Source organism: Bos grunniens, chromosome 8 (genome assembly GCF_055505025.1).
Source record: "Bos grunniens cultivar Pamir isolate PY7600 chromosome 8, Bosgru_T2T1.0, whole genome shotgun sequence".
Classification (NCBI taxonomy): domain Eukaryota; kingdom Metazoa; phylum Chordata; class Mammalia; order Artiodactyla; family Bovidae; genus Bos; species Bos grunniens.
In genome coordinates, this window is record NC_141172.1 from 37,828,398 (window position 1) to 38,116,755 (window position 288,358).

At 38.0% G+C, this 288,358-nt stretch overlaps 4 protein-coding genes and 1 pseudogene across 19 annotated transcripts; 2 read left to right on the forward strand and 3 right to left on the reverse strand.

Moving 5' to 3' along the window:
* Positions 1-26,741: 26,741 nt before the first annotated feature.
* Positions 26,742-135,519, reverse strand: CD274 (CD274 molecule). 12 transcript variants are annotated; one of them, XM_086415240.1, is made up of 7 exons: positions 47,169-47,408; positions 42,807-42,872; positions 41,365-41,706; positions 35,415-35,699; positions 33,117-33,224; positions 31,641-31,700; positions 26,742-30,247 (listed from the first exon to the last, which is right to left on the reverse strand). In XM_086415240.1, exons 2-7 carry the CDS (start codon positions 42,856-42,858, stop codon positions 30,225-30,227), a joined length of 870 nt encoding a protein of 289 aa, XP_086271366.1. In that variant the 5' UTR covers positions 42,859-42,872; positions 47,169-47,408; the 3' UTR covers positions 26,742-30,224. The 12 variants fall into 12 exon arrangements, with proteins under 12 accessions (XP_086271366.1, XP_086271368.1, XP_086271369.1 ...); XM_086415238.1 differs by lacking the exon at positions 47,169-47,408 and adding an exon at positions 135,199-135,519 and having other exon boundaries at positions 29,146-30,247; XM_086415237.1 differs by lacking the exon at positions 47,169-47,408 and adding an exon at positions 135,199-135,496 and having other exon boundaries at positions 29,146-30,193.
* On the forward strand, positions 64,610-100,702 carry PLGRKT (plasminogen receptor with a C-terminal lysine). Its single transcript, XM_086415247.1, has 6 exons — positions 64,610-64,720; positions 69,764-69,891; positions 71,831-71,917; positions 95,107-95,237; positions 95,809-95,918; positions 100,300-100,702. Exons 3-6 carry the CDS (start codon positions 71,837-71,839, stop codon positions 100,419-100,421), a joined length of 444 nt encoding a protein of 147 aa, XP_086271373.1. The 5' UTR covers positions 64,610-64,720; positions 69,764-69,891; positions 71,831-71,836; the 3' UTR covers positions 100,422-100,702.
* Positions 135,520-135,600: 81 nt separating the features above from the next.
* On the forward strand, positions 135,601-146,736 carry LOC147366935 (insulin-like peptide INSL6). Its single transcript, XM_086415246.1, is given in 3 exon segments — positions 135,601-135,904; positions 146,332-146,649; positions 146,652-146,736. Coding segments are annotated over 3 exon segments (630 nt in total). The 5' UTR covers positions 135,601-135,630; the 3' UTR covers positions 146,690-146,736.
* Positions 146,737-150,514: 3,778 nt separating this feature from the next.
* LOC147366936 (26S proteasome regulatory subunit 10B pseudogene) lies at positions 150,515-151,756 on the reverse strand (annotated as a pseudogene).
* Positions 151,757-165,075: 13,319 nt separating this feature from the next.
* Positions 165,076-282,852, reverse strand: JAK2 (Janus kinase 2). 5 transcript variants are annotated; one of them, XM_086415232.1, is made up of 25 exons: positions 282,715-282,852; positions 282,272-282,351; positions 251,965-252,215; positions 231,319-231,442; positions 220,258-220,375; positions 210,120-210,265; positions 200,601-200,827; positions 199,533-199,652; positions 197,529-197,686; positions 194,644-194,755; positions 192,608-192,794; positions 191,814-191,941; positions 188,725-188,859; positions 187,542-187,629; positions 186,521-186,648; positions 185,455-185,593; positions 183,655-183,806; positions 183,350-183,500; positions 182,513-182,649; positions 178,574-178,763; positions 177,843-177,967; positions 177,258-177,430; positions 167,855-167,972; positions 166,222-166,335; positions 165,076-165,974 (listed from the first exon to the last, which is right to left on the reverse strand). In XM_086415232.1, exons 9-25 carry the CDS (start codon positions 197,570-197,572, stop codon positions 165,867-165,869), a joined length of 2,229 nt encoding a protein of 742 aa, XP_086271358.1. In that variant the 5' UTR covers positions 197,573-197,686; positions 199,533-199,652; positions 200,601-200,827; positions 210,120-210,265; positions 220,258-220,375; positions 231,319-231,442; positions 251,965-252,215; positions 282,272-282,351; positions 282,715-282,852; the 3' UTR covers positions 165,076-165,866. The 5 variants fall into 5 exon arrangements, with proteins under 5 accessions (XP_086271358.1, XP_086271355.1, XP_086271359.1 ...); XM_086415229.1 differs by having other exon boundaries at positions 200,506-200,827; XM_086415233.1 differs by having other exon boundaries at positions 282,657-282,793.
* Positions 282,853-288,358: the final 5,506 nt, after the last annotated feature.

The following is a 288,358-nucleotide window of genomic DNA, read 5'->3' on the forward strand; positions in this document are numbered from 1 at the left end:
TTTGCCAGGGGATCTTCTGCACTCAGGGATTGAACTCACGTCTTTTACATCTCCTGCACTGGCAGGAGGGTTCTTTACCTCTAGGGTCTGAAAAACTGTAGAGTTGTTTTCAAGGATGAAGAAAATGGGGTCAGCCCTAATTCCAGGCCCCAGAGCCTTCAGTGGCCTCTGAACACCCCCAGAGTAACTGCGGCTTCAGGTGACACAGAGGGAGGGAAATCAGGGGCACAGGACTTCTGGGCCCTTATCAGGTCAGACTGAAGCCTGGAAGTATTTCCCTCCCTGACTCCAAGATAACAGAGCCATACTTTAGCCTGTTCTGGGAGAAGGGGGGATATGTGAAAAGGATATATGATTGGAATTTCAAGTGGGACTGGATTCTAGCAGTTCCCCTCAAAATTAAAGATAGATTTACGGTATGACTCAGCATTCTACTCCTAGGTATACATACCCAAGAGAAATGAAAATAAATGAGACAAAGGGTCATGCTCTACCCAACAGGCTAGGAGGTTTGATGGGATTCTATTGGCAACACTTTCTAAAAAACCGTTTACTAGCATCTTCGAACATGTAGCCCAGATAAACTCTTCAGAGAGAAACTCTTTAGTTAGTAGATGAGAAACAGAGGGCCCCTGACCAGAATTTTGGTACTTGTTTCAGACCTTTCTACAGTCTGGGTTGTGGTCCCAGCTTCTGATTTGACCAGATACCTGTGTGGAATTATGATTTTTGCTCAAGTGGGTCTCTATTACATCAGATAGTTCTAATAATACAAAAGAGCAAAAATGCCTGAGATTTACCTATTGCTGCAAGCTAACTATGCCTGACCTCATTTTTAGGGTGGTTGGGAGGAGAAGAACAAGGTAAACCTACAAAACCAAATAATCTACATGTGTTCTAAAGTCTCCCTTTCCCTTGTCCTGGCTCATTGCTGGGAGGTCGGAGGGAGGCAAGAATGTTGAACCTACACATCTAGGCTTGCTCTAAGATGAACCCGGTCTGAAGGATCCCCAGAGTTCCAAACTTTTTAGGAACTCTGTGCCAGAAATGGAGACAAAAGACCAAATAGATATGTCTTATTATAAATCAAATATCACACAGCCATTTCACCCAGGGACTTCCTAACCAGGGCTGATCAAGACTACAATATCTTCCCAGGACTAAACAGTGGAGGGAGTCTATCTCCTGAAGCCTCACCTGGGGAAGCAGACGCAGTGCTTGGACCAAGTGAAGGGGACATCTGAACTTACAGTCAGGTAAAGGAAATCTGAGGTTTGGCTCTTTGGTTTCAATTCAGTTTGGGGAAGAAAAAAAGTGAAATGATGATTCATTGCTTCAAATGCAGTCAAGGGCAGGACGAGACAGCTGACTCATGTTTTGGGGTCAGATCAGTGATTCCCAGATCTGGCTGCACAGCAGAATCCCCTGGGGAACTTCAAAAAACATACAGATGCCGGGGCATTACTCCAGATCTCTTGATTCAAAATCTCCAGAGGTGCGATCCAAAAATATGTATTTTTCAAAACTTCTTTCAGGTGGTTCTGAATTAACCAGTCTGCCCTAACTGGTGACTCAGCATAAGGGAATTCCTAGGTGATGATGTTCACAGCAGTCCTTGTGAAGAAAAGTAAGTGAAAGGGAGAAAAAGTAGGCGAGCACCCAGAGATTAACAGTGGCTGTTTAAATATATCTGTCCATGCCTCTTCGATTTTTTTTTTTTTTTTTTTTTTGGCTAAAAAGAGGTGATATCATGAGCCTTAGTTTACCAGTGGGGAGAAAAGCGTAAGTACTCAGATATGAGTTGATCTCTCCTAAGATGCCAGAGTTAGTGGCAGGGTTGCTTTTAGAAACCACAGTAACTGGTTAGAAGGGTGGTGCTATGTAGAAAGTGGAGAGCAGCGACACAGGGACTGAAAAGCTGGATCAGGTTCCACTCCTCACCAGCTGTGTGAGTTAACTGAGCACTGAAGGTAGAATGCCTGAAACAAGAGAAGGAGTTCTGTTCATGATATTTTATAATTTACATAGGATGACTAGAATCTTACATTAGATGATCAATGTAAAATAGAGCCTTCTGGTCCCTTTTGCTTAAATGGCATGTTAAAAATTAGTGACTTCTCTATGGAAGCAACGTAGATGTCCATCAACAGACGAATGGATAAAGAAGCTGTGGGATGTATACCTGAATACTACTCAACCATAAAAAGGAATGCATTTGAATCAGTTCTAAAGATGTGGATGAACCTAGAGCGTATTATACAGAGTGAAGTAAGTCAGAAAGAGAAAAACAAATAATGTATATTAACACATATATATGAAATCTAGAAAGATGGTACTGATGAACCTATTTGCAGGGCAGCAATGGGGACGCAGACACAGAGAACAGGCTTATGGACAAGACAAGGGAGGGGAAGGAGAGGGTGAGATGAATGGAGAGAGTAGCATGGAAGCATATACACTACCATACGTGGAACAGATAGCCAATGGAAATTTGCTCTATGACTCAGGGAACTCAAACTGGGCTCTGTAACAACCTAGAGGGGTGGGGAAGGGTGGGAGGTGGGAGGGAGGTTCACGAGGGAGGGGACATATGTACACCTATGGCTAGTTCACATTGATGTATGGCAGAAATCAAACCAATATTGTAAAGCAGTCATCAACCAATTAAAAATAAATAAATATTTAAAAATAGTGACTTTATTTAATGACCATTCTTACTCTGAACTTGGTGTCAGATGAGGGACAAAGCAGAAAACAAAAAATAAATTAATATGCAAGTACTGCTTTCCCTATTACTCTGGAATCTTGAGGCCACATGGCTGTGATTTTCAGATATTCAGTCCACAAAGAATGTTTAATAATTGAACAATGTTACGTTCCAGGCATGAAGGATGCAGAAGTATCTAAGACATTGTTTCTGCCTCAAAGGGTTCATGTCCAATGGGGAGAAAGACAAATGAACAGGATTCTCATAGAGGGTGGTAAATGTAGGCACAGAGAGGGTGCAGCTGTCTTCCAGCCTCTGTGACAACTTGTCCACTGGGGAACGCTGGGGCCTGCCTCTCAGCCTGAGATGGGATGTTGGTGGTGACAGTACGGGAGCAATATAAGTGCCACAACAGAAGGAGCTACCAGGTCGGTGCACAGTATAGAGAAGGAACTAATTAATTCTAGGTTGGATGGCTTAAGAAGGCTTCCTTGTTTTACAAAAAAGGAAGCTGAAGCTTAGACGGGTTAAGCAAACAATGGGCAGTGGGAGGCTGAGGAGCCTTAGGGAACAGCAGGGAAAGAGGACAGAGTCACGCTCCTGTCACCGGACCGCTCCTCAGACCCGGCACCCCAACTCCTCCTTGCCGAGGAGGAGCAGATGAACCCTACTCTGAGGAGCACAGGGCTCATGACCAGAGATCTCTGTCCAAATCTTTGTTTCACCATGTCCTGGCCCTGAGACCTTAAACAAATGACTTTCTCTCTTGGATTCTGTTTTAGTATTTATTAAATACTGGTAATAAAAGGCTTGCCTCATTACATTGTCCTATAGATTAAGTGATTTGAGACATGGAAAGTGCTTAGAACAGGGTCTCTGGTGCACAGTAAGTGCTCAATAAATGTTAATTATTATTATTATGTTATTCCCTGATTGGTGTGGCCAACCCAAGATCTCACTCTGAAAACCTAAAACCTAGCTCATTTTCCCCCCTCAGAACTAAAATGTAGCTTTTTTTTTTAGATTGTAAAATGATATACTGTATCATTGTAAAATATTTTTAATGAAAAAAAGTAAAGATTACCCATTACCTAATTCCAGAGATAACTGCTTTTATGTTTTGATGAACATAATTCTCTATAGCTCTCTGGACACATCTATATGAATACAACTTTAATAAGTAGCATTATCTGAGGATACTATTCAGTGAATGGCTATTGTTACTCATCAAAGATATTGTGGGTGTCTTTCCATGTCAATAATTATAGATCCCAAACTTATTTGTAAAGACTGATTAAGTATTTCATTGTATGACTGTGACAAAATTAATTTATGCCATCCTCTAGTTCTGGTCAGTTAGGTTATTTCCAATGCTGATATTACAAAACAGTTGGCACCACTGACTGAACCCACACAGTTAGCCAAGGGCACTTCTCTAATTATTTCTTGGGACAACTTGCTGCAAGTGGAATCTCTGGATCAAAAGGGTATTAACCTAAAGACACATGTCCCAGTAAAGTAACTCATATTGCAAGGAAACAGACTGGCCGGTCAGCTGGCTTGACAGAAGTTTTCGTGAATGTGGCTTCTGCAGCGACTAGTTGTGGGAGGACAACTAGGCCAGTGGTCAGTTTGTGGGAGGGTAAAAATGGGGAGGCAGTCCCTGCTGTCAGGTTCCCAACATGTTCCTGTGTGAGCAGGTAATTTTTCAAACTTGTGAAGGAACTCTGTGGAGAATTTACTGACCTCTTCGTTAGAGCAACACTACCCTATAATTTCTCTGAATATCTGGCTTTTCTAGGAAACCCATTAGGGAAGTTTAACTAGCTGAAAAATGTCACTTAACTTTTAAGGAACCTTCTAACGGTATAATGTCTAAGGGTATTTTGTACCCATCAGGCTTGGGAAAGATTCTTCTCAGCCCCAAATTCTCCTCATCACTTGCCCAGTGATCCTGAGCATTTTCCTTAGCAAATGAAGCTGGAATGTGGAATGGGAGTGGTAGCCTTGAGACTCAGCCCCTTCTACTGACCAGGGAGTAATGAAAGATGAAGAGAAGATGGAAAGGAAATGAATACAGACTGAAATGCATCAAGGGATTTGGCTGGATCAGACTTTCACAAGTGGAGGGAGGTGAGGAAAATGCTTGGCCCACCACTGTAACCAGAGGTCTGCCATTGCACACATTTCATTCCAGCCTCCCTGACCACTCAGACAGTGTCCTTGGTGGACATTCTGACTCACAGGCTTGGTGTGGGTGAGGACTGATCAAAAGGAGTTAGGGGAATGTGCAGTCTGCTACTACTTTTAGTAATTCTTACCGAAGTGGAATGCAGTAACAGGCTAACATTCACAGAGGCCTAAACATTGCCAGGACAGTTCCAATAACTTTATGTATATTAACCCATTTAACTCTCACAGCAAACCTAGCGGGTAGGTACTCTTGTGGATCCCATTATATAGGGAAACTGAGGCCCAGAGAAGGCAGATAATTTGCTGAAGTTCACATAGCAGGTAAATGGGAGAATTGAAGTTTAACCCTCATGTCTAATTCTGGAGTTCCTTTATTTACTATCATTTTTATTTACTGTGGTAAGAATAGGTGTCTATGATTCCATCTTCAACCAGACACTCTAGAAATAATCAGAAATATATACATACACATACATACATATGTACATACATACCAGGGGTAACCTTAGAGAAGCTAATGGGAGTTCTTGAGCCTGTTGGTCAAAGTGAAACCTCTTAAGATTGATCAAAAGTAAATAAATAAAAGAAGATTGAATGGAGGCCCTCCAGGTCGGGGATTGGGAAACAAAACACCATCTTTAAGGGCAGAACCCTGGGGATTCTAACTGGAGGATGTGTGATATTATCTGACAGCTACATGTTTTGCATTAAAAGCCAGAGATAAGTGGACATCTTTGCTTTTTCTCTTTGTCAACTTTAGTTTCTTTACTTTTCCTTCCTTGTTCCTTTTGTCCCTTCCTCATAGGCTACAGCTGCTTTGTACCTAACAGACATACACACTATTCATTTCTCATTCAGGCACACAAATTTACAGATGTATATATTTATACATCTTTGTATCCATTTCCATCTATACATATATATATTCCATACATACACATTTGTCTCCATGAATTGTTCATTTTCTAAAAATGTTATTAAGACATCAGGTTTAGGAAATGTTTTACTCCATGTACTGTATTTACAAGGTCATGAAATTATGACTTCACTGCTCAAGAAAACAGGACAAGAGTTGGGTCAAATGAGGTACCTAAGATGCTTAGACACCCAGTCAGAGGCCAGAGCCATGATATGATACTGAGAATGAAGAGACAGAGATGCTGGGAGAAGTGACCAAAGAGCAGACAGAGTCAGCAAGCCATTAAGCAGTGGATGGGAAGGAAGGAGAGTGAGTTGGCTGAGAGGTATGGTCTAAGAGCAGGGGTACTATACGTCCATTATGGGTATAGCAGCCCAGATTTTCACTCCCTGCTGACAGCCACACTGGGCAGTCAATGCCTCTCTCCCCTAGTAGGTGATTTTAAGTATAATCATGCTAGTTTAACTTGTCACAGGCTCACCTGTTACGTCTTTTCGACAGATACGCATGTGTGAGTGCACGTGCATGTGTATGCAGCTATCCATTTCCAGTAACCTCTTAAAGTTCAGACCAGAGCATTCTCATAACCCTCCTGACTTTGAGGAACTAGTCTCCTGTCTTACTTCACCTTTTCTACCTTCACCACTATTTCCCCAGTTGTAACTCCGCTCTTCATAGCTATCAAACTTGAGGTTCCCCGGCTGTCCGCAGAATTTCCAAGTGTTGTCCTTTCACAAAAGCCTAGAAAAATATCAGAAAAGCTTTATTCCAAGGTTTATGACCAACCTTCATAAATTGTGCTTAGTAGCAGTTTAGGTTTTTTGGATCCCCTTTCTCTAAAAGTCCCAACTATCTTCACAGCTGGGACTAAATCAATCTACCCAGAAATGCCAACCCTCTTGAGAAAAAATAAGAAGCAGTATTTCTTCTTCTTGAGACATATAATGAAATAATTTTGGATCAGAGAGAGATCTATATCATAGGATTTGAGGAGTATTTGGGATATTCAGGAAGGATTTAAGGCTATTTACAAGGGACTGGGATTTCTTTGGAAGGAATGATGCTAAAGCTGAAACTCCAGTACTTTGGCCGTCTCATGCGAAGAGTTGACTCATTGAAAAAGACAATGAGGCACCACCTCAAACCAGTCAGAATGGCTATCATTAAAAAGTCTACAAATAATAATGTTGGAGAGTGTGTAGAGAAAAGGGAACCCTCTTATACTGTTGGTTCAGTTCAGTTAAGTCGCTCAGTCATCGAGTCGGTGATGCCATCCAGCCATCTCATCCTCTGTCGTCCCCTTCTCCTCCTGCCCCCAATCCCTCCCAGCATCAGAGTCTTTTCCAGTGAATCAACTCTTCGCATGAGGTGGCCAAAGAACTGGAGTTTTAGCTTTAGCATCAGTCCTTCCAAAGAAATCCCAGGGCTGATCTCCTCCAGACTGGACTGGTTGGATCTTCTTGCAGTCCAAGGGACTCTCAAGAGTCTTCTCCAACACCAAAGTTCAAAAGCATCAACTCTTCGGCACTCAGCTTTCTTCACAGTCCAACTCTCACATCCATACATGACCACAGGAAAAACCATAGCCTTGACTAGATGGACCTTTGTTGGCAAAGTAATGTCTCTACTTTTTAATATGCTATCTAGGTTGGTCATAACTTTCCTTCCAAGGAGTAAGCATCTTTTAATTTCATGGCTGCAATCACCATCTGCAGTGATTTTGGAGCACCCAAAAATAAAGTCTGCCACTGTTTCCACTGTTTCCCCATCTATTTCCCATGAAGTGATGGGACCAGATGCCATGATCTTCATTTTCTGAATGTTGAGCTTTAAGCCAACTTTTTCACTCTCCTCTTTCACTTTCATCAAGAGGCTTTTGAGTTCTTCTTCACTTTCTGCCATAAAGGTGGTGTCATCTGCATATCTGAGGTTATTGATATTTCTCCCAGCAATCTTGATTCCAGCTTGTGCTTCTTCCAGCCCAGCATTTCTCATGATGTACTCTGCATATAAGTTAAATAAGCAGGGTGACAAGATACAGCCTTGACATACTCCTTTTCCTATTTGGAACCAGTCTGTTGTTCCATGTCCAGTTCTAACTGTTGCTTCCTGACCTGCATATAGGTTTCTCAAGAGGCACGTCAGGTGGTCTCGTATTCCCATCTCACTCAGAATTTTTCCACAGTTTATTGTGATCCACACAGTCAAAGGCTTTGGCATAGTCAATAAAGCAGAAATAGATGTTTTTCTGGAACTCTCTTGCTTTTTCCATGATCCAGCGGATGTTGGCAATTTGATCTCTGGTTCCTCTGCCTTTTCTAAACCAGCTTGAACATCTGGAAGTTCACGGTTCACGTATTGCTGAAGGCTGGCTAGGAGAATTTTGAGCATTACTTTACTAGTGTGTGAGATGAGTGTAATTGTGCGGTAGTTTGAGCATTCTTTGGCATTGCCTTTCTTTGGGATTGGAATGAAAACTGACCTTTTCCAGTCCTGTGGCCACTGCTGAGTTTTCCAAATTTGCTGGCATACTGAGTGCAGCAGCACTTTCACAGCATCATCTTTCAGGATTTGAAATAGCTCAACTGGAATTCCATCACCTCCACTAGCTTTGTTCGTAGTGATGCTTTAGGGATGTAAATTGGGACAGCCACTATGGAGAATAGTACAGAGGTTTCTCAAAAAACTAAAGATATTGTTGCCATATGATCCAGCAATCCCACTCCTGGGCATATATCTGGACAAAACTATAATTCAAAAAGATACATGCACCCCAATGTTCATAGCAGCACTATTTATGGCCAAGACACGGAGACAACCTAAACATTCATTGACAGATGAATGGATTAGGAAAATGTGGTGTGTGTGTGTGTGTTCGTGTGTGTGTACACACATACATACATACAGTGGACTATTACTCAGCCACAAAAAGAATGAAATATTGCCATTTGCAGCAACATGGATGGACCTAGACATTATCATACTAAGTGGAGTAAGTCAGAGAAAGGCAAATACCATATCACTCATCCGTGGAATCTAAAATACAACCCAAATGAACATATTTACAAAACAGAAACAGACTCACAGACACAAAAATTAGGCTGGTGGTGACCAAAGGGAAGCGGGTAGGAGAGAGACATATTGGGAGTTTGGGATTAACAGATGCAAAGCATTATATATAGGACGGATAAATTATAAGGTCCTATTGTATAACACTGGGAAATATATTCAACATCCTGTGATAAATACCATAATGGGAAAAAATACATATGTATATGTCTATACAACAGAATCACTTTGCTGTATAGCAAAAAGTAACACAGCAATGTAAATCAACTATACTTCAGTAAAATTTTTTGGGGAAAAAAAAAGAAGACAAAAACAGGCATAGGGTAGAGGCTGATTATGGGGATCTTGAATGGAGAGGCCAGGTGTTTGGACTTTATCCTTCAGTTAGAAGGGAGACACTTAGGCCACCGACCAAGAGCGTCTGCCTATGGTGACAGAATTGTGTTTAAAGAGGAATGCACTGGCTTCTCAGCATTATAAATGTTGAGAGAATGGGGGCTAAAAACAAAAGGCAGGGAGCACAGTTAGGAGGCGGCTGCAATTATTTAAAGCGAGGCAGATACTGTTGGTTATATCTATCAGCATTCAAATGCTATCTTCCATGGTACAAGACCCTGATTTTATTCAGGTATCTTACCTCATGTGACCCAGAAGAAGATGATTTCATCCCTGGTTACTGGGTAAATCCTTGCCAACAACTGGTTTGAGAGTAGATATGTGGGCTGGAAGGCCAATGAGACATGAGATATGATTGGTTGGGTGTGGAACCTAGAACTGCCTCAAGCTTGGGTACAGAGTCAGGTCACCAGTTTGGTGGGGCCAAGAAAATTGCAGAGAAACAGAGACAGTGTCATTCTCTCTGTGTATTTCTTGTTACATGGTATAATAAACTTCCTTTTTATTTAAGCCAATATGAACATCCTGATATAAAGGCTAAGAGAAGACCGTAACAGTGAATTCACAAAAGAAGTAACTGGAACAAGAGACTCTGTGCAAGGGAATTAGGTCAATATTGAAGCTGAGACACGAGGAAGAGGGAGGAGTAAACTGATGGTCCTGAGGTTTACTTCTGGAAACTTGATAAACCATAAGCAGAAGTGAGGAATTGCTGGACATGGCCCACAATCTCTGTTTTAGTCAAGTCTTCACCCTGAAAGTGAGCCAGTGAGGTCAATAGATATCAACAGGGGATCTACTTCACATATTACTAACATGAATCTACTCTAAATCAAGGAATATGAGATAAAATTTATTTGATCCTACAATATTGTAGCTGTGAGCAAACATTCTAGGAAGCCACAGTTATCACAATATTCATTTTTTATTAAAGATTTTAAACTTATAATAGAAAGGACATATTTTGTAATTGTGTTAGATTAGAACAAAATCATTTCTTTGTAGAATTCAGATAAACTTGTTGTTTTAGGGTGAGTGGAAAAATATTCTTCTAGAACAAAAAAAACATTGAATTTAGAGTAGAAAACACTTTTATAGTAGAAAACACTTTATTGAAGCCTATATAGATAAGTGTAATTTGATATCTGTTTTATTTTAAAAATACATTTAAATCCCTTGTTTGTCTACTTTTGAAATAATGCACAAGGAAGAGAAGACATTCAATAAGTAAAATAAATGATGAGAGTATGATTTTATACTTATGGAGAGACAAACACATTCAGAGAGAAAGATAATAGAGTGAATACAGACCTAGGGCGAATGTGGGACAGATGAACAGTGTGAAAAAAAAAAAATGTCTTTTGCACAGCATTATCCCTATGGTTTTTCCTGTGGTCATGTATGGATGTGAGAGTTGGACTGTGAAGAAGGCTGAGCGCCAAAGAATTGATGCTTTTGAACTGTGGTGTTGGAGAAGACTCTTGAGAGTCCCTTGGTCTACAAGGAGATCCAACCAGTCCATTCTGAAGGACATCAGCCCTGGGATTTCTTTGGAAGGACTGATGCTAAAGCTGAAACTCCAGTACTTTGGCCACCTCATGCGAAGAGTTGACTCATTGGAAAAGACTCTGATGCTGGGAGGGATTGGGGGCAGGAGGAGAAGGGGACGACAGAGGATGAGATGGCTGGATGGCACCACTGGCTTGATGGACGTGAGTCTGAGTGAACTCCGGGAGTTGGTGATGGACAGGGAGGCCTGGTGTGCTGTGATTCATGGGGTTGCAAAGAGTCGGACACGACTGAGCGACTGAAATGAACTGAACTGAACTGAACTGATCCCTAGGATGGAAGTCTCAGGTGAGACTTTTCACTGCAGGTGAAAAATCACAAATTCAAGTACTATCCTAGCCACAAGAGGAAAAATTAAAACTCATTAATATAGCTTTAATAAAATCATCTAGATATAAAAACAAATGAGGGGATCAATATAATAGAAAATAATTCAGAGACAGAGAGAGAGAGATAGAGATTCTAGTGAGATAGAGATATAGATACAGTTACCTGGATTATGATAAAGCTAAGACTGCAGTATAGGGAGGGAAAGTATGGTCTTTTCAATAAATAATGTAGGGACAATTAGATATTCATATAAAAAATGTACTTTGATCCCTATCTCGCATGATATGCAAAAAAAATTAATTCCAGAAGGATTGCAGATCTAATGTGAAAGACAAAACAAAGATATTTTGGAAGAAAACATGGAGGGAGTTTCATGACCTGGGAGTAAGCAAAGTTTGCTTAAATGGGACACAGAGGGACTTCCTTGGTGGCGCAATGAATGAAGAATCTGCCTGCCAGTGCAGGAGACAGGTTCCTTCCCTGGTCCAGGAAGATTTCACATGCAGTGGAGCAACTAAGCCCGTGTGCCACAACTACTGAAGCCCGCACATTCTAGGGCAGTGAGCCACAACTCCTGAGCCCATGAGCCGCAACTACTGAAGCCCATGTACCCTAGAGTCCACATGCTGCGACTACTGAGCCTGCGTGCTGTAGTTACTAAAGCGTGCGTGCCTATAGCCCACGCACCACAAGGGAAACCACTGCGAGAAGAAGCCCAGGCACAGCTACGAAGAGAAGTTCTCCCCCACTCCAACCCCACCTAGCTGCTGGCTGCAACTAGGGAAAGCCCATGCAAAGCAGCCATGACTCAGCACAGGCATAAATAAATAAAATGTAACAAATGTGATAGAGAAGTAGAAAAATAGAGAAAAGAATAAAGAATACAGACTTTAGCTTATCATTCACTATTAAAACACACATAGACACAAAAGATTATAAAGAATGCTAACAAATGGATAATAAATATAAAAAGATTCTCTAATTCAATAACATTCCAGGAGCATGGCAAGATGAGAAAAGAGACACAGCTAAAGACTGCTTAGAACGAAAAGAAATTTGGCTGTTTTAGAAAATGATATAAAAAATACAATCAACCCTGAGGCTCTAAAACCGAGATGTTGAAATATCAGTCCATTTCTTGTCATGGCATCAAAACTTAAGAGGAATTTGAATCAAAGCATAGTGCCGATATGTTATATCAGAAGAATAGAGCAAAGATGTTAGCCATGCCAGAATAGGAAGAGTCTATACCCTACTCCACTGCAAGCCTCAAAAATTCAGTTTGAAGATAGGAATGAATAGCAAAATCTCCTGGAAATTGTCCGGTAGGGTAATAGAGATATAAACCTGTGGTTAACTCCCAAAGGACAAAACAGAAGTTTTTAGCATCTGAGGACAATAAAAGCCCTAGCCCTAGGCAGTAAAAAAAGTATTTAGTGACACAGGAAGGCACGCGATCTTACAAGGAGTTACAAGGACACTTTTCAAAAGTGGCTGTTTTCCATGCTGTTATAGTTCCTTGAAAAGTCAAATGTACCCCTAACCAAAATTTGGTTCACACTGAGACATGAAAATGGTATGAAAAAGTTTCTTACATAATTGAGGCCTCTAGGGAGTACAGGACAGTCAGTCTCTCGTGCAGGTCTGAAACGGCTTGAAAAAGCAAAGAAGGGAGATGAGTTGTTGTTTTTTCAGTCATCTTTACAGGATAGAGCTGGAGTGGGGGGTTCATATGCAAGATGAGGTTTGCGTGGTTTGGATCATCCCCTGTGCCAAAGGAGGGCAGCCAGGCCTCCTTATCAGCTTGGCCAAATGCGGGACACCAGAGGAAGAGGGAGAGACGCAGCTTAAACCTGTCAACAGTCAGACATTTAAAAAAAAAATGGTGTCAGACTTCTCATCACACATACAAGCACACCCCGTACCATTATCACCATTTAAACGATGCATCAATTAAAACTGAAAACACATATAAAGAACGTATGCATACTGAGTCACTTCAGTCATGTCCGACTCTTTGCAACCCTATGGGCTGTAGCCTGCTAGGCTCCTCTGTCCCTGAGATTCTTCAGGCAAGAATACTGGAGTGGGTTGCTGTGCTTTCTTCCAGGGAATCTTTCCGACCCAGGGATCAAACCCTCATCGCTTAAATTTCCTGCATTGTTAAGTGGGTTCTTTACCACCAGCGTCACCTGGGAAGCGAGAAACTATGTAATAATGCTATCCCACAAAGACATTCATAGCTAACAACTTAGCAGATGATTCTGCATCCATAATTCTCAAACCTGGGTTCATATTGGAATCACTTTAGAAGCATAAAAATATTATCGATACTTTTATCTCACCTCTAGAAAGTCTGACTGAATTGGTCTGAATTAAGTATTGGTAACTGAACTGGACATGGAACAACAGACCGGTTCCAAATAGGAAAAGGAGTTCGTCAAGGCTGTATTGTCACCCTGCTTATTTAACTTATATGCAGAGTACATCATGAGAAACGCTGGGCTGGAAGAAGCACAAGCTGGAATCAAGATTGCCGGGAAAAATATCAATAACCTCAGATATGCAGATGACACCACCCTTATGGCAGAAAGTGAAGAGGAACTCAAAAGCCTCTTGATGAAAGTGAAAGAGGAGAGTGAAAAAGTTGGCTTAAAGCTCAACATTCAGAAAATGAAGATCATGGCATCTGGTCCCATCACTTCATGGGAAACAGATGGGGAAACAGTGGAAACAGGGTCAGACTTTATCTTTTTGGGCTCCAAAATCACTGCAGATGGTGATTGCAGCCATGAAATGAAAAGACGCTTACTCCTTGGAAGGAAAGTTATGACCAACCTAGATAGCATATTAAAAAGTAGAGACATTACTTTGCCAACAAAGCTCTGTCTAGTCAAGGCTGTGGATTTTCCAGTGGTCATGTATGGATGTGAAAGTTGGACTGTGAAGAAAGCTGAGTGCCGAAGAATTGATGCTTTTGAACTGTGGTGTTGGAGAAGACTCTTGAGACTCCCTTGGACTGCAAGGAGATCCAACCAGTCCATTCTAAAGGAGATCAGTCCTGGGTGTTCTTTGGAAGGAATGATGCTAAAGCTTAAACTCCAGTTCTTTGGCCACCTCATGCGAAGAGTTGATTCATTGGAAAAGACTCTGATGCTGGGAGGGATTGGGCACAGGAGGAGAAGGGGACGACAGAGGATGAGATGGCTGGATGGCATCACTGACTTGACAGACATGAGTTTGAGTGAACTCTGGAATATGGTGATGGACAGGGAGGCCTGGCATGCTGCGATTCATGGGGTTGCAAAGAGTCGGACATGACTGAGCGACTGAACTGAACTGAACTGAATTGAATTTTTATAATCTAAAAAATAGTACTAGGCATAAAGCAAAAAAATTGATGATTTGCACTATGTAAAATTAAGAATGTTTGTTCATCCAAAGGACCCACTAAGAGAGGGAATAGAAAACCCACAGAATGGAAGAAGATATATTTAATTCATATGTCTGATATATCTAGAATGTGTTAAGAATTCCTACAATATCAGTAAGATAGACAACCTAACAGAAAAGTAGACAAAAACACTGGAAAAGACACTTTATAGAAGTTTACTGCCAGGTGGCCAACAGACATATGAAAAGGAGGTCAACTCTATCAGTCAGCAAAGCAATGTGAATTAAAACCATAAAGTAATACCTCTACGAATCCATTTAAGAATGTTTAAAAGAAACAGAAAATATCAAATGTTGCTGAGAATGTGGAGCAACTGGAATTCCCATACATTGATGTTTAGGAATGCAAATTGGTACACTTTCCAGTAATTTCTACACTCTGCCCCAGAAATTCTACTCTTAGGTATATATCAATGATTCAGCAATTGTACGATTGGGTATATGCTGAACAGATATGTGTTTAAAGATTCAATGAAAGACCCATACTAGAATATCTATAGTAGTGCTAGTCAGATTAGCCCCCATTGCCTGGAGAAACAAAAATACATGGGCTAACAAACCTCAGGCTGCTTCTGAAATTGTTCAACCCAGCAGGTATCACTATAGTGTACCGCTCCAACAGCATTAAACTTTGAAACCACAATTAACATGACTCAGTCACTCATTTGGATGTAACATAGTGCAGAGTTTAAGAGCACAGGCTCTGAAGGCAAACTTTTTACATTCTAGCAGCATGACTTTGGCTAAATTACCTAAACTTGCTGTTCCTCAATCTCTTCATCTGTAAAGAGAAGATAACAGTACTTTCTTCACAGGATTTTTAGGAAGATTAAATGAATTAACACACATAAAGCACTCACAACATTGCCCTGCTGCTGTTACTGCTGCTAAGTCGCTTCAGTCGTGTCTGATTCTGTGCGACCCCATAGATGGCAGCCCACCAGGCTCCCCCGTCCCTGGGATTCTCCAGGCAAGAACAATGGAGTGGGTTGCCATTTCCTTTTCCAATGCATGAAAGTGAAAAGTGAAAGTGAAGTCACTCAGTCGTGTACGACTCTTAGCGACCCCATGGACTGCAGCCTACCAGGCTCCTCTGTCAGTGGGATTTTCCAGGCAAGAGTACTGGAGTGGGGTGCCATTGCCTTCTCCGCAACACTGCCCAGTGTGTAGCAAATACTAAAAAACAAAACAACAGCAAAACATCTCCCAAACCAAAAAACTTAATACCAGTTATTGACTCTCTTCCATGTGTTTTCCAGTGCTGTGATAATGTACTAGAACACATGGAACTATCAATACAAAAATACCATATTTGGATTACAGTCACTGAGGTACCAAAATACATGAATTAACAGTAGTTTGATAAAATATAACTCAAGTGATAGAGGGTATAAAGGTTGAGTTCAAAGCACTTTAATAATTTTCTGGTGATTCAGTGGTTTGTGTTCTTATTTCTAACAAATTCTTACTTGTGTCTTTTGGTTTGTTTTGTTTTTGGAAGAACAGGAGCTATGCCCATAACTAATGATAGTATGTTTCAATCTTCATGTTCTTAAGGCAGCTTGGATATCTGGGTCATAGCTGTATTCTCCACAATGTCTAGAGGATACAGTAGGTGCACAGCCAAAGTTCAATGAAGAGGAAACATTGTTAACGGTGTATTCATTTCTGTGTAGTTAGAAACAAGCTGGGTCATTGTTTTGTTATGTTTTCAGTTTGACTGAAAAATAGACAAATATTTAACCTGAGGTGTAAAAAGAGGAATTGCTTTCCACTATAAAGCTGTTTGTTCTGAAACTAGCAAAGAATGAAGCATCCTTCTTTAAAAACAAACAAAACATGGTTTATTAAAATAAACATTTACTAAATTTCCCCTAAATAAGTTTTAAGTTATCCTATGTAACTAACTTCTGCTTTATAGTAGCTCATCATTTGTCAACATGAAGCGCCTAGATGAACCAAAAAGGAATGCCAGAATTTTAAATGTGCAAACTAAAAAAGAAAAGGAATTCTAGTTAATTTTGACATTATGAAAAATTCAAAAATGATAGTCTAATGATAGTCCTTTAACTTGACCTAATTTAAATTCAGTTGTTTTGACTTTTAAGATAGAAAAATTAAACACTTCAGTTTTCAATTTTTTATTTTTAAAAATAAATAATTTTAACAGTAAATTCTTTCAATTAAAAAAAATAGTTTAAGTCATCCATAACAGTAACAGTTTGACTGATTATTAGCTCTTGAACCTGAAAATAATAAACCATTTCTTGGCATCAATAATATCAACACACAAACTGTAGACTTTCTAAGCACCAGGCGTAGTACTAAGTACTCTAGGTATGCTGCCTCATTTAGTCCTTACCCCATTTTAGTCAAAGGGAAATAGGTTCAGTGAAGTTAAAAAACATTGCCATGGTCATAGAGTTAAAAAGACTGGAACTCGGGTCTAGATGACTCCAGGTGTTTAAAAGCATTCTCTCACTCTTCCCAAATACATTTTCATCTCTCAATACAGCTTTTTTTTTTTTTTCATTCAGTCACTTGGAGTGAAGCAACTTCAATAGAGCTTGTGGTAAGTATAAACATGTGTTTGTTGCTTTTGTCTTTTGCAGGTTTTTGTATTTTTTTCTCCTAGATACCCAAATAATTTTAAAGTTTTTAAGTCTCCAAACACCTTCATGTCCTAGGAAGGAACCATTCTATGCTTGCTAAATCATCTGTGTCCAGAAAGGAAGACAGACGGTTGACAGATGAAGGCTGCTCTCAGTCACTTGCTGAGACTAGTATTAGTTTTTCTATTACTCGGTCCTGACACAGCATTTTCTTTAGTTCTCACAACAAAAAAGTTCTTCTAATCAGTTTCAGTTATGTAAATTTTGTTGTCTATCGAGTAACTTCTCCATGATCTCTCTCTTGATTTTTCACCACTGCAGAGCACTAAGGCAAAAACAGCTTTTTGTGCCTTGTCAAAGGTTGGATGCTTGATGTCCGGGCAGACAGCCAAAGTTTCTCAGGCAGAAGCCAAGATGCTGAAAGGGGAAGCCTAGGCCTGGGAATTTTGATAGTCACCAATAGCCCCCAAAATGCTGATCAAAGCTACACTTTGCAGTTTGCAAAAACTTCACTAGTGCTAACCTCAGTTTTCCAACTGGATAAACGTAAGTTGGGATCATTCTTGCAAGCTTTCCCAAAGTACAGATATTTTATTTATTTATTTATTTATTTTTGCGCTTCTTGAGCCAGGAAGGGGTCCCTGTTAAGTCTGGGGTGCTGGGAGAAGCATTTTATTTATTTTTTTGTTTGTTTTTGTTTTATTTTATTTTATTTTAAAACTTTATATAATTGTATTAGTTTTGCCAAATATCAAAATGAATCCACCACAGGTATACATGTGTTCCCCATCCTAGACCCTCCTCCCTCCTCCCTCCCCCCTCCCCATACCATCCCTCTGGGTTGTCCCAGTGCACTAGCCCCAAGCATCCAGTATCGTGCATCGAACCTGGACTGGCATCTCGTTTCTTACATGATATTTTACGTGTTTCAATGTCATTCTCCCAAATCTCCCCACCCTCTCCCTCTCCCACAGAGTCCATAAGACTGTTCTATACATCAGTGTCTCTTTTGCTGTCTCGTACACCGGGTTATTGTTACCATCTTTCTAAATTCCATATATATGCGTTAGTATACTGTACTGATGTTTTTCCTTCTGGCTTACTTCACTCTGTATAATAGGCTCCAGTTTCATCCACCTCATTAGAACTGATTCAAATGTATTCTTTTTAATGGCTGAGTAATACTCCATTGTGTATATGTACCACTGCTTTCTTATCCATTCATCTGCTGATGGACATCTAGGTTGCTTCCATGTCCTGGCTATTATAAACAGTGCTGCGATGAACATTGGGGTACACGTGTCTCTTTCCCTTCTGGTTTCCTCGGTGTGTATGCCCAGCAGTGGGATTGCTGGGTCATAAGGCAGTTCTATTTCCAGTTTCTTAAGGAATCTCCACACTGTTCTCCATAGTGGCTGTACTAGTTTGCATTCCCACCAACAGTGTAAGAGGGTTCCCTTTTCTCCACACCCTCTCCAGCATTTATTATTTGTAGACTTTTGGATCGCAGCCATTCTGACTGGTGTGAAATGGTACCTCATAGTGGTTTTGATTTGCATTTCTCTGATAATGAGTGATGTTGAGCATCTTTTCATGTGTTTGTTAGCCATCTGTATGTCTTCTTTGGAGAAATGTCTATTTAGTTCTTTGGCCCATTTTTTGATTGGGTCATTTATTTTTCTGGAGTTGAGCTGTAGGAGTTGCTTGTATATTTTTGAGATTAGTTGTTTGTCAGTTGCTTCATTTGCTATTATTTTCTCCCATTCTGAAGGCTGTCTTTTCACCTTGCTAATAGTGAGGTGATATTAGTACAGATATTTTAGTTAGTTCATACCTATGGAAGCATATTACATGTCTGCTGCTTCTGCTGCTGCTGCTGCTGCTAAGTCACTTCGGTCGTGTCCGACTCTGTGCGACCCCATAGACGGCAGCCCACCAGGCTCCTCCGTCCCTGGGATTCTCCAGGCAAGAACACTGGAGTGGGTTGCCATTTCCTTTTCCAATGCATGAAAGTGAAAGTGAAGTCACTCAGTGGTGTCTGACTCTTTGAGACCCCATGGACTGCAGCCTACTAGGCTCCTCCATCCATGGGAATTTCCAGGCAAGAGTACTGGAGTGGGTTGCCATTGCCTTCTCCATTACATGTCTATGGCTCTATAAACAATGGGTTTATTTGGCCTACTCATTATTTATAAAGTGTCCTTTATTACCATAAGGATCCAGACCCACAGCTACTTAATGAGAGCCCATAAATAAACTGATCAGTCTTCCACATACTAGAGGCTGTGCTGGCAGTGAGGCTAGGGAAAAACAGGGAAAACTACATGAAAGAAAGTAATTCAGTACAATTGGATGTGAGAGTTGGACTATAAAGAAAGCTGAATGCCGAAGAATTGATGCTTTTGAAATGTGGTGTTGGAGAAGACTCTTGAGAGTCCCTGGACTGCAAGGAGATCCAACCAGTCCATCCTAAAGGAGATCAGTCCTGGGTGTTCACTGGAAAGACTGATGTTGAAGCTGAAACTCCAATACTTTGGCCACCTGATGCGAAGAGCTGACTCATTTGAAAAGACCCTGATGCTGGGAAAGATTGAGGTCAGGAGGAGAAGGGGACGACAGAGGATGAGATAGTTGGATGGCATCACCAACTCGATGGACATGGGTTTGGGTAGACTCCGGGAGTTGGTGATGGACAGGGAGACCTGGCATGCTGCAGTTCATGGGGTCATAAAGAGTCGGACACGACTGAGCAACTGAACTGAACTGAACTGATGGATTGAAATCCTGTGGTTGTTGAATTCAGTTGTTCAAACTGCCTTACCTCTGATGCTTATATTTGGCCTTATACATTAATGAGAGTTATCATTTCTTAAAAGTACATGAAAGTCCCTGAAAGGCAAATAATTGAGCTCAGACTTTTAAAATTATAATTATTTGGAATAAGTAATCATTTAATTCAAAAGGTTATGCCATAAAATTCTCTCCACTATAAACCCAATATGCCCCTTCAAAAGCAACCAATTTTGGATGCATCCTTTCAGATATGCATTTTTGCATATACAAGGAAATATGTATCTATATTTTTTCCTTCCAAAAATGCAAAAATTTTATCTGAAAAGATGCATAGTGTACATAATATACAAATTAAGTATACACAGTATACATAGGGTACCAAGTACTTATTGCGAAAAGTGCTCATAGTATACATGCTGTATACATAATTAATATAATGTACTGCTGCTGCTGCTGCTAAATCACTTCAATCGTGTCCGACTGTGCGATTCCAGAGATGGCAGCCCACCAGGCTCCCCCGTCCCTGGGATTCTCCAGGCAAGAACACTGGAGTGGGTTGCCATTTCCTTCTCCAATGCATAAAAGTGAAAAGTGAAAGTGAAGTCGCTCAGTCGTGTCCGACTCTTAGGGACCCCATGGACTGCAGCCCACCAGGCTCCTCCGTCCATGGGATTTTCCAGGCAAGAGTACTGGAGTGGGTTGCCAATGTACAAAGTGCAGCATATCGTACTCTTTTATACCTTTTTTACTTAATAAATGTATCTTGGAGATCTGTTTCATGCCAGTGCAGAAAGAACTTCCTTATTTGTTGATGTGGCTGTCTAATATAGTATTCTGTTGTTTGGATGTGCCACCACACTTATTTAACAAGTTCCCTATTGGTGGGCAGTTGGGTTGTTTCCAGTGTTTTGCTATTAGAAAGAAAGCTGCAATAAATAGCCTTATGCATATGTCATTTTGCACATATGAGCATATAACTGTAGGGTAAATTTCCGCAAGCAGAATTTCTGGGTCATTTATAATTTGATAGATATTGCCAAATTATGTTTTTCAGGGGTTGTATCATGTAAGGGATTGCAGATTTTCTTTGTTAGATTTCTCCTGTATGAAAAGAAACTGCTTTCCACACTGCTACTCTCTGTTAAATTTGTGCCCCCCACCATTGATACATGTTAAAATTCTAACCCTGAAAGATGATATTAGGATGATGGGGCCATTGGGAGGTGCTTAGGTTATGAGGGTAGAGCTCTCATGAATGGGATCTAGTGTTTTTACAAAAGAGATCTCACAGAGATCCCTTGGCCCTTCCATCATGTGAAAACACAGAGAGAAAAGTGCCATCTATGAACTAGGAAGAGGGTCTTGGCCAGAATACAACCAGGCTGGTACCTTAATCTTGGATTTCCCAGTCTCCAAATGATGAGAAATAAACTCTGCTAATAAGCCGCCAAATCTGTGGTATTTTGTTATAGCAGCTCAAGTGGACTAAGACACACATCATCAGAATTAGGCATCTGGGAGGTTCAAGAGGGAGTGGGGATATGTGTATTTATGGCCGATTCACATTGTTGTATGGCAGAAACCAACACAACATTGCAAAGTAATTATCCTCCAGTTAAAACAAATTAAGAAGTCGGCATCTTCTCCATTCTCCAGGGTCCGAGTTGAATCCGGCTTACTTGGTGAAGGTTTCCTAGCCCTTACTATTTGTTCCCTCCTTTACTTCACAGCATTTGCTGTCCTCTCTTCTGTCTTGAGACATTTTTTAAAGTCTCATCTTCTCTCTTGTTTAATTATTCCTAAATTTATATACTGTCTCCTCAGACTGTAAGCTTCATGAGAGCATGAGTCACGTTAAATATCTTTGATTCCCCCACAATACCATGTAAATGCTTGGCATGTAGAAGAAGTCTGAAGAGTTTGTCACCCACTGAGATACTTATAGTAGAACTGTGGGAAATGGGAGTGGAATTTATGTATCAAAGTGGTACCTTCTAGGTCTCAGCTTTGGCATGGGCTTGGGAAGGAAAACTGACCCTCAGATGCCCAAGAGGGAGGCAGGAAATACACAGAGAAAAATAAGATTATTATGTTGAGATATAACACAATCCTGCCAGAAGAACTCATTCTGGTAAACCATTTATTTCTTATGTTGAGAATTTTCCTGTCCCAAAATGTAGGCATTGGAACGCTGTCCTCACTCAGTTCTGTCACCACCGTAGTCATCCTCAGGGCTCTCAAAGTGTGAATGTGAGAGTGTGTGATTCTTTGACAGATCTCCAGCCAAGAGACACTGCAAGTGTAGAAAATGGATGCATCTTCACCTCCTTCTACCTCCCCTTCAACCAGGATGATGATGATGCTCAGGCCCCATCCTTGCAGTGGGAGTCTCTACTTACCATTTTTGACCTCCTTTCCCTCTCTGGGTCATCCCTTGGTTTCCCACCTGGACTGAAAACCTCTGATGAGGAACTGAATCCTGGGTTGTGGGTGAGATTTCACTCCACACCCTAGGCTGCTGCCGATCTCCCCAGCCTGTCTCCCTTCTTGGTGAGACAGTATAAGCCACTCTCATTTCTATAAAAAGAGATATCCTAGAGAGGGCACATCGACTGGAAAGTGGAGATCAGTGATCTGTTTACTGATCATATTTACTTGAGTGCAAATATATATTCAGAATTTTCTGTCCATCCAACTTCATTGTTATACTATAGAATCAGCACTCACATCACAAATTGGTGGAAAACAGTCAAAATACAATAGTTTCACAACAGTAAGAAACTGAGAAGTGTATATATTAGCCAGTGTTCCACAACTTACTCTCCATTAAAAATTAATGTTACAGTTTTATATATATATATATATATATAACATTTGAATGACCATTGTATTTTTCTCTCAAGGGAAAATAAGTAAACAATCAGCAAGAATTATAATACAAACTCTTTAAAAAAAAAAAAACACACCTTCCCATAATATCACTGCAATTATGAAGTTATTTATTTTTGCCTTAAAAAATTATTTTTGTCTGTGCTGGATCTTCATTGCTGCATGTGGGTTTTCTCTAGTTGTAGCAACCTGGGGCTACTTTTTGTTGAGGTGCTCAGGCTTCTCACTGCAGTGACCTCTCTTGTTGAGAAGCACAGGCTCTAGATGCATGGGCTTCAGGAGTTGCAGCATGCAGTCTCAGCAGTTGTGGCACACGGGCTTAGCTGCTCCACAGCACATGGAATCTCCCTGGAGCAGGGATCAAACTCATGTCCCCTGCATTGGCAGGCAGATTCTTATCCACTGGAGCACCAAGGAATTCCAATTTTGCCTTATGAACGCTCAAGTTTTTCTTAACTTTACTGATTTGGTAACTTTCCAGGTAAATGTGGTGAACCTTTGTGGCACACCTCATCACCAGGCCATGACATTAAATGAGATAATGTGTGTAATCCTAGTGCCTGACACAGAGTACATGATCAATAAATAGTAATTATCATAATTATTTTATTTTCTTGGGCTCCAAAAACACTGTGGATGGTGACTGCAACCATGAAATTAAGACACCTGCTCCTTGCAAGAAAAGCTATGACAAATGTTCAGTTCAGTTCAGTTCAGTCGCTCAGTCGTGTCTGACTCTTTGCGACCCCATGAATCGCAGCACACCAGGCCTCCCTGTCCATCACCAACTCCCAGAGTTCACTCAGACTCATGTCCATCGAGTTAGTGATGCCATCCAGCCATCTCATCCTCTGTCGTCCTCTTCTCCTCCTGCTCCCAATCCCTCCCAGCATCAGAGTCTTTTCCAATGAGTCAACTCTTCGCATGAGGTGGTGACAAATGTAGACAGTGTATTAAAAAGCAGAGCTATCACTTTGCTGAGAAAGGTCCATATAGTCAAAGCTACGGTTTTTCCAGTAGTCATGTACAGACGTGAGAGTTGGACCATAAAGAAGGCACCAAAGAATTGATGCTTTTGAACTGCAGTGTTGGAGAAGACTCTTGAGAGTCCCTTGGACTGCAAGGAGATCCAACCAGTGAATCCTAAAGGAAATCAGTCCTGAATATTCATTGGAAGGACTGATGCTAAAGCTGAAACTCCACTACTTTGGCCACCTGATGTGAACAGTCAACTCATTTGCCATTTCATGGCATCTGGTCCCATCACTTCATGGCAAATAGATGGGGAAACAGTAGAAACAGTGTCAGACTTTATCTTTTTGGGCTCCAAAATCACTGAAGATGGTGATTGCAGTCATGAAATGAAAAGACACTTACTCCTTGGAAGGAAAGTTATGACCAGCCTAAAAGCGACCGATGCTGGGAAAGATGGAGGGTAGGAGGAGAAGGGGGAAACAAAGGATGAGATGGTTGGATGGCATCATCGACTCAATGGACATGAGTCTCAAAAAACTCTGGGAGACAGTGAAGGATAGGGAGGTCCAGCATGCTGCAGTCCATGGGGTTGCAAAGAATCCGACACAACTGAGCAACTGAATGATAACTGCTTCAATTTGGTTAAAATTTAACTTCTTAAAAATATTTATTTATTTATCTGGTTGCACCAAGTCTTAGTTGCGGCATATAGGATCTCCCATCTTTGTTGCAGCATGCAGGATCTTTGGTGGCAGCATGCAAACCCTTAATTGTGGCATATGGGATCTAGCTTCCTGATCAGGGATTAAACCCAGACCCCCTACATTGAAAGTACAGAGTCTCAGCCAGTAGATCACCAGGAAAGGCCCTAATCTCTTTTAAAATACAGATAATTCTGAAAATATTTAAATTATAATAGGAAAAATTTGGCTTATAATATTAATTTCCTTGAAACTCAGGGGGCCTGGAAGAGGGAAAAATTATAAAAATGAAATGCATTTATCTTCACAAATTTGGTTTTGTATATATATAGTGAAAAAGTTAATTCTGAATTCTAAGTTTTAAAATAGTAGTAACCTATAGATGACACCACCCTTATGACAGAAAGTGAAGAGGAACTAAAGAGCCTTTTGATGAAAGTGAAAGAGGAGAGTGAAAAAGTTGGCTTAAAGCTCAACATTCAGAAAACGAAGATCATGGCATCTGGTCCCATCACTTCATGGGAAATAGATGGGGAAACAGTGGAAACAGTGTCAGACTTTATCTTTTTGGGCTCCAAAATCACTGCAGGTGGTGATTGCAGCCAGGAAATGAAAAGATACTTACTCCTGGGAAGGAAAGTTATGACCAACCTAGATAGCATATTCAAAAGCAGAGACATTACTTTGCCAACAAAGGTCTGTCTCTAGTCAAGGCTATGGTTTTTCCAGTGGTCATGTATGGATGTGAAAGTTGGACTGTGAAGAAAGCTGAGCGCTGAAGAATTGATGCTTTTGAACTGTGGTATTGGAGGAGACTCTTGAGACTCCCTTGGACTGCAAGGAGATCCAACCAGTCCATTCTAAAGGAGATGACTCCTGGGTGTTCATTGGAAGGACTGATGCTAAAGCTGAAACTCCAATACTTTGTCCACCTCATGCGAAGAGTTGACTCATTGGAAAAGACCCTGATGCTGAGAGAGATTGGGGGCAGGAGGAGAAGGGGACGACAGAGGATGAGATGGCTGGATGGCATCACCGACTCGCTGGACATGAGTTTGAGTAAACTCTGGGAGTTGGTGATGGACAGGGAGGCCTGGCGTGCTGCGATTCATGGGGTCGCAAAGGGTCGGACACGACTGAGCAACTGAACTGAACTGAACTGATATGTTTCTAAAATATTTAGATAAAAATACATTAGGTCCACTTGTGGCAGACAGTCACATCCTGATAAATGGGATTGGAGTAAAACCTTAATGAAAGCTCATGGTCCATTTTCAGGCTAACTTTCCTACAATATAGACCCTTCCAATGTCACAAAATTTCATCCAGAACCATGACCACCAAAGCCAGCCAGGAAGTCTAGTCAGAAAGGTGAAATATTCTGATGTTAGCTAAAGATTTTTATTGCTTCCATTGCCCAGCAGTAGCTTAAACATCATATCATCATTCTACAAAGATACTGATGCTTTTTCTTTAGAATCATCTATAATCTGTCATATATTCTTAGAAATAGTCATCATTATCTTTTAAGAGTGTCTGATTTACAGAAATGATTAAAAGTCTCTTTAAAGTTAAGATTGATGACTATGTAAGTTAGTTGACACATTAAATCTCACTGTCCCACCCTGTGCCAGGCCTTAATCCTCAACTTTGTTCTAGGTTTCTCACTTCCTTTTCAGAACTTGATGACTGAATAAATCCAGCTTCACATGCATGGGCTTGCATATCCATGTCTACTGATCTGAGAAGAGTACTCTTGTAAAGGAAAGTCCCTTCATTTCCTTATAGTTCTTTCGAAGATCACTTTTCTCTCATCTCCCTTCCCTCAGATCTTCACAATAGTGATCTGAACGTCACAATTTTGACTCTCTTCTTGGTACTATCCTAAAGGAAGCTATCTAGTGAGAGAGGATGAAAATTTTCAATACAGTCTTTAAAACATCTTTTGATATTTTTCATCATATGGGTTGCAAGAGTATACTGTGTAAACATAGAAGCTATGCTTACATAGCTATGAAAAACAGAACTAAGAACGTAGCTGAAGATATTCCAAGTAATTGTCTCCATCACGATGTTAAACTCAGAATGTTTTTATAAAACATGTAGGAAACAAGAAAATCGATATGCAGATGAACTGAGAAAGAAAATAAATAAGAATGTTTTATTAAATTAATGCATGTGTAAACAATGACAAATGCAGAATTAGATATCATCTCTGCCTATATCATTTACAATGAAACACAAGACAAAGGAATAAAGTGCCTTAGAAATCCAACACCACAAAAAGGCATTAAGATTTAGGAATGAACAGATTTCACCACTTGCTGAACCAAATTCTTGCTTGTACTTCACACAAAACAAAGGATACTGTCACTCAAACAAGGGATATTGTGCAAATGAACATGTACAAAAAGATAAGAGGAAAATTTCTGTTGGAAATTCTGTTTCTTCAGCCTTCAGTTCAGTTCAGTTCAGTCGCTCAGTCGTGTCTGACTCTTTGCGACCCCATGAATTACAGCACGCCAGGCCTCCCTGTCCATCACCAACTCCCGGAGTTCACTCAGACTCACGTCCATCGAGTCAGTGTGGCAAAGCAAAGAATATTTTCCTTGTCACTGATCCAGGTGAGTGAGGAGGGAAGAAATATTCTGGGATCTCCTTAGAGGGCATCTGAACCTTTGGAAAGCAGTATCTTAGGAGACCTGTGTAGTGGTAAGAACTGGTTGGACTCAAGGGTTCAGGTAGCTCACAGGCCTCACAAGCCTTTTCTTACACAAATGAGGATCTAGGGTCAAGGTTCTTGACTGGAATTTCCAAAAAGAACACATATTTTAAAAGTGCAACATCAAAGTCAAGTTTATACTCAAGAGAAAACAGAAAAAAAAAAAAAAAAAAAAGTTCCAGACATGATTCTGTCATACAGACTTAGCAATAAAGTCATCCTTTAAGGCCAGGTTGACATGGTACATTCTGGAAAATCCATTGTGAGAAACACATTATCTCTTTGAGAAACATAAAATAAACCAAATCCAAACACAGTCATAGAGCAAGTACTCGACAAAGGCTGGTTGTCTAAATGTAGTAACTATTTGGTGTGTATCACCCTGGGACTGTAGCCTGCCAGGCTTCTCTGTCCATGGAATTCTCCAGGCAAGAATACTGGAATGGGTTGCCCTGCCCTCTTCCAGGTGATCTTCCCAACCTAGGGATCGAACCCACTTCTTTTATGTCTCCCATAAGGTCAAACGTGGGTTTGATCCTTGGGATGAGGAGATCCCCTGGAGAAAAGCAGGGCAACTCATTCCAGTATTCTTGCCTGGAGCATTCCATGGACAGAGAAGCCTGGCAGGCTACAGTCCATAGGGTTGCACAGGGACATGACTGGTGACTTAGCATGCACACACATCTTCTGAAAGACACTAAGAGGCTATGGAAAAGATGACCTAGAACAAACAAGACAGTGCCCAGCCTCTAGGAACTTCACATTTGTTCTATCTAGTACATAAGAAATAGTATATTAAATAAGATAGCAAAGTGCACAGCAGATGCATAATGCATTACCACTTATGTGGAAAAAAAGCAAAAATCAAAAATATATACATTTTGTAAGTATTTCCACATATATTCACAGAATATCTTTAGAAGACAAATGAACAAAAGATAAGAGTGGTTGCTTCTGTAAAGGGAAACTAGATGAGTAGGAGGATGGAATGGAGACTTTTTAATGTCTCCTATAGGACTTCTTGAATTTTAAATCATGAAAAAGTATAAATTCAAAATTCAGTTGCATTTAAATAAAAAATAAAACTCTTATTAACAATACCAGGCCCTATATACATAAGCATCAAATTTCATGGCAAAGGCAAACACATCAGGGGTAAATACAGTGATAGAAAAGGATTTGCCAGTCCAGGTTCGATGCACGATACTGGATGCTTGGGGCTAGTGCACTGGGATGACCCAGAGGGATGGTATGGGGAGGGAGGAGGGAGGAGGGAGGAGGGTTCAGGATGGGGAACACATGTATACCTGTGGCGGATTCATTTTGATATTTGGCAAAACTAATACAATTATGTAAAGTTTAAAAATAAAATAAAATTAGAAAAAAAAATAAAAAGAAAAAAAAAAAAGAAAAGGATTTCAGGAGCCATTTTCCATGGTTTTAAAGAATACTGATATCTCATAAACTGAAATCGCTTTGATTTTTAAAATATTTACGCTTTTCAACTGTCCAGGAACACACTGACTGGCTACCCAGAGAATCCCCTCCTTTGGAAGCTTTCTAAACTTTCCTCCTCACAACATTTTTCTCCTCTTATACCTAGTGCCATAAGTGCATTATAGCATATTATAGCAATACATTTTCTTATTGATGTCCTTATTATATTATGAGGTCCTAGAGGGAAGTTTCCTTATCTTGCTCACATCTGTAGACTCTGCCTGGCACAGTGATTGACACGCTAGGGCACTTCCTAAATGTTCGCTGAATGAACATGTCTTAAAGTAAAGCATAGCTGTAAATTATATTCTAAAAGGACAGAAGGTTAAAAAGTGCTTTTATTAATTCTTTAATAATTAAAAAAGAACATATATATATATATAACTGAGTTATTTTGCTTAAGAGCAGAGATTGGCATGACGCTGTAAATCAACTATACCTCAATTTAAATAAATAAATAAATAAAAGGATGAAGGGTGACACCTTTGGAAATCTGAAGTCTGCTATATATTGCCTTGGTCACGTTTCTGTACCTCTGCTCCCTCAGCTGTGAAACAGGTAGAATAATAGTGCTTACCACAACACAGCTGCTACAGGGATGAAATGAGATTATATGCACACATAGTTGTAAAGCTGCTATTTAAATATAAGAGATATTTTGGTAACATATCTTATTTTGAGGTCTGAGAATAAGATTATCTGAGTCAATTGAAGTATCAGTGGGTTAAATAAGGCATTAAAAATATCTTATACAAACTAATGGTTTGTTCTCTATGATTCGTAAGTACTGACAGTTATAGAGGATATCAAATACTTTAAAAATACTACATTTCACTCGACACATACAAGTCATCGAGCAGTAAATTTGGTCTGGTGACAAAGTGTTACTTTCTACTACAGCATATCTTTAGAAGAAATTACTCACAACCACACTTATATGACAAGACCCCACAGACTAAAAATAAATAAAAATAAATCATACTCACACACTGTGGCAACACTAGGATGTTCAATCAACCAGAAGACAAATCAAGACACTGAGTAAAGGCAAAGGGCACTTCTGTAGGAACTGACCATTAAATCAGGGAATCTCAACCTGTTTTCTAAGATGAGTGATGGATAATGTGCATGGAAGTTCATCATTTAGAAGTGTCCTTTCTCCTTTTCACATGTATTGATGAGTCTTCCACCATTCGGAAGTACCAATGTTTCCTTCCAGGGTACCTTTATTCCTTCTTCCTTTGTCCTCCTCTTCTTTCTGAGCTTCTGTTTTCGGAGCTTGGGCTTTTTAAGTTCTCCATCATCTGCAGCCCCCTGGCCCACTGCATACCTCTGGTCTGATAAACCCAAACCACAGGCTGAGAATCCCTGTTTTAAGAGCAGAAGTTTCAACACTGGATTACGTCTCCTCAAACTGTGTAGCTGGAGAGTAAAAATGAGAAACATAAGATATATTTGCTAGAGGATATAATAAGCTTTCAACAAGACAAAGAAACATTATTTTTATGCCCAATTCCCTTTACATGATAGACTGTAACCATCTACTATGGTTTGCCAGGAACTGTCCTGGTTATGAAACTGAAAGACTCATGCTCTGAGAAAACCCTTACTTCTTGGCAAACTGGGATGGTCTGTCACCCTAAGAAGCTCCAAACAACACTCACTAATTAGCTTTACAACACAAATGAGTGTTATGGACTACATAATGAAATATGCCTGAGCTTGTCCAGGGTAATTAGACTAACTTTAAACCTGGGCTTATTGTGAAGTTTGGTTTCAAATTATGTAAGAAGAATCAGAAACCTTAATATAGTTTTCTTCTTAGTTCAATGATCTTGATTGGGTGAGGTCTTTCTGGACTTCTACAAACGTAGACATTTGTGGTGAAATAGATTTAAGTGAACAGGTTAAGAGTTAGGTTCCATGGTCAGATTAGTAGGCTCCAAAGGAGATCCAACCAGTCCATTCTAAAGGAGATCAGCCCTGGGTGTTCTTTGGAAGGAATGATGCTAAAGCTGAAACTCCAATACCTTGGCCACCTCATGCGAAGAGTTGACTCATTGGAAAAGACTCTGATGCTGGGAGGGATTGGGGGCAGGAGGAAAAGGGGATGACAGAGGATGAGATGGCTGGATGGCATCACCGACTCCATGGACGTGAGTTTGAGTAAACTCTGGGAATTGGTGATGGATAGGGAGGCCTGGCGTGCTGCGATTCATGGGGTTGCAAAGAGTCAGACACGACTGAGCGACTGAACTGAACTGAACTGAACTGAAAGCCTGATTTTTGTCAAGACTTGTGTTCTTGAGCAATTCATATTACCTTCTTGACTCTTAGCTTTCTCCATTATAAAACAGGATAATCTAGTATTATCCTGGGATAATAAAAAAATAAATCTTCTTTGATATTGTGGAGGGAGAAGATTGAGGTATTGTACATGAAGCAGTACACACAGTGCCCGATATAAAAGTTTCATCTATCTATCTACCCATCCATTCATCTATCACCCATCCACATAAATCAACTTGGTCCCCTAATGTAGGGAGATGTTAGGATGCAAAGCAAAGGGCCTAGCAGAGAGAAGTTGCCTCCTTCTCCCACCTCCCCAAAGGGCATCCCTCTACTCCCCTCTGCTATCCCTAAATCTCAGACTGTGGGAACCGTTCTTATATCAGAGTCTTGAGACAAATAGGAGCTGGTAGTTCCAACACTCAGCATTCAGTAAAATAAGGGGAGATTATAATGATAGCTTTCCCCTCGTTCTTTAACTTTTTGTTTCCTTTCTTCAACTTCCAATCCCTGCTAAAATTCTTACCATTTTGTTGCTTTGAATTCATATCTCGGGTGCCACATTTTTCTACATCCATCATTCTCACTTGAAGAAAAAAGTTATTTTTATTTTCATGTAATACAACTATACATCCCACACAGTGACCCAAGTTTAAATCCTAGGTTCCTATGAAATATTTCTAATCTCATAGGAAATCTGGTAGACTTCCTTTTTCCAGGGGTCCCAACAGTTTAGAACACATATCTTGTTCCTAAATTTTCTTCAGGGGTATATACTTTTATTTTTTATTCTTCCCCCACAGATGTACCATATCCTGAGACACTTTATTATACTTTAGTTTTCTAGCCTTTTCTAATGTCAGTTAATGATTTTTCACATGGAAATGCAAGTTGTGGTCACAGCCACTTCCTTGGACAAATCAACACCACCTCAGGATCTTCCTATCACTGAAACTTGATCCATATAGTCTGGCTGTTTCAGTTCTCTGTTTGTTAAAAGAAGCTGACCTCCACTCCCTCAATTACACCCCTTTCCCAGATCCACCCACCTCTTAAGGGGTTGTAGGGAATTTCTCAACAACTATTGGAATTCCCTTCCATTTTCCACTTCCCTATTTGCCATCAGATAACTCTATACACAGATCATCATCGGATCCTTTGGTATACTTCTCAAAGTATTGGGGAAATGTTTACTCTGAATCATCTTAAAATGAAAGGAAATTATTTGAATAGACACATTTTCCTGAATTTTAATTGTCCCCTTGGGTAAATAGAGAAATATACACATTAAAATTATTTTGAAAACTATATAATACCTTCAGCAAACTGCTCTGTGGTAAAAGTATCACTGTTCTACATAAGGAACTATTTTTATTATTTAAAGCTCCCAGAACCCAGTTCAATATAACAGTGTAACTAACTCAAGACAAATTCAACTGAAACCAACAGGCATGTTAACTTTTTCTTTCCTGTAAGTCTGTGATTATTTGCATGATAGAAAGAACTGTTTAACACTTGGTCTTCTTCAACCTCCATGCACACCCTTTTTCTCATGATCTTCACCCTGCAATCCTGCACAGGATAATATAACTGCTGTGAAACAGTGGAGTATCTTTGTGCTACCTTGCAGAGGCAAGCCAGGTTTACCTGCAGCCATGATCCAACTCTCACCCCCTTAGAAATGTTACTACAAGTGTTTACTGCCACCCTCCAATTCAAATGATGCTACAGAATGGTAGCTAAAAATATACTTTGCATGACTGAAAGTTGGCCCTCTAAGGGAAGGCTAATAGAAAGGCATTTTATAAATCACTGTTTCCTGTTAGGGGCACCCCTAGCATTTGAATAGGGTAGAATAGTTTTCCGATACATGGGACTGTCCTGCATATTACAGGAGATGTAGCATCCCTGGCTCTGCCCAGCAAGTGCCACTGTGACAACAGTAGCACTCTCATACATTTTTCCACAACCCCACCAGAGACTGTCACAATAAAGGAAATACCATCTCTTTTCAGACAGAAGATGACTGCCAGGGTTACACTCAGGCATAAGAAGAGAGCTCCCAGAGTCACCAAGTGATTCCTCTTTTTTGCTGGATCTAGATATGGTTCTGAAAAACAAAATAAAGTGAAACTGACTAAAGATAAAATTTTCTTTGGGAGGGATCAAGAGAATAATCATCTTTGAAGTTTAATTTAGGTTAGCATTTTCTTAAGTACCAAAAGTTCCTTTCCAATGAGTGGCTGGAATGGTGAAATACCTCAGATACGGAAATGGGGGCAACATGGAAAACTGGAAGCAGCCCAGGTGTTGGACAGGTGGACCTGGGGTTAAGTTCTGCAGCTACTCACTAGCTTTGAGTTCTCTGGCAAATCATTTAACCAGTCTACAAAATGGAAATGATACTGGAATTTTTGTCAGGCTAAATGTTAATAAAATGCTTTTCACAGGGAGTGGCAGCTCAGTATTATATGATAGCCTTGATTATTTCTCTTCTTGCATTCCTTAATATAAAAGCTAGCAGCCTACTGCACATGGCAAAGATGCAGTATGATGGCTAATTGGCACTCCCAAAAGAGCTCCTTCTTCCCCACATCTGTGGCCATGATTGTAGATCACAGTTTGCTTTTTTTCTCTCTCCATCATTTGAACACCTTGGGACATCTAATCATTGGCACTTTTCACCATTCTATCTCCAGCCCCCTGCAGGAGGAAAAGTGGTCTTACGGCACATGATGCTCAGAGACTAACTCCCACCTCCCACCATTAGCCATGATTCGTGATTACTTAGTTCAAGTTTTAAAGCCACAATCATAGTTAGTCTTTCTCTAGTAGCTGGCAGTTTACAAAGTCTGTCAATAACTCTATGAGTTAGGTGTGCCAAGTATTAAAGAAAAAAACGCGAGGTGACAGATGAGAACACATATTTCAAACAGTTAGGTGAGTTAACCCTAGGTCTTCCCACAAGTAAGTTGTTATAAAACAGCTTTTAAATGGCAGGGAAATACTAATGCAACTCCTCCCAAAGTGACTCTTTAATTTTTCTAAACTGCTTTTGTTCTTTTTGTTCTTCGGGCTACCCTGGATTGTCTTTTCCTATTGTTTGCCTTTTCTATTCAATTTTTGGTTTGTTTTCTCTGAAGTATCAGAGCTTTACTGTCAACATCTAGTGGGGGGTGAGGAGAGTGTGGTGAGAAGTGCCTCTGAGAAGACCTCTGGGTTTATATTAGCATCACGCTCTCAAGGCTCACCTTCTCTAAAGGTCTGAGCCTCTCACCAGATTATATCCTGCCTTATCCACTTCTGTAGGAAAGTGAGATAAAAATATAGCTGATTCTGTGCAAACAAGAGTCTCAAATCATTTTCACGCATTGTAGCCCATGTATTTCCAGGATACTGTTGCCCAATAGGTTATAACTATGTAAGAAAAGTGAAAAGCACAGGAGAAATCAAGTCGCTTGCCCAGGGGAACACTGATTTATGCACTAAGAAGACTTCCTTGGAGGAGACAGAACGGGCAGGAAGGCACTCTCCCATCTGGAATAAGATAGAAAAGTGCATCCTATGTGTTTCCTGCCACAGAAACTCTGGAAAGAAGGAAACAGCTGTGACGTACTCAGATCTGGATTCCTGAAACATGGCCTGAGTTGAGTCTTCCTCTCAGGTGCTCCCCCAGATCCCCCCAGCCACAAGAACATTTCTAACATGAAATGAGATTGCCTGTTTTATTATCCATTTCCTGCAGAGGGTTAACTGTTTTTTACTTTTCTATGAGCCTCCAATGCCTGGAACGTACAGCATATTGAATAAATACTTGCTTAATGTTTCAGTTCAGTTCAATTCAGTTGCTCAGTCGTGTCCAACTCTTTGCAACCCCATGAATCGCAGCACGCCAGGCCTCCCTGTCCATCACCAACTCCCGTAGTTTACGCAAACTCATGTCCATCGAGTTGGTGATGCCATCCAGCCATCTCATCCTCTGTCGTCCCCTTCTTCTCCTGCCCCCAATCCCTCCCAGCATCAGAGTCTTTTCCAATGAGTCAACTCTTCACATGAGGTGGCCAAAGTATTGGAGTTTCAGCTTTAGCATCAGTCCTTAATGTTTACTAAGTAGAAATATGACTTGGATGAATGGAAGTGAGGAAGCAGAATGCATTTTGTAAATGTAGTTCATTCACATAAATATAATTTATTCATTCATTCATTCAACAAACAATGAAAGTTTATGATGAGCAGGCATCAGGCTATGTACCAAGAGACAATACTAGGCACATTTTAATTGAGATGTTCAAAATATTACCTGGGATGACCAACTCAGCTGTGTTGTTTTCCTCATGACCTAATCTCCGAAAAGTGCAGTAGAAAATTTTGTCAGCTGTTGTGTTGATTCTCAGTGTGCTGGTCACATTGAAAAGCTTTTCCTCCCTCTTTGAACTGGTGATGCTGGTTTTGCCACTCAGGACTTGGTGATCGCTACTTGTCCAGATGACATCAGCTTCAGGGTAACCCTCAGCCTGACACGTTAGTTCATGTTCAGAGGTGACTGGATCCACAGAAATTGTATGGTAGATTTTGCGGTATGGAGCTAGGTCATGAACAAAAAGAAGGCATGGCTTTCATTTAACACAGAACTAGACATGTGGCTTTTTGGTCTTGTCAACCTTAGATAGAATACCAATCCAGGCTGTTCTCAGAGAAATAATCTTAAAGCTCAGATGTCTCAGCAGTGGGGAATGTCTGGTAGTTCTGCCTCAACTCTTCCACTCATACTTGGGCCAAGTTTGGGCTTAAAGGAATACCTATCTTGCTAGAAAAAGTATATTGCTATTTTTATTGAGGTCAAAGTAAATGTACAGATTGTTTGAAAAGAGAACTTTCAACTTTAAACCAGTAGTCTTTTTATCCAAATATAAAACATGTCTGTTCATTTATTCAAGTCTTTATATGTTTCTCAGTAAAGTTTTATAGTTTTTATAAAGGACCAAATTCTTAAATTTATTCCTGGACATTTTCCCCTTGTTGTTGTAAAGCTGTCTTCATAAATACAAACCTCTCCAGCTGTTCAGCATTGTTTTCTTACATTTTATTTAATAAACAGAAAATTTCATTTTGATATGCCATTTACTTTTTCAACATTATGTGAATGATCAGAAATTAGGAATGCAAATAGTATTATGTCATTGTAAAAGTTGATACATGTTCCTGAATGGTACTTTTTAAAGTTTAAGTGCATTTATAGGATTTTAAAATAGTTTTAGATTTACAGAAAAGTTCCAAAGATAGTATAGGGTACCCGTGTACCTCTCCTCCAGTTTCCCCTACTGTTACCACCATTACCATGGTACTTTCATCCTAACTAAGGAGCCAACACTAGAACACTACTGTTAACTAAATCTTATACTTGGTTCCATTTCACTAGATTTTCCCTACTGCCCTTTTGCTGTTCTTGGATTTCATCTAGAATACTATATTATGATACTTATTTTTTAAACCTTTTAGCTGGTTATTTTAATAAATCATTTAACTTCAATTAAATTTTAGATCATTAATTTGGGATGCTTTTAGGATTAAGATATCCAATGTACTGAATATTTTAGTAGATTAGTGCACTTATATTGCTTAAGAGCTTTATTTCATTTTTATTCATTACAACTATGTTAACATGTTATTATTCTGTTGGCATAATTTTTACTCCTAATAGTTTAGTGTTACCACTAATGGTATAAGAAGAAAATATTAGAACTTATACATTCATATGTATTTTTATCATAACAATTAAGAAATAATCTAAGCTTAACAAATTTTACTGACTGACACTGCCCCTCACTTCATGTGCCTCATGAGAGTCTTAAAGGAATAGAGGAATTTTATAACACCAAAGGGAAGACAGTGACTTGTTTGAGATTATTATAGATATTCAGGTTCTCTTATCTAATTTTAACGAAACTAACCTGCTTACAAAATGAACAACTAATAAAAAGGTTTCCCACAAAGAAGATGAGCATTTAAGATATTACCAATAATTTAAGCAAAAACCAAAAGGAAATGTCAGGAGTGACACTTTTTACCACAACTTTATGAAGTAAAACAAGTACCTAACTCTACAGGACAAGGCATTGGTTAAAAAAAAACTTCAAGATTGTCAAGACCATCCAGTTTGGGTATCAATGAATTTCACCTGAGATACACTCTGCTTTGAAATATTAGCTGATGATAGTGAAGCATCATAATTAGTAAGACATTGAAAATACTGTTTATTAAATTCTCATGTCATCTTTTTAAAATTTGTATTTTTTATATTTATAGATTGTCCAATGTATTTTCATATGAACCATATGAAATTGGTGGTATTCAATTTCTTTTGCCTTTAAAACTGTCAATTTCTTATGACATAAGCTATATACTAGCACAAATATATTCTTTATAAACACACATGCACATAAATATATTTAACATGCTTTCCTGATGGGATAGATAATCAAAAACATTTGCAGATGATTGGTTTACTAGATCTGGAGTACACATGTGCTAATCCAGACCATGAAAAGTTAACAGTAGTTTTAAGTCAATATATTAATATAGCTCAATACACAATTTGGAGGTAGAAACACAGAAAATAAAACCTGGCTGTTAAGGGCAGACCTCAGAGCCAAATTGCTTGAGTTTAGAACCTGGCTTCATCACTTAATAGTTGAATGAAGTTGGCAAATTACTTAAATTTCTTTGGATCTCAGTTTCCTCATCAATGAAATGAGGAGAGTAACACCACATGTCACTGACTCTAAGATGTTACCTACTGAAAGATACACTCAGATTTCAGAGCTAGTAAATGTGAAAAATATGCATTTTTAACATGATAAGCTCTGACTCCATGCAGTCACTTAAGGATTAAATGCGGTAATACAGGCAAAGTGCTTAGGGTGGGGCTTGGCCCTTAAGTACTACAGAATTACTGCTAGAGTTGCTCTTCCTCTTCTTACTGCTACCAAAGTGCACTCACGTGGTATTCTTTAGAAAGTACTGACAGCTCCTGACGAACAGCCTTGGAAATAAATTTTCATATATCCAAACTTGTTCAAGTTTCAAAAATTTTAGATTTATCCTATTTGAGGAAATACATCATTCATTCATTCAAGAAGTTTTTTTTTTTATGTGTTCCTGTCTTACTACTACTCTTATATGCCAAGTCCTAGGAAAACAGCAATAAATATAACAGACCAAAGTCTCTGTCTTTGTAGACTGTACGTTCTAGAAGAAGAAGAGAGATAATAACAAAATATATAGGTACATTTATATGATATGGGGTCAAATGCTACAGAAAAAACTTAAACAAGACTGGTTGGTGAATTTGGGGGAGAGATGGGGGTGGTAAAGCAGTTAATCCTTGGTCCATACAAACAAATTAGCTTTATCAGGATAACTACACATACTTTGTTCTTTAAGTTGCCTAATCCTATTTAAGCTTCCCTGGTGGCTCAGAGGTTAAAGCATCTGCCTGCAATGCAGGAGACCTGGGTTCAATCCCTGAGTCGGGAAGATCCCCTGGAGAAGGAAATGGCAACCTACTCCAGTATTCTTGCCTGGAGAATCCCATGGATGGAGGAGCCTGGTGGACTACAGTCCATGGGGTCACAAAGAGTAGAACATGACTGAGCAACTTCACTTTTTAATCCTATTTAAGTTCTTGAAAGTATAAATGGGCACTTCATTTTCCTGGCTATAGGGTTCAGTGTTTAAGGAAAAAATAACATTTTCAACTGAAAAGTCAAATGTCTGAGAATCTGGTATTTAAACAAAAATGAAAGGTGCAATAACACCAAAGTGATAATAATAATTGAGTTAATCTAAAACTAAACTCAAATTTTAGTTTTGAAATGTTTCACCTTTAAAATCCCATGGTGACTGAACTCCCTGTGGGGAAGCTGTGAGACTACATGTTTGCAGTGATGGGAAGAGAAGCTCAACAGCTTTACTCGTGAAATTATTTGCATATGGAGATGACTCAGGAGTTATACTTCCCTGAGTTGTAAAGCTCATGTAAGCCAGCATGGCTTCAGTGCAATGAAAGCTTGGTGTCTGGCTTGCTTTCAGTGCAGCACAATGTAACCTCCAAGACCACTGTGTGCAAATGACAATGAGATGTTCTGGGACTAGGATGCCAATTTAGTAATTTACAGTATGAAATGGAATGGTCAAACAAATCACATCCTCAAGTCTGGCTGGTCATCTGTTTTGCTCCATCAAGGACCCCACCTTGGAAAAACCATCAGTGCTGAAAGGTTTTCTACTGTGTTAAACTACAGCAAAGAAAATCACAATCCACAAGGGACATTACAGAGCCCAGAAAAACTGGAAGAACAACTTTACAACAGGGACAGCTTTCCCACTCCCTGCATACTCCCTACAGGCTGATGAGAGACTCTTCTTATGGAAGCAGAAGATTATACCCTGTACTTCCTTCTAATTCATTTATGCCAGGCTGATACTCTTCCTACCCACCCAAGATCTAACAATGCTGGCTGTTCATGGAGCTAAGTCTTGATCATTTCTTTAATACTTTGAAATATAGTATGCCTGATAACTGCTGATAGACTGAAGAAAAGTTAAAAATCTCAACCTGGGATCCCATCAGCTTGTTTTTATAAATATCGCTCTGGAGAAACATATGGTAAGATACAATTAAACTAAATCTATTTCATAAGACAAGTGAGATTTTAACAACAGTAGCATTAACTGAGCCAAATTCAGAGGCCCAGTGATACACCATGAAATAAGACACATTCCTATATAAATTTTATTTTGAGTGTATAATGATTAGTTACTTTTATGATAAATGTAAACTTTTCTTATTCATATTACAGATCTTCAGATTGATGCTTAGGTCAGGAATAGAAACACCAAGGAACACTATTTAACTCTAGTCACATATTAAAAGGTCACCATGTGAAAAAAAGAAGCAAGCAGATACCCTCAAAACTGTGACTATAGATGGCAGATTCCAACTCAATATCTGAAAGAAATTACAAAAGGCTATGGAAAAGAGGTCCAAATGACAAGAGTATCATTGCAGTAAGTATGTGAATAGAAGATCCTTTGTGGAGATTTCTTTGGGTGTTTGGACTAGCTGCTCTCGTCTGGGATTCTTTCAGCTCTCAATTTTGTGGATCTTAACAGTGAAAGCAGGGGTGGTCAGCTAAGGTGTTTTCCTTTATTTAGCTAGCTGCTGCTGCTAAGTCACTTCAGTCATGTCCGACTCTGTGTGACCCCATAGATGGCAGCCCACCAGGCTCCGCCGTCCCTGGGATTCTCCAGGCAAGAACACTGAAGTGGGTTGCCATTTCCTTCTCCAATGCATGAAAGTGAAAAATGAAAGTGAAGTCTCTCAGTCATGTCTGACCCTTAGTGACCCCATGGACTGCAGCTTACCAGGCTCCTCCGTCCATAGGATTTTCCAGGCAAGAGTACTGGAGTGGGTTGCCATTTAACTTCTCTGTATTTAGCTAGAAGCAACCCCAAATTTTGAACCCAGGTGACCATATATCATATTTATAGGTCAGTACCTAGGAATTGGACATTCACAGTTCCTCTTCAAGGCTCCAACATAATATTGGCACAGATGTTTAAGATGAAAGTGTGCCCAGTGAGCACAGTTCACACACTCTTCATTTATTCAATACTTGATATGATTATTTTTTGCCTTCATAGATTGACTTCAAGTCTTTTTGAATGTGAATTTTACAATGGGATTTGTTTTTAATATATGTATTTACATTTGACATAGAGAGTTTCCAAGGAAGGAAAATGCTGGCAGACCTCATAAAACTGAGAAACAGGTACTAAATTTAAAAATTCTTGGAGGAACATACAAATAATGATATTACCTTTGCATGCCATGAAAGTGGCAAAGGGAGGAGAGACATTTTTGTAGTTCATTGTATCCTCTTCCATAGTATGTGAATTATTTGCAAGTATGTGTATACATATTACTTTTTTAATAATAAAAAAGTGAAGCTTGGGAATTTTTAGGAAAACTGAATGTACTGTGAAACATGACTATCATGTTTGGCTCTAGATCTCTGGGGACTATCAAACAGGATGTACTCAAGCAAGGCTCATTGGATGAGTATGCAAATGAATGAATAACAGACTGCTGCTGTGGAAAGTGAAGCTGGACTTCCAAGAACAAAAAGTTCAACACTGAGATATGGTTTTAACAAAGGTTGTGCCTTATTATCTATAATAAATCTTACCGTTGACTTTCAAAGTAATCCGCTTGTAGTCGGCACCGCCATAGCTGATCAAGCAACAGTAAACCCCCGCATCCTGCAATTTCACATCTGTTATCTGAAGTGCAGCCTTTCCCAAGAAGAGCTGGTCCTTCAACAGTTGGGCCCTCCCATGGTAGCTACTGTGCTGAACGTTTGGGTCTTCCTTCCCATTCACAAACTGAATAATTTTCTTATCCTCCATTTCCCAGTAAACAACTAACACAAGCAGGTTTAATTGTTTGTCTACTGGAAATCTGCATTCCAACGTCACATTGCTGCCATATTCTACCACATACAGGTCCTTGGAAACTGTGATAGTAAATGCTGAAAAGAAAGATGACCAATCTTTAGAAGATGGGAAATTCCTCAAAAAATTTATAGAATGAGTCCAGGATTTACAGAAGCTTTATCTGGTCGTTTACATGATAATTACACTTACGGACTTACTTCCCTGAAATATTTATTTTATCCAGTGAGCCTGAGACATATCTCACCCCCAAGTTAGAATAATAAAATTAGCTAAACAAGTTGTCCCAAAATTCATAAACATACACTACTGTAGAACTAGTACATGGTAAAGGGGTACTTATAACCAGGAAGACTTTGTTTCATGTGGACATCCCCAGAATGTCCTTTGACTGGACACTTATTTGCCTTTTACATAGTCTAAATCATAGATTCCAATGGATCTCTCTACTTATTGCCCCAAACTCTTAATCAGTTGTCTGGCCAGATGAGTGTAGAGATTTAGGGAGCATCTCAGGTTGATGCAGGTACTGTGTTACCCTGACATTCCATGTACGCTACAATTCTTCCTTAGGATATACTTATTGGATAAAACAGGTCATAGAGCAAGGTGGACAGAATGATCCTGTCCTTATTTAAAACAAATATGTAAAAGTATACACATAGGCCATTTCCCCAGATATTTTCAGTAATTATTCTTGGGAAATAGATAATGGATAATGAGTAATAGATGGGCTTCCCAGGTGGCACTAGTAGTAAAGAACCTGCCTGCAAATGCAGGAGATGTAAGAGACGCAAGTTCAATTCCTGGGTTGGGAAAATCCCCTGGAGGAGGATCTGGAAATCCACTCCATTATTCTTGCCTGGAGAATCCCCATGGACAGAGGAACTTGGCGGGCTATAGTCCATAGTGTTGCAAAGAATCAGACATGACCGAATCAACTTAGCATGCACACAACGAGTAATGGATATGGGTTAATTTTGTTTCTTTCAGTGTGTCCATACTCCTTATATCTTTGTCCAGTGAAACAGGTTTATGAAATATGTTTATCAATTATAATGAAGGAAGAATAGAAAGTCCTCTATATAAAAATTATATCCGTTTTATTATTTCACTTTTGATCTTATAGTTAAAATATTTAAAATATAGAACCTAATGAAAGGATTTTGTGTCTTACCTTTCAGCAAACAACAGTAAGCCATGAATGTTAAGACACTATATATCCTCATCTTTCTGGAATGACCTAATTATGGAAAACAGAAAAAAGGAAACTCCTTTACTCAATAATTGAATACCCAGACAGTATGGGACTTGGCAGTTCTAATTCAAACTGTCTACTGATAACCAGACAGTAACTGATTTCTAAGTGTTACAACGCAGCAGGGAATTTAGAAGTTCAATACCTTCACATAATATCCCATAGTCATATGAATCTAAGTGAAAAAAAAAAAAAGATACTATGATGAGACTTTAAAAATTTAATTACAAGTCCTGGAAAAAACTTGTACACACAAAAGAAACCAAGATGAAAATATTGCACCAAAATCCTCTCAAATATCTTATGGGTTTTTTTTTCTACAGTGTAACATCTCTAGAAATCCAAGCCCGCCCTATACAAAATTTCAAAGCAAGCAGAATCTGACTTCCATGTTTCCCACCCTTCAATGCCTTTTCCCCTCAGCAGCTGAATACCTTCATCCTACTCTTTAACTATTCAACTCTTTCAGATTATCATCCAAACCATGCCAGTTCTCGTCAAGGTGCCATCTTTCCAAAATCTCCTCTTTTGTCCTTTGCTTATTCCAAATTATAAATTATATTATATTCCCTCAATAAACTGATTCCACTAGTAGCAGGGGGAGTGAGAAGGAGAAACAGTTGGCTTCAACCACTTCATACTAAGATGTGACTCACTCACAGCCTCCTTTCAGTGGTATCTGCCTCGATTCTACTCTTCATCGTGTCATCCTGCTTGAAATTCTACCAATTCTTTAATTTAGCAAACATTAACTGAATACCTTTCCTGTGCCAGGCACTATTTTTGGCATTAGAGATATAGCAGTGAACAGGAAAGAAAAATCACTCTCCTCTAGGAGCATATATTCAGTAAAGGAGTAAATAGAGAAGATTTGGGCTATAGTTCAGCAAATCTGTTTACTTATTAACATTTTCTCATGCTATACATATATTTACACACTTTGAAGAGAAAGACAGTTTTCCCCCTTAAGAGTCTCTGTGACCTTTGTATACACACAAAAACTCACAATTGATCAATTAATCAATGCTACACATATGTAAGGCAAAAGATTTATGCCATATATATATAAATAGCTCTAAAAATCAGTAAGAAAACTACATACAACCCAACAGGAAAATGAGCCAAAGGTTCTACTATACAGTTCAGAGAATAAGAAATACAAATGACATCTAAACAAAGGGAAGGATTCTCTATCTTACCAATGAAGAAAAGATAATAGTTTAAGACACGAGACATAATTTTTCACTTATTTGCTTGATTAAGAGTATAAGTATTCCTAATATTTAGTGTTTATGAGGATATGAACAAATGGGTTTCCTTACCAACCACTGATAGGAATGTGAAGTTATATAACCTTTTTTTTTGGAGGGCAATTTGGTAATCTCCATTAAAATTTTAAATGTATATGCCATTTAGCTTTCACTTCCTCTCTAAGAAATATATCTTACAAAAACAAAAACACAAGCATATGACAACAGACATCAAAAGATTTTAGAGGCACTATCTGCTACTATCTAGTAGTAAAGTAGTAAAGGCCAGGGATGCTGCTAAACATCCTAGAGTGCCCATGACAACCCCTGCAGCAAAGATACATCTGGTCCCAAATGTCAACAATGACACGGTTGAGAAACCTTGCAACCACTGTGAGTATTTCAGTATATATTTTCCTTCTAGATTTTCTCCTATGAAGCTTTTAAAAACAATTAGACACATAACTCCCACTTTTTAAATTTAATATTTTGATGATTATTTTCCATTTTGCCACACATTATTTATAAGTATCTTATTTAGTGGCCCCATAATGTTTAGTTTCCCTGCTGTTAGGTATAGTATTGTGTTCAGTTTTTAAAATAACATAAGTATTTGTGTATTCAGCAAATATTTGTTAAGTGCCTACTGTTACCAGGTCCCAGGCTAGGCCCTGAGGATAGATTTTCCCCAAGTAGAACTGCTGATCAAGGAGAAAGAACATTTTCCTAGTTCTTGACACATGTGGATAACTGGTGCCAGTTACACTGTGTCTTCACCTAGCACTTATTTTATATATATATATACACACACATATGCATATATTATTCTCATTTAACTACAAAAAACAAGCAAAGAACTATTGCATAAAACAGAGGCACATTAAATCCACTCACAGATTTCAACTAGTTTTTCCAGTGTTTATGACATGCCTTGATGGAGTTCCTATCTCTTGACAAATCTGGTTGAAAATTTTAGAGGTAATGAAAGTTTACTGGAAGGTGAGGGATTAGATCTGATATTTACCTAAGTCCTCATTATACCTCCTCTTCCAGGGCTCCATTCCTTTGGAGTACAGCTATTGTTAGTGAGGGAATAGTAGGGGGAAGGTAAGAGACCATGTAAGTAGACATGGTCTTTGACCTCTAACAGTTACCTGGTGGCTCAGAAGGTAAAGTGTTTGCATGCAATGCGGGAGACCTGAGTTTGATCCTTGGGTCTGGAAGATCCCCTGGAGTATGAAATGGCAACCCACTACAGTATTCTTGCCTGGAAAATCCCATGGATGGAGGAGCCTGGTAGGCTACATACAGTCCATTGGGTTGCAAGGAGTCGGACACGACTGAGAAACTTGTTTCTTTCTTTCTTGACCTCTAAACCCCACATCAGGCAGTTGGGCTAAGATAAGAACACTAGCATCTTCTTCAGATAAGAAACTCAGTATAACTAAATTCCCAGACAAGAACTGAGACATTCAAAGAGTAAGAAAATGTGAAGTAGGAAAGAAGTGATGGTTCATTCAGGATGGGGAAGCAGGTTTGTCCCTGGGGGAACCCAGTATACCAATATGGAACTGATACTACTTCTCTATCTCACCAAGGTAGGGCAGACAAGACAGAAAGTCAGGGAAAAGAACTCAAGTTTTCTTAAAAGCAAGGACTGCCGTGTTACCTGTCAGTTCAGGGTTTCCTTTGATTTTTATCTGATGTATATGAACTACAATTTGATTTTTAAAAATTCCTAGAGTTTGAAAATGTCTCCAAGCAAGGGGAAAATCTGCTCAATTAACAGATCAAAATCGTTGATCTATTAAACCTCTGTGCTCATATTCACTCTCTTTAGTTGTGTGCGACTCTTTGCGAGCCTATGTTGTCAAACTCTATTAAACCCGACTAAATCCTGTGCCCTAACTCCCTCCCTTTAGTCACACTGAGCTATTCTACATTTCCCAGGTGTGGCTTCAGTTCCACAGTATTTCTGTGGCTTCCTTTAAGAACACACTCTAACTATTGTCCTGTAACCTCTGTCTACTCTATTCTACTGGGGGAAAAAAAAAGTTGATTATTAATTTTTTTAAAGAGTATCACAGTTCTAATAAACTGCTGGGCAACTGTCAATATGAACTGGCACAACCTTTCTGGAAGGCAATTTTCAATCTGTATCAAAGGCTCTTAAATCATTCAGACTTTGATTAGTAGTTATACTTGTAAGAGTTCATCTGAAGGAAATAATCACCAAAGTTCCAGCTTTTATAAGCAATGAAGCTGGGTGAATGGCTAAAATAGTGAACCTCTAAATAATCTTGATGTCCAGCATGAGGGGATTAATTTTGTTTGGTTATCCAGCACCATGGAATGTAGCCATTAAAAAAAAAAATCACATATTTAGAAAGCAATTTTAGAAAGCGTAGAAACTCATGCACATTAAGCCCCAAAACACAAGGTGTAATAATGATATGACATCCCTGTGAGACAAATCCAAACTCAACTTTGATATAGGCTAGGCTCAAAGTGTTAAAAAATGCTTTAACATTTTCCCCCTCAGGCTCCTCATTCCCTCCTTCAGGACTCCTTTAGTCCTCAGAGCAGACAGAGCAAAGAACTCCGGTTTGGTATCCTGGCTCTTACAGCAGGAAGGGGCCTCAGGAGATGCTGCGGCTGTGAGCACTTACCCAGCTCAGACTGCTAGTGAGCGGCTGAAAGTGTACTAGGACTCAGGTGTCCTGACCTCCAGTCCAGAAATTTCCCTCTAGACCCGTTTACCCACCTTAGGACCACAGTCATGAACGCGCAGAAACATGTATGTACTTACAAGACAAGCAAAACTAAATTCCGCCTAACGAAAAGCTGAATTTGTTACTTGTTCTAATTTTGACAAGTAATCGGCTTCACATCACCGAAACCATCACATGCTCTCCCTTTCCCTTCTCCTCTCTCCATCCCAAAGAAAGGGTCTCTGTGGCAGTCCCGTTTTAAAGTGCCAAGCGAGTGAGGCAGCCAAAGACACTGGCCAGTGAGCGAGAACGCTCCCTACCTGCCGGCGGGAGAGTCGCGGCTGGCGTTGAGACTTCGGCGCTGTGCCCCGGACTGCCAGGGCCACCCGCAGCTATGAGCTCGCGTGGGTGTTTCTCCGCCCACTTTCTGACCCGCCCCGTAAGCGCTCAGGGGACTGGATTTTCCTTACCCTGACCCAAGCATGTGAGTTGGGAAATAAACGCATTATCCATTCTTGGAATAAAAAGATAGATAAACCAAAAGTGAAACTTAAATCCGGCTTCCCGTAAATCAGCTTTTTAAAAGAAAAGTTTCAAAAATGAAAACAAATCATTATCTGACGTTTTAAACAGTATTTAGAAACAAAGCAACCTCGGAAATCATCACAGATGTCCGACCTTGGTTTTGCCTTAAGAATCCACACTAAATTCTGCGATGAGGTTTCCCTTTTCTGATAAAAGCTCTTTTACAAGATGTCGGATCATCCTGACATAACTCGATCTACAACATATAGAAAGTAAAACGATATTTCCCTAATTACTCATTATACCTCCTCTTCCAGGCCCAGATGGCGTTGATTTTTTTAGAAAGTAAGTGTATGTGTATGATAGGAAATGTATTTTTAAAACGTGGATTTTGTTACTTCCTCAAAGTTCCTCGACATAGTGAAACCATTAACTGCCTTGTCATTAAAATAACTTCCCATCAGGACTGACACCTTTTAAGAATGCTCTGGGGATCCTGCTATTTTGCCTCTTTGAGATCCTGGTTAGGGTAGCACATTCTAGGTATGGGTTGAGAAAATCCTCTGGTAACTCCGGATCCCTGGCTGAGGGCAAGCGGAAACCACGTGACTCACACTGAGGAGGCCAGGATGGTTTTAAGCACCACCGAACTTCTAGGTGCATCTCTCTTGCTCTTTCCTTCTGGCGCTCTAGGGCGGTCTCACTGTCCGTCCCTCCCTCCCGTCTTTCTTTTTATAATAATTTTACATTGATAAATTGGACTCTTCATTGCTTGCTTTTCCTGTTTATTCATCTCATTGGGCAATTCAAAATAGGGATAATGAATGAATATTGAGATGTTCATTGTCATGGTTAGGCACCTGCTTCCCAAGTAAGGCCTTTCACATTCTTAGAATATCACATATTTTTTTATTATTATTATTTTTTAACTTGGAAAAATATACAAGATGATGCTACCTTTAAAATCTGGTGAGGGGTATGAAATTCTCTTTAGCCTTAATAAAACTAATAGACTTGGAGATTTAGCTCAAATCTCTTTGAGACCACATGGTGGAATAGAATCATGTTTTTTCAACTTAATCCCGTGTGATATTTTCTATTTAACCAGTTTCATTTTTCTAAAAATGACAGTCAAGACCCAGGATTTTCAAGACCTGCTATTACGGTCATGATTGTCACACAGGAAAAAGCTGGCTCTAGAGCCACCTACCACTAACTCACTGAGTCTTCTGGAGCAAATAATTTACTGAGTAGGCAGATAAGTAATATCCTCTTAGACAGCCTCTATGATGCATGCATAATTTTTTAAAACTGAGGACCAGGGCGATTGTTTATTTGTTTTACCAAAGAAGTGTTCAGGGTCTACATAATGATCAGCAGGGAAGGCAGGAGGTGAGTGGAATTTGCCTTTCTCTGAAGCTGTTGATGGTGTCACGTGAGTGTATGTTCCTCGGTTCTTTGTCTCGTCACAACAAAGATTTGGAGCGACGGACATTAAAGCCCTGGGTGCGTCACAGCTCTCGGGTCTTGGACAAACCGTGCTACAGCTCTTAGGCAAATCAGTGTTACATCTCCATTTTATTTAGAAGATAGCAGGAGAGAGAGAGAGAATGAGAGAGAGAGAGCGCACGCACGCGGGAGAGAGTCCGTGAGAAAGCGCTTTGGCTCCTCCTTTTACATGTTTTTTCCTCCACCTGGGCCTGCCCTATGCAAATTGGGCTTAGCCAGGAGTGCTGTTTGTTCTGCCTGAAGTCTTCACTCTGGTCCTCGGACCTTCCTTTGACCTTCCTTGTCTTTTAGCCACTGCCATTTTGGACTCCTTTTCCCTATTCTACCTACCTAACAATGGGAATGGAAGGTATTTGCTCAGCTTTCTGCTTGATGACTTACATATTAGTAATCTGAGGGTTTGTGATTTTGTTCATCTCACCCACCTGTTTCCACCCTTCAACCATTCATATCCCATTACCATTTAATGGAGTTTGTATATCTTCTGGAGTTAGAAAAACAGGATGAGTTAAGAAAAAAATAGATTTTTATCACCTCAAAGAAGCATATGAAAATTTAACAATCAGGGAGGCATTACTCCCAAATACTTGTTCAGGTTTTGTGATTTGGGGCAAGTAGGTGGAGGAGTGCTGAGACAGGAGATGAGCAGTGGGAAGCCAGTGGGAAGCTGTAGAACTACTCACCTACCTGATTGTCTCTAGAATCACCATGTCCTGTTCACATCCCCCTCACTCTGTTCATCTTTAGAGGTGAAAAACTCATCATTGTCAATGTCCTGTTTCTCAGAGCATTTCTGAGAGTCACTTGCATCACAGTTGACTTGGGATAGTCATTTAAACACAGATTCCAGGTCTCTGCCACAGGCCTGTTAAATCTGGGGGTGGTCCTGATAGTCTACATTTCAACACCATCCCCACATCCCCACATCCGCACACTGAAGTTTTAAAAACTGATAGCATAATGTTTAAGGAAAAAAACTGAATGAAGAATTCTTTGCAATTACAGTATAAACCCCCTTCCTTCATTTAGTTTGGTTAACTTGGTATCAACACTACTCTTCACTCTACCTCTGCCCTTTCTACTTTCACTCTTGCCCCTGAAACAAGCAACATGATTTATGCTTGTCCTATCCTTAGAGAGGGTTATCTATCCTTAGATAGATTAAGGTTATCCATCCTTAGAAAGATTAATCTATCTAAGGTTATCTATCCTTAGATAAGCTTTCAGGATCTTACAAGTGGGCCTGAAGTGATGCTAGCAATTTCCTGGTGAAGGAGCAATTTTCAGTAAACTTTCTTGATTATCAATAACAGGACATAATAAAGATACTTAAAAAAAATTGACAAACTGCTTTGTTTTCACTAACAATGTAGATAATGAATTTTATTATAATATATAAAGACAACATCCAGATTTTGCCCCATGTTCTATTTTTTGATTACCTAGATTTATAAACCACAGTTGTATGCTATGCCCATTTCTCTCTCTGTCCCCATTCACCAACTCTCACCAACTATTGCTTCCACTTTTGACAGCTATTCATACTCCCATAGTGAAAGTCAAAGTGAAGTTGCTCAGTCGTGTCCGACTCTTTGCGACCCCATGGACTGTAGCCCAGCAGGCTCCCCCATCCGTGGAATTTTCCAGGCAAGAGTACTGGAGTGGGTTGCCATTTCCTTCTTCAGGGGATCTTTCTGACCCAGGGATCGAACCCGGGTCTCCTGCATTGCAGGCAGACACTTTACCGTCTGAGCCACCAGGGAAGCCCGATAGGCTGGTGCCAAACAGATCTCATGGAGCAGAACACTTTACCCTGGTTATATGATTTGTTGTTGAGTGGCTAAGTAGTGTCCAACCCTCTTGCGACCCCATGGCTGTAGCCTGCCAGGCTCCTCTGTCCATGGACTTTTCCAGGTAATTTTATGAAGCTGTTGCCATTTCCTACTCCAGGGGACTCTTCCTGATCCAGGCATTGAACCTGCATCTCTGGCATCTCCTGCATTGGGAGGCAGATTCTTTACTACTGCACATGACCTGGGAAGCCCTGGTTATATAATTGTTTAAAATACAGGGGCAATTAACATGTGTGGATGCCCTAGGGGTAGCAGCTGTCATCACCTGACACCCATACTCAAATGCTTCTCTTACTTAACAATGACTGTTTTTGTCTCCTTTCTTCCTGTCCTGAACTGGAGACGAGCTGGTCAGGTGAAGAGCTCTTGGCTCCAAGGTGCAGTTCCCAGATCGTGGATACTTTAAAAGAAAGACAAGGCCTCCAACAATGTCCCTTATCCTCAAGGAATTCACAAACACAGATACAGATAATTATAACTCAGATAAGTGTGGTGGAAAGTTGGGAACACTCAATGGTAAATAATTCCAAAGAATCTTGATAAATGAACAGAAGACTGCTAAAAACAGAATCTACAATAGGGAAATACCCTTTCAGAGGATACTGGGAAATATTTTATAGATTTAATATCTTTAGAACTAAGTAGCCTAAGTGAATATTGAACAAGTGAAAAAGTCCCCTAGTGAGTCATTTCACTTGGTTTGAGGACATGATTTAGTTCAAACATCTCTGTGGAATTGCCTCTATATTATTTTATACTCATTCTTGATTTTAAACTAAGAACAATATGAGTTCTAAAAGTCTAAAAATCTTCAAAATCTCTATTTGAAAGGGAAAAAATGACTTTTGTTTTCTGGTATGAGTAAATGGTTGTTATTCAAAGGCCAGTTATAGTCACATCCAGGTTACTGGATCTAGAACATAATTAATCTGCCATTCATAATTATAGACTCAACATAAAAGAATGGGAAGTGGTCTTTTTTCTTTCCCCCTACCCTATCCTGAAAGGATAGCAAGACCTTTCTATTCTTGGAGACAGAGACAGAGAGAGATGGGGGGTGGGGGCAGGGGTGGCAGTTCCAAACATAAACTAATAAACAGAAATTTCAGATACTGGAAAGTACTATGAAAAACAAAAAAATAAAGAAAATCAGGGGACAGTATGCTAGAATGCCTTGATGTGAGTCTCCTTTAGTGTAGTGGCCAGGGAAGACTCCTCTAAGAGGTGATATTTGAGAAATGAATTATGAAGACCAACATTAAATGACTTGCGGGAAGAACATTCCTGGTAGAATGGTCAAGAGATGGAAAAACTGAAAACCAAGGTTTTTCCATCTGTAGCAAAAAAACTTGGCAAGTTCTTGGAATGAAGGTCACTGTGGCTGGAGTACAGAGTGAAGTGGGGCTGGTGATCAGATCATGAAGGGTTCTGAACACCAAAGGAAGAAGGTTGGATTCTAATTGCAATGGAAAGCCACTGGATAATTTAAAGCAGGAGGGTTACCTGATGGATATTACAAAAACCCATGCTGTGGTCTGAAGTATGGAGTACTGAGGGGCTAGCATGGAAGCTGGGAGACCTTAGGAGCTACTGCCATAGACTACATTCTAAATATAATTTGGAAGTAAAATTAATAGAACTTGTTGATGGATATTAGTGGTAAGAAAGAAAAGGGAACCAGGGATGGTAAATATGATGTAATATGCTGTTCCAGAGTAGGATATTATACCCAAAGCTACAGGTTTTCAAATATTTGTGAGCTCTTTAAGGAAGTCTAAAAATGAAACACAAACTCTCCCATTAAATTATCACTGGAAATTGGTCATAACCTATCAAGAGACTAATAATTTTTTAAGAAGAAATTACAATCCCTTCCAGAAATGGAAAGTTGGTGGCAGTATGCTGAACTGGTCCAAGGCCTTGGTCTTGCTCATGGGACTTAATCAGGGTACAACATGACTGGTCTAGATCATTTTCTATCATAAGCTGAAGAAATTAACTAGGAACACTGCCAGAGATGAGAGGAAAAATTCTGAATTATAGGTAGAGCATTCCTTTGACAAGTATACAGAGGAAAAGTCTCAGAGGTTGAGAAAGACCATCAGCTAAGGCATTAGCATTAAGGTGTGCATGCGTGTCTGTGTGTGCATGCATGTGTGCTCTTTAGGGATGAACTGCTTTACTTCCTACAGAATATGGCAGAGTGGAAAGTAAGGGGAAAGCATAGGTTTCATTCATGCTCGTGCAAGAACAAGCCAATTAGAAATATGTGAAATACGTTAGACAGCATATTCAAAAGCAGAGACATTACTTTGCCAACAAAGGTCCGTCTAGTTAAGGCTATGGTTTTTCCAGTGGTCATGTATGGCTGTGAGTTGGACTGTGAAGAAAGCTGAGCGCCGAAGAATTGATGGTTTTGAACTGTGGTGTTGGAGAAGACTCTTGAGAGTCCCTTGGACTGCAAGGAGATCTAACCAGTCCATCCTAAAGGAGATCAGTCCTGGGTATTCTTTGGAAGGACTGATGCTAAAGCTGAAACTCCAATACTTTGGCCACTTCATGTGAAGAGTTGATTCACTGGAAAAGACTCTGATGCTGGGAAGGATTGGGGGCAGGAGGAGAAGGGGACAACAGAGGATGAGATGGCTGGATGGCATCATCAACTCGATGGACATGAGTTTGGGTGAATTCCAGGAGTTGGTGATGGACAGGGAGTAATTCACGGGGTCACAAAGAGTCGGACACGACTGAGTGACTGAACTGAACTGAACAGACATTTTACAACCCCAAGCAGAGGTCCCTGACCCAGAAACTCTTGCTAATTTTGTGTTCATCAGAGTTGACAAAGCCAAAAGAGAAGACCATAGCAGTATTTTAAGAGTAAGATAGGATAGCGACACTCTGATCTCAAACACTGAGGTAGACTTGGAAAGTCAGAAGCAACATGGGCATACTTCTACCCCTTGAAGTCTAACTCTTTCAAAGCAAGGCCCCAGCAGGTGAAGATAAGCAGTTTCCACAAACCCAGTGAGACCTAGTGAGGTGTGAGTTGGAAAAAGTGGTTCTAGTTTGCAGCTGGTATAGTAGGATTGCTGCTGCTAAGTCACTTTAGTCGTGTCCGACTCTGTGCGACGACCCCATAGATGGCAGCCTACCAGGCTCCTCCGTCCCTGGGATTCTCCAGGCAAGAAAACTGGAGTGGGTTGCCATTTCCTTCTCCAATGTATGAAAGTGAAAAGTGAAAGTGAAGTTGCTCAGTCACGTCCAACTCTTCGAGACCCCATGTACTGCAGCCTACCAGGCTCCTCCATCCATGGGATTTTCCAGGCAAGAGTACTGGAGTGGGGTGCCATTGCCTTCTCCATAGTATGGTTGATATCAAGCAAAATTTTTGGGTATCCTTACTTTGTATGTCACAGATTCCAACAGTTATGAAGATAACCCTCATTTTCTATGTTTTGATAGATCAGATCAGTTGCTCAGTCGTGTCCGACTCTTTGCGACCCCATGAATCACAGCACACCAGGCCTCCCTGTCCATCACCAACTCCTGGAGTTCACTCAGACTCATGTCCATCGAGTCAGTGATGCCATCCAGCCATCTCATCCTCTGTCATCCCCTTCTCCTCCTGCCCCCAATCCCTCCCAGCATCAGAGTCTTTTCCAATGAGTCAACTCTTCGCATGAGGTGGCCAAAGTACTGGAGTTTCAGCTTTAGCATCATTCCTTCCAAAGAAATCCCAGGGCTGATCTCCTTTAGAATAGACTGGTTGGATCTCCTTGTCTGCTGTAACCACAAAAAAAATTAACCCAGTGAACTCATCAGTTTTCATATGTTCTTGGAGGTCCTAAGAAGAAGATGAGGGAGTTGGCATGAGGAAGAATAAAGTCTAATATTGACATGCTGCTCCCAGGTCTGCTTGGAAGAAGTTTAATAGACACTGTTAGGCCAGGCTGTATAGCATTTCCAGGGATCCTTGCCACAGAAAAAAAGAATAAAGAATGAAACCTGGGAATGGTTTTTTGATGTCTCTGGATGGCCCAAACAGATGTTGTGTCCCTCTTGTGAAGAGCTGCAAAAGAGAGGAAATATATAATAAGGTAGACCATTTTATTCATCAAATTTCAAGGAATGTTTTCAATTTTTTAAAAAAAGGGGGTGGGGGTGGGAGAAATTCCAGGTAGGAGACCAGGCTGAATTTCTCAGAGGTACAGGAGCTGAGAGTCAATGGCAAGGAACAGGGTTATGTGAGTGGCATAGGCTGTAGGGGAAGGAAGTTATCAGGGATTTAACTACTTCCATAACAGTGATATGGGAACCCCATGTTTGAGAAGTAGGAAAAATATAAGCAGCTACTGTTAGTGGAAAAACACTTGGAAAGAAAGCAATATGTAGAGAAGATTTAGAAATTCCCTGTTAAATATGCTGTGCAGATCATTTCCAGGGGCTGCTTAAGAAAGTTTATGTACTATTCTTAAATGCTTTAGCAGTCTGTTGATGTTTTCTTAGAATGCTATTACATGCTTGGAGTGAACCATGTGAAGCCTCAGTTTTATTCAGGTTACATTCTAGAATATAACTCCTCACTGCTCGAAAAAGCTTTACTTGACTTGGCTGCCTCCATGAATTACTGTCGTCTCTGATTATCCCATTTCAATGGCAAACCTCAACAAATGATTTCTTCATCACTTTTTCAACTATCAAGTTAACAAAACAAAATGCAATAATTATAATAAATATTAAAAGTAACAGTAATGGTAAAACATGTATCATTTTTTAATATGTCAGACACCGTATCTTGGTGATTCACTGCACGGCTGTTGCTGTTTAGTCGCTCAGTCATCTTCGACTCTTTGTGACTCCATGGACTGCAGTCTGCCAGGTTCCTCTGTCCTTGGGATTTCTCAGGCAAGAATACTGGAGTGAGTTGCCACTTCCTTCTCCAGGGGAATTTTCCCAAGCTAGGGATCAAACCTCTGTTTCCTGCTTGGCAGGCAGATTTTTTACCATTTAGTCACCTGGGAAGCCCTCACCATTAGCTAGCTTTAATTTTACAACAATCCTATAAAAAAGATACTAATATTGCCACTATTTTAGAGATGTGGATACTGAGGCCCAAAACATGTAACTTATCTAATCTTACATAACTAGGAAGTGGTACAAATGAGATTCAAACCCAGGTACTCTGGTTTCAGTGTTCAGCTCAGTTTAGTCACTCAGTTGTGTCCGACTCTTTGTGACCCCATGAACCGCAGCACACCAGGCCTCCTTATCCATCACCAACTCCCAGAGTTTACCCAAACTCATGTCTGTTGAGTCGGTGATGCCATCCAACCATCTCATCCTCTGTCGTCCCCTTCTCCTCCTGCTCTCAATCTTTCCCAGCATTAGGGTCTTTTCAGCTCTTCACATCAGGTGGCCAAAGTATTGGAGTTTCAGCTTCAACATCAGTCCTTCCAATCAACACCCAGGAGTGATCTCCTTTAGGATGGACTGGTTGGGTCTCCTTGCAGTCCAAGAGACTCTCAACAGTCTTCTCCAACACCACAGTTCAAAAGCATCAATTTTTCAGTGCTTAGCTTTCTTTATAGTCCAACTCTCACATCCATACATGACCACTGGAAAAACCATAGCCTTGACTAGACGGACCCTTGTTGGCAAAGTAATGTCTCTGCTTTTTAATATGCTGTCTACGTTGGTCATAACTTTCCTTCCAAGGAGTAAGCATCTTTTAATTCCATGGCTGCAGTCACCATCTGCAGTGATTTTGGAGCCCAAAAAAATAAAGTCTGACACTGTTTCCACTGTTTCCCCATCTATTTGCTATGAAGTGATTGGCCCGGATGCCATGATCTTAGTTTTCTGAATGTTGAGCTTTAAGCCAGCTTTTTCACTCTCCTCTTTCAGTTTCATCAAGAGGCTCTTCAGTTCTTCTTCACTTTCCGCCATAAGGGTGGTGTTACCTGCATATATGAGGTTATTGATATTTCTCCCAGCAATCTTGATTCCAGCTTGTGCTTCTTCCAGCTCAGCGTTTCTCATGATGTACTCTGCATAGAAGTTAAATAAGCAGGGTGACAATATACAGCCTTGACGTACTCCTTTCCTGATTTGGAACCAGTCTGTTGTTCCGTGTCCAGTTCTAACTGTTGCTTCCTGACCTGCATACAGGTTTCTCAAAAGGTAGGTCAGGTGGTATGGTATTCCCATCTCTTTCAGAATTTTCCACAGTTTATTGTGATCCACATAGTCAAAGGCTTTGGCATAGTCAATAAAGCAGAAATAGATGTTTTTCTGGAACTCTCTTGCTTTTTCCATGATCTAACAGATGTTGGCAATTTGATGTCTGGTTCCTCTGCCTTTTCTAAACCAGCTTGAACATCTGGAAGTTCATGGTTCACGTATTGCTGAAGCCTGGCTTGGAGAATTTTGAGCATTACTTTACTAGTGTGTGAGATGAGTGCAATTGTGCGGTAGTTTGAGCATTCTTTGGCGTTGCCTTTCTTTGGGATTGGAATGAAAACTGACCTTTTCCAGTCCTGTGGCCACTGCTGAGTTTTCCAAATTTGCTGGCATACTGAGTGCAGCACTTTCACAGCATCATCTTTTAGGATTTGAAATAGCTCAACTGGAATTCCATCAGCTCCACTAGCTTTGTTCATAGCGATGCTTCCTAATGACTTCACATTCCAGGATGTCTGGCTCTAGGTGAGTGATCACACCACCGTGATTATCTGGGTCATGAAGATCTTTTTTTGTACAGTTCTTCTGTGTATTCTTGCCACCTCTTCTTACTATCTTATGCTTCTGTTGGGTCCGTACCATTTCTGTCCTTTATTGTGCCCATCTTTGCATGAACTGTTCCCTTGGTATCTCTAATTTCCTTGAAGAGATCTCTAGTCTTTCCCATTCTATTGTTTTCCTCTACTTCTTTGCATTGATCACTGAGGAAGCCTTTCTTATCTCTCCTTGCTATTCTTTGGAACTCTGCATTCAAATGGGTATATCTTTTCCTTTTCGCCTTTGCTTTTCACTTCTCTTCTTTTCACAGCTATTTATAAGGCCTCCTCAGACAGCCATTTTGCTTTTATTGCATTTCTTCTTCTTGGGGATGGTCTTCATCATCGCCTCCTGTACAATGTCACTAACCTCTATCCATAGTTCATAGGCACTCTGTCTATCAGATCTAGGCTCTTAAATCTATTTCTCACTTCTATTGTATAATCATTAGGGATTTGATTTAGGTCATACCTGAATGGTCTAGTGGTTTTTCCTACTTTCTTCAATTTCAGTCTGAATTTGGCTATAAGGAGTTCATGATCTGAGCTGCAGTCAGCTCCCATTCTTATTTCTGCTGACTGTATAGAGCTTCTCCATCTTTGGCTGCAAAGAATATAATCAATCTGATTTCAGTATTGACCATCTGGTGGTGTCCATGTGTAGAGTCTTCTCTTGTGTTGTTGGAAGAGGGTGTTTGCTATGACCAGTGTGTTCTCTTGGCAAAACTCTTATTAGCTTTTACCCTGATTCATTCCGTACTCCAAGGCCAAATTTGCCTGTTACTCCAGGTGTTTCTTGACTTCCTGCTTTTGCATTCCAGTCCCCTATAATGAAAAAGACATCTTTTTTGGGTGTTAGTTCTAAAAGGTATTGTAGGTCTTCATAGAACCGTTCAACTTCAGCTTCTTCAGCGTTACTGATCAGGGCATAGACTTGGATTACCGTAATATTGAATGGTTTGCCTTGGAAATGAAGAGAGATCATTCTGTCGTTTTTGAGATTGCACCCAAGTACTGCATTCCGAACTCTTTTGTTGACCATGATGGCTACTCCATTTCTTCTAAGGGATTCCTACCTGCAGTAGTAGATATAATGGTCATCTGAGTTAAATTCACCCATTCCAGTCCATTTTAGTTTGCTGATTCTTAGAATGTAGACCTTCACTCTTGCCATCTCCTGTTTGGCCACTTCCAATTTGCCTTGATACATGGATCTAACATTCCAGGTTCCTATTCAATATTGCTCTTTACAGCATCAGACCTTGCTTCTATCACCCATCACATTTCAGTGTCTACGTCCATACAAGTATGCCGTGAGATTAGTATTTTTATTCACTGCTGATGAAAACACAGGTACAAAAACTTGTATGAAATGTTCATCTCAGCACTGTTCATAATAGCAAAAACACAGGAACAATCCAAATGTTCATCAATTTTGAATGGATAAACAAAATTTGGTACATCCATACAATGAAATATTATTCCACCATTAAAAGGCACGAAGTGCTGATAGATGTTACAACTTGGATGTACCCTGAAAACAGTATGCTATTAAAAAAAAAGACTTATGCTATGTGAAAGAAGTCATATACAAAAGGCCATATATTGTATGATTCTATTCATGTAAAATGTCTAGAATAGGCAAATCTATTGAGACAGACAGGAGGAGAAGGGGATTAACAGAAGGGGGCAACAGAAGATGAGATGGTTGGATGGCATCATCGACTCAACAGACATGAGTTTGAGCAAACTCCAGGAGACAGTGAAGGAAAGAGAAGCCTGGGATGCTGGAGCCCATGGGGTTGCAAAGAGTTGGACGTGACTGAGTAACTGAACGACAGCACTGAGACTGAAAGAGATTAAGATATGCCAGGGGCTAGAGAGGAAGTGACACTATGAGGAGTGACTGCTAATGGGTATGGGGTTTCTTTTGGGGGTGATGAAAATGTTATAGAATTAGAAAGAGGTAATAGTTGAATAACATTTTGAATAAACTAAAAGCTACTACACTGTATAATCTTAAATGGTGAACTTTATGATATGTGGATTATATCTCAATCTAAAGTTTTCCAGGCAGGGAGAGAATAAGTCCACTGTTGCCATTATATTACAGGGCCACATGATGTCACTAGAAGAATGGACAAAGTCTAAAGTAGGCTGGACAAAGTCTAAAGTAGGCTGGACAAAGTCTAAAGTAGGCTGCACAAAGCTCAGTGATGCTCTGCTGGTTCAGATTGTGCCCAGGCTACATTTGAATCAACAGGGCGCCCCATGAATGAAGTCTAAGGTTAAAATTCAGACTGTGTTCCAGAATACAGACAACACAATGCCAGAATAGCTTAATACTGAAGAGTTTCTATCCTTAGCCCCATGTTCTCCTTCACAGATTGAAGTTCTTGGCTAAACTTGGTTCCCATTGTAATGGAGAAAGAAATTCATACTCCTTTAGAAAGCATCTCTTTAAAAGGAAATACATCTGAGTACACCGTGAACTTTCAAAAACTTTGTTTGATCTACAATTCTGTGCCAGCTTCAGGTGCACAGCAAAGTGAATCAGCTACATACACACACATGCCCAATCTCCCTTAGATTTCCCTCCCACATAAGCCACCATGGAACGCTGAGTAGAGTTCCCTGTGCCACACAGTAGGTCCTTGTCAGTTGGTCCTCATTCCATATGTAGTAGTGTTGAATATGTCAACCCCAGTTCTCCAATTAAAAACTTAAAAAAACTAATTTATGGATATACAGGGAAATATTGAGTAATTTTATTGTCCTGAGGTAGGGGGTTTTTCAGTGAGTTATGGATTTTATGCATTTTACATCAATTCTTTCTAAAATATGTATACTATTTAATTCAGTCAGATCAGATCAGTCGCTCAGTCATGTCCAACTCTTTGCGACCCCATGAATCACAGCACGCCAGGCCTCCCTGTCCATCACCAATTCCCAGAGTTCACTGAGACTCACGTCCATCGAGTCAGTGATGCCATCCAGCCATCTCATCCTCTGGCATCCCCTTCTCTTCCTGCCCCCAATCCCTCCCAGCATCAGAGTCTTTTCCAATGAGTCAACTCTTCACATGAGGTGGCCAAAGTACTGGAGTTTCAGCTTTAGCATCATTCCTTCCAAAGAACACCCAGGGCTGATTTCCTTCAGAATGGACTGGTTGGATCTCCTTGTAGTCCAAGGGATTCTCAAGAATCTTCTCCAACACCACAGTTCAAAAGCATCAATTCTTCAGCGCTCAGCCTTCTTCACAGTCCAACTCTTCCAGTCAAAATATTAAAAAGCTATATATATATACATATATATATACACACACACACTATATATATATACACACACACACACATATATATATGAAGGTGATTATCATGATGTTATTTTTTAAGGCTCTGGGAAGTCACTTAATTCTATTTTATAAATTTTTACATTGGAGCATAGTTGATTAACAATGATGTTATTGACAGAAGAAAAAAAATCAGAAATATCCAATGATGAAAATTGTATACATACTTGCTGAAAATCTTATATATGTTAAAAATAGTATATATGAATGCCATTTAATAACATGAAAATTCTTATGCTATAATGCAAACTGATTTTTAAAAGTACCTGTCTGTAGTGTGCATAGAGCATATACACATACTTTCACAAATTCATAAAATTGGAAATAATGCACACAATAGTTAACGTTATATGTCATTTGGTATTGAAATAATTTTCCTTTAATCTTTTCATCCCACATTCTATGTCTTCAATATCTATGCCAATATTTCTCTGAATTCCCAGAGTATTATATTTCACTTATATTTTCACTTATATTTTAAAATACATAAAACGATGGTAACGATAACCCTGTATGTGAGACAGCAAAAGAGACACAGATGTATAGTACAGTCTTTTGGACTCTGTGGGAGAGGGAGAGGGTGGGATGATTTGGGAGAATGGCATTGAAACATGTATAATATCATATATGAAACGAATTGCCAGTCCAGGTTCGATGCATGATACTGGATGCTTGGGGCTGGTGCACTGAGATGACCCAGAGGGATGGGATTGGGAGGGAGGTGGTAGGGGGGTTCAGGATGGGGAGCACGTGTATACCTAAAAAAAAAGAAAAAAAGAAAATACATACATGAATATTTATAATATATGTCTATAAAGTGTATCCATTGGGTTTCCATCAGGAATTGGAATTCTACTGTTTGACTAAAGAGATCTTAAATGGTAGTTAGAAGGCAATTAAGGGAGTAGGATTAAGAGAACCATCCAGTTGAGGCATCTCAACTACCAATTTGGGGTGAAGAACCATTAAGTTGAGAGTAATAGCAATGGCAAGAAACCCATACCATCTCTAGGCCGAAAAGTAAGGGAAGAGAGCATTCCCAGAGCTCTGTGACCTGAAGCCACAGAGGAGGGGCTGCTGATCGAGAGCTTCAGTGGTGAAAAGACACTACCACTGCCAGATCCTAAAACAGAGAAAGAATGGATAAAATGTACCCTATTTCTCTTTCCTCCTGCGTCCTGCCTCCTGTGGATGCCTCCATAGTCCAAAACCAAATATAAATCAGCTGAGAAGAGCCCAGGTGATGTTTTCCAAAGAGGTCAGCTTCTGGGGTATAGAATGAGGCAGGCGAGAGAGGACAATAAGTATGAAGGGAGGCAAACAGAAGACCCAGATAGTTTACCTATTTGCCACCCAGGATTTATTTTCCCTCCTTGTTCAGATGGAGAGAAACTCATCCCCTAAACATGAGAATCAGAGAGTCCTATCAACTACTATGTTGCTTTGAAGTGATGTCAATACTCTGGCCTAGAAACTAAATTATGATGTTTGTCTCCACCACTACTGTTCATACAAGGAAACAGAGAAAGCAAGGGCACGGAATAAATAATCAATTAACATTTTATATACAAAGCTGAGCCTCCCAGGAGGCTCAGATGGTAAAGAATCTTCCTGCAATGCAGGAGACTGGGGTTTGGTCCAATAATCCCTGCCTCTGTAGCTTATTGCTAGGTTAAAGAAGATAAATTGATAATCATAATTTCCTACTTCATTCACTTATGTTTTTCCTGCCCTATGCAGTATCTTAGTAGATTGTGATTTTTTTTTTTTAACCTGGTGCAGTGATACAACACTTCAATTCCTGCATGGTCTGAAACTGAAGTGCTCCCAACGTTATCAGGTTACTATAGTTATCTTATGATCATCATCATTGCACATGGGAGTATTAAGATGTGCCCAGTTAATCTTTGGGTGTCATGCACATTTCTCCTTGCTCTCATTGTTTAGCTGTAACCCAGTTTCCAAAATGAACAGAGGACAATTTCAGCTTCCAATTCAGTGGCATCACGGCTGGGTCCTCTAGTGGAAACATTTCTTCCTTTTGAACTTGGACTTCAAAATATGATAAACCCAAGGTTGTAGAAATGGTATGCTGGATATTTTCATTTGTCAGAGGTCTTCATGCCTAGCAAGCTGACCTCTATAGACTACATATACCTGCCTTCATCTTCAGGCTTTCTAGTGGATCCAGAAATCCACCAGATTTTTCCGATGAAAGATTTCAGCAGGATATCAGAACATGGAAGGACAGGGGGATGTGTCTTTCTTTTCCACTCTGTCCTCATTTGGAGTTGAGGTGCTAGCAGTGGCTGCAGCTATAGGATCTTACCCTGTTGGGCCAAAGGTCAGCATCTACTGCTTTCCTCTACTGAACAACATAGCTCCTGTCGGGTAGCCCTCTCAATCAGGTATAGCTATGGCTCTCGCCTGGTTTTAATAACTGCTCCCTTCCATTTGTCTCTTCTGTGGAGGTTCTGCGGGGCAAGGCCCAGTCCTTGTTGGCATCTCGGGGGACTTTAGAGTTAGTAACAGGTTCCCACTGTTGTTGTTTACTACTGTTAACTTAATGCTGTGTGCTAGACATGGTGCTAAGTGCCTGAATAAAGAATTATCTCATTTAGTCTTCATAATCCAAATAAATTAGATGGCTTTAGACCTATTGCAGAGATGATAAAAGTAAGTTTTGCAGAGGATGAAGAGCGACAGTGATGGACTTGGAGATCAAATCAAATGTAGGTGTGCTTATGGCAGAATCTGTGCACTCAGATGCTATGGTTATCAGTTATCCTGTCTTAAAGGGCCAAAATTCCAAATGGCTTTGCTCTTGTGGTTCCCAGGTCACTCTGGCAGGAAGTCAGTGAGGTGTGCACTCACATACAGAGCCTGGGAAAGTTAGATGCCTTCTCCACTGATGTGATGGCAGCCAGGACTAAGGGCAGGAACTTTTCTCATAGACCTTCTTAAAGGCCAGAGCCTGGTGAAGTCCATGCTATTTTTCCAAATTATTTAATAACAAAGAACAGAATGCCAACAGCTCCTCAAGTATTCTCTCAATAAAGCTGGGAAAGAGGGTGGCTTACTCAAGACAGAAATCAATGGTGGGGGTGCATAAGTTGAGAGGGATGGCTGTTAAATTTTTTTTTTTTTTTGGTTTGGTAACTCTGGTCAAGCCTTCTCTGTTTCTTTTCATGTCCTAACCTTTCCCCTACTTTGATGGTGGGCAGTTTAACAGCCAGAGGAGGCTGAGGCTCTAACGAATTAAATAAACTATGTCAGTGTTGAGATTCAAACAGGAGTGGGGGGAGAGTCCATCCTCAACATAAATCTATTCTATAAGGAGAAAAGCCCTTACAAATGTTTATAACTATGGATTATATGTTCAAGTGACAACTTCTCGAAAGATACATTTTCTTCTAGAAACAGACTCTACAAACGGTGGTTGACATCATACGTGGAGCACTGTGAGATGGCTCATTAAGCTGTATGGAGCTTTTAGCTCTACAAGGGAGCATGACTGCTCAGATTCCTCATGGGTAACTGACAAACCTCAGTGAGCCCTTTAAGTGAGATTTCCATTCTGCTTCCTCTGCCCACTTCCCTCAAAATTTGAGTCGCTGGATTTTGAATTTGCCTCTTTGACCTGCCCCTCCCATGGCCTGTAGGAAAGAAAACACCAGGCTGCTTTGGTCAGGGGCGCGGGCCCTTTAAGGAAGCAAGAGCTACGCTGTTTGGCCGCCGTGGCCAGCCAGTCCGGAGGTTCTGCGGGGCGAGGCCCGGTCCTTGTCACCGTCTCGGGGAGCTTCAGGCCTGGAGGCCTTCGCCGTGATCAGTGTCTCCCGCACCTCCACTGTCCAGTGAGTGAGAGCCGGCTGGGTGGGCCAGGCCGGCCGCAGGCTGTTGGGGGAAGGGCGGGTCCTCGCGGCAGCGTCTGCCGGCGCCGAGCTCCGGGTCTTCGGGCTTGCTGGGCCGCTTTGGGTACCCTTTCCTTGTTAGCGCCCTTGGCTCTCCCGCTTCTAGTGCTAACCAGTATCGCCAACCTTGTTTCGGAGGAGCCGGTTCTCCCCTCAAAGACTCCAGGCCGCTCCCATATCGTAATTAAATAGGGGGAAGTAGGCAAAGCGTTGTCAGCGGAAATCAGCATAACCTTGCAGGAATTCCCAACTACCGCTTCAAGGTGAGCGGGTGGAGTTTTAAATTAGGGAAAGATCTCCCGGAAGCTGTAGGTTCCGGGCTGGAATTTTCAGGGGAAATGGGCTAGTTTGAATGGAACTCAGAGGTAGAATTTGCTGGGGAAGTGGCCTAATTTGAATGAAACCCAAAGACGTATTGAAATGATTGTAATCATGCAACCAGTCATATACATAGGTAGTTGATGTGTCATTCGATCAGGAAATGAGTCACTGCAGAAACTTGGATAACAGAAGTTACAGGTCATGGAATTATTCTTTTTTTCTTTTCTTTTTTTTTTAAGTAAAATCAAATACCAGTTCTTAGATGTGACCTGAGGAGGACAGCCCCAACACTTCCTCCTCAGAAATACCCCTACCTGTTGTAATGGGTAGCACAGCTGAGGCAAGGCTGGCACAAAGAGCCCTTTATAAGATCTCAGGAGTAAAAAAGGGAAAAATGAAGGCAGAAGGGACCCAAATCAGGATTCTTAGCCTTCTGAAACACAGTGGTGTCAGTTGTAAGTAGCAAGGTATTTGTCACCAATGACAAAGTGTTGGCATTTTTTAAAGACTTGCCTTATACAATTGAATGAATTCAAAATTATTCCTATTGCAAGGTCACTCTTAATTATTTTCTGATACAATGAGTGAGTGAGTCAAAGTCACTCAGTAGTGTCCGACTCTTTGCGACTTCATGAACTATACAGTCTATGGAATTCTCCAGGCCAGAATACTGGAGTGGGTAGCCTTTCCCTTCTCCAGGGGATCTTCCCAACACAGGGATCAAACCCAGGTCTCCCACATTGCAAGCAGATTCTTTACCACAGCTGAGCCACAAGGGAAGCCCTCTGATATAATAAGTTCCCTACATATGAACCTTCAAGTTGGCAACTTTCAAAGATGTGAATGGTATGCTTGCATCTTCAATCATGTAAGTTAGTTCATGTATCTGGCATACATTGTCACGTGCGTACATCCTCTACAAGTAGTTGTGCTTTTGTGTACTTTACTGTACAGTACTTCATAGTGTACAGGAGTATGGTATCTTTTTTCAAACCCCAGATGTCCGGAAGCAAGCATTAAAGAAGGAGTAATATAGCTAGCTGGTACTGTTACCAGCCTCTGTATGTCAGCGGCTGTACTATACTACTATCCTTTTCAAGGTACTGTACTATAAGATTAAAAACGGTTTATTTTTGGTTTGTTTTTCATGTATTTTATTTAAACCTGGAATCAGTTCAGTTCAGTCGCTCTGTCATGCCCAACTCTTTGTGACCCCATGGACTGCAGCACGCCAGGCTTCCTGTCCATCGCCAACTCCCAGAGCTTACTCAAACTCATGTCCATTGACATGATGATGTCATCCAACCATCTCATCCTCTATTGTCCCCTTCTCCTCCCGCCTTCAATCTTTCCCAGCATCAGGGTCTTTTCAAGTGAGTCACTTCTCATTAGATAGTGAAAGTATTGCAGTTTCAGCTTCAGCATCAGTCTTTCCAATGAATATTCAGGACTGGTTTCCTTTAGGATGGACTGGTTGGATCTCCTTGCAGTCCAAGGGACTCTCAAGAGTCTTCTCCAACACCACAGTTCAAAAGCATCAATTCTTCGGCGCTCAGCCTTCTTCACAGTCCAACTCTCACATCCATACATGACTACTAGAAAAACCATAGCTTTGACTGGACGGACCTTTGTTGGCAAAGTAACGTCTCTGCTTTTGAATATGCTATCTAGGTTGGTCATAACTTTCCTTCCAAGGAGTAAGTGTCTTTTAATTTCATGGCTGCAATCACCATCTGCAGTGATTTTGGAGCCCCCAAAAATAAAGTCTGACATTGTTTCCACTGTTTCCCCATCTATTTCCCATGAAGTGATGGGACCAGATGCCATAATCTTCGTTTTCTGAATGTTGAGCTTTAAGCCAACTTTTTCACTCTCCTCTTTCACTTTCATTAAGAGGCTTTTAGTTCCTCTTCACTTTCTGCCATAAGGGTGGTGTCATCTGCATATCTGAGGTTATTGATATTTCTCCTGGCAATCTTGACTCCAGCTTGTGTTTCTTCCAGCCCAGCGTTTCTCATGATGTACTCTGCATATAAGTTAAATAAGCAGGGTGACAATATACAGCCTTGAAGTACTCCTTTCCCGATTTGGAACCAGTCTGTTGTTTCATGTCCAATTCGAACTGTTGATTCTTAACCTGCATACAGATTTCTCAGGAGGCAGGTCAGGTACTCTGGTATTCCCATCTCTTGAAGAATTTTCCAGTTTGTTGTGATCCACAGAGTCAAAGGCTTTGGCATAGTCAATAAGGAAGAAATAGATGTTTTTCTGGAACTCTCTTGCCTTTTTGATGATCCAGTGGATATTGGCAATTTGATCTCTGGTTCCTCTGCCTTTTCTAAATCTGTCTTGAACATCTGGAAGTTCATGCTTCATGTACTGTTGAAGCATGGCTTGGAGTTTTGAGCATTACTTTGCTAGCATGTGAGATGAGTGCAATTGTGCGGTAGTTTGAGCATTCTTTGGCATTGCCTTTCTTTGGGGATTGGAATGAAAACTGACCTTTTCCAGTCCTGTGGCCACTGCTGAGTTTTTCAAATTTGCTGGCATATTGAGTGCAGCACTTTAACAGCATCATCTTTTAGGATTTGAAATGGCTCAACTGGAATTCCATCACCTCCACTAGCTTTGTTCGTAGTGATGCTTTCTAAGGCCCACTTGACTTCACATTCCATGATGTCTGGCTCTAGATGAGTGATCACACTATCATGGTTATCTGAGTCATGAAGATCATTTTTGTATAGTTCAGAAGAACTATAATATTGGTGGTATTGTTGCCACCCCTTCTTAACACCTTCTGCTTCTGTTAGGTCTATACCATTTCTGTCCCTTATTGTGCCCATCTTTGCATGAAATATTCCCTTGGTATCTCTAATTTTCTTGAAGAGAGTTCTAGTCTTTCCCATTCTATTATTTTCCTTTATTTCTTCGCATTGATCACTGAGGAAGGCTTTCTTATCTCTCCTTGCTATTCTTTGGAACTCTGCATTCAAATGGGTATATCTTTCCTTTCCTCCTTTGCCTTTTGCTTCTCGTCTTTCCTCAGCTATTTCTAAGACCTCCTCAGACAACCATTTTGCCTTTTTGCATTTCTTTTTCTTGGGGATGGTCTTCATCACTGCCTCCTGTACAATGTCACAAACCTCCATCCACAGTTCTTTAGGCACTCGATCAGATCTAATCCCTTGAATCTATTTTTCACTTCCACTGTATAATCTTAAGGGTTTTGATTTCAGTCATACCTGAATGGTCATAGTGGTTTTCCCTACTTTCTTCAATTTAAGTCTGAATTTGGCAATAAGGAGTTCATGATCTGAGCCATAGTCAGTTCCCAATCTTGTTTCTGCTGACTGTATAGAATTTCTCCATCTTTGGCTGCAAAGAATATAATCAGTCTGATTTCGGTATTGACCATCTGGTGATGTCCATGTGTAGAGTCTTCTCTTGTGTTGTTGGAAGAGGGTGTTTGCTATGACCAGTGCGCTTTGCTGGCAAAACTCTATTAGCCTTTGCCCTGCTTCATTCCATACTCCAAGGCCAAATTTGCCTGTTACTCCAGGTATCTCTTGACTTCCTACTTTCACATTCCAGTCCCCTATAATGAAAAGGACATCAGTTTTGCACGTTAATTCTAGAAGGTCTTGTAGATCTTCATAGAACCGTTCAACTTCAGCTTCTTCAGCATGACTTGGATTACTGTGATACTGAATGGTTTGCCTTGGAAATGAACAGAGATTATTCTGTTGTTTTTGAGATTGCATCCAAGTACTACTGCATTTCGGACTCTCTTGTTTACTATGATAGCTACTCCATTTCTTCTAAGGGATTCTTGCCCACAGTAGTAGATATAATGGTCATCTGAGTTAAATTCACCCATTCCAGTCCATTTTAGTTCACTGATTCCTAAAATGTTGATGTTCACTCTTGCCATCTCCTGTTTGACCCCTTCCAATTTGCCTTGATTCATGGACCTAACGTCCCAGGGTCCTATGCAATATTGCTCTTTATACCATCGGACTTACTTCCATCACCAGTCACATCCACAGCTGGCTGTTATTTTTGCTGTGGCTCCGTCTCTTCATTCTTTCTGGAGTCATTTCTCTGCTGATCTCCCGTAACATATTGGGTACCTACTGACCTGGGGAGTTCATCTTTCAGTCCTATCTTTTTGGCTTTTCATGCTATTCGTGGGGTTCTCAAGGCAAGAATACTGAAGTGGTTTGCCATTCCCTTTTCCAGTGGACCACCTTTGTCAGAACTCTCCACCATGACCCGTCCATCTTGGGTGGCCCTACACAGCCTGGCTCATAGTTTCATTGAGTTAGAGAAGGCTGTGTCCATGAGATCATCACATCAGTCCATGTCTACCTAGTATAGTACAGTACTATATACCTGATCATGTTAGTTGGATACCTAGGCTAACTCTGTTGGACTTACAAACAAATTGGACTTACAAACGTCCTCTTGGAATGGAGTCTGTTTGTATGTAGGGGACATACTGTATATATTTTGTGAGTTGGAGAATGAAAGTGGAGAGTATTGTGGACACCTTAAGGAACCTGCCAGACTTTGGAAAATGGCTTTGTTAGGACTGGAAAAGAGGGGAAGGTTGAGAATACTGAACTCCAGTGCACAGTTCACAAGGTGTGGTGTACTCGTTTTCAGGTGTGGTCTCCTTTGGGAACTACAGGGAAGCTATTCTTCCTGCTTAGCTTCTACCTGTAACCTGTGGGAATATCCCCTGATATATCCAAACTACAATCCAGACTGAAGAAGGCAAGGCCAAGAAAGAGGTAAGCCTAAGTCTTAACTTTCCAGATAGTTTCTCTTCCCTAGATGAGGACTGTAACTCCACTTCAGAGGAGAGTCCACCCCCTTATAAATAGAAGCACTCTATGGGACCCAACTCTGACATACAGGGTGTGTGTGGGTGTGGGTGTGTGTGTGTATGTGTGTGTGTGTAAATAGGAATAGAGGACAGCTATTTTCTTGATAAATGTTTGCTGCATATGTAAAAATTCAATTATCTACTCCTACGTGCAAAAGAAAAATAAGAAATGGCAACTGTTTGAGCTATACTTTCTCTTGTATCATGCTTTCTACAACATTTGTGGGAAAGAGACACCCTGGGGACTGCCAAAATGGGTAATATATTGCTTCTGCCTTCAGGCAAGTTCTGCTCTGCTGTTGGAGACAATGGACATGGGGCTGTGAAAGTGGAGAAAGGAGAGGACTTCTGCTAGATCTCTCCACCTTACTGGGTGGCTGTGCCTCTGGTCACAGGATGGAGTAGAACAGCAGCTGAGGGACAGGGTGGGTAGGGAAATCTCATGACTTCCCAGGCCTGTTCAGGATTGTGCCTCTCCTCTTCTGGCTCAGCTTATTATGCCTAACATTGAAGCTGATTGTGGCTTGGAGCCTCCTATAAATCCATGGTATGTCTCTGGCCAAAATACAGGGAAGCTACTGATGTCTGGCATGTAATATCCACTCACTTGGAGCCCCATTAGCAGGGATAACCCATTATGTCTGGCCTGAAATGCCCTCCCTCTTTCTTCATCTTCTTACCAGTTAAGCTAAAACCCATGGTTTTGTGGTTTTTTTTTTTTTTTTTTTTTGCTGAGGATATGGAAAATAGGAGCTTTGCCCAGGGTTCCCACAGAATATTGTGAATCCTGGGTAGAGAGCATTAAGAATGACCACTCTGAGCTGAGGTTCACAAAGTGCTCAATGGCTTACCAAAGAGAATCAGCAACATTGTTGAGGAGGGTAGAGGAGTCATAACCTTCCTGAGCTTTGTAGTGTTCTGAAGGCAGAATCAACAACTAACTGAGGTCTTCTATAACTACCCTGTTGACTTAAGAACAAAATACTGAGTTCTGGACCATTTAGAATTGCCAGCCCACTTAAGAACTTCTTAAGTAAGATAAATAGGATAGACGATACCAAGTATTCATTTAAAATTTGTGTTTCCCAAGACATTTAAGTATCCTTCGGTTTTCCTCATTTTGAGAACTTTAATAGTAACTTAATAAGAAAAAAATGAGGCTAGAGGACAATGGCCACTGGATGTTAGCAATGGGTGAATGGAAATAGAAAGTGGGTAAGAGAGGGAAAAGGACTGTAGGAAGAGTATTGATATAGTAACCTTGATACACTTAAAGCATAAATGCAAGGAGCACAGAGAAATCAGTGTTCTAGGTGTGCAATGCATTTTCTAAGTCACCCCTCACCAGAAGCAAAAGTTCTGTCATCCAACTATACAGAATGTAAGAGAGTAGATGGTATTCACCCTGCCCCTCATTAAAAAGGAGAGAGTTTGTTTGTTTTTGTGTGTTTAGTTCTTCCAGATATACAGTGGGAAGAAAAATCAGGAAATATGAACCTATAGAACAGGAAAGGATTTTGGAAATCACCTGGTTGTTAGCTGTGCCTGTGTAAGTAAACGATGGCCAGGGGCATTATTCTGTCACTCTAAGGCACTGCTGTGCACTCTAAGCAGGTATCTTTTCCTGCTTTATGAAAACTAAAAGCAAGAAAAGACTGTTGGTTAAGTCTGTCCAAGATCAGACAGCTAGTTAGGAGCCACGACTAGAATCCATAATGTGTTCCAGGTCAGAAAATTTTCTTTTTTTTTAAATTTTGTCTTAAGCTCATGATAGCCTGAAAAATAGAGCATGTGAGGATGCATGTAGAATACACTGCTTTAAACTTTGCTTTTTTACATTTTAGGTCAAGATGGGGTTTATATTTTCAAAGTCTATGAATGAGAACCTGAAAAGCCAACAGGAGTTCATGCTTATGAATTCCCGACTTCAGGTACATTAAAAAAAAGTTTACGTTGTTACAGTGCTTAAAGTTTCTGTCACGTGTGTTTTGGTGCTATGTTCTCCTTAACCTCCCCAAAGGTAAAATGCTCTTGGTGCTCTACCCTCAAAGACAAGATGAAATGGACTACTAATTATCTGGTGAAGGGACTTCTTTAAATCTTTAATCTAGATACCTAATGTAAAAATTTCCATAAAGAAGGAACAGATAACTGCTTACAGAGTGTATGGCAAACAGAATAATGCACCTCCTCCCCACCAAACGATGTCTGCATCCTAACCCTCTGTCAGTATGTTATGGCGAAACAGACTTTACAGTGTGAGTAAGCTAATGAGTTTGTAGGGGCAGATCCTGGATTATCCTGGTTTTTCTAGATGGGTCCAATGTAATCATAAAGGTCCTTTTAAGGGGAAGAGGGAGGCAGGAGGATCAGAGTCAGAGAGAGAAATTTGCAGATGCTATGCTGCTGAGTTTGAAGATGGAGTAAAAAGTTCAGGCAGCCTCTAGAAACTGGAAAAGTTAAGGATATAGATTCTCTCCTAGAACCTCCAGAGGGAATGCCATCCCTCCAGTCCATTCTGAACTTCTGACCTCCAGAACTAGAAGGCAATAAATTTGTGTTGTTCCCGAGTTGGGAAGATCCCCTAGAGAGGGGAATGTCTGCCCACTCCAGTATTCTGGCCTGGAGAATTCCATGGACAGAGGAGCCTGGCAGGCTACAGTCCACGGGGCTGCAAAGAATCAGACATGACTGAGATACTTTCACTTTTCAAGCCACTATTTGATAATTTTTTATAGCAACAATAAATTCTAATAGAGTATGAACACTTGACACTGGATTTATACAATGGCTGCTGCTAAGTCACTTCAGTCATGTCCGACTCTGTGCGACCCCATAGACGGCAGCCCACCAGGCTCCCCCGTCCTTGGGATTCTCCAGGCAAGAACACTGGAGTGGGTTGCCATTTCGTTCTCCAATGCATGAAAGTGAAAAGTGAAAGTGAAGTTGCTCAGTTGTGTCTGACTCTTAGCAACCCCTTGGACTGCAGCCTGCCAGGCTCCTCTGCCCAAGGGATTTTCCAGGCAAGAGTACTGGAGTGGGTTGCCATTGCCTTTTCCGATACAATGGCTAGATAAAAAGATCAAAGCAAAGTAGAAGATTGTCTAGTTGCCTAATATACGTTATTAAAAAGTATTTTAAAATGTACATCAGATACATGTATATGTACAGCTGAGTCCCTTTGCTGTTCACCTGGAACTACTACAACATTGTTAATCAGCTAAACCCCAATACAAAATAAAACATTTAAAGTTTGAAAAAAAAGTTATATGTCAAAATCAAGTATTAAAAGTTTGACTGAAGTTATTTTCCTAAGATTTCTAACAAAGATCTCTAGGCCTCTGCGGTTCATTATAGCCCTAGGAGCAGATGGTCCTATTGTGAGACATATAGTGACTGGTTAAAAGTGAGGACTAAAGCAAGGCCGCCTGGGTTTGAATCCCACTTCTACCTCCTGACTCACTGTGTGGCTTGTGCTTCAGTCTCCTAACCTGTAAACTGGAGGTGATAATCTAGCCATTGCTGTTGCCATTATTATTATGATAAGAGTGTTTTCTACGAGATAAAGATTTCTCTGGGGAGAATGGAACTGTTGCAAAGAATGGGCAACTGAACTATTTAACAGAGTAAAGTGACCGAGAGGTGACCAAACATTAGGTTTATGAACCAACAGAGTATGTTACATACTCAGAGAGTCCTTGTCCAAGACCTCTGGAAATTATAGGGCCTTTTACAGAAGTCAGGGTTTGTGAAGGTAAGCTAAGAGATTAGCCTATTACTATTCCATGGATGCTGGCAGAACACAGGAGACACCTATGTGTAACAGAGGCCTTTTTTTTACTCACAGCACAGTAAGAGGATAAGCGTGAGGTTCATGTCAATTCCTCATGCTTCTCAAGTCTGATGGAGGTGACAATGATGGGTTCCTATGGGTGCTGTGCACTCAGTGGGTTGTGCCACCCTCGAGGAACACTGGGCTTGGGGAATCTACTGCTTTTCTAGTGAGTGGGGAGCTGGTGGAGTTGAGGTGGGGAGAACTTCATAACTCCTTCCTCAAGGAAAACCTCAAGAGATGGCCTGAACAAACAGTAGTCTGGGCCTTGCATTCTTGGCCTATCCAGGCCCATGGTAGATTGCCCCTCAGTGTGACTGACCAGAGCATTGAGAACAGCCTTGACTTCTGCCCACTATAGTTGGCACTGAGGTCAAACTGGCAGGAGTACTGTCGGCACCATTAGTTTTCAGCTTAGCCGAACCAAAGGTGAACCAGGCCCAGACATTTAGGACAAACTGTGAATCTGAAGGGCCTATTGAGCCAGTAGCTTTGCTCCAGGTGTCAGAGTAGGGGATAAAGTTTTCCCCAAAGTAGTAGTTTCTACTACTTTATGCAAAACCGAGATGACACTAGGGCCAGGCTAGCCACATCCTCAAATTTATTATTTTCATTTGATCAGCAAATGGGTACTTTCCTTGTATTTTCATGTCCTAGTTGATCCACTCAAAAATGGGGATGTCAGACCTGAGAGTTACAAATTCTCTAGGGATTTAGGTTTTTAACAGGAGCTCAGTAATAGGCCAGTTAACTGCCTCCCTGTTTTTTTTTTGAAAGTAGTTCAGTTCAGTCGCTCAGTCGTGTCTGACTCTTTGTGACCCCATGAATCACAGCACGCCAGGCCTCCCTGTCCATCACCAATTCCCGGAATTCACTCAGACTGATGTCCATCGAGTCAGTGATGCCATCCAGCCATCTCATCCTCTGTTGTCCCCTTCTCCTCCTGCCCCCAATCCCTCCCAGCATCAGAGTCTTTTCCAATGAGTCAACTAGAGAATTGTTTTATTTGGTGGGAGTGTTTAGGACTCTAAGTCCGGGAGACAGCATCTTACAGCTCTGAGAAAACTGCTCCAAGGAAGCAGGGGGGAACTCAGGCTATATACAAATTTGCAACAAAGGGAGCTAAAGTGCCTCCCTTTTTGAAAGGGGTATGTTATGGGTTTGGATCTCATCCCACTCCCAAATTCTTATGTTAAAATCCAAACCCCTATTACCTCAGAATGTGATCTTATTTGGAGATAAGAGTCTCTACAGAGGTAATCTAGTTAAAATGAAGTCATTAGGGTGGTGGCTCTAATCCAATATGACAGCTATAAAATTTGGACACAAAGACATGCATACAGGGAGAATGTCATGTGACTAGGAAGAGCGTCCTGAAACAGAGGCTTCTTTCACAGCCCTTACAAGGTACCAACCCTGCTAACACCCTAACTTTGGACTTCTAGCCTCCAAAGCTGAGACAGTTTATTTCTGTTGCTGAAGCCACCCAGTTTGTGGTACTTTGCCATGGCAGCCCAGAAAACTAACATAGGATGCATTTTGGTGCCTGTGTCCAGTATGTGGCACTGCTTGTATTGGGCAGTGGCTTCTGGAGATGGCTGGGATTTTCTATTTTTGTCTCTATTGAATATATTGTTTCTATTGGACCTCTTGGAAGGGATCAGAGAATTCCTCAATGGGAGAATGTCCTCTCGTCACTATGAACATTTACAATAAAAGCAAGTAAAACAAAGTACATTGTACATTTATATTCAGGGGACACAACTGCAGTTATGTTGAATCAGTCCAGTGTATTTTAATTTCCTTTTCTCACTGCAAACTGCTCAAACCCTATCAGCTGTACTTTGCTCTATGGGAACAAAGACCAAAGATTTTAACATAGGTACTTCAGGGGTTATCATGATAGTTTCAGGAAATTAGGCTATTAGGAAATACAAATGTATTTTTTCCCTTTGGTTTCTCATTCTGGAATTGGTACTGTTTCCTCCCCTGTGCTCTCCTGACCCCTAGAGAGCTCAGGGGCATCGTTCTTTTAGCCAACACTGGTGCCACTGCTCCGCCCTGCATCCTTAGCACTTTGGACCACCTTGGCACTTAGCACACCCTCCCTGCATGGGACCAAGTAGACATGGTGCCCATATCCAGCAGAGCCATAAACATTCAGTCCCTCCTCTCCCCTCCCTGAAGTTCCCTGGCACACTCAGCCATCTTCCCTGAAGCAGCTCAAGTTGGAGGAGAGGAGAAGGGAAAGAGCAGCTCAGAGCCAGTCAGCAAGGGTTTGACTTTACTCTCAATTTTAAAGGGCTTCCCACCACTGGACTCCACAAACAAATATCTGATGTATTTAGTCTATGCAGAGTTCTATATCCTAAAGGCTGACACCACTATTTCAGCTTTATGGAACCCCTGACCCAACAGCCGCAGCTACATTGCATGCCTTTTGGCTGGGGAGGGGGGCTTGCTGCCCCACTGATGTCATGATAACATCCTTTCTTTCTCCTACTCCAGGGAAGAATGTGCCACAACCAAAGCACCATCTGGGAGTCTTGTTTGGACCCTACATTTTGCTTCTCAGGCTCACTTAACACACAAGACAATGAGAGATCTTTATTCTACCCTCCTACTCCCACCACCACTTGTGCAAAAGCATTTGCTTCCAGATCTCAGGGAGCTTTCTGATACCCTCTAACCCAACCAACAAGGGCCCTTCTCCTGTGTCTTCCAGAAAGTGAAAGTGAAAGTGAAGTTGCTCAGTCATGTCCGACTCTTTGCGACCCCATGGACTGTAGCCTACCAGGCTCCTCTGTCCATGGGATTTTCCAGGCAATAGTACTGGAGTGGATTGCCATTTCCTTCTCCAAGAAGGAAGTTGGTGTCTTCCAGAACACCATATCTATCATCACCTTATCTTTGTCCCCAAACTGGCAGCCTCCATGAAATTCAGGTCTGGAATTTTACTCTACTTGCAAGTTAACAAGTTAGCCTGCTATTGTTTCACAGATGCTGGCAGAAGCCTTGGTCCCAGCACAGCAAGCAGCATGAGCATAGTGTTGCTGCTAGTTTTCTCTGTGCTCCATGTAAGCCCCATGAAGGTGGGCCTGGCTGGATGTTGAGGTGGATGCGTGGGTTTGTGACATAGGTGAAGAACAGTGAGCTTGTAGAATCTATCACTTTTATCATGAATGGTGAGCAAGGCTGCTCTCTGACTGGGAAGAGATGTTGCTTCATCCCTCAAAGTTGCTCACTGCAAACACAACCCTGACAAATGGCTTGGTCGAAGAGCAGGGCCTCTATCCTTGACCTACTCAGCAAGAATGCTCAGGTCAATGGCAGACTGATTTCTTCCAACACATGTGTTGGTTAGGATGATAGTTTTTCCTTATTGACCAGGATATACTTTACTATTTTACTTTTAATTTTATGGAGAATAACAAAAAATAGTATAGATCAACACAGTTGAAGCAGCCTTCCAACACTAAAGCTGCCTGAGTTTTCATCCTAACTGGGGCAGCCAAGGGAGAGGCATACTCATCTCTGGCAGTTTGGGAAGATCGTCTTGGTCCTTAAATGCTTCACATTTAAAGGAATTACACATTTAGCATCATTTTAAGACTTTGAGCTATTTCTTTTTAAAGAAACATAATGGCATATTTTATATATATGAGAATATATTTGTAAATTATGAAGCATAATAAAATGAACATGGATGAGTCTATGACTAAATTGAATAATTATATTATCACAATACCCCTGAAGCTACCTATGGGTTCTTCCCTACATGCTGAATGAACCCAGACAGCTAAAGCTAGACTGGAATGTCCCAGAGTCCATAAAACTAAGCATGGCTCTGAAAAATGGAAGAAATGGGTCCCTAGGGTGGGAGATGACATGAAAATTCTTCAAAGAGGAGGTTTAAGAAACCCCAATTAAAACACTTGGCCTACTAATATCTCTAGTCTGTGATGGCATGTCTCTTGGCTCTTTTCCTATTTAATGGCACTTCAATTAAAAAGGATAAATAGAAGAAATAAAGCAACACATTTATTTAAAAGAAGCCTAATAACTAGAATTGTTTTCCCAGTGGGGTTTTTTTTAAGTTCTACTTTTTTGGTTAAAAAAAAAGATAAATCATAACTTGATAATTCCACATTATTGGTGTTTTTCTTTCAGAAGAAAGGACCAGAATTAGAGATTCAGCTACATCTTATACCACTGTCGAGGTTCCCAACTCTGGCTGTATTCAGATTCAGATTCAATTCAGGGGGTCTTTTGAATGTACAAGTCCCACCCCAGACCAATCAGATTTCTTCATGGCCAGGCATGTAATTGTATTAAGCTCTTCAAGGGACTATAATCCACAAACTGGGTTGAGAACCTTTGCTCTTTCCTTTTGCTACATAACTGTAATTGGTGATTGGCAGTGACAATATAGCATACATTGGCGATAAAGCCAAATATGTTTTCAGTTTAAGTAAGTTAATCATTAAGTTAAATCAATCACTGGAGTCTGGTTAATAAAAATTTATAAGAGGCTTCAGATCAAAAAGATTTCTTTTTTGTTTACAAATTGGTTGCAGTTGAGCTGAGGAGAATTCACATTACTCAATTTAATGTTTTCAGATCATCAGCAAAAGTCAGTTTCTCACTCCTTTTCTAGCCTCTGTTACTGCAGATAGTGAATGGATGGCTGTACTCAGCCAAGTATCTCGGGTAAAAATGAATATGTTCTTAAAAATGCCAATAGATGGCACACCTAAATCAATTATATATGACCTAGTGTTAGTTGCTTAGTCATGTCCAACTCTTTGTGACCCCGTGGACCATAGCCCACCAGGCTCCTCCATCTATGGATTCTCCAGGCAAGAATACTGGAGTGGGTTGCCATTTCCTTTTCCAGGGGATCTTCCCAATGCAGGGATCGAACCTGGGTCTCCCACATTGCAGGCAGGCTCTTTACCATCTGAGCTGCCAGGGAAGCCCATGATATATGATCTAAATGGCCAGAAAAGCATTTTGGTATTTTTAAAATAGGATACAAACTACAAGGACAAAGCAGAAAAAAAGGAGGGAAAAGATTCCATGGGTCCTTGCTGTTCTGTAGTGTTTTTGTAGGCAAAGCAGTCACGGTCCATGTAAAGATTAGAGGGCAGTTTATTAATTGTTCACTAAGAGCAGGCAACAAACTAATGACAAAAAAATTACACAAGAGCCAGTCTTTGACCTGTAAGTCTGTATAGCATTTGGTGTGAAGAAAATGAGGTATAGATACAAAGCAAAAATATAGTTATTTAATATATATGAAATTATGTATTACATGCTAAGCAGGATTCAGACATGTAAAAGGTACAGGCTCTATATTCAAGGAACTTCTCATCTTATTTGGTGGGAAGATGGTGAGGTATGCTGCAAATAACCAGATATTTGTGGTATGAATGTGGCAGGCAGAATAAAGACCCTGTAAAGATGTCTACACCCTAATCCCTGAAACTTATGAATATATTACTTTATATGGCAAATGGACTATTGCAGATGTGACTCAGGGAATAGACTTTGAGGTGAGAAAATTATCCTGGATTATCAATATGGACCCAATCTAAACACACAAATTCTTAGAAGTAGAGAGTTAAAGACCAAAGAGTCAGAGAGATGTGATGTTTCTGGCTTTGAAGATGGAGGAAGGCACCCCAGACAAGGAATGCAGGTTGCCTCTAGAAGCTGAGAAATGCTAGCGACAGATTCTCCTCTACACTCTCCAGAAAGGAACACAGCCCTGCAGACATTATGATTTTAGCCCATTCAGACCTGTGTTGGACTGCCAATGTTCACAAGTAAAGATAATAATCTGTATTGTTTTAAGCCATGGTTGTAATTTGTCTATACAATGGTATATGCTAGAGTTATTTTTACAATGTGAAATACAGTGTAGACTCAACAAATGCTTCTTCAAATATATAAAAATTAAAACAGCAAATAAGAGCAAATAGCTTACGAAAAACTGAAATTGCTTAAATCCTTATAACTCCAATATCTATAATTCTTATGTCCTCCATCTGCTTTTTTTTTTTTTTTTGGAGGTGAAAGCTATACCAACATCTTAGAATAAGAAGGGCTTGATGTTCTAAGGAAAGCTAGAAAGTACGGTGTTTCCTTTGTAGAGAGTCCTGTGGTGACAAGGAACCCAAAATGTAGAGCAGGTACTGAAGAGGACAGGAAAGCAGCCAACTCCATCTACAGCAAAAGGATAACCAAGTGGAAACTGGCTCAAGACATAGAAGTGTCAGGGGACTTAACCAAGAAGTACCTTGGAATAAGAGAAGTGTGATTAACACAAGTTCACCCACAGTGGGCGCTATAAGGAAGGATACAGCAGCTTGATTCTACTGTCTTCATTCACAACTGTCTTCAACTTATTCCTCTGAAACTCATTTCTGGCATGTCCCCATCCTGGTTACCTGCTCTTAACCTCCCTCTTCTGAGATTCTTTTTTTTTTTAATTGCAGTAAAACACACACAATATAAATTCACCATTTTAAAGTGTGCAGTTCAGTGATGTTTAGTACATTCACAGTGTTGTACAACTATCACTACTACTTGTTTCCATTACATTTCCCTCACCCCAAAAGGAAGCCCCATACCCATTAAGCATTCACTCCTCATTCTCCCACCCTTTCAGACCCTGGCAACCACTAATAGCAGATTAGAGCACTCTGGCAACCACTAATAGCAGATTAGAGCACTCTGTCCTGATGGATTTGCCTGTTCTGGGCATTTCATGTATGGAATTATATAATATGTGGTCTTTTGTGTCAGGCTTATTTCAATTAGTGTAATCTTTTCAAGGTTCATCTGTGTTGTGTAATGAATCAGTACTTCACTCCTATTCATTCCATTGCATAAATATACAACATTTTGTTTATCCATTCACTGGTTTAAAGACAGTAATATTGTTTCCCCTTTGGCTATTGTGAATAGTGCTGCTTATAAAAATACTTGTACACATTTTTGTTTGAATACCTGCTTTTCAATTCCTCTGAGTATATATATCAGGAGTAGAACTGCTCAATCATGTATCAATTTTATGTTTAATTTATCCCAGAACCACACAGTGGCTTTACTATTTCACATTCCTATAACAATATATCATGATTACCATTTCTCCACATCCTCACCAATACATATTATTTTCCTTTAAAAAAAAATTCTAGCCATTCTGCATGGGTTTACAGAGGTATCTTATTGTACTTTTGAATTTCCACGAGTAATAATACCATTAAATATTATTCATGTGCTTATTGGCCATTTGTTTATCATGTCTGGGGAAATATCTCTTTTAGTTCTTTGCTCATGTCCAAATTGGATTGTTTGTCTTTTTCTTGTTGAGTTGTATGAGTTTCTTATTTAGTTGGATACTCAATCCTTATCAGATATAAGATTTGCAAGTATTTTCTCCCATTCTGTGGGTTCTTTCTATTCTTGACAGTGTTCTTTGATACATACAAATTTTAAATTTCAGTGAAGTCCAATTTATTTTTTCTCTTATTGCTTATGATTTTGGTATCATAGTCTGAGAAAGTGTTGCCAAATCCAAGATCATTAAGATTTGCACCTGTGTTTTCTTCTAAGAGTTTTATAGTTTCAGCTTTTATATTTATGTTTGTGTTCCATTTTGAGTTCATTTTTTGTATATGGCATAAAGTAAGAGTCCATTTTCATTCTTTTGAATGTGAATATCCAGTTATTTGAGTATAAGGTTTATTCTTTATAAACATGAAGTTAGATACTGCGCAGTAAAGATTAGGAATCTCATAGTTAAGGCTGTTACTGGCTCAGATGAAGATGCTGTTCACCTGGGTCCAGGCCCTCTGAAATGAACATCTTGACCTGTTAGTGATCTTCAAGTTCCTGAACTTCAAGACAGTGTGGTAAGATGCTAGTGTCTTTTTTACTAAAGGTGGAATGAAGGGAAATAAGTTAACTATACTATGAAGGACTGGGTATAAATGCAAAGAATATACCTAAGGAATTTCCTAACTTTTAAAGAAACTTCTAAAAATGTTCAGCAAGTCTTCAAGTGTGGGACAAGATATTAATTTGTCTGAAATCCCTTAGAGGAGTTAATAAAAACACTAAGAATTCCTGTATATTGTCTATGTTGAGAAATGAAAGAAAAATAATTAATGAAAGTCATTGGTACCATAGACATTACCTTCTACAAAGACAAATAACAAAGAAGGGTCAAACCACCAAGTTGATCCTTTGCTGCCTAGCTCTTCCATGCTGACAGGTGGGTCCAAGACCCTTCCTACACTCAAATTCTCAAAGGGGAACACTGGTTTTAGGTTTGTTCACAATCTTAAATGAGACCAATGAATCCAGTTATAGAGGATCATGAAGATTTTCCTTTTAGTTTCCTCCCTCATCTAGAATTCTAGTTTCATAAATCTAATCAGAGTGAATTTTATTTTTAGTTCTTCATTGCTTGAGCAAGCAGGGAGTATTTATTAACTCTTATTTATCTAATTTATTAACTCAATTCATTAAGTATATTCTTACTTAATAACTCATTTACTGAATGTCCAGTATATGCAGAGTTTTGGGCCCAAAACTATTAATTAAAAAATGATCCTATGGCTTTAATAATTATTTTTGCTTTCCTCTAAAATCTTCATTATACATACAATGTATACACACCCAGACTTACCCCATTTATCTCAGAAATAATGTAAGGTAGGCTTGCTGTTAAAATCTTTAGACTTCTCATATGTGTCTTGTTTCTATACCATTTTCCTCCTTAAGACAACTGAAAATATGGGGCAACAGGGGGAGAAGGATTTTAGAGAGAAAAAATAACCCTATAAACATCCTTAATACTTAATATAAGAGGGAAAGCTAAAATATCATTATTCTTGAATAAAGTTACTAAAATGCAGAATAAGAGTGAATCCAGATTTTAAGAAATGTTTTAGGTTGAGATAATATTATATTTGCAGAAAAGTTGGTAAACCATCAATAGGAGAGAGTTTACGTATACCCTTTGTTCAGCTTTCTTCAATACCAACAATTTATAAAATCATAGTACAGTGACCAAAACCAGCAAATTAACATCAGTACAATACTGTTGACTAAATTACTGATCTTTCTGAAATTGACCAGGTTTTCTCCTAATATTCCTTTTGTGTTTCAGGGATCCAAGATCTCATATTGCATTTAACTGTTGTTTCTTTTTAGACTCCTTTGGTCTGTGACAGTTTCTCATTCTTTCCTTTGCTTCCATGATAAGTACTTTTTGTATAAGTACTGGTTATTTCATATAATTTCTCTCACTTTGGGTTTTTCCAACTTTTTCTCATGACTAGACTGAGTTTGTGCACTTTTTACACCTTATTCTTAAACCACAGAATGCTGTTATGTCTTTCTCATTGCATCATATCAGAGAATACTGTTGGTAGGTCTTGTTACTAGTAATGTTAAACTTTGGTCACTTGGTTAAAGGAAAGTTACTATTTTTTTCTTATTGATAAATATCTTTGAAGAGATATGTTGAGAGTCTGTTACTGTCTTGCTTCTCCTCAAACTTTTGCCTACTGCTTTTAGCATCCATTGGTGGGATCTTACATGAAAAACTGATTACTGTAGTGTTTGCCTAATGGTAACTTTTTATTTCCTTCATTCCATTTGTATTTGCTCACTGGAAAAGCTATCCCATCTCCATGTATTTATTTATTCAGTTATTTATACCAATATGGTTGTATGGACATATTATTCTATGGGTTATAATTTAGTACCATGATTATTTATTTTATGGCTGAAGTTATTTTGACTATTGGGAATTCCTTCTAGTTGATTCCTATGTCCCTTTGGCATATCCCTTCATTTTTGCTCATTTTCTGTGATCATAAGTTAGTTCATATATATCGCTCCTGTCCCAGGCCTGGAACTAATCACTCATTCAAAGAGTCCTGGTTTTTAGAAAATGGTGTTTAGAAACCAAGATCTGGGCTCTAAGTGTACTTACTGCTGTGGTCATTATTCCCAGATCCTTTCAGCAAAGACATGTATTTATATATTAACCCATGGATATACACAGACTTATACATAGAAATATTTCATATTCTAAACCATGAGTTCATACTGATACATCTAATTCCAGTGCATTATGATGTTTCAGTCTGGCCTTTCCTTTCTCTTTATATTTAAGTTTTTTTCTCAAACAGTGAAAAACCTGGCTCTCATTTTCTATAGTATATTCACTTCAATCCTAGTGGAAACATGAAATAGTTACAGGATTGCCAATACATATCCTGATGAGAAACAGGTTCACTAACCAGAGAACATTATTTGCATGTTCTTTTCCCTTTTACACTGTCAAGTCAAGCTACTGTTTTTCTGTAAATTAGATTAGTTCTTCCTAGGCTCCATCAGGGTGATTATGTCATTTGCAGTACAGTTATACTTTGGTGGGCTGCAGTCCATGGGGTCGCACAGAGTCGGACAGGACTGAAGCGACTTAGCAGTAGCAGTAGCAGTAGCAGTATACTTTGTATTCTCTCCATATCCAAGTTGAGTTTAGTTACAGGGTAGGGGAGTATATGAAACAAAACAATGTTCTAATAATTAAAGCTATACAAAATGATACACTCAAAGGAGCATCCCTCCATCCTCATCCTTGCTAACCTATTCCTAATCTCCTCTTTATACATCCTTTCCCATGCTGTCTCTGTAGGTGTCTGATCTCCTGGTCTTCAGTTTACCCTTCCTGCATCTTTTGCACAATAGACTGACAGACGTGTATTTTCCTAATTCCCCTTCTTTTTTACGTGAAGGGTAGCATACTATTGATACCCTTTAGTACCTTGCTTTTTTCATTTAACAGTTTATCATGGGAATCATTCCAGTCAGTTCACAGAGCTGTTCCTCATTTCTAACAGTTGCATAATGCTCCCTTGTGTGGATATATTATAATTTATTCATATTATGTTTGGGCACTGTATTAGTTTCCTATTAGTATGACAAATTTTCAAGACACAAAATAATCTTACAGTTCTGGAAGCCAGAAGTTTGAAATGGGTCTCATTGGAAGAAAATCAAGCTGTTAGCAGAGCTGCATTCCTTCTGGAAGGTTTAGGGGAGAATCCCTTTCCTTGCTTTTTGTAGTTTCTAGAGGCTGCCCAAATTCCTTGGCTAATGTCACCTTCCTCCCTCTTTGAGCCAGAAGTGTAGCATCTTTCTCTCTAACTCTGACTCTCTTGCCTCTGTCTTTCACCAATGACACTTGCGATTACATTGGGCCAACCTGGATAATTCAGGATAATCTCCCCATCTCAAGTTCCTTAATTAATTACATCTCCCCATGGATTCTGAGCATTAGGACATGAACTTATTTTGGGTAGAGGCAGTATTCTGCCTACCAGAAGTACTTAGATTATTTCCAATATTTTGCTGTTATAAATAGTGCTTCGGTGAATAACCTTGTGCTTTTTACATTTTTGTTGTGTTGGAGGTATACCGTCAGACTAGAATTCCAGAAGTGGGATGACTGGGTCAAAGGCAGGTGCCTTATAGTTTTGTTAGGTATTGCCACTTAGGTATTTCCCTTCAGAAAGGTGATACCAATTTGAGAATACCCATTTTCCCATAGTCTCTGCAACAGAATGTGTAGTCTTGCTTTTTAATTTTTGCCAATCTGATAAGCAAGAAATGGTACCTCAGTCTTGTTTTAACTTGCATTTCTTTAATTATGAGTAAACTTGAACATTTTCTCACATCTGAGGGCCATTTATATGTCTTGTTTTTGTGAATTATCTGTTCATGGGTTTTTTCCCTTGTCTCTCAGTTCTTTATACATTAGCAATATTGATCTCTTGTTTGTGGAATATATTGCAAATATTTTCTCCCAGATTGTCATTTATCTTTTACTTTATCATGGGGTTTTTATGCCGTGAAAAAAATTTAAAAACTTTCATGTATTCAAATGAATAATCCTTTATTGCCTCTGCATTTGAGTCTTTATTTTGAAAGCCTTTTCTTGTATTAAAGTTGAAGAGGCAGTCACCCTCTGCCTCTATGATATTTGTACAGCTTTATATATTTTTAAAAACATTTAGATCCCTAATCTATTCATATTATCTTTGGAACCTACTCAGGAAGGATTAATTTTACTTTAAATCAACAAATGATTAAATATTATTATAAGGAAATTACTTGATTCCTTGAGTTAGCTGGTCTTTATTATCAACTTATTAAAGAAGTGTGTGTGTGTGTGTTTAATCCGAGTCGTGTCTGACTCTTTTGAGACCTTGTGGATTGTAGCCCTCCAGGCTGCTCTGTTCATGGGATTTCCCAGGCAAGAATACTTGGGTGGGTTGCCATTTCCTTCTCCATGGGATCTTCCCAACCCAGGGATTGCACCAATGTCTCCTGCATTGTAGGCAGATTCTTTACCACCTGAGCTACCAGGAAAGCCCTTATTAAAGCAATAAAAACCTGAATATAAACTACAAACTAGTAACAGAATATCTGGAACCAAAATAAAATAATAGATGAGAGAAAATGAAAAATTGTTAATCTAAATTTCCCTTGGAGAAAGCACATATCTGCTGCTGCTAAGTAAAAAGATTAATGTTGAAAGACCATATTAAAGTATAGAAGAAACTGCTTTGAGAAAGCAGTTTCATAAGTATGGTTATGAAGAAGTATTCATAATTATTTACACTTGCCTTAATGAGATTTTACAGCAAACATTATTTAACTGCTTAGAGCTAATTAAAAAAAAAATCTATACCTTTCACAGTAAGTATGCTGAAAATCAACAGGAGGTATAAGAAATACACAGAAGCCTTTTAAAATTTATTTCATATTATTATGAGATTTTCATTGTTCAAACCAGTTACTTATTATTATTAAGTAGATGGAAGGAGAAAAATAAATACTATTCATCAACCTGGGCTTCCTAGGTGGTTGAGTGGTAAAGAATATGTCTGCCCAGTAAGAGACCTGGGTTCAATCCCTGGGTTGGGAAGATCCCATTGAGAAGGAAATGGCAATACACTCCAATATTCTTGACTGGGAAATCCCATGGACATAGGAGCCTGGTGGGCCCCTATGGGGTTGCAGAAGAGTTGGACACAACTTAGCGACTAAAAAACAAAAGCAGCAACAATTCTTCAACCCCTGCCCCAACTTCTATCAACTGAGAGGGAAAATGAAAATGACAGAGTGTCTCTTTATTGTAACACCGCAAATAATTTTTCAAATCCATCAACTATTTTAATAAAGAAATATGTCACTAATATTAGTAACTAATTTTTACTGAGTGCATACTAAATGCCAGCCACTATTCTGAGAATTTTATGTATTCTCATATTTTATTTCATGATAACTTAATAAGGCGATCCAATTATTATTCCCATTTTATAGATGAGGAACCTGAAGCACAGAGAGGTTAAGTAGCTTGCCTAGAGTCACGCTGTCAGTATACAGTGGAGCCAAGATTCAAACCAGCATTTGTACTATTACATAATTAACTGTAGCATTTGCATAGTGTTCAGCCTTTTTAAGTCCCATTTTGATTAAATCCTAGTTGGAAATGGCAACCCACTCCAGTGTTCTTGCCTGGAGAATCCCAGGGATGGGGGAGCCTCATGGGTTTCCGTCTATGGGGTCGCACAGAGTTGCACACAACTGAAGCGACTTAGCAGCAGGAGCTAGTTCCCCAGAACTGTTGTTCTAAGATATTTGCTGCCTTTCCCCCGTCCGGATCTCACAGTACAGATGTCAGATTGCTAAGAAATCAGTTCAGTTCTGCCCAGGCCAGGCCAGCTTCTCACCTCTGTGCATTTTTGCAGCCAAGGAGGTTGGCCTAGGATTGCCCAGTTGAGGAGAAGATGCCCAAAACCTTTAGCATGCTAGCAGTGGGTAAGGGGGAGGTACATCCAAATTACTTGAGGCTTTCCAGCCAAACTTTCTTTCCTTTTAAATTTCAGTTCAAATTTTATACTTTCCCTTTGAATTTCAGTTCAAATTTTAATACCGAACCCAGTTAACTCACCAGCTTCAGTGTGTCTTGGCTAGCTAAAAAAATTGAGGATAGCAGAGATGGACAAAGCACAAAAATCAGTGCACATACCAGGACACCTATGAGGCTACCTGCTTCGTTTCATGGTTTGACAGTTAAGGGCCAAACTTACTCTTGCTTTGAAGCCACAGACCCTACCTTTGATTCTGGAGGACAGTCTCAAAAATCTGTGCCACTGATGACAGGTGATGCATGGAAGGCAGAGCTCCATCAACACCAGTTTCTCACTGCTTCTCACCAAAGCCTCTAAGAACTGGTCAATGTGACATCACCTTTGTTTCCTACACGTGACAAACTACTGTGGAGTTTTCAAACACAAAACCAAAGTATGCTACCCTCATGAGAAATATGATGTTGTAGATAAAATTGGTATTGCAGTAGGTTATGACTTCCTTCTATTATCTTACACCCCACCACCACCCCCAACAATGTTTTAGGACATCTTGGCTATTTCCTATTATACCCTAAGTAAACAAATGTCATCAATTGCAATTTTGTAGAAAGAAATCTTATTTTGATTTAGCACAAAATCAATATCATATTGCTTTATCCAGAGTTTACTCAAACCAATGATTTTACGTAAACTTAGCATATTCAAAAGCAGAGACATTACTTTGCCAACTAAGGTCTATCTAGTCAAGGCTATGGTTTTTCCTGTGGTCATGTATGGATGTGAGAGTTGGACTGTGAAGAAGGCTGAGCGCTAAAGAATTGATGCTTTTGAACTGTGGTGTTGGAGAAGACTCTTGAGAGTCCCTTGGACTGCAAGGAGATCCAACCAGTCCATTCTGAAGGAGATCAGCCCTGGGTGTTCTTTGGAAGGAATGATGCTGAAGCTGAAACTCCAGTACTTTGGCCACCTCATGTGAAGAGCCGACTCATTGGGAAAGACTCTGATGCTGGGAGGGGTTGGGGGCAGAAGGAAAAGGGGACGACAGAGGATGAGATGGCTAGATGGCATCACTGACTCGATGGATGTGAGTCTGAGTAAACTCCGGGAGTTGGTGATGGACAGGGAGGCCTGGCGTGCTGTGATTCATGGGGTCGCAAAGAGTCGGACATGACTGAGCGACTGAACTGAACTGAACTGATCTTTACATACACAGAAACATTTAACCATCAGAGACAAATTTTAACGTCTTTCGTGGTCAACGTCTGTTCAGCAATTATTTTTCAGGCTATTAGGATATGCTATATATCCTTCGATTGCTATTCTTAGAACATCTTGCTACTTTGATATTTAGGGTAGGGAGACTTAATAGTGTAAAAGAACAAATGTCCCTTTGTTACAATTTTCTGACAGTTGAGCATTATGTTAGTCAATAGATTTTTTTTAAGTCATTTTATATTTTGAAGACATTTAAAAATTCCTCTCCCAAAATATTCCCACTTGACATGAGATGTGGAAAGCATCACAGTAGATTCGATTGCATGGAATACCTCTTTCCATTCTCTCACTTTCAGTGAGATAGTTTTAAGTTGTTGGTCTTTTAATTTCAAATGCATTTCCAATATCCTGCATTTGGACTCTCTTCTCACAATTTTTCATATTGATATCATATTTGTGTGTGGATTATTTCCTGCTTTTACTTTATGTTTATCTCTGTGTATGTACTCGGTTGATCAGTCATGTCCAACTCTTTGTGACCCCATGAACTGTAGCCTGCCAGGCTCCTTTGCCCATGGAATTTTCCAGGCAAGAATACTCCAGTGGAGTGCCATTTCCTACTCCAGGGCATCTTCCCGGCCCAGGGGTTGAACCCATGTCTCTTGTGTCTCCTGCATTGGCAGGTGGATTCTTTACTACTAGCACCACTTGGAAAGCCCCAGGTTTATCTTTACTGGTGAGCTCTCCCATTCATAAGTTTCTTGTTTTTAGTTGTAGCTTTTTCTTTTTCCTCTAGAGAAGTTCTTTTAGCATTTAGTTCTTTAGAAGAAATGCTGGCTTGGTGGTGCTGAATTTTCTTTGCTTTGTCTGTAAAGCTTTTGATTTCTCTGTTGAATGTGAATGAAATCCTTGTTGGGTAGAATATTCTGGGTAAAGTATCCTTTTCCCTTTCTTCACCTTAAATGTTTCATGCTACTTCGTTCTGGCCTGCAGAGTTTCTGCTAAAAAATCATCTGGTAATCTCATGGGGGCTCCCTTGTATGTTATTTGTTGTTTTTCTCTTGTGGCTTTTAATATTTTCTCTTTGTTTATGATTTTTTCAATTTAATTAATATGTGTCTTAGAAATATGGATCAATGGAACAGGAGAGAAAGCCCATAAATGAACTAACTAAATGGTCAATTAATGTACAACACAGGAGACAAGAATATACAATGGAGAAAAGACAGTATCTTCAATAAATAGTGCTGGGAAAACTGGACAGCTACATATAAAAGAATGAAATTAGAACATTCTCTAACATCATACACAAAAATAAACTCAAAATGTAAGAACGATACTATAAAACTCTTAAAGGAAAATGTAGCCAGAACATTCTTTGACATAAATTACAGCAATATCTTTTCTGACTTGATCCACCTCCTACAGCAATGAATATTAGAAACAAAAACAAACAAATGGAACCTAAGTAAACCTAAAAAGTTTTGCACAGCAAAGGAAACCGTAAACAAAATGAAAGACAACCCACTGAATGGGAGAAAATATTTGCAAACGATGTGACTGACAGGGATTAATCTCTAAAATTTACAAATAGCTTATGCATCTTAATATCAAAAAGCAAACAACCTAATCAAAAAATTGGTAGAAGAGCTAAATAGATGTTTCTCGAAAGAAAACATACAGATGGACAAAAAGCACATGAAGAGATGCTCAATGAAGCTAATCAGAGAAATGCAAATCAAAACAACAAGGAGGTATATCACCTCACACCAGTCAGAATGACCATCATCAAAAAGTCTACAAGAAATAAATGCTGGGGAGGGTGTAGAGAAAAGAGAACCCCTCTACATTGGTGGTAGGACTGTAACTTGGTATAGCCACTATGAGAATAGTATGGAGGTTCCTTAAAAAACTAAAAATAGAACTATCATATGAGCCAGGAATCCCACTCATGGGCAAATAACTATCCAGAGAAAACCATAATTCAAAAAGATACATTCATCCTAATGTACATTGCAGCAGCAGCTGCTGGTGCTGGTGCTGCTGCTAAGTCACTTCCGTCGTGTCTGACTCTGTGCGATCCCATAGACGGAAGCCCACCAGGTTCCCCCATCCCTGGGATTCTCCAGGCAAGAACACTGGAGTGGGTTGCCATTTCCTTCTCCAATGCAGGAAAGTGAAAAGTGAAAGTGAAGTCACTCAGTCATGTCCGACTCTTAGCGACCCCATGGACTGTAGCCCATCAGGCTCCTCCATCCATGAGATTTTCCAGGCAAGAGTACTGGAGTGGGTTGCCATTGCCTTCTCTGTACATTGAAGCACTATTTATTAATACAATAGCCAAGACATGGAAAGAACCTAAATGTCCAGTGAGAGAAGAATGGATAAAGATGTGGTGCTATATATAATGGAATATTACTTAGCCACACTAAAGAATGAAATAATGCCATTCACAGCAACATGGATGGACACAGAAAAGTAAGTCACACAGAGAAAAATAAATATCATGATGTCAATTATATGTGGGATCTAAAAAAAAAAAAAATGAGACAAATTCATTTACAAAACAGAAACAGACCCACAGACTAAGAAAATAAACTTATGGTTACCACAGGGGAAAGTAGGGGGGAGGGATAAATTAGGAGTTTGAGATTACCCTATATACACTACTATATATAAAACAGATAATCAACAAGGACCTATTCTATAGTACAGGAAACTTAATAGTCTGTAATAATCTAAATGGGAAAAGAATCTGATAAAGAATGTATGTGTATATATACATATATATAACTGAATCACTTTGAATCACTTTGCTGTACATCTGAAACTAATACAACATTGTAAATCAACTATAAAATTTTTTTAAAGAAATAACTTAAAAAAATTATGTTTACAAAAAGCCTGTGTGAAAACGCTTATAGCATAAAAAAATTTTGTAACATAAAACTCTAATTACACTTATGTTTGTTTCTCAGTTTGACCTTTCTCTCCCTATCTGTAGCTATTCAGTTTAGGTTTTTATTTAGCATTGTCTTTGCAAAGAAATGACTGCTCACTAGAGGGATTAAACAGCAGCAAATCTAAGATTTATTAGTCATGACTGGGTCAGGCTCACTTTTCTGCAGAGCTCTTAGATCCATACAAATCAGGACAGGAAAACATGCAAAAATAACATTTTTTTCAATTTCAGGAATTAACCATTATTTTCTTATAATAGTGAAATATTTTATTTTTAAATTGCATGTGAGGTACCATTTCATGCCAGTCAGAATGGCTGCAATCCAAAAGCTACAAGCAATAAATGCTGAAGAAGGTGTGGAGAAAAGGGAACGCTCTTACACTGTTGGTGGGAATGCAAACTAGTACAGCCACTATGGAGAACAGTGTGGAGATTCCTTAAAAAACTGGAAATAGAACTGCCTTATGATCCAGCAATCCCACTGCTGGGCATACACACTGAGGAAACTGGAAGGGAAAGAGACACATATACCCCAATGTTCATCACAGCACTGTTTATAATAGCCAGGACATGGAAGCAACCTAGATGTCCATCAGCAGATGAATGGCTAAGAAAGCTATGGTACATATACACAATGGAGTATTACTCAGCCATTAAAAAGAATTCATTTGAATCAGTTCTAATGAGATGGATGAAACTGGAGCCTATTATACAGAGTGAAGTAAGCCAGAAAGAAAAACACCAATACAGTATACTAACACATATATATGGATTTTAGAAAGATAGTAACAATAACCCTGTATACGAGACAGCAAAACAAACACTGATGCATAGAACAGTCTTATGGACTCTGTGGGAGAGGGAGAGGGTGGGAAGATTTGGGAGAATGGCATTGAAACATGTATAATATCATGTATGAAACGAGTCACCAGTCCAGGTTCGATGCACGATACTGGATGCTTGGGGCTGGTGCACTGGGACGACCCAGAGGGATGTTATGGGGAGGGAGGAGGGAGGAGGGTTCAGGATGGGGAACACATGTATACCTGTGGCGGATTCATTTCGATATTTGGCAAGACCAATACAATATTGTAAAGTTTAAAAATAAAATTAAAAAAAAATTGCATGTGTACACAAATATCAGAAGTATCTTTTCCAAGAAATGGATAACTACATAATGAATTCTTCCTACAATCTGCTTTTGTTTTAATTTTTAAATCAAGCTTAAAGAATCAATTTCTAATTTAAATGCTTGTCTAAAATTTCAGTTCCCTGGAGAAGGAAATGGCAACCCACTCCAGTATTCATGCCTGGAAAATCTCATGGACTGAGGAGCCTGGTGGGCTACAGTCCATGGGGTCGCAAAGAGTCGGACATGACTGAGCGACTTCACTTCACTTCACTTCAAAATTTCAGTTAGAATTGGAAATGATTGTACCATGAATTCTTCCCATTAACAATTTTTATACACCAGATTAACCTTCCAATGTTAACTGGATTCTGATTTTAGCTGCTGTAAAATGTATTTTTTTTCTTAATGAGAGAATCTCCAGATTAACAGCCATCCAAGCTGAGCTCCCAAAATACTCTGAAAAACTGATGAGCTAACATTTGAGCATTGTTTTAAAGTAAAGCAGATCAGCTCAACCCACCCTTTTAACAAAAAATCTTCTGTGGTATATACTGCACCTCCTTAGGGCAAATAAGGTCTAATACACAAGGAGGGTGATATGAGTATTAGGGATAGGAATGCTTGAGGAGAAATTGGAAAAATTTAAAGAGAAAAAAGCAGTTATCTTCCTCACTTCCTGACGCTGCAAGGAAAATTTTCATGGTGTGTTTTAGTAAGAAAATAGAAAATGTATGGAATATAAAGCTTAAAAGTAATTATTTATGATAAGGGATATATAAGTAATTGTGGTTATCTGAATACCAGACCACCTTACCTGCCTCCAGAGAAATCTGTATGCAGGTCAAGAAGCAACAGTTAGAACAAGATACGGAGCAACAGATTGGTTCCACATTGGGAAAGGAGTACGTCAAGGCTGTATCTTGTCACCCTGTTTATTTAACTTATATGCAGAGTACATCATGCGACATGCTGGGCTGGATGAAGCACAAGCTGGAATCAAGATTGCCGGGAGAAATATTAACCTCAGATATGCAGATGACACCACACATGGCAGAAAGCAAAGAACTAAAGAGCCTCTTGATCAAAGTGGAAGAGGAGAGTGAAAAAGTTGGCTTAAAATTCAATGTTCAGAAAACCAAGATCATGGCATCTGGCCCCATCACTTCATGGCAAATAGATGGCAAAACAATGAAAACAGTGAGAGATTTTATTTTCTTGGGCTCCAAAATCACTGCAGATGGTGACTGCAGCCATGAAATTAAAAGATGCTTGCTCCTTGGAAGAAAAGCTATGACCAACCTAGACAGTATATTAACAAGCAGAGACATTACTTTGCCAACAAAGGTCCGTCTAGTCAAAGCTATGGTTTTTCCAGTAGTCATGTATGGATGTGAGAGTTGGACTATAAAGAAAGCTGAGCACCGAAGAATTGATGCTTTTGAACTGTGGTGTTGGAGAAGACACTTGAGAGTCCCTTGGACTGCAAGGAGATCCAACCAGTCCATCCTAAAGGAAATCAGTCCTGAATATTCATTGGAAAGACTGATGCTGAAGCTGAAACTGCAATACTTTGGCCACCTGATTCGAAGAACTGACTCATTGGAAAAGACTCTGATGCTGGGAAAGATTGAAGGCAGGAGAAGAAGGGGATGACAGAGGATGAGATGTTTGGATGGCATCACCAACTCGATGGACGTGAGTTTCAGCAAGCTCAGGGAGTTGGTGATGAACAGGGAAGCCTGGCATGCTGCAGTCTGTGGGGTTGCAAAGAGTTGGACACAGCTGAGAGACTGAACTGAATTGATATAAATAATGCCAAACCGTTTTTTTTCTTCCCTCTTTGATAAATACAAAAATGGAATATGTTATTATAAAATTATTTATAATTATAAATTATATAAATATAAATAATATAAATTTTAAGAAAGAAAATGCACTGGAAGAGCAGATTACTAACTCCGTGCTCAGATTCAAATACGTGTAACCATACTTTTGTCTTTTATTTTGTTCAGCTGGAAAGGCAGCTAATAATGCAGAATGAAATGAGAGAAAGACAAATGGCTATGCAGATTGCTTGGTCTCGGGAATTCCTCAAATATTTTGGAACTTTTTTTGGCATTACAGCCGTCTCTTTAACAGCTGGGTATGTTTGCTATTTATTTTAAAATTTTCTTCCATTTCTTTTTGTCTTTGCCATGATCATATTATTAAGTTGGCCAAATAGGACTTTGACCTAAATAGTATACATATATGTCAACAAAGTAACTCTTATAGCTTAGTGCTTGGGGGTAACTGTAGAACAAGGATAGTAATAGTTAATTCTGCCTTTAGTTTCTTAGATTTCTCCTGTACCTTTCTCCATTTTACAATATAAGTAAGGGAGAGGACTGACTTTATGCCAAGCTAGAAGGTCTCTACAAATTCATTTCCACAATCCCTAAGGGATAAATATCAATACTTACATATTTTTAAAATGAGTAATCTGAGCCTCAACATCAAATAAAGATGAACAATCATAGGCCCATACACCCTACCAGAGAACTACAGAATCTGCTGAGGAATTATGAATAAGGAAATCCTATCTCCATAGAGAATTAAGTACCTTCTAAAATGTAGGATATTCTTCCAAAAAGCAGGTAACTTTTTTTTTCATTGAGTACAGAGATATGTATTTACAGGTTTTTCTTTTATATTATTTCTTGTTATTGAATTAGAGCAATTAAAGGGAAGAAACCCGTCCTCATCTTTCCTATGGTTCCACTAGGCTTTGTCCTTGCCTACCAGTATGACATGGGCTATGGAACCCTTATACACAGAATGAAAGGTAAGTCTTTGATAAACCAGAATCTCAATTTCTGATTCATTTTTCGGTTCAAGGATCCAGTCCTCCCAACTCTCCCTGAGCTACCATTGACCAATATTTCTGTCCCCTCTTATATAATGATATGCTGAAGTCACCTCAAACAGCTCACAGGCGCCAACTGTCAAATGTTTAGGAATTTTGTAAGGTGTTTGTTAAATGCAGTCATTATTAAAAATTAAATGATATAAACTAACACAACATTGTCAATCAACTATACTCAAATTAAAAAAAAAATTGAAGTACGTAAACTTACAATTCAATAAATTACAGAAAATAAATAGTTTGAATTATATAAGAAACATTAATACATACTCAGAGCTTATCAGCCTCTAATTTTACTATTATCTATACTCTTATGTATATCTCTTCAAGTTATGTATATCTACTGTATCTGTATGGTGGAAATGCAGATACAATATATAGACACAATAAAATACAGATGCAACTCTGACTTCCTCGCCATCCCACTGGCATGTCAGCTTAAAGTTGGTCATGGTGGGAGTATTTACACCATGGAAATCTGCAAATCCCAAATTAAGGCTTGACTTACTATTTTGCTGATTGTCTAGATCAGGGGTTGATAAACTGTGGTCTATAGGCTGGCCACCTATTTTTGAAAATAAAGTTTTATTGGAACACAGATGTGCCCATTCATTTCTACTTTCCCATTTCCATGTCAGAGACGACTTACTGAAACAGATATGAACATGCCCACAAGCCTAAAATGTTTCCTATCTGGCCTTTTAAGAAAGTTTGCCAACCCATGGTCTAGACTTAAAAAAAAATGATGAAGAAAATGTTAATAATGTGTATTAGTCTTAAAAGTGTACTGCAAAGCCATCATATTGTGAATAACATTAAAAAATTTAGGAAGCGTTCTAATATTTTAAAACTATTATCTGATTCAACAAAGTTCACAGCATTCTCAAACAAATAAATTTCAACATTTGTCCTTGTTTCACTTTTGTCCTACTTATTAACATAAATAAAAATAGCAAACATCATTCATGTTGAATTATACTATCTCATCAACTGTTATAGGTGAGCTATGGGTAAAAGAGTTCAGCAAAAATCAATAAAAACATTCTTTAAGGATCAATTTCCTATATGGAATTCATGATAAAGAGTATTGTGTTATTATTTATAAATTATGTGCTAAACATATTTCATATAAGCAAAATTTATAATAAGCTATGTACATAATAAGCTTATACACATTTTTTGTTGTTTTGGGAAGCGTGCTGTTAAATATTCACCAGTACCATGCTGCTTTCACACTGAACTCTGGCTTTCACTGCCCTAGAAAATAGCACGGCTGACACAGATGCCGTTCCTGACCCAGAAAGACAGGATTTCCCATCAGTTCAGGATATCTATGTCTTGATTCCCACCACCACATACCACTCATGAGGATAACTATTTTCCTACTCCTGAAGCCTTCAGCCCAGAGCATATTGGAAACAGTGTTTCCCAAGTCTTCATTTTTGACATCCTGTTCTCTCCTGAGCTGTAGGCTCATGACTATCGCTGAGGCTCTGTAGGGACTGATATTGTTTGGGAAAGGAGAAGGTGCACATTCCTCTGTAGGTATTGGAAGTAGGGAGTAAAACATTTCATTCACAGACTTAGGGAGATAGAGGGATTATATGTTCTTTAAAATTCCCATTTGACAGAGACAATAACTGCAAAAGAAACAACTGATAAAGGATTAATCTCCAAAATATATAAGCAGCTCGTGCAGCTCAATACCATAAAGACAAACAACCCAATCAAAAACTGGTAGGAAGAACTAAATAGATATTTATCCAAAGAAGACATACAGATAGCCAACAAACTCATGAAAAGATGCTCAACAATGCTCATTATTAGAGAAATGCAAATCAAAACTATAATGAAGTATCACCTCACACCAGTCAGAATGGCCATTACCAAAAAATATACAAACAATAAATGCTGGAAAGGGTGTGGAGAAAGGGGGACCCTCTTGCTCTGTTGGTGGGAATGTAAATTGATACAACCAGTATGGAGAACAGTATGTAGATTCCTTAAGAAAAAAAAAATAGGAATAAAACTACCATATGACCCAGCAATCCCACCACTGGGCATATAACCCTGAGAAAACCATAACTGAAAAAGACATATGGACCCCAATGTTCATTGCAGCATTATTTACAATAGCTGGACATGGAAGCAACCTAGATATACATCAACAGATTAATGGATAAAGAAGTTGTGGTACATATATACAATGCAATACTCCTCAGCCATAAAAAGGAACACATTTGAGTGAGGTGAATGAACCTAGAGCCTGCTATACAGACTGAAGTCAGTCAGAAAGAAAAACAAGTGTCATATATTAATGCATATATATGGAATCTAGAAAAATGATACTAATGAACCTATTTGCAGGGCAGGAATAGAGATACAGACATAGGGAAAAGACTCTGGACATAGCAGGGGACGGAAAGAGTGGGATGTACTGAGAGAGTAGCACTGAAACATATATACATTACCATATGTAAATGAGATAGCTAATGAGAAGTTGTATAACACAGGGAGCTAAATGTGGTACTCTGTGTCAACCTAGAGGGGTGGGATGAAGTGGAGGGTTGAGGGGGGAGGTTCAAGAGGGAGAGGACATGTACACTTAGGGCTGATTCATGTTGCTCTATGGCAGAACCCAAAACAATACTGTAAAGCAGTTATCCTCCAATTAAAAATAAATTTTTTAAAATCCCCATTTGAAAACAGAAGTATATTTTTCACAAAAATACTAGGTTAAAATGTCTTCTGGGGTCAGACGTTATTAGTATCACAGTTCAGCTATATAGTGGGCTAAGTGTCTTGTGGGTTGCCTAGAAATTTATAGCATATATCACTGTGGAAAATGTATTCTGAGTTCTTAAACACTGATATACAAATTAACTTTTGGAGTACAATTCTATTTTAAGCTGAAAACTAACTGTACAAATTGATTTACTTATGTTAAAATTCATTTCAGTAACCTGTTCAGTTTCATGTTAGTCATCTGCTTAAGAATTCTTTAGTCTGAGCTCAACTGTGTCTCATTGTTTATATATACATTAGATTCTCAGTGCCTCATACAAATTAATACGTAGTATTAAGAAATCTCAACTCTGTTATAGAGCATTCACTTGAAGATATTACTAATGAAGGGCAAATTTATTTTCTAGGAACATTTTGCTTATGCATTTTGGAAATACTTTTATTACAGGCCCATTAGAATCTATAGAGTATAAAAATTTAACTTCCAAGATATGTTGTGGAAATGGAAATTTCTTGTTTTAAAAAAAAATTTAGAACCCACTAAGAAGTTTGCCATTAAAAAGAATATATAGACTATAACATATAGCCCTGTTAACTAGTGATCACTCTAAGATATACACTTCCTATTTAATTGAATTTATTATCAGCCATTCTGTTAACACATACTAAGAATCTGTCATGTGGAAGGTACTCTTAAATGGAAACATCTAGTCTGTCATCAATAGCCTGCAGAATTACATACAATTTTATTATTATTTTTATTTACTATTTTAGACTGAGGGGGGGAAAAACTTATTTGCAGATAGTTGGAATGCTGTGATAATTTACAAATTGTAGCCTGCCCTGTTGGGTTTGGAATATAAATTAATTGTGTGTTAAAAGAGGAATACTTAAAGAAAACAATTGCCTTTATTCTCAAGGAAAGTATATGGAATATCAACAATATATAACTTTTCAAATATTGCTAATTAGTCTTAAAGAATAAAAGTTGGCAAAAGTCACTGGGCCCAAGAAATTACGAGCTATTATTTAAAAGAGGACTTGTTTATAGAAATGTATATATATGTGTGTGTGTGCATTTATTTGGGATATTTATAAGTAGTTTCAAGTCAAAGATTAGCTTTCTTGAAAAATTAGACATTTTAGTAAACTTTGTTTTTTCTCATGTCACTTATAAGAAGGGACAATAAGAACTATACGTGATTTCTCCACCCTAATCCCCTCCTAACACAACTCAAACTTATCATCCTAACTTTCCTTCAAGGAACAAACAATATTACTTGGTATTGTTTCTCTTCTATATTTAAAAATGCTGTCCTCTGTCAAATAAAGTCTCTGGAATCTGATGTATCTTATGTATCTTATGTATTCATTATTGTATTTCCTTTGGGAGGTCAGTTCTCCCGGGGACAGTAGGTAAGATATTTAACAGTGAGATCTGGGGGCATGCCTCCATACAGTGCTACAGCATGTCACTGGAATACAGCAAGTAGGTCTTCTCACAAAATGCTAATTACCCCTTTGTCACTTTGTACATTTCTGTACTTTATTTAAGGTGAAGCCGAGAACATACTGGAAACAGAAAAGAGTAAGCTGCAGCTGCCAAAAGGAATGATCACTTTTGAAAGCCTTGAAAAAGCAAGAAAGGAACAGAGTAAATTTTTCATAGACAAATGAAATCACGTTTACCCACCAGATCTCCAAACACAGAATTGTTGACTTGAATCATGACCTTTATAACTTTTTAAATGCTTGCGATTTTGATATAATGGATTTCGTTTTAAAATAATAATCAAGATGAATTTTGTTAAACTATTTTAAAATAAAATTTATACCATTCAACACAAAATCATGGAAGTACTCTAAATAACTTTCAGATTTCCTATATATGTGTATGTATCACAAACATCTAAATGTAATGTTATAAAATATATTGTTCTGAATTTCTGAAAGCAAAAGTTCTGCTCTCATTTCTCTGTCACACACACTTTCACCATCACATTAATCTCCCACAGATACTACTTTTATTTGGATTTTTAAATTGTGTCCTGTCTCCACATGATAGAAAAATACTAATATTAACGATTAACATGTATATTGCACTTGCTATGGCCATACACTCTCTGTTTTGCATAAATTCTTGTAATCATCCAAACAACCTCATGAGGCAGGCATCATTTCATAGATGTGAAAACTAAGGCATAAAAAAACTGGAGAAGGAAATGGCAACCCTCTCCAGTACTCTTGCCTGGAGAATCCCTTGGACAGAGGAGCCTGGTGGGCTACAGTCCATGGGGTCGCAAGAGTCGGACACAACTGAGCGACTGACACACACACACAATTGAGATACATGATGGTGCAAGGGCACACTTTATCTACTCTCCCATCTCCTGCAGGAAGCAGGATGGGGCAGGCAGCACCTGGGAGGCAGGGTGACTCCCCTCACCCCCATCCCTTCTGGAAGTCTTGGGGCCTCAGTGCCTGCAACAGCTGGCCTTAGGCAAATAAAAGACTAAGTTGTTTACTGAAACAAAACAAAACAAAAAACTGAATTACTTACTCAGGATTATACACAGACAGAACTGAGACATAACCTTAGATGGTTTGGCTCCCATGTCTACACTCTAAAAGATCTTGAAAAACTTCTGCCTTAATGCATTCTTGACATGCAAAGAGAGTTGTGAAAGACAAAAGATAAAAACATTCAAATAATGACTCAAGGTATAGTCACTAGAGAGGCAGGAAGAAGGCAAGGTTAATTAGGATGCCTACTTTTTTATTTCCACTCACCAGGAAATCTATACTCATAATTCTATTTATGCCATTTTTACAGGTGTAAACCCTACATGTGCTAATTTCAAAATATTTATTAAGACCTACTGTGTGTCAGGCACTGTTGTAGGCACTAGCGCTACATGAATGAATGTAGAGACAAGGTTGCTATATCCTAGGCAGAGAAGTAAGTTCTAGCGAAGAGTGGAGATCTGGGGAGAGAATCAATAAATATGAAGATAAGTTCATTTCTAACAGTGACACATGCAAATAGGATGATAAAGGAATGATAAGAAGAATGTTGGAGAAGGCTACTTTGATCTTGGACAGTAGGGACTGCCTTTCTGCAGAGATGACACTTGAGCTAAGACTTGAATGAGGCAGTCCTGTGAAGAACATGAATGGGGACAGGGAAGGGATCTCTAGGCAAAGGGAAGAGCCAGAGGAATGCTCTGAGACTTGGCATGGCCAGAGAATAAAAGAAGGCCAGGGAGAATACCAGAAAATGAAATCTGAAGGGAGAAAACAATTATGAACACAATGGCTGCTACTTTTAAGCATCACAAGATATAGTTTGAAACAATAATAGTTGCAGAGAACTTGGGGGAGGTCTTCAAGGATATGTTGATTTTCTCCATGAAGACAAGGAGGTAAAGGGGAGGGGCATTCTGTGCAGAAGACTGATAAAAGGCAGGTCCATACATGCCAAGTCCAGGGATCTGCTGCTGCTTGTTCGGTTTACCTGGGGCAAGAAGTTCCTTACATGGGGTACTTGTCATGAAAGGAGCCTGGAGGCACAGTTCAACTCCTCAAGGACCTTGGGTGTAACACTCCATAGTTTGCACTCTACCTTCAGGGTGATGGGCATGAAAGAATCTGCACTGGGGTTTTACTGGAATCAGTCAGTTGCTGAGGGAGGATCCCAGAGCCCAATCAGGGAGGAACTGCAATGGTCACCTGAGCACTCGCCGGGGCCCTGATCTGTCTAAGATGTGGCTCTGGGGATGGACTCAGGAAAATGAAAAGGAATAATAACGGGCGTATGGAGCTAGTTGGAAGTTTTAGAGGGAGGAGAAGGTGATTTCCCTTCATTTAATCCACGTGGATTATCTGTGGCCCCTGGAGAACATAAGAAGGAACTAATTGGGAGGCATACTCGTAGTCTAGTGGATATCTAAGATTTAGCACTGGCTTGTAGACCACGTCAGAATTGGGAATCATTAAGTCTTTCTTTCCTTTGTCAGCCGACAAAGGTCCTATCTAGTCAAAGCTATGGTTTTTCCAGCAGTCATGTATGAATGTGAGAGCTGGACCATAAAGAAAGCTGAGCACCAAAGAATTGATGCTTTTGAACTGTGGTGTTGGAGAAGACTCTTGAGAGTCCCTTGGACAGCAAGGACATCCAACCAGTCCATCCTAAAGGAAATCAGTCCTGAATATTCATTGGAAGGACTGATGCTGAAGCTCCAATACTCCGGCCACTTGATGCAAAGAATTCACTTACTGGAAAAGACCCTAATGCTGGGAAAGATTGAAGGCGAGAGGGGAAGGGGATGACAGAGGATGAGATGGTTGAATGGCATCACTGACTCAATGGACATCAGTTTGAGGAAGCTCAGGGAGTTGGTGATGGACAGGGAAGCCTGGCATGCTGTAGTCTATGGGGTTGCAAAGAGTCAGACATGACTAACTGAACTGAAGTCTTTCTTTCCACTGAAATTCAATCATGCTGTCCAAATATTCCTGACATGATCTAACCAGGGCTCCCCAAGAGTGGGTTCAGTCCCCTGTAAGGGTTGACTGGCTAAATAACTTACATGGGATTTGTGATGTGCAACATATCCAGGTCCTGAGCTCCTTCTGAACCACCAGGCCATCCATCTGTCTTGGTATCTTACATTAGCATTGACCCTGAGTTCACTAATAACTGTTACTCGATAGAGCCTCTGCTATACACACTCACATACTCATACTTTTTCCTTAGTTCCTTCCTGTGTTCTCCAGGGATCCCAGATAAGCCATGTGGCTCAAATGAGGGAAAATCACCTTCTCCTCCCTCTAAAACCTCCAAATGGCTCCCCAGCCTTGTTATTATTCCTTTTTATTATCCTGAGTCCATCCCCAGAGCCAAGTCTGGTGTGTGGGGAGGTAAAAATCAAAGCATAGCTATTAACTAATGGCTTTGCAACACAACACAACTGTACTAAAATATATCCTAATTGTCTTTTTAGTATTAATCATGATCCAAAGCTTTCCTCCTAATTTATTATTTACAGTATTCTTTAGTTGAAAAGACAAACATTTATGCCCGGATTCTCCTGAGCTGTTTCTTAGTCATTTATCTTAATGAATAATTGCATTAATATATGCTCGGGACTTCCCTATTGGTCCAGTGGTTAAGACTCTGCACTCCCAATTCAGGGGGTACAGGTTTGATACCTGGTCGGGGAACTAAGATCCCACATAGCATGTGGTTCAGCCAAAAAAAAAAAAAAAAGAAATACTAAGCCTCAATTATTAACTAGACATCTGACATCTCCAAATTCTGAACTACATATGGTTTTTGTTCAGCTAAATTACAACCACAGATTTTTGTGATATTACAAGAAGATCGAGGAAATTATTCTAAGAAAGTATATAAGGAGAAGGATAACAAACTATGATCTGAGTAGGAGGAAAGATTTAGAGCTTAAAATAATGGCAGCTTCATCCAATGTCTTTGTCAGTGATTAAGAAAAAAGCTGGGGAGGGGGGTGTGAATGTCTTCAGTCCATATGACTGTCCATCTCTCCCCAAATACTACTGTTTTAACCAAAGCAGAGACTCTTAGTGGATGTGGTGGTTAAGTCATGATTTAAAGGAAATAAATACAGGTGCAGAAATTCTCTGCAGGAGAATGACGCTTCTTGGAAATCACTCTATAATAGTAAATACGGATCTTATGACATCACAGTACCTGAGTATTTTGAATGTTTAAAATTCATATTTAAATGAAAAAACTGGGGAGTAAAGTTACACTGACTAAAATTACAAATAAATAAAGTTTACATGGAGTTCCACCCAATACTTAACTGCACTTTGCATAGCTGTGCCCCAAATCTATGGAAAAGAGTTTTAATGACAAATACTGAAATGACCATCAAGATCTTAAGGAAGGAGGGAAGACCTTTAGAAATGATCTTGTCTAAGCCTCCATTTTTACAGTTGAGTAAATGGAGGCCCTTAGTGATTTACCTAAAGTTTCACATCTAGTAATGGTAGTTTGTTTTGAACATTTGGTATACCTGGGAGGATTTTTTTCCCCCAATACAACATGCTGCCTGACTCTAGGAAAACAATGACAGGGTTAAAAAAAAAATTTTTTTTTTAATAAAAACACCACATATACTCAGTCTCAGAGCCTTAGAAGATGCCCTATAGAAGGATATGAGTTAGAAGAGATGGGGAGGAAGACTCAGGTTGCAAAAATAATCTACAATATCATAATGGGAATATGAGCAATCTGAAGTTGAAAATGTTTTTATAGATTTCAACAATTTTAATATTTATATGTTCAAATGGGATATTCTAGACCCTTGCCAGAACTATTTTGCTCCACTGTTCTGGGAAAAGAATAATCTCTTACAGAGAATACATTTTTATATAAGTTTTTTGAGAAAATATTTTTAAATAAAGCCTGTTACTCAGGCAGTGTGGTTCTTCTTGGCCTTGGAGTATGTCTGCTTGGCATGAGGGTTGGAAATGTTCCTTAGCTTTGGCCTTGTGGATGCTTACAGGCGATTTCAGGAATACTTGCATACTACCAACTATCAGTTTGCAGAAAGTAGTTTCTAATATTCAAGGCTAACTATTTAGCATCCCTGCTGCTTTGTCTACTGGAAACTCTGCATCAGTCTTGGATTATGAAGGCTGGAAAAGTACTTGGGCTACAGGCGCACCAGGAAGCACACATTAACCAGGGGGAGAGAAAGGGAAACAAAAAAAAGACTAGAAAATAAGAAGAGGACCAAGTATAGTTTCAGGAAGGGAGAGAGCTAACCCAAAGCCCTCTCACAGCAAACAGCTCAAGAATGGCTGCCACAGTTCAGTTACTGGCCTAGATGGGGGAACTGAATTTCCCAGGGACTAAAGTCACCCATGGGATCCCCTCAAAGGCCAGTTTATTTTGCTAGGCTAACTTGCTCCTCTGGCTACTTGGATGACAGTAAGAAGTATGGCTGGGGCAACACAAATTCATCGTGATCTCAGATAAAAGCAAATGGAAATCTATACCCCACTGATAAAGATTCAGTAACACTGCTGAGTCTGAGGTCTGGATGACCTTTTTGGTTCACAATTTTAGTTCACAAGTGTCACTGAATGATGGGATGCAGGCAGATTCTTAATCGGAGGTGGTTTTGCCATTTCATTTGGTGTTAGGAGAACAGAGTTAAGGATGTGTCCAAATGAAGTCACATCCCATGGAAGACTGGCAATCAGAGAATTAGCTTATTGAAGGTTTCAAAAAAACTGTAAGGAAATAGGTGTTGAATGTATGTGAAAATCAAGGACTATAGATAATAGTTGACATCGAAATGCAATAACAGAAGACTGTGAAAATCTATCAGGATGTCAAGGATAATATGGTTGGGCTTTGAGGAATATAGGTGATAATTTGTCTTTCTCTTCACACTATCTCCACACCATTAAAGTACTGCTGATGAAGATCTGACTTGAGTAGAAGGTAGAACCAACTCGATCCACCAAAGTGATATTGAAAGAGAGAGAGAGAAGGTCAAGGAGAGCGTGAGGAACCCAATATGGATTCTGAGATACTTGACAATTTTATATATTCCTAAAATAACAGAAAAACTGGTCTCGGGAATACTTTTCATCTTCAAGGAATTAAATCTTTGAAAATGCTACCTGTTTCAGAATAACAATAATAAAAAGACACCAGGAATTTGAATATAGTCTATGCCTACAGATAGTTACTTCTCCAAATTCAACAGCCATGGGAAAACACAGGTTGCTGGACTGAACTTCCAGTTGTTTTCCTTGTCTAAACTGGAGGCTCACCACCTCTGAAACAGCTTGACAGTCTAACTAGGCAGGCAAAAGAGGTTCTGTTCAGCTTATGACTTTCATAAGTACTTTTCAGCAATTGCAACAGAGACATCAATTTCCTACTAGAGTAGGAGAATTTTAGGAAAAGGAAAAATTTAAACAGGCTCATAAGTCCTAGTTAAAAGACATTCTGTTCAACTTCCCATTTCCTTTTTCTCAGAGATATCCACTTTTATCTGTTTTAGCTGTCTCAGTGTAGGATCTCCCTGAGGCAAATTTTGCAATCATGACCTGACTGAGTCATTTATTTGGCAGATGATCATAGAAATGCTTGTGGGGAATTGAGGAAGAAAAGAAAGGCAGTAAATGAAGTCAGACACAGGAAGTTACCTCTGTGGGCAAATGGAGTTTAATCCGCTGGGGAACGCTGAGAAAAGGTTTAGAACACACTCCCCTAGGCCTGAGTTATCCCACACAAGGAGTGAAAGAGTTGGGGTATTTATAACCAACTCTTGAGTTCACTCATGGAGGGCACTTCCTGATGTGTTATTTCTCCAGCATGTATGATATTCAGGATAAGTATGATCTAGAGGCCAGAGAAAACCCTCAGACAAGAGATTCAGATGCTAGAAGCTGGAAGTCAAATCCACTCAAACAGAAATGTTAAGCAGTGCTTTTGAAAGCACACATATTTTAGTTACTATGTTACTTTGCGTAACTTTATATCTTTAATATCCCGATGTAGTTACTTCTTAATGTTTCAAAATACTTTTTGATACTATTTCTTGACACACTATTTAAATCATGAAGAATTTGCTCTCTTAGTTCTCCTATCCCACCACCTTCATACAGCCGAATCCTTCGCATTCCCGCATCCTTCAAGTACTGCTCTGTAATCATTTTTAGTTATATCTGTAGTCAGTGTTCACATTGTAAGGATGATGAAAACACTTCACAGCTATGCCACGTTATAAAGTATGATTACCATTCCTTTCTTGCTCAGCTTCCTGTTTTCTCTGGAATTAATCCTGTTGCTGTTTTGAGTGCTTAGTATTTTCTGTATCTATCACTTCTTTAATCTGAATCTTTGTTGGTTTCTAAATCTAGTCCCAAGACATTCATTCACATCAGTTATTCAATCAATATCCTGAAGAAACGTGGAGACTTCTAACCTGCTCTCACCGTGACTGTTTTCCCTCTACATCTGGTGCTCCACTCTCATCCTGAGTTCTCCACCACCATGGTGGAGGATCTCTTTTTCTTATCCCTGTAGTGGGTCTTTCATTTTCTATATCCTATGTTGTGCTCCCTCATTTGCTGAAACTCATAGCTTTCTGAGAAAAAGTGAATGGAAGAAAAATGTTGATACCTTTTATACCTAAAAATAACTTTATTCTCATCTGACACTTAATTGATAAGTTTGGCTGTGTACAAAATTTCTGGTTATTAATTTTCCATCAGGATTTCTAAGGCATTATTTTATTTTCACATTTCTAAGCCTGTTTCAGTGTCAGCACCCTTGGCAGGAAGCCCTCCTACACAGACTGCCTTCTGTACTCTGAGTTGCAACTGTTTACACTGCCACCCATCACATAGACAGACGTTTTCCTCATTCCTTACAGGTGCTGACACAGCTGCCTGACCCACTGGGCAGAAGCCCTCCTTTACCAGCTCACGCTCACACCTGTCTCCGTGCACCACCTTCTCACTCTCTCTGACCCCAGTGTGGATGCCCTCCTCACGCTCTCAGGTTCCAAAACCCATCTCTGAGCCACCACAGCCTTCCCCTACCCCTGCCAGGATGGGTATCTCCTTTGTTCTGCCTTTCCTAAAGACTTTAGCATGGAATTATTTAGAAAGAGAAAGGAAGAGGAAGAGTGAACTAATGGAATGGAATTTTAACATATTTCACATAATTTTAGGTGACACATTTTTTTTAAGAAAATTTTAGAAACAAAATTACTTTCAAATTGCATGTTAATGGTATTGATTTTTACAAGCCAGATCCTTTTATTTAGAAGTTGGATACAGAGATCTTCACCAAAGAATATTCAGGCTAACTGGAGAAAAGTACTCCAGTGAGTTGTTCCAGCAATGCCAGAGGGCACGGAACTGGATTTCAAGGCCAAAGCAGCCAAAGAACCGCCTCCTCACCAGAAGACCAAGTCCTGAGCTATCCACCAGATTCTGTATGGGACGTAGATATTCTCAGGAAGTGTGTGGGCCCTTGAAATTTTAGAATGTCTAGTACTCTGCCAATTAATTGAGAACTCAAATCTATATAGTAAAATATTTTATAACTCACGAAAATATGGTATTATACTCAATATGTCAGACCATTAGTCCAATAAGTTTATTTATTAAATGTTTCAGCATTTCTAATTATTTGAATAATTCTAATACTGTATATTAGTGTATAATTCTAATAGTGTAAATGAAACTATTCTGTTGTTTCAATCCAGGTTTCTCAACCGCAGCACATCTGGGCCAGATAATTAACTGGGGTGGGGTGGGGGGCAGGGCATGCTGTCCTGTGCATTACAGAATGTTTACCAGTATTCCTGCGGTCTACACACAGGTATCAACAGTAACACCCTCTATCCCAGGTGGACAACCAAAGATGTCTCCAGATCACCCCTAGTTGAGAACCATTGCCTTGAATTTATACTTTAATTATTTTGACTCCCTTCTTTGTTTAAAATGCATCTTCTTCCACAAAGTGATGAAAAGCCATTGCTCTTTTAGCTTCTCAGGTACAAAAAATTAACAGATGATTAATAAAAGATTGCTACTGCCAGTATCAACATAAAATGCTAATTTTAAAAATATTCAGCTTATGTTAATTTCCACTATTATCTCTTCTTCAAAGTCTAAGACTTCCTATTTCACTGGTATTTAAGTAGCCATATTAAAGGTAACTGAAAGCAAATAATGAAAATAAAAAACAAACTGGATTTTAAAAATATATTTCAGGGAGAAAGCTTATCTGTTAAACTCCAGTAGTCAACATTTCCAAAACAAATAATTTTAAAACTACTTCACTGGTGCTTCAGATCCTCATTTATTCACTTACCTCAGAGTCATATGAAAGATAATAACCTCAAAAGTATTTTGGGTAAAAAGGTTGCACTTTTAATGGTTTTGGCAATGTTCATTTCTCCTATGTGCAATGTGCCAACATTTGGTATTTTGCTATATACTAAATTAAAATACTATTCCTGCTATGATTTAAAAATAATATTGTAAATGTTTTTCTTTATGATCTGTTCTTTTTAGTAAGTCATTTCTAAAGTTCCAAATTTTCAAAGAGTAAACAGGAAGAGTCCAGATCCCTCAATGTGGTTCTTAACCAGGGCAGAATTTTATAACTGGTATCATGAACTCCTGATTGCAAAATTCAATCAAATTGCAAAAAGACTTAAATTGAAAAAAAGTAGGGAAAACCACTAGACCATTCAGGTATGACCTAAATCAAATCCCTTATGATTATACAGTGGAAGTGACAAATAGACTCAAGGGATTATATCTGATAGACAGAGTGTCTGAAGAACTATAGTTGGAGGTTTGTGACATTGTACAGGAGGCAGTGATCAAGACCATCCCTGAGAAAAAGAAATGCAAAAAGGCAAAATGGTTGTCTGAGTAGGCTTTACGAATAGCTGAGAAAAGAAGAGAAGCTAAAGGCAAAGGAGAAAAGGAAAGATATACCCATTTGAATGCAGAGTTCCAAAGAATAGCAAGGAGAGATAAGAAAGCCTTTCTCAGTGATCAGTGCAAAGAAATAGAGGAAAATAATAGAATGGAAATGAATTTCGATATTTGGCAAAACTAATACAATATTGTAAAGTTTAAAAATAAAATAAAATTAAAAAAACAAAAACAAAAAATAAATAAAATAAAATTAAATTAAATTAAAAAAATAATAGAATGGAAAAGACTAGAGATCTCTACAAGAAAATCAGAGATACCAAGGGAATATTTCATGCAATAATGGGCACAATAAAGGACAGAAATAGTATGGACCTAACAGAAACAGAAAATATTAAGAAGAGGTGGCAAGAATACACAGAAGAACTGTACAAAAAAAGATCTTTATGACCCAGATCTTTATGATGATGGTGTGATCACTCATCTAGAGTCATACACCCTGGAATGTGAAATCAAGTGGACCTTAGGAAGCATCACTACAAACAAAGCTAGTGAAGGTGATGGAATTCCACTTGAGCTACTTCAAAGATGATGCTGGGAAAGTGTTGCACTCAATATGCCAGCAAACTTGAAAAACTCAGCAGTGCCTACAGGATTGGAAAAGGTCAGTTTCCAGTCCACTCCCAAAGAAAGGCAATGCCAAAGAATGTTCAAACTACTGCACAACTGTATTCATCTCAATGCTAGCAAAGTAATGCTCAAGCCAAGTGAGGCTTCAACAGTATATGAACCAAGACCTTTCAAAAGTTCAAGCTGGATTCAGAAAAAGCAGAAGAACCAGAGATCAAATTGCCAACATCCATTGAGTCATCAAAAAAGCAAGAGTTTCAGAAAACCATCCACTTCTGCTTTATCAACTATGCCAAAGCCTTTGACTGTGTTGATCACAACAAACTATGGAAAATTCTTCAAGAGATGGAAATACCAGACCACCTTACTTGCTTCCTGAGAAATCTGTATGCAGGTCAAGAAGCAATAGTTAGAACCGGACATGGAACAAAGGACTGGTTCCAAATTGGGAAAGGAGTACGTTAAGGCTGTATATTGTCACCCTGCTTATTTAACTTATATGCAGAGTACATCATGTGAAATGCCAGGCTGAAAGAAACACAAGCTGGAATCAAGATTGCTGGGAGAAATATCAAACCTCAGATATGTAGATGATACCAACCTAGTAGAAAGTGAAGAGGAACTAAAGAGCTTCTTGATGAAAGTGAAAGAGGAGACTGAAAAAGCTGGCTTAAAACTCAACATTCAAAAAACTATGATCATGGCATCCGGTCCCATCACTTCATGGCAAATAGATGGGGAAACAATGGAAACAGTGAGAGATTTTATTTTCTTGGTCTCCAAAATCACTGCAGATGATGACTGCAGCCATGAAATTAAAAGATGGTTTCTCCTTGGAAGAAAATCTATGACCAATCTAGTCAGCATATTAAAAACCAGAGACATTACTTTGCTGACAAAGGTCTGTCTAGTCAAACCTATGGTTTTTCTAGTAGTCATGTATGGATGTGAGAGTTGGACTATAAAGAAAGCTGAGTGCCAAAGAACTAATGTTTTTGAACTGTGGTCTTGAAGAATACTCTTAAGAGTCCGTTGGACTGCAAGGAGATCCAACCATTCAATCCTAAAGGAAATCAGTCCTAAATATTCATTGGAAGGACTGATGCTGAAGCTGAAACTCCAATACTTTGACTACCTGATGTGAAGAACTGACTCATTTGAAAAGACCCTGATGCTAGGAAAGATTGAAGGCAGGAGGACAAGGGTACAGAGGATGAGATGGTTGGATGGCATCACTGACTCAATGGACATGAGTTTGAGCAAGCTCCCGGAGTTGGTAATGGACAGGGAAGCCTGGCGTGCTGCAGTCCATGGGGTCTCAAAGAGTCAGACATGACTGAGTAACTGAACTGACCTGACTTTAAACACTGTGATTTGCTTTAAAGGAATGAAAGAAGTAAAGGGTTAGAAAACATCCTTCAAGGAATAGAGAGGCAGATGTAGAGAATGGACTTGTGAACACAGCGGGGGAAAGAGAGGATGAGATGAATTGAGAGAGTAGTGTTGACATATATACACTACCATGTGCAAAACAGACAAGGAGCGGCAAGCTGCTATATAACACGGGGAGCTCAGGCTGGTGCTCTGTGATGACCAAGAGTGGTGGAATGGATAAGGGATGGGAGCGAGGTGATTTAGGGATACTTATAGCTGATTCACACTGTTGTATAGCAGAAACTAACACAGCATTGTAAAGCAATTATTCTCCAATTAAAAGAAAAAATCATCCTTCAGCTTCAAAGGATGAAGGTGTGTATTATGTAGGTGTGTATGTTAATTATAAAGATCCAAACTATTTTTAAATTTCCAAATCAAATGCTGCTGTGTGGATTGCCTAGTAGGCACTAAGGGGAGTTGACACTTTGGGGTGGTAGGAAAGGCACTGAACTTATTATCTGAAGTTTTGCTTGAGTCCTACCATAGACTGTTACTGTGATCTCTGCAAAGCAACTCTGAATTTCACCTGTGTGTGTGTGTGTGTGCGCGTGTGTGCATGTCCACGTGCTCAATTGTTTCTGACTCTTTGGGTACTCTGGGACCCACAAGATTCCTCTGTCTATGGGGTTTTCCAGGCAAGAATACTGGAATGGTTGCCATTTCCTCCTCCAAGGGATCTTTCAGACCCAGGGACTGAACTCGTCTCTCCTGCATTGGCAGGCAGGTTCTTTACCACTGAGCCACCTGGGAAGCTCAAATTTTACCTGTAAAATGGACTAAATACTCATGGAATATCCTTATTGTGTCACAAAAATGAAATCACATTTCTAAAATTTTCAAGAAACTACAAATGACAGTCAAGTGTTAAGAGCCCAAGCTCTCCTGACAGTCTTAGTTTGAACCCTCATCGCTCTCACAACTCTTAAGACTCAAACATATGACTGAATCTGAGTTCCTCTATACCTCATTTATAGTTTGATGATATAAATACTTTATGCAGGTCAGATGACTATAGAGAGGGATGAAAATGAGATAATGCAGACAGTGTTTGGCAGATGATAAGCACTCAATATTTCCTAATACTGTTGTGATATGTTTATTGACATTCTCCAAAATAGGCATATTCCATGTCTATTGCTATTTTCACTCTACCCTATAACTTGATGAGTTCTGCTTTACATGGGAGAAACTGACTGCAAAGCCCTCCCTGTTAAGCAGTTGACTATACACCTTATTTCTCAGAAAATGACTATTCTATGGAAACAGTGACTATATTTGAGAATTTAAACTAGAGTCAATGATGTGATAAGGGACCATATCTGATTGACACATTTCAATGAAACTTCACAAAAAAGGTATAAGTTCAAATGACATTTAGCTGTGCACTAAACGAAGGATATTTACAGAAAAGACCATAACTGAAATCATGGCTATCTTCAAAAATCCAGAATATGAAGTATCTGGCTCTGTGAACAACAACAACAACAAAAAGCCCTGAACGCAGGAAAATGGGGTGTTCAGAGAAAACTGTGCCTTTTAGAGACATAGTATTGGGCATTTAAAGTAGTTGGTTATTGAAACCAGTAGACTGCAACCCTGGAAGTAAGTGAGAAGGTCTCTCCATTCATTGTGATGAAATGTGCAGATATTCTGCACACACCAAAGAGCAGAAAGAGCACCTTCATCAAAAATTAATAAATCACTTCTTAGAAACAACCGAATCACAGATGAAGGGAGTTCATAATCATATAAAAGCATATAACTATCCCTAGAATCTTAATCAATTTTCTTTTCCACTGATCAGCTTAGCTCAGAATGATTTTCTTTGTCAACTGTTTTTGAGTATCCCTTACTCAAAGAATTACCTATATAGCCAATCTCACCTATCAATCAATGTTAATATAAAAAGTGTAATTTAACTTCATTTATAAGATGGGCAATTTACAACTTACAATTTTGTTCAAATGCTGCTATGAAAATAATATTTTTTGAATTATAACTGAATTATGTTTTTTGAAAGCCTTAAAATGTCATCTCTAGCATGCTAATAAAAGCTTGAGAATTATTTGAGAACAATTAATAAGGATTATTTGAGATGTTTCAAGGTTGGTATGTTGGCCAACATTTTAATGTCTTCAATTATATGCAAATTATGTGACATTTGATGTCCCTGAATAATAAAGTGTTAAGGAAGGAATAAAGTATCATTCTTCAGCTTCTATATTCATGACTAAACATTTTCATACTAAACTTTCATGCATTCCATTGTTATTGAAGTAGAATAATTAATGTTTATAAAAACCATTGGCTAGAACCTTAGAAGTACTAGTTACAAAATATATTTTCTTTAACATACATACACATTTGTTATTCACCATGTTAATAGTGTAGCCTCATATTACTGACATTAGCTCTTTATAACACATCTAAAGTATTGCATAATCTATTTATGATGAAGACAACTGTAGTTAGGAATTTTAATTCTATCAACTTATTCAGGATTTCATATGTAACAAATTCAATGGAAATAACTGGCAAAATCATTCACATACAAGGCTATACTGATTTAATTGCTTGGGCAGGCAACATAAGCATTGGGAGTTGTTTAAGTTCCCCAAGTGATCCTATGTGTTACAATGCTGGTGAACCTTTAGGATGGGGTAAGCATCCTCATTAGGATTGGGAGGCATGAGCCATTGACTAATCTGAAGGATCACTCATCCTATTCAAGAAAATTTCTAGATTACAGGGTGTGGGGATGGGGATAAGGAGGGTCCTGGGGCAACTCTTACACAATTGCTGAATAGTTTGTAAAAATGTGCTGCTGCTGCTAAGTCGCTTCAGTCGTGTCCGACTCTGTGCAACCCCATAGACGGCAGCCCACCAAGCTCCCATCCCTGGGATTCTCCAGGTAAGAACACTGGAGTGGGTTGCCATTTCCTTCTCCAGTGCATGAAAGTGAAAAGTGAAAGTGAAGTCGCTCAGTCGTGTCCGACTCTTAGCGACCCCATGGACTGCAGCCTGCTAGGTTCCTCTGTCCATGGGATTTTCCAGGCAAGAGTACTGGAGTGGGTGCAGATGGCACCATTTATTGGCAAAGGCATCCAGTGCTAAGATGAATATCTGAAGTTTGGTCAACCGTGCTGATGGTTGAATCCTGGCCTTTGTGAGCAACATCAGAGTTAAGGGATGGGATGTTGTTTCAGGACATATATGGAAATGATATCATCCATAAAGTATACTGACTCCCACTGTTGTCCACTTGTGCAGGCTTGCTCAGTCACTTAGTCAAGTTTGACTCTTTTCTGACCCCAGGGACTGTGGTCTGCCAGGCTCCTCAGTCCATGGGATTTTTCAGGCAAGAAAACTGGAGTGGGTTAGCATTTCCTCTTCCAGGGGATCTAGTTGATCCAAAAAGACTTCCCAGGCAGCAAGGGGTCCAGCAGAGGGGAGCACCCCTGCACATTGTGCCATCTGCCAAGGGTTTGAGGACAGCGAAGGCCACCCCCTTCCAGAGGTTTAAGTCATTCTACAGTTTGTCGGGTGCTGCTTCCATGACCCAAGGCATAATGGGCAGCTAGATATGGAGGGTCACAGGACCATGGGCTTTAAGAACCTCTATTCCCAGGAAAAGGAGTCGTGGTGGGTGCAGGAGGGCCTAGAGGAGCCATCCCATGTTGAAGGTCAGGAAGGGCAGCGGTGATGAGATACCCCTCGTCCAAGGTAAGGAGCAATGGCTGCGCTTTGCTGGAGCAGCCGTGAAGAGATACCCCACGCCCAAGGTAAGAGAAACCCAAGTAAGACAGTAGGTGTTGCAAGAGGGCATCAGAGGGCAAACACACTGAAACCATACTCATAGAAAACTAGTCAATCTAATCATACTAGGACCACAGCCTTGTCTAATTCAATGAAACTAAGCCATGCCCGTGGGGCAACCCAAGATGGGCGGATCATGGTGGAGAGATCTGACAGAATGTGGTCCACTGGAGAAGGGAATGGCAAACCACTTCAGTATTCTTGCCTTGAGAACCCCATGAACAGTATGAAAAGGCAAAATGATAGGATACTGAAAGAGAAACTCCCCAGGTCAGTAGGTACCCAATATGCTACTGGAGATCAGTGGAGAAATAACTCTAGAAAGAATGAAGGGATGGAGCCGAAGCAAAAAGAATACCCAGCTATGGATGTGACTGGTGATAGAAGCAAGGTCCGATGCTATAAAGAGCAATATTGCATAGGAACCTGGAATGTCAGGTCCATGAATCAAGGCAAATTGGAAATGGTCAATCAAGAGATGGAAAGGGTGAATGTCGACATTCTACGAATCAGCGAACTGAAATGGACTGGAATGGCTGAATTTAACTGAGATGACCATTATATCTACTACTGCAAGCAAGAATCCCTCAGAAGAAATGGAGTAGCCATCATGGTCAACAAAAGAGTCTGAAATGCAGTACTTGGATGCAATCTCAAAAATAACAGAATGATCTCTGTTCGTTTCCAAGGCAAACCATTCAATATCACAGTAATCCAAGTCTATGCCCTAACCAGTAATGCTGAAGAAGCTGAAGTTGAACGGTTCTATTAAGATCTACAAGACCTTTTAGAACTAACACCCAAAAAAGATGTCCTTTTCATTATAGGGGACTGGAATGCAAAAGTAGGAAGTCAAGAAACACCTGGAGTAACAGGTAAATTTGGTCTTGGAATACGGAATGAAGCAGGGCAAAAACTAATAAGAGTTTTGCAAGAAAATGCACTGGTCATAACAAACACCCTCTTCCAACAACACAAGAGAAGACTCTATACATGGACATTACCAGATGGTCAACACTGAAATCAGATTGATTATATTCTTTGCAACCAAAGATGGAAAAGCTCTATACAGTCAGCAAAAACAAGACCAGGAGCTGACTGTGGCTCAGACTATGAACTCCTTATTGCCAAATTCAGACTTAAATTGAAGAAAGTAGGGAAAACCATTAAACCATTCAGGTATGACCTAAATCAAATCCCTTATGATTATACAGTGGAAGTGAGAAATAGATTTAATGGCCTAGATCTGATAGATAGAGTGCCTGATGAACTATGGAATGAGGTTCGTGACATTGTACAGGAGACAGGGATCAAGACCATCCCCATGGAAAAGAAATGCAAAAAAGCAAAATGGCTGTCTTGGGAGGCCTTACAAATAGCTGTGAAAAGAAGAGAAGCGAAAAGCAAAGGAGAAAAGGAAAGATATAAACATCTGAATGCAGAGTTCCAAAGAATAGCAAGAAGAGATAAGAAAGCCTTCTCCAGCGATCAATGCAAAGAAATAGAGGAAAACAACAGGATGGGAAAGACTAGAGATCTCTTCAAGAAAATCAGAGATACCAAAGGAACATTTCATGCAAAGATGGGCTCAATAAAGGACAGAAATGGTATGGACCTAACAGAAGCAGAAGATATTAAGAACAGATGGCAAGAATACACAGAAGAACTGTACAAAAAAGATCATCACTGCTGGGGTCCAGCCCTGGCTGATCCAGGGTATTCGAAGGGGAGATGGCTTCAGCGACTATTTAAATATTCATCAAAGATATAAAGAGTAATAGAATGAGGATAGCTCAGTGGGAAAATTCAGTGGAGAAAAGAGGCTGAGTGGCTTGGTTTACGCGGGAGACCAATAAAACTTCAAAACAAGAAGTTTGCACCACTTACGTAGGCCGCAGGCGTCCTTCCGTTCTCCCGAAGGAGAGGAGACACTGAGGCCTCCCCGGTCTGATTTTAGAAGCCCAGGCATAATTAGTAAGCATGGTGGGTTCCGCGCTCCAGATGGAGACTCAGCCAGAGTGAGAGGGAGAGCGACATTGGGAGACCAGTCTTTTGAGGAACTGATCCCAATTCTTTATTTTCCAGAGTCTGTTTTTATACACTGAGATGTTATACAAAAGTCACGTGGGGACAGCAGTCCTGACTTTTATTAAAGTCAGGTGCTTCACACAAATGTATACAGAGGTCTTAGGGGTGTTACATCATCTTCTGGCCAGGGGGGCCTGCTGACAATTTACGACCCTTTACTTGTGACAGTGGTCAGTCAACCAGAACACTTTTTTCTCCAAGGGTGATTATTCTTAAAACAGACGCCACCCAAATAAAGTTACATTCCCATAGGGTGAGGGTGTAGTGGGTTTAAGGAAAGAATTCACTTAGCCTAAGGTCTGACATGATTAATATCAAAGGTTAATACTTATTTCTTCTATATATTCATTAATGTGTGTAAGGGCAGGGGATGTGGAGTCTTAGCAACAAACGAAAAACCCTTCACCAATACAATTTCTAATCAGCCCACTATACATATACTAATAATTTTCTAACTTCTCTAAAGAACCTGTTTTTAGAAGGTTTAAAGCATCTCATGCCTCTCACGGTTGGGAGGCTGTGAGCAATCACATGTGGCTGGACAAGCCTGTCAGGCAGGCTAGAGAACCTTCAGAGGAGTTTGTAGGTTGAAACACTCCTGTCACGCCCAGGAATTATTATTAACTGGAGCTCTAAGTTAACTCCTTCTCTGAAAGAGGTGGTGGGAGACAGCCCCCCGTAAAGTCAGAGGTGTAGGGGAGAGCACAAAGTAGTAAAGTAGGCAGGCTCTGGTTATGGGGGTAGATGCTCGAGAATTTCCAGGGGGACTCCTGAGGCTCCATCCCACCTTTGCGTATATCGAGCCTCCTTCCTCATGACCTTTGTCATGGGCGGAGTGCCTCACGCTGGCCTCCAACACATCACGACCCAGATAATCACGATGGTGTGATCACTGACCTAGAGCCAGACATCCTGGAATGTGAAGTCAAGTGGGCCTTAGAAAGCATCACTACAAACAAAGCTAGTGGAGGTGATGGAATTCCAGTTGAGCTAGTCCAAATCCTGAAAGATGATGCTGTGAAAGTGCTGCGCTCAATATGCCAGCAAATTTGGAAAACTCAGCAGTGGCCACAGGACTGGAAAAGGTCAGTTTTCATTCCAATCCCAAAGAAAGGCAATGCCAAAGAATGCTCAAACTACCGCACAACTGCACTCATCTCATACGCTAGTAAAGTAATGCTCAAAATTCTCCAAGCCAGGCTTCAGCAATATGTGAATCGTGAACTTTCTGATGTTCAAGCTGGTTTTAGAAAAGGCAGAGGAACCAGAGATCAAATTGCCAACATCCGCTGGATCATGGAAAAAGCAAGAGAGTTCCAGAAAAACATCTATTTCTGCTTTATTGACTATGCCAAAGGCTTTGACTGTGTGGATCACAATAAACTGTGGAAAATTCTGAAAGAGATGGGAATACCAGACCACCTGACCTGCCTCTTGAGAAATCTGTATGCAGGTCAGGAAGCCACAGTTAGAACTGGACATGGAACAACAGACTGGTTCTAAATAAGAACAGGAGTACGTCAAGGCTGTATATTGTTACCCTGTTTATTTAACTTATATGCAGAGTACATCATGAGAAATGCTGGACTGGAAGAAACACAAGCTGGAATCAAGATTGCTGGGAGAAATATCAACAACCTCAGATATGCAGATGACACCACCCTTATGGCAGAAAGTGAAGAGGAACTCAAAAGCCTCTTGATGAAAGTGAAAGTGGAGAGTGAAAAAGTTGGCTTAAAGTTCAACATTCAGAAAACTAAGATCGTGGCATCTGGTCCCATCATTTCATGGGAAATAGATGGGAAACAGTGGAAACAGTGTCAGACTTTATTTTTCTGGGCTCCAAAATCATACAGATGGTGATTGCAGCCATGAAATTAAAAGACGCTTACTCCTTGGAAGGAAAATTATGACCAACCTAGATAGCATATTCAAAAGCAGAGACATTACTTTGCCAACAAAGGTCCATCTAGTCAAGGCTATGGTTTTTCCTGTCGTCATGTATGGATGTGAGAGTTGGACTGTGAAGAAGGCTGAGCACCCAAGAATTGATGCTTTTGAACTGTGGTGTTGGAGAAGACTCTTGAGAGTCCCTTGGACTGCAAGGAGATCCAACCAGTCCATTCTGAAGGAGATCAGCCCTGGGATTTCTTTGGAAGGAATGATGCTAAAGCTGAAACTCCAGTACTTTGGCCAACTCATGCAAAGAGTTGACTCACTGGAAAAGACTCATGCCGGGAGGGACTGGGGGCAGGAGGAGAAGGTGAAGACAGAGGATGAGATGGCTAGATGGCATCACTGACTCGATGGACGTGAGTCTCAGTGAACTCCGGGAGTTGGTGATGGACAGGGAGGCCTGGCGTGCTTCGATTCATGGGGTCGCAAAGAGTCGGACATGACTGAGCGACTGATCTGATCTGATACAATATGATATGCAACAGGTCTACAATATAGTGATTTTCAATTTTAATGTGTAATGCTCCATTTATACTTAATACAAAATATTGACTATATTCCCTGTGTAGAATATTTCTGTAGAATTTTTATTTTATGACTAAAAATTTACACCTCTTACTCCTCTACTTCTACTGTGCACCTACACACTCTCCTTTCCCCACTGGTAACCACTAACTTGTTCTCTGTATCTGTGAGCCTGCTTGTTTTTGTTGCATCCCTGATTCGCTGTGTTTTTATATTCTACATAGGAGTGCTATCATACAGTATTTGTATTTCTCTTAATACAAATTCACTTAAGTGAAATTCACTTAGCATAACGCCTTCTAAGTCCACCAATTCTGCTGCAAATGGCAAAATTTCATTCTTTTTGTTAAGGCAGATTACTATTTTTGGGGGGGGGTGTGTGTGTATCACATCTTCTTTATCTATTTATCTGCTGTTGGACACTAGTTTGTTTCCATATTATAACAACTGTAAATAACACTATGAGCATCGGTGTTCCAGTATCTTTTAGAATTGGTGTTTTTTTCTTTTCCCAGATATGTACCCAGGAATGGAATTGCTGGGTAATATGATAGCTCTAGTTTACCAACAGTGCTGAGACATCATCAATCTAAATAACATTATACTTACTAAGGAGATTGAATCAATAATGAAGTACCTATCAAGAAAGAAAAACCTGAGACAAGATAGCCTCACTGGAGAATTCTACCAAATGTTTTAAAGAATTAAAACCAATCATTCTCAAACTCATACAAAAAAACTGAAGAATTAAAACATTTCCTACCTCATTCTCAGGACCAAAATTACATAATCCCAAAGCCAGACAAAGACACTACATACGAAACTACAGGCCAATATCCTTTACTGATGCCAAAATCCTTAATAAAAAACAGCAAACTGAATTCAACTGGATATTAAAAGGATGATACACAGTGACTAAGTGAAATTTATTCCTGGAATGCACGGATAGTTCAACATATGAAAATCAATGAATGTATTACACTACATTAATAGAACGATGGGACCAAAAACATGTAATAAAAGCATGACAGCAGGGGAAGGTGAGGGTGGGACAAATTGAGAAAGTAGTGTTGACACATACACACTGCCATGTGTAAAAAATAGCCAGCTAGTGGGAAGCTGCTGTATAACACAGGGAGCCCAGCCTGGTGCTCTGTGACAACCTGAGAGGGGTGGGGGGGTGTGGGGTAGTATTATGGGAAGGAGGCTCACGAGGGAGGGGATATATATATATATATATATATATAGAGAGAGAGAGAGAGAGAGAAAGAGAGCTGATTTGTATTGTTCTATTGCATAAAACACTACACTCTAAAGCAATCATCCTTTAATTAAAAAAAAAAAGACATAACTCAATACTATTTCATGATTAAAAACAACCAACAAACAAGGAATGGAAATATACTGCCTAAGCCTGATAAAGTCTACGTATGAAAAACCCATACTTAACATCATTCTCAGTGAAGGACTGAAAGCTTATCCCCTAAGAGCAGTAACAAGATATTTCATATTTATTTTAGACTAGGGAAATGATGTTAGACAAAAAGCAATTTCAAGCAATTGTCTTATTTGAATTCAAAATGGGTTGTAAAGCAGTCCAAAACCACAATTTTGTTTGCACCAACCTAATAATTAACTTATGTTGTGAAAAAAAGGTTGTAACAACAACAACAAAAAACCTTTTCTTAAATATGTATGATACAGAATGATTGTTGATTTCACATCTACATGTATATTCTCAATGATGCATTTACCTAGGTCCAAATCAGTTCAGTTCAGTTCAGTTCAGTCACTCAGTCATGTCTGACTCTTTGCGACCCTATGAATCACAGGTCCAAATTAGGCCCCACTAATCATTAGAATATGAGAAATCATTCCTAGTGTTCACATTTTTCAAATGTTATGGAACAATATTGTATTCCCACATCATATTTTCTCTCAAAAATCAATTTTTTTCCTGCTAAAGAAGCTGTTTTAAAAAAATCAATGGTATTATTGCATGAATTACTTTTATATCTTATTAACTTCATAATGATTTTAAAAGCTTTATTATTTCACTGACATAAGTAGCTTTATATACACCTAACACCAGGTACAAACAAAAGTAATAAAAATGTTTAATCAAGCTTGTTGGTATAGACTATTTAAACATTAAACCACAAACCTTGTAATTTTCTACTTGAGCCATAGCAGGTTTTATTTTCCCTGCTGAACTAATGTTTGAAAGTAATCAGATTCAATACCAGATACAATTAGATTTTTGTGCCCAAATGAACTCAACTGTTTTTCAAGTTATAGTACTTTCATGCTTCTAAGAAATTCAAGTAAATATATTTAAGTGACATAAATGAAGTCACAAAGTGAACAGAAAAAGAAATCAATGTTTTTTTCCTTAGAAAAGAACTAGATTGGAAAAAAAAAAAAAAACACACAGTAAAGTTTACCATTTTAGAATTTATGGAACATTCATGTAAGCAAAATAAACTTGTGAAATGATATGAACATTTGTTAAAATCGTAAACCAGCATGGTATTAATAGTCAATTTCTTTAATCTATTTATTGATACATAGTTAGCTAGTATTTTGGGTTTTTTTTAGAGAAAATGTACTTATAACAAGTTAATCTCCTCCATCAAATGTCTGGAGATGAAGAATAACAGAAGATGAAAAATCACATTTCCTATATTGCAAATCCCTAGGCATGGCTAGTCATAAGCAAATCTCTGAAGTTCATCATGTTCTCCCTGAGGCCTCCTCCCAAAGAGCTCCTTATTGAAGAAGCAGAGACCAACAGAATGTAACTCTTTAGGGAGAAAGTCAGTATTCTTGCCTGGAGAATCCCAGGGACAGAGGAGCCTGGTGGGCTGGCATTTGTGGGGTCGCACAGTCAGACATGACTGATGCGACTTAGCAGGAGCAGCAGGGAGAAAGTCAATATTTTTTCAAGAGTTATACTTTCATCATGAAATCTTTGTTGCTGATTTTAACATTTCCATTCATATATCATTTATTCCCCAGCATAGCTCATTGTCAATTCCAGAACTCCATTTGCTCTGAGGTCCACTCCTCATCCCACTAGTTTTCACATCATACTTAACTAATAACACTGAAGTTTCACCATCATCTGGTGACTCAGTTAAATTTCATCTGCTAGTACATACCACTACTCCTGCCTATCTTTTCCTCCATTTTAAATGGAAAAGTATCCCCAAAATGTAACCCCTCTACCTGTCTGTATGTTATGACCATGGCTTTCTTATTCCTAAAAGACTGTGTCTATGTGTAACAGGCATGAATTTGTAAGCACAGTCTCTGGTGTGAAAGAAATACACAACTATTTTATTCTCAACAGATTGATATGTTTAAATGCTGTCACTGAATTGGAAATTTAGCATCAGACATTATTCTAATGGAACTCCCCTATTAAGCTGTGCTTGAAACCCAGAGTTTTAGCACCAAAGCACTAAGTCCCCAAGACCCATAGTTTCAACAGTTTCCACCATGACACCTACTATTCTAGCCTGCATGGTGTCTCCATTAAAGGTCTTACCTCTCTTGCTGGAGTCAACAGAACTTTGCCAAATGTGCGTGTTTTCTGCTCAGGGTCTGTTTCCCTAGGTATACCATATAGCCATTCCTTCTAAGGCTCCCCCTCTCCATGTCACTGCCACTCAGCACTGCACAGCAGTAATTCTTTATTTCAGGACTCTAGTCCATCATCCTCTTTCCATTACAAGGAAATTCTTCCCTTTAACCCCTCAACCATCTCTCCTCTTCCTCTCCATTTCTCTCTTACTTGGCCATTGGGGACATCTGCCTAATTTTGGCCTCCTCCCGTATTTAGGGGTCATGGGAAGAGTAACTTTAAGCAATCTCTGTTTTCTGCCCTGCAAAAGTCCATCAGGAAGGAAACAGTTAGGCTCTGGATACCTGGTTAAAACTTGTGGGGAGATGGTATAAGAGGTTGAAAGGAAAAAATATAGGGGAAAATGTAATGTCTCAATTATTTTGCCACACTCTTTGACCTTGCACATCATCCACCTTTCCTTCTGCATGGGAATTTCCCTCTGTTTCTAATATTTTTCAGTAAACAAAGAAAACTGTTTTTGCATCAACTCTTCCTCTGCCAAATCAATAGAACTTCTGCTAGTTCTTCACCCCTCATTCCCTCTGGGACCCACTATGAACTGTTCCCTATCTGAATCTTAGCATATTAAATTCCACACTGGTCTCCAATCCCAAATTTTAATTTGCTTCTCTTTTACTTCTCTTTCACATTTCACTCCACTGATGATCCCTCTTCAGAAAATTATCTTCCCTTTTTGCTTTTATAAAAAGCAGAAGGACATCATCCTCTATAATTCTTGTTTTCTCCTTCTTTATCTCTTCTCTTGCTTCTTACCACATGAAATTCCCTCTTCTTTACTTGGACACTGTATGCCCTGTCCATCAGCTGGAGAGTTGATTTAATTTTATTTAACTCACAACTCTTTGCTGTTGATTTCTGAATCTGGATCTCCAGGCTGGATGTCTTAGCATACTTCCAGCCCCATGTTTCCATCTGTTTTGTTAGGAGACTTCCTCTTGAATACTTTACAGTTATCTAAGATTCATCATTTCTTAAGCTTTACTGGGGCTTCCCAGGTGGCACTAGTAGTAAAGAACCCATCTGCTAATCCAGGTTTGATTTCTAAATCGGGTAGATCCCCTGGAGGGAGGGCATGGCAAACCAATCCAGCATTCCCGCCTCGAGAATCCCATGGACAGAGGACACTGGCGGGCTACAGTCTATAGGGACTCAAAGAATCATACACAACTGAAGCGACTTAACATATGCAAAGCTTTACTGTAGGATTAAATTCCCCTCATGATTCTTCAATGTCATCAGTTTTTCATTCTCTACAGCTCAAAGCCCTGGTCTTCCTGACATACAATGGCAAAAAGGCACATGATTTTCAACATTGCTCATTATTAGAGAAATGCAAATCAAAACTACAAGGAGGTAACACCTTACACCATTCGGAATGGCCATCATTAAAAAAGTCTACAAATAACAAATGCTGGAGAGGGTGTGGAGAAAAGGGAAACTTTCTACACTGTTCCACTATGGAAAACAGTATGAAGATTCCCCAGAAAAGTAGAATTATCATATGATCGAGAAATCCCACTCCTGGACATATATCTGGACAAAACTATAATGCAAAAAGATACATTTACCCTTATGTTCATAGCAGCAGTATTCATAAAGGAGAAGACATGGAAACAACCTAAATGTCCATCAACAGATGAATGAATGAAGAAGACATGGTACATATATACAATAAAATACTACTCAGACATAAAAATGAACAAAATAATACTATTTGTAGCAACATGGATGCAACTAGAGATCATTTTACTAAGTGAAGTAAATCAGAAAGAGAAAGACAAATACCACAAATATATATCACTTATATGTAGAATCTAAAATATGACACAGATGAACCTATCTACAAAACATAAACAAACTCACAGACATAAAGAACAGACTCATGGTTGCCAAAGTGGTGGAGGGGACGGAAAGGAATGGAGTAAGCTTTTGGCAACTCATGGTTGCCAAAGTGGTGGAGGGGACAGAAAGGAATGGAGTAGGAATGGAGTAGTAAGTAGATAGAAACTATTACATATAGAATAGATAAACAATAAGGCCTTACTGTACAGGACAGGGAGCTATATTCAACATCATGAGATAAACCATAATGGAAAAGAATACAAAAAAGGATGTATATATTTTGATATATGTATAACTGAATAAACTTGCTGTACAGCAGAAATTAACATAATTGTAAGTCAACTGTACTTCAATTTTTTAAAAATCCCTGGTCTTGTTAAATTCTTCTCTCTCTCCCACATCCAGTTTACATAAAACAAGTCCTCAAATCTAATGATGGTTCATTTAAAAATCACTTTTATGGGTCCTTTCTGTTTATGTCTACTCCTTCCATCCTACTGCTGGGTCTTCACAATTCATTGATCCAAAATGTGGACTTGTAGTTCGTTTCTTCACTTTTGGTTTTTCTTCCTCCACATCTGTATACATTAAGGTCAAGTTATTTAAGCTTCAATTTTAGCTTCCCTGGTGTCTCAGTGGCTAAAGAATTTGCCTGCAATGTAGGAGACCTGGGTTCGATCCCTTGGTTGGGAAGATCCCCTAGAGGAGGAGCATGGCAACCCACTCCAGTATTCTTGCCTGGATAAATCTCATGGACAGAGGAGCCTGGTGGGCTGCAGTCCATGGGGTCTTGAAGAGTTGGACACAAATGAGGAACTAAGCACAGCAGCACATACATTATCCACTAATTATTTTATAACCTCCTGTTCCCCATAGGATAAACAGAAAAAAATCCAAACTCCGTACTCTAAATTTTAAAGCTCCCTTTGTCCTCTAGCAATATTCCATCTTCTACTAATCCTTAACATCACTATTATAGGTTCTTTTACTGACGATATACCTTGCTCACTTGTTTACATGCCTTTGTAGCTTCCATCCTCTCCTCCTGAAGTACCAGACCCACTTTCTGACTACCTACTTTTTCATCGAAGCCTAATTAAGTTCTGTCTCCTAAATGAAGTCTTCCAAGACTACTGAGCTCATACAAGTCTCCCCCTTCTACAAATTATTTTACTTAAATTTCTGCAATTCAACATTTAACCAATGATGTTTTTGCTCCATTATATTTAAACATAATTAGAATAAGAAGTCTAAGCTCCTGGTGCTTAAAGTTCCTATACTTCACTTATTTCATTTATAGATCCTAAACACAAAAGACTCCCCCCACACCCCACTGACTTAATGGAGAATCTTTTCTTGTAGGACTGGATCATGACTATATTGACTGCATACTATCCTTTATGTACTAGAAGTAAAAATGATTTTAAATGAGTTTCTCATACTCTAGCCAAATTAACAGTCTGGTACCTCAAATGTAAAAAATGCAATAATTATTTTAAAGAACACCAAACCTATTATCTCATTTGATTATCACATTCCAACAAAGTAGCTGCTGCAGCTAAGTTGCTTCAGTCGTGTCTGACTCTGTGCGACCCCATAGACAGCAGGCCACCAGGCTCCTCTGTCCCTGGGATTCTCCAGGCAAGAATACTGGAGTGGGTTGCCATTTCCTTCTTCAATGCATGCATGCATGCTGCTTCAGTCATCAATGCATGCATGCATGCTGCTTCAGTCATGTCCGAATCTGTGCGACCCTATGGACAGCAGCCCACCAGGCTCCTCCATCCATAGGAGTCTCCAGGCAAGAATACTGGAGTGGGTTGCCATTTCCTTCTCCACAACAAAGTACAAATGGCAATAATTATACAGCTAATACATATCATTATGTGTCAGGCACTGTATTTTCTCATTTATTATTTCATGTGTTACTTACTGCATTATGTCATATAATCCTTTAATAGCACTGTCAGAAGGCACTACTATTATTACCTACCTTCAGCCTACACCACATGTTCTTATATTCATGACATATATTACGTAAACTAGTATAAGATTTCTGCAAATTTGTATAGCTACTTATTCCTATAGCTGAGACCAGCTTCTAAGTGTCTTTATTACCAACAGAGTGAACTTTTAAACCCATTCTGAGGCAATTACTTTAATGTGTGTGCATATATGCTATTTTTTTTTTTTGGTCCAAATTATTATTTTCTCTAATCTAAGGGTTTGGTCTAAAAGATTTGCTTTTATATTATAACTGGGGCTCCATAGCTCATGGGTTAGAGCACTGGTCTCATAAAAGATTTGCTTTTATAATATCACGTGCCATCATCACCAATCCCAAAGAAAAGCAATGCCAAAGAATGCTCAAACTACTGCACAACTGCACTCGTCTCACACACTAGTCAAGTAACGCTCAAAATTCTCCTAGCCAGCCTTCAGCAATACATGAACCATGAACTTCCAGATGTTCAAGCTGGTTTTAGAAAAGGCAGAGGAACCAGAGATCGAATTGCCAACATCTGCTGGATCATGGAAAAAGCAAGAGAGTTCCAGAAAAACATCTATTTCTGCTTTATTGACTATGCCAAAGCCTTTGACTGTGTGGATCACAATAAATTGTGGAAAATTCTGAAAGAGATGGGAATACTTGACCACCTGACCTGCCTCTTGAGAAATCTGTATGCAGGTCAGGAAGCAAGTTAGAACTGGACATGGAACAACAGACTGGTTCCAGATAGGAAACAGAGTACATCAAGGCTGTATATTGTTACCCTGCTTATTTAACTTATACACAGAGTACATCATGAGAAACGCTGGGCTGGAAGAAACACAAGCTGGAATCAAGATTGCCGGGAAAAATATCAATAACCTCAGATATGCAGATGACACCACCCTTATGGCAGAAAGTGAAGAATTAAAGAGCCTCTTGATGAAAGTGAAAGAGGAAAGTGAAAAAGTTGGCTTAAAACTCAACATTCAGAAAACTACGATCATGGCATCCGGTCCCATCACTTCATGGGAAATAGATGGGGAAACAGTGGAAACAGTGGCTGACTTTGTTTCCTTGGGCTCCAAAATCACTGTAGATGGTGACTGCAGCCATGAAATTAAAAGACACTTACTCCTTGGAAGGAAAGCTATGACCAACCTAGACAGCATATTAAAAAGCAGAGACAATACTTTGTCAACAAAGGTCCATCTAGTCAAGGCTACGGTTTTTCCAGTAGTCATGTATGGATGTGAGAGTTGGACTGTGAAGAAAGCTGAGCACTGAAGAATTGATGCTTTTGAAATGTGGTGTTGGAGAAGACTCTTTAGAGTCCCTTTCAAGGAGATCCAACTAGTCCATCCTAAAGGAGATCAGTCCTGGGTGTTCATTGGAAGGACTGATGTTGAAGCTGAAACTCCAATACTTTGGCCACCTGACATGAAGAGCTGGCTCATTTGAAAAGACCCTGATGCTGGGAAAGATTGAGGGCAGGAGAAGAGGACGACAGAGGATGAGATGGTTGGATGGCATCACTGACTCAATGGACATGGATTTGGGTAGACTCTGGCAGTTGGTGATGGACAGGGAGGCCTGGCGTGCTGCAGTTCATAGGGTAGCAAAGAGTTGGACACAACTGAGCGACTGAACTGAACTGATCATCACCAAACAGATTCATTGTTTTTGTAATATTTTTCTTTGACAAATTATGGTTATATGAAGTAGTTTAACAGTTTGTACTCCAGGGACAGACTGACTGTTTTTAATCGGACTTCTACCCCTTACTAACTCTCTCATTTTAGGCAAGTTTTGTAATCTAAGATGAGCTCCCTTTTGTCTATAAGCTAGAGATAATTACAAGACTATTTGATATGATTACTACAGGATTAAATGGGGTAAAACGTGTACAAGCACTTAGATTACTGCCTGACATACAGTAATCACTCAACAAATGATGTACTGTTATTATTGTTCTTTCAAAACATATTTGAATACATATTACTTAACATATAATTGAATACATATTTTTTGTATATATTCAAGAATACAGACTTAGTATAAATACCAAGAATAAAGTGTTAATGAGACCAGCATTATAGTGGGGAAAACAGACAATCAATTGGACAGAAAGCAAAAAAGTAAATAATGGAGATATTATCTACTAGCTGTTTTATAATCTAGCAAGTATTAATTATAGTTACTATTATTAATTGTACCCACATTTAATACTGCTAAGATAAAAATTTTAAGGACTCAATCATGGGAATCATATTTCCCACATGAAGATATCAACATAAAATGCTAAAATAACTTGAAAACAAATATTCTAGTATAATTACTAACAATTCCATATTCTTCTTGTATAAATGGAATTTTATTTTATAAAAACTCAAATGAGCTCTTTTGGATAGCTCCAATTTTATGACAATGTTCTGGAATAAGGTAGACAGGAAAAAGTGAAAGTGAAAGTTACTCAGTCATATCCGACTCTTTGTGATCCCATGGACTGTAGCCCACCAGGCTCCTCTGCCCATGGAATTCTCCATGCTAGAATACTGGAGTGAGTAGCCTGTTTCCTTCTCCAGGGGATCTTCCCAACCCAGGTCTCCCACATTGCAGGCGGATTCTTTACTAGCTGAGCTACCAGGGAAGCACAGCTAGGATAGTATATTAACAAATAAGTCATTCAGTAATAATAGCAACTTATTCAAAATAAGTCATTTCACTAATAATTTGTTCAGTTCAGTAAGTTTGTTGACTCTTGATCAGTTCAGTCACTCAGTTGTGTCTGACTCTTTGTGATCCCATGGACTACAGCACACCAGGTCTCCCTGTCCATCACCAACTCCAGGAGTTTACTCAAACTCATGTCTATTGAGTTGGCGATGCCATCCAACCATCTCATCCTCTTTCATCCCCTTCTCCTCCCACCTTCAATCTTTCCCAGCATCAGGGTATTTTCAAATCAGGTGGCCAAAGGATTGGAGTTTCAGCTTCAATATTAGTCCTTCCAACGAACACTCAGGACTGATCTCCTTGCCATCCAAGGGACTCTCAAGAGTCTTCTCCAACACCACATTTCAAAAGCATCAATTCTTCGGCATTCAGCTTTCTTTATAGTCCAACTCTCACATCCATACATGACTACTGGAAAAACCATAGCCTTGACTAGACAGACATTTGTTGGCAAAGTAACATCTCTGCTTTTTAATATGCTGTCTAGGTTGGTCATAGCTTTTCTCCCAAGGAGTAAGCGTCTTTTAATTTCATGGTTACAGTCACCATCTGCAGTGTTTTTGGAGCCCCCCAAAATAAAGTCTGCCACTGTTTCTCCATCTATCTGCCATGAAGTAATGGGACCAGATGCCATGATCTTAGTTTTCTGAATGTTGAGTTTTCAGCCAACTTTTTCACTTTCCTCTTTCACTTTCATCAAGAGGCTCTTTAGTTCTTCACTTTCTGCCATGAGGGTGGTATCATCTGCATATCTGAGGTTTGATATTTCTCCTGGCAATCTTGATTCCAGCTTGTGCTTCATCCAGCCCAGCATTTCTCATGATGCACTCTGCATATAAGTTAAATAAGCAGGGTGACAATATACAGCCTTGATGTACTTCTTTTCCTATCTGGAACCAGTCTGTTGTTCCATGTCCAGTTCTAACTGTTGCTTCCTGACCTGCATACAGATTTCTCAAGAGGCAGGTCAGGTGGTCAAGTATTCCCATCTCTTTCAGAATTTTCCACAGTTTATTGTGATCCACACAGTCAAAGGCTTTGGCATAGTCAATAAAGCAGAAATAGATGTGTTTCTGGAACTCTCTTGCTTTTTCGATGCCAACATCCAGCAGATGTTGGCAATTCAATCTCTGGTTTCTCTGCCTTTTCTAAATCCACCTTGAACATCTGGAAGTTCATGGTTCACGTACTGTTGAAGCCTGGCTTGGAGAATTTTGAGCATTACTTTACTAGCGTGTGAGATGAGTGCAATTGTGTGGTAGTTTGAGCATTCTTTGGCATTACCTTTCTTTGGGATTTGAATGAAAACTGACCTTTTTCATTCCTGTGGCCACTGCTGAGTTTTCCAAATGTGCTGGCATATTGAGTGCAGCACTTTCACAGCATCATCTTTTAGGATTTGAAAGAACTCAAATGGAATTCCATCACCTCCACTAGTTTTGTTTGTAGTGATGCTTCCTAAGGCCCATTTGACTTCTCATTCTAGGATGTCTGGCTCTAGGTGAGTGATCACACCATCATGATTATCTGGGTTGTGAAGATCTTTTTTGCACAGTTGTTCTGTGTACTCTTGATAATAACAATAATAAGTAGTAGTTGTAGTCAGGAATGTGTTCATTCATTCAATAAATGTTTATTAAGGGTCTACTTAGCAGGCATTGTCCTAGGCACTGAATAATAAATATGAAACAAAAATAATTCCAGTCTTTAATGAGCTTACAACTAGTATAAAAGATAATTACATGATTTTAAAAAAATTCAGCATAGTACAATAAAGAATAATTATGACATAAGTATGAATTAGGATATAAAGGAACAAGTAGTCAAATCTCAGGGAGTTTATTCACTTACTAAATATTATGATTATTGATATGATTAACATTTTACTTATTATTTGTTGACATTGCTATAATTGTTAACATTAAATTATTCCTGAGAATTTTACTATGTTTCACACTGTTCAAGGCAAAGATGCTGCCAAAGTAAACAAAATAAACAAAAATCCCTGTTGTGTAGAGCTTACATTTTTGCAGGAGACAGAAAACGTGAAGAAGTAAGATATATATAGTATGTCAGTCTTTAATGAAGATGTGCACACTGAAGAAGTACAAAGGAGGATGAGAATACTGAGCTCATAAATAGAACGGGAGTATAGATTTTTGTGTGGTTCGGACATATACTGGTGCTTCCCTACCGGCTCAGCCAACAGGGTAAAGAATCCTCTCGCAATGAAGGAAACGTAGGAGAAGAGGGTTCAATCCCTTGGTGAGGAAGATCCCCTGGAGGAGGGCATGACAACCCACTCCAGTACTCTTGCCTGGAGAATCCCATGGACAGAGGAGCTTGGCAGGCTACAGTTCATAGGGTCACAAAGAGTCTGAAGTGACTTAGCACGGACATAACACATATATTGCTTGAGTGGTTTTTTGTTGTTGTTTGGTTATGTTCTTTAAGAATATATATATTTTTCTCAGTATAATGAATAGTTTCCTTTCTCACAGGGTTTCCCTGGTGAAGTTCTGCTTAGGACTCATAGCCACTACAGTTTATACATGAATTGTTTCTCAAAGTAGGCAATGAAATTGTGCTAATCAAATTACATAAATCTTTTAAAAGATCTGACTGCCCGTTACTAAGTACTCATGGATACCACTGGAAAGTAGGGCAAAGCTGGGCGAACAGAAAACGGAGAAAAGTACACAGAGGCAAAAAGGAGAAGGAGTGAAAAATAACATTGTAATGGGAAGAGTTAAGAGTATCACTGATAATTGCTGGAGCCTCTGAGGCTTTAGTGGAGAAGGAAATGGCAACCCACTCCAGTGTTCTTGCCTCGAGAATCCCAGGGACGGCGGAGCCTGGTGGGCTGCCCTCTATGGGGTCGCACAGAGTCGGACACGACTGAAGCGACTTAGCAGCAGCAGCTGAGGCTTTATTTATTTATTTATTTATTTATTTTTATTTTTATTTTTTTTTAACCCTCCTCCCTCCTCCCTCCCCATACCATCCCTCTGGGTCGTCCCAGTGCACCAGCCCCAAGCATCCAGCATCGTGCATTGAACCTGGACTGGCATCTCGTTTCATACATGACATTTCATATGTTTCAATGCCATTCTCCCAAATCTTCCCACCCTCTCCCTCTCCCACAGAGTCCATTAAGCCAGAAGGAAAAACACCAATACAGTATACTAACGCATATATATGGAATTTAGAAAGATGGTAACGATAACCCTGTATACGAGACAGCAAAAGAGACACTGATGTATAGAACAGCTGAGGCTTTAGTATACTGAAGTTAACTATTCCTGAGACGGCCCCTGACTGCCCCCTTGTGGCTATTGGGACACCTTCAGCGCCAACACAGTCTAAAAAAATTTCATTTAAAATGACAAGGCAACCTATATGGATTGCGCTGTACTTCCCTGCCCCTTCCCTCTTGATGTAGCAGAATACTATTTTTCTTAGAGGACAAATCCTCTACAAATTTCTGTCACACTCTCGACTAAAATTGTAGTCAGATCGATTTGAGTTGGTAATGGACATGGAAATCTGGCGTGCTGCGGTCCAAGGGGTCGCAGTCGGACACGACTGAGTGACTGAACTGAACTGAACTGAGACCTAAAGGGAGCACGCTCATGCCCTGTCATGCATCATCAATTTCTCCCAACAGGAAAAGACAATTGCCTACATCTCCAAGAAAACAGGGCGCTATTTAAAATACAGCAGAAAGAAGAAAACTTCTCTCTGGTCCACAGATCTCAGCCAATCAGAGATTAAGCAACACAGCCAATTAGAAGACTCCACACTTTGGACTCCCAGCTTCCCCAGTGGATCCTTTGGTTATCACATCCAGTCCCACCTTCCCCCTTTTCCCTACAAAAGCAAGTTCTTCTTCCTAGTTCTCTGAATTTGCATACGGTCCATGACAGTGCACATATGCTGAATTGCATTCCTCTGGCTATTTCTAAATAAATTCACCTTTGCTGATAAAATAACTGACTATTATTAATGTTGACACTATAATTTTGCAATGGACAATCCTTTACAATCCATGGCCAAAAGAACCTTTTATCTCAAATACTCTGTTTTGAAGATTGAGACTAAGGCCCATTTCTCCCCGTAAAAGTGGTAGGAATTTCCTCAGGGAGCTTTGCATCTGCCTTTAAAACGTACACACAAGTTTTAATATATCTTACACCCAACAATTCGTCAGGCCCTGAGGTACAATTAGAAGCAATGTCACAACCACTGCTTTCATGAAACCTGCAAACTAGGGAAAGAAGTTATCAAACAACTGCACAAATAAATGTGAGCAAACCTACCGAGATAAATACCATGAAGAAAAGGAAAGGTTTCTTGAAGGAGGCGACGTCCCATTAGCAAGCAGGCAAAAGAGGCGGGAAATCCATTTCACTAGAGGGAGGCTTTATCCGTTAGTCACGGCCCCATATTTCATTTGATAAATCTTCCTAGTGAGGGTAGAGAGAAAAACGAACCATTTTCAGAACTAACAGCTTGCCACCTGGGGCAGCCTGAGGGCCCTGGGAAATTCGGGAAGCTTAGGTAGCGCCTCCACAGCTGCCCTCGTCTTGACTCGAAGTTCTCGTGAGATCTGGAGACGAAGATCAGAAGGTGCGCACCTCGCCTTGAAGTTCTCGCGAGGTCCGCACGCGAAGACCAGAAGACTGTGCACGTGCACAGTCGTGCAGGACGGCAGTTAGAGCGCGCGGCGGATCTGGCTTGGGGACCCAGGGATGCCGCGGTTCCTCTATCTGTGTCTCGGGCTCCTGCTGGTTCGAGTCTCCCGTGAGCTGAACGACATTAGCAGAGCCAGGAGATTGTGCGGCCGGCATCTACTGCATGAGATAGTAAAACTCTGTGGCGATGTTAACTGGAGCCACGTTGAGAAGGAAAAGCCTTTCACACAGCTGCTTTCCCAGGCCTCAGAAAAGGTTGAAAGCTTCATTCCTGACCGGTCAGAAAGCTCCCAAACCACTTTTCCGGTCTGGAGGAGAGCAACAAACCCAGGTGAAAATCTAAACCAAAGGCATGTTTGTTCATCTTTGTACATTTCTTATTCTCGAATTCGCTCTGCCAGCCATTTAACTTCAGGAAGTGCAATTTGTGCCTAATATACATACACACGGAGAATGCAATGGCACCCCACTCCAGTACTCTTGCCTGGAAAATCCCATGGACGGAGGAGCCTGGTGGGCTGCAGTCCATGGGGTCGCGAAGAGTTGGACACAACTGAGCGACTTCACTTTCACTTTTCACTTTCATGTATTGGAGAAGGAAATGGCAACCCACTCCAGTGTTCTTGCCTGGAGAATCCTAGGGACGGGGGAGCCTGGTGGGCTGCCGTCTATGGGGTCGCACAGAGTCGGACACAACTGAAGCGACTTAGCAGCAGCAGCATACATTACACAATCTCTGTGAAGCTTTTTTTTTTTTTTTAATTTAACTTCAGGGAAAGAAATGCGCAAATGTAAAGTCTACAAAGTTGTATAAGTTTCCCAACTTTCCCTTCTTGCCGTGCCCTTGTCACCTGGCAAACTCTATTTTGTCCTTTAACGCCTAATTATAGGTATCACCTTCCCTGGGAACTTGTGGCTCAAACGGTAAAGAATCTCCTGCCGTGCAGGAACCACAGGTTCAATCCCTGAGTGGGGAAGATCCCCTGGAGAAGGGAGTGGCAACCCACTCCAATATTCTTGGCTGGAGAATTCCATGGACAGAGGAGCCTAGTGGGCTACAGTCCATGAGGTTGCAAAGAGTCAGATACGACTGAAGCTACTTGGCACACACACACAGGAATGTATGTTTTATATGAAATGCCCAGCAGAGGGCCAAGCATAGAGTATATGCTTAAGGTATATTGAATTTATACAAAATGCTTTTAAGCAGTCTTTAGGAAGAACATGGAGAAGGCAATGGCACCCCACTCCAGTACTCTTGCCTGGAAAATCCCATGGATGGAGGAGTCTGGTAGGCTGCAGTCCATGGGGTCGCTAAGAGTCGGACACGACTTCACTTTCACTTTCTGTTTTTACATTTTGTGGCTAATGCATTTTAGTCCCAATACATTTGCTGTTTTAAAAGAAAGTGCTCTTTATTTGTAAACAGTTGCCTAGAGTGTATAGTTTAAGTCACTGCCTTTTACAACAATTCAGTTGTTCTAATTTGGGCAAATTTTGTGAAAGTCAAGATTCTGAAATTAAAGGAAGGAGTAGACTATCATATCAAAAGAGAGACCCTAACATAGATGAGTAAAACAAACTAAAACATTGCCTAGCACTTTGTGAGCACTTACTCTTTTTTATTGTTTTGAAGTATAGTTGGTTTACAATATTAGTCTCTGTTGTACAACTGCTAATTCAAAATTTCTATAGATTATATTACATTTAAAGTTATAAAATATTAGCTGTATTCTGTATTCTTTTTTAATGAATGAATAAAACCTATAAATTATTGATGCTAGGGGAATAAAAACTTTTTTACTGAAGTATAAGTTGATTTACAACATTGTATTAGTTTCAGATGTACAGCAAAGTGACTCTGAGTCCATCCATGTTGCTGCAGATGACATCATTTCATTCTTTTTTATGGATGAGTAATATTCCATTGCATATATATATATATATATATATACACACACACACACACACACCACATCTTCTTTACCCATTTGTCTCTCAGTGGACACTTAAGTTGCTTGCATGTAAATAATGCTGCTATGAGCATTGGAGTGCATGTATATTTTCAAATTAGATTTTATTTTTTCCAGATATATACCCAGGAGTTGGATTGTTGGAACATATGGTAATTCTATTTTTAATTTTTTAAGGACCCTCTATACTGTTCTTCATAGTGGTTGCACCAACTTATATTCCTACCAACAGCATAGAAAGATTCCCTTTTCTCCACACCCTCTCCAGCATTTATTATTTGTAGACTTTTTGATGATTGACATTATGTGAGGTGATAGCTCATTGTAGTTTTGATTTCCATTTCTCTATTAGTGATGTTGAGCACATTTTCATATGCCCATTGGCCATCTGTGTATCTTCTTTGGAGAAATATTTATTTAGTTCTGCCCAATTTTTTTATTATTTTTTTAATTGAGCTATATGAGCTGTTTGTGTAATTTGGAAATTAAGTCCTTGTTGGTTGCATTATTTGAAAATATTTTCTCCCATTCTGTAGGTTGTCTTTTCATTTTGTTTATGGTTTCCTTTGCTCTGCAAAAGCTTATAAGTTCAATTAGAGCTCCTTTGCTTATTTTTGGTGTTATTTCTATTGCTTTGGGAGACTGACCTAAGAAACCATTGGTATGATTTATGTCAGAATGTTTTGCCTATTGTCTCTACAAGTTTTATGGTGTTATGTCTTATATTTAAGTCTTTAAGCCATTTTTAGTTTATTTTTGTGTATAGTGTAAGAGAGTGTTACCTTCATTGATTTACATGGGGCTATCCAGTCTGCCAACACCACTTCCTGAAGAGACTATCTTTTCTCTGCTGTATATTCTTGTCTCCCCTGTTGAAGATCAGTTGACCATTGGTGTTGGGTTTATTTCTGGTCTCTCTATTCTGTTCTGTTGATCCATAAGTCTGTTTTTTATGTCAGTACCACACTTTTTTGATAGCTATAGCTTTGTAGTATTGTCTGATGTCTGGAAGGGTTATGCCTTCAGCTTTGTTTTTTTTCCTTTAGGATTGCTTTGTCTATTCTGGGTCTTTTGTGATTCCATATAAATTTTAGGACTATTTGTCTAGTTCTGTTAAAAATGTCATGGGTCATTTGGTAGGAATTGCATTAAATCTGTAGATTTCTTCAAACCCAAGAGCACAGCCTATCTTCTTATTGCTTTGAATCATCTTCAGTTTCCTTTATTAACGTTTTATAATTCTGAGGTTATAGGTCTTTCACCTCCTTGGTTAGGTTTATTCCTAGGTATTTTTTAAATGTGATTTTAAAAGGGATTTTTTTTAACCTTCTGATAGTTCATTGTTAGTGTAAAGAAATGCAACAGATTTCTGTATATTAATATTGTAACCTGCTACCTTGCTGAATTTATCAGTTCTAGTAGTTTTTGTGTGGAGTCTTTAGGGTTTCTATGTAGAGTATCATGTAAAGACAGAAACAATAGAAAACATCAGACTGAATCTTGATCATTTTCTATCATCAAAACCACCTACATATAAATTCATTTTATCCTGTTCTTGTAATGAAGGAATTATCTCTCACCAAACTCTCAGTTGTACTTCAGTTTAGCTGATATTCACACTTTAATGTGTATATGAATCACCTCAGGAATGCTATTAATATACAGATTCTGATTCAGTAGGTCTGGGGTGGAGCCTGAGTTTACTTTTTACAAGCTCCCAGGTAATGCCGATTCCGTTAGTTGAATAATGCTTTCTGAGTAACAAGGGACTAGTTCAGTTTTCTGTTTCTTCTTTCTTCTTTCCTCTCACAAGTGCAAGGTGAACTTCCCCTTTTACTTCATGCTTGGTGGGCGTTCCTCTCACATCAAATGCTGTGCTCTCGTTACCTATACCATAGTCAAAATTTTACCTTCAGACATCCAAGCTTGAGTTTGTGATTAAGAATGAGTTTGGAATCCTTTTTCTTGACCAAGCAATAATAAGTCCTTGGTGACCCAGTGGCTAAGACTCCATGCTCCCAGTGCAGGGGGCCTGGGTTCGAACCCTGGTCAGGGAACTAGACCCCACATGCCACAACTAAGACCTGGCACGGCCAAATAAATAAAATATTTTAAAATCAACTTTAAAACTTGTAGCTGGTTAATCACTCCTTTATTTCATGTGTTATTCACAATACCCCAAAGGAGTAAATGTCATTAATTCAGTGAGGAGAGATCTGCAATGAAAGAAGATTTGTAGGAAATGGAAATATATCTGATCATATTTCAGGATTGTCATACACATTAAACATGTTACTATGGGGACTATATAAAGGACAGTTTGTAAAAGTGGAAATATGTGGCAATGAAACCATGGTTTTTTTAAAGTATATGGAAGAAGAAAATGAATTTAGGTTATCAATATGAATTTGTATTAGATTTTAAAGAATTCTTAATCTGTAAGGAAAGATAGACTGTAATCTATTAATTTCCAGTGACTAATTTATTAATAGAAGTTGAAGAGAGGCATGTATTTCCAAAAGAGAATTCCAACATAGAATATATAATTATGTCATTTCTTTTGCATGTGAATGTTGCTGAAAAGTTGATTACTTTTTATTTAGTTTATACAAGCAGAATATATTTCTATGTTAGGCCAAATCAATTATCAATAATTTTAATCTTCTGATAATTTCTTTGAGTCTGACACAGGAAATGACAGTTTGGTACACTGATATTCAAAAATGCCTTCTTCAGAGCTACTCAGACATAAGTTGAATTTCAGATTGTGCACTTCTTGTTAATGAATTCCGAATGTATGGACCATTTTGCCACAACCTATTTCAGAGTGTGGCAGCGTGAAACTAATGTCATATTTCTAAATTCTGAGTATGGTGCTGCCTAACTCTTAGTGCTAGGTGAAATGATTGAAGTTTCATTACCAGTATTTCATAATCCATACCCCTATTCCAGTTAGATAGGCTGTAGTCCCTTATTCCTGGTCTTCATCCATCTGTTCTTGTTTTTTACTAGTATATGAGAATTCCTATGTTCTTATATCCATGCCAAGAATTAAAATTACATAATTTTTAACATTTTCCAGTGTGATAGACATGAAATAAAATCTCATTTAACTTGTTCTGGATTTGAGTACCTCATCATATGCATATTAGCCTTTGGGGTTCCTTTTTTTTTTTGAAAACTTCCTATTTTTCAGAAATTTTATTTCTATATTTTGCCCACTTTTGTCAAAGTTGTCATCTTCCAGTTAATTTGTAAGACTCATTCAAAATCTAGATACAGTAATAGTTATAGGTTTTAGATATTGCAAATATGTCATCCTATTCTGCCATCTATCTACTGGTGTTATTAGATAGTCTTAATTTTTATGCCATTAGACAATAAGTGTTTCACCTTATTGTTCGTCCTTTTGAATGTTTTGGAGGTCCTTTTTTGTTTCTCTATTTGTTTTATAGTTTTACTTTTCTTGTTAGGTCCTTAATTCTTCTGGGGCCCATTTTTGGTTCTGTTCTGGCTAGGAATACTGTCTTTTCTCAAAGTCTTACTTTTCTGTACATGAGGAAGTATTTTTCTGAATACCATCTACTGAACAGTCATTTTTTCCCCACTGACTGTAGAGCCACTTTTATTGTTTATTAAGTTTGTCTGAGATTCTTATTTAACTGGTCTTTTTGTTTGGCTTTGTATTATTACTACACTGTTTCAGCCAACTTTTTCACTCTCCTCTTTCACCTGCATCAAAAGACTCTTTAGTTCCTCTTTGGTTTCTGTCACTAGGGTGGTATGATCTGCATATCTGAGGTTATTGATATTACTCCCGGCAATCTTGATTCCAGCTTGTGATTCATCCAGTCTGGCATTTCACATGATGTACTCTACATACAAGTTAATAAGAAAGGTGACAGTATATAGCCTTGACATACTCCTTTCTCAATTTTGGACCAGTGTGTTGTTCCATGTCCAGTTCTAACTGTTGTTTCTTGACCTGCATATAGGATTTTCAGGAGACAGAAAAGGTGGTCTGGCATTCCCATCTCTTTAAGACTTTTCCACAGTTTGTTGTGATCCACACAGTCAAAGGCTTTAGCATAGTCAGTGAGGCAGAAGTAGATGCTATTCTGGAATTCTCTTGCTTTTTCTGTGATCCAGTGGATATTGGCAATTTGATCTCTGGTTCCTCTCACTTTTGTAAATCCAGCTTGTACATCTGGAAGTTCTCAGTTCATGTACTGCTGAAACCTAACTTGAAGGATTTTGAGCATTAACTTGCTAGCATATGAAATGAGTATAGTTGTGCAGTAGTTTGAGCATTCTTTGGCATTGCCTTTCTTTGGGATTGGAATGAAAACTGACCTTTTCAGTCCTGTGACCACTGCTGAGTTTTCAAATTTGCTGGCATATTGAGTGCAACACTTTAACAGCATCATCTTTTAGATTTGAAATAGCTCAGCTGGAATTCTGTCACCTCCACTAACTTTGTTAGTAGTAATGCTTCCTAAGGCCCACTTGAGTTCACACTCCAGGATGTCTGACTCCAGGTGAGTGATCACACCATCATGGTTATCCAGGTCATTAAGACCTTTTTTATGCATTTCTTGCCATCTCTTCTTAATCTCGCCTGCTTCTGTTAGGTCCTTACCATTTCTGTCCTTTATTCCCATCTTTACATGAAATGTTCCCTGATATCTCTAATTTTCTTCAAGAGATCTCTAGTCTTTCCCATTCTTCTGTTTTCCTCTATTTCTTTGCATTGTTGACTAAGAAGTCTTTCTTACCTCTCCCTGCTATTCTTTGGAACTCTGCATTCAGTTGGGTATATCTTTCCCTTTCTCCTTTCCTTTTCACTTCTCATCTTTTCCCAGATATTTGTAAGGCCTTCTCAGACAACCACTTTGCCTTCTTGCATTTCTTTTTCTTGGGGATGGTTTTGGCCTGTACAATGTTATGAAGCTCCATCCATAGTTCTTCAAGCATGCTGTCTATCAGATCTAATCCCTTGAATCTATTTGTCGCTTCTACTGTATAATCATAAGAGATTTGATTTAGGTTGTACCTGAATGGCCTAGTGGTTTTTCTTACTTCCTTCAAGTCTGAATTTTGCAATTCAGCTCATGATCTGAGCCACAGTCAGCTCTAGGTCTTGTTTTTGCTGACTGTGTAGTGCTTCTCCATCTTCAGCTGCAAAGAATATAATCAATCCAATTTCGGTACTGACCATCTGGTGATGTCCATGTGTAGAGTCCTCTTTTATGTTGTTGGAAGAGGATGTTTGCAATGGCCAGTGCATTCTCTTGGCAAAACTCTGTTAGCCTTTGCCCTGCTTCATTTTGTACTCCCAAGGCCAAATTTGCCTGCTACTCCAGGTATCTCTTGACTTCCTACTTTTGCATCCCAGTGTCCTATTATGAAAGGACATCTTTTTAGGTGTGAATTCTAGAAGGTCTTGTAGGTTTTCATAGAACTGGTTGACTTCAGCTTCTTCAGCAATTGGTTGGGGCATAGACTTGGATGACTGGGATGTTGAGTGGTTTGCCTTGGAAACCAACTGAGATCATTCTGTTGTTTTTGAGATTGCAGCCAAGTACTGCATTTCAGACTCTTTTGTTCACTATGAGAGCTCCATTTCTTCTGAGGGATTCTTGCCCACAGTAGTAGATGTAATAGTTATCTGAATTAAATTCGTCCAGTCCAGTCCATTTTAACTGATTCCCAAAATGTCGATGTTCACTCTTGCCATTTCCTGTTTGACCACATCCAATTTACCTTGATTCATGGACCTAACATCCCAGGTTCCTATGCAATATTGTTCTTTACAGTATCAGACTTTACTTTCACCATCAGACACATCCACAACTAGGTGTTGTTTCCATTTTGGCTCAGCCTTTTCATTCTTTCTGGAGTTATTTCTCCTCTCTTCTCCAGTAGCATATTGGACATTTGGGGCGGTGGGGGGTGGGGTGGGGTGGGGTTCATCCTTCAGTTTCATATCTTTTTGCCTTTTCATACTGTTCATGGGGTTCTCAATGCAAGAATACTGGTTTCCCATTCCCTTCTCCAATGGACTACATTTTGTCAGAACTCTCTACCTTGACCTGTCCGTCTTAGATGGCCCTGCACAGCACGGCTCATAGTTTCATTGAGTTAGACAAGGCTGTGATCCATTTTATCATTTTGGCTAGTTTTCTGTGATTGTGGTTTTCATTCTGGTGGCTGTGGAACTGAAGTTCTTGTTTCATCTGTCTGCCCTCTCATGGATGAATCTAAGAGGCTTGTGCAAACTTTCTGATGGGAGGGACTGCTGTGGGGAAAATTGGGTCTTGCTCTGGTGGGCAGGGCCATCTTCAATAAATCTTTAGTCCAATTTTCTGCTGATTGGTGGGGCTATGCTCCCTCCTTGTAGTTTGGCCTGAAGCTCCCAGTCCTGGAGTCTGCAGGCTCTATGGTAGGGCTATAGGCTCTATAGTAGGGCTAATGGTGACCTGCTGCAATAGGACTTATGAGCATGCTGTGCCTCCCAGGACTACTGCTGCCAGTGGCCCCTGGCCCTGCAGAAGGCCACTGTCGACCCATGTCTCCACCAGAGACTCCCAAACATTCACAGGCAAGTCCTGCTCATGTCTCTTGTGGAGCCACTGCTCCTTTCTCCTGGGTCCTGGTGCACACAAGGTTTTTTTGTGCCCTCCAAGAGTCTCTGTTTCCCCAGTTTAGTCAAAGTTCTATAATCAAATCCCACAGACCTTAAAAGTCAGATTTGCTAGGATTCTCAGTCCCTTTGCCAGATCCCCAGGTTGGGAAGTCTGATGTGGGGCCTAGAACCTTGGCATCAGTGTGAGAACTTCTTTGGTACAGTTGTTCTCCAGTTTGTGGGTCACCCACCTGGAGGTTCTATGGTAGGGCTAATGGTGACCTCCTCCAGGAGGACTTAGGTCACACACTGTGCCTCCCAGGACTGCTGCTGCCAGTGCCCGTCCCTGCAGCTGGCCATTGCTGACCCACGCCTTTGCAGGAGACCTTCAAACCCACACAGGCAGCTCTGGCTCAGTCTCTTGTGGGGGTCATTGCTCCTTTCCCCTCTTTTCTATTTATACTTAACTCTCTTTGTGATCTGATCCAGTCTTATGGCTCAAAAAATTATCTATATACCTGACTCATAAATTTCTTCAAGCAAAATTTTTTCTTCCATTCTGATTAATCCCATGGGATTTTCCAGGCAAGAGTACTGGAGTGGGTTGCCATTTCCTTCTACAGGGGATCTTCCCAACCCAGGAATAGAACCCAGGTCTCCTGCATTGCAGGCAGATGCTTTACCATCTGAGCCACCAGGGAAACCCAGTTTCAACAAGAGGAAATCTTATTGAGCAAACTTATTTTTCACAGGGCATGGATTGTGGGCTACTGTGGTAGATGGTTTCTTTGGGGTCAGTTGCCAACCTCCTGTCTGTTTCTTTGGGGTCAGGTGCCAACCTCCTGTCTTTGAACTGCAGATTTAGGATGCAGTCACATGGTTCAGAACATGACTCAACAGAAGTGGCTAGAGGCAATATATCCCTCAAAAGGAACTGTAGATGGGCAAGGGCAATGATGGAAATTCAACAAGCCTCCAATTAATTACCTTCTGGTGTTATTTTAATTTCTTATAAGTAATACTGAGTAAGAGCAGTGTAACATTAACAATTCACTGAGCATATCACACTTCTCCATTTCTTTATATTTCAACAGAATGGCTTCTACTAATCACTTAGTTATAAAATATGCATAAAAAAACAAGTAACTCAATTACAAATGGGCAAAAATTTGAATATATATTTCTACAAGGAGGATATACAATAAGGACACGAAAAATGCTCAACATCATTAGTTGCAAGGTCATTACAAATCAAAATGATAATGGGATTCCACTTCACATCCATTAGGATGGCTACCATCAAAAAATGGAAAACATAAAATGTTGGCCAAGATGTATAGCAATTGGAAGCCTAGTATATCAGTGGTGGGATTGTAAAATGGTGTAGCCACTGTGGAAAACTGGCAGTTCCTAAAAAAAGGTAAACAAATTTACCATACAATCCAGCAGTTCTACTCCTAGGTATATACCCAAGAGAACTGAAAATGTGTTCACACAAAAACATGTATGTGGATGTTCTGAGCAGTGTTATTCTTAATAGTTAAAAAGTAGAAAGAACCCACATATTTATCAACTGGGTAAATAAAATGTGATATATCCATACAATGGAAAATTATTCAGCCATAAAAAGAATAAAGTACTGGCAGACATGCTGCAACATGATTGAACCTCGAAAATATGCTCAGTGAAAAAAACCAGACACAAATGACCATATATGGTTATGTTTTAGGCAGATCTGTAGAAATATAAAGTAGATTAGTAGGTACCAGGGGCTGAAAGAAGAGGAAAATGGGAGTGACTCCTAATCGGGGGAGGTTTCTTTTGGGGATGATAGAAATGTTCTGGAATCAGGTAGTGGTGATGTTTGTGCAACCTTGTGAATATACTAATTGTATATTTTAAAATGCTTAATTTTATGGCATATGAATTATAGCTCAAAAAATGTTTTCTGAATAAAAGTGTACAAAGGTTTCTAGGCCTTTTTATAGGAAAACATTACAACTGTTTTACTTAAACATATACATTGCTTTTGAGTAACCATTTTACTAGTTAAAATGTGATTACTTGTGTTTCAGAATTAGCTGGCTTTAGTGTTACAGCATTATGATTAAATTTTCAGCTAAGATTTTAATAAAGGATTTATTTCTTGTCTCTCAACAGTCCCTACTTCTGCCTCTCAGGAAGAAGCAATAAACAATATGAAGATGCAGTCACTGCCTGAGTATCAGTATAAAAAGGCCAACTTGCCTTTTAAGACAAGACAAGAGGAATCTTCCTCATCACAAGATATCAGTCCATATATTCATGAGATTATAGAATTTCAGAAGAAAAATACAAACAAAATCAAAACCTTAAGCAATTTGTTTTGGGGGAACCATCCCCAAAGAAAACGCAGAGGATACTCAGAAAAATGTTGTCAGAAGGGATGTACAAAAGAAGAACTTATTATTGCATGCCTTCCATATATTGATTATGAAAACTTAAGGAAGCATCAGCAGTTGTGACTGAGATATACTAACCATCATGAGACTTACACTAACTTAATAAAAAGCTTAATATATTTTACTTATTATTTTTTTGGTGATTGTCCTTGTAGTTTCTCTGCTGTGACCAACATCTAGATGTATTTGTAAGCACTTAGCAATACTTTGTGGTGGTAATACGACTTAGTATTTTCTTTGGTGCTCTGTTTTTCATATATTTTTATATTTGAAGATATTACTGGAGGTGGCATGATCTATGCCGACATCTAACGATTACCTGTTTATTCTTATTTATGGTTGTGAAACTCTCTTAAGTAGCATTTAAATGGATTATGGAGTGTTCTGCATTCCATGTGTATGATATACTGACTGGTGCCCATTACTATTAGGCTCACTCTAGTATGCCAGTTGGAGAAGGCAATGGCACCCCACTCCAGTACTCTTGCCTGGAAAATCCCATGGACGGAGGAGCCTGGTGCGCTGGAGTCCATGGGGTCGCAAAGAGTTGGACACGACTGAGTGACCTCACTTTCACTTTTCACTTTCATGCATTGGAGAAGGAAATGGCAACCCACTCCAGTGTTCTTGCCTGGAGAATCCCAGGGACGGGAGCCTGGTGGGCTGCTTTCTATGGGGTCACACAGAATTGGACACGATTGAAGCGATGCAGCAGCAGCAGCAGTATGCCAGTACATCTGTCCTACTGACTTAAATTAGCTAACCAACTACCCGTAGTAGCTCTTACACATTTTTAGTAGGTACAGTTTTAATTCTTTGTATAGTAACTGGTAAGTCTTTTCACAGTTTCTATTGAGGACATAGTTCAGTGACTTTCTTGAGGTTGTAATCTCTCTCCGAGATCCCCTGTCTTTGCTTTGAAGGTACTGATACAATGTGAAGTCTTTTTTTTTTTTTTAATTTTTAAAAGAAAATCCATCCTGAACCCTCCTCCCTCCTCCCTCCCCATACCATCCCTCTGGGTCGTCCCAGTGCACCAGTCCCAAGCATCCAGCATCGTGCATTGAACCTGGACTGGCATCTCGTTTCATACATGACATTTCACATGTTTCAATGCCATTCTCCCAAATCTTAGCACCCTCTCCCTCTCCCACAGAGTCCATAAGCCTGTTCTATACATCAGTGTCTCTTTTGCTGTCTCATATACAGGGTTATCGTTACCATCTTTCTAAATTCCATATATATGCGTTAGTATACTGTATTGGTGTTTGTCCTTCTGGCTTACTTCACTCTGTATAATAGGCTCCAGTTTCATCCACCTCATTAGAACTGATTCAAATGTATTCTTTTTAATGGCTGAGTAATACTCCATTGTGTATATGTACCACAGCTTTCTTATCCATTCATCTGCTGATGGACATCTAGGTTGTTTCCATGTCCTGGCTATTATAAACAGTGCTGCAATGAACATTGGGGTACACGTGTCTCTTTCCCTTCTGGTTTCCTCAGTGTGTATGCCCAGCAGTGGGATTGCTGGATCATAAGGCAGTTCTATTTCCAGTTTTTTAAGGAATCTCCACACTGTTCTCCATAGTGGCTGTACTAGTTTGCATTCCCACCAACAGTGTAAGAGGGTTCCCTTTTCTCCACACCCTCTCCAGCATTTATTATTTGTAGACTTTTGGATCGCAGCCATAATGTGAAGTCTTATTCAGGCTTGGTCAGAATAGAGTGCAGTGTCGGCATCACCTGGGAATGTGTTAGAAATGCAGTTCTAAGGTCCTCTCCCAGACCTACTGAATTAGAACTCTGGGTATGGGGCTCATTGGTCTGCATTTTTACAGGCCTTCTGAGTCATTCTTAAGTAGGTTAAAGGTTGACAATCACTGTTAATATTCACAGTATGAATATTGTAGAAATTCTGTTTATGTGCTTGCATATCTTAACTCAATATAGGTACTATAGCACTAAGTTTTTGGTATGTTTTTCCACTTTATGTCCACATGGGAAAATCTTTTAATGCTACAAATTAGAGCAAAGCTTATACAAAGAATCCAAAGTGAAATTCCTATTTTCTGCCATTAATTAGTGGGTAAGTATAATTTGGAATATTTTTCTAGTTTCTTTCCCAAATATGCACTGTAATGTTCTTTTCAATTAAAATTTTAAATTCCTACTTGGCTCTGTTATTTTTTAGAACCAAAGCTCTTTTCCACGTGTATCTGTTATATTCATTTACAGTGCATTAATAGATACAATTTTTTAACCAGTTCTAGGGTACACCATTCACTTTAATTTTTAGTCACTTGTTTTGATATAAAATGATAGATTATATCATATCATGGTTGAGTGATACAGTAAGTTGGCTGGGTGTTTGATGAAACTGCTCCATTGAGAGTTGCCTTGTAAGCCAAAATACAGTGATACACTTGAACTAGTTTGAAGAAGTGTAGGTCTGTACTTGTAGTTTAAGAATAAAAATGGAGTTTTATTAGCTTCCTAACATATATATCCAAAGTGTCAATTAGAAAATTATGAGATTTACCAAGTATGTTATCTGCCTAGCTATATACTTACCTACACACTTTAGTAATTTTTATGCTAGGGTATATTTAATTAGCTTCTTAGCTTAGTGCCTGTCTGTTAATATCTGTAATTGTATTAACAATGATTCTGTTAATTTAGATAGAACACTCATATTTTCCTTATGGACTCCTTAGAGCAATCCTGAAGTAGGAAAAAAATGAATGAAAGCTGAGGTACCTTAATTTTACGCAGCCTCTTGAGGCTTCTTCATGTTGTTACTTGCTAGTTAGGGGTAGAGCTAGACCAAGATTTTAATCCTAGCATCTTGTTCAATGTTCCTGATGTCAAGATCATGAGCAGAAATTATCCATATGTTTTGTCTGGAGTTCATTTATTTGGCCCCTACTTTGTTTTGTTTGCCTCTGTGTTGGTTAATAACTGTCCTATTTCTAAACACTTGGTAAGAATGTATATTCTGCTATATGTACATGCTGCTGTTTGTGGAGTAGTTCATAAATGTCAGTTAGTTGAAGTTGGTTGATTGTGTTGTTCTCAGAGTTCTATATCTTTACTGATCTTGCTGTTTTTTCTGTCAGAGAAAAGTACTGAAATATCTATAATTTTGCACTTGTCTATTTGTTCTTTTAGCTCATTTATTTATGCTTCCTGTATTTAAAAATTACTACATGCATGTTGTATCTATCTTCTACTGAATTAATAGTTTCATTATTATGTCTCCCTCTATCACTGGTAATATTCCTGATACTAATATAGCAACTTCAGCTTTCTTATGATTAGTGTTTCCATCATATATTATTTTTTATCTTTTTATTCTTAACCTCTTTTCATCTTTATATTTAAAATTGGTTCCTTGTAAACAGCGTGTAGTTGGTTCTTGCTTTTTCATTGAGTTTGACAATATATGCCTTTTATTTGGAAGTTTAGATCATTGATTAATGTAATTATCAATATGGTATGGATTTAATTAGCCATATGGTTTGGATTTTAATCTATACTTCTGCTATTATCCTATGTGATTTCTGTTCCTTTTTCTCCTTGCATTCTGTTGGGTTGAAATCTTTTAAAATTTCATTTTATCTTGTTGGTTACTTTGCTATTTCTTAAAATTTGATACAATATGCATCTTTATTACAGATTCCTTCAAATATTTTATCACTTCACATGCAGTTTAAGACCTTGTCAACACAATACTTCCATTTACCCCTCCTGTCTTTTCTGCTATTTGTGTTTATATATTTAATTTCTATATCTGTTATAAACTATACATTTTTATTTAACTTCTGTTATAAGCTATACATTTTTACTTTATTTTCAAGTATTTTTAATTCATACAATTTTAATGAGATTATTGCTATTGCATACATTTTCAACTGATTTTTATGTTAAACCAGTGTCATGTAGCTGTCAAAACCATGTAGTCCAATTTAAGCTCAGCTGCTTAAAATTAGCCACTTCTGATTGTTTTCATAAAGTCTTTCTACACTACAAACTCATATCAGCATGAATTGTAAACATACCTGTATCAATGCATACATTTCTCAGGTCTGCTCTGTTAAAGCTCTCTGAAAGCTTCACAAGTACTTCTAAATAACCTATTTTATCATGGTACCTTCATAGATTTTCAGTATATCTAATATTGCTTATAAATATATATTTAATTTACCTGGAGACAGCAAAACAGGATTCACTGTGCTTGTTTTTAGCCATGATCATTTTAACTCTGTGCAGAGTATCATATCCATCCATTTGAGTAACTCCATTAAAGTCCTCTGAACCTATCAGGTGAAGTACTTTCACAAAGCTAATACTCACAATGACATCTGTTTTATTCATAAAAATGATGCATGGCTGATAATCTCTGGCATACTGAAACAGTTCTCTGATCAAATGAGCACTTTCACCAATGTACTTGTCTATAGCAGAGCTATATACATTTAGAAAATTGTAGTCCAGCTGGCTAACAGCTCTTGCTATTAGTGTTTTCCCTGTAACTGGCTGTTCATACAACAGCCTTTTAGCCATACTACCATTACAATGGAATAATTCTAGGTTTGTAGGAGGTAGTTCTTTCACCTCTATCAATTTGATAATCTGATAACAGCCCAGTCTCAGAAAAAAGGATTATCTGTGTCCATGAAACATGCTATAAAACAGTGGATCTTGGCAAATGTGTATTCATGTGCAAAGCAGCTCTTGTTCCTGGCTTCAGCTTACTTTTTTTAGGCTACAAGGACAACTCAAAACATATCTTGATCCATTTATAGCTTTAACAGTGAATTTTTGAATCAATATCTTAAGTACTTTACCCACAATCTTTCTACATTTGCGTGACTCGAAGTCCTTCAGATAATTTTCAGACTTCTCATTACTGATTGGTGGTGGTGGTGGTTTAGTCACTAAGTCGTGTCTGACTCTTGCGACCTCAAGGACTGTAGCCTGCCAGGTCCCTCTGTCCATGGGATTCGCCAGGCAAGAATACAGGAGTGGGTTGCCATTTCCTTCTCTAGGGGATCTTCCAGACCCAGGGATCGAACCCAGGTCTCCTGCACTGCAAGCAGTTTCTTTCCCAAGTAAGCTATGAGGGAAGCACACTGATTGGTAAGGTCTTTTACCCTTAACGGTTTAAGATAGCTATTGTCTTGTGTTCCAGCACTTTTTTGCATGTGATAGTCTTGAAGTTTATTATCTCTGTGGTCTACCATGATGAGATGCCATCACTCATAAGGAATGCCAAGAATGGCCATGGCCAATGAGGTGGGGAACAAGGTGGGATGAAGAGGGGAGCAGCACTGGAAGGTGGGGGCCAGATGATCCTGCCCATTTCAATTTTGTATTCTCCCTCACATTCATCATCTATTAGTCTTTCTTCCTTTATTGTCGTGTCAAGTTACCATGTTGTACATAACTGTGTCTGATTATCTTCCTTTATTACAAATAGCTGAGAAAAGAGAAGTGAAGGCAAACAAGAAAAGGAAACATATACTCAACTGAATGCAGAGTTCCAGAGAATAGCATGGAGAGATAAAGCCTTCTTAAGTGAACAATGCAAGGAAACAGAGGAAAATAATAGACTGGGAAAGACTAGAGATCATTTCAAGAAAACTAGGATAAGAAAGCTGTGGTACATATACACAATGGAGTATTACTCAGCCATTAAAAAGAATACATTTGAATCAGTTCTAATGAGGTGGATGAAACTGAAGCCTATTATACAGAGTGAAGTAAGCCAGAAAGAAAAACACCAATACAGTATACTAATGCATATATATGGAATTTAGAAAGATGCTAACAATAACCCTGTGTACGAGACAGCAAAAGAGACACTGATGTATAGAACAGTCTTATGGACTCTGTTGCAGAGGGAGAGGGTGGGAAGATTTGGGAGAATGGCATTGAAACATGTATAATATCATGTATGAAATGAGTTGCCAGTCCAGGTTCGATGCACGATACTGGATGCTTGGGGCTAGTGCACTGGGACGACCCAGAGGGATAGTATGGGGAGGGAGGAGGGAGGAGGGTTCAGGATGGGGAACACATATACCTGTGGCAGATTCATTTTGATATTTGGCAAAACTAATACAATTTGTAAAGTTTAAAAATAAAATAAAATTAAAAAAAAAAGAAAACTAGAGATACCAAACGAATATTTCATACAAAGATACAATAAAGGACAGAAATGGCAAGGACCTAACAGAAGCAGAAGAGATTAAGAAGAGGTGGCAAGAATACACACAAGAACTGTACAAAAAAAAAATCTTAATGACCCAGATGATAGTGTGGTCACTCACCTAGAGCCAGACATCCTGGAACATGAAGTCAAGTGGGCCTTAAAAAAGAAGCACTACAAACAAAGCTAGTGGAGGTGACAGAATTCCAGCTGAGCTATTTCAAATCCTAAAAGATGATACTGTTATTTGGAAAACTCAGCAGTGGCCACAGGACTGGAAAAGGTCAGTTTTCATTCCAATCCCAAAGAAAGGCAATGGCAAAGAAGATTCAAATTACCGTACAATTGTACTCATTTCACATGCTAGCAAATTAATGCTCAAAATTCTTCAAGCTAGGCTTCGGCAGTACCTGAACCAAGAACTACCAGATGTACAAGCTGGATTTACAAAAGTGAGAGGAACCAGAGATCAAATTGCCAACATCTGTTGGATCATAGAAAAAGCAAGAGAATTACAGAAAAAAAAAATCTACTTCAGCTTCATTGACTATGCTAAAGCTTTTGACTGTGTGGATCACAACAAACTGGAAAATTCTTAAAGAGATGGGAATACCAGACCACTTTACCTGTCTCCTAAGAAACCTGTATGCAGGTCAAGAAGCAAATCAGAATTGGACATGGAACAACAGACTGGTTCAAAGTTGGGAAAGGAGTACAACAAGGCGGTATATCATCACACTTATTTAACTTACATGCACAGTTCATCATGTGAAATGCCAGGCTGGACAAATCATAAGTTGGAATCAAGGTTGCTGGGACAGAAAACAACCTCAGATATGCAGATACTACCACCCTAATGGCAGCTAGCAAAGAGGAACTAAAAAGCCTCTTGATGAAGTTGAAAGAGAAGAGTGAAAAAACTGGCTTTAAAACTCAATGTTCAACAAACGAGGGTCATGACATCCGGTCCCACCACTTCATAGCAAATAGACGGTGATAAAATGGCAACAGTGGCAGATTTTACTTTCCAGGCTCCAAAACCACTGCGGATGGTGGCTGCAGCCATGAAATTAAGACACTTGCTCCTTGGAAGAAAAGCTATGACAAACCTAGACAGAATAGTAAAAAGCAGAAACATCACTTGGCCGACAAAGGTCCAGATAGTCAAAGCTATGGTTTTTCCAGTAGGCATGTACAGATATGAGAGTTGGACCATAAAAAAGGCTTGGCCCAAAGAATTTCTGCTTTTGAATTGTGGTGTTGGAGAAGATTCTTGAGATTTCCTTGGACAGTAACAAGATCAAACCAGTCAATCCGAAAGGAAATCAACCTTGAATATTCATTGGAAGCACTGATGCTGACGCTGCAATAAATAATTTAGCCACCTGATGCAAAGAGCAGACTCATTGGAAAAGGCCCTGATACTGGGAAAGACTGAAAGCAAAAGAGAAGGGGGTGGTAGAGGATGAGATTGTTAGATAGCATCACTGACTCTATGAACATGAGTTTGAGCAAACTCTGGAGATAGTGAAGGACAGGGAAGCCTGGTGTGCTGCAGTCCAAGGGGTTGCAAAGAGTCAGACATGACTTAGCAAGTGAACAACATTATTTCTTAAAGTGGACTACTCTGTCTTTCCTTGCTCAGTCTTCATCCTCAGTCTAACCTTTAAATGTTAAGATTGTCTCAGGTCCTGATCCTCTACTCGCTGTCTTTAACACTTCCTTAGTTAGCTTAACTATACCCATTATTTTAAATGACTGCCTGTGTAACATTTCTGGGCTTTCCTTCTACTTCGATATCTATTAGGCATCTCAGATTTACCATCTCCAAAGTGGAATTCTGGTTTAAACTCCTTCCATCTAGTTGCTTTTTTCTTCTCTTATCCTTTCCATCCAAACCACAATAGCATACCGACTTCTTTCCATTTCTGTCCCCATCTCTCTAGTCCAAGCTGCATCATACTTTGAGGGAATGAATGGCGATTAAACCAGTTAGGCAGTGTTTCCAGCACTGGAGCCTACAGGATGTTATCTTGGTACTATAGACCCAAGCAAAATACTTGTCTCCCCCAAGAGTTCTGATAGATGAACATTCCCTGATATTTCCAACACCAGTTTTTATTACCCCAGGGAGAGCCACAGCCATCCCTGCTTTCCCAGACCACTAATGAACAACAGATCAGCAGGTAGGTCTGGCCTAGGCACCTATGAAGTCACTGCTTTTGCCCTGCATTCTGGTGAACATGAAACCTTGTGTTCGCCCTCCTGGCAGCTGCTGCACCTGCTCCTTCCTATTCAGCTCACAGTCATATTGTACCTTCCCAAGTTTTTTTTTTTTTTAAGTTCATTTACTTTCAATTTCTCTCATCATCTAGCAAATTCATTATCATCACTTACCTTGTTCTTTCTACAAAAACACTTGTTTTCTACATTTTATCACACTGTTGTGCACTTGTAGGGTTTTTTTTTTGTTTGTTTGTTTGTTTTGAGGGACAGAAAGTGACAGTCCAACTAAAAATATGTTCAAATAATTTTCACTGGAAACTGAAATGATTTTGTCATCTTGCCCTCTGAGAAATATCACTGAAGAAAGCTTATCTAGTTTATTGCTGCTTTATATGTATGCTGCCAAAGCTGTGAAAGGCAGCATAGTGAAGCAATTATAAACTCTGGCAAACTCCTGGAGTCAGACTGCCTAAATTCAAACTCTAACATCCCTTCTTTCTCCACTTTCTAAATTTATTGTATCTTGCTAAATGTCAGTGTCTACATATTTAAAGCAAAAAAAATAATAGTGTCTACCTCATAGAGTTGTGTGGATAAAATGAGGTAACTACCTAAGAGGATACTGAAAGTGAAATGAAGTGAAGTGTTAGTTGCTCAGTTGTGTCAGATTCTGCATCCTCATGGACTGTAGCCTGCTAGGCTCCTCCATCCATGGAATTCTCCAGGTAAGAATACTCAAGTGGGTAGCCATTTCCTTCTCCAGGGGATCTTCCCAATCCAGGGATTGAACCGGGGTCTCCTGCATTGCAGGCAGATTCTTTACCATCTGAGCCACCAGGGAAGCCCTACCTGTACCCTAAATACAGTCTACAGATTTAATGTAATACCATTCAAAATCCTTATGATTTTTTTCCCAGAAATATAAAACCCATTCTAAACCTCATATGCAGTTTCAAGGGACACCAAATAGCCAAAACAATTTTTACAAAGAACAACAAAATTGGAAGTCTCTCACTTCATGACTGCAAAACTTAAAATAAAAGCTACAGTAATAAGAACAATGTGATACTGGCATAAAGACAAACATATAAACTAATAGCATGTAACAGAGAACTCAGAAATAAACTCTCATGTATACAGTCAAACACATTTCAACAAAGGTATCCCAAAGTCATCTGGTAGAAGAAAGATACTCTTTTCTAAAAGTGGTGCTGGAAAAACTAGAAATCTACATGCAAAAAAAATAATAATAAAAAATAAATAAATATATATATATATATATATATATATGGATACTATCTTTCAACATATAGAAAAATTATGGATCAAAGACCTAAATATTAAGAGTTAAAGGCATAAAACACTTAAGAATTTTTTTCCCAGTGTTTTCTTCTGACAATGGATTTGGCAATGATTTCTGGAATATGACACTGAAAGTAAAAGTAGATAAACTGGAAAATATCAAAATTTTAAACTTTTGTGCATAAGAGGATACAATGAACAGAATAAAATGGCAATCCACAGAATGGGAATAATATCTAAAATTATATATGTGATAAAGGGTTAATATCCAGAATATAGAAAGAACTTCTACAACTAAAAACATGAACCCAATCTTAATTAAAATGGACAAAGGACTTAAATAGACATTTCTCCAAAGATGAAAAAATGACCAGTAAAATTACATATTAAAAGATACTTAAGATCATGAGGTGGATGAAACTGGAGCCTATTATACTGAGTGATGTAAGTCAGGAAGAAAAACAATACCGTATATTAATGCATATATATGCAATTTAGAAAGATGGTAATGATGACCTGCAAGACAGAAGAGACACAGGTGTAAAGAACAGACTTTTGGATTCTGTGGGAGAAGGCAAAGGTAGGAAGATTTGAGAGAATAGCACTGAAACATGTATATTACCATATGTGAGACAGATGACCAGTCAAGTTCAATGCATGTAACAGGGCACTCAAAGCCAGTGCACTGGGACAACCCAGAGGGATGGGATGGGGAGGGAGGTAGGAGGGGGGTTCAGGACAAGGGGACACATGTACACTCGTAGCTGATTCATGTCAATGTATGGCAGAAACTACCAGAATATTATAATTGGCCTCCAATTAAAATAAATCATTAAAAAAAGATCATTAATCATTAGTGAAATGCAAATGAAAACCACATTAAATAACATCACAACCATTACAATGGATATCACAGAATGTAAAAAGCTGTAGCATTTTTCAAAGACTAATGCTTTGACTTCTAGGTAAATTTCATAGAATAGATATGATCTTCATTTGCTGGTGTTAGTTTCTTTACTATTTCTGTATAGAAATTCTGGCTTTATTTTTTTTTTTCAATATTTTATTTTTACTATTTATTTTGGCTGTTCAGTTCAGTCGCTCAGTCTTGCCCGACTCTTTGCAACCTCATGAACTGCAGCACACCAGGCTTCCCTGTCCACCACCAATTCCCAGAGCTTACTCAAACTCATGTCCATTGAGTCAGTGATGCCATCCAACCATCTCATCCTCTGTCATCCCTTTCTCTTCCCACCTTCAATCTTTCCCAGCATCAGGGTCTTTTCCAATGAGTCAGTTCTTTGCATCAGGTGACCAAAGGATTGGAGTTTCAGCTTCAGCATCAGTCCTTCCAATGAATATTCAGGACTGATTTCCTTTAGTATGGACTGGTTGGATCTCCTTGCAGTCCAAGGGACTCTCAAGTGTCTTCTCCAACACCACAGTTCAAAAGCATCAATTCTTCGGTGCTCAGCTTTCTTTACGGTCCAACTCTCACATCCGTACATGAATACTGGAAAAACCATAGCTTTGACTAGACAGACTTTTGTCAGCAGAGTAATATCTCTGCTTTTTAAAATGCTGTCTAGGCCAGTCATAGCTTTTCTTCCAAGGAGCAAGTGTCTTTTAATTTCATGGCTGCAGTCACCATCTGCAGTGATTTTGGAGCCTAAGAAAATAAAGACTGTCACTGTTTCCATTGTTTCCCCATCTATTTGTCATGAAGTGATGGGACCAGATGCCATGATCTTAGTTTTCTGAATGTTGAGGTTTAACTTTGGCTGTACCAGGTCTTAGTTGCAGCATGTGGGATCTCTAGTTCCCTGACTACGGATCAATCCTAGGTCCCGTGCATTGGGAGCAGTCTTAGCCACTGGAGCACCAGGGAAGTCCCTATTCTGCCTTTAATATACAGTAATATGCCATGGTTTTAATATCTTTGTTATTATCTCCTTTTATGATCAAGAAGAAAAACTACTAATACACTGCATATCATTAAGATACCCTAAGTTTTTTGAGACAATTATTTCTTAACTGATTTATTGTGAAATGTAAAATCAAAGACAACAAAATGGTTCTCATGGAGGTACTCCATTGAAGAAGCCTCGATTTTTCCATCTATGAAGGAAAACCTTTAAATTCTAGAGAGGTTAAAATTAGGTGACTTTACCAACTAATTTTTCTTAGTTCAGATACACTATTTAGTATATTTTGGAGAAGGACATGGCAACCCACTCCAGTACTCTTGCTTAGAGAATTCCGTGGACAGAGGAGACTGGTGGGCTGCTGTCCACGGCGGTGGACAGAGTCGGACACGACTGAAGCAACTTAGCATGCATGCATGCATGCATGCTTAAAGATCCAATACACTCAGTGTTCTCACACTGACATATCTTCCCTTTCTAACTGAAGTCATTTCTCAGGTAGTACTGGTTTGGCCCATGTCTACATGAGTACACTTAAGAGCAGTGTTTCTTTGCATTATCCCTAATATCTACAAAGAACTTTTTAGTCATTTTCTCCTAGTCTCTTCCACCATGAGAATTTTATATTACTGCCTATCTACTTATGTACTGTATTTCTGTGCTTTATACATTAAAAAATAAGTTGTTGTTTTTTTTTTGTCACTGTTCACCCCTGAGTTGGTATCAATTCTGCTGAAAAAGCATGCTCTAAAGAGAAGTTTATATATGAAACTCCAACTCTCATATTAGGCCCAGGCCCAAGAAATTCTTTCTATGGATCCTTTATATTTGGGGCCACACCAAACTAGATTCTCTAAAACCATCATGATTAGGGCTGGTATCTGAAAGTTGCAGAACTGAAAGTTTAAATCTCTTGGTTTTGTCTGTATGTTTATTTAACAGGGAAGTATAAGATGAAATACCATCAGGATTGACCCTCACAGATTACTCATGTCTTATACATCCATAACTATACCCATAACTGCACTATCTACTCTTCTTTATTCTCAACACATGAATGGGATTTAGGATTTTATCAAGAGGTTATGTCTTCATTACTGCAACCATTAATTTGAATTATCTGATGCAAATTTAAAGTCGCAGGGAGCCTGCATGTGTCAGTATTGGTGAGTGTATATGTAGGAAGGTCTGAAGGGGTATACAATATGGACATGATCTTTTATTTTTTAAGTTTAGAAAAGAAAAATGACTGTACTAAGAATCTGAAAATTAAGTGCCCACGTTGGAGCAGCTGTAAAAAAATGGCCTAGATAACTACTAGAGCCATAATACTTTGGCATTTGACTGAGCTATCCATCCTCTAACCTTTGTCAACTACAAACTGGCACTTGCCATCTACTTCTACAAAGACTAAATCATGTGCTGCTGCAGCTGCTTATTTTCAACACCCCTTAAAGGAGTTTAGGATGGAGAGCAGAAATGAGGCACACTGTGCTGGGGGAAAAACTGGCAGGACAGGTCTTCAGATAGATATTTTGGGGAGCAGATTTTATAAGCCCAATTCTTGAATCTCCTATCTAGGAAAGCACTAAAATCCTTCATGATGTCAACTGCTCATGACTAGCAGAAACTTTCTTAAAAATAAAAGAAAAAAGTGCTTGATCTGCATGTATCCCCCTTCACCAAAATCACATATATACTGACCCTCTTCCCCCCTGCCTCTTTGGAACAGTTTCTTAGAGCTGTCTGAGATGCTGCTTCCTGGGTCCTCATTTTGCCCCAAACAAAATTTAATTCATAACTCTCACATTGTGCAGTTTTTTTAAAAGTCAACACCTTCTACATTTATTATAGTAACCCTAAAATAAGAGAAATTCAAGATGTTAGAAAAAATTCCCATTAAATGCAAGTTTGAGATCTGACAGAATCTAGAAATCTCCTTTCCCCCTCACCACATACATTGTTCTTTAGGTCTCAGATTTCCAAATCATTATTAGGAAAAAGATTGTCCTCTACAGTAATCTCAGTTTTTGGAGTTTTATTCCTCTATAATAGTAATTTAGGAAGTAAATGGGGCCACCTTAAGGAATTATAATGATATACTCAGGGTTTAGAATTCAACGTTTCTCAAAGTCCTTCAATAAAAAGGTAAGATTTTGTCTCAAATTTTTAAATCACCAATACCCTTACTATATTATCAAGAATTCCTATTCAGTAAGTTACACTATAATGTTACAAAACTAATAACAGAAAGGAAAAGAACTGGTACGACGGGATTAATGCTGTACTCAAACTTACTGATAGAAACAAGTATTTAAAACATTTTTTTAAAGAAGGAAAGAAAGAAAACAATATTCTGGCAGAATTTGTGGGAAATAGTGACTATTTTTGTTTTTAAAATGCTTTGTGAACAGCAGATAATAATTTCTGCCATTCAACAGAAACTACATTAGATTTGTCATTTAGATCTTGGCCACCTGCAGCTTGCACTCAAGGGCTTAGATACCTGGGTTATGAAGATTAAAAGTATTTTAATCAGTATTGTTGGAGAATTCAGTTACTTGTTATTAAGAGTCAAGATTCTGCAAACAACTTTCTTTTCCTTCTCCTCCAACCAAAATTAATCCAAAAACTTGAACGTTACTAAGGACATAAAATAAATTTTGTTCTTACATAATTAAAATTTGGGATAGTTATAAAGGTTTACAGCAATCTTCAACAAATTATGCAGAAGAATAAAGTATCGTGTATTTCAAGTTGTTGAAGTTGAAAAAATTTCAAGTATTTAAATAATTGTTAAGTTTGTGTGTTTAGGTTTGTATTTCTCATTTCTATTTTCTATAGTGTCTATGATTTTTTTGCTCTCTAATGTTTTTAGTTTCAGTTAATAAAGTCCAACTCATAAGCTTGTACTCAATACTACTAGAAAACTCATGCTTTGAGATTCACATTTTTCTAAGAGTTTGAAATACTCAAACTTTTTCATTAAAAATACTACCTACTTAATTATCTCTTTGTGTGTGAGAAGCACCTAAACATTTTCAACTATGTTCTTGGAAGGATAACTGATAAAACTTTCTGTTGCATACTTTCATTTGTGTCTTCAGTATACTTGTATCTGATAATGTCTTATCATCTGTAATGTCTTATCATCTGCAACTAATAAGTTCTTATCCAGCTGCCTCTACAATGTCCTGCTATGTGCCTTTTCCTTACCACCTTGCACCATTTATTAATGCTATTTACCTGTAGTCAGACGTAAATGCTATGCTACTTTCTGTTCACATTGCTCAGAGGTGACATGCTTGACCTCAATAAACAGCATCTATTAAGAGTTCTTCCTGGTACAGTTATTAAAAACATAATTGTTCACAAAATTTAATGCTATGGATAACTAGAACAGGGACTCCTAGAACTCTTTTAATGATTTCATCAATCTATTACAGTTCAAAATAAGATGTTAAACAATTTGCTAAGCAAAGAAAGGCATTATAATGGAAAATGCTCATTAAAAACTTTAAGAAACATTAATGTTGATTGATGTTTCATTTAGAGATAAGGCTTTTCCTTATAAATTTGTAAGGCTGGAAGAGAAAAATATTTAGGCCCTGTACTATGCAATAACATCTGGCATAAACACAACAGAAATTATTAATATTTTAACCTAAGATGAATATACTGTAATAAAGTGAAACAAAATTGGTAATGTAGAAAATATTTTAATATTTAGGTATGTAATGTGATGCTGAAGAAGCTGAAGTTGAATGGTTCTATGAAGACCTATAAAACCTTTTAGATCTAACACCCAAAAAAGATGTCCTTTTCATTATAGGGGACTGGAATGCAAAAGTAGGAAGTCAAGAAACACCTGGAGTAACAGGCAAATTTGGCCTTGGAGTACAGAATGAAGCAAAGGCTAATAGAGTTTTGCCAAGAGAACGTACTTGTAATAGCAAACACCCTCTTCCAACAACACAAGAGAAGACTCTACACATGGACATCACCAGATGGTCAACATGGAAATCAGACTGATTATATTCTATGCAGCCAAAGATGGAGAAGCTCTATACAGTCAGCAAAAACAAGACTGGGAGCTGATTGTGGCTCAGATCATGAACTCCTTATTGACAAATTCAGACTTAATATGAAGAAAGTAGGGAAAACCACTAGACCATTCAGGTATGACCTAAATCAAATCCCTTACGATTATACAGTGGAAGTGAGAAATAGATTTAGGGGACTAGATCTGATAGAGTGCCTGATGAACTATGGATGGAGGTTCGTGACACTGTACAGGAGACAGGGATCAAGACCATCCCCAAGAAAAAGAAAGGCAAAAAAGCAAAATGGCTGTTTGAGGAGGCCTTACAAATAGCTGTGAAAAGAAGAGATGAGAAAAACAAAGGAGAAAAGGAAAGATATATGCATCTGAATGCAGAGTTCCAAAGAACAGCAAGGAGAGATAAGAAAGCCTTCTTCAGGGATCAATGCAAAGAAATAGAGGAAAACAATAGGATGGGAAAGACTATAGAGATCTCTTCAAGAAAATTAGAGATACCAAGGGAAATTTTCATGCAAAGATGGGCTTAATAAAGGACAGAAACGGTATGGACCTAATAGAAGCAGACGATATTAAGAAGAGGTGGCAAGAATACACAGAAGAACTGTACAAAAAAGATCTTCATGACCCAGATAATCACGATGGTGTGATCACTCACTTCTGAATTATTGATTACATCAGTATTTCAATTTTGTAGAAACATGCAAAAGGCACAACGATGAAAATAATACCGTCTCAATCTGACATCATGCCGCCCCAAAATGAGTCCCTATGTATAGAACTGCAGTATCCTCTAATGTCCATAACAAAATTGTTTAAATAAAATTAAATATCAAGTTATGGTTGTGATAAAAATTTCACTTGATTTTAAAGCAGAAGTCTTGGGTTATAAGAAAGCACTCTTCCATAGCAAATTATAGTGCTACCGGCAGCATATATAAATAACATGAAAAAGTGACTGTTTCCCAAAGTAGGTAGCCATGGATATAGGGGATTATTTACATAAAGATTGTGTAACTAAAAATACTGGAATATTTACAGAATCACAGATTTTAAAGAAAATCTTTACCCTCATTTCTGAAGAATATTAATTTGAAGAAGCTGTCTGGCATTAACTGGTACAATACTTACTTACCTGTGTCTTATGCACAATCAACTAAACAGCGGCAAGTTTACTTTCCTTTTATATAAGGTCGGAATCAAAATTTAAAACATCATAAACACTCAATGAACAATAATTCTTTTGAAAACTTAGAATTTTACAATAAAGCAGTCATTCCATCTAAAAACTTTAGATATATGGAATTTTCTCCTAAAACTAAAAACTGAAGCATTAAAAGAAAAACTATTTTAAAAGAAATCTAGTTAACATTCTTATTTTTATAAACAAAATGTTATCAACTTTTAAGAATCTACTTCAGGTATCTAAGTTTTAGTACAAAAATGTGAAATCAAACATATATGATATGCTATTTTTGACTTGAAAAGTAGCAGAACGGAAGATCTCTTAAGTGCATTAACAGTACATATACAGATCCTGGAGGAGTCTTTTTACAAATTAAATAAAAATTATAGTCAACTTTCATCAAAATATTTACTAGAAATCTTTTAAAATCCAATACATTATCATTTTAGAAGATTTGTGTGTTTGGTAACTACATTTGGTAAAATGTTTTAAAGTAAGTGAAGGTCACTCAGTCGTGTCTGACTCTTTGCAACCCCATGGACTATACAGTCCATGGCATTCTCCAGGCCAGAATACTGAAGTGGGTAGCCTTTCCCTTCTCCAGGGGATCTTCCCAACCCAGGGATCGAACTGGTGTCTCCTGCATTGCAGGCAGATTCTTTACCAGCTTAGCCACAAGGAAAGCCCCAAAATACTGGAGTGGGTAGCCTATCCCTTCTTCAGGGGATCTTCCCAACCCAGGAATCGAACGAGGGTCTCCTGCATTGCAGGCAGATTCTTTACCAACTGAGCTATGAAAGAAGCCCAAATACTTTAAAGATAACATAAAAAGCATTTCTTCCCTTTCCTTCCAACAAAAAAACTCAAACTTTATGTGTGAGGCATTTTTTTTTCTTATATAATAAGCATTTAAAAAACCAGCTCTGAAAGTTAGAAAGATAATCTAAAGTCTTTAAGTAAAAAAAAAAAATATATATATATAGAAGCATATAGCACTGAAAATGAACTATTTTCTTTCTAACCAAAATTCCAAGTATTTTAAACTTTATATAAATAACACACATACACACACAAACCCACCATATTTTAGGTATGATGTCTAAAATGGAGTAGCACTAAAATGACAACAATAATAAACAACCCTTTATACTTAATTGAAAACACTCATTTTTCTTCAAGATATACATTAAGAATTTTCTACTGGCATTTTTGAATAAAATTAATAATAATTTTAAAAAATCAATTTAATTTCTCCCTTGTATATAAGAATCTAACAACAACAAAAAAGATCTCTTTTATGATCGCAATAGATTTCTGAAATCCCTAAAATATACATTCTTTAGAAAAAAATTCCTAAACCACTGTGCATCTTAGTAGGCTTATATATATGAAAAAAAAAAATCTCTATTATAGCTTACACTTAAATTTAATGCATGACCATAGGTCCCAGGGATTGAAGAATCTTATTGGTAACCAACAGCTCAAGGGATGACAATATTCCTGGCATTTGTAATCTCAAAATTTTAAAAGAAAACTGTTCACGGTGGTCTTAGAAAAAATCTGGAGATAGTTATATTTAAAAAACATACGTGCCACAAACAGATACAAGGGAGACAAATAAGAAAATATATTGTGTTAATCTTTGTAAACTTGTTCCATTTCAAAATGTATTCTAGACGGTCAGGAAAATTCCCTATACAAATAAAACTAAACATTTGTTCCCTTTGCTTTGAAAAATATTTACAGTACACAGAACAACAAGCTAAAGTATACACCTGCTTATATTGCTGGCCAGTGACATAAATGCGCGAGGACAAAAAGGTGCATATTCAATTATCTGAGCATCTTAATTTGTCTATAGAGTGAAGTTATCATAGAACTATGGAAAAATTATAAAACATTATTTATGAACGCCAGCCCCTGTGTAAAACATCACACAAGATGCCAAGGTGTCACACATTCACTATGGTAAAAACTGTACATACGTATTCTGTATATATTTAAAACTTACAATTTTTTAATCACTTATAATTCTTAGTTGAAAAATGTCTAATTTTCTTTTTTTGCCAAAGAAAAGTGATGTTAACTGACTGATCAAGTTCCCCAAGTAGTTTACAAAACTCTTTGCTAAGGACTTTTCATCAATGTCTTTGGCTGGTATCCTCATGAAGAAAAACTCACTAAACTTCGAAAGTTTTAAGCAGGTATTTCCACACTTTTGCTGGCAAATATTGTGATATACATAATAATGATATACGTAACAAAAGTCCACAGCAATGTGAAATACAAAACTTTGTTCTGTAAGTCTATCCTGGTCTCAGAGTGAAGTTCATTTCTTTCATCCAGTCATGTTGTCCCTTATTTGATCAACTCGAACTGCTAGGTCTCTGAAAGAGGGGCGCTGGTTTACATTATTGTTCCAGCATTCTGTCATAATCACATATATCTGTAAAAGGGAAAATAAACCAAAATTACAATGAACACAAAGCGCCATTTTTTAATTGGTGAAGACATGAATTCGGAACTCCCACTTAATTTTTTCATAGAGGCGTATGTCATGGCTATACCTACATCCACAGTCATGTTTATGCTATTTATCTAAAAGTCCAGTGAACTGCATAAACTGACCTGAAATCCTTGGGTAAAAAGAGAAAGAAAATGCATGATTACTGTGGATAAAAAAACGTTGTTACCTCATCTGGGCATCCATCTGGTCTTGGTAATCTTCCGTTATTCTTCAGGAGTTCTATCAAATGGAACACAATCATCTGTCCTTGTTTGTCATTGCCAATCATACGCATAAATTCCTGAAACACAAACCTACTTTTTAATCACATATTTTTGGTACATTTAATTTGAAGCAGAATTCTCAATTTCTTCCAGTAAATGGGAAAAATCCCATGTATGTATGTTTCCTTACCTTGAAACTTTTAAAAACTTTTAAAGACTATTTTAACTTCAAAAACTTCCTTTTCAGTCATACTTCATAAAAGATTGTTAAATGTGGAACCTCTACAATGCCATTTCTGTAACTATAACACCCTCAACACAAATCCCCTGAGAAGAATTCAAAACCAGTGAACTAAAAACACACTTTGTTTTAACACATCATATCACATTTCAGTTGAAATAAAAAGCTGAATGTAGAAGAGGACATAAAAAAATGCAGAATGAATGTTAAAGCATAAATGGAATGGAGAGATGTTCATATGTTTAAATTTCATAAGATTAAAGTCTGAACCATAAGGTAGAGGAATATTTACAATGAACACATTTATTTAAATACAGAAGACTCTTGTATACTGGCAAGAAAAGTTACCAATATAAAAATGGGCAAAGTACATGAGGATACAATGCACACATGCACTTACCCCAAATGCCCAATAAATATGTACTCAAGCACACTAAAGGCAGAAATGCAAATTAAAATCAAATCGCTACAACTTCTCTCCCATCAATTTGGCGTGGGAATGTAACAGTCGACACGGACAAATGATAAAATACATACCCCTATGCACAGCTACTGAGAGTCTAATTGAGATACAGATTTCCTGGAGAGCATTTTGAAATCATCAAAATCTATTATATGTAAGAGCTCATAATATTTCACATATAATTACATTTTCACTCTAAGATGACAACCAGAAATAAACATAAATATTTATATATAAGGATAGCCACTATGTTCAATGAGTGTTACTTAAAAGGCTGAAAAACAGAAAATGATTGTCCAGAAACTATATCTTTATGTTGAAACATCACCAAGAAATTAGAAGTCATATTTGTAGTAAGTATTTACTAACATAGGAAAATGTCCATGTTATAATCTAATGAAAAAGCAGGAAAGCAAACTGTACAGTATGACTCATTTTACAAATAAAACTTTTTAATAAAATTTAATTTTTACATATAAAATTAAAAGAATCCTGAAAGAAAACATACTACAGTATTAAAGTGGTTACCTCTGAGTAGCTGAATTAGAGATTACTTTCATTTTCTTTTCTATACTGTCCTATATTAAAATTATACAATGAATAGAAAAAATATTATTTTAAAAGGTTTAACATTTGCAATAATTCCTGGGAAGAATGAGTTTATTGGATTTACTAAAAATAATATAAAGAGAATATATTAAACAGTACTACAATCCCCACCTTTCAAAACCTCAAGTTAATTTAATGTGTTAGTTTGGGGGTTATTTTGTTGCTTGTTGTCTTATAAATAACCAATAGGAACTCTAAAATAACCCTAAGTTTACTATTATTCTTTTGAAACGCTTTTCTCATGTTAAAAAAAAAAATGAAAGTAAACAAAAAGCATACTGACCGCTGGTGGGCTTTTACTCTTGTCAATATATGTGAAAAGTTCATACAGAACCACTCCAAAGCTCCAAACATCTGAAGCCACAGAAAACTTGCTCTCTGTCAGTGATTCTGGTGCATACCTGTAATATATTTAAAAGAGTTACTTGATGTGCCAACTCTTGATTTTACCTGCAAATCACTGGATTTAAAAACAAAATAAAAAACAAGGTGTACAGAAAAGGGTTAACACATCAGGCCTGAGTTTGCAATCATCAAAAAGGTCTGTTGGTTGAATGCTGACACTTGACTGGCACCTGGGATGTTATATTCAGGAGGGTTTCCACAATTCCCTAAATGACAGAAGTGGCTTACTGCACCTAAACCATTTCCGTAGACAATATGAGTCTAGAGTTTTGGTATATGCCAGACAGAAAATATCTACATGGATCAGTTCCAATAAAAACTGTGGGCACTGAGTCTCTATTAAGTTTCCTTAGTAGATGACATTTCACACGTGTAGTCAGAATTTATTGCTGGGGGAATTAAGTGTGTCCCATGTGACTTTACTGGGAGAGGACACTTGAAAACATGTGCTTGGTTTCCTCCAGGCATCGCCACAGAGTCTTTTCCTTTTGCTGATTTTTCTTTCTATCCTTTCTCTGTAAGAGTCATAGTCATGCTTATGACTGTATGCTGAGTCCTATGAGTCCTTCCAGTGAATGATCAAACCTGAGGCTGGTCTTGGGAACCACAACACAGAAAGATAACTAAAAGCAAAAAAAAAAAAAAAAAATTTAATTTTGTCTCCTTAACACCAAGGTTAACTGCACAGTACTTTCAAAGAAATGGAAAAAAAAAAAAAAGCTGATCTTTCCAAGTTAAGCTTAAAATGAATCCAGGTAAGTATTCTAGGGGGGCTTCCCTGGTGGCTCAGATGGTAAAGGATCTGCCTGCAATGCAGGAGACAAGGGTCTGATCCCTGAGTTGGGAAGATCCCCTGGAGGAGGACATGGCAATCCACTCCAGTATTTTCGCTCGGAGAATCCACGGACAGAGGAGCCTGGCAAGCTGCAGTCCATAAGGTCAAACAGAGTCAGACACAACTGAAGTGACTTGGCATGCATGCAAGTATCCTAAAGAAAAAAGTGCCCTTTAAGCTGGAGAAGACTTGACGCTATTAACATATAAAACAAATAACTGTTAATCTGAAAGGGGGTGATTAAAAGAGGGAACATAGAAAATAGAAAGTCACAGGGGAAAATGGTGTCATCCTTTCCCTCAAGTATTAACACTACCCAAGGGAGAATTTTGGCCAATGGATTATGCATATCATGGTCCACAATGTTTATATTCATTATAGAGAATAACGAAAGATCTGTTTTAAACTTAGATTTAAAATATGAATTATATGAACTGAATCTCTCCTTCAAAATCTCCTTCTCTCCTTCAGCCTATGGTTCCTCACTTCTAGAAATCCTTCTCTAACTACTTAAGGTCTTATGACCTCATGCTACTGAATTTCTATTGTACTTTCAGTCTATACTACACAATTTACCATTATTTTAATATTTATTTTAAAAATTTACATATTTAGTTATGTTAATCCCACAAATGGAATATAACCTCCTTGAAGAGGAGTGCTACTTCCTCAACCTTTGCAAAATATTCTCTTACTTTGGCTTTCATGAAAGCACTCTGTAATTTCTCCCTTCATTTTCACATTATATATGTAAGGATAAATACAAAGGAAAAAAGAAGCCCATGTAGAAAAGGAGAGAAAGGACTCTCTTCTCATTTACTTTAGAAAATGTAGAATTGTGAATTCTCTATTTGAAATATATGTAAAAATCTTTTTAAAAGCTTTTGTTTAAAAGCCTCTTGCCAGGTTTACATATAGCAATGTCTTTCTCAAGAACCTGGAAACCACCTCTTCAGAATGCAGTTATCAAGGAAGATCATGCCCCTACATCCCAGTTTAAGTGGGAGGGCAGGAGCCTAACTTGGGCTGGTGCCTCCTGCAAGTTGCAAAACTATCTCCTATCATAAAAATATGAGAAGTTTATTTTTCCTTTGGATAAAGCCAATTAGCTAACACAAATGGGCACTCCTATTACTAAGTGAATTTAGGATGAACTTATGTGTGACAGATGATGCTGTCGAGTCCTCTTACTTGAGGACTAGTTACTGTTTATCCTGAGAACATATATGGAACGAGTTGAACTGGCTTGGCCATATCCAAGAGTGAGATTTCTTTCTGTTTTTTGGCAACCTCTTAGCAGACTGCTTATGGTGCATATTACTTTCTGGATTAATGTTTATTCAGTAACCAAAGTGTTTTCTTTCTGTTCTGTTTTGGGGGAGAGGCTTTCTGGGTTGTGAGGAGATTCGTTTTTAATGGCATTTCCCCAGCACGTTCCCTCCTTTTCTCAATTCTCTAAAGTTGGGTTTCCCCCAAGTTCCATAATCAGAGCTTTTCCTCTCGTTCAAAAAAATTCCCTTAGATAGTATCATCCACTTACACACTAAGGTCTCCCAAATTTACAGCCACTTTGACATTTCTTTTATGTTTCAGACTTACTTAAAATTTACACATTAAAGTTCCATAGGCAAAAAGAAATCCAGCCCACCTGTACAAGATTATTTTGCTTTCTCTGTGCAATCAATGAATGACATCAAATCTATCTAACTCCCTAAACTCAAAATCTTAAGAATTATATTTGATTCATCTCTCACTCCAAAGTCTACTGAGTCACTAAGTTTCTTTAGTATGTCTTAGTTATGTCTCCAATCAGCCTCCCAATCCAATACTGCCATTACAGTCTTCGTTAGATCTTTATCTCATGACTAGTACAGAGATCTTCAAACCAGGTGAGGAGTAAGCAGAAAAATATACAAATATTTCCAAGGGGCTCTATAGCAAGAGCAGTATAAGGATTTGTCATTAATTCAAAACCCTGCTTTAATAATTAAAAAAAAAAATCTCAGCAGAAGCCTTTTCCCTTAGTTCTTCTTAATACAAACCTACAGGGCAAGCTGTAAGCTAAACAACACTTGTGAACAATAAAAGCAATATAGATGACAATGATTCTTTTAAATGAAATTACATATTTTAAAAAATATGGTGGCTAAATCTGATGGATAAAAATTATTATTTCTTTCAAACTTTAGTGTTTACTTTTCAATAAGTTAGTTAAAATATATTCTGTCAACTCCTTCTGAAATATGTAAAAATTAGTTGACCTCATTTACTTACATAAAACACTTAATATTTTTACTTGCTACTATGAAAATAAAACAATATACTATCTGATTAGTTTCTAGCAGTATATAGCTTTCTTTTTCATTAAACACATAAAATCTTGATCATGATCAATGATAAGGTTTCTGATTTTTATACAAGCTTCTTATTAGTGAGTCCCCAAAGTCAAACATCAGGCTTCCCAGGTGGCAATCCTGGTAAAGAATCCACCTATCAATGCAGGAGATGCAAGAGACATGGGCTGGATCACTGGGTGGGGAAGATATGCTGGAGAAGGAAATGGAAACTCATTCCAGTATTCTTGCCTGGAAAATCCCTGGTGAATTACAGTCTACAGGTTGCAAAGAGTTGATGCGACTGAGCAGCACAAAGTCAAACATCAGAGTTCAATTTCCCTAAAACATTTATTTACTGAAGGAGTAATAGGCCTTTTACCATATGCCTTACTTCATAAAACATAATCTTAACAATATTTTATTCTGTATTATGTATTAGGAAATTAAGTAATGAGAAGCAATTTATCTTGTTTAATAAGGAAATTAATTATACTAAATATATATCATCTTAAGCTTATCCTGCCCTGGAGGAGGGCATAGCAATCCACTCCACTATCCTCACCTGGAGAATCCCACAGACAGAGGAGCCTGCAGTCCTCCTCTGGACAGGAAGGCTACAGTCCATGAGGTCGCAAAGAGTCAGACACAACTGAAGTGACTTAGCATGCATGCATGCACATAAGCTTATCCTGATTTCCTTTGTGATTAATCTTTCCAGATATTCAGGAAGAAATACAGGGCCCAAAGCTTTAGGGGCCTTCTTTATGATAAGAATATAAAGTTAGGTATAAAAGTGAATATTTAAAATTAGAAAAGAAAGAATCTCAAAAAGAAGGAAATCTGACAGATATGCCTTGTTAGCTTCATTGTAAACTTGTCTCTCTGCACATGTGTTCTATAGTTTATAATGATTTTTTTAAAAACAGTATTTCATAACATTAATTACTTGAACTGAAAAATGAACTAAGGTTTTTTCTGTCGGAAAATAAGTGTGTTTGTTTATGAGGCCTGGTATTGCTAAGCAGATTGAATGAAGGACATTCCTCATTAAGTGACTCAATCTTTGAGATAGCGCAAGGGATTGCCATATTTAAATCATGTATTTAAAATTATAAAACATTATTTAAAATACTGTATCAAAATTAATATTCTGTTTCTTAACTTTTTATAAATGTATAAACAAGATGCCTCTACATGAGAGTAATACCATGATTTGAATTAATTTGAAAAAAAAATTTTGGCATACTTCCTGGAAACTGAGAAAATGAAAGACCCTAATGATTGGGTAGTAAATCTACTTTTGAAAATCAAGTGGGTTTAATTCTTTGTTTTCTATGAAATTGAAAACAGAATGGATCTAATGAAATTGCCAGCTAACAAATTCTATCAGTAGATCACTGCATATTGTTTTGCTTATCACAAGTCATAAACGTGAATGACATAACAAAACTCCTTCCATTTCCATCTCATTTATACAAAAAAGTTTTCTCTGTGCTTACAAAAACAAAAATAGACTTGGAATTTATGTTGAATCTGGTCCCCTTATACCAGTAAATAATATTTATCTAAGGCTATATGGACTAGTTGGAGGGGGAAAAAAAAACTCCATATCTCATTAAGAAATGATTGCAATAAACATTTTTAAAGAACTAGTCAAATAACTAATCCAAATTAATAATTCATTTATATTGCATTGGAAATTGCACCCTGACAGTAACTTCAGTGATAGTTCAATCCAGAAGGAAAAAAATGAATAGTTTTGTGGTCACAGGAAATTTTAAAATTAATTCAATTTATATATGTATTTTGGTTACAGAGGAGATTATCAAGATATATTCCAAGTGCAAAATAAAATACATTATGCAGAATTCTGAGAAGGGAGGTGTAAACATAATTTTAAAGAGAAAAAGGAATAACATAAAGTTTCTATCAAAAAGACAGTCTCTTCCTATACCTTTTTAAGTGGGTGACAATCTTTATCAAGTTGCTGTGGCATTTGGATTTCACTGTATATCTCTAAAGGATTGATACACCTTGTATTAATGTCATTATTTATAATACTTTACAAAATATTTACAACCATATAAAATTTTAAAATGTTTCATAAAGAATATAGCTTTTGATAATTCTTTCAATGGGTATATATGCACAAAGGGTTTCAAAATCAATGACCTAGATACCTGAAAAAGTTGTCTAAGTAGTCCTCTCTGCTTGTTAGCCTCTCCTTAACACAATGCACTCTCTATACCTCCAGTTCTGGTATGAAGTCCCCTATACACTAAAAATTTACTGACATGCCCCCAAAGCTTTTGTTTATGTGGGTTGTATCTACTAATATTTACCACATTAGATTTCAAAACCAAGGAGACATAAAAGTATCATTAAAAATAACAATAAACCCAGTAATACTAGCATAAATAATATTTTTATAAAAAATAACTTTTCCAAAACAACAAATTTTGTATTTAGAGTTGTATGTTTTACATTTTTGCAAGTTTCTTTAATGTTGGTTTAATACACCTTTTTTGCACCTGATTTTTAAAAAAATTTTTATATGATTTTTAAAGGTTATACACCATTTACAGTTAGTACAAAATATTAGCTATATTCCCCATGTTGAACAAATATATCCCTGTAGCCTATCTCACGTCCAGTAGTTTGTACCTCCCATTCGGCCACCCCCATAATGCCCCTCCCTACTTGTAACCACTAGTTTACTCTCTGTATCTGTGAGTCTGCTTTTTTGTTATATTCACTAGTTTGTTGTATTTTTGATCCCAAATATAAGTGATATCATACAGTATTTATCTTTCTCTGTCTGACCCTCTAAATTCATCCATGTTGTTGCAAATGACAAAATTTCATTATTTTTTAAGGCTAAGTAGTATGCCCTTGTATGTGTATGTACATACAATTGCATCATGTGTGTATGTATCTATGTATACATAAAAGAGATTCATTTCAGAAGTAAAGACACACACAGACTAGATGGAAGGGAAAATATATTTATAAATACACATTTATACATATATAGGAGCACCAAAATATATAAAGCAAATATTATCAGACCTAAAGGGAGGAATTAAAAACAATACAATAACAACAGTAGGGGACTTTAACACCCCACTTACAGCAGTGGATAGATCATTTACAGAAAAATCAATAAGGAAACAGCTCGCCTTAAATGACATATTAGGTGAGATGGAGTTCAAAGCTATGTACAGAATACTCATTCTTCTAAGGTGCACATGGAATATTCCAAGACAGATCACATATTAAGTCATGAGTTGTCTCAATAATTCAAGAAGACTGAAATCATATCAACCATCTTTTCCAAGTATAATGGTATGAAATTAGAGATCGCGATAAGAAAATTGGAAAACCACAAAAATATGAAGATTAAACAACATGCTGGGGCTTCCCTGGTGGTCCAGTGGTTAAGAATCCACCTTGCTTACTGGTTCAATTCCTCATCTGGGAAGATTGCACATGCCACGAGACAACTAAGCCCATGTGCCACAACTACTGAGTCCATGCTCTACAGCCTACAAGCTGCAGCCACTGAGCCCCTGTACAACTACTGAAGCCTGCACACCCTAGAGCCCATGCTACCCAACAAGAGAAGCCACTGCAACAGAAGCCAGGGCACTGCAATTAGAAAACAGGCCCTGCTAGCCACAACTAGAGAAAGCTGGAGCACAGCAACAAAGATCCAGTGCAGCCAAAAGTAATAAACATAAACTTTTAAAAATAAACATGCTACTAAACAACTAGTAGGTCAATGGAGAAATCAAAAGAGAAAAATAACATCCAAAGACAAATGAAAACAGAAATAAAGCACACCAAAATCTACTGAATGCACCAAAAGTAGTTCTAGGAAGGAAGCTCATAACAATACAGACCTACCTCAAGAAACAAGAAAAATCTAACAATCTGAATTTACACCTAAAGTAACCAGAAAAAGAAGATCAAAGTCCAAAGTTATTAGAAGGAGGGAAAGAACAAAGACGAGGGCAGAAATAAAGACTGAAAATGGCAGAAAGTGAAGAGGAACTGAAGAGCCTCCTGATGAAGGTGAAAGAGGAGAGTAAAAAGCTGGCTTAAAACTCAACATTCAAAAAACTAAGATCATGGCATCTGGTCCCATCACTTCATGGCAAATAGATAGTGGAACAATGGAAACAGTGACAGATTTTATTTTCTTAGGCTCCAAAATCACTGGATGGTGACTGCAGCCATGGTATTAAAAGATGCTTGCTCTTTGGAAGAAAAGCTATGACCAACCTAGATAACTATTAAAGTGCTGCACTCAGTATGTCAGCAACTTTGAAAAACTCAGCAGTGGCCACGGGACAGGAAAAAGTTGATCTTCATCCCAATTTCCGAGAAGCAGAGTACTAAAGAATGCTAAAACTACCAGACAATTGAACTCATTTCCCATGCTAGTAAGGTTATGCTCAAAATCCCCTAACCTAGGCTTCAGCACTACATGAACCGAGAACTTCCAGATGTTCAAGCAAGAACAACTTGGAGATCAAGTTGCCAACATTCAATGGATCAAGGCAATTCCAGAAAAATATCTACCTGTTTCACTGACTATGCTAAAGTCTGTGACAGTGTGGATCACAAAAATCTAGAAAATTCTTAAAGAGATGGTAATACCAGACCATCTTACCATCCTGAGAAACATGTATGCTGGCCAACAAGCAACAGCTAGAACCTTATATGGAATAATTAACTGGTTCAAAATTGAGAGAGGAGTATGAAAAGGCTGTTTATTGTCACCCTGTTTATTTAACTTATACACAGAGCACATTATGCGAAATGCTGGGCTGGATGAGTTACAAGCTGTAATCAAGACTGCCGGGAGAAATATCAACAAATTCAGATATGCAGATGATACCACTTTAGTGGCAGAAAGCAAAGAGGAACTAAAGAACCTCTAAAGAGGAGAATGAAAAAGCTGGCTTAAAACTCAATATTACAAAACCAAGATCACAGCATCTGATCCCATCACTTCATGGCAAATAGAGCAGGGGAAAAGGTGGAAGCAGTGACAGATTTCCTCTTCTTGGGCTCTAAAATCACTGCAGATGGTGACTGCAGCCATGAAATTAGAAGATGCTTGCTTCTTCGAAGAAAGCTATAACAAACCTAGACAGTATATTAAAAAGGAAGGACATCAGTTTGCTGACTAAGGTCCGTATAGTCAAGGCTATGGTCTTTCCAGTAGTCATGTATGGATGTGAGAACTGGACCATAAGGAAGGTAGAGCACCAAAGAACTGATGCTTTCAAACTGTGGTGCTGGAGAAGACTCTTGAGAGTCCCGTGGACAGCAAGGAGAACAAACCAGTCAATCTTAAAGCAAAAATCAATCAACTTTGAATACTCACTGGAAGGACTGAGGCTGAAGCTGAAGCTCTAGTATTTTGGTCACCTGATGCGAACAGCTGACTCATTGGAAAAGTCCCTGAAGCTAGGAAAGATTGAGGGCAGAAGGAGAAGAGGGCATCAGAGGATGAGATAGCTGGATGGCATCACTGATACAATCGACATGAACTTGGGGAAACTCCGGGACAGATGGTGAAGGACAGGGAGGCCTGGTGTGCTACAGTCCACGGGGTCGCAAAGAGTCAGACACAACATGGCTACTGAACAACAACAGCACTCAGAGCAATCTACAGATCTAATGCAATTCTTATCAAAACTCCACAGAACTAGAAAAAATTCTAAAGTTTGTATGAAACTACAAAAGATCCTTTGAGAAAGGGAACAACCTTGATAAAGAAGAACAAAGCTGGAGGTAGCATGGAGAAAGGACAGTTCTTCAATAAATGGTGTTGAGAAAATTGCACAGATACATGCAAAAGAATGAAATTAGACCATTATCTTACACCACATATAAAAATTAACATCAAAACAGATTAAAAACTTGAGTGTTTGACCCAAAACCATAAAATTCCCAGTGGAAAACATAGGGAGTGGAAAACATCAATCAACTTCATTGATTATTATTATAAATATATAAATGATAAACTACTAAAAATAAAAATAAAGCTTGAAGTTTGTGCTCTAAAACTTTATTTTATGGTACTAAAACATACTCACCAGAATATGGGACTTTCACCAGGCTCTTTCACTTTGTAGTACTCTTTGTCTTGTGGCAAGACTTTGGTTAATCCAAAATCTCCTATTTTAACTCTGTTTTCATTCTCCACTAATATATTCCTTGTTGCCAGATCCCTGTGGATATATCTTTTTGTACCAAGATATTCCATCCCCTATGGATAAAATAACATTTTTCTTTCAGCCAGCTTAATAAACATAAACAATTTAGTCTTCTGGTTATCTACTCCCTTAATTATCTAAGGAAAATTCTAGAGAATATAGGAAAAAAAATATTATTTCTTAATAATTACTTCAACGTATTCTCTTTATTTGGGCTTCCCTGTGGCTAAGATGGTAAAGAATCCACCTGTGATACAGGAGACCTAGGTACAATCCTTGGGTCAGGAAGATCTCCTGGAGAAGGGAATGGCTACCCACTCCAATAATCTTGCCTAGAGAAACCCATGAACAAAGGAGTCTGGCGGGCTATAGTTCATGGGGTCCCATCCCAAAAGAGTCAGACATGACTGAGCAACTAAACACAAACTCTTTTCATTTACAACAAATAGCCATGATATTAGGTACCTTGCATATCTGAGATGTGTATTGCAGAAGTTTTTTATGATCTATCCGTTCTTTATGTTTTTGGAGATAGTCTCGTAAACTTCCATATGGTAAATACTCCATAATTAATCTTAGATTATGCCGGCCTATTAACACACAAATGAGAACATAATGTTTTATTCTGTCATGTTTTATTGATGAACTAATATAACATAACTGTGTATGAATGACCTAAAGAGATATAAAATCTGAGTCTAAGATGACAAAACCTGATTATAAATTAAAGGTCATGTGGTATTTAGGAACACTAACTTTCTGAAACAAAATGGTCTGAACATAAAGTTTTAGAAATACTTATGTTTTAATCTCCTGTAACCATTTATGCAAATCAAAATAAGCTGATGAGAAAACTTACTTTCTCTTCATCTATACTGAATAAAAAGGATCTAATTAAAAAATAATATTTTCATAGAAAATATGAACAATTTCTTTCTTTAGAAATGATATTCCCTTGGTACGCTAAAGCAAAAATGGTAACCACCATCCTCACTGAAAAGAATGATCAGCCAAGTAATCAAGGATTTCCTGTAGTTACAGCCCAACACCAAACACAATCTCCAGTCATACAGAATGTTTCCTTCTCTGGACACTGGAATACTTTAAGTCCAGATCTTGGGACATCACGTGTTTCTATTACCCAGTATGCCAAAGACATATCCTAAGTTCAAAAAAAGTATCAATGGGCAACATACCAGCACTGTAGCAGACTCCTTTGTACTTTACAATGTTGTCATGCTGCAAGGATTTAAGGATTTCAATTTCTCTTTCGAAGTCTCTGAGGTGCTCTTCAGTACTGTGCTGGAGCTTTTTCACAGCCACCACCTCCCCAGTATTGTCTTGTAGAGGGTCATACCGACACATCTCCACACTCCCAAAATTACCCTTAAACAGCACATATCACATTAAGATAGAAATCTCAAGTTTTCTAGAAAAATTACTAATTATGATTATACAGTCAATTTCAGCAGCTAGAATTAGAAGATGTATCTCTAAACTCACATTAAACAACTTTCAGAAAAAGGAGATAATATTTTAGTAAGTGGATAGTAAGCCTAAATATTTAGTTTCTCCAAAAGGAATTAGAGGCTGAAATATAAATAACTTCAAAAAGGCATTATAACAAAACATAAACATTATTTTTTAAGATAAGCCAAAGGACATGCCAGGGAACTTCTAAATTTCTGTCACTAACTTCCAGGAAGAACTTTTCTTTTTCACAATATAGACGTTGATATCACTGTCAGTGAGCTGTATAGAATAAGGGTCTGTTATGGACTGAATGTCTATGTCCCATCCCCTCAAATTTGTATGATAAAGCCCTAACCCCAATGTGGTGGAGACAGGGCCTCTGAAGAGGTCATAAAAGTTAAATAAGGTCATAAGAGTGAGGCCTTCATCCTGAAGGCTAGTGCCATTACAAGAAGAGGAAGACACACCAGTGCTCTCTGCTGCATGAGGACACAGTGAGAAAGTTGCCATGTGGCAAGCTAAGAAGAGAGCCTTCACCAGAACTTGAACCCTACTGGAACCTTGATCTTAAGACTTATCTCAAGAACTTTGAGAAAAAAAATGTCTGCTGCTTAAGCCAAGGTCATGCTGTGTCATTGGTAGCTTCTGTAATTATCTCCCAATATTCTCTACATTCTGATATTCAAGCTCTTTTAAAGTCCCCTTCCTTTGAGTGTAGGCTATAAACTCATTTATACTGAACATTGACTGAAAGTGAAAGAGAGTGAAAGGCTGAAGGCAGGAGGAGAAGGGGACGACAGAGGATGAGATGCTTAGACTGACTGATGGACATGATTTTGAGCAAGCTCTGGGAGTTGGTGATGGACAGGGAAGCCTGGCGTGCTGCAGTCCATGCGGTCACATAGAGTTGGACATGACTGAGTGACTGAACTGAACTGACAGTGAACAGAATATGGCAAGAGTGAGAAGATGCCACACCTGAGATAAGGATATAAAAAGTCTATGGCTTTGATCTTGGGTGTTTGCTCTCAGCAACCATGTTGTGAGGCAGCCTGTGGAGAGGCCCATGTAAGTGAGCTAGGAAGCAGATATTCTGAGGCCTATCAATAGCCATATGACAAGCTTGAAAGTAAGTCTTTCCCTAGTTAAGCTTTCAAATGAAACTGCAAGACCTGGCTGACACCTTGGCTGCAGTCTTTTGAGAGACCCTGCACTAGAATCATCCAGCTAAGTTGCTCCTATATTCTTGACTCACCTAATGAATGTTTTTTGGTCTTTTTTTTGGCTGTTAAGTTTTAGGGTAATTTGTTGCAGAGCAATAGATGATGAATATACCAAATACCTAGACTTATTTTTGTCATTGCTACACTCTCTGAAACGTTCTCAAGAATATTTTACAAAGGATGACATCAAAGTATTAATAAAACTAAGCCAATGTATAATATAGCCCCCAATGTTTAGCTCTGGCAAAACTGGATCAGAACATTTAGTTTAGATTCAATACCTAAGTGAGGCCTTCACATTGTGTCCATGTCAAAAATCCAGTTCATAAGGCCACATGGTACAGAACCCTATACTACCAAGCTTAGAGGAAGAATGAGGGCTTACCACTATGATTGGACCTACTAAGAAGTAAGCCTTTTCTATCTTACTTAAAATATAGGTTGGTGCAAAAGTATTTGTGGGTTTTGCACTGAACTCTGCTTTTTGATATTGGAATACATTCTTAAACAAATATGATTATGCTATATATCATTTTAATGCACATTTCTCGCTTTATGGAATTTTGCTAATGACTTATTACTTGTTGTTTAATTTATATTTATTTTAGACTAGGGAAATGATGTTAGACAAAAAACAAATTTGAGCAATTCAAAATAGGTCATAAAGCAGAGGAGACAATTTGCAACATCATCAATGCATTTGGCCCAGGAACTGCTAACAAATGTATAGTGCAGTGGTGGTTCAAGAAGTTTTGCAAAGGAGTTGAAAGTGTTGAAGATGAGGAGCACAGTGGCTGGCCATTGGAAGTTGACAACAACCAATTCAGAGGATGATCAAAGCTGATCCTCTTACAACTACACAAAAAGTTGCCAAACCTGTGGCGGATTCATTTCAATATTTGGCAAAACTAACACAATATTGTAAAGTTTAAAAAAAAAATTAAATTAAAAAAAAAAAAAAAAAAGAACATTCTATGGTCATTCAACATTTGAAGCAAACTGGAAAGGTGAAAAAGCTGGGTGCCTCATGAGCTAACCACAAATCAAAAAAATCATCATTTCAAAGTGTTGTCTTCTTTTATTCTATGCAACAATGAACCATTTCTCGATCTGATTGTGACATGCAATGAAAAGTGTATTCTCTACAACCAGCTCAGTGGCTGGACTGAGAAGAAGCTCCAAAGCACTTCCCAAAGCCGAACTTTGGGAGGTTTGGTAAAAGGTTTTGACAAAAAAGGTCATGATCACTGTTTGGTGATCTGCTGCCTGTCTGATCCACTATAGTTTTCTGAACCCTGGCGAAATCATTCCATCTGAGAAGTATGCCCAGCAAATCGATGAGATACACCTAAAACTGCAATGCTTGAAGCCAGCACTAGTCAACAGAAAGAACCCCAATTCTTCTCCATGACAACACTCAACCACACAGGACACAACAAATGCTTCAAAAGTTGAATGAACTGCTCTACGAAGTTCTGCCTCATTCTCCATATTCAGCTGACATCTCGCCAACTGACTACCACTTCTTCAAGCATCTCAACGATTTTTTGCAGGGAAAATGCATTCCAAAAGTCAGTCGAATCCTGAAGCACAGATTTTTATGCTACAGGAATAAACAAACTTATTTCTCATTGGCAAAAATGTGCTGATTGTAATGGTTCCTATTTTGATTAATAAAGATGTGTTTGAGCCTAGTTCTAATGGCTTAAAATTCACGGTCTGAAACTACAATAACTTTTTTACCAGCCTAAAATGTAGGCTATGCCTGACTGTGTTACCTTTCAGAAGAGAGAAACTGTCTGCTAGTAAACATGCCTTCTCCAGTCAACATGTGGACTCTGAATGAGCAAGCAGATTAATTATTTCTCCCTTAGGTGACTAAAAAAGGAGGCAGGTGGAAAGGCTTATTAATTGTTCTTTTCTCTATCTCATAACTAAAGTGCCCTCTACCAAGAAAGAATCTCATGGTCAAATTAATTGGGAAAAATATAGCTTAATTTATCCTCCTTTTGAAAATGTTCAATGCACAGTACATGTTAAAGGTTCCAACAAGTTTTTCAGTAAAGACAGCTATTCAACACAGCATTTCCCCAAAACCTGAAAACTAAGCCTTTTTTCTATAGACACCTTTTAAAACCTTTTTATCTTATATTGAAGTATAGTTGATTAATAATGCTGTGCTAGTTTTAGGTGTAGAGCAAAGTGATTCAGTTATACATATACACGTATCTGTTCTTTTTTCAAATTCTTTTCTCATTTAGGTTGTTATAAAATATTGAGCAGAGTTTCTTGTGTTATGTAGTAGGTACTTGCTGGTTATACAAACACTCTAAAACTCTGTGGAAAGTGAACTTTAGAGAGTCTCTTAAGTCTTTTCTCCCCTAAATAAAATGTTTTATGATTACACTTCAATTATTTAAAAATCTTCTGACACTTTACCTTGCCAAGTTGCTGTAGAAATTTCAAGTGTCTTTCTTCAAATTGTGTAGGGTCTCGGTCTTCAAAAGCACCAGAAAATCCTAGAGCACCTATTCTCATATTTGGTAACATGTCATTTTCTGTTAATAGTTCATAATCTGGAGAAATAAATAACATTTCTAACATAATCTGGCAAATCCATTCTCTGGGTTAAAATTATTCTTATTCAGGCTGACCAAAATAATCATAATGAGTTAGAAACACTAAATACAAATTGATACAAGGCAACTCTGAACGTTTAGACTGTTAATGGAAGCCTTGAATTATAACTCATAATTGGACAGGTTTTTGGTAAAGATTTTTGCAAAGGATAAATGAATACTTTCCAAAATAGGCAATTTTAATATTTATAAAGTAAGTTAGTATGCCGATTTTTGTGGCAAGAAGAACAAGCAGTATTGGAACAGAAAATATTTATGGGTCAGACACAGGTATATTTAGCTAAGTTTTTTAAGGAGGAGAGGACAAACAAAAATCTACTTCATATTTAGAAAATTAATCAGCTATATGTGAGAGCTAGTTTAAAAAACAAAGAATTGTTTATAAAAAAATCAAATAAGCTTCTCAGTGTACTACTCATTAAATAGCAAACTAAATTGAGATTATTAAAAGGGTAAAAGCATTTTATGAAAATACTTCACAATCAATGAGACTAGAATATGTATAAGGTAGAAAAAGTCATATGAATGTAAGAAATTAAGAGGGTCTAAAAGACATCAGGGAACTTCCCAGAGGGGGATTACAAAATTAGTAAGGATTTATTAAATACATCATTAAGATTGTTCCAACAGTACATACCTGGAGTAAACAAACTATTAAGATCTCTTATAATGGCTCTGAAAGAAGGCCTAAAATCTGGTTCATAATCCATGCAATTATTAATAAGATTTGCTAATTCTGTCCACTTTGGCGCAGGAAGCTGGTGCCTATCTTCATAAAACTGTAGTTTCTATAATTAAAGGACCACATGTTGAGAATAAATTATAAATGCCATGTAAACCTTTTTTTTTTTAACATAAAATTGGCTAAAGAATATCAAATAATGTGAAAGAAATATTAGGAATCACAAAATAATTACAACTTCACTGTTTATATAAACTTACTCTTTGAGAATCCAAAGCACTCAGAGGCTTATCTCCTCCACTGCAGATTTCCCACAATGTGGTACCAAAACTCCATTTGTCTGTTGCCAGGTTTAGATTTTTAGGATTTTCAATGCATTCAGGTGGTACCCATGGTATTCTCTCCTGCAGGACTTTTAAATGATAGTAAAAAAAAAAAAAAAAATGCTTAAATAACTCCCTTAATAAAACAATTCTTATATATGTTAATAATTTCACACAAATTGGAATAATCAAATCATTTTAATTTGCTTGGGGGCAGGGGTATGTTCATGCATATACACATGCTTAAGGGCCAGAAGGGACCTCTGAGATCACCTAATTCAATATCTCAGCTTTAACAATGTCAACGTTAAGACCCATAATGATTGAATAATTTGCCCGAAGTTATACAATTTGTTAATAGCACAGAATTAGTTACTGTACAATGAATCCTGGATCGACTAAATTTTACATTAAACCATAGTGTTTCAACTACTGCCCCATTCTCTCTAACCTTTCCTAATAGCTATGCATTCACAATATTTTTTCCCCCGTACATTTTTTCCCAAATTGCTTCTTGATATATTTTTTACTTCTTAACAATGTATAAACAATAAAGGTAATGTTAACATCATTTCAATCTGTACTAATGACTCAATAGTAGTCACTATTCTAACCTGCAAATGAAAAACAAGGGCCAATAGGCAAATGAATGATTAAATTATACCAAGATATTCTTGGCACAATATTGATATACATAGGTTCTGCCCAGACCATGAAATCTTCCAAGTTAATTTTTTGATGTCTTTGATCCCATCAGAAAAATGATATTCACAAAAGGAGGGAACACTTTAACTTTACCCTCTGGTATTCTGGCATAGACAGAATGATAGAAGATAGATATATATAAGTAAATAGGTATGTAAATAAGTAAATAAATAAATAAGAATGATAAACTGTTGCATCTTTTGCTATATTTTGGTAAAGCAATGTGAATATTTCTGATGTATAATTAAGAGATTTTAAGAGTACAGAGTCCTTTTCTCCTTCATACAAATATATATTCTCTTTCTTCACATTCCACTCCAAAGGGTAAAATCCCCAAGTATCAGATCTAAATTCCTATAACATTTTCTGCCCTATAGTCCCTGTCCTCACTGTCATATAAGGGTACAGAGTTCAACTACTATTAGCTCCAAAAAGAAACCACGCATCAATGTACAAAAGTTGATAAATCTGGATTCTAAATGTAGAGCATTCAATTAGAGAAATTAGCTAGTTCAATGAAACACAATTACAACACTATTTGGACCAAAAAAACACTCCTCTTTGACTGAAATTTTTAATTTTTTTAAGGATGTTACCGACACAAAAGAAAAGTAAAAGAAGTCATAATTAGCTGAATAATTAAACAAAATAAAAATTTCAAACTAGAAATACTTCTTCTCAAATTTTTATTTAATGACTAAAGAGAATAAAAATTTAGAAAATTTACTTGTGATTCAAAGACTGATATTAAAAAATTCCACAATAAAATTGGATAAAACCTGACATTTCATACTTAATTAGGGATTAAAACTGCTTCAAAAAATCTCTTTACAGTTCACGGAAACGTAAGAAAGGACAAATAGACAAGGGTCTAAGATGTAACTATAATTTGGGTTGCTGAAAATGGTAACTAAATTTATTAAGCAAGAATACGTCAATAAAATAGTGTTTGAGAAAAATTAACAGCATGATTTTTATACCTCTTTCCAAGCAAAGGTTAATAAAGTTAAATTTGATTCCTGTTGAACTTACTGTCTTTTGGCAAAACTGTAATACTAATGCCAGGATCACTAAGTTTGATGAAAGGAGGATTTCCTGTCTTCCTGTCTTCTTCTCTGATAAGAAGAATATTTTTGGCGCACACATTCCCATGAATAAGGGTTTTTTCTTCCTATTAAAATTAATTGCATAAACATTCAAATATGAACACACAAATATTTGAGCACTTAGTATGTCCAGGGCCCGCAAGTGGATTTAAAAAACAAAAATTAAGTAAACATTAATTTGGAGGTACACTTTGAGAAAATAAAAGGAAATGTTATAGCAGCACTGTGCTTCCTATTTTACATTTTAAACAAAACAATAATCTATACCCATGATGAAACAAATACTTGCTTTTATAATTTTATAGGCTATTTTATTTAATTATTAATTTATTTTTTGCCACACTAAGCGGCATATGGGATCTTAGCGCCCTGACCAAAGATTAGACCTGTACCCCCTGCTTGGAAATGCTAAGTCTTAACCACTGGACTACCAGGGAAGTCTCCGAAAAATTAATATTTTTTAAAACTACTTTATGCCAGTTCACTTTATGAATCTTGAGATTTTAAACTGTATGTATTTGTAGATAGCAGCTGACACAAGAAATATTGTTTCTGTTCAGGAGGTGCACTCTGAAGAATCTGATCACTGGATGGCCCTCCAGTATTTTGCTTTTCTGACAATATTACTTTCTCAGTGGACATAATTTCCAATTACCTACAAATATTGTAACAAGAGACTTTCTACAGGATTTTTATGTTGTCCATAGCTCTTTTTTTTTTTTGATAATTTTTCATTCAATTCTTTAAAGCCAAGGTACACAAACTACAGATTATCCTTCAGCAGTTCTAAGAGACTGATGGAATGACAATACTACTTGTTTCAAAATTTATTTCACATAAATATACACCTAAAATAATCCCTTTCCCCAACTGACACAGATTATTTTAAATAACTCAGCATCTATAGACTTATTTCTTGTTCCCAGGTCAAGATCCTTTCACACTGCTTCATAATGTAAAATAGTAAGTTGACAAAAGAATATACTACTTACTAGAAAATGCATGGCCCATGCCAACTGTTTAGCCACTTCAAGTTTCCATAATATATTTATAGAATTTTTATTCTTTTTCAGATACGTATCTAGTGATCCAAATTTTACAAATTCCTGAACCAGAATATCTGCATTAAAATATAATAATAATAAGGCTAAAATATAATACAATGAAAATATATATAATTTTAAACTTTTATAAATATATTTATAGTTATATGTGAGTATTATAGGTAAAGAAATTAAATTACATGAAATTCAATAATTTAAAGAAAGCATAACAGGTATATACTACTGCATTTTGGAGTTTTAGTTTATTCACAACAGTAAGAGGCAGAAGTCTAAATAATTATATATAAACACAATATCATATATAGAATGAATCTCAAATTATGACTCTGCTTCAACTAATATTAAAATTAGTTTTCATATGTATATAACAATTTTTGGTGACAAAAGCCGCCTTTGGATCTTGCTGGGTGACTAAAACAAACGTTATGAAAGTTTTGCTGCCCATGGTTAATTTGGAGAATAATCCATACATCAATAATAAAGAATTTACTGCAGAGAAATTTACATTAGTATTAAAGAAAAAAAGATCTCGGAGTTTCAATGAGCCACTGACTGTCCTATGTCCCATTACTATGGACTACAAAATTTTTTAAATTGTCAATTATGAAATACCATCAATTATATCACATTCAGATACTTTTAATGTGAAAAAAATGCATCACAGAGTCAATGAAATAAGTATAAAACCAAAAGAACTGGGATTATAAGCTCTAAAACACTGTTTTCAAACTTTGTAAGGAAGTATATTCTCCTTTTCCCCTAAATGAAAAAGTATGGGAAATATTAATAAATTAAAAAAAAGAAATACAGTGTTTTGTGTTTCAACAATATTTGTTATAGTTATACTGATAGCCAACTATGATCCTAAAATTAAATTTTCTATATAAATAAAAATGGATGTTTTGAAAGACATAACATTAACAGAAAGGAAGCTGGTGGTTTTACTTACTCTCCTCTCCACAGACACATACTCCATAATTTAAAATCAGATGTTTGTGAGAAAGCTGGCTCATCATGCTTGCTGCTTCAAAGAAAGACTAAGGAAAAGAAAAAAAAATTAAAAATTGCAAAAGAATTACCTTTCATGTCTATAAGCATTCACAGTTCAGAAAGATACTCTAATTTTTCATTAGAAAAATGAACTTCTGTTCTCAGCAGGACTATATACAAGACTACAATGTGCTTTGGTCCCTTTAGATTTGCAACTTCCATCAACCTTGATGTTAGAGTTCATTTCCAAGAAACCCCTGATTTAAGCTTAGTTTAAGGAAAGAGCAATGAGAAAGACCAATCGTGATACGGGGCAATGTGAATGATGCAAAATAAACAGTCTTAGACCCACAGCAGCCAGAGTGGAGAACAGAGATACATACAGCTGCATACACCAGAGACAGTGATGTGCAACTGCAGTAAACATGGATGGGAGCTTCAATTAACACTTCCTAAAGAATTAAGAATGATGACTTGGCAGATAAAACAGTCTAACACCTATGTCAGGAGACTGGCAGATAATATCACTCTAACTCAACTAAACTTTGCCTAGAACTCCACCAACACTGTGGAGTTCTGGATTGTAACAACTCTTTGGCTTGTATGTTTCACATTATCTTTTACTAACTTCTTTTAAGACATTTTAAGTTCATAAATGTATGTTACATCACGTTTGGTGATATATTACTGTGCTAAAGACTCTGGCAACTGGCAGCAGGATTTCTGCTGGCTAGCATCTTCAGATGATGCCCAGAGGTATCCATCCACATTTCACCTGCACAGTGTTCCTCAGTACACTGCCCTTCAAACTTTTTTAAAAAGTAGATTAAATTACAGAGGAAACCTGTGGAACCCAGAAAGCTCTGGGGAGCTAACTTTAAAACCAACTGCCTTAGTATTATATATGCAAATATGTAATCAAACACATAACACCACACTTAAAAATTAGTTTGGAAATTAGTTACAATGAAAAAATTCTGTTAGTTTTTAGCCCCAACAGAATGCATCCTCAGAAAGGTCTTTGATATATATACTTTTAAAAATTATAATTTGAAAAGCCACATGAATCAATGTGTTTTGTGTGTATGAGAGCATATTTTAACTATCATAAACTACATGAATTATATAAAGAATATACAAACCTCTGAATAGTTTCTATGTGCTTTATCCAGAACTTTTAAAAGAACTTCTGTTTCATGAAGCTGACCATAGTCTCCTATTTCTCTTCTTATACCTTTAAAAATTTTTGTAAAAGTTCCTTGGCCAAGGCTTTCATTCTTTAACCAAAAAAAAAAGAGGAAAGCATGAATAAGAATGGAGGAAGATGTGGGAATTAGGAAATATGTCCAATGACAAGAGTTAAAAAAAAAAATTCATGAGCAAATATTTCCTTTACAAACCAAATCTGGATTTGAGACTCCATATTAATTATATTCTGCTTTATTCATAGTAATAAAACACAGAAAACAAAGATTAAAGAACAAAGTGTAATTTGATTTCACCCTGTTCTTAAATGCCCTAAATTAGGTATAATTATCAATTTTAACACTTTTTATAATGTCAGTGTTACCTACATTTATTTGCATGTGAGTCTCTTTCCTTGCTTGCCTTTCCTGATAGTGCAGAATGTCTGACCTGTTCTTTATTACTACTTACTATTTGTGTGACCTTGTACAGGCCATTTAATCTTTCTATACTGCAGAAAGAATAGAAAGAAAGAATATCTTGGTATCCTCATCTGAAGAATGGGGATAATGATTATTTTTCCATAGAACTCTCATGAACAATAAATGAAAAAATACACAATAGCACTTAGCGCAGTCCACAACAGAGTAAATGCTGAATTAAGTGTTAGCTATTACTACTATTACTAGTGCTTCCTATATACCCTTACAGAATAATTGAAAGCCTGCAATCTGAAGCAGGGCTGCCTGCACTCTATTATTATTAGTTTTGCAATGTTAGTCAGGTTACCTAGCAACTCCCTGCTTCTTGTTACTCACATAAGATTCATATCTTTGTAATTCTGAATAATTCTATCTATTGTTTCCTTAAGGAATTCAGATATCAGTTTGGTCTTTCTCATTCTACTTTTCATGTCCCTTAAGCTCTCTTTCATAATTTCCATTTCTCTCTCCCTATCTGCAGCATTTAAATGATTTTCAGATCTTTCAATTCAGTAGTTCTGTCTTCAACTATGAATAATCTGCCTTTTACTTTGTCCCTTTTTAAATGTCAATGAGTATATTTTCCACTTCTGTACTTTTTCCCCCAAATCTTTTTGGGCTGTGTTGATACTATCTTGGGTTTTTCCCTTGTTTTCAACTCCTTTTTAATGTTTAAACATATAAATGTGTATTTTATAGCTTCTATCTGAAAAGTCTATGAAGCTCTTAGATATAATTTGATGCCTGTTGGTCTGCTGATTCTTGCTTAATCCTGGATTACTACTTCTCCATATGTTTTTAAATTGTCAGCTTAAAGCTCATGTTTGGAGTCATTTTATCTGTGGGAATCTTAGGTGGCCTACATTAAGAGGATATCCTTCCAGAAAGATTTTATATTTGCTTTTGACGACCACCACAAGGTGTTACTAAAGGAGTACCACCTATTATTTTAATTTATTGGGTTCAGTTCAGTTCAGTAGCTCAGTTGGGTCCAACTCTTTGCGACTCCATGAACTGCAACATGCCAGGCTTCCCTGTCCATCACCAACTCCCGGACTCCACCCAAACCCATGTCCATCGTGTCGGTGATGCCATCCAACCATCTCATCCTCTGTTGTCCCCTTCTCCTCCTGCCTTCAATCTTTCCCAGCATCAGGGTCTTTTCCAATGAGTCAGCTCTTCGTGGCCAAAGTATTGGAGTTTCAGCTTCAACATCAGTCTTTCCAATGAACACCCAGGACTGATCTCCTTTAGGATGGACTGGCTGGATCTCCTTGCAGGCCAAGGGACTCTTAAGAGTCTTCTCCCACGCCACAGTTCAAAAGCATCAATTCTTCTGTGCTCAGCTTTCTTCACAGTCCAACTCTCACATCCATATATGACCACTGGAAAAACCATAGCCTTGACTAGACGAACCTTTGTTGGCAAAGTAATGTCTCTGCTTTTGAATATGCTGTCTAGGTTGGTCATATGGAGAAGGCAATGGCACTCCACTCCAGTACTCTAGCCTAGAAAATCCCATGGACGGAGGAGCCTAGTAGGCTGCAGTCCATGGGGTTGCTAAGAGTTGGGCACAACTGAGCGACTTCAGTTTCACTTTTAGCAGCAGCAGCAGGTTGGTCATAACTTTCCTTTCAAGGAGTAAGCATCTGTTAATTTCATGGCTGCAGTCACCATCTGCAGTGATTTTGGAGCCCAGAAAAATAAAGTCAGCCAGTGTTTCCATTGTTTCACCATCTATTCGCCATGAAGTGATGGGACTGGATGCCATGATCTTAGTTTTCTGAATGTTGAGCTTTAAGCCAACTTTTTCACTCTCCTCTTTCACTTTCATCAAGAGGTTCTTTAGTTCTTCAATTTATTGGCTTAGGGTTTCTCAAACCATGCAGGTGGTATAAACTTTAATTCAAAAGTTTATAATTACAAATTCTCAGGATGAACTTTTTCCTAACTTAAGAGCACAACTAAAATAGACAACATTCTTTTTCTCTTTTTGCTAGTGGATAAATTTTTCACAATCCATATACTGTTTCACTGAGGATCCATTTACTTAAGAATCCTGGCTTTATTCACAGATAGCCTTACTTTTAACTCCTCGTCTTGTATAGAACTCAAGACTTGGCCCTTTTTTGGTACTGCTTTTATCTCTTAGTTCTCTTGATTAGTGAGAATAATCCTAATTTCCCAAAATGTCCTGTGGCCAAACATGAGCTCTTATGTGTTACTACTGTTTTCAGTACCTTCTTTGAATTTCCCTTACTTTCTTGAGAACCTGAGAATTAAGATACTTTTTCAGAAGACTTTTAATTTTTAATTTTTTAAAAATTTCTCAAAAGAGAATACAATTCCATTCTTAAAATAATTAACTCATTTGGTATCACATTTTCACAGGAAATGAAAGTATCTGAACTGCTATAAAATTTTTATAACATAGGTTATAATAAAATAGTTCTAAATGTCATGTGAATGAATGCAGGGTAGAAAATGAAGACCATTTGTTTAAAAAGACAAAAACAGTTGTTTTAAAAAGACAGAAAGACAATAATCAGCATCCATTGACTTACAAATACCAAATCTTCATTTCTAATTTTGTGGAACACCATTTGGTTCACATTATTATGCCTTTGTAAAGTTGGTGAGGTTGGTACATCAGAAATACCATTGGTTCTGAAGACTAGAAGGTTTGATTTGTCTGTTTAAAAAAAGGATAGAATGAATGAAAAAAAAATACATAAAATCAAAACACACTGAGAATATAAATTGCTCTAAAGGAATAAAATAAAATGTGTCCTATATAAAAGAAATGCTTAACAGCCTCTTATTGTTCCTTTTTATTTTTCCATGGAAAACTATTTTAGGAGTTTTTTCATTGAAGTTTGATGTACTCTAACCAGTTATTATATGCAAAATTATAATCATTTTCTTAACTAGTACAATTTTTCAGGAATTTTAATATGCCTGTTATCTCAAGAGGTTTCTAATCTTACTATTTTCATTTTAAAAGATAATTGAAAAGAAATTAAGATTCTAAAAGGATCTGAAAGTATTTATTCAGAATAACATGAGAATTTGGTTGTGAGGTCTTTCAGTTCAATAAATAAGCAGCTTATTGATCCTATGAAATTATTATTTCTTAAAATAAATTTTAGCATTATACAATTTTAAGTCACTTATAGACAACCCAAACCAAACTGAACAATTCTATTAGAGGATGCTTGTACAACATATGAGGTAAAAATTCATTGTTTTTGGAGCTTTTTCTCTCCTGTTTCTTGTGAAATCAGTATACCAAAGATATCGCCCACCAAATACAACACCCAAGACCAGTATTTTAAAAATAACTAGAAAACTATTTTACCTTTTGGCTTTGGGGGACAGCATTTAGTAAACTGGAAAATTATACTGTCTGAGCGAACAGTTTCCATCTGGTAGCAATTCAGAAGATCTTTAAGATTACTGAAGTTCTTCTTAGTACCACTGAGGTTGTATTCTCCATTCTCATTTTTGGTAATCAAACAGTGCTTATATTCAATAACATTTTCTCGCTATGTAAGTTTAATTATAAAGAAAGGGAAGGAAAAATCACAATGGACATCATAGTGATTACTGTGACAAAAAGGATATCACAAAAACAACCAACAGAACACTTGAACCATGAATCCTAACGTAGTATCAGCATAAGGTGACCAAGGTGTTAGATGCCTCAAAAAGGCATCTAATTGCAACTGCCTAGTCTATAAATGTGGCTTATTGAAAGGCAAGGAAGAAAGCAATAATAATAAACAATAATAATAGCATCCTTAAGAACCTTCCATCATTTACAAGACATAGTATAAAACGATTTTAGCACAATAGGCCTTCCATGAGTTGGCTTCTGCCTCCATCTCCAACCTTAACTCCTGCCACTCTCAACATATAATCCATGTTTTAGCTTATTGAGTGGCTTACAAAATTTAAAGCAAATGCCATGCCATTTTATGCCTTGAAAACTGTAAGTGCTATCTCTCTGTAGAATGTACATCCTTTCCTTTTGAGCAATGTCTTTAATTCTTAAAACTCAGTTTAATTTCACTTTTTCTGTGAGGTCCTCCCTAACAACACTTACTCCATTCCACAGGCAAAGGTGATGACCTGTTTCACTGTGCCATTACAGTATTTGTATAATTATCTCTAATATGGCAATTCTGATAATATTCAGTTTTTCAATGTTTGTCTTATGTGCTGTACTTCTCATCCATCTATTTTTAAACATATTCAATCTGCCAAAAACATATTCAATCAACTTACAATCATTTTTTATAAAATCAACTCATCTCTGGTCAGTCTCAAGTCCTTCCTACTCTAAAGGACCTATTTTAATCATTGTAAACCTTCTCTTATTGTCTTATTTGCTTACACTGGATAATGCTGTATAATAAACAATGCTCAATTTAATACTTTTTGGTATACTTCATTTTTGTTTTACAAAAAGATAAATTTCTTAAGCAGGGTTATATCATATGGTCCCTAATATACAGCCCTCATATTACACTAGACTAATACAGTAAACATAAAAATATACACATTTTGATTTGATAATTGAATATAATAGACTGTGAATTAGGATAGACTATCAGTATTTTACAATGTTAAAGTCATGGAGCAACCTACTTTCTATATTTTCATGGACAATTAATCCACTTTACATATGTTAAATATGATTGTTTTTTATAAAAATTAAAATAATAACACAATTCTTATAGTCTCTACTTTTAAAAAGTATGATAAATTTTGGAAGCAGCTATAAAGTTTCTCAAGATTTATACCATGAAATTGCTTTATAAGTGATAGTATATCTTATATAATTTTGTACAATAAATAATTTTAGTTGAGATCCAAAATGGTCTGTATTAACAGTGAGATTTCATTACAGTATTACACTTAAAGTGTACATTGTAGATCATTATTCTTAATATTGGAAAAACCACCAGTTAACAGTACAATGTCTTTTTCTTTGTTATTACCCTATTTTGCTCTAATTCTATAACCATTACCAGTAAAATGAAAGTTTACTTCTAATTTGTTTTGTTCTACACATTTTGGTAAAGGTTTCCATTTTTGTGACAAAAGAGACTTCAAAAGATGTGATGAAATCAGACATACTGGTAATACTCAAACAAAAAAATCCAGATAAAAAGATACTAAGATATTACAAATAATTTTTAACATTAAATCCTAGGAGTTATATTTTGTTTATTTATAAAGAATTCCTGAGGTAAATTAAGCTTACTTAATTGCTAGTTATCATATCCAGAACTATCATTTGGAGCATTAAAAAGGAAATACAGTAGATATTATCAAAGGGGAATTACATGCACTAAATAAACATATTACCATTAATTATGTCATACTAACCTCAACAGCAAAAGTCAGAAAATATTTATTAAAGTCCTTAGGACTGCATCGAAGTACATAGAGTCCAGTCTGATTACCTGTTTTCTTCAGTTTACTGATAGCAAAATCCATTCTAAAGGTAAAGAAATAATTTGAATGATAATGTAGTAAGAACCATGACATTACAACCAAAGTGTCATCTAAAAGATCGACAGTCAAATCTAAAACTCTAAGAATTTTTATAAGTCTCCTCTACTTTATACTTTTACCAATAATCTTGCAAGGAAAAATACTTAAGTACCAAGCCATTCTGCAATAAGTTCACATTGATTCAAGGAGCAATTATATTGCTTTAAAAACATAAGGTATCATAAGACATACAAAATCATAAAGAACACAACTCATTCCTTTGACTTTTCTGCCTTCCAATTTCAAATTTAGTATTTTAAAAACCATACTCAAAACTTCATTTAACTATACAAACAGTGTATCATAAAACACTTGTCTCTTCCATCACAGCCATTACTAATATAAAAATTTATGAGTATATTTAATATTTAATATAATATCAAGGTCTAATAGAAGACCAATGGCAAGCAACAAAGACTACTAATTTTTTAAAATTTGCTATATGTTTAACTGAAGCTGTATATATTGAAAGAAATGTAATCTACATGAAAGCAAGAATTATCTCTGTTTTACTTATCACTGTATTTCTCATATATAAACCAGCACCTGATACATATCAGGTACTTAATAAATGTTCTACAAATAAATGAAAGAATGGATAATGAATGAATGAATGAATGGCAGGAGTTTTCAAAATACTGAATATGTAAATTACAGAATGTTCAAATAATGCAACTTTTTCATAGCAACCATACTTCTTTTTTGGCTGTACTGAGTAGCATGTGGGATCTTATTTCCCTGATCAAGGATCAAACCCATGCCCCCTGCAGTGAAAGCACAGAGACAGAACCACTGGATCACCAGGGAATTCTCACAATCATACTTCTTAAACAGACATTAGGTATAGGTCAAATCAGTCTTGAATGTCAGTCAGGACCTGATTTCTCAAATATTTAAAGATAGGTTAAGGTAAAAAAGCCTCTTCAGTGGCTCAGACTGTGAAGAATCTGCCTGCAATGCAGAAGACTCGGGTTTGATCCCTGGGTTGGGAAGATCTCCTGAAGAAGGGAATGGCAATCCCTCCAGTATTCTTGCCTGGGGAATCCCATGAACAGAAGAGCCTGGAGGGACACAGTCCATGAGGTAGCAGAGTCAGACACAACTGAGCAACTAATACTTTCACTAAGGTAAAAAACATATGCTCAAAATCCCAGATTGTTTCTTCTGCTCAAATCCTTCAAACCTGCTGCTGCTGCTGCTGAGTCGCTTCAGTCGCGTCAGACTCTGTGAGACCCCATAGACGGCAGCCCACCAGGCTCCACCGTCCCTGGGATTCTCCAGGCAAGAACACTGGAGTGGGTTGCCATTTCCTCCTCCAATGCATGAAAGTGAAAAGTGAAAGTGAAGTTGCTCAGTCGTGTCCGACTCATAGCGATCCCACGGACTGCAGCCTACCAGGCTCCTCGGTCCATGGATTTTCCAGGCAAGAGTATTGGAATGGGGTGCCACTGGCCTTCTCCGCCTTCAAACCTGGTGCCAATCATAAAACACATTCTGGTTGAGAGATAACTTCTACTTGGGGTGAACAGATGTTCATGATAGCTGTTTTATCTAGTGCTAAAGTAAGGTCTACAACTGTGTGGGTCAATATGTTGGCTAGTAGCCACATGAAGCTCTTCACAGTTGACCCTTGAACAGTGTGGGTTTGAACTGCAAGGGTCCACGTATATGCAGGTACTTTTCAGTAGTAAAGATTATACTACTGCATGGTCTGTGGTTGTTTGAAATCAAGGATATCAAGGAACCACAGATATAGAGGACTGACTATAAGTTATATGTGGATTAACATACTGTGTTATTCAAGGGTCAACTGTAAAGCTATTAAAATTAAATAAAAAATTCAGTTCCTCGGTTGCAGTAGAAACATTCTAAATATTAAATAGCCACATGTGGCTAGTAGCAATTACTAAAGAGCACAGATATTTCCATCACATACTGCACAGCACTAGTCTAGAAAGATGGACATCAGATACAGTTTGTGTTCAAAGCTTTCAGTAGAAGGTGTTGGATGATTCAAAAATAAGGATGATTATCAAATTTTGCATTGTGGCTCCTCCACATTATTTCCAAATTAATGAAACATAAATAGGACGGTTTTAAAAAATTAATACCGAAGAATTAATTAAACACAAGGAGATCCAACCAGTCCATTCTAAAGGAGATCAGTCCTGGGTGTTCATTGGAAGGAATGATGCTAAAGCTGAAACTCCAATACTTTGGCCACCTCATGCGAAGAGTTGACTCATTGGAAAAGACTCTGATGCTGGGAGGGATTGGGGGAAGGAGGAAAAGGGGAACACAGAGGATGAGATGGCTGGATGGCATCGCCGACTCGATGGACATGAGTTTGAGTGAACTCAGGGAGTTGGTGACGGACAGGGAGGTCTGGTGTGCTGCAATTCATGGGGTCGCAAAGAGTCAGACACGACTGAGTGACTGAACTTAACTGAGAGTACTAAATATCAAACTTATACAACGAGTTAGTACTATAGACTAGAATATAGATGGTATATTATAATCTAAATAATTCTAATTGTTATATAATCTGATTGGAAATAGAATTTTGTTAAAAGAAAAATAATTTCAGTCAGATCAAGATAATATTTCTTTTCCTGAACTTCCTAAACCTAGGTTTATCATTCTGTTGTGTAAAATATTCTTTATAAATACCTTGTTATTACTTTAAAAAATTTACTTTAAAAGTCAGTATTACTCACGAAATTGGGCCATGACAGTTGCTTTGTATATTTTCAAGCACCATTGGAGGTGCTACTTCTTTACAAAGATAATGATGTGCATCTGCAGTTAATCTATAATATCCATCAATTAATGACACAAAAGACAAAGCTTCTCTTAATGACTTAAGCTCAATTTCCTCGGAGGAGAAAAGAAAAAGAAGAAATTTATTTTCACTGCATGTTATCAGGTAATTCTTCTAAATTACTTTTCTTTGCGATTGCTCAAATGTCTTTTATGGCTCCAAGTTATACACTTTGAATTACAAATTCTTGTGTCTGATATTTGAGACCCTCTCAAATATGGGTTTACCATGCTTTTCCAGTTACAGTCCACTCTATACCCATAATTATACTGTATTTTCCAATACACCCATTAGACAAATATTCCAGTCATCTCAATTAGAAACCTATCTACATCTAGTCTGATACAAAAGTTGGTATGAATTAGAAATACTAAAAGAAATTGAAGGAACAATCAACTTGCAGAAAAACAAAAAGTTGTACATGTAAGAATGAAAATGTGATCGTGGTATAATGCCTGGTTCAGCAAAGAACAATATTAGTCACAATGAGAATAGAGAATATGTACTTATGTCAAAAATTATAAGGAGAGAACTGTGTGAGGTATTTGAACTATAAAAAATATTTAGTTAACACAGGTTATAAAAATGATTCCTATAAAAGATACCATAAATAATGACATGAAGAATTGCAAACCTGTGCAACAAAGGATTAATACCTAAGAACAGGAAAGCATGCTGATCAAAGTGAATTACAAGTTTTATAATTTTGGTCATATAACCCTAAAATGGCCAGAGAGATAAGACAGAGAGATATTTAAATTACAAAATAAATATGACATTTAAGCCAAAAGTACAAGAAATATCTGAGTTAAAAAGAAAACAACAGAGCCAGAAAAATAAGTAGTTTAAGAGCACAGTACAAAGGAATTCATTTCTTCCTTTCAATTAAAATAAGTAGGATGTCTGAAGCTGTTTTATCTTATTATTATTATTAGCCCAGGCTCGGCAGCATGTGGGCTCTTAGTTCCCAGACCAGAGATCAAACCCATGGCCCTGAAGTGGAAGCACACAGTCCAATCCACTGGACAACCAGGGAACTCCCTCTGAAGCTACTTTAAACAGAAAAAAGTTTAATCTTTTATAATCAAACATGCCTCACAGTTTGAATAGGGATTACCTGGGATTGGTTCACAATTTGTTATATAAATAGGCAATATGATAGAATTACAGACACCTCTACTGGTAAAAAAGATTATACAGTTATCCCTCCATTCCTCTATATCTGCATGGTATTGGCTCAAGGATCTGTCTCCCCTCCACAGACACCAAAATCCATGAATCCACAAGTTCCTTATATAAAATGATGCAGTATCTGCATATAAAGTATGTATATCCTCTCATATTCTTTAAATCGTCTCTATAATACCTCATAATAATGTAAATGAGATATGAATGGTTATAAATACAATATAAATACTATGCAAATAGTTGTCTGCACATGGTAAATTCAAGTTTTCTTTTTGGAACTTTCTGGAATTTTTTCTCTGAATATTTTCAATCTGCAGATAGTTGAATCTGTGGATATGGAACTCATGGATATAGAGGGTAGACTGTACAGACAGGAAGGAGCATTACAACAGGGAACGAGCAAAACTGGGGTTGGGGTGGGAGAGGAGAGGGCAGGAAGTAACTGGTGCTTTGCTAATTATGAAAATGACTGAAAAATACATTAATATACAAGACATTCTTTGGGGAAATGGTGTTGGTAGTGATACAAAGAACTAGATGTAATCAAAAAGCTTACTAAATTGATGTTTACAGCTCTAAATTGATGTTACAGCTCTGTTTAAAATTATAATCAAAATCCCTACAAGAGAACATCTTAGGTATTAAGATTCTGAAATACTTATTTCTGACAACCATAAAGCATAACCATTATATAATGATAAAGCAAACTTACTAGACTTTTACCATCTTGCTTATGAATAGTTACAATTCTGCTTTCATTTGCGCCTTCTTGATTTGCTTGTTTAATACTGATATCAATAATATCAGGAAAATCACAATACAACTGTAAATCCTGTAATTAAGAGCAGTTGATATTAAAAATAGGTTGAATTTATGGAGCCATTTTAAAACAAAACTTATAATTTTTCATTCCAAATTCTTTTTAAAAGTATTGACAGCAATAGATAAGCATTAAATGAGATTCTCTCTCCCAGTAATAGCCCTAAGACTACACTGTATCTTGTTTTGCATTTAAAAATGAGAGGATTAAAGGGTGCCAGGAATCTAAAGTGTGCTATAGTACCCTTCAATCCAATCAACATTAGTAGAAACCATTACCAGAAAATTCAGTTTACCAAATAATTAAAATAAAAAAATAAATAAATATCTGATAACATCCTAAGAACAATATATGCATGAACAAACTTAAAACTTGTAAAGCAAACTTAAAGAAGTATTTAACAAGTATGCAACATCATAAAATCAATAAAAACTAATCTTTTTCTAACTGAATTTCGTAATTGTGCTTCCAGTTATCAGTAACAGTAAAAGAAAAAAAAAGAAGCAAAACAACCTTAAAAATCACTTTTAGAATGTAAGCCTTTTTGAATCTATAAGAACACCATCTGTATTTTCCAAGTCTCCTGTAAATGTGTTATCATACTTCAGAATTTTAAAAAACAAAAATTAAAAGAGAACACCATTACTAACTATTTTGTCATAGAAAACAAACAATATGCCATTTAAGAACAATGAGAAAAGAACCATAGCTATGATCTTGCTGGTGTCACACTATTAAAAACTTTCACTTATATCAACGGAAGGAGAGTAGTGCAAGACCATGTTCCAAATGACTAAAAGTACTTTGCTTCTATTGCCATTCTACTTAAATTAACAAAGAACGAGAACGTATCATTGAAGATTACCTGTTCTGTCAGTGTCTCACTTTCTTTATGTTTCCCTCTTGACCACTGAATTCCACCGTTTCCAGTTATTATAATGGTTGCAAAAATCTCCTCACCTGAAGGACCTCTTCCAGGTTCTTTTACTTCAAATTGCTCTGTGTAGAAGGCAGACTGAAGAGTTTCCAGATTTATAAGATACTTAAGTTTCAAGTTTCTGGCAGTGGCTTTGCAATGGCTGAATTGCTCAATAAATCTGCGAAATCTGTACCTTATTCTCTTCCTTGTCAAAATATGATACTCTTGGATCTTTGCTCGAACACATTTTGGCAAAAATGTCTTGTAGCTAGAGATAATAAAGAATATACACAAGAGCAAAACAAGTTGAAACAAAATAAAATTAGAAGATACCACTCTTCTCCATAATAAGTAAATAGCACAATAGTCAAGTGAAAAAGGTCACCATCCATATAGTATAAAACCTTAAGGTTTTATTTGATGTGAATGCCTTTACAAATTCTGAGTTGTCATAAAATTTTAGAGAAGGAGAAGTTAATTTTTTTCCCCTAAAGAAATGAAGACGGAGTCTAGTTAATATTGGAATCTCTAAAAATTTCTCTGATATCTTACATACACCATTTTGGCCTATCTTTCCTATAATACTATAAAATTTATCTGAATTCTGGAAATTGTTATATTTTGTTAGATATTACTGATACTCACTAGGCAAACATAGTTCTTTTGTGTGCATTATTCTCTCAGGTCAGCTTCAATATCTATTAATCCCTTTGCAATAAAAACAATTATATTTGGAAATGTTCTGAATCTTTTGTACTTCCATCTCTATGTAAAATATCCTAAGGAAGGAAGATAACTTACTTCCCTTCTGCTCAAGTGTCTGAAAAAGGAAGACTATTTTATTTCTGAAGGTACAACTGGATCTCTATAACCATGTTAGATGCTATTCCCTTTGTCTGACAGCATTCTGTGCACTGCTCCATAATTAACCACTTATCACATTGTACTATGCGTACCTGAGTGCTGGAACTACTTAATGATGAGGGATTATTATATTTTAATGATTATTTTGTACTGTTATAGAGCCATCATTAAAATTTAAATTAAATAAAACTGCAAATACATTATATTTAAATATAGACAATAAATACTCAAAAGGCATCACTTCCTAATTATTTTACATTATTTATTTATTTATACATTTTTACTACTATATGTGCTTTTGAGGTTATATCTGAGTGATGGAAAGGGTTTGCTACTCATCTCTTTTCAACTCTGCATTGGGTGATCTCAGATTGCTACTTTGAAATTGGCCACAGATACATGATATTTAAACCATGCATATCAGCAAAAGTTACAAACAAATCAGGTATTTTTTTCTCTAAGAACTGTTGTTAAACATTTAGCAGCACACCACTGCTTTCTTTCCTTCCCTGCTCTACCCTAATCCCCTTATGGAGATATCAGTCTTGTGTTCAAGTAGCCAAAGCTGCTGGGAAGAGTCATTTGACAAGGTAGATGGGTTGCATTATAAATTCATAATCACAAATTTCAAATAGGCTTTTATCACTACTATCACTTTTATGACATTTCTCTGTTCAACTAATTTTCCCAAGTCCCACAACTATGTCAAATCTCTGATATTCTTAAAGTTCCTACTTCTCTTCTGTCTTACACCTCAGCTACATTTCTCTTAATTATCAAAAACGACTTTATCTTTTTCTTAGGGGAAAAAAAAGGGGAAAAAAAAAAAAAAAAGCTTCTCTAAGCAGAACTCCCTCAGTATCTTGCTGCTGCTGCTAAGTCGCTTCAGTTGTGTCTGACCCTGTGTGACCCCATAGATGGCAGCCCACCAGGCTCCCCTGTCCCTGGGATTTTCCAGGCAAGAACACTGGAATGGGTTGCCATTTTCTTCTCCAATGCAGGAAAGTGAAAAGTGAAAGTGAAGTCGCTCAGTCATGTCCAACTCTTAGAGACCTCATGGACTGCAGCCTACCAGGCTCCTCCGTCCATGGGATTTTCCAGGCAAGAGTACTGGAGTGGGGTGCCATTGCCTTCTCCAACAGTATCTTGCTAGTAAACCTTATACATGTGCACTCATTCTTTCTTCCTTCCCACCTATTACAATAAATAAGGTATAAATCTGTTAAAGTTATTTCTTTGATATATACTTACCTCTACCCTCTGGGGAGTTTTACTCTATTTATTACTTATCTTCTAACCACAAATTTTAAAAACATTAATGTTTTTCCCATCTTAAATATAAAATCTCCTTATCCTTCATCTCTCTCCAGCCACAGCCTATCTGGCTTCTTTTTAAGAGTTCATATAGCCAATTTCATTTCCTCACCTTCCCTTTACTCCTTAACTCACTCCACTCTGGCTTCTGTTCCATCATTATCTAGAAACCACTCTTGCTAAGATCAAGGAATGTTGCTGAAACCAAATTCCTTGTTCATTTTACTTGCCATTTTTCAGAAGCATCTAACAGTGTTAATCTCTCTCTCTTTGATACTTTCTTCCCTTAGCTTTCCTGATTTTCATCCCATTTCTTTGGCTACTTTGCCAGTCTTCTTACAGGCTCAATCCCCTTTAGCTGGTGATAATTGTTAGAATTCTTCAAGACTTAACTATGGGCCCTCTTCTTTTCTTATCTATACTTTCTTTCAGTCTATATACAAATGACTCTGATATCTCTAGCTCTAGCCCAGACCTCTAAGCTTCAGACATTATCCTCCATAGTCAAGTCAATTTACCCATATAATGTGGATGTCTCAAAAAGTGCCTCAAACAACACAGCAAACCAAATTCATGAGTCCCCATAACGTCCTCCCCTAAAAGATTCTCCTAAAGCGTTCCCTATCTGAGTACACTGCACTAAAGATCCTCTATTCCCACAATCCCCAGAAACTCGTGAATCATTCTTTACATAACCTCCCCACCAACCCCCATTATTCAATCTGTCACCATCTTCCCTTGATTTTCCCTTCTAAATATTTCTCTAATTTGCCCACTTTTCTTATTATTAACCCATTCAACTGCAACTCCTAGAGGAACTACTGCAATGATCTTACTTTCTAGGTGACGCACATTTCCATTTTCTCTTTCAGCCCTCTAATTAGTTTTCTACTCTGTTGTCATAGGAATCTTCTATGTATTAAATCCTTGCTTTAATACTCTTACATAGGGCTTCACTGGTGGCTCAGTGGTAAAGAATCCAGCTGCCAATGTAGGAGACATGGGTTTGATCCCTGGGTTGGCAAGATAACCTGGAGAAGGAAAGGGCAACCCACTCCAATATTCTTGCCTGGGAAATCTCATGGACAGAGGAGCCTGGCAGGCTGCAATCCACAAAGTTGCAAAGAGTTGGACACAACTTAGCAACTGAGCACACACACAACACTCTTACATAGTTTCCTAGTGTTCTTAACCTTATCAACATGCCTCTAGGTTCTATATGGTCCAGCCCCCACCTCATCACCTACTAACTCTTTGAGCTCTAACCATACTGACTCTCTTCATCCTCCCCATGTTTCTTTCTGCTGCAAAGCCTCTTCCATGAGCCTCTACTCTCCATCACTTACCTCTCTCCACCCAATAAATTCTACTCATTTTTCAGATCTCAAAAGTCACATTCCCTTCCTTTTTAGGGCAATTATACATTTGTAAAAGACTCTTGATGAAGGTGAAAGAGGAGAGTGAAAAAGCTGGCTTAAAACTCAACATTCAAAAAACTAAGATCATGGCATTCAGTCCTATCACTTCATGGCAAATAGATGTGGAAACACTGGAAAACACTGACAGACTTTATTTTCTTGGGCTCCAAAATCACTGCAGATGGTGACTGCAGCCATGAAATTAAAAGATGTTTACTCCTTGAAAAAAAAGCTATGACAAACCTACACAGTGTGTTAAAAAGAAGACACATTACTTTACTGACAAAGATCCGTATAGTCAAAGCTATAGTTTTTCTAGTAGTCATGTATGGATTGACAGCTGGACCATAAAGAAGGTTGAGCGCTGAAGAACTGGTGCTTTTGAATTATGGTGTTGGAAAGGACTCTTGAGAGTCCCCTGGACTACAAGGAGATCAAACCAGTCTATCTTAAAGGAAATCAATCCTGAATATTCATTGGAGGGACTGATGCTGAGGCTGAAGTTCCAATACTTTGACCACCTGATGTGAAGAGCCGACTCACTGGAAAAGACCCTGATGCTAGCAAAGATTGAAGGCAGGAGGAAAAGGTGACAACGGAGGATGAGATGGTTGGATGGAATCACCGATTCAATGAACATGAATTTGAGCAAGCTCTAGGAGATGGTGAAGGAAAGGGAAGCCTGACATGTTGCAGTCCATGGAGTTGCAAAGAGTTGGACATGACTGAGCAACTGAACAAAATATATAAAATTTAACAAAAGTCTGGATAGAATATAGGAGAGCCTCAGTAAGTTTAGAAAAAAACTGAAAGGTTTAAAAATACAATCAGAATACAAATACTTCCTACTTTACCTTCTTCTATCAAAAACTTTAGATAAAACCAAGAGCCTTACTAAATCTGGATTACAATTTACATAAACACCAGTGCTACTTGATTTAACAAGGCTTTGAAAGCTTATCTGGAAATCAAAAGAGGAGTTTAAGATAACAAAATACAAAAAGTTTTTCCACTTTGATTCCTAGAATAAAGGACAGACATACATCCTTTGCTATACTATAAGAATGTATAGTTTCTTGAATATAATGATCTACTTTGGTGTCATCTGTGATGGGAACTAGCTAGATTTTGTTAGAAACACTACAATTTTTTCAAAAGTCACAAAGTTATTAACTCCTGAAGCATGAAAACATTATTCTTGATGCTTTTGTTATACTGAAACTTTAAGTGTTAGTCGCTCAGTCATGTCCAGCTCTTTGCGACCCCATAGACTGTAGCCTACCAGGCTCCTCTGTCTGTGGAATTCTCCAGGCAAGAATATTGGAGTGGGAAGCCATTCCCTTCTCCAGGGGATCTTTCTCATGATCTGGATTGAACCCAGGTCTCCTGCATTGCAGGCATATTCTTTACTATGTGAGTCACAGGCTCTAAAAGCTTCTGAAGTTAAGTCTTGTCTTACATACTATTTTTGTACCATAACATGAAATCTGCATCTTATTATTACAATTGGAATAGACCACTGTAAACTCTAGTATCTGCTTAGCTGTGTAGGAGTCTAGTGATATGAGGCATATATCTCCGTTGCTATGTAAGTGGCCTTGGCCCTGGTCTAGTGTTCGCAAATTAACCAGGGTCTCCTTTAAACACTTTTCATTCTCTAGCTCTCTTCCTTTTGCAGACCTAGGATTTCAAGGAGCAGATGAAGAATGAAACAGAAAATTCTTATCCATTTCTTTTACTTTCTGTATTCCAACACCAAAACCACAATGCCCAATCAGGATCTGGCATAACAATGGCTAAGTATCTAATACATACACACGCACAAGGAGATGCACAAACACACAGACACGGGTACACAGGTAGACACAAAGGCTTGTCCTCACAGACATAGATGCATCTAATACACAGGTACAGACACACAGAGATGTATTTTACATGTATTTTTTTAAGTCTGGGAAAGAATATGTATTATTTTATGTATTATACTAGACAGAGAAGCATACTCTACTGGATATTTCTAGGAACAAAGCAGCTTATTTCATTCGGTGAAAACAAATTATTCACCTGTTCTTCCATCAATCCCGAAAACTTAAACAAAAAGTAGAGATTTTTCAGAAATAAGCAACGAGTGAAAATTTGGAAAACATCAGGGAATTAAATTACATTAAGAAGGCAAGCAAATCAGGCATGACTTGCTTCAGTACAGTGATAAATTATTTACCTAATATTAAAAGGTCATGGTACCAAAGACAAACGGAAAAACAGATTACTTCAAAATTTAAATTCTTGTGCTGCTAATAATATTTTCAAGAAAGTGAAAAAAACCCACAGAATAGGAAAAACATTTGCAAATCATAGATATGAGAACCTACATCTGGAGACTTGTATTCATAATATATAAAGAACCTTTAAAACTCAATAATTAATACTGAATTGTACAATTAAAACAAGTAAACTTTGAACTGTGGTGTTAGAGAAGACTCTTGAGAGTCCCTTGGACTGCAAGGAGATCCAACCAGTCCATTCTGAAGGAGATCAGCCCTGGGATTTCTTTGGAGGGAATGATGCTAAAGCGGAAACTCCAGTACTTTGGCCACCTCATGCGAAGAGTTGACTCATTGGAAAAGACTCTGATGCTGGGAGGGACTGGGGGCAGGAGGAGAAGGGGACGACAGAGGATGAGATGGCTGGATGGCATCACTGACTCAATGGACATGAGTCTGAGTGAACTCCAGGAGTTGGTGATAGACAGGGAGGCCTGGCGTGCTGCAATCATGGGGTGGCAAAGAGTCAGACACGACTGAGCGACTGAACTGAACTGAACTGAAACTTTATGTTGTATGAATTATATCTCAATAAAGCTGTTTTAAAATATCATGGAATCTTATAATGAATGTTTAGTATCTATACAGTTTTAAAAGTAAATGAAAGATGAAGCAGAATTCTGCAGATGCATTTATATTCTGGTAAAGATAATCAAAGAAATACAATTACTACACATTCACTGGTTTTAGGACACCAGATTAAATAGGTAGGAAAAAGAATAAATAGATGATGCAATTCCTGACCTCAAAGAAACCACAATCTATAATGTGCCAAGACTTTGGACAATATCATGTCTCCACAGCAGAAATGTTCCACCATAGCTTAAGCTTAGAGTTGGCTTCATATTTAAAAATTCATTTTCAATGGCTCAAAGCTTCTCTGTTCTTCAACTATGTCCCTTTCAATTCCTTCAGTTTCTACTGACAACATCTAAGACACTATGTTCTACTATGGTCTTGCTACAGCAGATATTCAACAAATAGTTGTTAAATGAATAAATGAACGAACAAATGAATGAACAAATGAATGAGTAAGTTATTATCCTAAGAGGTGTTTGTCTGGATTTTAATAAAGATCAAGGCCTTAATGGAAAATAGAAACATTTTTGTTTTTTCTTTAGATACTGGAATCTTTAAGATAACTTCAGTGAGTTCCTGAAATCATTCCCTATGGCTGGCCTACACCCTTAGATGTAGTAGCATTAAGGACTAATAAGCTAAGGACTAATAGGACTAAGGACTAATAGACATTTGAAAACAAAACAAGAATACCTAAAACCAAAGAGGGAAACATAGAAACTGATAACCTGCAAACTGGGTATTTAACATGAGGGCAGTCATAAAAAGAGGGACAAAAGCCAGTTACTGAGAGAAGGATTTCTAGGAATAAAGAGAATTTTAACCAGATTCATGACATCCTCAAACTTATAATCTGGTAGGTATATATAATATGTAAAACAAATGTTTAGTCTTCAAACTTCAAAAAAAAAATCAAAGCATCCTTAAAGTAGTCATATATAGCTTCAAAAGGAGTAGAAGTCTTATAGCCATTAAAGCTGGGCAACAGTAGTAGAATTTCAAAAAATCGTATTAGGCATGACTGTCAGAATTCAAGATGCAGAAGAAAAATTTGGAGTCCGTGGATCACATGTATAAGAATCTGCTGGATGTATTATAAGATTAATAAGGCCTAAGGATCTAATGTAAAACCTGACAATAACTGATAACACTATATTATATAACAGAAACTTGCTAAAGGAGTAGAATGTAAGTTCTCACAATAAATGAATAAAGAAATATTTATGTGAGATGATAGATATGTTAATAAAGAGGGAACAGTTTTACAATATATAGGTAGATGTACACTTTAAATATCTTATAATTTTATATGTCAAGCGTACAAAAATAAACTCAAAATGGATTTTGAATTAAAAGTCTAAATGTAAGACTGCATACTATAAAATTCCTCAAGGAAAACATAGGCAGAACACACCCTGACATAAATCATAACAGTATATATTTTTTGGTATTCATCTTAAAGTGAAAAAAATAAAGGAAAAAATAAATAAATGGGACCTAATTAAACTTAAAAGTTTTTGCATAGCAAAGGAAACCATCAACAAGATGAAAAGACAACCTACTGAATGGGATAAAATATTTGCAAATGAAATGAATGATAAAGGATTCAGTTCAGTTCACTCAGTCATGTCTAGCTCTTTGCAACCCCATGGACTGCAGCACGCCAAGCTTCCCTGTCCATCACCGACTCCTGGAGCTTGCTCAAACTCATGTCCATAGAGTTGGTGATACCATCCAACCATTTCATCCTCTGTTGTCCCCTTCTCCTCTTGCCTTCAATCTTTCCCAGCATCAGGGTCTTTTGCAACGAGTCAGTTCTCAACTCATATAATTCAACATCAAAAAACCTAACAACCCAATTAAGAAATGGCCATGAGAACTGAATAAACATTTTCCCAAAGAGGAAATGCAGATGGCCATCAGGAACATGAAAAGATGCTCAATATTGCTAATCATCAGGGAAATGCAAATTAATTAAAACTACAATGAGATGTCACTTTGCACCCACTAGAATGGCTATTATTTAAAAAAATATCATACAAATATCAAATGTTGGTGAGGGAGGAATGTAGACTGGTACAACATTGTGAAAAATAGTAAGGAGGCTTCTCAAAAAATTAAAATTAAAATTAACATATGACACAGCAATTCTACTCTTGGGTATAAATGCAAACTGTAACTGTAACTTAAGTCGCTTCAGTCGTGTCCGACTCTGTGCGACCCCATAGACGGCAGCCCACCAGGCTCCCCCGTCTCTGTGATTCTCCAGGCAAGAACACTGGAGTGGGTTGCCGTTTCCTTCTCCAATGCATGAAAGTGAAAAGTGAAAGTGAAGTTGCTCAGTCGCGACCGACTCCCAGCGACCTCATGGACTGCAGCCCACCAGGCTCCTCCGTCCATGGGATTTTCCAGGCAAGAGTACTGGAGTGGGGTGCCATTGCCTTCTCCAATAAATGCAAAAGAAACAAAAATACTGATTTGAAAAGATACACGCACCCCAATTTTCAAGCAGCACTGCTTACAATTGCCAAGGTATAGAAGCAACACTAAGTGTCCATTAACAAATGAATGGATTAAGAAGATGTATATACACACACAATGGAATACAACTCAGCCATAAAAAAGAACGAAATTTTGCATTTGCAGCAAAATGGATGGACTGGCAGTGAATTATGTTACATGAAGTATGCCAGACAGAGAAAGACAAATAGTGTACAGTAGCACTTATATGTAGAATCTAAAAAATACAACAAACTATTAAACATAACAAAAAAGAAGTAGACTCACAAATATAGAAAATGAACTAGTGGTTTCTGGTGGGGTGAGGGAAAGCAGGAGGAATTCTATAGAGGTAGAAGGGAAAAAGGATTGTTATGATAACATACAAAATCATTTGTTTGAAACTTCTGAAAATCCTAAAGCATCTATGGAATTTTAAATTTTTGTCATTTAATTTTTTAAAAATACCAAAAAATAAATACAGGCAAACTGGAAAAAAACAAATAAGTTATACAAAAACTATAACTAGTCATACTTATATGGATTTGCATAAGAAAATTACCTGATAGAGCTATAGATGTCCAGTGGGGTTTGATTCTTTTCTTTGGCTATTCTCATCATATCTAACACTGCCATCCCAAGACATTCTTCCTGTGTTTCATGAGTCACAGGTACTTTTATCCATCCATGTAAAAAATCATGCCGCCACTAAAGTAAAAACAAAATATAGAAGAAAATATTTCTTAAGTTTCACTATCACATCTTAATCTATTATTCTATAATCTATAACACAATTTTCAGAACATATACATTTAACAAAGGTCAACTCCTCCCTTGATTTTGAAACACTTTGCCATAAAGTTTTAGTATAAGTTCTTTTGCAAAGATTTAAATTAGGTTCCCAATTATCAGCCTATTTCACTGATTCTATCTTCAAATTGTATCTTCAACATCAAAATTACCTAAATTAAAATAGGTACTAATCAATTAAATATGTACTGAGTTCCAAATATGCTTAAAGCATTGTACTAAGGACTGTTCTGGCTACAAAGAAATATAAGATGTAGCCTCAGCCTCCAAGGAGACTAAAATGTAGCCAAGAAGGGAAATAAGTGAAAAAAAAAAATTATAATGCCAGACACCATATAAAAGAAGTTGAGACTATATCCAGTAGCAGTAATTAGGAAAAGTTTTGCAGAAAAATTGAAATTTCATGTATTCTTTGAATATGAAGCAATTTTTAAAATATATTTATTCATTTATTTATTTGGCTGCACTGGGTCTCTGTTGTGTCACACAGGATCTGTGGCTCCGCTGCTGCAGGGTATGAGGGATCTTAGTTTCCTGACCGGCGATTGAACCTATGTCTCCTGCACCGCACAAGGTGGACTCTTAACCACTGGATCACTAGAGAAGTCCCGGAAGAAATTTTTGATTAACACAAAACAGGATGCAGAAATAGAAGAAATGGCACAAAAAGAAAGCACAAGGCATGTTCAGAGATGCAAAGTAGTTGGGTTGGAACAGATAATTCATGTAAAGTGAACAGAGTGAATTAAGACTTGGAAAAGCAAGTTGGGGTCAAACTGCAGGTACTCTTCAACACCTGGATCCCAGAAGCAATAGAGAACCATTTTCTTAAATGTATCCATTTCATAAAGTATCTTTTCTTAAAGCATCATGCCTGTTTCACTGGTAGAAGTAGCAATGATACAGGACTTTAAGAAAATAAAGTGTATTCAAGGAGACTCTTGAAGAGGCTGCAGTAATGGTTCAAATATGAGAGAGTAAGGCTTTGCTGTACAGAAGAAAAGACACTAAAAGAGTCTGAAAAACCCATTAACTTTATAATTATATGTAAAAGAATGAAGAAAATGGAAAAACAGAAATTCTAAGATTTTGATCTAGAAAATTTAGGGACACAGATAAAATCAGACTAAATAGGTAATGGGAGCAAGGTTAAAAGCACCAGTATTCTAAAAATAACAATCTTCTTTATAAGAAAAGTAGAAGCCATAATGATGGCTGAAATACCAACCATGGCTTAAACTAAGAGAAAACATCACCATATTTTATACACATATCTCCCTTCTTCCATATGATAACATCTCATGAAATTAAGCCAGAGAAGGCAATGGCAACCCACTTCAGTACTCTTGCCTGGAAAATCCCATGGACGGAGGGGCCTGGTGGGCTGCAGTCCATGGGGTAGCTGGGAGTCGGACATGACTGAGTGACTTCACTTTCACTTTTCACTTTCATGCACCGGAGAAGGAAATGGCAACCCACTCCAGTGTTCTTGCCTGGAGAATCCCAGGGACGGAGGGGCCTGGTGGGCTGCCGTCTATGGGGTCGCACAGAGTCGGACACGACTGAAGCGAATTAGCAGCAGCAGTAGCAGCATGAAATTAAGTTTTACATAAATTTAAAAAATAATTTTATTTTAAAAAATTAATATGCACTTAAAAGTAGGAGAAAGTAGGGAAAACCACTAGACCATTCAGGTATGACCTAAATGTAATCCCTTATGATTATGCAGTGGAAGTGAGAAATAGATTTAAGGGCCTAGATCTGATAGAGTGCCTGATGAACTATGGAATGAGGTTTGTGACACTGTACAGGAGACAGGGATCAAGACCATCCCCATGGAAAAGAAAGGCAAAAAAGCAAAATGGCTGTCTGGGGAGGCCTTACAAATAGCTGTGAAAAGGAGAGAAGCAAAAAGCAAAGGAAAAAAGGAAAGATATAAGCATCTGAATGTAGAGTTCCAAAGAATAGCAAGGAGAGATAAGAAAGCCTTCCTCAGCAATCAATGCAAAGAAATAGAGGAAAACAACAGAATGGGAAAGACTAGAGATCTCTTCAAGAAAATTAGGGATACCAAGGGAACATTTCATGCAAAGATGGGCTCGATAAAGGACAGAAATGGTATGGACGTAACAGAAGCAGAAGATACTAAGAAGAGATGGCAAGAATACACAGAACTGCACAAAAAAGATCTTGATGACCAAGATAATCATGATGATGTGATCACTCACCTAGAGCCAGACATCCTGGCATGTGAAGTCAAGTGGGCCTTAGAAAGTATCACTATGAACAAAGCTAGTGAAGGTGATGGAATTCCAGTTGAACTACTCCAAATCCTGAAAGATGATGCTGTGAAAGTGCTGCGCTCAATATGCCAGCAAATTTGGAAAACTCAGCAGTGGCCACAGGACTGGAAAAGGTCAGTTTTCATTCCAATCCCAAAAAAGGCAATGCCAAAGAATGCTCAAACTACTACACAATTGCACTCATCTCACATGCTAGTAAAGTAATGCTCAAAATTCTCCAAGCCAGGCTTCAGCAGTACGTGAACCGTGAACTTCTAGATGTTCAAGGTGGTTTTAGAAAAAGCAGAGGAATCAGAGATCAAATTGCCAACGTTTTCTGGATCATCAAAAAAGCAAGAGAGTTCCAGAAAAACATCTATTTCTGCTTTATTGACTATGCCAAAGCCTTTGACTGCGTGGATCACAATAAACTGTGGAAAATTCTGAAAGAGATGGGAATACCAGACCACTTGACCTGCTTCTTGAGAAACCTATATGCAGGTCAGGAAGCAACAGTTAGAACTGGACATGGAACAACAGACTGGTTCCAAATAGGAAAAGGAGTACGTCGAGGCTGAATACTGTCACCCTGCTTATTTAACTTATACGCAGAGTACATCGTTAGAAACCCTGGGCTGGAAGAAGCACAAGCTGGAATCAAGATTGCCGGGAGAAATATCAATAACCTCAGGTATGCAGATGACACCACTCTTATGGCAGAAAGTGAAGAGGAACTAAAAAGCCTCTTGATGAAAGTGAAAGAGGAGAGTGAAAAAGTTGGCTTAAAGCTCAACATTCAGAAAACGAAGATCATGGCATCCGGTCCCATCACTTCATGGGAAATAGATGGGGAAACAGTGGAAACAGTGTCAGACTTTATTTTTGGAGGCTCCAAAATCACTGTAGATGGTGATTACAGCCATGAAATTAAAAGATGCTTACTCCTTGGAAGGAAAGTTATGACCAACCTAGATAGCATATTCAAAAGCAGAGATATTACTTTGCCAACAAAGGTCCATCTAGTCAAGGTTATGGTTTTTCCAGTAGTCATGTATGGATGTGAGAGTTGGACTGTGAAGAAAGCTGAGCGCTGAAGAATTGATGCTTTTGAACTGTGGTGTTGGAGAAGACTCTTGAGAGTCCCTTGGACTGCAAGGAGATCCAACCAGTCCATTCTAAAGGAGATCAGCCCTGGGATTTCTTTGGAAGGAATGATGCTAAAGCTGAAACTCCAGTACTTTGGCCACCTCATGCGAAGAGTTGGCTCACTGGAAAAGACTCTGATGCTGGGAGGGACTAGGGGCAGAAGAAAAGGGGATGAGAGAGGATAAGATGGCTGGATGGCATCACTGACTCGATGGACTTGAGTTTGAGTGAACTCTGGGAGTTGGTGATGGACAGGGAGGCCTGGCGTGCTGCAATCGTGGGATCACAAAGAGTCGGACATGACTGAGCGACTTAATGAACTGAAAAGTATATTTGGTAGCTAACTTTCAAATTAGAAAACATTTTTGTATAAGAAAAGAAATATACTACTTAAAAGGCACCAACCATGAAATAACCAGTGAGCACACATACACACACCCAGCCAAAACAAAGGCCTCAATATTGATAAAGCAAAACTGACTCACAGTAGGATATTTCTTTTTGCTCAAGTTCAAATACTAATTTCACCCCACTTCTGAAAATAGACAAGTAAATCATTCTTGATTAAAAAAAGCCACCGATAACCAAAGGCTAGGTAGATTATTTTTAATAGCTTGCTTCCGTTTCATATACTATATGGGACCAGAATATAATAAATTCTGTTTATGAGAATATCCTGTGGAACTCATGCCCAAAAAGCAATAAACATATGAAAAAATTAGTGCAGTGCTAACAACAGTGCTAACAACAGAATCAACCAAATAACCATTAGAAAAAAGTTACAGATGAAAGTGTCCCAAATGCCAAAGCATATAATTTTAAACTAGCCGTCTTAACCATCAATAAAACTAATTCATTTAATTGACTCATTTAATTAAAACTGTAGAAAAGTAGTTTCTCATCTAGGCAGCTGACATTTGAACCAAGAAATTTTATCTACATTCAGCCAGGAAAAGAAATAAAGAAAGAAAGAAAACAGTTATAGTAAAAAATTAGCTATATTTAGTCTAAAACATGCATAAAGTCTAATCTGATATCAATACAATCTAAGAATAAGTTAACTATTACCTTATTTATTTTCTGGGCATGGATTTAGAGAAGTAGAAACACTAAGTAATAGAAAATTGCATGTGGTCATGTCCAGACACAATTTAGGACTCTATTATGAAATTATTTTGCCATCCTAGATAAGAAAAATCCCTTCTAGAAAGATAAAATTGGAAATCACCCATCATTTTTCTAGATCAAAAGTATGAGATGTCATAATACTAATATTATGATAAAGTAGCTCAATGAATAGTTTAGGAAAACCTGGCCTATCAATGGGACTTAACTAGCATGTCACCAAATAAACCATATATGCATAACAGATGAAACAGTACAATTATAAAAGCAGCAGAAAGTCATAATTTCATAGTACCCTATTCTCAGAAGCTTGTTTCTCTCTTTCCTTAATGACTACTAAAACAAAGGAAGCTATGTAAAATTTGGTTAACAGTCAAATGGTTTTGACAAGAGTACCAAGACCATTCAACAGAAAAAGAATAGCCTTTTTAACAAATGGTGCTGAAAAAACTGGATACCCACATGCAAAACAATAAAGATGGACTCTTACCTTACACCATATAAAAATTATCTCAAAACGTAAGACTGTCCTTACATGCAGGTGACATGACATTACATATAGAAAACTCTGAAGACTCCACACAAAAACTACTAGAACTGATAAAAGAATTCAGCAAGGTAGTCGGATATAAGATTAACATACAGAATTTGGTTGCATTTTTACACTAACAATGATATATCAAAGAGAATGTTAAAACAAAATTGCTTTTTAAACAAAATTTTACTTTATTCAAAAAAATAAAATACTTAGGAATAAATCTGACCAAGGAGGTAAAAGCATTATATGCTGAAAACTATAAAACATGAATAAAGAAAATTAAAGATTATTCAAAGACACAGAAAGATAGCCTATGTACTTAGATTGGAAGAATTAATGTTGTTAAAATGGTCATACTACCCAAAGAAATCTACAGATTTATTTAGCACAATCCCTTCAAATTACCCATGACATTTTTCACAAACTAAAAGGAATCATCCTAATTCTTTTGGCCATGCCATGCAACTTTCAGGATCTTAGTTTCCCAATTGGGGTTTAATCCAAGGACCTGGCAGTGAAAGCACCAAGTTCTAACCACTGGACTGTCAAGGAATTCCCAGATAATATTCAAATTTATATGAAACCATAAAAGACCCAGAATTACCAAAGTAATCCTAAGGAAAAAGAACAAAGCAAGAGGCATAACCCTCCCAGACTTCAGACATTACTACAAAGCTACACTAATAAAAATGGCATGGTACTGGTACAAAAACAGACATACGAATCAATGGAACAGAATGGAGAGCCCAGAAATAAACCTACACACCTATGGGCAACTGATCTTCAACAAAGGAGACAAGAATATACACTGGGAAAAAGTCTCCTCAGCCAAGTAGTATTGGGAAATTTGAACAGCCACATGTAAATCAATATCAGAACACACGCTCATATCATACACAAATACAAACCCAAAATGGTTTAACAATTTCAATATAAGACATGATACCATACAACTCCTAGAAGAAAACATAAGCAAAACATTCTGACATAAATCCTATCTATGGTCAGTCTGTCAAGGCAATAGAAGTAAAAAAGTAAAAATAAATAAATGGGACCTAATCAAACTTACAAGCTTTTACATAGTAAAGCAAAATGTAAACAAAACAAAAAGACAACCTATATAATGGGAGAAAGTACCTGCAAATGATGTGATTAACAGGCTTAATTTCCAAAATATACACATAGCTCATACAATTCAATAACAAAACAACACATAACCCAATTGAAAAATGGGCAGAAGAGCTAGACATTTCCCAAAGGAGAAGGACATACAGATGGGCATCAGGCACATGAACAGAAGCTCCACATCATTCATTGTTGGGCTTCCCTGGTGGCTCAGATGGTAAAGAATTTGCCTGCAATGCAGGAGACTCAGGTTTGATCCCTTGGTCGGGAAGACTTCCTGGAGAAGGGAATGGCTACCCACTCCAGTATTCTCGCCTGGAAAACTCCATGGACAGAGGAGCAATGCAAAACAAAAATACACTGAGATCTCACTTCACGTCGGTGAAAATGGCTATCATTAAAAAGTAATAACAAATAACAAATGCTACAAATAAACAAATGCTAGAGAGTAAGGAGAAAAGGGAACCCTCCTACACTGTTGAAGGGAATGTAAGTTGGTACAGCTACTATGGAAAACAGTATGGAGGTTCCTCAAAAAAAAACTAAAAACAGAGTTACCATATGATCCAGCAATCTCACCCCTGAATATATATCTGAAAAAAACCCTGTAATTCAGAAAGATAAAGGTACTCCATATCCACAGCTACCTATTTACAAGAGTCAAGACAAAGAGACAACCTAAATCTCCCCTGACAGATGAATGGATAAAGAAGATATGGTACATATATATAAAATGGAACACTACTCAGCCATAAAAAGGACTGAAACAATGCTATTTGCAGCAACATGCACAGATCGAGAGATGATCACAGAAGTGAAGTAAGTCAGAAAGAGAAAGACAAATACCATGTGATATCCCTTATATGTGGAATCTAAAATATGAACTTATCTATGAAACAGAAACAGACTCGGGCATGCAGAACAGACATGTGATTGCCAAGGGGTGGGGGGACGGACTGAGAATTTCAGGTTAGTAGATGTAAACTAGAGAATGGATAAATAACAAGGTCCTACTGTATAGCATAGGGAACTGTATTCAATATCCTATGATAATCTGTAATTGAAAAGAATATAAAAAGTGTGCGTGTGTGCATGCTAGGTCTCTTTGGTCATGTCCAACGCTTTGTGACCCTATGGAGTAGCCCACCAGTCTCCCCTATTCATGGGATTCTCCAGGCAAGAATACTGGAGTGGGTTGCTGTGCCCTCCTCCAAGGGATCTTCCCAACCCAGGAGTCAAACCTACATCTCTTGTGTCTCCTACATGGTAAAGCAGGTGGGTTCTTTACCACTAGCACCATCTGGGAAGCTATGAAAGAGTGTATATATGGATATATGAATCACTTTGCTGTACAGCAGAAATTAGCACAACACTGTAAATTAACTATAATTTAATAAAAAAAAAAACCTGAAAACAGATCAAAGATCTAAAGGTAAGAGCTAAAACCATAAAATATTTATAAAAAATAAAGAGGGAAAGCTTCACAATGATGGATTTGGCAATGATTTCTTGCATTTGACACTAAAAGTATAGATAACAGAAGGAAAAAATAGATAAATTGCACTACATCAAAATTTAAAATGTTTGTGCATCACAGGACATAATCAACAGTGAAAAGGCACCTCATGGAATGGGAGAAAATAACTGCAAATCACATATCTAATAAGGGGTTAGTAGCCAGAACCAGATGACAACAACAACAACAACAAAAAAACTCTAAATAACCTGATTAAAGAAATGGGCAAAGGACTTGAACAGAAATTTCCCCCCCAAAAATATACAAGAGGCCAATAAGCTTACAAAAATGCTCTACATAATTAATCATTAAAGAAATGCAAATCAAAATCACAACACGATACCACTTTACACCTATCAGAATGGCCATTATCAAAAAGTGTCGGTGAGGAATACTTGTGTGCCACTGGCAATAACGTAAAATGGTGCAGCTGCTGTGGAAAACAGTATAGTAGTTCCTAAAAACATTAAAAATAGAATTACCATATGATCTAGTAGTCTCACTTCTGGATATATATCCAAAAGCATTAAAAGGTCTCAGAGATACCTGTACACTCATGTTCATTACAGTATTACTCATAAGTACCAAAAAGTAGAAGCAAAGCAACTCTCCAAGAAGAGACATGAGTAAACAAAATGTGGTATTTATACAACAGAATATTACTCAGCCTTAAAAAGGAAGGAAATTCTGACACATTCCATAACACAGATGAGTCTTGAAGACATTATGATAAAAGAAATGAGCCTGTCACAAAAAAGTAAATGCTGTATAGTTCCACTTAACTGAGCTAACCTGGAATAAGCAAATGAATAAAGACAGAGTAGAAAGGTGGCTGCCAGAGGTCAGGAGGAGAAGGAAGCAAAGAGGTACTTTTTAATGGGTAACAAGTTTCAATTTGGGTAGATGAAAAATGTTCTGGAGATGGATGGAGGTAAAGGATGCACAACAATATGAATTCCCTGAACTAACGCACTGCTTTAATCACTAAAAAGTGGCTAAAATAATAAACTTTATTAAGCATATTATATCTCTTCACACATAAAAGTGTCAGTTGCTCTAAACAGCAAAAAAGAAATATTCTTTAATCTGTTGCTTATAAACTGAACTGTATCTACTACACACCTTAGAAATGTGAGCTATGAGGATCTGTGAGATTACTTCCCATGATATTAGCAAATCTGATTTAGAACTTGACTGGATACCTTGGGAATATCAAGAGCATATTTTTACATAAAAGCACTAATTTCTTTCTTTACTCCTCATTCTTGCAGCACACAGACTTAAAAGTAATTTAATGACAAAACATTTCAATTACTGTTTAAATCAGGTTATAAACAAGAAAGCATTTTAAAATGTTCCAAAACACCACAAAAATCAAACAGTATTAATAAACAAGTAACTGGAACACAGTTTTCAGGCTAAGTATCAACAAACAGCTCCCCTCCTGTGAGGGGCTACATATACTGCTGTATATTGATAGTTTGCTTTTTATGCAGTTACTTACTTTCTTTACATTTCGCTACCCACTAATAAAAGTCTGAAACTGTTTAGGAATTTCTTTAAAATCCCTCTAAAGAAATTTCACTGTCCTATATTCCAGCCACTTAGGTCTCTCTACATGAATCATGCTGTAAAACTCAGTCCAAACTTTGTGAAATTCTTAAAATGATTTAAAGCACTAAAATAAAAAGAAAATTCAAAAGGGCCAATTCTAGGAATCTTTATAATTTAGAGTCTATTATCCATAAGCCATGGGCTTCCTAGGTGGCATCAGTGGTAAAGAATCTGCTTGCCAATGCAGGAAACACAAGAGACGCCGGTTCGATCCCTGGGTCGGGAAGATCCCTTGGAGTAGGAAATGGCAGCCCCCTCCAGTATTCTTGCCTAGGAAACTCCATTGACAGAGGAGCCTGGCGGGCTACAGTCCATGGAGTCGCAGCAAAGAGTCGGATATGACTTGGCACAAATGCACATACATCCAAAAGCTATGGGATTAAAAATTAGTGATAAAAGACTCAATTTTGTTACCTCTCTGCACCTGCTATGCATACAGAGCATCAATTTTCCCACATGCGAATAATTTCCTGATCAAGAAATATACTATACAGCAAGATATTTATAATTTAACACATGTACAATGAAGATAATATAATCATACCTGAGCAAAAAGGTAAGACATGACAAAGTCATCAAGAAGAGGAGCTTCAGCACCTCGAGCTATTCCATGTCGATAGGTTCTGTTGCTGCCATTACAATACCAGTAAGGGAAGTAAAATCTACAAGACAGTTAAAATATTCAGTCAGCCTCCAAACAGTTCTAAAACAGATATACTGTGTATATACAACCAGTTCCAGTCTACCAGAAGGTATTATTCCATAATCAGAAAACACAATCAAGAGTGTTAAATATAAAGTGAGGATAAAAGAAAATACGGATAAAACCACAGTAATAATATAGGCAGAAAATATAAGAAACATAAGTTTAAAATTCATAATCTGCCTTCTTCAATCTGTTATTTCAAAGAAGCAATAACAGAAAATAGAGGAATGTAGAAATAAAACATTAACAAAAAAATTTTAATATAATTCTAGAAACATCAATGGAAGAATATGAAAATGTTAAATTTGGTGTGAAAACAATTGTGTCTTCTTTTTAAAAATGGAGATTACATTAAAAAGAATGAAATACCACTGGCAGCTACATGGATGCACCCGGAGATTATCTTATTAAGCAAAGTCATAAAGAAAGAGAAAGACAAACACCACATGATATCACTTATATGTGGACTCTAAAATATGACACAAATGAACTTATCTATGAAATAGAAACAGACTCACAGACAGAGATAACAGACTTGTGGTTGCCAAAGGGATAGGGGAGTGGGGGAAGGCTGGATCGAGAGTTTGCAGTTAGCAGATACAAACTATTATATATAGAATGGATAAACAACCAGGTCCTACTGTATAGCACAGGGATATTCAATATCCTGTAATAAGCCATAATGGAAAAGAATATAAAAAACAATATACATAAATATGTATAACTTGAATCACTTTGCTGAACACCAGAAACTAGCACAACATTGTAAATCAACTATACTTCAATTTTTTAAAAAAATGGATGTGACAAACTTGTCCTTCAAAGAAACAAAAAAATTTCTATACTGCTTTCACAGCTCTACTGAGACATACTTCATTAAAAGTTCAATGTTTTTAGTATATTCAAGGCACTGTACAAATATCACCACAACCTAACTTAGAACATATTTATCTTCCATAAAAGAAATTCCATTCTCACTAGCAGTCATACCCAAGCCACCCATATCTACTCCCCAGACCTAAGTTACTATTACTCTGTCTCTATAAATTTATCTATTCTAGACATTTTATATAAATGGGATCATATAATGTGGATTTTTCTACCTTTTTTCACTTAGCATAATGTTTTCAAGGATCACCCATATTTATAGCGTATGTCAGTACTTCATTTCTTTTCATTGCCCAGTTAGATTTTCATTGTATGGATGTATCACATTTTGATTAACTGTTCATCAATTTATGGACATTTGGTTTGTTTCCACCTTTTTGCTGTTGTGAATAATGTTGTTATTAATAATTATATACAAGTTTTTTTTTTTCCTGAGGATGTATATCTTCATTTCTCTTGCATATATACCTGGATGGCACTGCTGAATCATATGAAATTTTATGTTTATCTTTTTAAGGAGTAGCCAAACTCTCTTTCAAAGCAGCTGGATTATTTTATACTTCTAACAAAAATTTATGAGTGCCCCAATAGGTCACATCCTTGCCAACACTTGGGTGGAAGTTTAAGCTGAATTTTTCTATGGTACTGCCGACTCAGCATTCATTTTGTTTGCTCAAGAATCCTATACGGACCTTCAGATCAGATCAGATCAGTCGCTCAGTCGTGTCCGACTCTATACGGACCTTAAACTGACATTAATCCCCACACAAATGCACGCTCCAGATAGAAATTTGCAGAGTCGCAAGCAATTACAAGTTCCTGATACAATTTCCCCAATAGCCTTTGCGATCCATAGTCATCCCTGCCTCTCCGTGCCCATCCCTATGTGCCTCTTCAGTGGACGCCCATATGGCTTACCAAAACCCAGCTCTTTTGAAATGAGTCTAGCCTTAGTCCAGGAGCACTCACCCACAAACCCTAATAAAGGCATGTACTCCAGGGCTGACTCTATCTGCAGTGTGCCTTAACTCTTCCATGTGACACCTTAAGGCATGCTGGTATGTCCTCAAGGACCAGTGAGTAATAAACTTTTCTGCTTCAATTCCTTTTGCAGTTTATTGTTGAAATGTATCTGGTACACTGTGTCCCACTTAATAAGAGTTAATTTGAAAAACTGATAATTACTGTCCATCTTTTTAATGCTTGCCATTCTAGTGGGTAAATGATATCCCACTGTGGTTCCGATTTACATTTCTCTAATGAGTAATGATGTTGAGTATCTTTTCACATGATTTTTGATCCTTTGAATGTTTTCTTTAGAGAAAGGGCTATTCAAAACTTGGCCCATTTATTTTAACTGGGTTATTTGTCATTATACTGAGCTGTTAGAGTTCTTTACATATTATAGATATAAGGTATCTGTCAGATACATGATTTACAAACATTTTCTTCCATTCTGTGGGTTCTCTTTTCACATTCTTGTCAGTATCCTTTGATGCACAAACATATGTTGATGAATCCCAACTAACCTATTTTGTTGTTGCTTACGCTTTTGGTGCCATATTGAAATCACTGCCTACTTTAAGTACACAAAGATACAGTCCTATGTTTTCTGCTAAGAATTTTATAGTTTTAGCCACTAAATTAAGGTCTATGATCCATTTTAAGTTACTTTTTGGTCAATGGTGTAAATTGGTGGTCTAAGTTTATTACTCTACATGTGGATATTCAGTTGTCCCAGAATCATTGTAGAAAAGACTATTCTTTCCCCATGAATTGTCACGGCACCCTTGCCTAAAGTCTACTACCATAATATGAGAGATTATTTTTGGACTTTCAATTTATTCCATTAATGTATATACCTAACCTGAAGTCAGTACAACAGTCTTAATAACTATGATTGTGGACTAAGTTTTGAAATAAGAAATGTGAATCTTCCTACTTTGCTCTTTTTCAAGACTCTAATTTTTCACAAATTTTATGATTATCTGTCAATTTCTAGAATAAACACAGAATTTCAGTGGAGATCACACTGAAAATAAAGCTTGATGATGGGACTATTGCCGTATTAAATCTTCCTATACACAAACATGAGACAGTTTTCCATTTATTTAGGTGTTTCTCTAATTTCCTTCAATGATATTTTATATTTCTAAGTGTACAAATTCTGCAATTCTTTTGTTAGGTTTAAATCAAAGTATTCTTTTATGCTATTGTAAATGGAATTTTATTAATTTCACATTTGTACTATAATTCCTAGCATACAGAAATACAACACTTTGAATTTCTATCTTACAACCAGGCTGAGCTCTTTTATTAGTTCTAATAGTTTATTAATTTCTTAGGATTTCACATATACTAGATCCTAATATCTGGGAATAGAGAGTTTTATCTCTTCTTTTCCAATACAGATGCCCTGTATTTGTTTTCCTTGACATATTTCCCTGTCTAGAATCTGTTCTACAGTGTTCAACAGAAGTGGTGACAGCAGATATTCTGGTCTTGTTTTTGATCTTTGGAAGAAAGCATTAAGCTTTTCACTATCAAGTATTAGATTAGCTTTGGAGTTTTTCACAGATCCTTTATCATACTGAGGAAGTTCCAGTCCATTCCTGTTGTGTTTAGTATTTTGATTACAACAGAATATTAGATTCTATTAAAAGTTTTTCTTCCATGTTTATTAAGATATGCTTTGGCTCTTTATTCTAATATGGTACATTATACTGATTTTGAGATGTTAAAGCAATATCCTAGGATAATCTCTACCTGGTCAATATTTAATCCTTTTTATATATAGGTGGATTTGGTTTGCTAGTATTTTCTTGATGATTTTTACACCTATGTTTATAAAAGACATTGGTCTGTAGCTTTCTTATTTTTTGGACTTCTTTGTCTGGATTTGGTATTAGAGTAATGGAGAACTTATGGAATGAGTTGGGAAGTGTTTCCTCCTTTTCACTTTTTGGGAATAACTAACAGGGGTTTCCCTGGTGGCTCAGATGGTAAAGAATGTGACTACAATGCAGGAGACCTGGGTTTGATCCCTGGGGTCAGGAAAGATCCCCTGGAAAAGGAAATGGCAACCCACTCCAATATTCCTGCCTGGGGAACCCCATAGACAGAGGAGCCTGACAAGGCTACAATCCATCGGGGGCAAAGAGTTGGACACGACTGAACGATTAACACTTTCACTTCTTTCAGTATCAACATTCCCCTTCATGGATCACAGTCTTGTCACAGTGAAGGGACTTGTATAACTCAATGAAGCTATGAGCCATGGCATGCATGGTAACCCAAGAAGGAGGGGTCATAGTGGAGAGTTCTGACAAATCATGGTCAACTGGAAGAGGTAATGGCAACCTACTCAAGTATTCTTGCCTGGAAAGCCCCATGGACAGTATGAAAAAGCAAAAATATATACCAACAGAATATGAGCCAACCCCTACCCAGGTCAGGAGGTGCCCAGTATATTACTTGGAAAGAGTAGAGGGCAATTTCTATTAGCTCCAGTAAGAATGAAGTAGCTGGGCCATACAAGAAATAGCATACAGCTGTGGATGTGTCTCATGGTGAAAGTAAAGTCCAGTGCAGTAAAGAACAACACTGCATATGAATCTGGAATGTTAGGTTCATGAATCAAAGTGAATTAGACATAATAAAACAGGAGATGGCAAGACTGAACAAGTACATCTTAGGAATCAAAATCAGTGAATTAAAATGGACAGTCATGGGTGAATTTAACTCAGATGACCATTATATCTATTGTGGGAAAGAATTCCTTAGAAGAAATGAAATAGAGCTCATAATCAACAAGAGTCCAAAATACAGTACCTGGGTGCAATCTTCAAAACAACAGAATGACCTTTGTTTCCAAAGCAACCCATTCAACATCACTATAATCCAAGTGTATGTCCTAACCACTGATGCAGAAACTGATCATTTCTATGAAGACCTATAACACTTTCTAGAACTAACACACAAAAATGATGTCCTTTTCATCACAGGAGATTGGAATGCAAAAGCAGGAAGTCAAGAGATACCTGAAATAACAGGCAAGTTTGGCCTTATAGTACAAAATGAAGCAGGGCAAAGGCTACCACAGTTTTGTCAAGAGAACACAGTGATCATTAGCAAACACCCTCTTTCAACAACCCAAGAGATGACTCTACACATGGACATCACCAGAGTGTCACTATTGAAACTGGAGTGATTATGTTCTTCACAATTAAAGATGGAGAAGCTCTATACAGTCAGTTTAAAAAAAAAAAAAGGGAGACCTGGCGCTGACTGTGGATCAGATCATGCGCTGACTGTGGATCAGATCATGAACTTCTTACTGTAAAACTTAAGCTTAAATTGAAAAAAGTAGGGAAAATTATTAGGTCATTCAAGTATGACCTAAATCACATCTGTTATGATTATACAGTGGAGGTGACAAATAGATTCAAGGGAGCAGATCTGGTAGAGTATGTGAAGAACTACAGGCAGAGTTTTGTAACATTGTATATGAGGCAGTGACCAAAACCATAAAGGGAACATTTCACGCGAGAATGGGCACAATAAAGAACAGAAACAATAAGGACCTAACAGAAGCAGAAGAGATTAAGAAGAAATGGCAAGAATACACAAAAGAACTATACAACAAAGGTCTTAATGAGCCAGAAAACCATGATGGTGTGGTCATTCACCTAGAGCTGGACATCCTGGAGTGGGAAGTCAAGTGGGCCTTAGAAAGCATTACTACGAACAAAGCTAGTGGAGGTGACAAAACTCCAGCTAAGCTATTTAAAATTCTAAAAGATGATGCTATTAAAGTACTATACTCAACATGTCAACAAATTTGGAAAACTCGGCCATGGCTGCTGGACTGGAAAAGTTCAGTTTTCATTCTAATGACAAAGAAGGGCAATGCCAAAGAAAGTTCCAACTATCATACAATTCCATTCATTTCACATGCTAGCAAGATTATGCTCAAAATCCTTCAAGCTAGGCTTTAGGAGTACATGAGCTGAGAATTTCCAGCTGTACAAGTTGGGTTTAGAAAAGGCAGAGGAACCAGAGATCAAATTGCCAACATTCGCTGGACTATCAAGAAAGCAAGGGAATTTCAGAAAAGCATCTACTTCTGCTGCATTGACTATGCTAAAGCCTTTGACTGTGTGGATCACAACTGTGGAAAGTGCTTAAACAGAAGGGAGTAGCAGACCATCTTATCTGTTTCCTGAGAATTCTGTCTGCAGGTCAAGAAGCAACAGTCAGATCTGGACATGGAACAAGTGACTGGTTCAAAACCAGAAAAGGAATATGACAAGGCTGTATATTGTCACCCTGCTTATTTAATTTCTATGCAGAGTACATTATGTGAAATGCTGGGCTGGATGAATCACAGCTGGAATCAAGATTGCTGAGAGAAATATCAACAACCCCAGATATGCAGATAATACCACTCTAATGGCAGAAAGTGAAGAGGAAGTAAAGACCTTCTTGACGAAGGTGAAAGAAAAGAGTGAAAAAACTGACTTGAAACTCAACATTCAAAATACTAAGGTCATGGCATCCGGTCGCATCACTTCATGGCAAATAGAAGAAGAAAAAGTATAAACAGTGATAGATTTTATTCTCTTGGGCTCCAAAATCACTGTAAATGGTGACTGCTGCTATGAAATTAAAAGACGCTCGCTCCTTGAAATGAAAGCTATGACAAACCTAGAGAGCATATTAAAAAGCAAAGACATCACTTTGCCAACAAAGGTCCGCATGTCAAAACTATGGTTTTTCCAGTAGTTATGTAAGGATGTGAGAGGCAGACCATAAAGAAGGCTGAGTACAGAAGAATTGATGCTTTTGAATTGTGGTGCTGGAGAAGACTCTTGAGAGTTCCCTGGACTGCAAGAAGATCAAACCAGTAAATCCTAAAGGAAATCAACCTTAAATATTCACTGGAAGGAATGCTGCTGAAGCTGAAGCTTAATACTTTGGCCACGCGATGTGAAAAGCCGACTCACTGGAAAAGACCCTAATTTTGGGAAAGATTGAAGGCAAAAGGAGAAATGGACAGCAGAGGATAAGATGGTTAGATAGCATCACTGACTCAATGGACATGAACCTGAGCCAACTCTGGGAAATAGAGGAGGGGCAGAGGAGCCTGGCAAGCTACAGTCCATGAGGTCACAAAGTTGGACAAGATTTACCAACTGAACAACAACAAAGTATCAACATATCCTTAAAAGTTTAATAGAATTCACCAGTAAAGCCACTTGGATCTGGGCTCTCCTTGTGCAAAGCTTTTTGTTTTATTTGTTGTTTTTTAATTACTAATTGAATTCTATTTCTTTACTTGTTAAGGTCAATTCACATGTTCTATTTCTTTGTCAGTTCTATAGTTTGTGTCTTTCTAAGCATTTTTCTATTTCATCTTGGTTATGTAGTTTGTTGGCATACAGCTGTTTCTTATAATCCTTTTTATTTCTGTAAGGTCACAGTAATATTACCTCTTTTATTCCTGATTTTAATAATTTAAGCTTCTCTCTCTATCTAGTTAAAGCTTTACTGATACTGTTGATCTTTTCAAGGAACCAACCAACTTTTGGTTTCCTCATTTTCTCTTGTTTTTCTATCCTCTATTTCATTTATCTCTACTCTGATCTTTATTATTTCCTTTCTTTAACTTGCTTTCAGTTTCATTTACTCTTCTTTTTCTACTTTGTTAAAATGGAATGTTATTGATTTGAGAACTTTTTTAATATAGTTTTTACAACTATGAATTTACTTTAAAGCATGGTTTTTAGCTGCATACCCTAAGGCTCAGATGGTAAAGCATCTGCCTACAATGCAGGAGAACCAGGTTCAATCCCTGGGTCAGGAAGATCCTCTGGAGAAGGAAATGGCAACCCACTCCAGTACTCTTGCCTGGAAAATTCCATGGATGGAGGCGCGTGGTAGGCTACAGTCCATGGGGTCACAAAGAGTCGGACATGACTGAGTGACTTCACTCACTCACCCTAAGTTTCCACATGATCCGTTTTCATTTCCAGTTATATCAAAATATTTTCTATTTTCCTTTGTGATTTCTTCTTTGACCCATTATTTATTTAGAATAGTGTCAATTACCACATATTTGTGAACTGCCCAGTTTTCCTACTGTTAATGAGTTCTAATTTACTTCCACAGTGGTCAGAGAACATACTTTGTATGATTTCAATATTTGTAAATTTACTGAGATTCATTTGATGGACTAACATATGGTCTAACCTGGAGAATATTTCCTATGCACTTGAAGAGAATATGCACTGTCCTGTCATTAGGTACAGTGTTCTATGTTTGTATGTCTAGCTAGTTTACAGTGTTGTTCAAGTCTTCTATTTCCATGCAGATTGATCTTCAGTCTGGTTGTTCTGTCCGTTACTGAAAGTGAGGCATTGAAGTCTCCAACTATTATTGTTGAACTGTCCAGTTTTCCTTTTAATTTTTTCATTGTTGCTTCATTTATTTTGGAGCTCTGTAGTTGGATCCAACTTATAGTAATTACAAGCAAATATTATGCTTCCTAATGGATAAACTCCTTGATCATTATAAAATGTCCCTCCCCTACCTCTAGCAACAACATATATCTTATAATCAACTTTGCTTGATAATATAGCTTCTCAACTCTCCTTTGGTTACTCAATGCCTGGCATATCTTCTTCAATCCTTTACTTTTAAATTATTTGTGTTTTTGAGTGCAAAGTGTGCCTCTTATAGATAGGATGTAACATGTATTTTTTAAAAATTGAGTTATTCAGTCTCTGCCTTTTAAGAGTTTAATTCATTTACACTTAAGGCTATTACTGTTAATAAAGTATTATGTCTGTCATCTTGCTTCTACTAGGATTTTTTTGTCTTTTTGTTCATTTGTTTCATTATTGCTATAGATATTTTCTAGTATATTATTAACACATTAAGTTTCTAGTGTATTATTAATACATTAAGTCTCTTACTTTATCTTTTACTATATATTTTTGAATTTTGGCATATAAGTCTCTCGGAGAATTACAAAAGACATTGTAACTTAAACAATCTAGTTCTTATTAATATCAACTTTATTTTAATACAATACAAAACTCTCTTTCATTCCCTTTATTCTATATTTGTCATATAAATCACATCTTTATACATTATAAGTTCTCCAACACAGTTTAATAATTGTTGCTCTTTTATGTTGATTCTGAAATAACCCATAAATATGTAATAAAGGAAATGAAGAAGAGCCTCTAAACCACAGACAGGCAGAATTTTTAAAAATTATATAAAATCTCTTTGGGGCAGTTTCTGGTTACATTATCCTTAGTACTTGTGATTATAGGTAGCAGTGCATATGTGCTCCCTTAATTTAAAAGTAGGAGGAAGTCGTGAATTTGATAAGGGAAACATTTTTTAATTCTTTAGAAGAGATCAGCAAACTATTCCCCACAACGCCTAAAATATTTACTATCTGACTTCTTATAGAAAAAGACTGCAGATTACTGCTCTACAGACATTTTAAAATAAAAAGATACACTACTTGCTGATTACAGAAAGAAATTATAGAAATTGATAAAGAAAATATTCTTAATAAGATACTGATATTCTGTGAAACATATGTTGCATATTACTCTGCTTCTTTAAATAACACAAATTTGAAAAGTCTTAAAACCTGCATTAAAGTCTTAATAAATTTGAATAGGTTTAATTTTAAGTACCTTATGTTTTTTTGCTTTTATTAGTCTTTATTTTAAGTGACCTCCTTTCTGTTTGTTTATGGTACTTAACATACTGATCCCATAAATACAGCCTTGGGCTGAATGGTTATTACGGATGCCTGTAGATTTGCTCATATTTTTTTGTTAATAATCATATCATTTCCAAATAATGACTTTTTCCTTCTTTGTTCTCAATTATGAAATATTGTTCCTGTTTTACTGTATTGGTTAGGAACTCCACCAAAATCCTATATACAAGTAGATAACTATATACATGTTATCTTTGCTTTTTATCTTATTCCTGACTTTAGAAGAGAATGATGCTAATATTTTATCATTTAAGAATATTATTTGCCACATGGTTTTTGCAGATATCCTTTAATCATGGTATGAATGTCTCTCTTAACTTTTAGTTTACTAAGGTTTTCTTTCCTTTTTATAATCATGAATGAGTTCATGGTCATGTTTTACTATGCAACACTAACTCTCTATGGAACTGATCTATTTCAGATTCAGAAGTAAGAACAGACTGGACTTATTTCTTTGTTTCATCCTTTTAAATCATAAAATACCTCTGGATTTCTCTAAATTGGTATTACATATCACCAAAAATTATTACACAATTTGTAATTTGAGGTTGTAAATAATCACTGGCAAAATCTTATCCATCTCTCACTTCAACTGAAAAAAGTTTTTAAAAAGAATGGATGTGAGATCACAGATTATTATATAAAACATCAAGTTTTCTGAGAAATTATCAGTATTCCAAACATTTAGGATTTTTCAAGTAAAGGTCATTCTTATCCTTTTCAAATTTTACTTATAGTCTTAAGTGGAAAAGTAGCACCCTACCAAAACAGCTTTATTCTCAGAGCATTCTAGTAAAAGAGCATGTATGAACACTTTATCTAGTGGGGAAAGAGACTCTTAAAAGAAGAAGTGTGTGCGTGCATACTAAGTTGCTTTAGTAGTGTCAGACTCTACCATCTTATGGACTGTAGTCCACCAGGCTCCTCTGTCCATGAGATTCTCCAGGCTAGAATACTGGACTGGGTTGCCAGTCCAGGAGATTTTTCCCAACCCAGGGATCAAACCCATGTCTCTTACATCTCCTGCATTGGCAGGTGGGTTCTTTTCCACTAGTACCACCTGGGAAGCCCAAATGAAGATTAGATGCTAATTGGTTCTGGTCTCCGATACTAAGGACCTTGCAATTAAAAAGTATGGTTGGTAATTTCTCCCACTTTGCCTTTTACCATTAAGTTAAAAGTGACTACTTTACTGGAGAAAGTACCTGATTCTGTAGAGTACGTTTTGCCTGGTTGATTCATCTATATGGAAGACATGGTTGGGTGGATACCAGATCCTTTCTGTTTCACTCATTAAAGCAAACATACTGTGATATACAGGTGTGATTCCTAACAAAGAAACAGAAACAAATTATTACAGATATTAAAGTACATTTACAATAACATCTATAATCTGCAGTGGGGCTGAAGCAATAACTCTTAAAATCTGTGCAAAATGCAGCAGCAGTCAAAATCTTCTGGTTCAACACCACTTACAAGTAAGTTCTTAATTAAATATATTTTCCCCCTATATTGTAACATTTGACTGCTAGGATTCTTTCAAATATATTATAAAAAACAGTTTACCTAGGTTTTTTAGTTGTCTTGTACAGTAAAGTTGACCCAATAATACTGGGTTAACCCAACAATATTGTTTTAAATAATACTGAGGGTACCAAATAACGAAAATATTTGAGTCACCAGGTGCTTTAAAAAGAACAATGAAACAGTTTTATTTTTAAATATCAAGTTTTACACAATATACTTTTTATTATATTCTCTGAACTATTTAAACGTACAATGAAAACTTTTAAACATCAACTTAAAATGCAAGGATATGTGATTTTTTTTCAAAAAAATTTTAGAAGGTACATTAACAAAAGGCTGAAGGCCAGTGAACTTTAAAAATCATATAGAACACTTAAACCACAGAATTAAATAATGTATATTATTTCCAAACACAGAGAGAACCCACACAAGTACATACCAATCATGTGGAGGCTAAAAACAAGTCTCCAAAAATACCAGAGACTGGTCATACATACCATATTTTCTATTCACATTTCAATTAAATCAGAAACAAATACTAAGAAAAAAGAGAACAGGAAAACTGACACATTTTTAAATTCAGTTTGACCACGATATCAAAACCAAAGATATTATAAAAGGATAAATCTCACTTACAAAAATAAATTCAAAAATCCTAAATTAAACATTTGCAAACAAAATCTAGCAATGTTACTTAGAAAAAAATATGACAAAGTTCATTTATTTGCAGATTGGAGAGATGGCTAAATTAAGAAAATCTATTAATATAACTCATCAGGATGGTGGCTCAGAGAGTAGAGAATCTGCCTGCAGTGCAGGAGACCCAAGTTTGATCTCTGGGTCAGGAAGATCCCCTAGAAAAGGAAATGGCAACCCACTCCAGTATTCTAGCCTGGAGAATTTCATGGACAGAGGAGCCTGGTAGGTTACAGTTCATTGGGTCACAAACAGTCAAACATGACTAAGTGATACTTTCGACATCATGATAACATATTAGAAAAAAGTCTGTAGTTAAATGACAAAATGATAAATTTGAGAAGTAGTGAGCACACTGATATGTATTTTATCTTTCTACACAAAGAATTACTTGAAATATGTTATAATAAAAATCAAGATTCAAAAGGCAAAATAAAAATATTAAAAGTGAAAATGGAAAAAAAATGGAAATAAGTTATTCACAGTGGAGCAAATCCACAAGACTAAAAAGCAAGAGAAAGAATGGAAATATTAGTATTGAAGAAAATGTAAATTTAAATTAAGTAATATCACTTTATCCCCATTCACCTAAGAGGGATAGCATCTAGTGCTGACTGAACTGTAGTGAAAAGGGAACTACACTGCATAATTGCTAGGAACGTAAACTAGCACAACTTCTGAGAAAGTAGTACCTGTATAGTAGTCATGAGAAATCAATGTCAGTAAAAATTTAAAATGTGTTTTTAAGCCAGCAATCTCTCCTGGGTACTCCTAAAAATGTAGTATAGTAGTAAGAAATTAAAAAGAAATAAAATGTAAATTCAAAAGCAGGAAATAAGAAAAAACTGAGGTGGTATAATCCATTCCATGGACCTTTATGAAATTTAATAAAAAGAATGAGTTAGTACAAAGGCAGTTGGTTTGAACAGATTTTTTACAATGTATGTTTTCATGAAAAAAGCAAGAAGCACATAAAGAGTGTATAATATGATTCCATACTATAAAATAATGATCTCAAAATCCTAATGACTCTGTATGACAGGGAGGGGGTGTTGTGCATCCCCGTATGATTATATGGGAGCTTCCCTGGTGGCTCAGACAGTAAAGAATCTGCAATGCAGGAGACCCAGGTTCAATCCCCGGGTCAGGAAGATCCTCTGGAGAAGAGAATAGCTACCCACTCCAGTCTTCTTGCTGGAGAATGTAATGGTCAGAGGAGCCAGGCAGGCTATAGTTCATGGGGTAGCAAAGAGTCAGACATGAATGAGCAACTAAGCACACAGGGTTACACGATTATGCAGGAAACTTGGAGGATTCACCAAAGATTATGGTCCTAGTTATCAGGATGGGACTAAAGTAAAAGGAAGCTAACAGTACAATGGAGAATAAACTTCTTTTTTCTTTTAAAGAATTCATTAAATAAAAACAGCAAGCCTCCTGTTAAAAAGAAAGGGAAAGGGGAAAACAGATAAAAGCCACTAATGAATACAAAGAGTCCACCACATATGCCACTTTGAAACTAGAGAATAATGGCTTGTTAGTCTCTAAACTTTAAAATAATCATAAGATGACAGGAAAGAATACTATTCTAATAATTTGAGACGTAATTATTTTCTCTGAGTACCATCTGGATCTAGTCTAATTCTGCACTGAAAAAATGCTTTAAACTTGATATTTCTTCTATCTAGAAGGTACAAGGCACTACCTTACCTCTTTCCACAAAATAAGTCACATTGCCAGTGTTTCAGGTACATATATGAGACACATTGGAAATGTATATATCTCAGCCCTACACAGCTGATTCACTTTGTTGTACAGCAGAAACTAATACAACTTTGTAAAGCAATTATACTCCAATTACAAAAAAAAAAAAAAAAAGAAACACAGTGGGAGATGAAATTACTCAGGAAGGGAATGTAAAAGAACTGATTTGAGATTACCTTGGAAAAAAGAGTACTAAGAAGAGAACTTTAGCAAAAAAATGTCATTTAGTTTAAATGTCATCATGCAAATAAAACTGCATATGGAACCATTATTCTTAGCATATGATGATAGGGATATTTTTCTGAACAAGATAATGTCATGATTTTCAAACAATAGTGTGATTATGATTATACAAAGCAGGAAAAGTGAACTCATACTGATGAAACATCAGGATTTTTTTAAATGCTGAATAATTATTTCTTAACAGAAGACTCCAAACCTTAATTATATGTATTAAAATAGGAAAACAAATGTATCCATATAAATTGGCACACAAGGGTCAGAACAAGGGGATACACCCCTAAAGGAAAATGGGTAGGTCACACAGCAAACAAAAGCAAAAGACAGTGCTTACGTCATGTTTAGTCACACCATCTTATTCCAAAATGGCAATTATATATTATTACTTAATTCACATTTTTTCTAACTAGTTCATGTTAATTGGGCTGTTCTAGGAAGAAAGAACAGAGAAGGCGATGGCACCCCACTCCAGTACTGTTGCCTGGAAAATCCCATGGATAGAGGAGCCTGGTAGGCTGCAGTCCACGGGGTCGCTAGGAGTCAGACATTACTGAGTGACTTCACTTTCACTTTTCACTTTCATGCATTGGAGAAGGAAATGGCAACCCACTCTAGTATTCTTGCCTGGAGGATCCCAGGGACGGGGGAGCCTGATGGGCTGCCATCAATGGGGTCACAGAGTTGGACACAACTGAAGCGACTTAGCAGCAGCAGGAAGAAAGAAAAGGCAGTGACACTGTGTCTGAGATATACATTATACTGAATAGATTCAAAGAAACCTCAAAGTCACTTTTAACTCCTTTTCTTTCCCTATACACTAAGTCCAAATTATTCTTATTTTTATTTAATAAAAAATTAATTCAAAATGTTTCTTATTTTCTAAGCCACTACCAAAACTGTGATTCAATCCCATATCATTTTAGACCAAGAACAGTCATTCCACTAATAGTAACAGTCTCTATTCTATAATATGCACAAGATGGGTATGGAAAATACAAAAATGAAAACATTGCCTAACTTTAAGCATCTCATCGTAGATGACCCAGAGAAGCCATTAGAGAATTACAAAACAAAAAATTAAGTGCATGATAGTAAAGACCACAAGAAAACACAAAAGTATAGTGCTGACAAAGATTCTTTCCTAGACCAACTTTTAATTAGGCTTCTCTGAACCCTCCCCTAAGTGACCCTAAAAGTTTATTTCCTTGAAGAATCCAATTTAAGCAGGAATCCTGCTTAAATCCATTTAGCAAGATTTTGCCACCTCTGACATATCTGATCAAATTCTGCACTCCTTTAATCCCCCAGCTGGTATCTGATCACCATGGTCTGCTCAGCAAGAATCCCCCCCAGACCTGATGTCTCCTCCAGTAATTTGTGATTCCCCAGTGTCCCCATCCTACTTGTTCCTTGGCTATAAATTTCCACTTTTTCAGACTGTATTCAGAATTAAGCCCGCTTCTACACTGGAGTAGCTTTCCTTACTACTGTTTAAAAAAGTATATCTTTATCACATTAACTTTTGTCTGGCTCTGGTTTTCTTGAGCAAAGGTAAAAAATGTATCAAGAGGTTCAAGTGAAATAAAGATAAACAGTTGAAGGAATCTGTCACCAGCAGATCTGCAATACAAGAAATACTAAAAGGAGTTCTTTATGCTGAAGGAAAGTGATGATGGATGAAAGCATGGAACTGTATGACAAATGAATAGGAAAGAGTAAAAGAACAATAAACATTTAAACCAATAATAATTTGTATACCTGTGTGTTTGTGATGTGTACAAAAGTAAAATAGATCACTAACACCAAATGCAAAAAGAAGTAAATACAGTTAAATTGTTATAAAATTCTCAAATTGTTTGAAAAATAACATGCTAGCTTAAGACTGTAATAAACCAAAAAATGTACACTATAATATCTAGGGTAGCTGCCAAAAGAAAAATACAAAAACTAGTTCAAAAAAAAAAATCCAACAGAAGAGATAAAGTAAAAAAAGAAAGAAAGAAAGAAAAATACTTGATCAACCTAAAAAAGGCAGAAAAGAAGGAAACCTAAAGATACATAAAATAAAAAACAAATAAGGTTATAAACACAAACACATCAGTAATTTTATTATACATAAATGTAAATAAGCCAATTAAAATACATATTATATCAGTCTGGATTATTAAGAAGAAAACTGTGTTATTTACAAGGGACATACTTTAAACAACCCAGGTTCTATCCCTGGGTTGGGACAATCCCCTGGAGGAGGAAATGGCAACCCACTCCAGAATTCTTGCCTGGAGAATCCCATGGACAGAGGAGTCTGGTGTGCTATAGTCTATAGGGTTGCAAAGAGTCGGGCATGATTGAGTGACTAACACTAATTTAAACAAAAGGATATAGACAGGTTGACGCTAAAAAGTAGGAAAATGATACACCATGAAAACACAAGGCAAAAAAAAAACCCCTGATGAGTCAACATTAGCATTAAACTAAGTAAACTTAAAAAAAAAAGAAAGATTAGTTGAGATAAAAAGGAACACTTCACAGTAATAAGAGGGCCATCTCAACAGGAAGACATAATAATATTAAATGTGTGTTTCACTAATAAAGTGAAAGGGACAGTCGCAAAGTCTTGTCTGACTCTTTGCGACCCATGGACTGTATCCTACAAGGCTCCTTGGTCCAAGGAACTGTCCACACGAGAATGTTGGAGTGGGTAGCCATTCTCCAGGGCATCTTTCCAACTCAGGGATCAAACCCTGGTCTCCTGCATTGCAGAACAGAAGCTTTACCGTCTGAGCCACCAGGGAAGCCCCACTAATTTCAAGGCTCAATAGAATACATGAAGCAAAAACACAAAGAGCCAGAAGGAGAAACATATATTCAAAATTTCTCAGAAATTGGGAGAAGACAAAAATAAACAAAGGATATAAAATTTAAAATTAACCAAATTTAGTTTACATTTAGAGAACACTACACCTAGCAAGTCAGACTATACACTATTTTCAAATGCATGTGACACATTAAACAAGAGAGTAGATAACCTAAGTAACAAAGAAAGTCTCAAAAAATTTCAGAGGATTGAAATTATATAGAGTACATCCTGTGACCATAGAAAAAAATTTTTTAAAAAACCAGTAACAGGAGGATAATTTTAAAATCCCCCAAAGGAATCAGAATCTGGATGTGCTATATTACCTAAAATGTCCAGTTTTTAACAAAAGAATTATGAGATATGCAAAGAAACAGGAAAGTGTAATCCTTGGGCACAAAAAAAGGAAGGTAACAGACAATGCCTATAAGAAGACCCAGATGTAAGATTTAACAAAAATTTCAAAGCAGTCATTATAAATGTTTGAAGAACTAGAATAAACCATGATTACAGAAGTAAAGGCAGAGTGACATCAGTGAAAACGGTATATTCCTATATAAAATCAACAACAAAAAGCCGTAAAAACTGTCGAAATCAATTTCATGAGAACTCTGGAAAACAGTCAAAGATATGCAACAACCAAGCAATTGCTGAGTCAGGAAAAAGACAATTTTAAAATGGTGGGAAAAATTAGCAGCACTTCTACTTTGCTCTCTGCTCAGGAAGGGTTTAGCGATGGCAGCTGGTATTCCCAATGTGAAACTCTGGTCCATGGCTCTAGAGTTAATAGAGTCAATCTTAATGATTGATTAAGTCATAAAGTGATTTAATCAATCAAAACTATTAAATAATTTTAATTTGCTGCCTTCAATGTGCTCAGAGACCTAAAGGAAGCCATGGACAAAAAACTAAAGGAACCAGGAGAAATACGTGTAAACAAAGATGAACAGTATAAAAAGTGAAAATCTGGAACAAAGAAGTACAACACCCGAAATGAAAAATTCACTGGACTGTTTCAAAAACAGGTTTAAATAAAATAATCAGCTAACTTAAAGATAAGTCAATTAGATTATCTAGTCTGAAGAGCAGGGGGAAAAAAGAAAAAAGATGGACAAAAGTAATACACCTGTGGGATACATTCAAGTCTGCCAACATTACATTATGACAATTTCAGAGATTTGAAGAGAAAGTAGAGAAAAGGAAAGAATATTTAAAAAATAATGGCCCCAAACTCCCCAAATTTGATGAAAACCATGAACCACACAAATCCAAGAAGGTGAATGAATTGCACGATGATAAATGCAAACTGATGCACACCGAGACACATTAAAAATCAAACCACCAAAAGACAAATATAAAGAGAACATCAAAAACAGCAAGAAAGAAATGACTCATTACATCCTCAATTTGGCATTCTCAGTAAGACTCATAGCAATTTCTCATCAGAAACCAATATGGTCATGAAGAAATTGGATGACATAATTAAAGAGCTCAAAGAGAAAAAAGTCAAATGAGAATTTTATATCTGACAAAATAATTCTTTAAAGATGAAGTAGAAATTAAGACATTCTAAGATAAACAAAAGTTTAGATAAACGGCCAGCTCCACAAGAAATGCTAAAAAGTATGCTACAGGTAGAAATTATAAGACATTAGACAGTAACTCAAAATCATGAGAAGAAATTTTTAAACTATGATGAAGATACCTATACACACTACAGGCATAAATGTTAAACAATGCAGCCACTTTGAAAAAAACAGTCTTGGGGTGCCTCAAATAGCTAAACATAGAATTACCATTTGACTCAGCAATGCTGGGTTTATACACAACAGAAATGATGTCATACATCCACACAAAAACCTGTATACAAATGTTAACAGAAACATTATTCATGATATCTAAAAGTTGGAAACTGTCCAAATGTCCATCAACTGATCAGTTGTTATAGAAGATGTAGTATATCAATACCGCCACCACCAAGTCGCTTCAGTTGTGTCCAACTCTGTGCGAACCCATGGACTGCAGCCTACCAGGCTGTCCATGGGATTCTCCAAGAACACTGGAGTGGGTTGCCATTTCCTTCTCCAATGCATGAAAGTGGAAAGTGAAAGTGAAATCACTCAGTCGTGTCTGACTCTTAGGGACCCCATGCACTGCAGCCTACCAGGCTCCTCCGTCCATGGGATTGGCCATGCAAGAGTACTGGAGTGGGGTGCCATTGCCTTCTCCTAGTATATCAATGCAATGGAACACTATTCAGTCATGAAAGAATTAAGTACTGATAAGTGATACAACTTCTGCTCTATTGACTATGCCAAATAGTAGTGATCTACTTCTGGTTTATTGACTATGCCAAAGCCTTTGACTGTGTGGATCACAATAAACTGTGGAAAATTACTCAAGAGCTGGGAATACCAGACCACCTAACCTGCCTCCTGAGAAATCTGTATGCAGGTCAGGAAACAACAGTTAGAACTGGACATGGAACAACAGATCAGATCAGATCAGATCAGTCGCTCAGTCGTGTCCGACTCTTTGCGACCCCATGAATCGCAGCACGCCAGGCCTCCCTGTCCTTCACCAACTCCAGGAGTTCACTCAGACTCACGTCCATCGAGTCAGTGATGCCATCCAGCCATCTCATCCTCTGTTGTCCCCTTCTCCTCCTGCCCCCAATCCCTCCCAGCATCAGAGTCTTTTCCAATGAGTCAACTCTTCGCATGAGGTGGCCAAAGTACTGGAGTTTCAGCTTCAGCATCATTCCTTCCAAAGAAATCCCAGGGCTGATCTCCTTCAGAATGGACTGGTTGGATCTCCTTGCAGTCCAAGGGACTCTCAAGAGTCTTCTCCAACACCACAGTTCAAAAGCATCAATTCTTCGGCACTCAGCCTTCTTCACAGTCCAGCTCTCATATCCATACATGACCACAGGAAAAACCATAGCCTTGACTAGACAAACGTTTGTTGGCAAAGTAATATCTCTGCTTTTGAATATGCCATCTAGGTTGGTCATAACTTTCCTTCCAAGGAGTAAGCGTCTTTTAAGTTCACGGCTGCAGTCACCATCTGCAGTGATTTTGGAGCCCAGAAAAATAAAGTCTGACACTGTTTCCACTGTTTCCCCATCTATTTCCCATGAAGTGATGGGACCAGAGGCCATGATCTTTTCTGAATGTTGAGCTTTAAGCCAACTTTTTCACTCTCCTCTTTCACTTTCATCAAGAGGCTTTTTAATTCCTCTTCACTTTCTGCCATAACGGTGGTGTCATCTGCATACCTGAGGTTATTGATATTTCTCCCGGCAATCTTGATTCTAGCTTGTGTTTCTTCCAATCCAGTGTTTCTCATGATGTACTCTGCATATAACTTAAATAAACAGGGTGACAATATACAGCCTTGACGAACTCCTTTTCCTGTTTGGAACCAGTCTGTTGTTCCATGTGTTCAAGCTGGTTTTAGAAAAGGCAGAGGAACCAGAGATCAAATTGCCAACATCCGCTGGATCATGGAAAAAGCAAGAGAGTTCCAGAAAAACATCTATTTCTGCTTTATTGACTATGCCAAAGCCTTTGACTGTGTGGATCACAATAAACTGTGGAAAATTCTGAAAGAGATGGGAATACCAGACCACCTGATCTGCCTCTTGAGAAATTTGTATGCAGGTCAGGAAGCAACAGTTAGAACTGGACATGGAACAACAGACTGGTTCCAAATAAGAAAAGGAGTACGTTGAGGCTGTATATTGTCACCCTGCTTATTTAAGTTATATGCAGAGTACATCATGTGAAATGCTGGGCTGGAGGAAGCACAAGCTGAATCAAGATTGCCGGGAGAAATATCAATAACCTCAGATATGCAGATGACACCACCCTTATGGCAGAAAGCAAAGAAAAACTAAAGAGCCTCTTGATGAAAGTGAAAGAGGAGAGTGAAAAGCTGCCTTAAAACTCAACATTCAGAAAACGAAGATCATGGCATCTGGTCCCATCACTTTATGGCAAATAGATGGGGAAACAAGGGAAATAGTGACAGACTTTATTTGGGGGGGGCTCCAAAAACACTGCAGATGGTGACTGCAGCCATGAAATTAAAAGACGCTTGCTCCTTGGAAGAAAAGATATGACTAACCTAGACAGCATATTAAAAAGCAGAGACATTACTTTGCCAACAAAGGTCTGTCTAGTCAAAGGTATGGTTTTTCCAGTGGTCATGTATGGATGTGAGAGTTGGACTATAAAGAAAGCTGAGCACCAAAGAATTGATGCTTTTGAACTGTGGTTGTTGGAGAAGACTCTTGAGAATCCCTTGGACAGCAAGGAGATCAAACCAGTCCATCCTAAAGGAAATCAGTCCTAAATATTCATTGGAAGGACTGATGTTGATGTTGAAACTCCAATCCTTTGGCCACCTGATGCAAAGAACTGACTCATTGGAAAAGACCCGATGCTGGGAAAGACTGAAGGCGGGAGGAGAAGGGGATGACAGAGGATGAGATGGTTGGATGGCATCACCGACTCAATGGATATGAGTTTGAGTAAACTCTGGGAGTTGGTAGGGATGGACAGGGAAGCCTCATGTGCTGCAGTCCATGGGGTCAGACACAACTGAGCGACTGAACTGAACTGAATTGAAGTGATACAACATTAATGAACCTTATAAACATTATATGAGCTTAAGAAGTCAGTAACAAAAGACCAAATATTGTATGATTCAAATTTACTGAGACAAAAAAGTAAATTTATTGAGACAGAAACTAGACTGGTGGTTGTCTAAGTAACTAGGGAAGAATAGAGAGTTAGGAAGTGATATCCAATAAGCACAGGGGTTTCTTGAGGGTAGTGATGGCTGGACACCTCTGTGAGGATAATACAAAATACTGAACTGTACATTTTTAAGGGTGAAACATATGACTTTAAATGCATGGAATTGAATTATATATCAATAAAGTATTTACAAAAAACAAACATGAGACATTACTTCATACCCACTGGGTATGATCCACTATTAGATGGCGCCAAGGGTATTGCCTTGGATGAGTAAATGTCTGAACTATCTCTGAATTGGCCAGAATTGTCAGTATTAAAGAGTAGGACCCAGACAACTCTACCTCAAAAACTCCAAAAAGGAACTGTCAGATCAAGTCAAAGAAAAAGAGTCATTTGGTTAATTTCCTCACTTTAAAAGAGAGATAAACATACTAACTCGTGTCAGTTTCAGCTTATCAATAATGTTGCTAGGAACCAGAAGTACCTAAAGACCCACCTAGGACTGAGGTCAGTCTCCACAGACATTTCCCCTTCCAGAGTTAATGCTGTGGCAGGACCAGCTCTTGTTAATCTTATTATGATTACAAGGTGCATTTCAGCAAAAATCATCAGGGAACTTTTCAAGTAGAAAAGAAAGGCCACAACTAGCAACAAAATTGTAAATGGAAAAGCTCACTGGTAAAGACAAATATACAGTAAAGGCAGGAAATCATCCACACAGAAATATAATATCAAAACCAGAAATTGTGAGGAGAGCACAAATGCAGGATATTAGAAATGCGTTTGGTATTAAAAGATCAGCAACTTAAAACAATCTTGTTTATATACAGACTGCTATTACAAAACCTCATGGTAACCACAAACCAAAAATCTACAATAGATACACACACATAAAAGAAAAAAGAATCCAAACAAAACACTAAAGTTAGCCATCAAATCTCAAGAGAACAAAAGAAGGGGGGAAGAAAAAACACCTACAAAAATAAATCCAAAACAATTAATGAAATGGCAATAAGAAACACATATTGATAATTACCTTTAACATTAACAGATTAAATCCTCCAAACAAAAGACACAGACACAAAAAAATAGGCTCATACACAGGCTATCTACAAGAGACCCACTTCAGATCTAGAGACAATACAGACTGAAAGTGAGGGAATAAAAAAAAAGGTATTCCATGCAAACGGAAATCAAAAGAAAACTGAAGTAGCAATACTCTTATCAGACAAAACAGATTTTAAAATAAGGACTGTCATGGGAGACAAAGAAGAACACTACATGATGATTAAGAGATAAATCCAAAAAGAAGACAAAACAATTGTAAATATATATGTACTCAACATAGGAGCACCTCAATAAATAAGACAAATACCAAGAGCCATACAAGGAGAAATCAACAACAAAAGATAAAAAAGGAGAAGTTTAACACTTCACTTTCATCAATGGACAGATCACTCAGACAGAAAATCAATATGTAAACACATGTCTTAAAACCTTAAAGCACATGGACTTAACTGATATTTATAGAGTATTCCACCCAAAGCAACAGAATACATATTCTTCTCAAGTGCACATGGAACATTCTCCAGGACTGACCACACACTGGCCCACAAAGAGAGCCTCAGTAAACTTAAGAACATTAAAACCATATCAAGCATCTTTTCCAACCACAACATTATCAGATTACAAACCAACTATAAGAAAAACTATTAAAAAAAAAAAAACAACAAAAATACAAAAAAACATGCAAACATGTGGACGCTAAACAATTTGCTACTAAGCAGCCAATGAATCACTGAATAAATAAAAGAGGAAATTTTTAAATGCCTAAAGACAAATGGAAAAAAAAAGCATGATAATTCGAAACCCTTGGGATGCGGCAAAGGCGTTCTAAGATGGAAATTTACAGCAATATAACCATACCTCAAGAAATAAGAAAAAATTCAAATAAATGAGCTAATCTTACACCAAAAGCAACTAAAGAAAAAAATCCAAAGTTATTAGAAGAAAAGCATCATCATGAAGATCAGAGAAATAAATGAAATAGAAATGAAAAAAAGAAAAGATTAATGAAACTAAAAGTAGGCTACTTGAAAAGATAAACAAAACTGATACACCTCTAGCTAATTCATCAACAGAAAGGAGAGGGCTCAAATCAATAAAATTGCAAATGAAAAAGGAGAATTTACTACACATATCACAGAAATACAAAGAACATAAAAGACTACTACAAGCAACTATATACCAATAAAATGGATTATTTGGAAGAAATGGACTAATTCTTAGAAAGGTACAACTCCTGAAACTGAGGCAGAAAAAAATAGAAAATACGAATAGACTAATCACAAGTAATGAAATTGAAACCAAGATTTAAAAACTCCCAACTAATAAATGTTCAGGACCAGATGGCTTTACAAGTGTATTCTATCAAACACCTAGAAAAGAGTTAACACTTTTACTTCTGAAACTATTTCAAAAACTGCAGAGTAAAACACACTCCCACACTCATTCTATGAGGCCACCATCATCCCAATACCAACAAAAAACAAATATCACAAGAAAATTACTGGCTAATATCACTGATGTACATAGATGCAAAAATCCTCAACAAACTACTAGCAGTTCAAATCTAACAATACATTAAAAGGATCATACACCATGATCAAGTGGGATTATCCCAGGGATGCAAGGATTTTTCAATATCCACAGATCAGTGTGAATCATCACATCAACAATCTGAATAATAAAAACTATATGATCATCTCAATAAATGCAGAAAAATCTTCTGACAAAATTCAACATGAATTCATAACAAAAACTCTCCAGGAAGTGGGACAGAGGGAACATACTTCAACATAATAAAGTCCATATATGACAAACCTATAGCTAACATCATACTGAACAGTGAAAAGCTGAAAGCATTTCCTCTAAGATCAGGAACAAGACAAGGATGTCCACTCTCACTACTTTTATTCAACACAGTTTTGTAAGTCCTCAGTACAGCAATTAGAGAAGAAAAAGAAATAAAGGGAATCCAAATTGGAAAAGAAAAAGTAAGACTGTCACTATTTGTAGATGCCATGATACTATACATAGAAAGCCCCTAAGACACTACTACAAAATTACTAGAGCTTATTAAAGAATTAGGTAAAGTTGCAGGATATAAAATTAATACACAGAAATATACTCCATTTGTATACACTAACAATGAAAGATCAGAAAGAGAAATTCAAGAAACAATGCCATTTATCATCACATCAAAAATAATATATACCTAAGAATAAACCTATCTAAAGAGACAAAAGACCTGTACTCCAAAAACTAAGAAGCTGATGAAAACAACTGAAAATGACACAACTGGAAAGCTATACCATGTTCTTGGATTGCAACAATTAATAATGTCAAAATGACTATACTGTCCAAGGCAAAATACAGACTCAATGCAATTCCCTATCAAATTATCAATGGCATTTTTTTAGAACTAGAATAAAAAATCTTAAAATCTGTATGGAGACACAGAAGACCCCGAAGAGTCAAAGCAATCTGTGAAAGAAAAATAGAGTTGAAGGAATCAGACTCCCTGACCTCAGATTACTGAATAAAGCTACAATCATCAAAACAGTATGGCACTGGCACAAAAACAGAAAGATAAATCAGTGGAACAGGATAGAAAGCCCAGAAATACACCCATGCATCTATAATCAATTAATCTATGACAAAGGAGGCAAGATTATACAATGAAGAAAAGACAGTGTCTTCAATACATGGTGCTGGGAAAACTGGACAGCTATATATAAAAAAATGAAATAGAATATTCCTTAACACCATACACAAACATAAAATGAACTAAAGACCTAAATGTAAGACCAGATATTATAAAACTCTAAGAGAAAAACATAGGCAAAACACTCTCTGACATGAAACACAGCAATATCCTTTTCAACACAGCTCCTAAGGTTATAAAAATGGAAATAAGCAAATGGGACCTAATTAAACTCAAAAGCTTTTGCACAGCAAAGGAAACCATAAACAAAATGAAAAGACAACCCATAGAATGGAAGAAAATACTTACGAACTATCTGAAGGACAGGGACTGGTCTCCAAAAATCTACAAATACCTCATGCATAACAACAATGATAAAAAAATACAATAAAAAATGGGCAGAAACCTAAATAGACATTTCTCCAAAGAAGACCAAGAGGCACATGAAAAAATACTCAACATCACTAATTATTCAGTTCAGTTCAGTTCAGTCGCTCAGTCGTGTCTGACTCTTTGCGACCCCATGAACTGCAGCACGCCAGGCCTCCCTGAACATCACCAACTCCTGGAGTTCACCCAAACTTATGTCCATTGAGTCGGTGATGCCATCCAACCATCTCATCCTCTGTTGTCCCCTTCTCCTCCTGCCCTCAATCTCCTCCAGTTACTAGAGAAATACAAATCAAAAATATGAGAGATCACCTCACACCAGTCAGAATGGCCATCATCAAAAAATCTACACACAATAAATGATGAAAAGAGTGTGCAGAAAAGAGAACCCTCTTACACTGTTGGTGGGACTGTACATTGGTACAGCTACTATGGAGAACCATATGGAGGGTCCTTAAGAAAATTAAAGTAGGGCTACCGGGAGTTGGTGATGGACAGGGAGGCCCGGCGTGCTGCGATTCATGGGGTCGCAAAGAGTCGGACACGACTGAGCGACTGAACTGAACTGAACTGAACCATGTAATCCAGCAATACCATTCCTGAGCATATAGCTATCCAGAGAAAAACTGGATAGTTTCAAAAGATACATGCACTTCAATGTTCACTGCAGCACTGTTTACAATAGCCAAGACATGGAAGCAAGCTAAAGGGCCATCAACACAGGAATGGATAAAAAAGATGCCATACATATATACACCAGAATATTACTCAGCCATTTAAAAGAATGAAACGATGCCATTTGCAACAACATGGATAGAACTAGAAATTATCATACTAAGTAAGACACAGAAAGACAATTATCATATGATATTATTTATATGTGGAATTTAAAGAAATAATGCAAATGAACTTATTTACAAAACAGAAAGAGACTCAGACTCAGAGAAGTTAGAGTTACCAAGGGAAAGGGTAGGGGAGAGGGATAGAATCGGAGTTTGGGATTTACATGTACGTAGATAACCAACAAGGACCTACTGTATACTTCAGGAAACTCTGCTCAAGACTCAGACTCAAGACTCTGCTTAATAACCTAAATGGAAAAATAATTTGAAAAAGAACAGATACATATAAATGTCAAACCGAATCACTTTGCTATACACCTGAAACTAACACAACATTGTTAATCAACTATATTCCAATATAAAATTAAAACAATTTTTAAAAAAGCTATCAGATGCTTATCAATACACACATACACCCTAGTGCTATTGTAAGAACTGAGTAACACATATAAAACAATTATGTGTTTTATGTAAACAATGAGAATAAATTTCAGCCAGCTGAAAAAGGTAAATGGGATACAACTGTAACATTAACTTCATATTCTCATTTCAACTGAGAAAAGAATAAAAGTCACTTTAAAAAATACACTTCCTTTAAGCATTTTTTTTTACAATTAGAAGTTATAACAGATCAAGATTCTTCATTAAATACAAATATCTTAATATTAAAACTTATTTATAACTTAATATAAATTATTTTATCATCAAAGCTATACCTAACAAAAGGTCATTCAATAAAGGGCATTTGGGGATGGGAATGGAAAGGAATTTGAAGATAATAGATATGTGAGTAGGTAGTCAAGAAAGTCTAACTGGTAAAGGACTCAGAGAGGTGGGAGGATTCCAAAAGATAACTCTACAGCCTCTTTTGTCTAAACCTTGCTGTTTCTACACTAGAGCTAATTATCTCATATCTTTAACGTAAAACTTGTCAAGGCTATAGATATGATATCAGAATAACTGTCTTCTCATTTCACAGATTTCTGAATCAAGAAGACCATCTAGACATGACTGAGAGAATATAGGGAGAACCTAGATTTTAAACCTGATTCAATGATGGCTTTGGGTATCCTCACTGAGGAAGGAAAAATTTATTTTAAATACTGAAAAAAGAAAATTATTTGTGGCCAAGAGGGAAAAGTGTAGCAGACTACATTATTGCTCATAAATACTCCATCTTTTCCTCCCACTCCCTGAGAGGACCACCTCATCTGACCCAACACTGGCTTGGCCATATGACTCAGTTTGACCAATGGAATCTGAGCAAGAGTGGTAGTGTGTTAGTTCCAAAAAGAGGCAGTAGGAGGTATTTCATTTCCAGCCCTCATGTTTTTTTTGCCTTTTACCAGGAGAACACCATGTCTCATTTAGGGGTTATTCCTTCAGCCTGGAATCCAAACTGAGGCTATACATGGAACAAACACCTACCAGCTATCTCAGTTTACCACATGTGTTATAAGTCACAGCCATCAACATGTGGTGTTACAACTTCTCATGTGATTTCAGATAACCTTCCTTCTACAACTTCACACTAACTCACAGGATGCAACCTTTTCAACATCCACTTCCACCAACAAGCTTCATAACTTTTTTAAGGTAAAGTGCCAAATATATTGCACTATTTATATATTTTCTTACCACTTAGCATGTGCTGTTTTTACTAAGTTTTTTTTTTTAATATCACCAAGTTTAGACTGTCATACCCCTAACCTTATTTTTCCTATAAGCCCTGTGCTTTTTACTGCACAATTCTGCAGAACACAGTGTCTTTTAGGAACACATATTTCACACCATAACATAACTGACTACATCTTGAAAAAACAGACACAAATATCCGTAATTCGAAGAGACACAGATAACTTAGCTATCTATAACGAAGCCACATAAGGGTAGAAAAGCAAGTTGGGTAAGGTGATATTTAACCTTATGACCTGGTAACACTGTCAAATACAATCACATTGGGAGAATATGTTTCAACTTATGAATTTGAATGTTTGTGTCCTTCTCCCTCAACCTATAGCATTCTATTCCTGGCCCTCCAAAAATAATATCCTTTCACATTCAAAATATATTCATTCCATCACAATAGCCCCAGAAGCCTTAACTCATTCCAGCATCAACTCAAAGTCTGAGTTCAAAGTCTCATCTAAATATCATCTAAATCAGATGTGGATGAGACTCAAGCAAGGCTTCAGCAGTATGTGAACTGAGAACATCCAGATGTACAAGCTGGGTTTAGAAAAGGCAGATTAGCCAAGATCAAATTGCCAGTATATGTTGGATCATGGAGAAAGCAAGAAGTTCCAGAAAAGTATCTACTTCTGCTTCACTGACTACGCTAACACCTTTGATTGTGGATCACAACAAACTGTGGACAATTCTTAAAGAGATTGGCATACCAGACCACCTTACTTGCCTCCCAAGAAATCTGTATGCAGGTCAAGAAGCAACAGTTATAACGAGACATGAAACAACAGACTACTTCAAAATCAGAAAAAGAGTACAACAGGACTGTACACTGTCACCTGCTTCTTTACCTTTTATGCTGAATACATCATGTGATATGCCAGACTGGATGAATCACAAGCTGGAATCAAGACTGCCAGGAAGTAATATTAACAACCTCAGTATGCAGATAACACTACTCTAATGGCAGAGGGATGAGGAGCTGAAGAGCCTCTTGATAAGAGAGAAAGAGGAGAGTGAAAAAAGCTGGCTTAGAACTCAACATTCAAAAAACAAAGATCATGGCATCCAGTTCCATCGCCTCATGGCAAATAGAAGGGAAAAAGTGAAAGCAGTGATAGATTTTATTTTCTTGGGCTCAAAAATCACTACAAATGGTGACCCCAGCCATGAAATTAAAAGATGCTCGCTCTTTGGAAAAAAGAGACTCAAACTCTGGTGGAATAAGCATCTCCACGAAAGCATCTTTGGTGTCATAAGCTATGACAAACCTAGACATCATATGAAAAAGCAGAGACGTCCCTTTGCCAACAAAGCTCTGTATAGTAAAAGCTATGGTTCTTCCGGCAGTCGTGTACAGATGTGAGAGTTGGACTATAAAGAAGGCTGAGTGCCAAAGAACTGATGTTTTCCAATTGTGGTTCTGGGGAAGACTCATGAGAGTCCCTTGGACATCAAAGAGATCAAACCAGTCAATCCCAAAGGAAATCAATCCTGAATATTCATTGGAAGGACTGATGCTGAAGCTCCAATATTTTGGCCATCTGATGAGAAGAGCCAACTCATTAGAAAAGACCCTGATGCTGGGAAAGATTGAAGGCAGGAGGAGAAGGGAACGACAGAGGTTGGATGGCATCACCGACTCAAAGGACATGAGTTTGAGCATGCTCCGGAAGATGATGAAGAGTAGGGAAGCCTGGCGTTTTGCAGTCCATTGGGTTGCAGAGTCAGACATGACTTAGCGACTGAACAACAAGGTACAATTCATCCTGAGGTTCTCCAGCTGTAAACCTATGAAATCAAACAAATTATGTGTTTCTAAAATATAATGGTAGAAAAGGCATAGGACAGATGTGCCCATTCCAACAGGCATAGGACAAATATTTCCATTACAAGAGAAAAGAAAAAATGAGTCACAAGTCTCAAATAAATCTAAAACCTAGTAAGGCAAATTCCATTAGACCTTAAGGCTGATGAATAACCCTCTAACTTGATACTCTGCCTTCCAGACCCACTGAAGCAGAGATCCCATCTGAAGAGCACACCAGGGCAACATTCCTGCCCCTCCAGCTTTGCTGGGCACCAAAGACTCCTGGCAGCCCTGCCCCATGCTTCCCTTCTTTGAAATATAGGTGGAGTCAGACATGCCTCCAGGGCCTTTGCATTCTCTGCTAGCAGAGATACTTATTCCACCAAAGTCTGCTGCCTGCACCCCGCTGAGGGATAACTGCCACTAGGGGCTGCCAGAACCATATCCAGGGCAGCCAAGGAGCTCAGCAACAGCATTAATTTTTCACAACTATAAGCAGTTATGAGGACTCAAGCCACACCTTCAACCCTTCGCTTAGAAAAGACTTGAAGTAAACACCCAATTTTATTGCTCTTAAGTTCTACATTCTACAAAGCACTGAAACATGAACACAACTCAACCAAGTTCTTTGACACTTTATAACAAGGATCACTTTTCTTTCAGTTTCTAATAACACGGTCCTTATTTCCATCTTAGATCTTATCAGAATGGTCTTTAATGGAACACAATTCTACCAATATTCTCCACAGGACTGCACAGGTGTCCTCTAAGAAAATTGTTTTCTTACAACTCTGTTTCTTTCTTTCCAAGTCCTCACCAAAATCTCCTTTAAAGATCTGTTCCCAACAATGTAGACTTTTTCTAGCATGCACCTCAAAACTCTTCCATTACCCAGTCCCAAAGCCACTTTTACATTTTTAGAAACTTGTTACCGCCCTTCCACTTCTCAGTACCAGTTGCTGTTTTAGCTCATTCAGGATGCTATAAGAAAATTATCATACATGAAGTGGCTTATAAAAAAAAGAAACATATTTCTCACATTTCTGGAGGTTGGGAAGTATGAAATCAAGCAGATGCGGTATCTAATGAGGACCCTATTCCTGGTTCATAGATGATTCATTTTCTTATTCATCTTCTTGCTATGTCCACACATGGCAGGAGGGGCAAAGGAACTCTCAGCGATCTCGTTAATAAAGGTACTAGTCCCACTAATGAGGGGTCCACTCTCATGACTGATTCATCTCTGGAAAATCCCACTTCCAAAGTCATCACACTGGAGGAGTAGGTCACAACACAAATTTGGGCGAAACACATTCATTCTATACCACTACCTCAACACAGAATTTACCTTGTATTCTACTTTAGTAATTTTCTCATTTTATATGCATATGAAAACAGTTGTCAGTCATAGAAGCATAAAAAATATATTACACAGGTACATTGTGTTAGAGTATAATAAACCAAGCAGATGTTAATAAGAAGAAAAACACTGTTTTTTAATACTTACCACAAGCTTTAGAAGCAGCAATACAGATCTCTTCAGCAACATACTCTCCAGTTAGAAACTGCAGATAATCCCCCTCAGCGTTCCCAAGGGAATGATAAAGATAGACCTGTAGGACTGGATCTATTTGCTTCACAGAGTTAGCATTTCCAGAAATATCACCATTCTGATGTACAGGGGATGTGGATGTTCCTTCCATTTCTGTCATTGTAAGGCAAGCCATTCCCATGCAGAGTCGTTTTCAGAACATTTGCCTGTAAGAGAAACCAAAGTTACAAATGAAAGTGACACTGGTAAGTTATCCTTCATATATAAAGAAGTCTTCACTGATAGCATTGACTCTGTCAAATCCACTATTGAATAAGTATCATGCACAAGCATTTCTCAGAGATACTGAAGGTTCTGTTCCAGATCAGTGCAATAAAATAAGTCACACCAATTTTTTAGTTTCCCAGTACACATAAAAGTTATATTTACACTATACTGTACTCTATTAGGTGTACAATAGCATTATATCATAAAAAAAAATCCACTGTACATACCTTAACTGAAAATGCATTATTATTGTTAACCATCACATGAAACTTCAGCAATTTATAATCTTTCCACAATAGTAACTCTCATAAGGATATAAGATGCATACTGAAGGAAAAAAAAAAAAACCTGGCAAACTGAATCCAGTAATTTTTAAAAGAATAATAAATCTTGACTGAGTTTGGGAATTCCCTGGTGGTCCAGTGGTTAGGACTTGGGATTTGCTGTCAGTGCTGCGGCCCAGGTTTGATCCCTGGTCAGGGAACTAAGATCACAACCCATGTGGTTCAGCCAAAATAAAAATCTTGACTGAGTTATACCAGAAATGCAAGGTTAACTGAATAATCAAAATTCAATCAATAAAATTTACTATTAGAATAAATGAGAAAAGTAACATATGATCATTTCACTAAATGCCAAAACTGAATTAAAATTCTACAATAGTCTGTGATTAAAAACTCAGCAAACTAGGTTTAAAAGCAAACGTGTGATTAAGAGTAACTACAAAAGACCTAAAATTAATAACTTAATGGCAAAATATCAAACTTTTTTTTCCTGAATTCAAAAACTTAATATGCATGTCTAAAATCATGTCTTCAAATCAATATTGTAGTGTGGTCCTGGACAGTGCAATATGGCAAAAAAAAAGAAATAAAAGGTATAATGGAAAAGGTAAAACTACATAGAAAACTTACAAGAATCTAAAACTTACTAAAGTGAGCTTATAAGATCACAAGATACAAAGCCAATATACAAAAATCTATTGCAATTCCCATATGCCAGAACCAATTAAAAAATGAACATTTTAAACTGATAGTGAAGTCGCTCAGTTGTGTCCGATTCTTTGCGACCCCGTGGACTGTAGCCCACCAGGCTCCTCTGTCCATGGGATTCTCCAGGCAAGAAAACTGAAGTGGGCTGCCGTTTCCTTCTCCAGGGGATCTTCCCAATGCAGAAATCGAACCCAGGTCTCCCGCATTGCAGGCAGACGCTTTAACCTCTGAGCCACCAGGGAAGCCCCGATATAATTTATAACAGGAATCAAAAAGTCAAATATATAGGGACAAATTTATTGAAATATCTGTAGGAACTCTGAAATGAAAACATTGTTAGAAGAAAAAAAAAAAAAGGCCAGAAAATTTGGATATTTTTCTAAAGAAGACATACAGATTGCCAATAGAAACATGAAAAGATACTCAACATCACTAATTATTAGAGAAATACATATCAAAACAATGAAGTATCACCTCACACCTGTCAGAATCACCATCATCAAAAAGTCTACTAATAATAAATGCTGGAGAAGATGGAGGAAAAAAGAACTCTACTACAATGGTGGTGGGCATATACATTGGTGCAGTCTCTATGGAAAAAAGTGTGGAGTTTCCTCAAAAAACTAAAAATAGAATAACCATATGATCCAGCAATTCCACTCCTGGATACATATTCAGAAAAACCAACAACACTAATTTGAAAAGCTTCAAGCACCCCTACATTTATAGCAGCACTGTTTCTAGTTTTTCTTCTTCTATTTGCCATGAAGTGATGGGCCTAGACGCCATGACCTTAATTTTTTGAATGCTGAGTTTTAATCCAGCTTTTTCGCTCTCCTCTTCCCCCTCATCAAGAGGCTCTTTAGTTCTTAAGACATACACTCTAGCCTGTATAAAATAACGTGGATATACTGTACAGCACAGGGAACTATAACCGTTATCTTGTAACAACTTTCCAAAGTACAATCTGTAAAAGTACTGACTCACTATGCTGTACATCTGGAACTAATATTGTTAATCAATTATATTTTATGAAAAATACAAAAAATAAAAGTCAAGAACAGAACATGGTGATAGACAATGATAGGAAAGTCAATGTTGTCCAGATATTGATTCTTCTCCAAATTGATCTATAGATTCAACACAATCCCAATTAAAATTTTAGCAGCTTACTCTATGGAAATTTACAAGCTAAAATCTATATGAAAAACAAAAAGGACTTACAATAGCCAAGATAATCTTGAAGAGCAAAATGGAGAATTTATACTACCAGACACCAAGATTTATTATAAAGTCAGAGTAATTAAGTCAGGTTGGTATTGCAATAACTACAAATAAATAGGCAAATGAAACAGAATACCAAAAAAAAAAAAAAATCCTCACATATGGTCACCTAATCAGAAAAAATGCCTCATTACACTTCAGTGGAGAAGAAATGATTATTTTTTCAAAAAATGTTTCTCAGTCAATTGGTTATTCATATGGGAGGTGAAAAAAAAAAAAGAAAAGAACTTTGACCTCGACTTTATACCATACATAACTACTAATTTGAGATGGATAATTGACCAATATGCATAAGGAATAAACTTTTTCTGGAACAAACACTTCAGAGAAATGGGGACCATCTTCATGACAACAGAAACTTATCTTTCAATAATAAAATAAGAAGGGAACAACATTTAAACACACTTAAAAAAAAATCACTGCAGACAGTGACTGCAGTCATGAAATTAAGACACTTGCTCCTTGGAAGAAAAGCTATGACAAACCTGCTGCTGCTAAGTCGCTTCAGTCGTGTCTGACTCTGTGCGACCCCATAGACGCAGCCCACCAGGCTCCCCCGTCCCTGGGATTCTCCAGGCAAGAATACTGGAGTGGGTTGCCATTTCCTTCTCCAACGCATAGAAGTGTAAAGTGAAAGTGAAGTCACTGAGTCATGCCCGACTCTTAGTGACCCCATGGGCTGGAGCCTTACCAGGCTCCTCCATCCATGGGATTTTCCAGGCAAGAGTACTGGAGTGGGGTGCCATTGCCTTCTCCATGACAAACCTAGACAGTGTATTAAAAAGCAGAAACATCACTTTGCCAACAAAGGTCTGTAGCGTCAAAGCTACGGTTTTTCCAGTCATCATGTATGCAAGGGAGAGTTGGACTATAAAGAAGGCTGACTGTCAAAGAATTCTTGCTATCGATTGATGCTATGCTGCTGGAGAAGATTCTTGAGAGTCCCTTGGACTGCCAGGAGATCAAACCAGTCAATCCTAAAGGAAATTAACCCTGAATATGCTTTGGAAGAACTGATGCTGAAGCTCCAGTACTTTGGCCATGTGATGTGAAGAGTCAAATCATTGGAAAAGACCTTGATGCTGGAAAAGTCTAAGGGCAGGAGAAAAAGGTATGACAGAGAATGAGATGGTTGGATGGCATTGCCGACTCAATGGACATGAGTTTGAGCAAACTCCAGGAGATAGTGAAGGACAGGGAAGCCTGGCATGCTGCAGTGAATGGAGTCTCAAGGAGTCGGACATGACTTTGTGACTGAACAACAACAAAAGAGATACAAAATCGTCCAAAAGCACTTATGAATAACTACTGAATATCACTAATAATTAGGGAAATACAAATTAAAACCATAAGATACTTTCACACACCCATTAAAAAGGAAAATTTAATACCAAATGTTTAAAAATTTGTAGAGAAATTGGAACTCTCATTGCTGGTGGGAATGTTAAATTGAACAAACACTTTGCAAAAATGTTCAGCACTTCCTCACAAAGTTATACATACATTCACACCATGATCCAACAAGTCCACTCCTTGGTAATTTAGCTATAAAGTGCATGCTTTTTTCCTTGCTACTTTCCCCTTCAGGCTACCTGGAATGAAGACACAGTAGCTGAAGCTATACAATGACTCTCTTGCAACCACAAGGTAACCGTGAGGATGGAAATCAATGCAAAGGTTGGAAGAAAAGAAAGATAGCAGATAACTAGTTTCTTGACAACCAGGGAGTCACTAAGTCCAACAGAGAGAAACAATAAACCCAATATTATTTGCAAGGCTTCCCTGGTGGTTCAGTGGTAAAGAATCCTCCTGCCAATGCAGGAAATGCAGGTTCAAGCCCTGTTTCAGGAAGATCCCCTAGAGTAGGAAATGGCAACCCACTCTAGTATTATTGCCTGGGAAATTCCATGGACAGAGAAGCCTGGCAGGCTACAGTCCACGGGGTCACAAAAGAGATTATTTGTATATTCCAGTTATCTGCAGCCAAGTCAAATCGAAACTGATGTCCTTCTCCAGATTTCAACTCTTGTACAACCTAAAACATTTTAGTAAATAAGTTAATTTTTTCTTTGAATTTCTGCCCTTCCAGGGCTCTCCTATCTCACATTTACGATAAATGCTATTTGCATTCAAACCAAGAAGATATGTTATCTTCAAGATTATAAAGGATTAAGTCAAAAGGATTTCACAGAAAAATACGCTTATTTTTTAAAAGAAATATGTTCAAAAAGGCATTCTCTCACCAGCTTCAAATCTGAGGTCTGATTTTAGCAGTTTCAAAAGAAGCAAAAGAATTTCTTTTGCTTTAACAGAAGCAAAAGAAATTGCAGAGGCACAGCACAGAAAGCCTGTTGGATCTCATGTAGTTTCTTAGCTCAAAATCACAGAAACTCGTAAGCAAAAGGTTATGATCAGAAAATCTGTAACACAGAAAATCCTTTCCTTCTGTTCCCTTGTGTACTTCGTCCATAACACCATTCCAGAAGACAAACAGCTATTTTCTCCATAATCCCTCACCCTCAACTACTAAACCTAAAAAGCTCATTGAGAATAGTTTGAGAAAAGTACAAAAATTATTATTAAAGGTGCTGGGAATAATATCCAAATACAACTTCTCACTATTCATGCTCATACAGATTGTCATTTTGCCTCTTTAATTTAAAATGAAACTGTATGGCTAGGAGTGAATCATATGGTATTTGAATTATGTACCATAAAACATTTTTTAAATATATGTATTTTTAGGAAAAATAGAAATGTTAAAACAATTACCCCAGATACCTGTTTAGCATCAAAACAAGTAAACTTCTGTTGTCTTTATCTCTTCATATTTCTACTAGTTTGTCCATTTCTATCATATATTTGGCTATCCAAACATACTTTTCGCTTCACATTTGATCAATTATGTCTAATCCAATACCTCCCTAAACAATAACCAAACATCCAAGTGTGGGGACAGCCAAGACAATTACATAACATAAACTGCACAAGGGCAGAGACAGTGCAGCCTGAACTTGTCAGAAATGTCAGAAATGGTAATAGGAACATCATGTTTTCAACAGAAATGATCAGTGAATAAGAATTTGGATCTAATTCTCAGTAGTTATTGTTCTAAAAAGTTCTCAGATATGAAACAATACATATACTGTTTCAAAACATTTAACAGAACATATACAGTGAAATGACAGGGCTATGCATAAACCTAGCTCAACCACCAAATGTACATGAGGGAAACGGAGGAATCCATCCTCAATCTGAGCTGACTGAGTGACTAGGTATATACAAAGCGCCAAAATAGATAAAAAGAGTACGAAAGAAGAAATGAATTTTAGATATTTACAGTCAGAAGCACCTATAAGACAATTAAAAGGAATATCTGTAGTAACTGGCTTGGCATATGAGTAGTTAAGAATGATTTCTTAATTTGGGGTTTGAGAGACTGGGTATCCAGTATTATAATTCACAGAATAGAATATATGGAACACAAGGATAGTTTGAGAGGAATGATTAATTCAATTTAGCATAAAATGAACTGAGTTACCTATGATATATACAGACTGAGATATTCTAAAGGCAGCTGGATTTATGCAGGCTAAGGGAAACATAATGTGCTTTTGGGACAGATTTCACAGTCAGTATACATAAAGGTAGCTATAGCCATAGACATATATGACATCCAGATATAAGGTATGAGGTAGGAAGAGAAGATGATAGATCAAATCCTTGAGGTCACAACATTTAACATTATCCAGAAACGTCATGGATGGAGGGCATAAAGAAGAATGTAGCAAAGATCTTGAAAATAAATGGCCAGAAATAGAAGAAAACTAGAATTAACTGTATAAAAATTGATTAGTGCATTTTTCTATGTGTTTATTTTAATAAAAATATGGTTCCCTTTAGAAAAAAAAAACAGAAGAGAAGAATTATCTATGAGAAGAATTATCAAACATCATGAAGAGGTTAAATAAGAAACAGAAGGAAAAAAATCTGCTGAATTTAGTAATTAAGAAGTAAAGAATCTGAAGGGTTGCTGCTGCTGCTGCTGCTGCTGCTAAGTCATTTCAGTCATGTCCGACTCTGTGCGACCCCATAGATGGCAGCCCACCAGGCTCCCCCATCCCCGGGATTCTCCAGGCAAGAACACTGGAATGGGTTGCCATTTCCTCCTCCAATGCATGAAAGTGAAAAGTGAAAGTGAAGTCGCTCAGTCGTGTCTGACCCTCAGCGACCCCATGGACTGCAGCCTTCCAGGCTCCTCCGTCCATGGGATTTTCCAGGCAAGAGTACTAGAGTGGGGTGCCACTGCCTTCTCCGTCTGAAGGGTTAAGGATGGCTTTTTCTTTTCATTTGACTTCATTATTTTGAGTTCTCTAATCTCAAGCATGGTTTTCAACTTAGAACTATTACCCAGAAGAATACAGGCATTCCCAAACATTCAAAAATTCAAAGTTTACCTCAAAAGCAGCATTGAAAAAGGTATTTTCTTAAGATGTAATAAACCACACCAGAAGAGTAAATCCAAAAAGAGGATGATATCAGGTTCAGAAAATAGATCTAATCCTGGAAAGTAATAAAGTTAAGTTATGATGAAAGTTGAATGTCAGGCCTGAGGCACACTAAGAGCAGATAGGAGCAGAGGAGCTCTAGAAGGAAGATTTCAGAAAAAAAGTGTTAGACCACTTGTTATGATTAGTTCAAAACAAACAAAACACCCAGAGTGGACATGATAAAGGAAAACAGTGAAAAGAAAAAAAGGCAATTCTAGTGGGAGAAAACGTTATAAGAAAGGAGATGAAATTATAGCATACTCCTAGGCTCTATAATTGGAGAAGGCAATGGCACCCCACTCCAGTACTCTTGCCTGGAAAATCCCATGGATGGAGGAGCCTGGTGGGCTGCAGTCCATGGGGTTGCTAACAGTCGGACACGACTGAGCAACTTCACTTTCACTTTTTACTTTTCACTTTCATGCACTGGAGAAGGAAATGGCAACCCACTCCAGTATTCTTGCCTGGAGAATCCCAGGGACGGGGAAGCCTGGCGGGCTACCATCTATGGGGTCGCACAGAGTCGGACACGACTGAAGCGACTTAGCAGCAGCAGCAGCAGGCTCTATAATAAACAATCCTCAGTATAATATAAATATTGTTGTGTTAACTATGGTTACTGAACAGAACATAAATGTTAGTCTTAACATAAAATACCAGAGGCTGAGAGGTGAAAGCATGGAGGGAAGCTAAACTAAAGCTTGGGAAAGAAGCACTAACCTTAGAAATTGAGAAATCAATAAATAATGCCAATGGTTGCTGGAACAAGAAATAAAGTCACAAATATATTACTGTAGGTTACAATGATAGCCAATATAAGAAATAAAATAGTGAAACCTGTAATCTGAAGAAAACAGGAGGAACATAGTGGTATAGGTAAAACAGAGACTGAACTACCAGAAGTTAACAGAGTTAAAACCGTCTCCCTCTGGAGAAAAGGATTAAAGTTGGAAAGCACAGAGGTTTTCATTGTAACTGGATTGTCCTACATTATTAATGCTTCCGTGTGATCTGACTTTTTAAACCAATATAAATGAAACATCTATGGGAAAAAAAATTATGAGAGTAATAAGAAAATCACGGTGGCACGGCTACTCTTAAAGATGAAGAGCAAAAATGAAAAAGGATAGCTGCTGGGCTTCCCTGGTGGCCCAGCGGTTAAGAATCCACCTGGGAATGCAGTTTAATTCCGGATCTGGAAAAATGCCACAGAGCAACCAAGCACACAAATACCAAGCCCCTTGCTCAAGAGCCCACAGGCTACGACTACTGAGCTAGAGGGCTTCAAGTACTGAAGCCCATGTGCCTAGAGCCTCTGCTCCACAATGAGAAGCCCACATCTGCAACTAAAGAGTAGCCCCACTCTCCATAGAGAAAGCCCACAGGCAGCAATGAAGACCTAACACAACCCAAAATAAATAAATAATCAAAAATCCCAAATAGGATATTTTTAAGGTATTCAGTACTACCCCCATTTGTAGATCTAAAATATTTGATCAATCTTAACTACACAAACCCAGTTTGAATTAATCTGCAAGAAAAAAAAAAAAAAAGCCTTGTAAGAACTTATGGAAGATACCTTTATAAAGTTTTCATTGAATATAGATGCTTAAATATTTAATTTATAATCTACTTTAAGAATTACTAGTCCCAATTCCTCTCCCTTATCTAGTCTTATCACATTGTTCACCTTGATTCTTCTTTGACTTCCTTCATCTTTAAAATAATGATACAATCACTGTACATCATCTTTAAGTAATTTAAAACAATGGTTCTCACCCTGGCTGCAAGTTACAGTAACAGGGAATTCTATAAATACCAGTGCCTGAGACCAAAGAAAGGAATGATATGGTCTGATAGAAACTTTACAATAATTATTAGTCATGATCAAAGAAACAAAGGCAAGATTAACATTCATGAAAAGAACAAACAGCTATAAAAGAAAATAATTTCAGCAGAATATGTCATACAATGACTACTCAGAAACAGATGTAGAGAGTAGTAAACTGGAAGGTAATACTAAGACATGCAAACAGAAAGCAGCATGATAAAGACAAAAAATACTGAAAAGACAGTTAAGAGGCCTGGAAAACAATCAAGAAAACTATTTTTCAAGAGTGAAAAAAGGTATTCTCAGACTGTTCAAAGCTATATGAAGATAAACTATACATATATTCTGACTAAAAGAACTATTAAAAGATACATTTTAATAAGAGAATTCTGATAGAAAGTACTTAAGATACAGTAGTAAGCACCAAAATTGATAAATTATTGGTAAATGGTAGTAGATACTGCCAGGTGTTTTTAAGTGGGGGAAAAAAAAAAAAAAAACTCAAGAAATATGTGAACCTGAAACATTAGTAAGCATAAGAAAAGAGGGCTATTTGATTTCTCCTTACCTATAACAGGATTGAGGGCAAAATATGCCACCTCAAAATATGCCATTCTGACCCACCTATGTTTCTTGAAAGTGTGAAATAAATCTCCCATGTGAAGGTATAGTCCCTATACTGGGAGGCTAGATGGAATCCTTATCACCAGAAACAGGGAATTCAAGGTTGAGAAAGCTATATAAACTTTGTTACTTCATTAATTTGCTACCCCAAGCCCAAAGCCCTTTGTTGTATCAAAACTTCACAAATGTTTCCTTTTTTAAAAGGGTATATCAACAGCCTGATTTGGTCACTTCTTAGGTCTTATATCTATGGGACTTCCGTATGAAATGAAATTTGTTTTTCTTCTGTTAATCTGTCTTGAGTCAATTTGATTAGTAGGCCAGCCAAAAGAACCAAGTGACAAAGAGTGGAAATTTACCTTCCTCAACAGTTTTGGTATAATCAGCAGGATCTTCTTTGCTGGAAAACTGCCTGTTCCCAGGACTGCTGCTGCTGAGAAATCCTAGAACCTCTGACAAGAGCTGGCAGCAGGGAAGGATTCTTACTGTCAGCCTTCTGGATCTTCGGCTATAGGGGTCCAGTGAAAGCAAAAGTGATGACAGCCCTTTTTCTCTTTCTAAATTTACACTAACAAAAGAAACTATTTGTGTAACAAGTTTCTCTGGTGTAGCAACTATTGTAAATTTAATTTGAGCACTCCTGGCTTTTATTGTTCCTTTTCCTCCCAGAGATGGGCACCATTTTTTTTTTTGGCTCTGTTGTATCATTTGTACTAAGGAGGAAAATCCACAGGGTAGAACACAGGCATAAATAAGCCCCATAAGCATGCTGTTTGAACCAGCTTTCACAGACTAGTGAGTTCAGTTCTCATCAGACGAGTATGAGGACTTTCATTTCACCTTGTTCTACATCCTGAGAGCTTGGCTTTGTGTCCAACGAAACTATTCTCTCTGATCACTACCATCTAAAAAGTACACTTGTCAGGGTATACTTAGTGACCAGTCAAATAGACTGGGGTGCTGAGACATGAAGTCACAAGCAGCAATCTGTCCAGCAGTGTAAGCCCTCAGGGTAATTAGTCACAAGGGGTCCCAGTCCATAGGGGACTCTGTCATCTCAACCTCTGTTGTTTTATTAGTGCTGGGAAAGTCCCATTCCAGTAACACCAGCCTACTGTCACAGATTAGCAGATCTGTAATCAGAGGTGTCTTATATTCTTGGGAAAATCAGAAACACAGTTTTCAGCACACAATTCTTACCACCTATGCAACAAAGGACTTTCCTTTCTTAGACTATCTTTGTGATATCTTTTTGGATACTGTGAGAGCTTATTCTTTATACTCTCTTTGAGAACACCTCTTGCATCCATAGTTAAGTCATAAAAATGCTTATTTATGGTTTAAGTCACTATTAAGAAGATCCTACTCCTCAATGCTCAGACAGTGGATCCTTCAAACTGGAAAACCTTCTGATTTTTTCATCTTAAACAACTGTATTTGGTACATATGGGAAGACCAAAGTTAAAAGTGGATATGAAGAAATATAATGATTACCCTTAGGTATTCCTTTAACAAGATAACAGAAATTAAACTCAGAACAAAATTAAAAATCAAATCTGACATAAACCCCCTTTCTCCTCCCTCTTACACACCTCTTGTCCCCAGCTCTCTATCCCTGACAGAAGATCCCTTCTATCCACCAGAAGACCATCTGGATGTAGGGGGCCCTGCACTAAACACTACCCCTCAAAGAGATGGCCAGAACCTGTCCTAGGACCTCCTGCAAATAATCAGGTAATGACTCAGCTACAGGCCAATATTCAAGGCATGACAGGAATGAAATTAGAGGCTTTCTCCCCTACAGTGAATTGGACTGAGGTCATATCATGCCCTATAAATAGTAATTGCCCTAAAGTTCTGGTAACAGGCAAATGTACTCCAAAACTGCCAAGAGAAAACCTGCATTCTTTCTCTGTCCCTTAAAGATGTAAACTTTACTGTATCTTTGAATGTAAACATCCAAGAAGGTGTATAAAAAAATGCCCAGGCTCACCTGATACTAAAGATAGAAAGAGACTTTTTTAAAAATATAAACTGCTAAAAGCGTTCTCGTGCCCAAACTGTAGAACACAGCCTTCTTAAGGTTACTTGTTAAAGACAAACACCAATCTTTATTCTTCATAAACATTAACAAAAAGCTTTAAAGGTATGTATCTTTAACTTGTTCCACAAAAGACACAATTATGTATAAATTAGTGACTTTTGTATTGTACTTGATTCACGGCCAAAGTTCTGGAATAGAGCTCCAAGATCTCTGTGTCTGTCTGCATATTTTATCTATGTATGTACATTATAGATTTTTATTTTTCCACCTCCAGACGGTATCGCTAAAATTAATTGGTAAAGAGCTCTATGCAGTTGACTTAGAGAAAAGTAAGCATTTATGTAAACCAAGCATATGTGTGCATGCTAAGTCACTTCAGTCATGTCCGACTGTGCAACTCCATGGACAGCAGTCTACCAGGCTCCTCTGACCATGGGACTCTCCAGGCAACAATACTAGAGTGGGCTGCCATGCCCTCCTTCAGGGATCTTCCCAACCCAGGGATCAAACCCGTGTCTGTTACACCTAACCTGCACTGGCAGGCGGGTTCTTTACCACTAGTGTCACCTGAGAAGCCTCAAACCAAGTATAGTCTCATACACATAGAAGATAATCCAAATGTTTTTCATGTTTATATGATCTGTGATAATCTGATAATAAAAGCTTGCTTAAGTTTATTGCTTTAATAAAAACAAGCATGTCTTCAAAACTCAAGAAAAATACCTTAAGTTGATTATTAATTATTTCACATCTAATGCAAGCATCATTATCACAAACAAATGTTTTAAATAAATTTAAATAAGACAATAGTTTATACCAATGTAAACTAAATAATGGATATATATTGAATATCTAAATCATTTCCAGATAGGATGGTATACTGAGATACCAATTGCTAAAAATAGTCTGTTTAGTTTTGACTTTGTAATTTTTTCAGAGGCAAAGGATACTTGGGCCTATTAATAAATATATTTTAGGCCACAATGAAAAAAAAAGTATTATAAGAAAGAATATACTTCTAAAATTTTTGAAATTTATAACTTTGCTAATCTAAACTACTACAGAATGTAATATCATATATTAACACAATGTTTGTTAATATATGAGAGTTCACAATTGCCAGCTTCCTAGTTTTCACTGGAAGGTAAAGATCACAGTTTAAAAGGCTGGAAGAAGAGCTAAGACAAGAGTGAACCAGACAGAAAATGTCAGAACACAGAGTAATAAGTATAAACTAACTCTACATAAATGTGTACATTGGCGCTGAAAGAATGTAGGCGCCCTCTCTGAAAAGTGAGAAGCAGTGAAGCACCCATGAGCACCATCTCCTAACTGTGGAAGGATTTGCTGTAACTTCTATAATTTTAATGTAACTTTTTCAAACTGTAGTCATGGAATATTGGTGAGTTATGACTAACATTTATTTGAAAAGTACACAGGTTATCTATAGTTTACATAGATAAATGGATAATATAAACCTACAGCTTTATACTTTGTAGATAGGTAAATAAACATTTATTATCTATATATAAATAGAAAAAACTAGTTTCACAAGGTAGAAAATAGAGTACATGCAAGATTTCTACTTAAAATAACACTTAAAACTGTGTTTCAGTTTATTAAATTTTTACTACAGTTACTTACATAGTTTTGTATGTGTAGCTGTGTTGGGCCATAACATACAGTATCTTTCTTACTGTGGAATGACCCAGTGTGTCTGAAAAGCCACTGCTCTTATATCACAGTAAACTGAACAAAAGGTGTATGCAGCCAGCTAAAAAACGAGTTGAATAAAAACCCTGAAATTCTTCTAGCCAAAAAAGACATTTGTTGTTGCTAAGTCACATTGGACTCTTTGCAACCTCATGAACTAAAGCACGCCAGGCCCCAGAGTTTGCTTAGATTCTGTACAGAGTCTGTGATGCTATCTAACCATCTCACCCTCTACCATCCCCTTCTTCAACTGCCTTCAATCCTTCCTAGCATCAGGGTCTTTTCAATAAGTCCTCTTTTCTCATTAGGTGGCCAAAGTATTGGAGCTTCAGCATCAGTCATTCCAATGATTATTCATAGCTGATTTCCCTTATGATTGACTGATCTCCTTGTTGTCCAAGGGACTCTCTAGAGCTCTTCTCCAGCAATTTGAAAGCATCAGTTCTTTGGAGCTCAGCCTTCTTTATGGTCCAACTCTCACATCCGTACATGACTACTGGAAAAACCATAGCTTCGACTATACAAGCCTTTGTCAGAAAAATAATGTCTCTGCTTTTTAATAAGTTTGTCATAGCTTCCCTTCCAAAGAGTGACTTCAAATTTCATGGCTGCAGTCACCATCTGCAGTGATTTTGGAATCTAAGAAAATAAAATCTGTCACTTTTTGCCCTTCTATTTGCTGTGAAGTTATGGGACTGGATGCCATGATCTTAGTTTTTTGAATGTTGAGTCTTAAGCCAGCTTTTTCACTCTCCTCTTTCACCCTCATCAAGAGGCTCTTTAGTTCCTCTTCACTTTCTGCCATTAAAGTGGAATTATCTGCATATCTGGGATTGTTGGTATTTCTCCCAGCAATATTAATTCCAGCTTGTGACACATCCAGCCTGACATTTCACATAACGTACTCTGCATAGAAGTATAAGCAAGGTGACAATATACAGCCTTGTCATACGCCTTTTCCAATTCTGAACCTATCAGCTGTTCCATGTCCAGTTCTAAATGTTGCTTTTGACCCACAGACAGATTTATCAGGAGACAGGTACAGGGGTCTTGTATTTCCATCTCTTTAAGAATTTTTCAGAGTTTGTTGTGATCCACACAGTCAAAGCCTCAAGTGTAGTCAATGGAGCAAAGTAGTTGTTTTTCTGGATTTTCCTGGCTTTCTCCATGATCCAACGAATGTTGGCATTTGATCACTTGTTTCTCTGTCTTTTCTAAACCCAGCTTGTACACCTAGAAGTTCTCAGTTCACATACTGCTGAAGCCTAGCTTGAAGGATTTTGAGCATAACCTTACTAGCGTGTAAAATGAGCATATCTGTACAGCAGTGTGAACATTCTTTGGCATTGCCTTTCACTGGGACTGGAAGGAAACTGACCTTTTCCAGTCCTGTGGCCACTGCTGAGTTTTCCAAATTTGCTGACACTTTAACAGCACCATCTTTTAGGATTTTAAATAGCTCAGCTGGAATTCCGTCACCTCCACTAGCCTTGTTTGCAGTAATGCTACCTAAGGCCCACTTGACCTCACACTCCAGGCTGTCTGGCTCTAGGTGAGTGACCACACCGTAGTGGTTATCCAGGCCATAATGACCTTTTTGTACAGCTCTTCTATGTATTCTTGCCATGTCTTCTTAATCTCTTCTGCTTCATTAGGTCCTTACCGTTTCTGTCCTTTATTATGACCAACCTTGCATGAAATAGTCCTATGATAGCTCCAATTTTCTTGAAGAGATCTCTAGTCTGTCCCATTCTATTGTTATCCTCTACTTTTTTGCACTGTTCACTTAAGAAGGCTTTCTTATCTCTCCTTGCTGTTCTCTGGAACTCTACATCCAGTTGGGTATATCTTTCCCTTTCACCTGTGCCTTTCATTTCTCTTCTTTCCTCAGGTTATCTGTAAGGCCTCCTCAGACAACCACTTTGCCTTCTTGCATTTCTTTTTCTTCAGGATGGTTTTGGTCACTGCCTCCTGTACAATGTTACGAACCTTGTCTATAAGGTACTCTGTCTACCAGGTCTAATCCCTTGAATCTGTTCATCAACTCTACTGTATAATTATAAGGATTTGACTTAGGTCATACCTGAATGGCCTAGTGGTTTTCCCTACCTTCTTCAATTTTAAGCCTGAATTTTACAGTAAGGAGCTCATGATCTGACCCATAGTCAGCTCCAGGTCTTGTTTTTGCTGAATGTATAGTGGTGCTTCATCTTCAGTTAAAAAGAATATAATCAATCGGATTTCAGTATTGACCATTTGGTAAAGTCCATATGTAGTCTTCTCTTATGTTGTTGGAAGAGGGCATTTGCTATGACCAGTGCATTCTCTTGGAAAAACTCTGTTAGCCTTTGCCCTGCTTCATTTTGTACCCCTAGGCCAAACTTGCCTGTTACTCCAGGTATCTCTTGACTTTTGCATTCCAGTCCCCTATGATGAAAAGGACATCTTTTTTGGCATTAGTTCTAGAAGGTGTTGTAGGTCTTCACAAAACTGTTCAATTTCAGCTTTTCTGGCACTGATGGTTAGAACACAAACTTGGATTACTGTGATGTTGAATGGTTTGTCTTGGAAATGAACCAAGATCATTCTGTCATTTTTGAGACTGCATCCAAATATGGCATTTTGGACTCCTTTGTTCACTATAAGGGATACTCCATTTCTTCTAAGGAATTCTTGCCCATAGTAGTAGATATAATGGCTAGCTGAATTAAATTCGCCCATTCCCATCCATTTTAGTTCACTGATTCCTAAGAGGTTGATGTTCACTCTTGCCATCTCCTGCTTGATCACATCTAATTTACCTTGATTCATGGACCTAAGCTTCCAGGTCCTATGTAATATTGTTCTTTATAGCATCTCACTTTACTCTCACCACCAGACACATCCACAACTGAGTGTCATTTCTGCTTTGGCCCGGTCACTTCATTTTTTTTGTCAGTTCAGTTCAGTCACTCAGTTGTGTCCGACTCTGCGACCCCATGAACTGCAGCATGCCAGGGCTCCCTGTCCATCACCAACTCCCAGAGTTCACTCAAACTCTTGTCCATTGAGTCAGTGATGCCATCCAGCCATCTCATCCTCTGTGGTCCCCTTCTCCTCCTGCCCCCAAACCCTCCCAGCATCAGAGTCTTTTCCAATGAGTCAACTCTTCCCATGAGGTGGCCAAAGTATTGGAGTTTCAGCTTCAGCATCAATCCTTCCAATGAACACCCAGGGCTGATCTCCTTCAGAATGGACTGGTTGGATCTCCTTGCAGTCCAAGGGACTCTCAAGAGTCTTCTCCAATACCACAGTTCAAAAGCATCAATTCTTCGGCACTCAGCTACCTTCAGAGTCCAACTCTCACATCCATACATGATCACAGGAAAAACCATAGCCTTGACTAGACGGACCTCTGTTGGCAAAGTAATGTCTCTGCTTTTGAATATGTTATCTAGGTTGGTCATAACTTTCCTTCCAAGGAGTAAGCATCTTTTAATTTCATGGCTGCAGTCACCATCTGCAGTGATTTTGGAGCCCAGAAAAATAATGTCTGACACTGTTTCCACTGTTTCCCCATCTACTTCCCATGAAGTGATGGGACTGGATGCCATGGTCTTAGTTTTCTGAATGTTGAGCTTTAAGCCAATCTTTTCACTCTCCTCTTTCAATTTCATTTTTTTTTTTTTTTTGTAGCTATCGTAATTGTCCTCCACTCTTCTCCAGTAGCATATTGGACACCTTCCGACCTGGGAGGCTCATCTTCCGGTGTCAGGTCTTCTTTTGCCTTTTCACACTGTTCACGAGGTTCTCACAGCAAGAATACTGGAGTGGTTTGCTGTTCCCTCCTCCAGTGGGAGGAGGCACATGTTTTGTCAGAACTCTTCACTATGACCTGCCCACCTTGGGCAGCTCTGCATGGCATGGCTCATAGCTTCACTGAGCTAAGCAAACCCCTTTGCCAGGACAAAGCTGTGATCCATGAAGGGGCAAAGACTATTACATTAAGTGTGTAATTAACTAAAGAAATCTCAGCTAAATTTGGAGTAGGAACAGCCTGTAGAGGGAGCTCTTAGGCGCTACCATGCATCATCCATTGCTCCAAGCAGGAAAAGACATGCCTACATTTCTGACAGAAAGGTGCCTCTACTTTACTAACCAGCGGGAAGAAAAATTCTCTCTGCTCCATGACAGCCCAGCCAATCAGGCTACAGATGCCCACCAATGAGAATCTGCCATACTCTGAATTTCCAGCTTCTGCCAAAAGACTCTTTGGTTAACAGAGTCCCTCTAAAAAGTTCCCCTTTTACCTTATAAAAGTAAGTTCCCCTTCTTTGTTATCTAAATTTGCCCATGGTTCACCATAGCTTGCATTTCAAAAACTGCAATTCCTTTGGCTCTTTCCAAATAAACCAACTTTGCTGGTAAAATAAATGGCAATTGTATAATTAAAGCTGACATTTTTGGTGTCAGAAGTGGGACCCAAAGCAGGTGAACCCTGAGACAATGAATCCTGGAATCAAGCAAGGTACCAACACCAAGCCCCTTTTGCTCATCACTTCCATGAGCTACTGCCAGTTTTTTTTTTTTTTTTTTTAATTGGAGGCTAACTACTTTACAACACTGTGGTGGTTTTTGTCATACATTGACATGAATCAGCCACTGGTATACATGTGTCCCCCTGTCCCAAACCCCCCATCCCACCTCCCTCCCCATCCGATCCCTCTGGGTTGTCCCAGTGCATCAGCTTTGAGAGCCCTGTTTCACGCATCGAAGTTTGGTAAGTAAGTGTCCTCTCAGGTTCCAAGCTCTGCTCTTTTTGCATTTTGAGCTTTCTGACTTAACTCAGTATCTGGAAAGGCTTGGTCCTTTCAGGTTTGAGGCTCTGACTTTGGAGAGTACTCAGTTGCTTTCTACAGTGTGCAGTAGTGCAGGGTTTTGGAGAGGGGCAGATTCTGGTCGTCTAAATGCTCTAAGCAGAGCCCGCCTTTCAGGACTCTGGACAGTTTAATGTTTAAAAACCATGGACCCCAGCATGTGCACTTTTAAGTAAGTGACCTGAACAAACTATAAGTAATCAGAATTACAATGAGCTGTATGGGGAATTTTCAATCTCCCCAAACTTGGTCTGCTTAAGATTAAAGTGGAGGACTACAATTCTATAATTAAACAAAACAAATTCAAATGTACACAAAACTCTAAAATTTCCATTTTGTAAGATAACATTTCTAAATTGGATGAAACAACAACAACAACAACAACAACAACAAATAGAAAAGAACAAAATGGCTTCTGAAGCTTCCTGCACCTCACCCTCCCCCAACTTCTTTGTCTCAGGAGCCATCGTGTGTATCTTCCCTGATCACCCATTTGTCTCAGACTGCATCCCAGCAGCCATTTTGTGCTCAGGCCCCACCTCCATGACTCTTTCTTCCTCTGCAAAAACCTACCCCTTTAAAATTGGACCCTCTGAAGATTCAAATGCTATAATCCTAATTACTGTTTCTAAGTTAACTTGAGCAGATAAATATTTAGAAGAAAAGTGTTAAATAACAGCTGCCCTAGATTTCTGGTAGCAGACATACACTCCAAACCTCTAGGAGAAAACTTGCTTTCTGTTTCCTTTTGTTAGGTAAGCGACCCTTCCCGTTCAAAGGGGAAACATTTGTTTTAAATAAGTCCACCTAAAAAGAGGATTCCAAACCTCTTGTGAGACAATAAAAAGCATTTTTTGATTGGCATGCAGAAGCTTCTAAGAAATAAACTGACTCCAAAAACAGCTCTAAAAAGACCCTTACAGGACACAAATACATTCTGAATCTATTATTCTTGTGGGTTTGTATCAGCATATGGCTAAAATTTTAAATCAAACAGTTCCTGTTTGCATCTATCTGAGTGCTCATGTGTGTATATAGGTGTTGTAGACATGTGGGTTTTGTTTTCTTTTCTACCTTCAGATGGTATTGCTAAAATTTGTTTGTAAAAGAGTTCTATTTAATTTGCTTAAAAACAAATAACCACTTACATTAATTAAAGAAATATCATAGAACATAACCCAAAATGCTTTTCAAGTTCACATGATCTATTCAACAGGATTAAATTTTGGTAAATGAAAGCTAGTTTAAGGACATTGGTTACATTAAAATAGGTTATGTCTTTGGAGTTATAATGGTATAAATAATAGCATGTGTGCATGCTTAATCATGTCCAGCTCTTAGTGACCTCATGGACTATAGCTTGCCAAGCTTCTCTGTCCATAGAATTTTCCAGGCAAGAATACTGGAGTGGGTTGTCATTCCTTCTCCAGAGGATCTTCCAAACCCAGGAATCAAGCCCGTGTCTCTTGCATCTCCTTCACTTGGAAGGTGGATTCTTTACCAACTGCACTACTCGGGAAACTCCCTTCATGTCAATAATGGAAGCATACAATTTTCAGTTTACCTGGGTAGATGCATGGCAGGGCCTGAGAGTTCCCCATACAGGCCTGTCCCAATTTTAGCTGAGGTTTCTATTTTATTTCACATTTTCCCCTTTTAATCAAAATTTTTCCTTAAAAGCATCACTGATCAAGAGTAAGGATCTCCACATGTAGTGGCACGTTTAGTCTAAAGTCTCAGGCTAAATTTTGTAAACAGAAGGGGTTTTAATGCTTTAAAACCAAAGTAATTTGGTTGAGAGAGGGGAACTGCTATATACTTACATTATCCAAAACTTGCAAGTGTTTGTGAAACTGACGTTGTCATTCAGTCACTAAGTAATGGCTGATTCTTTGGGGAACTCTATTCATGGGATTTCCCAGGCAAGAATACTTAAGTGGATTGCCATCCTCTTCTCCAGGAGATCTTCCAGGACCAGGGATCAAACCCACATCTCCTGCATTGGCAGGTGGGTTCTCTACCACTGAGTCACCAGGGAAGCCCATGAAGTTGACACATTAAACCAAGATGATACACAAAAAGTCACTGACTATTTACTGATATTTCTTACTTGTGCATTTATAGACTCTTTATTTGAAATACACTTATAAATGCTGTAATAGTATAAAATAACCCTTTCTCTGGATTAATGAACAGGAACAGTATCTTAACAGTATCTTAACAGTAACAAGAATCCCACCATATAAAAATGTGTATGTCCCACAGATGGCCAGTAGGCACATGGAAAGATGCTCAACATCACTAATTATTACAGAAATGCAAATCAAAACTACAATAAGGTACCATCTCACACCAGTCAGAATGGCCATCATTAAAAAGTCTGCTGCTGCTGCTGCTAAGTCACAAATAACAAATGCTGGAGAGGAGCTGGAGAAAAGGGAATCCTCCTACACTGTTGGTGGGAAAGTAAGCTGGAACAGCCATGATGAAAAACAGTGTGACAGTTCCTCAGAAAACTAAAAACAGTATTCTCATATAACCCAGAAATTCCATTCCTGGCATTATACCTGGACAAAACTATAATTCAAAAAAATAAATGCAGAGGCCTCTGTGATGATCCAGTGGTCACAAGTCTGCCTAGCAAAGCAGGGGACCCTGCTTCAATTCCTAGTCCAGGAGGATCCCAAATGCTGTGGAGCAACTGAGTCTATGTGCCACAATTACCAAGCCCTCTCTTTAGGGCCCACAAGCCACAACTCCTGAAGCGTGAGCACTTCACAGTCCATGCTCCACAACGAGAGAAGCCACTGCAAGGAGAAGCTTGTGCACCACAACTAGAGAGTATCACTGCTCACTGCAACTAGAGAAAGCCTGCACACCGCAACAAAGACCCAGAACAGTCAAAAATAACTAAATAATTAAAACATGATTAAATGTTCCACATTTATTTTTAAAAAGTACATGCACCCCTGTATTCATAGCAGCACTGTTCACAACAGCCAAAACATGGAAACCTAAATGTCCATCAAAAGATGAATGGATAAAGAAGATGCAGTACATATATTCAATGGAATACTACTCAGCCATAAAAAAGAACTAAATAATGCCGTTTGCACTAACACGGATAAAACTAGAGATTATCGTGCTAAGTGAAATAAGCCAGAAAGAGAAAGACAAATATCAATAGCATATGGTATCACATGTTGAATCTAAAATATGGCTCAAGTGAACCAACTACCAAACAGACTAACAGATATACAGAACAGATGTGTGGTTGCCAACGGAGAGGAGTGAAGAGAGAGTGATGGACTAAGAGTTTGGGGATGGTAGATGTAAAATATTACATTTAGAATGGATAAAAAACAAGGTCCCAATGTATAGCACAGGGAATTATACTGAATACAGTTGATAAACCATAATGGAAAAGAACATATAAAACAATTCTAGCCAAAATAGTACTGGTATACACTAGACAGATCAGTGAACCAAAAGAGCATCCAGAAATAAATCTAAGTATATAGTGTAATCTGATGACATTGTTATGCAATAGAAAAGGATATTTAGTTTTATAAAAAGTACTGGCATAACCGACAGTACAACTGGAGAAAATATGCTATAACTATATTGCTGCTGTTTAGTCACTAAGTTGTGTCCAACTCTTTGTGACCCCGTGACAATAACCTGCCAGGCTTCTCTGTCCATGGGATTTCCCTGTTCACTGAAACTAGAGAAAGTCCATGCATAGCAATGGAAATCCAGTGCAACCAAAAATAAATAAATAATAAATTATATATGAATTAAATTTTTTAATGCAAAAAACAAAACAATAAAAATACTGGAAGAATCTTTGAGAGAACTTTTACTTGGAATGGAAAAACTTTCTTACACAAAATGGAAAACTCAAAATCCATTTTACAAAAGTCACACAAATTGAGTGTCTGAGTCCCTGTTTTCCTTGACTAATAAAGTCGTTTTCTTATTCTCACTTCAATTTCAATGCCTTAGGCAGGACAGGCAGTTCCCCATAATCTCCACTTCTCCCTACTATATTCCATAACAAGCCCCTTTATATTCATTAATGACACTTTAGTCATTTAAGTTTTCTACCTCCACAATAAAGAAAAAGATCCATTATATTAAATTTTTTATTTCTCTAGAGAAAGGGGACCATATTCATCAAAGAATATCTCTAATACACAAAGAGCTCCATAAACTGATAAAAGACAAACAATCCACAAGAAAAAAGACAAATATGTTACAACTTTCCACCTAAAATATATTTTTCGAGCACATATGGAACATTTATAAAAACTGACCACAATGAAGCATGCTTGAAAAAAAAATTTTTTTTAAAAAAAGGAAACTCTTAAAAGGCATAACAAAATCTAAAAATTACTTTAAAGTTACTGTAACTGTTCCTAAGAAACAATCTCTTCAATGAGTATATGCCTTTATTTCACTGCCACGTTATACTTCTCTTTACATCTGGATCCTTAGTATACTCAGGCAAGAGAATACCATGATATTAAAGATGACGTCCACTGACTTATCCTTAATAATATATGCAGTGGTTTAGTCGCTCAGTCGTGTCCAACTCTTTGTGACCCCATGGACTGTAGCCTGCCAGGCTCCTCTGTCCATGCGATTTTCCAGGCAAGAATACTGGAGTGGGTTACCATTTCCTTCTCCAGGAATATATGCGGTGCACAGCATAAAATGGACACTGACAAAACATCTACCAGGTGACACACACTTACTGTCACCTAATCTATGACAAAGGCGGCAAGAATACACAATGGAGAAAAGACAGTTTCCTCAATAAGTGGTCTGGGAAAACTGGACAGCTACATGTAAAATGATGAAATTAGAAACATCATAATACCATATACAAAAATAAACTCCAGGACTTCCCTGGTGGTCCAGTGGTTAAGAATCCGCCTTTCTGTGTAAGGGGCACTGGTTCGATCCCTCATTTGGGAAAATTCCACATGCGGTGGGGCAGCTAAGCCTGTGCATCACAGCTACTGAGCCCATGCTCCAAGCCCATAAGCCACAACTACTGAGCCCACATTCCACAATTACTGAAGCCTATGTGCAGTAGAGCCCATGCTCTGCAACAAGAGAAGCCACTGCAATGAGAAGCCCGTACACTGCAGCTGGAGAGTAGCCCACTCAAGGAAACTAGAGAAAGCCTGAATAAAGCAACAAAGACCCAGCACAGTCAAAAATAACTAAGTGAATTTTTTTAAGACTCCATATAGCTAACAGTCACTAGCCAAGCAATATATCTCTAAACTCCCAAATAGCTTTCTCATAGATAACACCTTTGATGTATGAATCACTATAATAATGGTTGCTTAAGTTGTTTTTCAGGAACTCAGAGCTAGATCTTGACCAGCTCAAACCAGCTGAGACCACCAATCTTATTCAACTAGGCCTACCTGAGTATTCAATGGATCACCTTTTGATGTCAGAAGGCCAAAAACTCCACCCTCAGATCATGCTAATGCCACCAATTTCTGAACATGCACCCCATGAAGAAGCATGTAGTTCAGTTCCTTGGAGAACTTCAATCACTATACCTTTTTCCTGCATCCAATCACCCTTCCCCATGCCTCAGACCACCTTGCTCCTTTATCCCTTAAATATCTCAAAACCTTCACCTTTAGGGAGACAAATTTGAGATTTGTTCTCTAGTTTTCTCACTTAGCTGTGCCCTGTGAGTAAACATTTTCTCTGCTGCAAACTTTCCATCTCAGCATGTGTCTTGCTGCACATCAGGCAAATGAACCCAGTTCAGTAACATGATTAACAGAGTCTATTCCTCACCCTACCTTCGCCATGTTCACTGAAACACTCACTCTTAAACCCTGACTCGTCATGTAAGAAAGCCAAGTATCCTGAGTCCCCGATGTTTTAAGGACGTCCAAGCCACATGTATTGATAACGTGCTCCAGTGAAGAGCCTGAGATGAGATCTCAAGTCAAACAGCCAGTGTCAGCTTCCAGTCATGTGAGTGATGAAATCTCCAGATGATTCTAGTCCTCTGCCTTCCCATTATCCCCGCCAGCAGCTCTTCCCAACTGATGTCCTAGACACTGAAGAGTAGAAACAAACCATGCCTGATGTGCCTGATCTTAAGTACTGACTCAAAACATCTGAGTCTAATAAACCAGCTATTTTATTTCACTAAGTTTTCAGATGGGTTTGTCATAGCAATAGCAACAAAAATACATACTAATGGAAATGATCCAGTAGATGAAAAAATGGAGAATGCAAGAAAAAGAGAAAGAAACACAATGGTAAAGTCCTTGAAGGTAAAAGGGGATGGGTTCTTCTACCCAAATAGAAACCTTAGATGGGACACTGAATAGCATATACATTGTAAAGGGGGGGAAAGGGCAGAGTACAGACACAGATACAGAATTGGAGGAGAGGGTCTATTGATGGTAGGTTGTGTTATTTAGAAAATAGAGGTAAGTACCAGAAGACACTCTTATAAGACTTATAAGTGGTTTCCTGACAAACATAAATAAGAGATGGGGGGAGAAGCGGGTAAAGGCAAAAGGCTGCTGTTTTTCTGTTACAAACATTTAAGCCATTTATCTCTTAAATTTTTTAAAAACTCCCTCATTGACTCATAGATTATGTGATTTGCTCAAAGTCACACAGCATATTAACAGCACTCAGTCTTTGATCCCGATTTCCAAAACAGTATACTTTCTCACATTATACTACCTTTTATATTATAAAAATATTACCTAATGGAATTATACTGCATAATCAGAATTTATTAAACTAAAATAATTTAGTAATCAATAATGAATGCCCTATTCTCGAGGACTGATATCAACAAAGAAGGCAGAAAAATGTTCTTGGGAAGATAAAAATATGCATTCAAGCAAAACAAATAGCCCATGGACTATCTCTACTTCAGTCACCTCCAGAGTAGCTACATCATACAGGTTTCAAAAACAGATAACACTTTTACCCTTTCCAATTCTCCTAATCTGAATACTCCTAAAATTTGCTACCTTCAGTATTCCAAGTTATCTATAAGAATTTCTCTTTCCTTTTAGCAATTAATACCCTTATCATTTTATCCAGATCTTACCAATACAACTGCACCAACAGTCATTTGTCTACCCTGACAGACCACTAAATGCCTTAACGCTAACCACTTAATGTCCACTCATTCACATAACACAAATGCAGGGCTAATGCCCATAAGAAATATGGGCGTCTATGTAGTACAATATGAGAGGACACAGATAAATGACAAACACTCTTTCAAAAACTACCTTCTGGTCTTTATTATGTCTAAAATTCTCATCATTAGTCCCAGGGATGGACAGCTTTGAAAAAAAGTCTCCGTCAATCAACCAAAAATCAAATCCAAAGGTTGTTATACTAGAGAGAACAAAATAATAGCAGTGGTTAATTATGTATGGGAAAACCATAAGCAATTTTCTTCTTTCTTCTGCTTTTCTAGGTTTTATATTAGGAAAAACACCAGTAAACATTTATAAGACCTTTTTCAATTCTGATTCTTCTCACTTTTTGGCAGTGATCAACCATGATCAACTTGATAAACACTCACACCTTAACCTTCCCACTCACTTGCCTCTCAAATTACCTGCCCTGTCCTTGTCACCTTTGCCAATTCCTCTTCTTTCACTCACTCTCCAATTATGTGCAGTTCCCAAGGCTCAATCTCAGATCCCCTGCTTTTCTCTCTAAGCACAATAATTTCAGCCTTAAATTTCTTTACTAGGTTCTATTCACATTGTCCCACAGTCTGGTGATATGTCTGTACTTGCTTATCTCACTGTCACCTCAAACTCAACAAATCCAAACTACAAGCCCAGATGTCTGTACCCCTTCAACTAGCTAATAGTTCATACCTATTTCTGTCAGTACAGTCATTAATTAAACCCTTGTTCTTTTTTTTGTCACCAACTAAATGAGTAACTTTGGCCATATTTTTAAACCTCTCTAGGTTTCCTAATGCACATGTTCTCATATAGCTTAAGAGTTTCGACACTCTAATTTCTTATCACTGTGGATCAAAACTTCAGTCATCTCTAATTACTCCTCTCCTTCCCCCCACTACATCTTCCTTTCTTATCCAGTCCAGAACAAAGTCTTGTGTGACATCTCTCCAGGCTTATTTTTACTAAATTCAAATCCTCATTTCCTCAGGCCTAGGTGATTTTCCTAGGTCTATGACTTCTCTTTCCACCTCATACTCTACCCAGCTCTGGTGCCACTGTGATTTTCTTAAAATACTTTTTTTAAGCAAGTTTTTTCTCATTGTGAACCTTTAAAGCTTGTCTATTACCTATGAATCAAAATATACTCTTCTAACCCTGCACTTAAAGACATCCATCCATCTAATCCCAAACATTTTCACCTGATTTCTTTCTACTCTCTGACAGAAACCTTCATTTCAGTCAACTTGTTATGTACTGTTCTCTGATCCTGTCCTGCTTATTTTGCCTTTTCTTCCTATACAAGTTCCTTCCTCTTTTGTAAAATCAAGTTCTGCCCAGTTTTGATTCTACCTCTTCTCTGGATCTTTGTCTGCTCACTTCAACTTTATATGGTATCTGAGATATATAACTTTTATTATTTTCCTATCTCCCCTATTACATTATAAGTCCTCAAGGAAAAGAACCTGCTTTACATTTTTCTGCACCTTTTGTGGATCTATAGCAAAGTACCTTTACGTTGTAGATATGAATAAATATTTGTCTGGTAATGGCCTAAAATTCCTTTTTAATACACAGCATTTCTTGAATGTTCCACATGTACTCAGCATTGTGGGTTTGTATGTGTGTGAGTTTAATCTAAATTCTGTTTCTCAATGCATACACAATCAACTTGAAAAGATGTGGCTAACAGAGAAATAATTATCAAACAACCAAAATATGATATATAATTAAACTATGTGATGATATGCTAAGACTAAAAGAACTATAGAACTGTAAGAGAGGAAAAAAGCAATAGTTAGTGAGAAACAATTTCACGAATGAAGTGGAACTTTTAACTTAGCAGCAGTGGTAATAAACTGTTGTAATAATAATAGCTTATTATATTCAGAGCATTGTATAATTATGACAATAGTTTATTGTTAAAGGAGTTTACTTTATGTCTGGGAGTCCTTAATGTGCCGGGCCCTATTCCTGAGGGTTTTTCATGTATCAACTCTCTTAATTCTCACTACAAGCTTACAGAAAAAGTACAATTCTCAGTTTTCAGATGAGGAGACTGAGGCTCTGCTGAGTTATTCCACACCTAGTGACTCGTGCAGTAGGGTGCAGAACTGGACTTACTGGAAGAAGGATGGAAAACGTGTGAAAGTTAAAAAACAGAATAAGCTTAGCTGTTATTAGGAAGTATGAGACACAGCTTGCAATACTAGAGCAGAGGATGCTTGCTGAAGGTCCTTAGACAAAACTGAATAAACGGGGCAGGGACTGATGACATAATATTTTGAAAGCCAGGAAAAAGAAGCTCAACTTAATAGGTGGAATGTGGGAGGCCACTGAGGATTTGGGAGCAAGAGAGTGCCATAAAAAGGAGTATCAGAGTGGTATTTATAGAAGGAAGAGATGCTGGATTCAAAGGGGTTGATATGAGTTACAATATTCTAGGCTGAGGATGAGTCCTGGGATTTAGGTAGTAAAAGTGGGAGAAGCAAAGGTATGGATGACAAAAGAAATATGAATAGGACATGGTGAATGGATTAGTACGTGAGATAAACGAAAGAGGCAGTTTAAAGATTATGTCTAATTTAAAGCTTATATGGCCAACAGAGAGAAGGAAATTACAAAGGGGTATAAGAAGATGATTTTCATTTGGGGCAAAGTTAAGTTTAAGGAGATGGTCAAAAATACTAATAGAAAACCAGTACTGGAGAAACTAGAAAATAATCAGAATGACAAGCAATAGGATCAGTGTGAAATAAAGGAACTAGATAGTAGCTATGAAGATATTAAATAGGAGAGTAAACATACGAAGCCGTGATCAGCTGGTACTAACTTTGTATCAATAATTGTACCAATAACTTCGGTGGGAAAGGGAATCAATTAGTGACCAACATTTAAAAATGCAGTTTTTCCATTAAAATTTTTTTTATCAGAAAGCCAACCAAAAACTAAGGCAAAGGCTTCCAAACTTTCTCCATTTAGGGAATCCTTAGACTTAGTAATTTTTTCATAGCACCCCCAGACCAAAAGAAATACTTAAGTGGGGGTGGTTTCAAACCACGTAAGTGTTAATGTCCTTATAATTTAGTGTTTGTTGGACACTGTATAAATTCTCAAACTTGGAATCAAACTTGACAACATCACATTCCAGTATTCTGTTTCATACAGTAGTTGCTTTTTATCAGAGCAACCTTTAAAAGTACAGCTTTGCAAAAACATGACATTGTAGAAAGGAATGTGTCAATCTAATGTTGAAACTGTGAACTACCTCAAATTATCAGTTCAAGCCTGAGTTCAATGGCACCCTGGGGCACCCCAGCACAGTTTGAGAAACTGGGAGCAAAGGGAAGGGGCCTAAAAAGAAAAGAAAGAAGAAAAAAAAATGGGAGCGGAGCAAAAGAAAATTCTTATTAACGTGGTTAACCACAAGAGGGCAGCACAACAGCAGGTAGGGGCAGGACAAATGCAGGGGGCAGGGGGGTGAGGAGAGATGATAAGGGTCAAACCTCCCCATAAGAAGGCTCTAAGACCACTTAACCAGTTCAAGATATAAAAGTCCTTTTTCTCCTTAGACTAAAAAGGAAGAAACACTGGTCACTGGCAGATCACCTTATGCAGTCATCCTGCCCTTCTCTAACATCCTTTCTATGCCTACCCAGTCAAGAGAAAAGCCATGACTTTCACAGTAGCCAAGCAATGTACTACTTTGCATGCGTAATTTTATTCAAACTCCACAACAATCTTATAAGAAAGTGAGGCTCAAAGAGATTTTAAATAACACTATTAAAAGGCAGGAACACCAGAATTCAAACCCAGAACTGACCCCAAAGTCAAGGTCCTTCCCTATTTGGTCTAAAAAGCATCTCATCTTTCAGCAACAGCCAGTTGAAGTAGAGAAGAAAACCATGTTCCCTTCCTATACCTGAGACACGTGTCTCAAATCACTAGGAAAAACCAGCAAATGAAGCAAACTCTTCTTTAATGGGTTCCTAAAACATGCTAAATACTCCAAACGTAGGACACTCAGAGAAAGAAACAAGTATTGTATGCTTATCTAGTCAGCAAGTACTGTAGTTTTCCTGTACAGGTAAATACATGTTAAGGCAAATGCTGGACACATCCAGTTTGCAGATATGTTACATATTAAAAGATACGCGCACACAGGAGCAAGGGATTCTCATACCCAAGTGGTAAAGGGGGAAGGGAAAGGGAGGAAAAAGGTTGATTATTCATCTTAATATCCGTTGGGTGTTATATCAGAATACCTGCAGTAGCCCAACAAAACTATTATGAAACCAAAACCAATCGTCATCACTTATTCGCACTTGCAGTTTCCTCCTCCACATTTCTCCTCCCCTCTATGACATACTCAGCTGCCTCTGTCCTTTCATTCAGAGAAAAGAGAGTTCCTCCGGACAGATTAATAACCACCGGAAAGCAAAATGGGTAAATTCAACCGACAAAGTAAACTTAAGCAGATAAAACTGCCCAGGAAGCATTCTATGCGGTAGCAGAAACCCCAGCAAGAGCAGCTAACGTGTCCTCTCAATAAGTATCTCTTATTACTTGAAAATGTTCCTCCCTCAAAGATTAAGAATCTTTGGTTGCTTGAGGAGAAAGGGTATTGGATGACGTTTTCTCTGCAAAGAAAAACAATGTACGGTCAGCAGAGAAACAAATAACGACTGTTTCTTAAAGAATAACAATAAAGCCCAGAACTACCCTCCAAGTTCATTCCAAGTTCAGCACTGCCATTTTCAAAGAAGTAAGCAACAATGAGCCCTGCCTGTCGACACACGCTTCCAACCTTCCTACGCACGGACTCACACCTCAAGACACCCTCGTCTTTACTGCAGAGAAAAAGGACTGCAGTCAGGATCGCTTACCCACCTTCGGGGAAAGGGGATGGAAGGGCCTCTTCTGCAGAAGAGAAACAGATCACATCTTGTTGCCTTGCCTGCTTCTGAAACCTAAAAGAAAAAAAAAAAGCGGCAGTTACTACCGCAGAAATCCAGGGGAAATAGATGCTCTTTTCTAGGCTGTTCAGATGTCTAGAAAATTTTAAAGAGAGATAAGTAAAGGGGAGGAGGAGTATCAGGCACATAAGGATGCAAATATCAACAGAAAGACACTCCGTCCGAGGTTTCCTTCTAAAAAGGAGGATTTTCTTGCCGAGTTTACCGACACTAGCGGGGGGAAGGGGAGATCGGGGTGGAAAGGACGAGAGAGACAACTGGTGCCCTCCACCTGGAGCCCAGGCAGCAATAACACTCACCCGCCGCAAGGATGTGGTGACGACGACGCGCCCCCAAGCCCGAGGGGACTGCTCTTACCCGGTGCCTCCGGCTGGCCACAGTCTGCGAAGCCCCTGGAGCAGGCAAAGGTCCGAGTATCCGCCAGGCTGAGACCTCGGGGGCCCTCCCGTGCGGGTTCGGCTCTCACTCACATCCCTCGGCGGCGAAGATCTGGCCTTTCCCTGCGCTGCAACAGAAGCCCTCCGCCCCGACGCTCTGCCACCAAGTCCGGACCCAGGGGCCGAGGGCCCGAGGCGGCGGCGCGCACTGTGGAGCGAGCAGGACGCGGGCCCAGCCTGTCAGCGCTCAGGAAGGCCGTTAGCGTCGGCCGCTGCGGCCCGCTCCGGCTCCTCTTCCTCTCTCCTTCCTGCAACCCACACCACTCCCACTTTGGGGAACCGGGAAGCCCGTCACAGTCGTCGTCTCCACCCTCTCCGGAGTCACACCGTCTTCTCAGCGCCGCAGGCGACACTGGCTGGGACGTCCTATTTACGTCCGACTCAGCCTCCCAGTTGGCCTCGGGTCTGGCGTCTTGTTCACTGCAGAGACCGCCTAGGTGCAGGGCCGGCGCCTGGCGCGCACCCCCGGACTGCGCGTGCGCCGCTCCACCCAGGCTGCGCTTTCACCGACGCGCGCCGGGGGCGGCCGACGACTGGCTACACAGAACCTGGGCTTCTCGGGAAACGAACTGGCGTGCTCGGAGATTCCCGTGGTGGCCCCTGGGCGTGAGCGGGCGGGGAACTTGAGCTGGGCCGGGCCCTCCGCAGATGGGCGTGTGCGTGGCCGCCGCCCGCCGTGGAGGCGGCTGGGAGTGAGTCAGCCTGGCCGGGTAGGGTCTCCCCTGCGCACAACCTGGCACCGCAGAGAGACTTGCCCTGGTCGCTAGGCCGAGGGTTTGGTGCAACGCGTTCCTAACGCAGCGTTTCGCGCCAGTGCAGTTATGGGAGTCTGATTCCAATCAGTCACTTCTGCTGGAAAGAAATGAGGGTGGGATGAGGTGCCCAGATGCCTGCGGACTGGCGGCAGTGCCAGGCAAACGAGAAACAATTTCCACCATCCCGAAGAGCCTCATTCATTGGGTCAACAAATATTTACTGAGCACCTACTGTTTGCCATTCTTGGTAGGACCCCAAAGATGCTATGTGAACACAACCCACATACCCCTTGCCCTACTGGAGCTTGTATTCTGATAAAGCGACAAAAAAAAAAAAAAAAAGCCTTAAATTTATAACGTGCAAGAGTATAATTGCCACTAGGAAAAGTAAAGGAGCAGGAAGTGGGGAGGCAGTGTGCTATTTTAGTTAGAATGGCCAGGAAAGACCTCCCAGAGTAACATTTGAGTGGAGATCTGAAGAAGGAGAATGAGCCAGTCCTGTGGCTATCTGTGAAGACAGTTTCATGCAGAAACAGTAGCAAAGACAAAGACCCTAAGAAGGGAATGTGCTTGGCAAGTTCAAGGACCAGGAAAGAGGTCAGTGTGGCTGAAGAACAGTAAAGGAAGGGGCAACGGTAAGAGGTGAGGTCAAAGAAGGAGCCTGTAATCCAACTATGTCGGGCCTTTTTCACTCATCATTAGCCTTTTGTCAATCTGAAAAAACAGATACATTTATAGCCCCCGTTTCACCATACAAATGATGCTGCAATTCAGGTCTAGCTTGTACTTAATTGTTCCTTTAAATCTCACCAAAGCAACTCCTGCATTTCTTCTTACGTAAGACCCATTGCAAAAGGTCTTTGAGCAAATGATAGCAGGCTAGGAAATGACTTGAATCCACACTGGCTTCTTTAAATAATGAACTGGAGCCCTGTTTTCGCCTAAGAAGGGATATACTGGGGAATTGCATTCCTATGGCTCCCGTCTTACAAGCAAAATATGCTGGAGAGTGCTTTGTTGTTGCTGTTTAGTTTCTAAAAGAAATTGCAAATACGAGTTGTGACACAACAGCAAATCTAAAATCTGCTTAGAATACTAAGGCTGAAATTACAAGCAGGAACTATCATGAGAGTTCCCCCAGCAAACAAAACTGTTAACTAGATTAGAAACCAGAACACAGACCCACACGAAGAACATAAAGTGCTGAGGGTGACCTTAACATTAGAGTTAAAATGAAAAGTATCTGAACTGTGGAAATGGAAGCATTCTCTTTAAGAGGGGAAAAAAACAAAACAAAATCTGTTTAAGAACTCTAAACAGTACAGATACAGTCATTGTAGTAAATAACATTTCTGAATTTTGCAATGATATGTTTATTCAACCAGGCATGGTATCTGTTACTGTCCACTGCCTATTTGCAGGGAAAAGCCATTTAGAACTAGTGGATATTGAGGGTGTCTTGTGGAGGAAAGCATTCTTTTTTATATTAGTGATTTGGATAGGGAAGAGAGGGTTGACAAGGGAACTATATTAGTCATAGGCTTATAAACTTGAGAAATCAATCTACCCACACAGAGAGATAAAGTGACTTACTTACTGTCATTCTGATAGTGAAAGCCTCTCTCTTCACCAAGATACTATGATTTTAAGCCAATATTACCCTGGAATGTTTAGCCCTTTTCACTCTGTAGCAACTTTTTTAATGTTTTATGTGATCTCTGGTAGTGACATAGCTGGAAATTTGCTCCCAGGGCAAATATTTCAGAAAGTTTCCTCTATTCTTTGATATGATAAAAGAAAATTCCAAGACATCTAAGTCTTTCAAGACATTCTTTCACACAATATGGAAAAACAAAAAGTGTGAATTCGGTTAGATGGTAATACATTTAGATTCAAAACTGATTATAGGTCATAGCTAGAAGTAAAAATCAGCAGTCAATTGTCAAGTATGGGGTGTTGTGCCACAAGTTCTGTTATCCCATTGTAATAGAATACGGTGGCACTGGTTCTTGACTGTCACTCCTCAACCCAAGCCTGCAACAAGACTGACAGTACATGTGGGATGGAGCTTTGGCATTTACTTCTTTTTATACCGTAACAAAGGCTGAGCGCCGAAAAATTGATGCTTTCCAACTGCAGTGCTGGAGAAGACTTTTGAGAGTCCCTTGGACAGCACAGAGATCAAACCAGTCGATCCTAAAGGAAATCAGCCCTGAATATTCATCAGAAGGACTGGTACTGAAGCTGAAGCTCCAATACTTTGGCCATCTGAGGCGAAGAGCTAACTCATTGGAAAAGACCCTGATGCTGGGAAAGATTGAGGGCAAAAGGAGAAGGGGGCGACAGAGGATGAAATGGTTGGATGGCATCACCAACTAAATGGATATGAGTTTGAGCAGACTCTGGGAGATAGAGAAGGACAGGAAGCCTAGCGTGCTGCAGTTCGAGGGATTGCAAGGAGTCAGGCACAACTGAGAAACTGAACAACGACAAAGTCCTTAAGTGGTTTTGATGCAAAGGTTAGAAATCCATGGTTCAGGGAATCTGGCTGACCCAGGTTTCAACTACTCTTTTCACCAAGGAAGTCATTTAAATTTTCCAAGCTTCCATTTCCTGATCAGTATAATGAGGATAAGAATATCTTGCTTGAAGAGTTGTTTTGAAGCTTAGATGAAAAAATACTTTAAACCCTTAGCACAGTTATTAAATGCCTATTATGGTTTTGATAGGGACAACTTATATATATCGCCAAAATGTTGGATTTTCTCATAATCCTGAAGCATTTGTCACACTTTATTGCATGACATGGAACTGTGTGGGCAAGAATGATAAGGGCTGAGTTGTAATAGAGATAAACGCAAAGATCTGCATTTGTATAAAAATAAATTATGCCATTAGCTGATGAAATAATGAAAACACTCTTAAGAGCAGAAAAAGATATAGGAAAGTTATTCCCCTTGGAACAGGAAACAGGCCCAAGCAAAAGACTGGGTATAAATCCACAAATTAGTTTGTTTCCTTCCAGGATAGAGATTTACTCTTCTGAAGGTATCAAAAAAAGAGCTATGGAAAGAGGCTGATTTACCCCAGGTCTAGTAATATATGCCAAAAGACAAAGTCAGGAGTGTGAATCAGGTAGACAGACAAGCAAGCAATGTTGTTTTACTTTGAATTATTCATATATTTTAGGACAATTCATTTCAAAGTCTGGCTGGATATGGCAAATTTTTTTTTCAAAATTTCCTCTGCATTTAATTATATCTCTAAATGAATCCTTTCATCCTTCATTATAGTCTCAAAGAAACAGGTGTTCCTGGTAAGCAGGTCCCTCTTTCCCTTGAGATAACTGGATAAGTTTAATATTGGTGCATAAAAACTAATTTCCCCATCTGTAAGCCAGGAATAAATAACCTCCTTCAGGTAAAAATGATTATTTTGCAAAGCATCTATTATATAATTCTGCTGCTGCTGCTAAGTCACTTCAGTCGTGTCCGACTCTGTGTAACCCCATAGATGGCAGCCCACCAAGCTCCTCTGTCCACAGGACTCTCTAGACAAGAATACTGGAGTGGGTTACCATTTCCTTCTCCGAATTATGCTCTACTTTACAATAAAATTTTAACTTAAAACATTTGTAGTACCAATTCACTAAAAATATGTTTCTTTATAAAAAGATCCATACCAACATTCACCCTTAAGAATAGAAATCCCCGGCCTAATTATTAGTTTGTTGTTGTTTAGTCGCTAAATTGTGTCTGCCCTCTATTGCAACCCCATGGACTGTAGCCTGCAAGGCTCTCCTGTCCATGTAATTCCCCAAGCAAGAATACCTGGGTTGCCATTTCCTTCTCCAGGAGATCTTTGTCATCCAGAGACTGAACCCACATCTCCTGCTTAGCAGGTGGATTCTTTACCACTGAGCCACCTGGGAAACAATTATTAGTTTCAGTTCAGTTCAGTTCAGTCGCTCAGTCGTGTCTGACTCTTTGCAACCCCATGAATTGCAGCACACCAGGCCTCCTTGTCCATCACCAACTCCCGGAGTTCACTCAGACTCACGTCCATCGAGTCAGTGATGCCATCCAGCCATCTCATCCTCTGTCGTCCCCTTCTCCTCCTCCCCCCAAACCCTCCCAGCTTGAACTTTGGTGTTGGAGAAGACTCTTGAGAGTCCCTTGGACTGCAAGGAGATCCAACCAGTCCATTCTGAAGATCAGCCCTGGGATTTCTTTGGAAGGAATGACGCTAAAGCTGAAACTCCAATACTTTGGCACCTCATGAGAAGAGTTGACTCATTGGAAAATTATTAGTTTATAGAGTGCTAATTCCTGTGTCCTTATTTAGATTAAGGATTTTGCCCTCTTTCATTGAGAGATGTCCTCTACACCCAGAGTAGTCAGCCTGTAGCCCCTGTTTTATGGTTTTCGACCCTGTCCCCCATAACTTGATTACACCATGAGTCAAACTGAATCATTCATGGTCTCCCTCCTGAGGAATTTGGAACTAGGATTCAAAGACAGTTGCTCAGATTTATTTGTTCTTTTAGAGTAAGTTACCCATGCTCTAAAGTTGTAAGATTTCTTCTGTATTCATGTATGTGGAGTTGCACAGAAAGCTGACTTGCTTTGGGGAAAAAAAGACAGTGTACCAAGAATGAATTCTCTTAGGTTTTCGGCTTCCTCTTCCTTACACGGCCCAAAGAAACTTCCTGTATCTGGTATCTTGAAACTTCCTTATGACAAATTTCTCCTTTTAACTTTTACCAGATCTGGTAGAGTCAGAGTATTCACCATGAAATAACCTGGATTA

Coding starts and splice junctions, on each gene's coding strand:
- PLGRKT (XM_086415247.1), top strand. CDS start 71,837: ATGGGGTTTATATTTTCAAAGTCTATGAATGAGAACCTGAAAAGCCAA. Junction 71,918..95,106: donor TTATGAATTCCCGACTTCAG/GTACATTAAAAA, acceptor TATTTTGTTCAG/CTGGAAAGGCAGCTAATAAT. Junction 95,919..100,299: donor CCTTATACACAGAATGAAAG/GTAAGTCTTTGA, acceptor ACTTTATTTAAG/GTGAAGCCGAGAACATACTG.
- CD274 (XM_086415234.1), bottom strand. CDS start 135,253: ATGGGACGTCGCCTCCTTCAAGAAACCTTTCCTTTTCTTCATGGTATT. Junction 41,707..42,806: donor TTACTGTTGTTTGCTGAAAG/GTAAGACACAAA, acceptor CTTTCTTTTCAG/CATTTACTATCACAGTTTCC. Junction 35,700..41,364: donor GATTACTTTGAAAGTCAACG/GTAAGATTTATT, acceptor TTCATGACCTAG/CTCCATACCGCAAAATCTAC.
- JAK2 (XM_086415229.1), bottom strand. CDS start 252,190: ATGGGAATGGCTTGCCTTACAATGACAGAAATGGAAGGAACATCCACA. Junction 192,795..194,643: donor TTCTGACTTTTGCTGTTGAG/GTTAGTATGACA, acceptor AAACTTACATAG/CGAGAAAATGTTATTGAATA. Junction 183,501..183,654: donor GTGCTTTGGATTCTCAAAGA/GTAAGTTTATAT, acceptor CTTTAATTATAG/AAACTACAGTTTTATGAAGA.